The sequence below is a fragment of the Chelonia mydas genome, chromosome 7 (assembly GCF_015237465.2).
Source record: "Chelonia mydas isolate rCheMyd1 chromosome 7, rCheMyd1.pri.v2, whole genome shotgun sequence".
NCBI lineage: Eukaryota > Metazoa > Chordata > Testudines > Cheloniidae > Chelonia > Chelonia mydas.
This window is the reverse complement of record NC_057853.1, coordinates 93,763,875-93,970,742: the sequence shown is the minus strand read 5'-3', so window position 1 is coordinate 93,970,742 and position 206,868 is coordinate 93,763,875. Positions and strand designations below refer to the sequence as shown.

The 206,868-nt window shown below is 41.0% G+C and overlaps 1 protein-coding gene across 6 annotated transcripts; it reads right to left on the bottom strand.

The window, feature by feature from the left end:
- Window positions 1-16,200: 16,200 nt before the first annotated feature.
- On the bottom strand, window positions 16,201-123,108 carry LOC102947282 (heparan sulfate glucosamine 3-O-sulfotransferase 1). 6 transcript variants are annotated; one of them, XM_043551109.1, is made up of 2 exons: window positions 57,975-58,139; window positions 16,201-24,460 (listed from the first exon to the last, which is right to left on the bottom strand). In XM_043551109.1, exon 2 carries the CDS (start codon window positions 24,342-24,344, stop codon window positions 23,415-23,417), a length of 930 nt encoding a protein of 309 aa, XP_043407044.1. In that variant the 5' UTR covers window positions 24,345-24,460; window positions 57,975-58,139; the 3' UTR covers window positions 16,201-23,414. The 6 variants fall into 6 exon arrangements, with proteins under 6 accessions (XP_043407044.1, XP_037761457.1, XP_043407042.1 ...); XM_037905529.2 differs by lacking the exon at window positions 57,975-58,139 and adding an exon at window positions 122,278-123,108 and having other exon boundaries at window positions 21,661-24,460; XM_043551107.1 differs by lacking the exon at window positions 57,975-58,139 and adding an exon at window positions 122,895-123,089 and having other exon boundaries at window positions 21,661-24,460.
- Window positions 123,109-206,868: the final 83,760 nt, after the last annotated feature.

Below are 206,868 nucleotides of genomic sequence, written 5' to 3'. Positions count from 1 at the left end.
TCTTTGTACAGATATAACTGTACTCACACTTGGGGGATTATAACTGTGCCAGGATAGTTAAAGCAGTCCAATTTATGTCTGTAGACAAGTCCTAAAAAGTGGATGTCAGTGGAGGGCATGAAAATCTCAGCTGAACGAAAGCTGTGTTCATCACTGGCAGTTTTACAAACAGAAGGCTGTTTGTATATGTGTGTCTGATGCTTTTATCAAATCCATCCATGATCCAACGTCGTGCAGGAGAAAGGCAAGACAAAAGCAATTCTGCACAAAATGTACAACTCAGATCTGTGGAATGAAAATGAATCAGGACTAATTCCTTTAGAGGAAAGGGAGCTCTTTAATATTTACTCATTGATACAGCATGGCTCAAGCTCTAGTAAAGGAGTCGAATGTTTTATTTGATCATTGTCTCCTTTATTTTGTGAAGGAAATATGATTTCAAGAATTCTGTCTCTTGTGTCAAACTTCACAGGGACTAGATTGATGAAACTTGAAGGAACCTTCAATGTGGCAGTGACTAAGGCTGTGTATTTTATATGGATGGTGCAAAAATGCTGTCATTTCTCATAATTCTTTGGCTGAATTCCAGCTATATCTAGTTCAAATATTTCTGACCTGCAAAAACCCCTGGAAACACCTGTTCCTGCTGGAGTGGCTATCGCCTACCACCCTTCCCTACTTCCTGCTGGACCTATTCCTTGTTACTACCTCCTCAGGCTCCTTCCCATTAGATTGGCTTTCCTGGGCTCATCACATCCGATGAAGTGAGCTGTAGCTCACTAAAGCTTATGCTCAAATAAATTGGTTAGTCTCTAAGGTGCCACAAGTACTCCTTTTCTTTTTGCGAATACAGACTAACATGGCTGTTACTCTGAAACCTCGGCTCTTGGTTTTCCCTCCCTGATCTGTCCCACTGGGCCATCCTCCTGTGGCTACTTTTCTTTGACCCTGGCTCCCCCTCCTGGCAGGCCCACATCATTACCATGCAATTCACAATATTTTCCCACAGCATGTCCATGAAACTGGAAAGTATTTGCTGTGAAAAATACTTTGCCTCAGTGTCTATAGGTTCCTGCACCTGCAATATATTTACAACAGGCTGCAAGTCTGGGTTGTGTTGTCATCTGAAACTTTCACAGATTCCACCTTGCATGAAACCTATAAAAAAGAAGAGTATGTACAGAGCATATAAATTAACACATTGGGTTTAAATTCAAGGATTTTGCACTTACTTGGTCATTCTCACAAGTATGCTGAGAGACGTATTGTGAAGCACTGTCATTTGTATTTCCATCTTTATGAACAATTTCCCCAAGTGAATATGATCCCAGTGGTTTCTAACAGCTGCACAAGAAAGATAGAGCTGAGACTGAAAGAGTCCAGAGAAGGGTACAGAAAATGGTTAGTGGTGTGGCAGAATATCCATAGGAACACAGAATGATTGAAAAGACTGGGATAATTTAGTGTGAAAGGTGAATCAGAAGGATTTGATTGAGGTGAGAAGATTATAAAGGGCTTAGTAAGAACTACTTAGTATCTTCCTTTTAACCCTATCTTAAAATAGAAAACGAAGAGTACAAGATGAAATTAAAGCACATGACATTTTAACAAATATAGGGATTCCCCTCCATCCCCCAGAGTATAATCATTCTGTGGCATTTACTGCTGCAGAGGTCATTGAGACAAATAAGTCTGTGGTTGGCTTTAAAAATCTCTGCTCCACCCCTTCCTGCCCCCCGAATAGCACTGAATAAATTAGTTAGGTGGAATTATAGCATTTTCATCATCTACTGAATAATTCTATATTGGCTGCTAGCTGGGAAGAAAACACTGGCCTAGATAGAACTACAATTTGTCTGATCCAGTGCGGAAACTTTTATGATCTTATGTTTTGTTCTAAAAGAGGCTAATCTCATCTGCTGGAATCAAGGTATCTGCTGGAATTGAAGCTGGTTGTTGAGGTTCATGTCCTGAAGAAGCACCCGTTAACTGTCCCCTTGTTTCTCTGAGGTGGGCATCTTTGAGTAGGCCAAATATAGTTTAAAAAACAAGGACCACCAATATGAGCAAGGCAAGGTATAAAGTATAAGAAAGAAGTTAAATCAAGGCCAAGATTTTTTAGAAACTGGATTCTCTTTCTGCACCCGCAAATATTTATTGCTTGAATGCCTAAAATGGTGCTGAATATGATTGCCCATGTTTGCAGCTCAAAATGTGCTCAGAACAACTTCAACAGCAGCCATTGTCCAATATGTTTTTTTGTTTTTGTAATCAGGTCTTAAGGAGAGGTAGTTAAAAGATTATCTACAACCTCTTCTGATCTGGATTCTTGGTCAAAAGAGGATAGAGTAGGGCGTCCTCACCCATTATGTGTCTTTCTTACAGGCCTGTGGACAACAGAGACACAGGAAACACCTAATGACCATGGACAAGAACCAGTTTTCAGTGAAAAAGGTGACAAATGTCCTTTCAGAGTAGATTTTGGGTGCTTTGCAGTGGGTCTATTTCTTATTAGAGGAGAAAGCAGTGAAATAGACTCTCGGGGTATTTTCTCATAATCTATTTTTATTCAGAAGATGCACACAATTCGTGTTTACTCTGACCAGAAATGAAAACAACAGCAAAATTACATACAAAGAATTCCACTTGCAGAAACTCCAGCTAACATTTCATTGGCTTTGTCTTTGTTGAGAGAGAGAGTTGTGTGTCCTTAATTTAAATTAGCTACTTTGAGGTAACATCCTAGTGAAGACAATGCAGTTTGTAGTTTTCATGAGTTAGCCGGCTGAGTCAAAGCCAATGATCCCCCATAAGCTTGATGTCAACCTACTAATTTGTGTGAAAACTACAAATTGCCTTGTCTTCACTAGGATTTTACCCTGAGTAGTTAACTCATTAGCTAATTTGAGTTAAGAACACAACTTTTTTTTTTAATACAGTGTAGACAAGGCCACTGTAACAAGAAAAGCTGCTTCTAATCTGATCTTTGATTTCTGTCCTACAATCAGCCCGTTGGCTGTTCCACTACACTCTTGCCTGAGGACATCCCTGTTTCAGAGTCACATGGCTTTTATTATTCTCAATAGGAAGCACAGGCTTGGTCAGATGCACCTTGTTTTCTGTTGCAGAGCAGATGCATAAAGGAACCTCCCAAACGGATTCTGCTATAACCAGTGTCCAGTCAAGGGGGCTATTTCGTTGTGGTGTAGACATTCGGGCTCTGGAAACCTCCCACCTCCCAGGGTAATTTACTACTTATGCTGCCAGAGTGGCATAAAGAAGCTTTAGTGAAAATGAGAATCTGGGCCTTAATGTGGACAGGCTGCGAGCTGCCAATGGCATTTTAAGGACCAAGTTGGTCAGACCTATTCTGAGCAGGATTAGATGACACAGTGCTTAAAACACTGGCAGATGCTTATCTGTATAATGTTAGGTTTTGTATGTATCTGAGCACCTCACAATCTTTAATATATTTACCCTCACCACACCCCTGTGAAATGGATCTGGGGTCACAATGGCTCACAAGCTAAATATGAGTCAACAGTGTAACACTGTTGCAAAGAAAGCAAATGTTCTGGAATGTATTAGCAAGCAAGCCACAAGAATGAATTCTTCTGCTCTACTCTGTTCTGATTAGGCCTCAACTGGAGTATTGTGTCCAGTTCTGGGTGCCACATTTCAGGAAAGATGTGGACAAATTGGAGAAAGACCAGTGAAGAGCAACAAAAATGATTAAAGTGCGAGAAAACATGACTTTTTGAGGAAAGATTGAAAAAATTGGATTTGTTTAGTCTGGAGAAGAGAAGACTATGGGGGGACATGATAACAGTTCTCTAGTACATAAAAGGTTGTTAAAAAAATGTTCTCGTTAACCTCTGAGAATAGGATAAAAAACAGAGGGCTTAAATTGCAGCAAGGGTGATTTAGGTTGGACATTAGGAAAAACTTCCCATGAGGGTTGTTAAAAGCACTGGAATAAATTGCCTAGGGAGGTTGCAGAATCTCTGTTATTGGAGATTTTTAAGAGCAGGTTAAACAAACACCTGTCAGGGATGGTCTAGATAATACTTAGTCCTGCCTTGAGTGCAGGGGACTGGACCAGAAGATCTCTTGAGGTCCTTTCCAATCCTATGATTCTTGAAATTTTTTTGAGAAATTTTGCTAGTGTAGGAGAGGCTTAAGCTTACCCCTTTTTATGAAGAGTTTCATATCACACAAAAATATACAATACATAAAAATATTTATGTAAAAATTTGACCAGATGCATTTCATTACTACCATTGCCATTACAACAAAGATTATTAAAAAGGTTTAAAGTATATTATAATTCATCAAATGAAAAAGGTAAAAAAAAACTGGGCACATTTTAACTTAGTTAATTTAAGCTTTTGGATGAGTTAAAACAGTTAAAATATACACCGACGTCCTCATTAATACAAATTTGAAATAAAATAAGAATTCCTTAGGTTCTACAAAAGGAGAATGAAGGCAGAAAAATGACAAATTGATATATGAAAAGCAATATGTAAGATGTGACTGATAAATTATCTTCTGATATTTTAATGAGTTTCAGTTAAAGAAGTTGGCAATGTGATGATTTATTGAGATTTTTAATAAAGTAAATTGAAAACTGAAAGGTGATCTGAATGAAAGAATCCTTACGAAGAGTTTGAACATTTAGAGGAACACTACTACATATAGTGAAACACTGACACACACAAATATGCATTTGAAATATATATAGATATATATTTGAAAAGCCTACAGAGGTACAATAGCATCCCTCTGTTCAGCTGAACTTTGATCACAATTCTTAAGACTTCCCCCATTCAGGGGAGACAAAAGAAGTGCTCCTGATACACACTTATATATATATATATTCCAGATATAATTTCAGAGTTCCTTCTTCCAACCCCATGGGTTAAATATTTGACTCAGTAAATGCACACACAAACATTTGCACAAGCATTTTTAAGTACCAGCACTTACAGGCAAAGGTAATAGAATTTACATTCTTTTGGGAATAATGATTGAGAGTGTTTATCAAGAAAGTGCACATGTACTGAATTTAGAATAAGCCTTCCAAGAGATTAGTAATTTGGTGCTTAATGCCAAATTGGTGCAACATTGCAAGCTATTTACATACGGGCATAACCACTCCTTTGTACAAAATTATGTGGAAATGTTTCCTGGTGAATGAATAGCAAAATACAATGATCTCCCAGCGTCATTAAAATTTCTTATTAACAAAGGAGCTACCTGTTGTCAACAAAATAATTTATGCCAAACATCACAAATAATAGCCTTAAACAACATTTGATTTGCCCATTCCACACTTCTGGCCCGAGCCAAACACAGCTGAAGTCAGTGGGAGCCTTCCTATTGCCTTCTGAAGGCTTTGGATCAGGTCTTATACACTTAAATGCCTTCAGAACGCTTGGATGAATATAATTTGGTGACTTGTTGCTGTTTAGTTTATCGTTTTGTTGCATCACCTCCTGGATACTTCAGTCTCAGACAGTCCCCCATCTTAATGAACAGAAAAGAGTAGGTTTGTGATACATACTCCCAACGTTCTCTGTGGTGAAGACTAGCGGTGTTGTCAGCTCTTGTGTTTTAAGTGCAGGTCTCAAGATAATCGCTCTTAAAGTCCAAGTTGCTGGAATTGGTGAATACATGAGAATCTCAGCTTATGTTTTTTTTGTTTTTAATGAAAATATATAGACCTCATTGTTAGAGAAAAGTGTGAAAATATAATCCGAGTGTACCATAAAGGCTTAAAAACCAGAAAGCAAATAAAAAGACCCAAATGTATTTGTTTTTTAAAATCTCATTATTTTTTAAACCAGTCTTGATGTTTTGGGGAAATTTGTTTACTGTCAGGAGTAGTAGAAGAGCGCTGTGTAAGCTCAAAAGCGTTTCTCTCTCACCAACAGAAGTTGGGTCAATAAAAGATATTACCTCACCCACAGTGTCTCCCTAATACCCTGGGACCAACATGGCTACACCAATACTGCAAACACCTTCATATGAATGCAGATAGATTAATATTCACATGGACTGCATTAGCAGAAAGGTTGTGTGTGTATGCATTGATTTAGAGTTAGGTGGTATTTAACATGAAAGGAGGCAAAATAGAATTGTGATCAGTGGGCTAAATCTTGAGGAGGTCCTTTATTCGGTTTTTAGGGGAACGCCTACAGTTTAGGGGAAGAGTTTCAGTCCCTTAGGAACCACATGGAGTGTCCTTTCTCTGCACTTGAGTGGTAGAAAATGAGGAAGAACTGGGAGGAGATGGCAGTTGCCTCTACAAAACCATGTCCCCACATGCCCTGAACTCAGTGGAGGACCCTCTACATGTATAAGAAAGTAAAGGAGTTGAGTTCAGCAGTGACAAGGTCAGTGAAACTCCCCCCATGACCAGCATTAAATCTTCAGACAGTAACAGGGTGTCAGTTATTTTTCTATTCTTCTCCGGGGCGGGGGAGGAGGGAGAGAGAGAGAAGAGTCATGCTGTCAGTTTGCCAGGGTCTGAAAGGGGAATGGGCAGGAGTCGTGGAGTTGTGCTCAGAGGCACAAGGTCTCTGCACAGATGGCTCTGTGCCTCTGCCATATTCAATACTGTGTATCCTTGGAACTGTGTATCATTTTCTTATTCTGCAGTGAGAAGAGACATTCTTGGCCTGTCCTTTCCCAGCTTCATAATCCAGGAGGAAACATCTGTATAGACCCTCAGCATCCCACCCCCCCTTCCGCCCACCACACTCCCAGGGCTTTTCCCATTTTTTTCTCATGGGGATGAGGGCAATCTCGCCTGTGTTAGGACCTTAGGTTTTGGCCCACAGTAAACTGTTGGGAATTAGACATGAATCAGGTTTGCGTATTGGCACTAGAATTTTATTTTATGCTCTGTATTTCAGCACCGGGTATTTCATTCTCTAACCCTCCTATGACAAAGTGACATATTTTCAGCCAAAGCATTTACTGGATGCAAGTCATTCTAGGAAGATACTAAGGGAAAGTAATCTCTACCTTTCCATCACAAGGATGCTAAAAGAGCAGTGGATGTTTATAATAATGTACTAACTACTGTGTTAATTCCATTCTTGCCCTAGTTTGATTTTGTTCTATACAATGTAAACAGTACTGGTGTAGGCCCATGCATTTGGGGCAAGACAATCTAAACCTACAGGAAGCTTTACATTTTTGGTATAGCTGGATGCAAATGCAGTATTGGGGGCAATAGAGGCAGATTTGGTATGGTCTCACTGGTACAGCAGTGGTTTCAGGCATACCTGAAAGAACATTCCTAGCCAATGACAGGAGAATTCTAGGCTCCTGTGTGGTGTGTCCCCCCAGATTGGTTTTGGCACTAATGCGTGTAGCTATAGTCTGTCTTTTCAAGAGGCTTCTCAGAAGGATGGCCTGAACTACCACATATAGGAGATACACAGCTGTGTGTTTTTGTTGTAAGGGGACGTGCAGTGTCTGATTAATTTAATTTACTGACCAGAGATTGGCTAAAATTGAACCCCTGTATAACTGAGATTATGCGGATTGGTTCAGGCAGGAGATGTGAAGAAAGTGTTATTGCCCTAGGCCTTCTGAATTGTAATGAGGAGCTGCATCTCTGGACCAGCACAGTGTGATCATTGACCTAGAGCTGAGTTGAGGACATCTGGAGCCAACTATGGTAAGGGCAGTTACTTTATGATGTTAAGAATGCCTCCCAGACTGTGGTATTCCCTGGTGGTAATCATGATTTATATCTTTGTGAATTGGTGGTAGGATTACTGTAATGTGCTATAGACTGAGAAACCTTAGTAAGAGATCCTCTGCCTGCAGCTAGTTCAGAATACAGCAGTCTGATTGTTGCAGGGGGAGATTAACAGAGGTTAGGCTGACTGCTCACTGTTTTGCTATGTTGCTCAGCTGCCTGTTAGCCCAAGTATCAGGGTTAATTTTAATATTTAAAGCTCCAAATAGATTCTATCCCAAGTGTCTTTCTGAGCTTCTGATGACCTGTATTCCATCCCAGCCTCAAAGGTTGGAGGGAAAGACAATTTATTGACCTGAGGGTTTTTAGTGATGGACTAAACAGAGGTTGTACTTTGCCTGTGGAGCTCTAGGTCTGTGGGAATGCCTTCCTTCCAGAGCTGAGAACAATCCTACATTCGGTATTTTTAAGAGGTCTATGCACCACCATTCAGAAATGTGAGAGCCCCTGTACAGTAATTGTTTTGTTTAACTGTTTCTAGATAGGCTCTGATTGAAATGTGCACCTGTGTGTTGCACACTAATTGTGTGAACCCTGTTGGCGCTCACTAAAAATTCTCTAGTGTGTATTGACTTAGACCTGTTTCACAGACAGTTAGTGCATGACCCACTGGGACAAACTAGAATTTACACCCTCTTCGGTATGCACTTATGCAGCACGTAGACAAGCCCTTAGCTCAGGCAGAACACCCATTACATTCAGTAGGAGTTTTGTGGGCTCCAGAATCAGTCATATGCTCAAATAAATTTGTTAGTCTCTAAGGTGCCACAAGTACTCCTCTTCTTTTTGCGAATACAGACTAACACGGCTGCTACTCTGAAACCAGTCATTTAGTTTGTACTGTCTCTTTCGATCTACGCATCAACAGGATTCATACTGTAAAGGTTACAATATTTATTCAGGAATTCTGTATTTTTAACATCAAAAGCATGGGATAGAATTTAATACGCACAGATTATTTGGCTATAAACTTCTCATCCGTAAAGTTCTGCAAACAAGCAAATAAAGGAAATAAGGAACACTACACTTAAAATGAATTGTGTTAAATTTGGCAGACACTCTGTTGCTGAGTTCATTGCAGTAGCATTTGCAAAAATGATACTAGATTTTCAGTCCTATGATCTTTATATTAAAAGTAAATTATCACCCTTAAGCAACAAAGGAATTGCCACTGAGCATAATTTTGAAACAACAGCTACAATAAGTTACTTTGATAGCTCAGATAACATGTTATCTAAAGTAAAACTAAATAGCTATTTAAAAGAATTCCTCAGTGTGACTGCTAGTGTTGCAAATACTATATTTCTATTTTTATAAACTGGTGTCTTATCTTTGAAGGCATGTTGGAGAGTGTTAGAATATATTCTATCATTTAGATCCGCTTTAGGCAATTATATATGTAAACATAATGACATTCTTACTCTTTTTTAAATGGATTGATCTCAAGTCTGTGATGAATGAATCTGCTATGTGTTTTCCTGAAATCTTGTTTGAATTGAATTAATCCAATATTAATTTATTTTACATGTGCCAGAAGCATCATCCTATTATTAATAAGTTGAAACAGACAGCAGGAAAAGGAGTCCCTCCTTAGCATTGCCAGAGTGCATCTCTGTGTGTATCCAGCAATCTGTGTGATATGTTGACAGAATGAGGCCAGGGATGCAAATAAAGGAAACTTTTCCCCCACTCCTAGCAGTAAATATATTTATTTATATATGAAGTTAGAAAACATATAAAATCTCCACACTGTATTTTCCACTGCATGCATCCGATGAAGTGGGCTGGAGCTCATGAAAGCTTATGCTCAAATAAATTTGTTAGTCTCTAAGGTGCCACATGTACTCCTTTTCTTTTTGCGAATACAGACTAACACGGCTGCTACTCTGAAACCAGTTTATTGCTTGTCATTCATTAATTTACCGAATGGTAGTTCTACTGATAAATTAAATTGAGAGCGAAATGGCTTACATATTATTATTAACATTGCAATCATATGTTTAATTCATACATTAAGAGATACTGTATTTGTATTTTAGAAAGTACAGTCATTCTTACTGGCTTATCAGCCACCAAAGACTGAAAGAACATTTTTTTGCACACACTGATCTATCAGTGATTGTAACATAGCTCTTCATTCTCAACATTCCATAAAATATCTGCCAGAGCTATAATAAATATTTGGGGAACATCCACTGAAGATAGAGAAGCTATGCCAATGTCAACAGCTGAAGTTCTGTCTCTATGTAATTTGCTAAATATATATATTTTCAATTGAAGATTAATTGGCTTTTCTACTGTTTTAAAAATAGCAACCCAATCACTTTGTTTGATATGACTGTTAGGAAAGGGTATGTTGGTATTGTTTTCAGGTTCGCATGGGGGGGGGGGTGGTCTCCTGAGACACTAATGCAACACAGCTATAAAGCTGTTTAGTTGTGAAAGCCACAGAAAAGGGAAATGTTTCTGTTTTTACTTCTCTCAGCCCAGGGAGGTGGAATTTAAGGTCAAAATTATTTATTCTATGAATTAGTAAAGTCAGGATTCATTCAAAATTTAAAAACACAGAGAAAAATCTACAAAAAGAAAGGGAAATCAAAGACAGTTTGTGAGTGATGGTGAAGATGGGCTTATGTAAAATAAACACCTTGGGCTTCAGTGTTAAACCTGGGTAATATATTCCTCCTCCCTATGATCATAATATACAGGTAATCAAGAGAGGGGTTCATAAAAACTAGAACATGTGGGACTGAGACAATACCCAGTTCTTATTTGTTTAAAAAAAAGACAAATGCACTGAGGGCCTTATCAAGGTAAGATGTGCCTCTACAGTTGCTGGCCTATTGAAACGAGAAGCTGCAGAAAGCTGATGAGACATTCGGGGCTAGATCCTCAAAGGGGATTTAGGCAGTGCAATTCTGAGCCTGACTTCAGGTGCCCTGCTGCCTAGTGGAATCCACGATCCTGAGTTAGATGCCCAGGAATGGGATTCCCAAACACTAGCAGGCTGAGCAGACAGCCACCTAAACTAGTCAGTAGGAAAGGTTTACAGGTGTTAGCTACAGAACTCTCCCCCTATAATGCCTGGGGAGCCTGGGCGCCTAGTGCAGGGCCGCAGGGTGCCTAGGGGCAAGGCACTGCAATGTCTAAGTGCCTTTGTGAATCTAGTCCTAAGCTATTTAAGCTTGGATTTGCCAGTTTATGATCTGAAAAGGTAGGTAATTGTTATATAGGCCATTGATGGATGGAGGAAAGTATCATGAGTTAAGAGCCTGTAGCAAAGAATTAGTAGGGTGTAAAGCAGTTACAGTTCACCAAAACATCGGTCCCACAACACTCACAGCCCAAGGGGAATCACATATTACATCCTTCTTATGTGTGCAATAATTACTCCAATAGAAGGAAAATGTCCTAGCAGAGAATAAAGTAAAAACTTGCTGCCTCATCCAGCATAATATGTAGGTGCAGTTCCAGACATGAAATGACCGGGGGGTGAGGCAGGGGTGGGGGGGGACACAGAGAGATTGGCCAACTCCATGAACCCTGCAACAAAGGGCTCTCTGCTCATTTGGAACAGGGATGTCAATCCAGGTCTCCCACAGCACAGCTGAGCGCCCTAACCAGCAGACTATTTGGGGTGGCCAATAGTCGTTAGGCTAGAGAGAAACAATGTGTGATGCTATAGCCCTGCCATTAGGGCTCTATAGAATCAGACCCCTGCTTGTAAACTTGGAGTTTGGGAATTGCCACCAGGGCTAGGACTCTAGACAGCTCATCAGCTGTGAGTCCTACTGGCAGAAACATAGGCACCTAGGGCTAGCTCCGCAAAGGCACTTAGGATATAGATTCATAGATATTTAGGTCAGAAGGGACCATTATGATCATCTAGTCTGACCTCCTGCACAACGCAGGCCACAGAATTTCACCCACCACTCCTACAAAAAACCCCCTCACACCTATATCTGTGCTATTGAAGTCCTCAAATCGTAGTTTAAAGACTTCAAGGAGCAGAGAATCCTCCAGCAAGTGACCAGTGCCCCATGCTACAGAGGAAGGCGAAAAACCTCCAGGGCCTCTTCCAATCTGCCCTGGAGGAAAATTCCTTCCCGACCCCAAATATCAGCTAAACCCTGAGCATATGGGCAAGATTCATCAGCCAGATACTACAGAAAATTCTTTGGCTACACTGTGATTAAACACCTGAGCCTGGCCTGTGTCAGCTGGCTCGGGCTATTTAATTGCAGCATCTAGCTTTGGGCTTGGGCTGGAGCCCAGGCTGTGGGACCGCTTCCCCCTTTCAGTTTTACAGCCCTGTGTCAGCGGATGCAGGCCAGCCATGGGTGTTTAATTGCTGTACCCTTACATGACTAAGTCCAACATTTAAGTGTTGGTCATAAAACCACCACTCAGCTGCTGCCTAAGTTTCTGCCACTGAATATGCACAAAGCCACTGAAGTCTTAAAACTGCTCCGCTACTCGTATCGAAGCTGCTTGGAGACTTGGGTTCAAGTCCCTACTCCACTCAGTCAGTGTGATGATTTAAGTTGATGAAGCACTGCATCCCAGATGAGTGCCCTCCTAACCACGGGATAATAAATGCTCTCATTCTTATTTTTTTTGGTGAGAAAGGGTTGCTCTGGCTTAGGCACCGAACTCAGGGTTCACAGCTGAAAATCAGTATAGGAGATAGGTGCCTCCCACCCATGTGTCAGTCAGGCATCCAAGGGGAGTTAAGCACCCTTAGGAGCTGGGCCCTAAGCACCTGTCATTCTTCTGCTTCGCCTGCAGGCTAGCTTAGGCAGTGCCCTACTTCACTTGCTGACTTCTGTGAAGCCCTTTCTTTGAGACACCTAACCCTCCCTCGTCATTGTATGAGGCGCCTGAGAGTCCAGCTTGGGGGCTGTGACTTCCACAGTCCAGAAAGAGACCCAAGTCACCTTTGTGAATTTAGCCCTAAGATGGCTTTTCAAAACTTTATCTCTAATCCTTTTGTGCCACACTTCACATGCCCTGGAAGCAGAGGGTGGGATTTTCGAAGTCACAGAGGTGCTTTTGAAACCCTCCATCTGTAGAGAACAGATTGATTCAACTTATATGTATTTCAGAGCTTGATTGACAACAATCAGGTTGGGGTTGGTCCTGCTTTGAGCAGGGGGTTGGACTAGATGATCTCCTGAGGTCTATGATCATACATTGCTATGGTTTTCCTAATATGCCTGATACCCCTTCCCCCACTCCCCTCAATGCACCACCTAAGAGTGGAAGGTATCAGCTGGCAGAGAGCTTAGTATTTGCCTCACATTGTTTAATTCAGTCAGTGGCTAACATGAGCTATTGGTTGTCTACTTCCTCCTAGCTCAGGCATTTATTCCTCAGGTGATCATTGGCATTACACTGATAGCATGCTTTGGGCTCTTCTGCTTTTACAGGATATTTGGGATGAGGGTTAGAGGAATGGTTCTGGGGAGGTGAATACCCAGCCTCCCACCCTCTTGCTAGGGATAAAATGGGATCTCCCCTTCCCACCAGCTTTAAACACCTCTTCCAGTGGTTTGTTTTCAATAGATGCCTGGGTCTGTTCGAAGGCATCAGCAAGAGACGCCATCTCCATCCACAGACTTTACATATTTGTCCCATAGACGCCGCTTTACATCAGCCTTACATATGCCTAGGAAATGCTCTTGAGCCACAAGCTCAAACATTCGCTCAAAGCTTGTAACACCTTTGCCCCTCACTCACGTTCCCATCAAATCTTTCAATTTGTCACATATTCCCCATTACTCATACCAGTATCCCTCTTAAGATTCCTAAATTTAACTCTCTGTGTTTCAGGGGCAATCTGAAACCGTTGTACTTTTGAATTTACAATAGTCTAAAGCATCATAGAATATCAGGGTTGGAAGGGATCTCAGGAGGTCATCTAGTCTAACCCCCTGCTCAAAGCAGGACCAAGCCCCAAATCCCTAAATGGCCCCCTCAAGGATTGAACTTACAACCCTGAGTTTAGCAAGCCAATGCTCAAACCACTGAGCTATCCCTCCCTCCTCTCTCTTCAAAGGGCATTTCATTGAATACACTTAGAGCTTTACCAGTTTATTTTATAATCAGGGTAGGAACTCTCTTGGCATCAGGGTTCTCATACACTGCACACAGCCTTTCAAAGGTAGTCAGATGATCAGCAATATCATCTGTCTCCTTGTATGCAGGACATAAATGGTCCCAAGTGTGGATTTTTGGCATGATGAGAATTGCTGAGGTTGGTGGGTTCTAGTTCTGCTTCTCTAGCAGGTCCAGTTTGTGTTTTCGCTCTCTTTCTCCCCACTTCTCCTTTATCTCCAGTTTTTTCAGTTGCAATAGTCTCTGGTGTTCCCTCTCCTTTTCTGCAACTTGCAGCCTCAAAAGCTCCAACTTTGCAATCGCCACTGCTTCCAGTCATTTTCCTGCTTTTCTGTTCCTACTGCCCTTTCCCGAAATAAGCAAACAGAAAATATCAAACCAGAAGCCTCCTCCTGACTGTGCTTAGACACCACACTTAAGGCCTCACTTAAAATCTTTACACCAGCGTATGAAGTGCAAATCTTGCTCAGCACAACAAGCTGTGTGTTTCACGCTGCTCTCTGCGCCATTGTGATGGGATTCCCCTGGGGTGCAGCCTGAGACTGAGGGACCGCTGTGCCCCCTTAACTCTCTTCAGCCTGGGCTGTCTCTCACAACGCCTTGCTAGTGACCAGCAGCAAGCCCCTCCAGGCGCTGGGATCACTCAGCACAACTGCATGTGGAGTCCCACACCCAGCTAGATTGCATGAATGCTCCCAGAGCCACTCATTACTCACACAGGGAAAGACACCAGAGCCAAATCTCCCCAGTTCCCAGCACTGTACCTCAGGAATATACCATCTTGCATGACTCAAGATGGGCAGTGCAAATTTATTAATTGGCTCACCACTTCAACAATGGAACATGGACATACACCAGCCTTTGTCAAACCTGAGCAGATTGGCCCCACACTTCATACAAACTTGCTGGTAAAGATAAACAAATTTATTGACTATAAAAGGTAGATCTTAAGTGATTGGTAACTTACTGACTTTTTGCCTAAGAAATAAAATATAAGCGCACAGTCTCAATCCTAATAGATTGGGCAGCAACAAGATTAAGCAGTTTTTCTCACCCCACTCGATATTGCAGTCCTTAAAAAACAGCTTTGTACCTTAAACTTGGAGTCTTGTCTGTTGGAGTCTTGTCTTCATCTCAGTGTCTTGGTTGCTTGTAGCGTAGGTGGTGGCAGGAGAAGGGCCAAGCATGGGGCCCCTGTGGTCTCTTTCACACCCTCAGTCCCATGTGCTTGAAGAATGCAAGTCCAGGCATGTCTGGGGGCATTGCTGAGTCCCTAAGCAAGGCTGAACAATTCCCCTGGTGTGGCCTCATACAGGTGAGTCATTGAATTGTAGCTCCCTTGCGGGACAATGGCTGGTGATTTCTGTTCACCAGCACCCACCCGGGTGTTGGTTACCTCCTTTGTCATTGTTGCTGTAGAGTCAGTAGCTGGGTGCCGCCCAAGCCCACAGCATATTTTAGTGACAACCATACAACACAATTCTCATAACTTCATATGCGTTGATGATACACATATTTAGATAGAACAATGGCTTTCAGCAGATCATAACCTTTCCCCTGATACCTTACAAGGCATGCTTTATATGTAAGACCACGATTATACAAAAATGAGGACTATGGGGGTTCCAGGACGGCTCCCCCAAGCTATAGAATGTCACACTAGGAGAGATTCATCAGGAGGGAATGAAAGGTGTTCACTCATGAGGAAATCACTGGCGCATGGCTCTGGAATGACTGAGTTATGTGAATGTAACAGTAAATTACATTCCAAACATTCCAATAGCTGCCCATGCTACAGTACACCCTCACTAGGATATTCATTTTAGGGCAGAGCTTTGGATACAATCTTCTTTTGTATTGGAGCAGGGTATTTTCCAAACGGTGCGAGATGATTTCTTTTGCACAGCTATAGCATACCTTTTTTGAATCTTCAATATTTTTTCACTCGTCTTACGAGCCAATCAAGGCAAAAATTCACCCCCCAGGCACTCTGTAATATTCTCTCTCTGTGTGTGACTAGTCTTGTGTTGTATTAGTGCACCTTGTCCTTGTGTGTGTGTATTATTGGGAGTGGACTACATTCACCCTGATTGAACTGGCCCTGTCAACACTGGTTCTCGACTTGTGAGGTAACTCCCTTCTCCTCATGTGTCAGTACAATAATGCCTGCATCTGTAATTTTCACTCCATGCATCCGATGAAGTGGATTCTAGCCCACAAAAGCTTACGCCCAAATCAATCTGTTCATCTTTAAGGTGCCACCAGACTCCTTGTTGTTTTTGTGGATTCAGACTAACACGGCTACCCCCGATATATATAGATATATATGAAAGAGGGCATTTTAGTGTTTACAGGACATGGTTTTTCAGAAGGGATAAAAAGAAACACTTCAGTATGAAGATGTTTTACTTCTCAGCTCACGCAACTCAGATTTTTTGCCTGACACAGACTTAGAGCATGTTGCTCCAGGCTAGTGGTAGCACACTGCAACAGAGTCTAAGGTCACTGCTTCCCTCGCACCCTTCCTATTTCATTTCAAGCCGGTGATCTATGCTTTATGAAAAGTTTACAGCAATATATTCCTGTGCAGGACAAAAATACTTGATTACGTAGCTGTATTTCTGAGTAGAGAAAGAAAAATGAGGCAAATTCTATTCTAAAACTACTTTCAATCCATGACTAAAGAGACAGCTTTGGGAACCAACTTCATTGCCATCGCAATTCCTGCCGTTTAATCCCAGCATGTTTCATGTCCTTCTGCTCCATTGTAGCAACATTTGAACTACCTCTAAGAAAAACTGTTCATTCTCTTCTGCCACAAACACGTCTGCATTTCTGCTAAAGAGCGTGCGGTAAGACTTTTTTTTTCCTTCAGAAAGCTGGTGGGCATTATTTGTACTAAGAATAAAAGGCCATACAGGATAAAAGTGCAAGTCAAACACAAACACAAAAATGTACTAAATGATATTTGCTACACAGCTGTTATTTTACTAGATATTATAAATTTGACGTGACATGAGCTTAAAGGAATACAGTATGTTCATAATACAATGTGCTGTTTTTATCTGTATGGTATATTAGTGACAGTAATCACAGAAGATGTGAGTAAGGCACTAGCATGAAATTCATAGTCCTGAATCCAACTCTTTTCTTTCTTTCCATTAATTTTTCAGGAATTGTGATGAGTTGGGTCCCAGGACATTAAACTCGAAGAAATTAACAACGCCCAGCGCAACCACTATAGGCTAGTGCAGACACATTTTTAGCCACTACTTAAGATTACATTGGCATTTGGTTTATGAAATAGTAACTGAAATTTAATGTCACTTGCAATAAAAGCCCAGCTAACCTGCGGGCAAAGCATCTGGCCAGAAACGAACATTGGTCATTAACTATTGGTAGTGATTGATTTACTAGGCTAGTTATTACTGATTTTAATTCCAATGTGTCTGCATTTTTTTCCCCTCCTGTTGCAATGCAAACTCTTTGACTCAGGGATCAACTTTACAACTGCAGGAAAAAATCTAAACTTCATCTTCATAATTTAAAGGTCTAGTTCCCTGCACACTAGTCATATTTTTAAAAATTCTCAGTGTTTGGCTTCCAATTTCTCTTTTGTTATATTTTTAAAGTGTAATTGAATAAAGGCTGGACTCTCTGTGCCTGCATCTAGATTTTTAGGAAAACATTTCTAACTAAAAGGGTAGTTAACCTCCAAGGGCGGTTGTGGACTCACCATCACTGGAAGATTTTAAAAAAAAACATGTTGGTCAAATATCTGTCAGGGATGGTGGAGGTTTACTTGATCTTGCCACACTCTTGGGTGTGGTGTTCTGACCCATCTAGTGGCACCAAGACCACTGCGAGAGAGAGAGAAAAATGAGTCTGCTCTACAGCCTCAGATAACAGGCAGCTGTCTTTTAGCTCATGCTGTAGAGGCTCATGCTCTAAGCACCAGAAGTCCCCAGTTTGAGCCCGCTCGCCGACGACTGGGGTCTGTTGGCGTTACACAGGGGCCTGGACTTGATGCCTTTGCGAGGTCACGTCCAGCCTTATGTTTCATCCATGACCGTAACACATTTTGTAAAATAGTTGAATTATTGTTTTGAAGGCTAGACTACAGGCAGTCCCTGCCCCCACCCAAATCAGTTAATCTTTTAGTCTATGCCTCCCACAGCAGAAACATGTAAGCCATATGTGGTTTTTCTGAGTTTGTTAACTGGAATAGACAGGCAAAGCAGATACAGTATTTTGAACAAGATACAATGGAGCATCATGCTGCTACTCAAACTTTTATGCATCAAGTGGAAAAGATCCTGTGGAGTGGTGATGATGGTCGGGGGAAGGGGGCAATGATGAGTCAAGGCTGCTGTGGGAACCTTCTTAATTTTTGCATTTTTTCTTTGTTTGTGCATGCCCCTGAAATATGTGAATGTTCCTCCCTCCTTCACTTGCAAGGATGGTTCAGCCTAATTGTAACCATTTCCCAGGACCCTGTTTTGGGAGCTGCATGGGTTTGGGATCCACATTAGGGTGGGAAGCGGAAAGATGGGTAGTATTTTGTGGGGATGGGAGGGTGACATGATATGCATCCTCTAGAATTTGGGTGTCTGAAGATTCACATGGAAATCCTAGAGATGTTCCACAGAGAGCCTTTCTGTGCTGGGAATCTTAAGGGATATGATGGGGGAAGCCCACTCGTGTGGCTCCATCAAAGCCATGCTATCAGTGAGTGGGTTGTACCACAGGAGGACACTATCCAGCCCATAATAATAATGAAAATTAATTGGAAAATTATTACTGTGTGTGAGAGACCAAGTGCGCCTTAGCTGAATATTATTGGGACCTTTCAGTGTTAGGCTGTAAAGTAAAATCTTTCATTTGGGGTGAATGGGGGTACAGATGGGGACAAGGCAAAAAGAATTCACACTGTTGTGGCTGCTGCTGTTTGGTTGACCGTTCTCTGCAAGGCTGCGTTTAAAAAAGGCAACAGCACAGCTGTTTATATTTTGACAGCTGCATCTTGCCAACTGAAAAAGGAGGGAAACTATATTTAAAGTGAAAGCTTAAAATGTACAGGATGTTGCAGAATGCTATTGAGCTTCTGAAATCCTCAGTCTTTGCAATACAGTATTTTTGTGTCTGATGTTAGTGGACGGGCTTAAAACAATCTCCACACAATCTTCCAAACCAATCTCCCTTGTGAAAAGGGTCTCTGAAGCAGTTCCTCTGGCTGGCAGGCTGTGTCAGAAGAATGAGCATTTGGATGACCCAAAAGTTGGGGGGTGGGGAGTGAGGGGGTGGAGAAAACATGAGTGATATTTGTCCCTCCTGACCTTCAAAAATTCCTTGGATAATAGTTTCTCCACCTTGATGGTGCATATACTCCTCAATGAGTATTATTTAATTAGCAGGTTTCAAAATTCAGCCATTTTTGAATTGTGTATATTAAAAAAATTATATTACCTTACCAGGGGAAATTATTATGTTTAGTTTCATGTAGCTAAAAGACGGCTGCATGAATTTTCTATTTATACATATGGGGGAAAAGTCACCTTTCAACTGAGCCCATGTATGGAAAATTTCAGCCCTGCAGGAGAATGTTTCAGAGACTGAAATGGGGTCTGTAATTGAAATTATGGTTGCAATCTTCGCTTCAGTATTCACTGGGCAGAAAAGGCTGTAATGCAAAGGTTAAACTGGATCTTTTAAAATGGATTCCCAAATCCAAACTTCAGAGGGGTTTAGGTAAATGAAAAAAGTTGATCAACAAAGTTCAACTATGCATAATATATTTCTCCTGCTATTAGTAAATTGTAAGGAGTTCATTGAATTAATTCCCTTAGCTGTTTTTCCCAGAACTGCTGAACAGAAATGGATGAAGACTTTGCTCACAAATCAGGTAGATTTATGCATCACTAATCCATATAGATCAGCACTCCTTGAAATGTAAATTTCAGAAACAGACACTAACATTTTCACAGATGCACACAGGTTTCTGCCAACTGATGTTCCTACATACTAGTCACGTACAGATTATCTGTAAACCTCAGAGAAAAAAAAATGAACCTCCCTCCCCCCAAACCTGTATTGATGCCTGCAGGCAAATGTATAGAAAGATATTTGCTTTCTTTCAGAAACCTAAAGGAATTTGATGCAGACTTGTGAAATCGTCTGTTATTGGCAACTACTATAAATAAGCCTTTGTCTTCAACTTACATCTTTCACCAAGGAAAACCATTACACTTGCTTGATACAATTAAATAGAACTAACCTCAATCAAAACCTTGCCAAAACAAAGTGTGAAAAATGGTACAACTAAAGTGTTAGAGTGCATAAGTAATGGAAAATAATACTGGGGAAAAATGAATGCTATAAGTTAATGGTATGTCCTCTTCTGGAATATGGTTTTCACTTCTGGTTTGACTTCAGTGGGACACGCTAAGCAGACCCTTATTCCAGTGAGGCCTTTCATTAGAAAAAGATACAACTCTGACTTGGGTAAAAAAAAAGTTGGACCATAATTATTTATTCCTCTGTAAGTACATTTCAGATGTACTTACCCACTTTTACAAATCAGAGATTTACTAAATAATGATTGATACTCTAGAAAACTAAAATAATTGAAAAAGTTCATTGAATGATGAATGAGTGATTGGCTCTTAATACAGAAATTATATAAACACACACACATAAAAATAGCAAAAGTAGGTAATTTAAATATTAGTCTGAAAATACAAGCTGCTCTGCACAATTTTTAACCTTCTGCTTTTATATTGGAGAGGTTTTGACAAAGGATATATTTCCCTTTAACTTTGTCTGGGGAGGATTCTATTTAACCTCAAGAAGAGTTGTTGTGGATGTAAAGAAAACACTAACCAACTGTAGAAAGATTGAATAACTTCAGTTCCCATGTACTTCAGTTGGATTTCAAAGTACACACGATCTCAGTGCAGAAAGCACTAGATTCCTTGATGTTAGGGCCAGAAGTGACTATAAGATCATCTACTCTGACCTGCTGTATAACAGACCATAGAATTTCATCATAACTAAAAAGAAAAGGAGTACTTGTGGCACCTTAGAGACTAACAAATGTATTTGAGCATAAGCTTTCGTGAGCTACAGCTCACTTCATCGATGAAGTGAGCTGTAGCTCACGAAAGCTTATGCTCAAATAACCGATGAAGTGAGCTGTAGCTCACGAAAGCTTATGCTCAAATACATTTGTTAGTCTCTAAGGTGCCACAAGTACTCCTTTTCTTTTTGCGAATACAGACTAACATGGCTGCTACTCTGAGACCTATCATAACTAAACTATGTCTTCCAGAAAGGCATCCGCTGTTATTGAGTCAATGTGTCTCACAGAGTGGAGGTTTGTGATTGCTAGGGAACAGGCTGCAGTGTGGTACAAACTAACAGTACTAGGAACAACTAAGGGATAACATTTCAAAGTAATACTGGATGAGTAGCAAAACTCCCATTCACACCAAAGTGACCTGTGTGTAGGGGTGAAAGTAACTTGATGGATGGATTTACTGGTATGCAGGGCGGCCAGGATCCTGGGCAAAGTGTGTGTGGGGGGGCGTGGCTCTGGGCCCCCAGAAGGGGTGGGGCCTTGGGCGGAAGTGGGGGAACTGGCAGCAATAGCAGCAGCCAGGAACCCCTTTAAATTGCTGCCAGAGCCTCAGGATAGCGGTGGCTGGGAGCCCCAGGGCTCCAGTGGCGATTTAAAGGGCCAGGGGCTCCAGCTGCTGCCTGGAGCCCCGGGCCCTTTTAAATTTCTGGGCCCTGGGGAAGGTGCCCCTTTTGCGCCCTTCTCCCCTCCTCCCCCCCGCGCCCCATCAGCAACCCTGCTGGTACAGTTGGCTGTGTACCGGCTTTCTTACCGGTATGCCATACCGTACCGTACTGGCTTACTTTCACCTCTGCCTGTGTGGCTGAATCACCACCTACCACTGTGAAACTGGAGTTCCTGAATAGCAACATTCCAGCTGATCATGAAGACTATATTTTCTTCTTCTCTCCTGCCTGTCTGGAGTCAAGCCTGTTGATGAATATAGAAAGTATTTTTAAAATCCCACGCTAGGATCTTATTTGTACACTGGTGGGTGATTCTTAAGAGAGACTTTTCATACTATGATCATTAAGACCAAATGCAACTGCTAGTACATTTCTCAGACTAACTGTAACTGGCAAAAATAACTCCTGCCAGAATGATTAAAGTAAGTTTTCTTTTTCAGTATTGATACACATGAGAAGGGTTAGAACCTAAAAAAGACCAGCATGATGCTGTCAAAATTATAATGAACAAACAATTCCTAATGCATGAATATGGATTGACATGATTTTATAGAAAATCTGAGTAAATCATACTTTATATCTTGAATATAACTTGTGACTGATATACAATATTATATACATGTTACATGAAATTACTTTCAACTCTGAGTACATCTCATGATCTGCAAATAGAAATTACAAAAAAAAGTTATTCCATGCTTTGGAGAGCAGGCAATTAATATTTTTTCAGTAAACAATGTGTCAAATTAGATACATAAACTAAATCTAAGAGAGCAGTAGAACAATTAGTCACAGAAATACAAACAATAAGTCAGTATTGATGAAAAATTGTTTTCCATTCAAGAGGAAAGTGACAGTTTATGTAATTGAATAAACATTTGTACAATTGCTGACATCTAATGACTGTTTACAGATTTACTTTTTATTAAGCATATCAATATTGCTATGTAAACCAAGAGTGTTTTGGATCCTTGTCTATTTGCATCCTGAACCCCAAAATTTTAAGTTTCTCCAAATAGTTAATTTTCTCCACCAGTTTGAAGATTTTGCGCGCAATTAATAAGTGTTAATACTAACATTCTATATAGAAGGAGCTTCAACACAGAGCAAGTTGGTAGGTATTCAAAACCATAGTTGGACTGGAGCCCCTTTATTATATGTTAGTTATTTAAGTAGGAAGTACTTTACAATAATAGCTAATTTCACAGATTTTAAATTGTTTAAAGGAAGCACTTTTGGAGTCCCCTGTATTAACATATGTCATTATTCTACTGTATGAACGTTCTAGAAATCAATGCCATTATCATGGTGCATGATATGAAAAATACTACCAACAAAAATTACAGAACAGTTTGAATGATACCATTTCAACTATCTACATTTTGTATACTGCTTAAAGCACTCTCATTTTTCCAAAGAGACTCAACTCTGATCTCAGTCATACAGGTGTAAATCTGAAGTTACTCCACTGAAATTAATGGATTTGCAGCAGTGAAACTGAGATAAAATTCTGGCCCACAGTAGTTATACACAAATATATCAAACTTATTTCTCCCATGTTTAAAGGGTGCTGCTAATGGACAACTATCCCCAATGAAGGCTATGTTTTCAATATAACCACTTCTGACGTTTTCAATCTGAGCAACCCAGAGAGTTTACAAAGGTAACTTTGAAAATAGTTTATTTCAGGACATTTTAAGAAACATTTATTCCAAATGTATTAATGCCAGTCAAACGAATGATTAACCATTCTGTAAAATTTTGCATTGTGCTCTCTGAAGTAAGAGTAAAGTTGCTCTAAAACAGTGTTGTTGACAACAGGGTGGGGGCGCCCTTTGGATTCATGTAAACATCTCTCTCTTCCATCACTTCTAATGCAATAGAACCCCTTGGTTTGGTTAAAATAAAAATTTGAAGACATAATTCTGGAAGGAAGATTAAGAAATGTTTCCACTTTTTGTAACTCAGGAAGAGGGTCCTTGATTAAAGTATTGCCATCCACTATGTGAATCTGATCTAAGTTGAAATGCTTAAGCCACTTTTCCATATGGATATCATAGAGACTTCTCTGAATAGCTTTATATTTGGTATTAAGCGCTCCATTTTTAATAACAATTTCTTCAAAGGGCTGAACACGCTTGTGGCTTTCTAGTCTGTTGTAATATACTTGGGTATAATCAGATATTACTCTCTCAGTGGGGTCTCTTAGAATGAGGAGCAATTTAATAGAGCTATTCATGTCATGAATTCTTTCTGGAGCCTGTGGTGAGGTAAAATAGCCTGGTGTTTTCTCAATAGTAATTTGATTTTCATAAGAAAATGGCATCAGACTCCTATACCAGTCTATTCCTTTAACATAATTCTCATCCCAGTCAAAGAAGTGGACTTCTGTAGTTGCTACCACAATATTAGGATGAATATCCAACATTTCCAATAAGGCCCTGGTCCCTCCTTTTCGAACTCCTATAATGATCGTCTGAGGTATTCGTCGGTTTGTGCCAGGAGGTCTCACCTGTGCAGAATAGTGTTCACTTTTATTATTGAAAAATCCTACTTGCGACTTCAGTGTCTCCAGCAGTGCCCCATTCTCAACAGGAGCACCCTGAGTGTGAGTCAGCAAAAGATAAGCAGACACCAGGAAGAAGGCCATGTGGAGAATAATTAGTTCAAAATGCCGTTAAGCTTGGCTGGTGAAATAATAGGCGATTCCCCTCTTGAGGAGCTGGTTGACAGAACTGGGGGCGAGCGAACAACTTTCTGAAGCATCTGCAAAATAAAATAAGACTAATCATTATCTCTGTGTATATGCATGAATGCATCATAGATGAAGTCTGACTTCTCCTCTGTAATTAGTACCATGCAAAAAAGTTATCTAAAGCAGTTTACTTCCTCTCCCCCCACACCCCTGCCACTCTGTTTCAGGAGAGTAAAATGGTGAATTGACATTTTCTTGCTCAGTGCTGTAATTAATGGTGGATACTACATCAGTGAGAACATTTGCCAACTCAAAACACTGGACTAGACTATGAAGAAAGAAGAGGAGGCTCTACCTGGTTCTATTTTCCTTGCTATCATTTCCTTCCTTTTACTTCTTGCTATTTAGGACATGCCATTAATAGGGCTGTCAAGCAATTAAATAAATTAATCGTGATTAATCCCACAATTAAAAAAATGAAGCATGTCCTCTGGAATGGTGGCCGAAGCATGAAGGGGCATACAAATGTATAGCATATCTGGCACGTAAATACCTTGCATTGCTGGCTACAAAACTGCCAAGCAAACATCTGTTCTCACTTTCAGGTGACATTGTAAATAAGAAGCAGGCAGCATTATCTCCCGTAAATGTAAACAAACTTGTTTCTCTTAGTGATTGGCTGAACAAGAAGTTGGACTGAGTGGACTTGTAGGCTCTAAAGTTTTACATTATATTTTTTACATAACTGCACTCAAAAACAAAACAATCTATATTTGTAAGTTGTGCTTTCATGATAAAGAGCTTGCACTACAGTACTTATATGAGGTGAATTGAAAAATACTATTTCTTTTATCATTTTTACAGTGCAAATATTTGTAATAAAAATAATATAAAGTGAGTACTATACACTTTGTATTCTGTGTTGTAAATGAAATCAATATATTTGAAAATGTAAAAAAAACCCCAAAATATTTAATAATTTTCAATTGGTATTCTATTGTTTAACAGTGCAATTAAAACTGCGATTAATAGCCATTAACTTTTTTTGGGTAACTGCAATTAATCGACAGCCCTAGCCATTAATAATGATTCCATGACATTTTGGAGTATCAATTCATCTCCCCAAATTCACTGCTAGAATCTAACTAGCAAGTGTCATTTAGTTGATGCTTTAATTCTGTCTCCAATGGGCTATGGGTTGAGAGCCTTGACTTGTAGCACAGAAAGGATGTGTCTAGCAAGAGCAGAGTGAAACTAGGCAAAATCCTTGGGATCCAATCAGTAAGGAGACAGACAGACACAACAATGCATCAGAGCAAGAGAAATGGAGTCTGCATCAACTGAATGTGGAGTGAGAGGATAAACTAGTCTGGGTGGATTAGTTGCGGAAGCTCAAAGACCTGTGGTGTGTGCATGCACTCATGTGTAGCTGGGGTAGTTGCTGCAAGGTCAGAGCTTTAGAATTAGAGCAGAGAACATTAGTCTCTCCAAGGAGAGGCTAAAGGTTGTCTCCAAGAGATACCTAGAATACAATTCAGGGGATTCTAAAAGTTTTTGTCTGGGAGGTGGGAGAGGGGAGCAGGGGGCAAGTTTGGATGGTCTGGGCTCTATTTACTATTAATTCATCCTCAAACAGAAGAAAACCAGATATTAAAAGAGAGCAGGGGTTCTCAATCTGACAGTTGCAACTATCCCACCCTCCCAGATTGCTAAATGGGATGCAGGTCCCAGCTAGATGGAACAGGACTCCTGGGGATTGGAAAGGGATATATACAGAATATAGATAAAATTCATATGGTTTTACTAATATTTAAAATGGACTTTGTGTGAGGCCCCTCTATATACTATTTGGAAACTTAGCTATAACAGAGCTGGCATCACAGAACCACTGATAAAAAATAATTTAGAGAAATACAACATCTGCACCAGGATAACTATGCTTGAGCACACTGGACTGGATGTTCCAATCCCTTAAGGCCTTACTCAGGCAAAATTTCCTTGGGAAGGACTTCAGGATTTTGCCCTATTTCTGGGCAGCTAGAAGATTTTAATTGGTAAGCATGTGTATTATATACACCATATTTTTCTTAACATGATTTATTTTTAATCCTAATAAAATGGAGTGTGAAAACTAGTTCATTTGACAAGCTCTGGCTATAAATGGTGAAGTTATCTTATACAATGAAGCAATAGTCACTTAAAACAAGAACTACCTATTTAGATTCTATTTTAACCCTCTATCTCATTCTTCGATTTTTAAAATGGTCTCAGTTATTGCAACTATCGCTCCTTTTTCAGATTCTAGTTTCAGTGATTGTTGTGCTTTTTCTGAACATTAATCACATTAGTTCATTAATAACCTCTCTTACATAGTACCTCAAAGAAAGCAGACACTTTCTATTAGTCATGGCTCTGAAGAGGATTCACAGCTTCCCTCTATTAGATTCCTTTTGGTAATTGTTTAGTATGAGTTATTGGCAGCTTACAGGCTTAAGTTATCACAGTAATATTGTCAAAATTTTATGGTAGATTCTAATACTGTATAAGTAAAGCAGTAGATTTACTAAATGACAATTCTAAATCTAATAATTAAAGGGCCAAATCCAACTGCCTTGGAAGTCAATGGAAAGACTCCCATTGACTCTAATGGGAATTTGATCAGGCTCTAAATTATAGGCAGCATTCATCAGCAAGATTTTTGGACTGACGGAGTATATCTAAAACTTTAATTTTACTTATAAACAGTGCCACCTGTTGTGGAACTAACTTCACTCAAGACTATCCACATTAAAGACTATCCACCAGAGCTCCCGGCGGAAGACCCCAGGGGCAGCAGCCTATTCAAAAGGAGCAATAGATACACAAATATATGCACATATGGACATATTTAAATACTAGAAAAATCCAATCTTTAAATCCAGTCTGAAATTTTAAGCCAAATCAAACGCAAGAAAAAAGTCCAAAGCAGAATGCCTCTCTAATCACAGGTTTCAGAGTAACAGCCGTGTTAGTCTGTATTCGCAAAAAGAAAAGGAGTACTTGTGGCACCTTAGAGACTAACCAATTTATCTGAGCATGAGCTTTCGTGAGCTACAGCTCACTTCATCGGATGCATACTGTGGAAACTGCCCACAGTATGCATCCGATGAGGTGAGCTGTAGCTCACGAAAGCTCATGCTCAAATAAATTGGTTAGTCTCTAAGGTGCCACAAGTACTCCTTTTCTTTTTTCTCTAATCACAGATAGACTAAATATTGTTATAGTTTTACCAGTTGAGAGAAAACTTCTGTTTAAAGGGTTCATACACATCACCATTTTATTATGAGTTTTTCATTCAAGATTTATTTTAAATTCTCAAAAACAACACAAGGGACACCAAATGCAAGTTTTTATATTAGGACACTATGGCAGAATGTATATATTCACACCAGGAGTAATTTGCAGCCACATATTCAAAAATGGCTACTATTTTTTGGGTGTCCATCTTGAGAAACCTTGGACCTAATATTCAGATGTGCTGAGCACCTAAAACTGCAATGGAAGTGGCAGGTGCACAGGTCTTTTGAAAAGCCAGCTGAAAGCACCCTATGTAGAGCTCCCAAAATTGAGGTACCTAAAAACAATGGCGCTCTGTGAAAATTTTGGCCATAGGATTTGAATGCAAGTCAGATGCTACAGTCTAAGAATTTCCAACACAGTTCTACCTCTGTGGCTATTGATATTTCTAAATGGTTTGCACAGTGTTATGAATCAGATTTAAGGACAATTATAAAAAAAGTATTTTAAAAAATCCCCTTTTTATGAAAACCACCGCAAACACAGAAGCACCATGAAGTCAATAAACCTTAAATACCATTTTTTGTTTAAAGATGTAGTGGGAACAAAAACACATTAAAAGAATTACAGTAATTATAAATGAAAATGTGATTAGAATGCAAATCCACCCTGTAATAGCTAGGCCTAATCTTGCCTTTAGAATTAGGTATAAAAGATGAAATACTGCTTTCTTCTGACTTCCTGCCTACAGGCACTGCAGGCAAGGAGTGTAGCAGAAATCCCATACCCCACTGCACAGGAGGAGGTTGGTCTACAGAGAGACTCCACAAACACCCAGTGTACTGTGGAATTTAGTTACGCCGTGAGTCCATCAGAAACCAGGTGGGCTTTGTTAGCAAGCCAGGGGAGGAGTCATGGCCTGTGCATCCATGAACTGGGCAGTCATTCACCAAAATATCAGGCTGTTTTCACTACTTCCACCACATTCTGAGTTAGAAGACTTACAGCCTGGATGTGCCTGATATGATAAGGCTGAAGGCATTCATCAGAAAACACATCAGAACTCTTTATCCAAGTAAGGAAGGGATCTGAGACTTATAAGGACACTTACTGATTAGGATAGTGGATATTTCTATATATATTTTTTGCCAGTGAGAATATTGCTTCTCATGAAAAATTAAGCTCATATTTAAATTATCCTATGCTCTTGCTTACATCTGACCTTTTTATTTGAGACCCCCAAATGAGGTTTTCTTATGCTTTTCATTTAGCTCCAGTGGAAAAGATTTCTACTCATATGTCAGCAAAGAAAGGCAATTTAAGAGGTTTATCAGTGGTAGTCTCTTAGTTTGCATAATCAGTCGATTACCTATTTGAATAATTAATGTATAAAATTATTGTTTTCTATATTCTTTACACAAACATTGTTAGGATATTTAATCTGTTATTGAAATGCACTTAATATTTTTTCTTTTTTGGGTAAACCTTATGAAGAATGAAATAGGCTGGAAAAGTGAAAATTTACTTATCTAGAAAAATTATACTGATATACAGCAACATAGAAACAACAAACTGTTGTTTTTTTTAAAAAAAAATTGTTCAAATCCCCACCAACTTTGGTGAATTAAAACACGAACACTATGGTTCATGCTGTAACATCCAGAATCCCGATTCTGCAAATAGACATGCACAAGTGAACTTCTCCGCACACATATTCAGATGCAGAACTAGGGTCCATAGGACGGGGTTTTCAATTAATTACAACGAGAGTTGTCCTTCTATCTCTCAAAGGCTCCACTGAAAAATCCCAGCCTTGATTTAAAACAGAGTCTGCCTATTATATATTATTTCTTCATATTATGGTGTTCCCAGAAGCTTTGGCCAAGATTGGGAAACCACTGTGCTAGGCATGGAACCAACACATAATGAACACTTACGTAGCTCTTTAAATTTTGTAGATATAAGAACAAAACACTGTAGATGAACTATTACACAGGCTGTTTATTTATTGTGCCCAAGCCCTGAGAGATTTGTTTTGTTTGGTCTTGTAGTTATTTTGATTCAAAATGTGGAAACAGACCTAAAAATGAGGTTAAACTGTCAAGGAGACACATTAAGGACAGTTAGGTGCAGTCTGTTTTTCATTTGTCCTATTATTTACAACCTCTATGATCATTAGAGTTAACATATACAGTGAAGTTCAAGCCTCTTAGGAGGCTACAGCAGCCATAAGTATAGTAAGCTGGTACTTTAGATGTTTCTCATGCTTTAGGTCACAGATTCCCAGACTCAGGCCCAAATGTCAAAATGTCAGCTCAAAGAATCCCTCATCTGTTATTTTGGGAAGGTTACATTTTCAATTTCAGCAGGTCAGGTTGCAATTGTACCTCTGAAGGTGTGAGACAAATGATAAGACAGCAATAGGTAAGAGCTGACTAGGTTCCAATCACATGAACAAGAGTGCACAGAGAATGCCATGCAGTCATGGAGAGAATCATCACGGTATGCTGCATGAAGTTTATGTTGAAAAAGGAAAAACAAACAAACAAACCAAACTTTGAAATGGAAATAAGTGGATTTTTTTTTTAAAAGGCCAAAATATCCAAATATTTTGCATTTTCATTCACTGAGTTGACTTTAAAAGAAAACATGGAGAAAAGCACGCAGATAGGTTCACAAAGTGCTAATTAACACTATGTAAAGGCAAATCATTACAAAAGAGAAAACAGTTGACTATCTGGATTTGCCATTCCAGAAAAATTCAGAGTAAATTGAAATCTGGGCTATTTTAGTCACATGCTGAGAGTTCTAAAACAAATTTTGGGAAACATTCAAACATATCTACATTTTCTTTTTACTAATGATGATCGCTCATTTATTACATAAATGCTACCAGAAAATAAAGTCCCAAGTGACATCTGCAAATAGATAATACTCAGGGCAGTGCTTATTTTTATATGAAATATTTAATGTTTAAATGGAACAGAGTTCAGAGTTATTACATCTGTTTTGATACACAGGTTTTTCCAGCAAACTCAGGTGAGAACACCTAAAGCTTAATTCTGCTGTACTGCATCCACAATCTGTATTTTCATTTGTGACATTTGTGTATTTTCATTTGTGGAGAAAACTGTAAGCTGTTTAAAAAACATCAGAAACAGGGAAAAGGTTTTGCAAAAAAAATGGCTAGCTAATGATCTCAGCTACATGGGAGTAAGTCTGGAATAACTATGACTTCAATGGCGTTACTTTGGATTTAAACCAGTGTAACAGAGCTCAGAGTCTGGCCCGAAGTCTTCTACTACAATCAGGCAACAATCTGTGTTGTACATCTGTCATAGCATTTCTAGTCACAATAGTCATATAGGACCCTGTACTTCAATCATTAAGCTGAGCACAAACAGGTTCCATTCTTTGCAATGTAGTATTATGCACAGGGCCCTTTGAATTCTGTGATTTCACAGCTGCTGTACTTAGGGCATCTATTTCTTGTGACAGTTTTGCAATTAACTGCCATTTTTTCTACCTGCATGTCCATCTGCCACCTTTGGTTTAAATGTTGTTAGGTGGGACAAGCATCCTTCATAGCTAGGTTTCAGAGTAGCAGCCGTGTTAGTCTGTATTCGCAAAAAGAAAAGGAGTACTTGTGGCACCTTAGAGACTAACCAATTTATTTGAGCATGAGCTTTCGTGAGCTACAGCTCACTTCATCGGATGCGATGAAGTGAGCTGTAGCTCACGAAAGCTCATGCTCAAATAAATTGGTTAGTCTCTAAGGTGCCATAAGTACTCCTTTTCTTCATAGCTAGGTGATTTAGCATGAGAAATGCTCCCCAGAGAGCTAGGCTTCTGACTGGGATGCTGAGATCAGGGCCCTGCATGCCACAATCAACCATCCCCAAGGGCTTTAGGTTACGTTTATGCTTCCCCTTATCGTGGGGCTGGCCAAGGTGTAACCTGGAGCCTCGGGACTGATCTAAATTGCTCATAGTTGCAACAGTTACTTCCAGCAGCTTCGAACCCAGGGCCGTCTCTACCCATTTGCAAAATATGCAGCTGCGTAGGGCACCAGGAAATTTGGGGCACCTGCGTGCTGCTCCAGCCCCTGCTCTACCTATTCCCAATGGCTCCAGCCCCTGCTCTGCCCCAGCCCCGCCTCTTCCCGACCCTGCTCCGCCCCAGCCCTGCCCCCACTCCCGCCCTTCCCCTGAGGACTGCAGCAGGGGTTGAGCTGCCTTGCACTCACTGGCGGTGGTAAGTGTAGCGACCTGGCCAGCCGGCCCCAATCCCCGCGGAGGCCTGGGGCTGCGTAGGGCACCAAAATGGCTAGGGAAAGCCCTGTTCGAAGCACTAGAATGCAGCAGTATTCTGGCCACATCCCCTGTCTCTTAGCCATTATTGCTACGTTGGGAGTATGGCTAAGTCACCTGGAGCTTCCCCTTAGAAAGTGCTTAGATTGCATTTTCTTTCTGGGTGCTTTATTTGAGCAAGCAGGCAGAGCTGGGGATGAGAATCTGCTTCATAACCCTTAAAGATGCTGTGAATTGTCATCTCTAATCTAATCCACCCTAAGTAAAGCAATTGGATGTGTCTTTCTGCAGAACAAAACACATTCCAACATCCTATAACCTTTGTGTAGCTTGTTGAAGGAGTAAGGTTGTGAAGGGTTTGACCAGGGCTGGGGAAGAGAACACGTGTGTCTGGAACTAGTAAAGTTGAGACTGTTCTGGCAAGATTTTCTGCCCAAGTTAATGCAGCAGCAGCCACAACAGTATCTGAAACCACCTTAATTTATGTTCTAGAACATGCAGTGCAGGACCATGGCAATAACCATAGCTGCTGACTCTCTCCTTAATGATTTCTTCACTATAAGAAGTCTAAATCTATTTTTAATTGCCTGGGGAAAGTATCATGTGCCCTAAAAGAGTTTTGCACTATTGCCAAGACATCACAGGCAGTCACTCACAATAGATTACCAGTGTATGTGCTCAGCTATGTGGCATCAGGTATTTTCTCTGAAAGATTCCAAATACATTTACATATGTGAAGAACTCTACTTTGTTTGGACTCCGCATTGGGTAGTCCTGTGGCAGGAAGGGTAGGGTGCAAGGAATGTCCTTCTTAACTCATACACACGGCCTAGCACAATCATGATTCCTCTCAGCACAAGGACTGCCAAGTCTATCATGGTTGCAAAGCTGGACTCCTCAAAAGATTAGAGAGGGTCTACGACCCAACCAGTCTTCCACAAAGTCAGGAGGATTGGTACAACACAAGGCAAAAGAAACAGCATAAATTAACCCTTTCCAAGACTTCAGAGTGGTGCAGGAGCTGTACTCTCCTAACTTTGGAATCCCTATTCCTGCCTGTAGTGAAATCCTTTAGAAACCACTGCTGGGGTAACGTCCACATCATCCCCTACCATGGGTCATGTCTTAATTTAGAGCACAATTAAGCCCTTCTGCTATGTATCTGGGAACTCTGAACATTTAAAAATAGTATTTGCCAGAGCTATTTGGCTCACCTTCAAAGAATGTTATAAGTGTTAGAATATGAATAAAGTATGAAAAGATGCTCAATGTATCCAGTCTATTTTTTTCTTAACAGCCTCACAACCAAATACCTTCATCAGGCCATCATTATATCCCACATGGACTATTGCCTCCTCTGTGGCCTCCCAAAAACACACATTGCCCCCTTTAGCCACTTTAAAAAATCCACCAGCTAAAGCCATCTTCTTTACCTGCCGATTTGATCATGCTATTACCCTCTTCAAATCCCTCCTTTGGCTTTCACATCTGCTATAGCATCAGATTTAAGCTTCTCTGCACCACATTCAGCGTTCTTTATAACTCTTCCCCTTCCTACTTATACTCACTTGCTGAGCTTCATGTTGCCCTAGCTCCCTCTGCTCCACGCAGTGTTGCCATCCTCCATCCCCTACGTGTCAGCTTCTTGAATCATCGTCTCCATGCCTTCTTCCACATGGTCTCTTATGCATGGCATGACTCCAATTACAAGGCCCCTACCCTGTCCATGTTTAAGTCCCCCTTAAAGACCTACTTTTGCCATCCTGCCTAGAGTGAATCAAATGGTTTCAGTTGTTAGTTACATCGCTTACCACTGCTACTGGAAGGCATTCATATACTACAGTGATGAGGGCAGTATAAAACACTCATACAGAATAGCAGTTGACTTGTGTTTTAAAAGAAAATCCATATTGATTTCCTTTCCTCAACCTCTGTCTACATGTCTGTACATCCTTAGACTCTGAGCTCCGTAGAACAGGGACCGTCCTTTCTTGAATACATTGGAGTGTTACCATAAACAAAAATTAACTAATAAATGATGATGCAATTTATACTGAAAAAAAAATCCCCAATCTTGAAACAGTTAACAGATTGGTTCCTAAAAATTATGTCAGGTAACATGGTTCAACCAGCATCTTGTGTGGCTGGGGAACATGTTTTAGAAACTTTTCTGGAAACGGCCCTTGAGACCAGCTAAGTTAGAGCCCTAAACAACTTTTTGAAAGTTTTTCTCATTTGACCTAGTTTTGCTGCTTAGTTCCAGTCTGTTTCTAAGAACCTAGAAAAGTGTTTCAGATTGGAGATAGTTTTGTAATGTAGACAGATCATAAGAATGGTCATACTGGGTCAGACTAAAGGTCTATCTAGTCTAGTATCCTGTCTTCTGATAGGTTTCAGAGTAGGAGCCGTGTTAGTCTGTATTTGCAAAAAGAAAAGGAGTACTTGTGGCACCTTAGAGACTAACCAATTTATTTGAGCATAAGCTTTCGTGAGCTACAGAGTGTACAGAGTGTACAGAGTGTAGCTCACGAAAGCTTATGCTCAAATAAATTGGTTAGTCTCTAAGGTGCCACAAGTACTCTTTTTCTTTCTGTCTTCTGATAGTGGTCAATGCCAGGTGCCCCAGAGGGAATGAACAGAACAGGTAATCATCAAGTGATCGTTAGAATCTGAATCCTGGTTAGGTTCACCCCAGCTCTGGCCACAGGCACAGAGAAGCCCAAATTGTCCCCACTCAATGTTTTATTTATTTATTTATTTATTTAATCTAGTTACTTCTTTATCCCATGAGTAAGTGACAGATCTGGTTTCATTCACTCATAGGTTCAGTCACGTGTATTGTGATTCAAGGGAGTCCAGAAATTGAAAGACAAATAAATGATCAGTAGTATAGAAAGCTTGTACCCCTTTTAGCAGGTCCACACTAAAGGATTCTCAGGGTCTGGTTTGCCTATTGTTTGAGATCAAGAGTTGTTACAATTACATACTCAAACAAAACTGGGTCTGCACTTTCTAACAGTATTAATAATGTTTTTGAGTACAAACAAATACTTCAGTTTAGCTAGTTTACAATTCATTTATTATTTTACATGATGGAAATTTCTTAGATTTATTGCCAGAATAAAACATTACCTTGAAAATATTACCAGGGATAATCTAATTCAGAATATGCTGTAAAACTGATGTCTAAATAGATCAAAATTGCCTTTGGGAGCAATTCCATCAGAACAACATTCCAGGTTCAGTCTAAGAAATTTGATTGATTTTGATGAAGCTCTATGATGTTAGATCCTGTGGTTAGGCTATAATTGCTACATAAATGTAAAAAGGATTTAACAGGATTTAAAGGATTTAAATTGGAATACATTATTTCAATAATTTTTGTATTTTGCTGTCTTTATGCAATTAAATGCACATTTTTAGAAGACAATATGAGCTGTTTTGTATAATGAAAACAATAGATTTTAAATTGCAGCATCATGCACTTCCTGAATCTCAGCACATTCCTATTAGCTTTATGGTACATAATTAAAAAATTAACCCCATGATACAGAGTCTATATTATAGCGTCATTATATGTTATGTTTTCTATTATTTGGTAATGTTGGCGTTGCTTAGTAACATCAGTAGACTTGGTATACATTCGACAGAAGTGAGAGTTAGAAGGAAATTAAAGCTGCAGAGAAAACCTGGGTATTTTTTTAATTTTTGAAAATCTTAGTGATGACATTTACTAAAGGGTCTAATAAATTGGTTGAAAATCATTTTAATTTAGTTGAGTGTGGAGCAGTTAAGGGTTTATTTGAACTCTTATAAAATCTATTTCTGAGGGAGTTCATAATTTATCTTGCTTCAGTCTTAAATAAAGCACTATAGGGTCAATTTAACCATAGTAATAACATTATAATTAATAACACTATTTGCCACTTCTGAAGGGCTTTCTGCATGAGGATTTCAAAGCACTTGACATGCATGAATTAACTCACTGCACCCCAGTGAAGTGCAGTAGGTATAGAATTCCCATTTTACACAAGGAAATTGAAGCACATGCTTAAATGCTTTGATGAATCAGGGTTTATGTGACCTGTCCCAGGCTGTATAGCAAGTCTGTAGCAGAACCAGAACAGAACCCAGGACTTCTGATTTCTACTTTCATGCTGTTACATGACAATTGCTCCCCCTCTCATGGCAACAGAAGATTTATGTTGAACTTGAGAGAAAAGACTCAGTATCTCAGGGTAACAGCCAATTCTTCTACAACATTTGGCTAAGTATTTTAGTTGGAGATGCAAAAAAAAATATAATATTTGGCTTCAAGCTTTCACAGTCTGTAACACAGCTCTGCAAAAATAGTCCCTTCACTGGGGAATCTGGCAAAAAAAGCAGCAGCAAAACCAAACATTTTCGTGGGGGCTGGACTGGGACCAGAGGAAGCAAACTATACTTTGTTCTTCCCTTAACAATTTTCTTGTAAATCAAAAGCCGTTTTTGGAAGTGAACAAATGTTATTTCACTGTGAAATTCCGTTACACTGAGGATACCAGCTCATTCCAACACAGGCCACCAAGCAGCCTTAAGATGATAGCTTTCAGACATTACTAAGGGCTTGTCTACACACACACAAATTGTTTCACTTTAGCTATACTGGTATAGTTCAAGTGGTACAACCTTTCTAGTATGGATGCATTTATATGGGTATCAAAGTTCCTTATACCGGTATTGCTTATACCTAGGTATGGAAGGCGAGTAAGATATACCACCATAACTGCTTTCACACTACAGGTTGTAGTCGTATAACTATTTCAGTAAAGAAATCACTCCCCTAACTGAAACAGTAATGTCAATATAAAAACTGCATAGACAAGGCCTTACCTGGGCTGGATTTGAACTGGTGAACTCCTTTTGCCAAGCACCTAGAGGCTCCAATGAAGATTAAAACCCCACTGTGCCAGGAACCCCACAACCAAAAACCAGTCCCTGCCCTAAGGAACTTGCAATCTAAGTATGTCACATGAGACAGCTGTTGGACACAACAAACAGATCTGTGGGCTAGGGTTGCCACACGTCCGGTTTTTGACCAGAATGCCCGGTCGAAAAGGGATCCTGGAGGCTCCAATAAGCGCTGCTGACCGGGCTGTTTAAAGTCCAGTCGGTGGCACAGTGGGGCTAAGGCAGACTCCCTGCCTGCCCTGGCTCCATGCAATTCCCGGAAGCGGCGACATGTTCCTGTGGCCCCTAGGGAACAGCGACCATTGGGAGCTGTGGGGGCGGTGCCTGCAGGCGGGGCAGCGTGCGGAACCACCTGGCTCCTCCACCGAGGAGCTGCAGAGACATGCTGGCTGCTTCTGGGAGATGCCTGAGGTAAGTGCCGCTTGGAGCTGCACCCCGAAACCTCTCTCGTGCCCCAATCCCCTGCCCCAGCCCTGAGCCCCCTCTCGGAGCTCGCCTCCCACACTCCAGCCTCCTGTCCTGAGCCCCCTCCTGAACCCCAAGCCCCTTATCCCCAGCCCCACCTCATAGTCTGCACCCCCAGCCAGAGTCCTCACCCCCTCCTGAACCCCAACCCCCTGCCAGGTGAAAATGAGTGAGTGAGGGTGGGGGAGAGCAAGCGATGGAGGGAGGGGAGATGGAGTGAGTAGGGACAGAACCTTGGAGAAGGGGCAGGGCAGGGATAGGACCTTGGGGCATGGGTGGGGCAGAGATAGGGCTGGGGCATTTGGTTTTCTGCAGTCAGAAAGTTGGCAACCCTATTGCGGGCACAAGGGGACAGTGAGACAATTATGATTAGTGTAACAGGCAGTGGTCACAGCACATCAGATGTCTAGCCATTGCCAGGTGTTTCATAAACATCCTGGTAGAAGTGAGCTTTGGAGAGATCTGAAGCAAGATAATGTATTAGCTTTGCAGATTTTTATAGGGGCTCCTCTAATGCCTAAGGGTTGGTTTTGGAGAAAGTGCAAAGGTGTCTGCAGGAAAAGTGGCCAGTAATGTCTGATATCACTGGCAAGGTAGAGAACCTAGTTCTTAGGGGGAAATTAACCAAAACATGTCCTTGTCTTTAAATTAAAAACCACAACACAAGACACAACACAGCTGTTTGATAAAACTGAAGTGGACAAACATAGATTACACAAGTTATCATAGATGCTGGTATGCTAGGTGGTGAAAGTGGAGCTAGTCACATTAGATAATACATGCAAATCTGTTTTCACTTAATATTTTTTATCCATTTCAACAAAACAGGCAACCCAATAATCCAATGCATAAAACCCATTGCTTAGTATAACTAAATATGAATTTATTCAAATCCAATAAAGGGAAGAATAAATCTTTTAATTCTTAGCAATGAGACATAAAAGTAATGGGACCATCAAAAGTCATCATTGCAATGCCTTTATCTCCCTCTGTAGAATAATTTGAGAAACTTCTTAAATACTCAGCATATGTGCAATTGTTACAGCAAAGAGTGCCTATCTTTGGTTGATTCCTTCCATTCTTAAATTCAGCTACCCTTATGTGCATAGCTCAGATATGTCCAGTCATAGAAGAGGAATAAAAAAGGGTAAGTAGCAGGACAGAGCAATAAATGCCACAGAGTAATTTGAGCAGTGACAGGAAGTGGACTGGTAAAATAAAAGAATAGCATGGAAGCTCTAAAGAGAGCCTTAAATCAGAGTTACAGTAGGGAACATGAAGGAGCTAGACAGGTGAAACTGAAGTCAGTGCTGCAACATTTTAAGCAGAGAATAATTTCTTTGGAAGAACACCACATGGAAATGAGAAAATGGTCAATATTAATAACTTTTTAAACCCAACTATTCCATGAAGCTAAAAATTGGGACAGAGTACTCACACCAGCACATCTTTCTGAGCATGAAAGAACTGGTAACTATGGCCAAGATCCTCAAAGGTATTTAGGCACCTAGCTTCCACTGAAATCAATGAGAGTTAGGTGCCTTAATACTTCTATGGATCTAGGCCTATAACCTCATGTGTTTTCTCAATCCTCCACCACCATCTTAATCACAATGCTACTTCCATTCAATTCAGTGGGAAAACCCATTGATCTGAAATAGTGCAGACTCAAGTCCTTAACTCCCATCAACACGGACCCTGGAGAATCAGACCCAAAAGGGAAAAAGCACTTGTATGCTACAAGTACGATACTTTCTATCATAGATTTCATTGTTTTTTTCCCAACTATGCCATGGTTGAGATTTATCATAATTCTGAGGTTATTCTTGTTTCCATGTGCATTTGAAAACTAGTCAGATAGAAGTGGATGGGAAAAAGCCTTGTATGCAAGAATTTTGGAACTCCTATTCCCTCAGTATTGATGTCAGTTGTGAAACGTATGAAAGCACTGACCAGGAAAAAAGGACACATACTACTTGCCAAAGGGAGTAATGCTTTAACTTTTGACCTGAAGCTGCTTTCCTGAACATCCACAAAACTCCCACTCAGTTTGGGTTACGCAAGGAATACAGGACAAGGGGAGTACTAAGAACTGCAGATCCCTGTGATATTCAGAGTAACAGACAGAGATAGCAGTTTACACCTTTGCCAATGGATGTTGTTAATCTTAACTACAACTGCACATCATCTATTTCATTTTACTAAAATTAAAACGTGTGTACTTAAATTAAGGGGTGATGGGGGGGAAGCATTAATAAAACATTTTCTTAAATTATGCATTTCCTATAAATATGGTATAAAAGAATCCACTGAAATGCTTATCAGGAGCCATAAGCCATCTTAAGACATCTCCTGAGAATGAAAAAAAGTCAAAAGGTACATATTTAAACTCAAATTACTAGACACAGTATATATTTAACCCAGAGCAGGGTGAAGAAGTAAACCATTTACAAGTTCTAACATTAGCAGTGAATTTATTTGGTTGGATCTTTTGTTAATGAGACCGCATTTCCATAACATCCCACAATCACCAACTTCCAGAAATAAAAAAGAAAATAGCTATTTCATGGCTACAGATAGGAGCCGCAAAGTAATTGCAATTGGCTGCAGGCTTCCCTCTTACCAGGTACACAGACTATAATGAACTAAAAAAAAAAAAAAAAAAAGCTATGGAAGGTTAGCATAAACTATAAATACATTAAATACCTGGCAGGTGATGTTAGCAGATTGGAGTTTTTAAAAGTTTACTTCCCTGAGACTAGAATTACCTTCTTCTAATTATTTTTTCTGATAATTTAAGATGCAAAATTGCCTGATGATATTATAACTGCCAATTATTTATATTCATTCACACTGCAACAGATTTCTGGGCTAAGTATCTTTTATAACCTAATCATTTTTATATCACTATGATATTTTGAAGATGAAAAATAAAATCTTCCGTGTATGTATTGTTGTAGTCTAGTCTTGGTAAATTCCCTTAATGTGCTTAATTCCACATAACCATGCAAGTGCAAAACATGTCTTCATTGCCTCTAAGTGGGGATAAAAAAAAAATCTCTTAATATGCTATAGCCTGTGGTCAGACTAATACAAACTGACAAGGTCAGTTTGAAATGTTGGTCTAAACCAGCATGGGCATATTTCAAATAGAATTATAGTCTTGTTTAAGTTTACACCTGTAACTGTCAATTATACTTCAGGACAAATGCTTTAATTAAGCAATAAAACACGACAGGCAATGCTTTAAGCAAAATAGTAGTACACATCAAGTGCAAGATGTGACGATGTTCAGTTACCCACTGGCTGTGGTTTTAGGCCCAGTCCTGCAGTTCTCACTCAGGCAACCTCCCACTGAGTAAAGATTGCAGGATCAGGTCATTCTACCAGTGGCATGATTAATTATATTCATCCACCATCATTCTGAATGAATACAAAGGGCACTTTGACACTCCCCAATTTTTGGGGAGAAAAAAAGATATGTTGTGTAGGAATCACGTGACATACTCTGAAAATCAAAGTATAAATAATTATTAGAATCACAAAAGGATGTCAGTCACTGATGGCTTACAAGAAGAGGCCAGCTGGGCTCCACAGGACTACAGGACACCAAGAACCCAATGGACCTCCTCCCCAAATCTATGAAACTGAAGACCTCCAAGGTTTCCCACAGAGTCCTTTGAAAAGGCCTCAGCTCCCAGGGAAAGAAGAGTGGAGCACAAACTTTCAGTGCTCCAAACTGCTGGGAATCCTGTGACATTATTGGGCAAAGGTTCAGAGATGTTTCTGGAAGGGAGGTCCTGGACTTTCCAGGAATGGGGAGGAGTTGGCTGTAGGCAGGGCTGGGTAGAAAGGAATAAACACTTCTACTGGTGCAATTCAAAAAAGAATTGGGCAGAAACTTGTAAGAAAATAATTGTTTGCTAATGTTTCTACCCCTTGACTTTGTATGCCATGTGCTTTCAGAAATAAAAAGCTAATTTAGAGAGTTATAGCTGAAATCACAGTCTCAGGACAATTGTTTTCCTTTCCTTTCCATCCAATATTGATCCCAACTTACCCAGTCCTGCTGGCCTAATTCCAGTACTGCAACCAGAACCTAGTGTGGAGAGTAGGAAGGGTCAAATCAAATGATTTAACACGTTAACTGAATATGAATCAGCCATATTAACTGAACCAAGTACTTCAGAATAAGTTTGGCTCATATTGTGTGAGTAGTATCCAAGAGCAGCAGATAGAAACAGCTGATAGCACTCCTAGTTCTGCCTGGCTCAGCCCAGCCAGCAGTTCCCATCTGAGCTGACATTGGCTGGACCATCTCTCTTCCCTGGCCTCCTTCCCCTGGAAGCTCCCTTCCCTAAGGACTGTGGGAGCAAAGATTACCCAGTGCTCCAGGAGGGGTATGAAGGTCCCCAGGAAAAGAAGTCGGTCAGGCCAGGCTGGACTCTTTCTTCCCTTCACACAAACTATCTCATCCTCTCGACAGGTTCCAAGCATCCCAGTGCCAACACAATACCTCTCTCTCTCACACACACAGACTCATCTTTAGTTATCGTCTTAGGGGATTGCTGGATGCCTTGATGCTCTTCACCTCCACTCTGTTTGGGAGCTATCTGCCCCCTTTTTAACTCCTAATACTGTGGTATTTCACCCACCCTGCATCTTTGGGTTAGCAAGGTAGGCTGCTTTTCCCAATCCACTAGGTAAGTATTTTTAGACACTTGTAGCAAGACCTATATAATCACTACTGGATCCAGCTGCTATTTCTGGCCCTTTATACCCCATCTCATCAGTCCATAGAGTGCATCAGTGCAATCTGGGACATCTCTCAGGTATAAAGTTGAGAGTCAGTAGCAACAAATTAGTAGGTCCTGCTGATGAAAATGGGGAACAATTGGATGCTCTGAATTAGAGCTTTTTCCCTTTTATGTTGACATCTGTGCTCTCTTTGGAACCCAACAAGATGAGTCATCATCATATCCTTGGTGTAGCCCATCCTCAATACATGGCAACTGATGGATGGCTCATTTCTTGCCTTGTACAAGTCACGTGAGTATAGCCTTGAGTCTGAGCTCCATGTTTCTTAGTACAAATTATTTCACAGGCTTTAAGGCACTAAAAATCCTAAATCCTGCAACACCTTTAAAGTATATTGGCTACTTCAAGTATTCTTGAAGTATGTACACACAGGTTCATACGTTATTTTAGGCAGCATAGGTAGTGACACAAATAATGCAGGCTGCTTGACACTTCCTATTATAAGACCATGTTTTCAGTTGCTTATAACTTTGCCAAACTTGAACTGTTCATGCTGAAGTTTTCCATGCTCGGTGTCTGCTTCAGGCTGAGTTTTTGGGTAAGTTTAAGCAAAAATAGTTTAGTAGTTTTTCAGAAGAAGACTAAAGAAATATATCGGTTTTGCCCATGTTGATGAATTGGTGGTGGTATTATTATTTAGAAGCTCTAGAACCTCTCTGGTTTGGCACAGGGACCTGAAATTTGGCAAGGGGGTTGCGCTGGGGTCAGGGATTGCCATCCCTGTGAAATACTCTCCCCATATGGCCAAGTTATGAGAGCCTTTGAACTCTCACAGATCATGCATGCTCAGTAGGGAGTCGCTAGGTTTTGGCAGAGAAATTCTGTCTGCACAGGGTATGCCCCTACAAAGCTCCTACATGTGACTGCACTGCTCATGTACCATCCCCACACAGTGACTTGCATGTTCCATCTTGGGACTGGGCAGGATTTTCCCCTGTAATTACTCTGGGCTGCTGTGGCTCCAGGCACCAGAACTGAGGGCAGGGAGACTCTCTCTCTCTCGTGTTCTCAATGCTCTCTCTGCTGATGCCCGGGCAGCGAGGAGAAAATGACTGCAGCCTGATTTAGAATGCAAGGCAGTGAGGGGGACAGGGAGAGAGCCAGAGGAGATACGAGCAAAAGGAAAACAGTGGGTGACAGTAGTGGTGGCAGCAGAGGGGGAGAAAGACGTGGCAGGGAGGTTTAATAGGAGCAGAGGAAGGAATGAGGCAGGAGCAATGATGTTGGGGGCAGAGAGAGGCCTGGAGGGGGCAAGGGGTTAGACTGGACACTTGACACACTCCCCTCCAGATCCTGGAATTAAACCTAGGAGTCTTATTCATGAGTGTCAACATTCCTCTGTGAGAAAACAGCTAACAAAGTGTATGTCGGATACTCCTCTGCTCCACATACTCAGCCTGCTACTACTAGTATCCACATACTCAGACTACTCCACTCTCTCAAGTGGCAGAGGTCTGTGCCTTGGATCTAGAGGTCCAAACCCTGCTGATGACCCAAGCTGGTGGTCAGTATATGATTCAACATGGTGGAATTTCTATTTTTTCAGTTTTTGTAGAAAAGTAAGAAATTTGTAGAAAAGTAAAGAAATGGTAAGAGAATTTTAAGGTTGCAAGGTCAATGACTCAAAAGTTAGGAAATGCCAAAATTAAGGTTGCCTGTGCAACCTTAACCCATACCCCGTATGAGAGTATTTATGAGATAGTCTTTAATTACATGATCACATTTTTTTTTAATGTTTTTTTCCACGGGGCCCCTACCACAAAACAGGAGAAAGCACCATTGTTCCATGGACATATTATCTTGAGGCTAGAGGATGTAGCTCTATGGTTCTGAACAGGGAAAACAGATTTTTTTTTTTCTTAACTTGAAATGTATTTGCTTTTGTTGCTTTATGAAACCAGATTATTACAGTAAGGTTACCAATCTAGCATCTACACTGAAATGGTGGAGGGGGAGCATTAACCATCACTCAATAGAACTAATAAGAGCCCAATTAATTCATTTGGTGTTAGGCGTGCCTGCTTAAATTCCTGTTCTACCATGCTCTGTGACAGAGGTTGCAGCCAGCTCCATGCTTATCTCCTCATCATGCACTTTAACTACAGGGACTTTGGCACACATGTTTGGGGAAGCAGGGTTTCCCCTTTGGGTACATCTACACAGCAATTAAACCCCTGCAGCTGCTTGGGTTCGTGGTCTTGGGCTCACGGGCCTTGGACTGTGGGGTGTAAAATTGCGGTGTAGATTTTTGGGCTCTGGTACTCCGTGAGAGAGGAGCCCAGGCTCCAGTCTGAGCCTGCAGGTCAACACATCAATCTTTAACCTCACAGCTCAAGCCCCATGACCCCGAGTCAGCTGATACGTGTGCCTCAGGTCTTTAATTCCAGTGTAGATGTACAGTTTGATTTGCAGCATGTATTGAAGGATGGGACCAGCGTGATAGCCTAGGACTTGGGGGAGACAGATTGCCTGCTCCACCACATACTTCCTGTGTGGTTTTGGGCAAATCACTTAGTCTCTCAGTGCCTCCATTTCCCATCTGTAAAACAGGGATAATAGCACTGGGTGTTGTGAGGTGCTCAGTTGCTATAATGTCTGAGGCCCGTGTAAGTAAGTATCTAAGGTAATAAAAGTTAACCAACTACCATGCAAGCCAGATGTAGCTTGTAGTCTTAAATTAGATATTATAAAATGATCAGAATAGTAAATGACCTCTGGAATTACTTGAAAAAATAGTTTTATTTCAAAAGGATATCATCAACTTGATCTGGAGAATTACACTCTAAACAGGTACTATTTCCGTCTCTGAATCCCCGCTAAATATTGTGGTGTTACAATCACATTTTCCTATTTATTTATTTTTTTAAACCCACACAACAGAGGAAAATGACTGATCTTTTCCTCAGGAGAAACAGTGGGCCCAAGTATATATCAAGCATTGTCAAATGCATAAAGGAAACACATTTAAAAATACATTTCTCTCTTATCTTACAGTTTTAGTAATTGCAGAAACAACATGAAGTAAAAAAAAAAAAAAAAGGATGGAAGGAAGGAAATTTAGACAGAAATCAGAGTTTTAAATTTGAGGAAAGGACGTCAGGATCTAAACCCACCAAAGTATGTTGCTGCATTTAGAATTTTAAATTTTGTTTAACACAATTGGCATCTGAGCTGCTTTACGTGCCAAAGTTCAGCCAAGTTTGAATTAAAATATCGGCATTCCAAACCTCTCCAAAGCCCAGTTGTATTAATGGAGACATTGACAGACGAGTAGCTGTAGCAACACTGCTGGATGCCACATAATTAGAGCTTGTAAAGTCTGGGCTTTGACAAACCTTTCTGCTGATTCTTACTTCTCAACTTCTAGGGGGTGGGGAGGGAGAGAGTATGGTATTAAACTGTGAATTAGGTAAGAGAGCACGAATACCCTTAGCTTCACACTACATCTAAGGCTTGGTATTTAGGAGAAATTTCTCTATTTCATCATTAGGGTGCAGTTAGTTGTTTTGCTGGTTATTGAATTTGATGGGGGTTGAGCACGTGTATGTAATCATAGAATCATAGAATATCAGGGTTGGAAGGGACCTCAGGAGGTCATCTAGTCAACCCCCCCTGCTCAAAGCAGGACCAATCCCCAATTTTTGCCATAGATCCCTAAATGGCCCCCTCAAGGATTGAGCTCACAACCCTGGTTTAGCAGGCCAATGCTCAAACCACTGAGCTATCCCTCCCCTTTTACATTTAAATAAGAGCTTAAAGATAGACTTGTATGCTCTGCAAGCTAAAAACAGAATTAGATCAGAATTAACTGTTTTTCCTGTGGATTACATTTGACTTTAAAAAAAAAAATGTTATAGTGTTAAACAGAGGATTAAGAGTAAACCAAAGCACATTTGATGAGAAACCTCCAAATTATCCAATGATGGTTTTAGTTTCCCACTTGAGGTACATGCATATATAGAGAGGAATGGTTCCCTTCACCCCAATGTGAATCAAAAGTGGCAAAGAATACACCTATACCTATAAATGGCAAAGAATTCATGCTTGATATCCAGGTGATCTAAAACATAGCTCCATCCCTGGGTCCTTTTGAATGATAAATTGACTGCACCTTGCGTAGGGCAGAAAAATGTGATGGGAAATGTTTTATACATTTCTGTGAAGGAAAAAAATAGAATTTAGGAAAACTCTTTCTGGGCTCAGATCCTGGAAATATTTAAGTACATGCTTAACTTTAAGCATATAAGCATATAAACATAAGCATATAAGCTTAAACCTTTAAGCATATAAATAGTCCACTGAAGTCAATGGTATGCACACATGCTTAAATAAAGTATGTACAAAAATGTTTGCAGACTCAACACATAGTGAGCAAGCTTTCCTTTAAAAATAAATCCAAGATTTTAAACTGGGATTTTCAAGAGAGTCTGAGGGACGTAGGAACCCGAGTCGAATTTACTTTCAGTGGCAATTGGGTGTATAACTCACTTAGGTTCCTTTAAAAATCCCACCCTAAAGTCCTCTGGACTATACCCAGAAGAGCCAAGGTATTCTCTTGTAAGACAAAATAATGAACTGAGTCCTAGGAAGAAAGCAGGTAACTGTCAGAGCTTAATTTTTCTTCGGTGGTTTTTTGTTTGTTTTTTTGTTGGTTGGTTTTTTGATAACTTGAGAGCCAGGGATGGTGACCTTGCTAATTGATACTCTGCATATGCTTGGAGGTCACTAAAATCTGGAAGTAGCCTCTGAAAGGTGCTATTGTCTATCACTAACTTCCTGGCAATACTGGGGGTTTATAAACAAAATGATGTATTGGGTGTTACTAGTACATTTTGCCTTGTGCCAAACATATTTATGTTCGTAAACTGAAGGTTTCTCAATAGCTGAACACTAAGTGTGTAATATGTATTCTATAATTTATGAGCACTAAGGCCCAGATCCTGAAAGGTATGTGAAGTGGGTTGGGTTAGACCTCATCTAAACTGTTGACCTCCACCCTTCTTAAACCAAACAGTGAGAACAAGCTAAACAGACCCACTTCAGCAAAGAGGGTATGTGACCCTATACAAGAATTTGGACTTTGTGCTCCATATTGTCTGTATGCATACACACATATAATCAGAGACAGAAACAGAGACACAGCCAGGCAGGCAGCCTAGAAACATAGTAACATGGGCCTGTGACAAAGGAAAGAGAAAAAGCTTTTGGGAGTGTAGAGTGTTGGCTGGAAAGACAGGCTTGTACTGGTGAACAAAGCAACAGTCTCCTACTATTTGATTCCTACAGTGTTCAGAGGTACAGAACCTTGTACATTCCTGATAAATAAACAAGACTGCATACAAAAAAAATTACCCAATTCCATCGTCAATTTCAACACCAACTGGAACAACGCACCTTTGACTAATTGCTTGGGGTAAAAAGGGGTAATAAGTATTTAGGCACCTGAAGTCCATTGAAATCAATGGATGTTAGGGGCATAAATATCTTTGGGGATCTGGGCCTAAGCTTCTTTAGGTGAAAATTACCTGCACCTGGTCAAGTCAGGTCAGGATTGAAAACCTGCTATCGCTATGACCTTAAGTGGTACAACCTGTATTGGTCAATGCCGAGTGCTGGGTGGCAGTTAATTAACCCAGAAACCTCAGGAAGTGCCAATGGCTTCGGGCTGATGAGCGCGCGAGGAGGATAGTGGAATTCTTGATGGAGGAAATGCCATCAAAAGGCGGACGAGCAAATTCACTCAGTGTTTTTGCCAGTGACATCCACACAGGACAGATTGGGTCCTTCAGCTGTGGCTGATAACCAATCTAGGAGTGGAGCGCCGAAAGGCAGGCAGATGGAAGATCTCCTTTGCTCTGGCAACTCCTGCAGCATAGCTGGTTCCAAATGTATCAACTCCCATCCTTCCTTTGCTTCAGACCAGTAAAGTCAAGAGGGGGATGCTGACACATGGACAGAGCAGCACCTCCATATCAACTGCCCAGGCTATTGCAGCCACATCGCATGGAGAGGAGGCTCCATTCTTGCTGGCAACATGGAGACAACATGGAATGTGGCAGTTACGGGTTATAAGCTGTCACTTGATTGGAGTAGAGGAGGGCACCACAGGTCACCTTCGACAGTGGGAGGAATCACTGCGTTCCATTGGTCAGACACCACCCACCACAAAGCCGGGCAGCCCCTAGACAGTTTGGTGCTGGACCGCCACAATCTGCTCACCTCATGGGGATACGTGTGGCTACACCAACAGTTGAATGGCAGACGGAAAACTTGCACCTGGCAAAAATAAGAAACCAAGAACTTTCTGGCTTGACAGCTGGAATATCAGGACCATGTGTCTGTGACTGACAGACTATGATGAACTACAATAAACAAGCAGCATACAGAAGTCAGCTTTGATAGACCGTGAACTGTACAAACTCAATGTTGATATTGCAGCACTTCAGGAAACAAGACTTGCAGACGCTGGTTCTGTCCAAGAGGCCAATTACACCTTCTTTTGGCAAGGTAAAAGCAGATAAGAAAATCATCTGCATAGTGTTGGTTTTGCTGTTAGAAATAAGTGGGTAAAGCTCCTAGAAACACCCATTGGGAAGTCAGAGAGTATCATCTCACTTAAACTTCAAATGACCATCGGCTCTGTGAACATCATTAGTGCCTATGCACCAACACTCAAATCTAGCCCCGAGGAGAAGGATACATTTTATGACTTTGAATCAAGTTGTCAAAAGAATACCATCAGCTGAGCAACTTTTCCTCCCTGGTGACTTTAATGCAAGAGTCAGTGCAGACAACAACTCATGGCCAGGTTGCCTAGGACATTTTGGCATTGGCAAGATGAATGAGAATGGCCAATGACTTCTTGAATTCTGAGCCCAAAATCAAATGTGCATTGCCAATGCACATTTTACAGGAAAAAATCACCACAAAGTGTCATGGCGACATCCGTGATCAGGCCACTGGCACCAATTACACTTTGTTATCGACAGGAGGAAAGACCTACCCTTAGTGCAGAACACTCGCATGTTCCACAGTGCTGATTGTGACACTGACCACTCCTTGATTATTAGCAAAATGAAGATTACAACCAAGAAACTACATAGAGCAAAACCTAGGAGCAAGCCCAAAAATCAATGCTATTAACACCAAAAACCAGAGGAAATGCCGGGAGTTTATGAAGGTTTTTGAACTTAGCATGCATGGGAAGTCATTACTAGAGAAGGCAGAGGAATTCTGGGCAGATTTAAGAACAACAATCCCTGAAACAGCTTTAGCTGCATTTTGAGGAAAGAGACCATCAAAAAAAGGACTGGTTTGAAGAAAATGAAGGGGAACTATTATGTCTCATCAACATTAAGAACACAGCCTATCTGGAACACAACAAGAAGCCAACAGAGAACACCTCAAAGAGACTTCGACATGCAAAAACCGAGATACAGCAAGCAAGCAGACGCTGTGCAAATCATTACTGGATCAAGCTCTGTGAAGACATACAGATAGCCTCAGACACAGGAAACCTCAAAATCATGTATGATGGCCTGAAGAAAACTCTAGGTCCCACTGTCAACAAGGTTGCCCCTCTCAAATCGCACAGTGGTGAAACCATTAGAGATAAAACCAAGCAATTGTCAAGTTGTGTTGAACACTATTTAGAGCTATATGCACAAGAAACATCACTGGACCAAATACCAACTCTACAGGTCATGCCAGAGCTAGATGTGGAGCTCACTGTAAAAAAGCTAAGCAAGGCCATTGATTTGCTATCAAGTGGCCAGGCTCCTGGAAAAGATGGTATCACAGCGGAAATCCTCAAGGGTGGGAAAGACAGCCTATTACCATATCTTCATCAGCTACTACTTACGTGCTGGAAAGGGGGTAAGGTACCACAAGAGATGTGCGATGCAAACATCATTATTTTGTATAAAAATAAAGGCGAAAGGACGATTGCAACAACTACAGGGGTATCTTGCTAATAAGCGTAGCAGGAAAAGCTTTTGCAAAAGTCGTCTTAATGCGCCTACAACAGCTGACGAATCGTGTCTACCCTGAATCACAGTGCAAATTCAGGGCTGAAAGATCAACTATAGACATGATATGTTCTCTGCATCAACTCCAAGAAAAGTGCAGAGAGCAAAACCGACCATTGTACATTGCCTTTATGGATCTAACCAAAGCATTTGACAGAGTCAGCAGATCAGGTCCATTTGCAATACTAGAAAAGATAGGATGTCCACTACCCCTGTTAAGTCTTATACATTCATTCCACAACAACATGAGAGCAACTGTCCAATTTGATGGGTCCACTTCAGACAGCTTTGAGATGCAAAGCGGAGTGAAGCAAGGATGTGTTCTTGCCCCTACACTATATGGAATCTTCTTTTCAGTACTCTTGAATTGTGTGTTTAAGGACATGAAAGATGGAGTGTATCTCCACACAAGATCAGATGGGAAACTCTTCAACCTGTCCCGACTTAAGCCAAAGACCAAAAAGTCAAAAAGGTGCTAATCAGGGAACTTCTATTTGCTGATGATGCTACCCTTATAGCCCACAATGAAGATCTATTGCAAGAACTCAAGGACTGCCTTTCAAGTACCTGTCAGGCATTTGCTCTCCCCATTAGCATCAAGAAAACAGTTGTATTTTGGGTTCCACAAGGTCCTTCAATTACCTTAAATGCAAATCAACTAGAAGTAGTCCTATAGTTCAGCTATTTAGGTTCTTTAGTGACCACCAACCTCTCACTGGATGAAGAACTATATGTTCGCATTGGAAAGGCTGCCACCACCTTTAGAAGACTAACTAAAAGAGCATGGAACAACTCAAAGCTTACCATTAAGACCAAAATGCTAGTGTACCAAGCTTGCCTCTTCAGCACTCTCATGTGTGGTGGGGAAACTACTAATGCTCATCAGGACAAAAGGTTGAACAGTTTCCATTTATGTTGTTTACACTGCATACTCAACACCAAATGGAAAGATAAAGTCACCAACACAGAGGTTCTTCAAAGGGCAAATTTACCAACTGTTACAGCCCTAGTCAAGGAAAGAGGACTGCGCTGGCTGGGCCATATGAGTACGTTGGAAGATAGATAGATACCCAAGGACATGCTATGTGGGGTGTTATCAAAGGGAACAAGAACAACAGGATATCCCAATAGGATATCCCATAAAGACACATGCAATTGAGATATGAAGGAATTTGGAGTTGATCCTGACCAATGGGAAATCTTGGCAAGTGATCGTAACAAGTGGTGTGATTGTCTCCATCAGGGTATCAAAGTCCATGACAAGAGCTCGCTCCTACAGCTTGAGGAGAAAAGAGCCCGTAGAAAGCAAGCAGCTCCCAACCAAGGTACATCCTTTGCAATAACTGCCAAAGATCATGCAAATCTTGGATTAGCCTATTCAGTCACATGAGACATTGCAGACTATCTACATCATAGGCTGCAATTCCCACCATCTCTCACAGACGAAAGGATACCAGCATTATGCCTGCAAAGCCCAACAGTATGTTTAATTTCCTTTAGCACATCTTCACTTTCCTCTGTAAATCATTTCTGCCTTAACAGATAAAAATCATTTCTGTTTTCAGCTCAAATCCATCCCCAAATATAGTCTGCCCCTCCAAATGTATTTAGTGCTGCTTCCCTCCAAATCAACTAATGCTGCCACTCAAATCAGTTGCTCTCCCTCTACTTTTTAGAAAGGTTCCTCTTCCTTCAGCCTTTTTTTTTCCATTGCTCTTTTGGGTAAGTTTGAGGCCTTTGGCCAGCTCCTCCTCTTCACCTTAGCACTTTGCTTTTAAGACCCTGTACCCCTGATCTTAAAGGAACAGCTTTTCAGAGGCAATCCTATTCCTCTTTCCCATTCTGTGAGAAATGTAGCAGACTCCAGTACTCTGCTCCCCTTCTCACTTCATCAAAAAAGAACTAGTGGACACTTGAATCGCTCTCTGCCCTGTTTCCCCACTTCTCTCCTGTTCAAGAAGTAACAGTACTAGGGCTGCTCCACTCTTGTCTTCTCCACAGGAGCAGGTTGAGTGTCAGAACTTCAGTTCCACAGGAAATTCTCAAACACACTTTCATACCACTCTGGAACAAAATATAGAATTCTCAAAGTTTCCTATGGAAGAAGAAAGCCAATTTTTTTTGTTTTGAATCAAAATGTTTCAATTCAAATTTTGAAAAGAAATAGAGCCTGGGAGCCCAAGATCCAAGACTCCCAGATCAGTCATGGCTCATAGGGATATTAGGCTCCCAGGTCCTCATCAGCCCTAGTGAACAGATTAGCAGAACCCATTGCATTGAGGGGAACCGGGTGCCTAGAAGCCCTGGGAGCCATGGCTGAGCCAGGAGCATAAGCTTGGGAGATCAGGCTCCCAGATCCATGGCAAGGCCCCAAGCAGGGTTTTCAGAGCTTCCACGCCCAATGTTGTGGAGCCAGGAGCTGATCCCTATCTACAGCTGGGGCTCCCAGAGCTTCCAGTTCTGGGAAGCCCAGGAGTCCCCAACCTTGGGGCTGTCTGTCCTGGAGCTGCAGAACCTGGGAAGCCTGGTGTTCCCAGTAGCTTGCCAGGAAAGTGGGAACCTGCCTATGGTTTGTCAGAAGTTTGTGTCAAATAGACTTCTGAAAAACATTTCTAATTAGACGAATTGGCATTTTCCAAGAAGCCCCACTTGGTTGGAAGCTTCCTGGCCATCTCTATTCTCCAGAAGAGCCTGAGCTTGCCTCCCAGCATTCTTACCTGGGTAAAATTTAGTATCTATGTGAGCAAGTGGACAAATGGGGCCAAATTCTCAACTAGTGTAAATCATCACATCAATGGAGTTATGTCATTTATACTAGCTGAGGACCTGGCCCATGATCTTTTCAATCACAGACTATGATTTACGAGCCTCTTTGTGTGGGCTATGAGAAGGGATCCCAGTATTGCCAAGCCCAAGCATTCAAAAATGATGAGATAAAAAAAAAGTCTTCTGGTTTTTGAGGTTTAGGGGGTGCATTTTGGGCTGAGATTTTAAACTTTCCTCTGCAACCATGAGGAATAGGAACATTTTTAAAAAAAATTAAATCTGGGATTCTCCCCTAAGCACATGAATGCAGAAGCTAGGGCTTTCAGAAAAACCTCAAATATGGTGAGACCCAATAAAAATCACAAGAGCTGGCAATAGTAGCCGAGGATGTCAAGAAAGAAAGCGACGAGGCGTAGCCGATGGGGAGATCTGGGCACAGCAAGATAACCTTCTGCATTGAAATAGCTGCAGTAATTATACTTACTGAATATGATATAGGGGAATGTGCCTTTCACAAACAATTTCATATTATACTTCTTGTTTCAAATGTGAAATTACATGCTACTTTGGCTATACATGGCACAATGAACTTTAGCTCATTAGTTTTCTTTAAACAATGCAAAGTATTCTGGGAGACCAGGTGCTCAGATATTATAGACTTGATTAACGGGGAGGGGGGAGGGGGAGGAAATGAGTGGTTTGGACTGGTCATGGGTGAACACGGTTTGATAAATACCACTCTAATTAATCTGCAAAAAAAGTGGCTGTCATATTTGTTGTTCTGTTACCAGCAGTTTACACAGTACATAAATCTCTACTTGAACCCACAGAAAACTTAAGAGTTTTCATGCACACGTTCAACAACTACAAAATGGTACCATAATAAAACATTAGACGGACATCATATTGATGGGACATCCAGAAAATGCCCAAATAACAAACCTCAGACATGATGTAATATTAGAAATGTATTCATGCTTCTTAGGTAACACAGAATTTTATAGCATATTTTTTTTCATAGTGAAATAACAGAGTTGCAAAACTGTCAAAGCAAAAACAAAACGAACAAAAAAATCAAAGCACTAAAATGTTTTATTTCTGTTTCAAGCTAACAAAAGACTGTTGCTCTCCATGACTGGTATTATATGTAACAATCTCTGGGGCTGAGGGAGAAGAGAGAGGAAAGCACACTTGAAAGTGCTGTTCTATTTTGGTCCTATCCTTCTAATCCAGTATCTCCCCTACTTTCCCCCCTGAGTTTTCAAATACAATGGAATATAAACTATTAGAAAAAGCTGAAGTGTAGGTTTGTGATCAATCATTCTTTCTATTTTTCATTCGGTATTTAATAAGGAATGGAACTCCAATTTTTCTTATTGTATGGATCTCAAGCCAAGCATTTCCTCCCCCGTTTGGTCCCTTTTTTAGGTTGATCTAGAACAAGAAAATTAAAAGATCTATTTTGAAGATCAGCCCCTGCTTCTCTTTTTAGCCATTTTTTCTCTTCACTATTGAAGCCTTGTCATGTGAAATGGAAAAAAGGTCCTGGTTTTAAATGTACAACCTTCCTGCACCTCTCACTCCTTATCCCTCCCACCACATAATCACAATAACATGCCCCATGTTAATGCCATGCTTGTAGTGTGCCATCTCATTCTGCATGTTACCTTTGAGCAGATCATTTTCCTCATGTTCTCAAAGCAATCTGAATTTTCCTGCAGGGTTGGCTCGGCAGAGCTATTTTCAGCACGTTTGTGGTGTCACTCTTCATCACCTGCCTAATAGTTACTTTCAGACTTAAAAAGAGCAAAGGCCTACAGGTGAATGGCAGTTAATTTCAAAGCTTGGTGAGACAGAGATAAAAGCATAAGGCCAACATTTTCAGAGTTGGGCACTTAAATCAATAAGGAGAAATTCACGCTGAGTAGTGCCTTATTCCAGAAGTAGTTCCATTAAAGAAAATGGAGTTATGTAAGAACGGCAGAAGCTAGTCCATATTTAAAAGCTCCTGTATAAAAGTGGCCTGGCTTTTATAGATGCTGAGCACCTGCAGCTCTGATGGCCTAAATATGGAGGTAGCTGCCTGACTTTAGGCATCCTCATTTGAAAATAGTGACCCAATCTTTACACTGACCATTTCAAACAAGTGTATTCAATTTGACTCTTTGGGAAATTCCTTTGAAAAATGTCAGAGTTCCACTAGGTTTAGGTAACTCTTTGTTAAACAGTTATGGTTGCTGGGATTAGCAGCAATACCTGGTCACTGGGAAAAGCTCACCCATACCAGCATGCAGTGTTGGTAAGTAAAGATTTCTGTGGGAAGCGTTATCAGTGGAAACATTAACCTATAGCAAATGGCAGAGGTCAAAGAACTACTATATAATTCCTGTTCAGGTAATTCTTGAGAAAACAGAATTTTCAAGTATTGAAAAAAATCAAGTGGTTTATAGTTGTTAGACTAAAAAATATCCCAACCCTGAGAAAGCTACCTATCAGTGTAAGAGAAATCAGACTGTCAACTGGTGGGGAGTATTTCTATCAATGTTGAACCTGAAATAATGTGTTTATTTCTGGTTTTGGACCTCTTAAATATGGATTCAAGGACTGAGTACATACCATTATTGGACTTTGCAATGTACCACCAGGAGGGGGCAGTGGTCTGCTACAAGTGCAGTTCCCTGCTATTAAAGCTATTAAAGGGAGCTCCCTTCTTTCTGTCTCTGGTGGCTATCCAGACCAGGTTGAAGTTGTATCAGTTTCAAAAGGGTTAGATAACCCCGGTTTCCTCCCAGTTCATATCCCTCCTTTATTAAAACAGGTTCGAATATCTCGGCTGTCATGTGAGCTACTTGCTGAGGGTGAGCTGCTGCATTTGTCTGCACAATTATTGCATCTAAATTCCCTATTGCTGGTAGCTAACTCATTATTGTGAAGCGCTTTCCCATACAGGCAGTATGACGAACTTTTAAATAATTTCCAACACAAACATTTTCCTTTGGATGGGTTCTAAAAGCACCATCCAAAATGCAGGGCCCAAATTCCATGAGGGGCTCAGGGAGCTAAGAGTGCTGAGCATTTTGCAGGAGACACTGAGCACATCTCTGCACCCCAGGTGCAATCCTGTGAACGGGTGATCAGTCAAATCCTCTGTAGATTTGATCATTTTTTGCTTTGCATAATATTATCTTCTTGATCAGCATCGACTCCCATTAATGACTAAGGAGGAATGTCCATGCACTGAAAAGAATATTCCCTATAAGCAGCAACTGCACCGCATCTTTTAATCTAAGACAGCCACCCAATATTTCAGAAAATTCTGCTGGGTTCTGCTCTTTCAGAGATAATAAAGCAAAATTTAGCTTTTCATTTTTTGCTTTGCTCTATATCTGAATATTCTTTGTTTGAGTTGAGCTGAAATTCAATTTATAAAACAAAGATATATATTTTTAAAAACTTATTTTATTAATTGGTGCTGCAGATTCCCCCTCTCAATGGGAGGAAGTATGGTCCTGTTAGTAAGTCACTGGATTGGGAATTGAGAGACATGGGCTTGTTTCTTAACTCTACCACAAATTTCCTGTATGACCTTGGAAAAGTCACTTAATCATCTTTGTGCCTCAGTTACCCACCTGTAAAATGGGAATAATAGTATCTCCCTACCTGTCAGGAATGATGAAAGGATAAATTCATTGTTTGTGAAGTGCTCAGATACTGTGGCCATGAGTAGACAGAAACAGGTTATAAACCAATGACTGCTCCCATATGACTATTTATTAAAGGTCATTACAAATGGAGTTTTACCTTACAAAGCATCATTACTTCAGAAGCTTTATAGCAATATATTTTTAGATGCCTGCTCAGCAGTCACTGTTTCAGTTTGTGAATTGGATCTAGCTCTGAAACTGCTCTCCAGTTACATTTTAAGAAGTACTTACTACTTCACCACAGCCAGGGTGTGGGTGGGACATTGTAAAATGCTAACATTTCCTCTTCTCCAACAGAGTCTCAGCTGACCCAAAGATTCTTTCGCCACTCTAGCAAAGTGGCAGATCTCATAAGATATCTTGGCGCATTTCTAACGAGTACTGGAGAGGAGCTGAATGTCATGGTACAAATTGGTATCAAATGGTAACAATGGAAGGCACAAGAGAGAGGGGTCCTGGAAGTTAAATTTAGAGGGTCAGGAAAAGGATTTAAGGCAAGGGCCTCGTATTCTCTGAAAGGCTCCTAATTCTACACTCAGGTCTAGCTGGCTCAGAGAGCCCCCAGGAGAAACTTGGGGGCTCTCAATGCATGAATGCAAAAGGCAGTATAAAGAAGAAGGGTTGAAGTTCATTCAGCATTGGGAAAGGAGAATCTATACAGAAGGGATGAGCTCCACCTTAACTAAAGTGGGAGCAGACTGCCAGAAGAAAAAATTAACAAGTGTTAGATCAACTATTTAATATAGGAGCTAGGGGGAAAGCTGACAAGTGGAGAAGAGCAGTCAGGTCAAAGACATCTGCCAGTTAGCCAAAAGCAATATTATATCTGTTAATAAAAGGCAGGACAATCAAAGCTGAACTGGAGGAGTGGACAGGTTAAGATCACAGAGAGATTTGCTAGAAAAATAATGGGGTCAGTTAAGGAGTTAAATAAAAAGCAAGCAAATAAATAAATAAGACTAGAAAAGTCTATGTAGCAAAGTGACAAATATAAAAGCAAAAAAGGAGAAGGGTAAGTGTTCTTGATTGATGTATGTTTTGGGAATACATGAATCCTTGTAACAAACCACAGTCTTATTACCTCTGGTAAATTCACTTAGCTCCTACCTTACCCCTGCCAGGGACACTGGTCTTTCTGCCACCTCCCAGGAGGAGTTCATTGATGGTTTTGTTTTAAATTCAGAGAGATGACATTCCATATACAAATTTGCTTAAAAAAAAAAAAAAATCAAACTGAAGTCATTTAGCAATGGATGTGCTTCTGCATACCTTTGGATGGCCAAAAGCCTTACTGCATGCAGGGTGTTCTTATAGTTGGATGCAGCAAAGTTATAGCTGTGTGGATCCCAGGATATTAGAGAGACAAGGTGGGTGAGGTAATATCTTCTACTGGACCAACTTCTGTTGTTGAGAGACACAAGATATGCCCTGAGGAGAAAGTCCAGGATATGAACCTTAGCACTCTTAAAACCACCTTCACCAAACAAGGACACTCCACCAGTTAAGTGGATCACATCATGGAACAGGCCACCCAAATACCCAGAGAGAACCTGCTTTAATACAGAAATAAAATCACTTCCAACTGCACACCCCTAGTTGTCACCTACCACCCCACACTGGAACCATATGGGGTATCGTCAAACAACTACAACCCATGCTCAATAGGTACCCCATCCTGAACTAAGTCTTTCCTGAACCCCCACTTCTGGCTGTCAAACAACCCTCCAATCTCACCAAGCTCATTCTCAGAAGCAAGCTCCCCACAGACGAAGTACACACCAACTCAAAGCGACACCAGACCCTGCCAAAACAGATGCAAAACTACAGACATATCTCCACTGCTACAATGATCCAACATCCTCCACAAACACACCTTTCAAGATCCATGGATTTTACACATGCCTATCACAACAAGTGGTGTACCACATCCAGTGCAGTAACTGCCCCAGTAACAATGGTGTGGGTGAAACCAGACACACAATCACTACTCTCTTCTAATGAACTCACACAGGAAGATGATAAAAGACAGAAACACCGCATCACCTGTGGGTGAACACTTTTCACAAAGTGATCATTCTATACCTGAACTATCAGTCCCCATCCTTAAAGGAAACCTGCACAACACTTTCCAAAGATGAGCCTGGGAGCTTAAATTTACAACTCTGCTAGACACTAAAAATCAGGGACTGAACAGACACATTGAATTTCTGGCTTATTATAAACAAACAGTCTGTAATCCACTAACCCCCCTTTTTGTCCTATGAGTGCATAGGTATTAACACACCACTGTACCTTGAATGGTCCCTTACAATATTTGCCAACTACTGATTGTGCTAAACAATCTCTTTCATCTTGCATTTAGCTGTGATGCTTAGAATACCTTCCCAGACCGCAAGAATCACTCCTTGTGGCTCAAAAGCTTCCCCCTCTCTCTCTCTCAACAAAATAAGTTGGTCCAATAAAAGATGTTACCTCACCCACCTTGTCTTTATAGTTGGAGACCAACTCACCAGTGCAGTTCTCACACTTACCAACACTTCTCCATCAGTGCACTGAGGCTGTATGCAAAAAAAATTGAGGACTAATTTTTTTGCAGCTGGTGACATATTTTGAAATACTGCTGTGCTCTGTAAGAGCCTTATTTATATTTTGAGACAACAAGGAAAATATTCACTTGTTTGGAAAGATAAATGTGAAATCTATTTAGGTAAAAAAGTGTCTGAAATCCTAGTATCATTGATTATATCGTGTCTGCTCTTCTTACTTTCAATGAGTTTTTAGTCCTTCACTGTTTAGTCATTTATACACAGAGTGCTTTATAAACACCGCAGAATACTATTTCAACATTTCAGTCCAGTCCAGTGAGAAAAGCGTTTACTCATTATAGTGATGTCATGTTTAGTTTTGCAGCTACAAATAATAACCTTTTCTGAATTATTGATTATATATGTTCAGTTCTTTTACCTAAGAAATGTATCCCAGGGGACAATAAATCTAGATTTGAAATTTAATTGGAAACTATACAAATATGGAAGAGTTATTTCTGTTTATAACATACACTTTCATTGCTTTTTTTTTTTTTTTTTTTGAGTATGTAAGCTATCAATTTCTGATGCTAGCACTTTTCTCTTGAAAAAATGGTAATAGCTTGTCCTCTTGAGAGAGGACAGTATTTTATCTAGAAACCGTAAATCCTATACTTTACATTTTCTAATGCTGTATTTTCATCTTAGACACATAGCCTAGCATTATGTTTTTTCAGCTAAAATATTTTCATGCTCATGTGCTACTTATTTCTTTGGGTTTCTATCAATATAAATTTAAATGTTTCAGCCAGCAACTTTAAATGTTAAAGCAACTTTAATGTTAAGAACAGGTTAAATTTCCTTGAGAATTTTTCTGTCAAGGGGGAAAGTCTGACATCAATATTCTTGGAAAATACTTGTCATACCTACAAACTCCTTAGTTGCTAGGGGGACTATACGGAATTTCACATAGCTGATGCATTTGTTGAGATTACAGAGGTCGAGGATAGGTCTCATCCCTCCCTTGGCCTTGGGAACTAGGAAATACTGGGAGTAGAATTCCTGTCCCCGATCCTGCAGGGTGACCTCCTCTACAGCCGCCAAAGCCAGCAGAGACTGAACCTGCTCAAGGAGCAGGGGCTCCTATGAGGGGGGGCCCCTGAAGAGGGGCAGGGTGGGGAAGAAGGATGGAGATGAACTGAATGGCATAACCTGACTTGAAAATGCTCAGGACCAAGTTGTCTGTGCTAATCAAAGTCTCAAACATTATAAAAACAAGCCAGCCTGTCCCCAAACAGAGGGGACAAAAAGGAGGTTACCACTGGGTCATTGTCCTGGACACACAAGTCAATACTGGCACTTGCTGGATGCTGGTGTCTATGTGTGTGTGGGTGGGGGGAAGATGATCTGGCTGGGTAACCCCAGAACTGGAGGATCTCCTCCTTTTGGATCTATGGCCCTTCCAGGAGTAGTCCTGCTACCTTAAAGGAAGGGAGGACTGTCTACAAAAATGCTGAGAGCGGTATTGCTGTGTTGCTACTGAGTGTTACAGTGGCATCTCTTCGTGGCCAGAGTATATACTCCCAAAGAATGTAAAGTAGCTCAGGAGTCTTTAAAAGAGTGCAGTATTTCATCTTCTGAAAACAAAACCTGGCCATCAAAACAGTAAATCCTCAATGGTTTGCCGCATATCAGGAAAAATACCCAAATTATGCAGTCATGAGGCCCTCCTCATGGTCATAGGAGGCACCATAATTCTGGTCATGGCATCCCCACATGTCCACAGCTGAAGTCTTGGCCACCATATAACCTTCCACAGTGAATACCATAAACTCTTCCCTAAAGGGTTCTGGCAATTTGTCTGCCAACTTAGACCTGGTCATTCAATTGACAAATTCATTTGTAGAAAAAGCAATGCCTGCTAGTTCGTGACGCACATTTATAGAGAAGAGAGGTATAAAACTTCCTCCCCATTAAGTCCATTCTTTTGTACTCTTTGTCCTTAAAGATGGACTTACACCTGCCCTGCGAAGCCCTGTCATTTGCTGCAGTCACCACCAGGGAGTTAGGGGCAAGGTGGGAGTACAAACCCTCAAAAACCCTGCATTAAGGACAAAATACCACTTCTGCAAATGCTTTGTCATGTGGGGAAACAAAGCTAGAGTATTCTAGAGAGCCTCTGTAGGCTCCAAGACAGTATCACTTATCAGGAGGGCTACTCTTCCCAGCAGTGATGACTGAAGAATATACAGCAATTTATGTGTATTCTCCGGCAAGAATTCAGTCTGGATACTCAAGGTAGCGACCATATGCCTCAGGAGATCCTGATATACCTTAAAGTCCTCTGGTGCGAAGGGACAGGAAGATTCTGGCATTAGAGAGTCATCTGGGGAGGATGAGGAAGCAATTTGTTGCACTGACTACGGGTCCTGTTCTTGTACCACTGGGTATGGTTGGAATAGCCTGGAGGTCCAGGGGGAATGGGCTCAGTAATTGCTTGCAGTTAAGATGGTTTTGGAGTGGGAGCCACCATTGGGACTGGTAGTCTCACTCTGAGCAAATCGAAGAGCAGGACCTCAGGGACTGAGGAGCATCCCAAGGATTCTAAGGTGGATGCTGGACATATGGATAAGGCACTGGTGGCCAGTAGGCACTGGGCCAAGAGCCCCCGTTCTGACTGCAGGACTGATCTCAGTACCGATGGTGATGTGAGGGCAATCTCTGATGCCTATCTGAGGATGAGGGTGACCCTGATCTGGAACTTGAGGTGTCCCAGAGGTTCTCTGTGACAGTGGGGGAGCAAAACCAATGGGGCAAACAAATGGTCAGATTTGTCTGAAACACAATATGGGGGCAGCATCAGTACTGAAGAGGAATGGGGGATTAATACCTGCAGCACCAAATGCGAGACACTCCCACCCAGTACCTGGAAAGGCACCAGTACCTAGGCCAGGTGTGGGCAAACTTTTTGGCCCAAGGGCCACATCTGGGTATGGAAATTGTATGGCAGGCCATGAATGCTCATAAAATTGGGTGTTGGGGAGCAGGAGGGGGTTGCAGTGCGGGCTCTGGCTCGGGGTGCAGGCTCTGGGGTGCAGGAGGGTGCTCCAGGCTGGGACTGAGGGGTTCGGAGGGCGGGACAGGAATCAGGGTTGGGGCAGGGGGTTGGGGCACTGGACAGGTCAGGGGTGCAGGCTCTGGGTGGCGCTTACCTCAAACAGCTCCTGGAAACAGCTCCCATGCAGAGGCACAACCAGGTAGCTCTTTGAGCTGCCCCGTCCGCAGGCGCCGCCCCTGCAGCTCCCATTTGCCATGGTTGCCGGCCAATGGGAGCTGTGGGAGCAGTGAGGGGAGCCCCCTGACTGCCCCTTCACGTAAGAGCTGGAAGGGGGACATGCTGCTGCTTCCAGGAACCATGGCACGCAGGGAGCGGGGCAAGCCCCCGACCCTGCTCCTCGGCTGGAGCGCCGGAACAGGGCAAGCCTCAGACCCCACACCCCAACAGGAGCTTGAGGGCCAGATTAAAACATCTGAAGTGCCAGATGCGGCCCCCGGGCTGTAGTTTGCCCATCCCTGACCTAGGCTAAAGGCAGTACCAAGCTTGGTGAAGGTATCTGCCACCAAGGTGACAATGTGGAAGGATGCACCAACATCAAGGGGGCCTTTGATGCCAGTGTAGGCCTTACCTCCATGGCCTGAAGCCTGGGTGGCATGAGCTGTGGTGCTGGTGAACCCGGTAGCTCTGCAACATGGCCAGGAAATCTCAAGGGCACAATGAAGGATGTAGCAGCAGAAGTCATGGCACCAGCAAACTCTTGAACAAGTGGAGAGTCCAGGACTCCGAGGCAAAGCAGGTCTGATACCGTCTAGTACGTTGCCAGGATGGCGACAGTTGGTGCTGATGTCATTGATATTGGACTCAATGGATGCCCCATGGCCAGAACTGGAGTCAATAGTAAGGGCTCTCTTTGCTCTCGGCAGAGTACTAGGGAGCAGTTAGACGGTCCTGCTCCATCCTGTGTGACAGAGGGAATACAGTGCCAGTCAGCACCCCTCTTAGAGGACAAGAAGTCTCCCCAAGCCCTGAAATGATCCTGATTCATTTTATGGGACCCCTTTCTCACCATTCCAGATGAAGAAGAATGACCCCTCTGCCTCTTGGGACAAATGCCATATCCACCAATGAGACGAGTGCCTCAGTGCTGAATGGGGTCTCATGGTCTGCTCCAGCCGGTGCTGCTTCAGTTGTAAGTCTCTCACCACCAGAGTCGTCTTTGTGAACAATTTGCAGATGGAACACCTCTCTTTAATGTGTCCTTCACCGAGGTACAACAGCACCTTGTGTGGGAGTTGCTGTTGCGGATAGCCCCCCCCACCCCCACACAATGGACAATGCTTGTACCCTGGTGAGGACATCATGCCAGGCATCCACTTACCCTGCCTAATATTTTACTAATCCTAAATTTAACTTCAAGTACGACTATATACACAAGAATCATTTCTCAGAAACAAAGACCAAAAGCACAAGGTGAAAAGACACCACACAGAACTCCAACTCTTTCTCTCTAGTGAGAAAGAACTCGGAGGGCTTGGGTGGTGCCACCCTTATGGCCAATGGAAGAGCCAGGGCTGTAGGGCATGAGTGCCACCCCTTCAGGTACAGCTAGGCAAAGGTCTCAGGCACCAGTGCACTGGGCTCACACTCACCTGCATAGAATACATTGCTGCATCTGCTAGCTATGCATTTCCAGATGAAGCTAAGTTACTAATCACCATGATGAATAGCATCAGATTTTATATTTGAATAAATCCCCCTGCGTGATGCCAATCTTTAGATTTCACAAAGTAGGGAAGGACAGAGAATAATGTCGTTAGACTCACAAGAATTAAGTTACTTGAGTTCCTGAGCATATGTAGTTGATGCTGATAAATGCAGATTATGAAGTTGTGTTGCAAATAGCTAACTGTACATTCAGTGGAACTGGGATTGAAGAGATCTGCGTTAAATTCCTCCTACTGTGTGCACTTTTGCAAATTGCTTAAGTGCCTAGCTCTGCTCCCACTAAAGACAAGGTTCTACCACTGGCTTCACAGAGACAGAATTAGGCCAATGCTGAGCACTTTTGAAATTCCCACTTCTAATCTCTCTGACTCAGCTCCCTGTCTGCAGGATAATAATACTTCCTAACTCCAAAAGGGTGTTGTGGGGATAAAACCATAAATATTTGGAAAGTGTCCAGATGTTACAGGTGTATTGTGTGTGAGTGGGGCCAGGGGGAGACAGGGTGAGGGGAAGAAAGATGGGCAGTATTGACATGCATTGCTACAGCAGAACTATATGGAAAATGATAAATCACCAAGACCAACTGAGTACAGATACACAAGTTCTGAAGGAGTTCACAAACAAAATGGATTCGTCTCTAAGGTGCCACAAGTACTCCTTTTCTTTTTGCGGATACAGACTAACACGGCTGCTACTCTGAAAAATAAGCTGCATGTCACAAATATGCACTGTACTGGAAGGTGGAAAACATACCTATCTTTATGAAAAGCATTAAGAGTGATCCTTAGAATCAGGTAAATTGGTTGAACTAACAGAATTATATATCACTTAGCCAGACATGCCATAAGGTCAAGTCTACCTATTGATATGCCCACCACCACCGCTGTATAATCTGACAGACACATTGTGTACTGTACCTCTCTAATCTATTATAATTCATTGAGCATGTCAGCAAAACAGAGAGAATAAAACCAGCTGCCATAACTTATTTGGGCCTTTCAAATAGCATCTGACAAAGTCTTTTACAAGAGAAGAAACTAACCAGTTTCGGGGTAAGAAGAAACATTCCATCATGGATTAGAAAACTGGCTAAAATATTGAAAACAGAGAGTAGGAATGGATAGTAAATCTTCAGCATATGCACTACTAGGTTCTAAATTAATTGTAACTGATCAGGAAAAGACAAAGGCTGATATTCGCAAAAGATCCTAATTGTACGTCTACATTGCAAAAAAAGACCCGCAGCAGCAGGTCTCAGAGCCTTGGTCATTTGACTTGGGCTTGCACTACAGCACTGAAAATAGCTTTGTTGGCTCAGGCTGGAGCCCAGGCTCAAGACCCACTCCCTTCGCTGGGTTTCAGAGCCCAGGCTCCGAAACCTGGAGACAGGAGTGGGTCCCAAGTTCAGGTCCAGCCTGAGCCTTAATGTCTATACTGCTATTTTTAAACCCCTTAGTGTGAGCTTATGAGCCCAAGTCAGCTGACCTGGGCTCTGAAACTTGCTGTCATGGGTCTTCTTTTGAAATGGAGACATACCCCTTATGGAGTTTCTGTACCTACTTCCTACTGAATGTGAATTTAGGAGATGGCACCTAATTCCCTTTCACTCCTTAGAGTCCTAACGATAAAAGTTTCTTTGTGGAAAGTTCAATGAAAAATTCAGCTCAATGCACATTGGTGGTCAAAAGGCAAACAAATCATTAGTATGTAAAAACAATGGGACAGAAAATAGCAGAGCTATTATGTAAGTTTGTAAGTTAACGGTCCAGACTGACTGAGAATACTGTGCTCAGTTCTGGCTAATTTATCTCAAGAAGATATAGTAGAAATAGAAGAGGTTCAGAAGTAGATGACAAAGATTACAGCCATAGAGACATTTTCATGCCAGGAGAGATTCAAAAGACTGGTACTGCTTAGTTTAGAAAAGAGACACAAAATAATCTATGTTAGTGAGAGAAAATTGGTACACCTATTAGCCTCTCACAAGTCCTGAACAAGTGGAATGGAAAGGTAACAAAATTAAAAACTAATAAAATGAAATGCTCCTTTAGTGATGCTCAATTAATTTGTGGAACTTAGTGTCACAGAATATCATTGAGGATTTATCCAAAAGCAAAAAAAAAACCCCAAAACCAAAACACAAAAACACACCAAAGCTGGAAAAACAAACAAACAAAAATCCCAGTAACAGATAAGGCAGTAAAGGATTTTGAAATACAAGAAAGTAAAAATTTCCTTAAATAAGCAAGTATAAAAATGAAGTAGATTTATAAGAGGTTAAAGTGAAATTGAATTGAATGTGTAAGGCCATATTTCTCTGATCACAATATTTGGGAATGGCATATACGAACATTAATTTTCCGTCAGTGGCTCAATACCCTCTCATTAAAAATCTCTGAATTCAGTGCTATTTTATTTAAATAAAGATATCAGCAACTAATGTATGAATTTCTTAATAAGTTAAGATTTATTTGTTCCTTATGGTCTTCTCAGGGGTCTCTGTTTCTGAACGGCTTAGCAGAGCTTTCATATCACCACTCAAAGCAAAGCTTTTCGTATTTCATTAACCAATCATAAATATTGAGAAGACCCGAAACTTTACCGTTAAAACATATAATTCATGATTTATGGTGAAAGCACAAGCAAGCTCTACTGACTTTTAGAAGGCCTCAAAAGGACACTAAAAGAGCCTGCCATGACAACTGTGGTTCACAGACTAAAAATGTAGTGAGGAGACAGAAGGTATAAAGTAGCAGCAAATTAATGGAGAAAGTTAAAGTATTGCATGCCCTTTAAAAAAACCAAGACCTTAATATCAAGGCCAGTGGGAAATAAGATAAGTAAATCATGCATCCCGGAATATGGGTCCTTTCTGCATTTGATTAAAAAATATGATGCTATATGAAAAGCAAACAAAGTCTTCATTTAAAGAAAACAAAACCCATGGGTAATTAGAACTGGTCAGAAAAATGGAGTTTTGCTTCCATGGAAAATTCTGACTTTTCATCAAAATATTGAAAACTGAGGTTCAATTTTTTGAGCAAAATGCTTTCCATGAAGAATTCTGATATTCATTAAAAAAATTAAATTAGACACTTTTCATTTAGTTGAAAACCCAATTTTTTTTGGTCATTATGCAGTTGATGAAAATGTTTTGACCAGCCCTATTTGTAGTTATTCCTGCTGTCCAAGTAGACTTCTCCATAGTAGCCATAGCAGCATTGTCCCAGTAAGTCAAACAGCTATACGTACAATACAACTCTTCTTTGTAGTCTTATACAAACTGCATTCCAAAATATTTCATAAAATTTAACAACAAATGACAGCAGCTGGTATTTGACAAACTACAGAAAACAATCGTATGAAAAGATACAGGGAATAAATTAAAACATGATCAGTCATAAAAATAGATTGTAGCAGTAATGGCTTCCATTCACCTAAATGGAAGTATTAATTTCAAGGCATTTCAAAAGGGACTTTTTAGATACTCTCACATCAGTTGAAACATACAAGTTCCTTAGCAGTAGTTTTCAACAGAACATTCATTAACTTGAGATGCTAACTGCACTTCAGGAGGAAGTTTCTCAGACATACTAGATATACTGTTGAGCATTAAAGAGATAAACGATTATTTACATCTATCATCGCTTTCAGGTTTTCCAGAATGAAATCTATTTCAGCAACCTTTTCCCTCTGCCATACATTTCTGGCACATTCCATAGATGAAAGCTGGAAAGGAATATCAATGTTTGCTATCCCTCATTTTGCAAGGCCAATAACTTTTCTGCAGCATTAATTAAACCCATGGTATAACTAAACAACAGCTGACCCAGCAGAACAAGTGACTGGGCTCATGTAAAGTAAAGGAGAAGAGCCTGGCTCTAGAAGAGAGATTCACCTCCTTTATACTGACCCAGCCTGTCTGGGAGGAAAACAAACATAGGGAGGTGGTTAGTTAATTCAACAGGTTTGTAGGAAAAACAGTTGTATTTCCCTATATGGGTTGGTTGCAGCCCTCTTGTTTATCAAAGCAGTGGAGCTTTTGGCTGAAATTTACAAGCTGTTTAAGGAAGATCATCATCATTGGAGGTATTCAAGACTTGCCGAAACAGCCATCTATTAGGGATATTTCAGAACTAATGAAATCAGTCCCTCTGAAATACAGAGAAATGGACTGGCGTAATTCCCTAGGGGTCTCTTCCATCTTAAAGGATTTCATGGTGAAAGATGAGCAAAGTGGTTCCATTTAACTGCTGCTATGCCTGATAGGTGCCACAGACTCTAAAGGTAGGCTCTTGTTGAGATTTAAGTAGTATTTGCGCAAAAAGGGCCTGATGCAAAGCCCATTGAACTCAACGAGCCTCTTTCCATTGAGTTCCATGTGCTCTGGAGCAGGGCCTAAAAGTTTCTGACATAAGATTAATAAACCCCACCACTACAGTACAGCGACAAGTACTCTGACTAGAACCTTCAACCAGGCAGAGCCCCATGAGACCCGATTACAAGTGTTGGGTTTGGAGGGATCATGTCAGACATGATTTTTCTCAACACTATCGGGCTCAGGTCAGGTTCGGATTGGCTGTGGTCTAGTCAAGTTCAGGTTGGGGTTAAGAATTAGACCTCAGCAGACCTCTACACATACCCCCTACAGATCCTGGAATTGAACCCAGGAGGAGTCCTCAGTCTCTATGTTTCTTTGGGGCACCACTGCCTTCACCTCCCACAGCCCTTCAAAAGCATGGAGGGTAGAGCTTCTGAATTGAATTTTTTTTTAACATGAGCTACCTTTTTCCTAACCTCATTCTTGGAAACAGCTGAACCACTTTTAGCAGAAACTTTCCAAACAGTTCAGCTGGAGACACGCATGCAGCATGCAAAATTTCAGCTCCAAAAAAATGCAGATTTGACACTTTTGACAGACACCTCATTGGGAGTCAGGCAGCCCGGGGAGTCAGGCAGCCCGGGGAGTCAGGCAGCCCGGGGAGTCCTGGGGCCAGGAGCAAGCCCAGCAATTCTGTTTTTGTTCACCTGAAAGAGAATTTTTTAGAATGTTTCCTCTGGTGAAAAATTTTGAATTTTTGACTTTTGTCCCATTTTGCAATGAAAATGTTACCAAAAAATATCAATTTTTCATGGGAGGGAAATTCTGTTTTCAGCCCAGCTCTAACACAGACATTGAAGTGTCATCATTGAGTTAACACTCCAATGAGATTAACAGGGTACAGAAGAGCTCACACCTCTGCCACTGTTTGAAGCTGTCCACAGACTCTGGAAACATCACGGTATCAGTTTACTCTCGGTTCACATGTGAAAGGTATTGTTCTCAACCATGAGGGCTAGGAATATCAAAATATTCTTGGTGGGCCAAATAAATGTACCAAGTGAGCCAGATCCAGTTCACGCTCCACATGGTTGACTCCCCTGACTCACAGGCTTCACTAGCCAGCCCCTATGAGAAGTAGTGATGTAGTTATGCAGTCTCTTGATGCCCAAGGCTGCAACAACTATCCCAGAGCAGGGAGAGGGTTTTATCCCCTCCTGTGCCCCCGAGACACCAATGAACTTTGCTTCACACTGCTTGTGTTTTTGAACAATGCAGTCAATACAACAGGAGTGAAATCCTAGCCCCACTGAAATTAATGGAAGCTTTGCCATTGACTTCATTGAGGCCAGGATTTCACCTCAGGATTCGGCCCACTATAGAGGATTTGAATGTTAGTATTTAACAAAGGGAATTTTGCTTCTATCCTCTACTCATCCAGGGTATAGAGCTTTCCTTATATTCAGCCCCTGGTTTGATGTTTCAGTCTTACTCAGAACTTTTGTATAATGTTCCCAGTAATGTAAGATACTTTATGAATTTATGTTCTGATCATTTTGTTTCTGTATGAATTCTATAATGTTTCTTGTACAGGGTTTTCAGATAATGAACCTTGCTTTTCATAAAGCTGAAACTGACTGTATATTAGCATAAGGATATTGAAACCAATCTCTGGATTCTGAATCACAAATCATAAAGACCTGAAGATAAATACTACAGAAAACAACTGTAAGTGTAATTTTTTTTAGCCTCCCAGGGGTATACTATACTTTTTGCTACACCAGCTGTATAGTTGGAAGCAGATTTGCTCTAATTCAGTAACTGGGTTTTCCTGGTTGCAGGGGAGGGGGAAAGGATTAAATATCATGTCTTCAAACATCTTCTGGGAAATTGTATAATAAATCCCCACAGGGATTTCTGTAATCCTCCTTCCCAAACTCAGACACTTTCTTCAGTTTTGCATCTCTTTAAACCTGCTCAACATTTCTGCCAAATATAAATGGGACACGTGGAAGGTTCAACTTTTATTCACACTATAATTAACATTAAGGAAAACAAATCTTTGTAGATTGCTTCTTCACTTATCCTATGCAAGAAATCCTCACCTGCATTGAAAAAAACCCCCTAATTAAAGTTCACTTGCTGTTAATTAAACAGGATTACACAGTTCCCTAAATTAAACTATTGTATTATTTCAAGTAATGCAATTCACATTTTGCATCTAATTAGCAGTAAATTACTGAACATGGTTCATTGGTAAATTTGACTAAAATTTTCCGACTTTAAAAGATTGAGATGCACCAAACAAATACAACTAGAGAAACAAGCTATTAAATATAGTAGTCTATCATAAAAATAAAGCTTGCCTAAAAATGAAGACCATCTCTAATAATAAATAATAATAATAAAAGATTCAATGTACTTTAATAGGTAGAAACAATACAAGTATTAAATAGCTTTCCTCCTAAAATGTCGGAGTGTAGTCTTTGTTTGATAGTATTAAAATGTCAGTAGTTTGCATCTTTATAAAGAACATCATACTGCTTATGGGATTGTTCATGCTGTTTAAAACTAGACTATAATATTCTCTTGCAGGGTGCTGACGCTAAGAATGTAGAAGAGGGTGCTGAACTGAGTATGTTATTCAGCATGAATATTTACCCCCCAATATTATGAGGTGGTAATTAAATAAAATAAAATAAAATAAAAAAAAGACTACAATGAATAACAAAAATCTCAAACACATGTCCCTGAATACTGCTGTTTCGAGATAGTAATCTAAAACAATTTTAAAAAAGCACACTCCTCTCACTTTTTAGATCCATATTTCTGTTTCTACCTAACTCTGAATCACAGTTAGGCAGACATTCAGGAGGACAGCTCTTAAGCATACGCTTAAGTTCTATTGAGGTCAGAAGCAAGTACTTAAGTCCTGAAGTACTTTCCTGAATTGGGACATTATTTTGTTACAGTAAAATTAATCCGTTAACAAGCTGTCATATGAAAAAATTTTACAAAAATATTTCTACATCAGAGTGTATTTCCTGACATCTCTTCTTTGGATTGTAAATCTTCTGAAATCAAGGATTAGAATATTTTGGCTTAGAAAAAGTTATGTCTGACATTTGGGGCTGGATCCTGCAAGTTCTAAGCACTCCGGACTCATGCTTAACTTTACATGTGCTGGTAGTCCAATGAATTTAGTGGAATTACTCATATGCTTAAAGTAAAGCACATGTTTAAATGCTTGCTTGATGGGCTAGAGTGCTCGGTACCATGAAGGATCAAGATCATAGTGTTCTTTAAGAGCATTTAGAAATACCTTTGAATTAGATTTCAAGAGGACAGGATGGAAATTTAGGCCAATTTTTTCCAGAAGTGTCGAATAATTTTGGCTGCCTCCTTTTATAAGGAGGGGGAAAGGATTAAATATCACGTCTTCAAACATCTTCTGGGAAATTGTATAATAAATCCCCACAGGACCAAACTGGAGACACCTACTGCCTATTTCTTCAAATCAGGCCCACACTCTGGTACAGCTCTGCAGCCTCATCACTCACAGAATTTTGTCTCCAACATAATTAGGATTTAAGCAGGTACAGAACAAGACTATCTTAATAAACACAGTTTGGAAATATAAGATGCGTTGCTTTTTGTCTGTTATTAGTACGTAGATTTTATTCTTTACAAACCATATAAAAATCAGCATAATTTTACATTTATCAGCTGAAGTTTATTTACAGGCACAGTTCATTCTGTTTAATCACTATTGGATTCTAGTGCTTCTACCATAAGAAACAAGATTTTTTGTGTCTCTGAGAAAGTTTTAACAGGCCAGTTAAAATGTTAATAGTGGTAGCCAGCAAAGAACCTTGCTGTTATGGGAAAGTGATTGTTCCAAGGCTTCAGTGCTAATGCCCGAAAAAGAGGTGAAAAATTGCCAGATGATCAGAAAACCTTTTGAAAAATGTTTAAATGACACTTTACATTTTTAGGGTTCTTTCCAATAAATTATTTTTAATTTAATTAAGTATTGACTATACAGCGCTGATACAATTTTCTTGTAAAAAACAGCTAGAGCATTAACAATAGATTTTAGCACACTCACCAGTCCTGTACCCACACCTCCAGTAAAGCTGCTGTCCAGTAAATAAGGCTGAATAACTCTGGGACGCTAAGCACATTTTTTCCTGCTGTTTTAAGCACACTAGCTAACGTTTGTAGAGTTTGCATGGCTTTCTTATCGATACCTGCTGGTCACAGTTGGTGGAGAAGCAGTTTCTCTCATGAGGTGCTTGTTAATTAAGCATGGCAGTAGCCATTCAAGGTGAATTTCAACTCTATCCACAAAAGAGAAAAAAATATCAGATGTACCCTCTGAAGGCTCCAATCTGTAAATAGACTGTTTGGATTCTATAGTCACTGCAACTTAAAAGAGTCTGTAACAGCTTAACGCACACATTGGATGACTTTTTTTGCTGAACTGTAACATAGTACAAGGAAGGAGTTTTTTCTCCTGGAACTTTAGTGTTAACACAGTCAATTCTTTAAAGAAAGAAAGCTTCAAAATCTTTGAAATTATCAAACACAACTTTTAGCCAAAGGCCTGCTCTGTCTTTCCTTGCTTGTCTTCACTTTCAAGACCCTTGAAAGCCTATCCCTGCCCTATCATCTCACGTTCACTATTGAAATGTTGACTCTTGCCGCCCATGATACCAGCCTCCACTGCTCATTTAGTAAGTTTTCAAATAAGCACTTCATGCTTCTCTCGTGCTGCCCCTCATGCTTGGGAGGAGCTCCCCATAAATATCCACCAAGCAACCTCATTATCCTGCTTCAAAACGCTCCTTAAAACTCTCCTTTGCTGTGATGCCTACAAAAAAATTTGACAGCAGATAAGCTGTGGATATGCTAAGACCCCTGCCTATCATCAAAGCCGCAACTAGGCATTTTAGCGCCTGCAGCGAGCAAGCATAATTGCACCCCATATTGTTTTTTCCCCATAATTTTTCTGCCCTGTTCAGAAGCGACACATAACTGTTGATAGTGGGTTGGGGCACATGTACGGGGGTATGTGACCACCCCACAGAGGTTTTCCAACTGTGGGATGTACCCCTGAGTAATGTTTGGGGAGGCTCGGTCCAGCCAGCCCCACGCAGTGGGGCTCAGGAAGGGAGTGCCACCTCCACCCCCTGACTTACCTCAGCAGGCCACCCACCCTGTCTGGGTTAGGGACGCAACCAAAAAAAACCGGAAGAGGGGGCATAATGTGACCCCCCCCCCCATACCCATCCCCCCGTCATCTCTGGCCCCCTTTTTCCACCCCGGCGGCTTTGTGTCCTGGGTGGCTGCCCCGCTCGCCCCAGCCTGGTTAGAGCCCTGCCTATCATGCTGACCAATATCGTCTCATTGTTTCCTTATACTCCTTTGTTTGTCTATATGAATGTGTTGTCTCTTGGCTTATACTTAGGTTGTAAACTCTCTGGGGCAGAAACTGTCTTTTTGTTATTTATTTATACAGCACCTAGCACAAAGGGGTCTTGGTCCCTGACTGAGGCTCCCAGGTGAGAGCTAATACAAACAATCAACTACTGTAGGTTTTATACAGTCATTGCTATTCACATAAAGAAACAGAAACAAAAGCCATTCCCAATGAATCCCAATTGAAACATAATATCCAAGGTTGTATGAGCCAGGAGTCTGCAGTATTTGACAGCTGAGCAAGGATCATTTGTTTCATTTGTGAAGGTAAACTGAAGATTAAACTATTCGCAGAATCCTTTTCAGGAAAGGCTGGTTAAGCTGTAGCAATACTTCAGACAACTGTAAGGCGGCTACTTATTTAATGCCAATCCCATTCCTCACAGGGAGGGATTCCCCAGAAACAGCTTGGCATCATCGGGGGTGGGGGGAGACACGGGACTTGGAGGTTGACAGAAAAAGAGGCCTTTAAAAAACACGCTTGTCCACTATGTTCATAAATCAGGCCCAATAGTAATCGTGAGATCAAAATAAACAAATAATTATTTTTACACACACACACACACACTCAGCATTTTAGGTTCTTTTTGTATGCCTTCCAGTTTTTAATGCTTGGGTTCAAAATTTTAAACTTTTCTCTGCAACAAGTACTTGAAACTTTATTTATTTTTCCTAAATGAAAGCTGAAATTTTTTATATAATCATAAGATTCCAGGAACTGAGGCTTTAAGAAAAACAACAAATATAGTGAGATAAAAAACACCACCACAAGAGTGGGTTTCACTGCAACTGATATGAGTCATGTTGCTTAATGCACTGCTGAACGGTGCTCAGATACTGTGGCGATGAGAATGATATAAAAACTTGAATAAAATAAGGATTGACTCCAGCAACACTGGAGATATAGAGTGGGGACAGTGGAAGCAGCAGGTTCCTGACCGTCTCTCCCTACGCACTCTGGGTCTAAGCTGTATCAATGCAAATACGGTAATAATGAGAGCAGCAGCCATTTGCTATAAGTGAATAAGGGGTATACACCAAAACCAAGAAAGTGTTATCAAATAGCAAGTCAGTGAATAGCAAACAGAACTTGACTTACTGCAATAGATTGTTTTAAGAAAACAACTGCTTTACAACACCACACTGGCTTAATTAGTCTTGATTTTAGTTTGGATACTAGAGATGGCAAGATAATTTTTTAGCTTTTCTGTTCAGATGTCATCAGCTGGTATTAAAATTTACAATTCCTAGAATGTTTTATGGTACAATTCTGGTGGGAAAATATTTATTGTAAGCCTGCTTTTGAAATAAAGAAATTCTTTAAAATATTTTATCTTAAAGCTTGAATAGAATTTCTCTATTAGTAACAAATTAAAGATCCACTGGACAGACTATATAGCAAGAAGATAATTAGGAAAAAATACGAACGATTTAATTTTAAATTTAGCTCTTTCCTTACCCTTTGGGCTTATTATTTTATAAAAAAAACAGTATATGAGGTTAAGCTGCAAAAAAATGTCTGGAGAGGCCATGGGATATATTTAAATGAAGAATTATATCCAGATCGCATGATTAAAAAGGCAGTCAAGACCTGGCATGACAAGTCTTGCAAAATGAGTTATAGTGCATTAAAAAGTTTCATCTGGTAAAACTAACCAAAGAGAGCCACAAAAGCGCATCTGCTTTGGTTCTACTAGATTTAATATATCCATTGTGAACTATTGCTTTGAAATTCTTAAACACAGATATATAATTCATGCCATTGTTATTTTTTAAAATGTACCTGGCTGAGCCTCTGTGAATATTTACGATTAATAAAACATTAATTGACCTGGAACATTGATGGCATGCAGCCAGTGATTGGCATATAGAAAGAAACTGCAGTCTTCACCTGCCACAATGGCCTAGTACAAGGAAAGTGCACAGACTTGAAACATTTTCAGACAGTTGCCTCACTAATTCCCGAGGCAATACCCCCAAACATTTGTAACACAAGGCAAAATCTGAACGTGGAAACTAAAACTCTTTTCTTTCAGGAATAAAACAATCAAAATGCTGTATAAATGGTCAGTCATAGAAATGGGTACTGAAATCACTGGAAGCCTCTGCCCCATGGCCACAGAGGTCTGCACCATCAGGGAAAAGAAAACACTAGGCTCCTTTTAAAGGAGTACACCCCCCACACACTTCTTTTTGGGCATTCAGCCTCCCTCATGGTCTTGATGAGGCAAAGAGCAAGACTCTGAGCTGATAGGTAGGCCACAAAGCTGTAGCAAAGTCTATCGCTCCCCCTGCACTTAGTGGGAGAGTTTGTAATACCTTCCCCAAAGCGTGGGGGCCATTCTGCACAGGAAGAAAAGCTCCCCCCTTGCATTTATAATGGGACCAGGTTTGGGGGTCCCATTATAAAGTGGGTATCATGCTCGTTGCCTGTTGGGGCTAGGAAGGAATTTTTCCTCACTGCCAGACTGGCCAGGGTGAGGTGGGTTTTTAAACTTTCCTCTCAGCAGGCCAGGGACATGGTGGGTAAGTTAAGCTGTAAAATTTATTTTTGTTGCAACTTAGCAGGTACCCTCAGGGCAGGTAATCGATCAACAGGAGGTCTGGTTCCCTGATAAACCATAATTGGAAGGGAATCAGGAGACTGCATCTCTGAAGTGGAGAATGGAACTGGAAGTAATGTGAAAAATCTCAGTTTCAATATGAAACCAATTGAAGCTAGGTGGTTTTAGCAAAACTTTACTTTGTTTTTTCTTCGAAAATAATCTCAAACAAACAACAATTGTTCAATGGATATTGGGCTTTAAATACTCACCATTGTGTATGCACAGTATCTTTTTTCCAACCAAAACCTTCATGACTTTTAATATGTAGATTTGGAGGGATTTTTTTAAAATGAGTATGTGATAAATCATGAAGATGGTAAAGTTCAAACATCATTTGCATTCAACGAGTTCCACATTCTAGTATGTTTCCTGCTTAATTATCAAGCTGGAAATTTAGGGCATGTGGGACATCATGTCACATACTGTAGTTAGCTAATTAGTTTCTTTAGTAAAGTATGATTAATCAAGAACAAGTGTCACAAAAATTATAAATATGCCATTCTGTCTCTGAAAAGTATTTAGTTAATTTTATATGCTGCATTTGTTACATCCCGTGATTGCTTACAGCAATTATGCATATTTGGTTGATTATGACTGTTGTCTTCCATGGAATGTGTATTAAAACAAATGAACATAAATTAAACAAAAACTATTGTATGCTGTTACTATTTGTATTTATACTGCATGAACATAGTTAATACCAGAAACATAGTATGTATTTAACTAACAAAATTATAAAGATCTAGGGAAAACTGCTAGCATACTACAGTTTTAGCTAAAATAATTCGTATTTGGCATTTTAAAAGAAAAATTAATTAATTAATTAATTCATTCATTCATTCTGGACTTTTGGTCAATAGTTCCTGCTAACAAGATGGCCTGGACCAAGGAAAAGTTTGCCCTAGAGTTCATTTGTTGATAGGAGTCAGTTCACACACACTATCATCAGGGAAAGGGAGTAATAAACATTGTTTATTTACTCAGGAGGGGGGAAAGAAGAGACATCAGTGGAAGATCTGAATTTTCTGGAAGTTCAAGTCCCAGAGGTAGGTGTGGAATGGAGGGTTCTGGGAGCCCCCTGAAAAAGTCTGAAATTTAAATTCATGTTGGAAGCATTTCTAATAGAACTATGCTAAATATTTGACTTACAATCATTGAAGGCCTAAAAATAAGGCTGTAGAACATTTGTTTTAGTCCACAAAATTATCTAGAGCTTTTTGTGAAACTGCTTGCAGTGTCTGATTATCTATCTGAACTGCTGGACTTTTGACTGTGTTGGATTTGGTGAATTTTGCGCTAAAGCACACATCTTCGGGAATAGCACATGGTATTCCTTCAGTATCCCGGTCTGCCAAAAAAACTGCCCCATAGGAACAAGAAGGTCCACGCAGCAGAAGCCATTTTAATTTGATTTCTCAGAAATAATAGGACGGATATAGGGAGGAATACATTATAACTGATCCCAGTTTGAAGGAGGATCTACCAAAATGTAACAAGTAGTGGCCTAGAACATAAAAACCTTCTTTAATTCTCCCAGTTAAGCAGGAACTGTCATTATTAAATTTTGACTTGCATAATAAAATCACGGGGGAAGCTAGTTTTCATTAACACCAGACTTTCCTGTCTGAATCAAAGCTGAGACCTATTCCCACTTCCAGCAAACCCACATGAGTAAAGCAAACTCCTCCACCACCAGCCTTGCCTATGGGTTTGCAATCCGATTAGGGTATTGGAAAACCTGGTTGAAACCTTAGAGCCTGTGAATTCAGTTCTGACCAAAAACAAACCACTGAAACTCACAACCAACATAGAGATAACACAAACAGGTTTGCACAGCTTTAATTTTAATTATGTTACCCCTACTTTTCACCACAGTAATTTTTAAATCCCCCCCAACCTACTTTTCCCTAGACCAGCCATTTCACAATACCTTAATTGGCTTTTCTGGAAGCACTATTTTCATGCCCACCACTGACAAATATTTCTTACAATATAGATTGTCTGTCTCCGCTTCTCCTCTTCTCTGCTCTTATCCCTTTATTTTCAGCTATTTGTTATCCTCTTCCCTGTCACAAAATCACACCCCATTTTCCTGGTTTTTCTTTCGTCACCCCATTCTCTTTGTTCTTCTCTAATCAAACATCATATTGTCCTATCCCAAGATTTGTTCTGAAGTGGCTGCACTAGGAATGGTGTCATCTGCACAGGAAGAGAAAGTTTTGGATCTGGAGGTCCCCTTTACTTCTGGACTTCTGTGGCAGAAGAAGTTCCCTTCTATTCAAGTAGTGCCCTCTATAGTTGAGCTGCACTGAGCGTCCTCAAATGTGATGTGGGTAGATATTTTTAGAGAGGAAAGGAGAGAGTAGGGCTCATCCAGAGACAGATTAAGGTTTTGTGAGGCCCTGGGCCAGAGCAAGTGTGGGGCCCCTCCCCATCCCTTCTACTTGGATTCCTGCTCGTTCTGCCCCTTCCGCCTGCAGCCCTGCCCATGGCCTCAACCTGTTCAGCCCCTTCCCCCCGCAGCCCCGCCCCTGTTCCACCCACATTCCCACCCCATTCCATCCCCCCCACTGTGGCCCGCAACCTGTTTGCTCCTTTCTGCCCACACTGCCCCACTGTGGCCCCAGACCAGAGAAGCTTTGTCCTGTCACCATGGCTGCAGTGAAAAGTGAGAGCTCCTCCAACCTGAAGCCCAGCAGGGAGCTAGAGGTCCTCCAGTCCTGGGGCCGCAGCAGGGGTCTAGGCCCTGGGGCTTACCCCCCTGGTGTTTATACCAGGGAACAGGGTCAGGGCACAGGGACACCCATTTTTCTGGGGCCCCTGTGCACAGGTCCTCTCAGCCCATTGGCTAAGTCCATTCTTCCACTACCTGCAAGCAGAAGTGTCTGGAGCGGCAGAGTTCGGGTCAAGGCAAGGTGACCCTGAAGCCTGGGTACAGCTCCACTTCACTGTCTAATTTAACCCTCCCCTATTTAAAGACCCATGTCCCAGTGGTACTACTGCATGTTTGCAATCCTGGGGAGTCACTCATATCTTGACATGGCTGAGATAATTCCCTCATTAAAGTATTTGGGATGATAGGCTTAATGGGAACTTCCCTGAATGGTATGTCAAGCTACACATTCTATCTTTGGGCATTTCAGAGAGTTGTTCTGAAAAGACCAATCTACACTATACCATGGACAAAAAATTAATATAAGGTGGCAAGTTTTATAGCAATTTTGCATAAACACTAGTTTTTCACATGTGTAATAAATTCTTCATTCTGTGTTAGTGTAGTAAGAACATACAGATGGTGAGTTCTTTGCAAAAGGGTCTGTCACTTTTAATATTTGTACAGTGCCTAGCACATTGTGGGCTCTATAGAAAACAAGCAAAGTATATATAACAGGAAGACCACAGGAAAGCCATCTGTGAACTGCAGTTTTCATAGTTTTTATGTACCTTTGTTTTTAAAACTGACACATAAAAGGCAAATTTCATCTGAGAGCACAAAATAGCACCTATTGGTGAGGACCTGAGTGGTATCCAGTTCTTGGCATAGAAGTGATTTTCACTTAAAATGAGAAATTTATAACATAAAACTAAATTTAAAAGCACAGCTGTTTGCAGGAATAGCAAGAGAAACACTGAAATCAAAAGCATGTACTCTTTTCTTTCTGCACTTTTACTTCCTTTGAAAGAGGAGATGCAGGCGCCTTTACAATTTTCAGATTGTCTAATTCCCATGTGATCCAGGTCCAACTACCAAGAACTTTCCTTACTAAGGCACCAGCTGTGCAACGTGGGCTATTTTAGAGCAGTTAAGTGGACACAGCTATTGAAGAATATATTTAGTTGGACAAGATCTTTATCGAAAAGTATTTTTACTGTGCACAGTTCATCTTCAATACTTATAGCCAAGCTTAACGTTTATTTGCCACTTTCCCACCCACAGTGAAGTCACTCTACACCGTTGGTATTTATTTGCCTATAAAATATTCCTAGAAGCATTCAAAAAGTGAAAAATTTGTCTACTGCTGTGTAAGAAGAGAGAAGCACATGTAGTTGTGTGCCTGTAAATAAAGATGTTTTCTTTAAACATCAGATTCATTACCTGCAGTAAATGCAAAAACAGTCTCCGTCAAGTTCTCAATCACTATGGTCTTTGGAGAGGCTATTTAGTCATGGAATTACATTTCTACTCCAATCTATGTTTTCAGAAAATTGCAACCTTCTATCAGCATAAGGTACAATCTATTTGTAATGAAGCGAAACACCTCTCTCTTTCTAACCCTGTCAACATGCACTGGACCAGATTCTCTAGTGTGATCAAGGGGTGCAAAGGGGTTGGATTTTGGCCATTTAGGGCCAGTGGAGAATTCGCTTTGCAGAGGGAGAAGTATTCTGTAGGTGTAATCCCAGTAGAGGTGTCTCCTTCACCAGCTACCACCTCCCACATGATGTAAGGGGTGGGTCAGGTTGGGGTAGAACAGAACGGACACAGAATCCTCCCCTGCTCAAGCTCTCTTCCCTGTGGAGCAAAGAAGCAGGAGAGAAATGAGACCACTATTGGAGTAGTGCCTACTATGTGGAGTAATTCACAGAAAGTGAACACACAAGAGGCAAGGAACACAAAAGAAGCACATCATTTAAAAATTTCAGCAAATCACAGTTCTGGGGCCGGGGGGGGGAGGGGTTTGCAGTATTTGCCAGTCTTCATTTTGTATATTTAGATTCAACAATGTCAGACCTCCCCACACCCTACTCTAATTCACCCAGGTGTTACAGGGGTCTTAAAGCAGAAGGTGGGATTTATCATGCCTCCAATCCACCCTCTTCTTTAAATACATAATAAAAAATATTGCAATGTTCATGGAGAAATTTTGCACTATTAAGACTTACTCATGCGGTAAGCTGAATGCAGATGGATTCCTGTGCCATCCAACTGTCCCCCTCCCTCATTGTCTCTTCACCTCTGCTTCACTCTACAGCTGGCTTTGTTACTTTGTTCTCCCCTACCCTGTTCCCTTCTGTTTTCTTTCCATTTAGCTGATCCCTTCCTAAATAAACCCACCCCCCAAAAACTGTGCAACTAATATGATGTTTGCTGCCACCACATTGTTCACTCTGCTTTGCATTCTATCCCTTCCCCCACTGTGTCAGTCTTTTCAAATAGACTGTAAGCTCTTCAGGTCAGGGAGTGTCAACTACTCTGTACAGTGCCTAGCACAATAAGGCCCCATTCTTGATTGGGCCGGAGGCACTACTGTAATAAATATGAATAATAATAAAAACCACGCAGGGCCCCCACTAAAGACAAACTATATTTATAAAGGATAGCTGGTGCATTATTTGCAAACTGAGAATTTAGCAAAATTGTGCAGAAGTCCAGTACCATGAAGGCCCAAATCCGGCACCCACACAGTAGGGCTCCATGTAGACACAGGAATCTTCCACCCGCATCTATTCCAGGACTGAGGTCTAATATTGCAAAAATTATCCATGAACATTGTGAATATTTTCAGGTTGGAGTGAAAGGCAAGTTGGGGAGGAAAGCATGGAAAAATACTCGCTGTTGAGAGACATTGGCAAAATACTATAGATAGATTGGAGTTCAGACTTCCATTTGGAAATTCAGTGCTTTTGCAGGTTTGGCTTAGGTCCTTTGTATTATTTGAACTGATTTTTTGTGCTGTCTATTAAGTTCTGTTTCACAAGCATAGCTTCATAATGGATGGTACATTTAGTATTCTGCAATGAAACTAACAGTATTTTCATAAGGTTATATGAATACTGATTTCCTTTCAGCCTTTGATACTTCTGCTTGGGAAGAATTATAAAGCAGCAAGAAATTCAGAAAACAATTGTTAATATTCGTTAGTTTCATCAGAGATCAAAGTTATGAGAAGAGGTTAAAACATCAGAGGTTTCTCAGAGCAGCTTTTAACAAGACACTTGTTGTATACATTATTCATATCATTGTACTGAATTAAAAAGTCTTTAAATAAAAAATTGCTAACCTTATAGATTACTGTATTAGGGATAACCCATCTATCATTGATACAGTATACAGATACGTATATTTTGTAAGGTTTCAAAAATACAAGAGAATCATATGCAATTTTCGTCCCAGGCGATGAGAGACACCAGGTGAGCGAGACCAACTACTGTTAGTCTCTTTCAAGCTTATCTCTTTCACCAACAGATGTTGGTCCAATAAAAGATATTACCTCACCCCACCTTGTCTGTCTACCAGAGTTACAGTTGTGAGTTAGTGTATCCTTACAGTTGTGCCTGGTTTTCTGTGTGGGATTCTAAATAAGTCTCTCAAGAACACTTTCACACCCTAGCAATAACCGTATACATAATTACAGGCTAGACGAGACAAAAAGATAACTTGAGAGTACATGGAAACCAAGAAACAAGCATCAGAGCCAACTCTAGGTTTTTTGCCGCCCCAAGCAAAAAAAAAAAAAAAAAGGGTGGCCGGAATGCCGCCCCTGAAATTGTGCCGCACCAAACACGTGCTTGCTTTGCTGGTGCCCAGAGCCGGTCCGGATGAGCATATACAATCAGGTAAGTTTTTTATAATTTAATGTCAAAAAGTTATATTTTCCTACCTTATCCTACATTGAACCATCACAAAATAAGTTACTGTATACCAGAAGTGATACATTCACCTAGCTTTATCTAGTATACTATAATTTAATTTGAAAGCTTTTAAGTATGGATGTATATATAAATAAAATTGCTATGTACTATCTAGAGTCTAGTATTAGGTTTATTGACCTAAATCTTATGCTTTACCATCCTTAATATTAGTGAATCATTTTAGAAGCAAACTTTGTAACCAAAATTACTCATTTGCTTGGGTTTATGAATTCTACTGCCTTTGTATGTCATCATTCAAATCATATAATTAATATAAGCAGCACAGGGTAAACAGGTCAGCACAAAAGGCCTGTAATTGAGTGATAAATAAATCTTTATAAATAAGTGATAAAAATATGAAAATACCTGATGAGATTTTAATATATACTAGGTGAAAATTAGAGAAAAATCGGTGATACTCTGATGTTTTTAATGCAAGGCAACAAATCACCAGGTTTGCTTGAAAGTTTATCTGAAGTCTTCTCGCAGCAAGATTTCTCTTACATAGATACTTAAATTCTGGAGTTATCACCAAAAAAAACCCTCTTAACACGTACTATATTTTAGCTTTTCAAAAGGTCACCCCAGGAAACTTGCATTTTTTCCTGTTCTTTACTTGGATGAATAGCAGGTAAGGATTATTGGCTGTCACAGTTACTGCCAGAGCTCTTCATTTCAAACGAGGCTCTATCAATGTCTACGTTAGTCACTAGCAAGGAGCACAGGACTCGTTATCACAGTAATGGATCTCAATATGTCATGTCAGTTTTCAACACCATCTGCTCATGTAACTCACATTCTTGTAGTACTGCACAGATTGATTTTCTTTAGTCTAAAGAGGGGAGAAATGCAGTTGGGAGAAGACATGGATTTTTAATTAATCATCTTGTCTCTGCACAGATGCAGAGAGGAAAGGAAGGTAGGGCGCTTAGAAGGGCCCAGAGGTATCTGAATGAGGTAGTTACAGCTTTGTTCAGTAGCTGTCTCTGAAGCAGTGCAGAGGATTTCCTTTAAGGGCAAGCAGTCTAGCAGGTTCCACACACCCACCATCAGAGAACTGAGCCAACTGGAGCTCATTAGGATAAAGGTTACAAATAGGAAGAGCTGAAGACAGTCCTGTGGACTCAGGGGCTGAACAAATACAGGACTAAGACATGTCTGCTATTAGGACTACGTCCCACAGCCTGTGCCTCTGGATCCACACTGCAGGCTCCCTATCTCACTGGAACCTGAGGTTACAGCCAGCTATTGGCTCTGGGACTAAACCTGTGGCTTGCTGTGAGGCTATTCAGACTGCTTTTGTTGAAGAGATTCTGTAGAATTTGAAGAGTAACTGTGGGGCTGCCATTTTCTCTGGCTTTGTGGAGTCCAGGTGACACATGTCACCTCATGCCACACTGCAGTGTTCGAGGCCTGGTCTACACCTAAAACGTAGGTTGATCTAACCATGCCACTCAAAAAGTGTGAAAAATGTACTTCCCTCAGAGACATAGTTAAGGCAACGTAGGCCCTGGTGTAGACACCACTAGACAGGTAGACTGACATCAACCTAGCTACCCCCTCTTGAGGGACTGGATGTACTACAGCGGTGGAAGAACCCCTTCTGTCACAAAAGCAAGTGCCAACACTATCGCAGCACAGCTGAAGCGCTGCGGTTGTGCCACTGTAGCGTTTATAGCAGAGACCTATCCGGAGAAGACTCAAGGGGAGTGTCTAAGCATGGGTATATACCATGGTATACCTTGCACTGAAAATGTATACAACAGCAACAAAGTGGAGAAATCTGTGAAGGGAAAACACTGTTTGCAGTGTTATTATAGTCATGTGGGTCTCAACAACAGCTCCTCCCCCCCCACCTCCCGGCTGTTTTTTCCTCTCCCACTCTCTTCCTTTCCTCCCTATGACTGTTAACAGACCACTTCACTTGAATGGTCCCATGAAACATGTCAGCTACTTATGCTAAACAATCTGTTTCACCTCGTATTTAGCTGTGACACTCAGGGCTTGCCTTCACTACCGTACTACATCGGCGTAGCTGCGTTGATGCAGCTGTGCCGATGTAGCGCGTCTGGTGAAGACGCGCTATGTCAACTGGAGAGCGCTCTCCCATCAGCGTAATTACTCCACCTCAATGAGAGGCAGAAGCTATGTTGGCGGGAGAGCATCTGCTGCTGACAGCGCAGTTTAGACAGTGCTTTAAGTCAATGTAACTTACATTGCTCAGGGGGGTGGTTTTTTCACATCCCTGAGCAACATAAGTTACATCAACTTAAGCGGTAGCGTAGACAAGTCCTTCATTTCCCAGTCCTGAAGAAAAGCTCTGTGTAATCTCGAAAGCTTGTTTCTCTCCCCAACAGAAGTTGGTCCAATAAAAGATATTACCTCACCCACATTGTCTCCCTGGGGAAAACACTAGTAGTTGTGAGCATTTTTCACAACTATTATGCCATAAGTATTCAAAATCCTGGTTGCAGATGTTTATCTATATTAAATGTTAATCCTTCAGAAATTGTGTGGCATGCTCTCTTGGTGCTTTAACCCTTCATACTTTTTTTTTTTTTTTACACTTAAGTCCTGTAAAAACTGAGCTCTGGCCTGTGCTTCAGCAGAGAAGTAGGCAGAGATGCAGGGGGGAAAAAGGGAAGTATATTAGAGTTATACATAATATAGCACCCTCCAACTTATTAAACTCAAGCACATCTGCAGAGACACAACAGATACAGTATACAGCTGTAAGTATCCTTATGCCTATGTCTCTACATACTCCTTCCTGATGTTAATTTTAACAAATAGATTGCATTCTCTGTTTTGTTTTTTGTTAGCAACTTGCTAATACAGTACTGGTAAGATGCTTCCTGAAGCAAAACTCAGAATACCAAAATGTTAATCGGAAAAAAACGGAGGAGCAGATTAAAAAAAACAAATCTATAGAGAATGTGTCAGTTGGCTTTCTGTAGAATAGGAGGCATTCTAGTGAGCATAGCCAATGTTAACGGAGCACATTATGTCCAAATGTTTAGCTTGAAGATGTAAAATTTTAAATTAAAATAGCTTAGACTAAAAAGTCTAAGCTATTTTTGTAAAAAACAAAATTTAAGAGATAAAGGGACCCTATAATTAAAAAAGAAAAAAGTGAAATAATTTTATTTTTAAAGTGGGGAAAGGGAACAGAAGAAGAAGAAACATTCCCAGTAACATGTGCTATCCAAACATGACACCATTTTGATACTGTACAAGAACCAGAAAAAAAAAAAAGTTCACTCATCTGTTTTAGTTGTCTAAAACTGGGGCAAATGCATAACAAACTAATAGTAGAAAAAGATTAAATTTGATTGTTACAACAGTAATTTGGTTAATTAGAAGGGAAAGATATATTTCTCTGGAAGGCAATCACCTAGAGTAAAATTTTCTAAAATGTGTATGGGATTTAGGAGCCTAAGTCCCATTGACTGTCAGTGGAAAACAGACTCTAAGTGACAGATGTGCTTGTGAAAAATGGGACTCAGGGTGCTAAGTCATTGAGACACTGGAAAATTTTACTCTTAGCCCTTTAAGATATTGGGTGAGGGCTAAAAGTTCACTCATAGCCAATTATGAACCAGATGCATGTAAGAAAATGACAGATCAGGGACACTGTCAGATGCAACAGACCAGATCTAGTCATGATGTACCTGTATAACAACATTGAGGTAAACGGTGTTGCCTCAGTCAACACATCTGACTACAAGGGAAATAAGGATTTGAAATGTCAAGTCCCAAAGCAAATGTTCAGCAAGTGCCATCATATTGTGTCTTATTAAGATAGGACTGTCACATTGGATTCATGCCTCTCGGGTAAGAAAAGAATAATGGAAACTTACCTTCTCCTAAACAACTGCTGCTAAAAATGAAAAAAGTCGTCTATTTTTATACCTCAGGAAGTGATCCTATTTTTCCACTGATGGGAGATGCCACTTTCTAGTACCACAGATGCACAGGTCTAACCCCGTGTTTCACATGTGGAATGTAACCTAGTCCATTACTGTATATACACTTCAGGCTGCACTCACAGCTCAGATCAATGTATTTCTGGAGATACAAGGGAACACAGACTCTAACTTGTCATCTATGACAAGACAATGCAAAGCAGGGTTACAATTTTGCTGATTTTTTTAGTCCTCCCAGAGATGAGGTGTTTGTACTCTACAGATTTTTCTTTAGCTAGGGATTACTTGTTTTTAGTAGAGGCAGTTCACATAGCCTTACTTGGGTCCACCAGGGTAAGAGAAAAGCCAGTTTAGCAGTTATATTATACTTGTTGGAGGCCAATAGTAACATTTTAGTTAAATGACTCTGGGGTCCCTTTGTTGTCGCTGTTGGTCCCAGGATATTAGAGAGACAAGGTGGGTGAGGTAATATCTTTTATTGGACCAACTTCTGTTGGGGAGAGAGACAAGCTTTCGAGCTTACACAGAGCTCTTCTTCAGGTCTGGGAAATATACTCAGTGTCACAGCTTAAAAACAAGGTGGAACAGATTGTTTAGCATAAGTAGTTAACACATATTTTGAGGGACCATTCAAGGAAAGGTGGCCCATTATCCACCCAGTCATAGGGGAGAAAGGAAGGAGAAGGGTGGGGTATTATTAGTTATAGATTGTTGTAATAAGCCATAAATCCAGTGTCACGATTCAGTCCATGATTTTTAGTGTCTAGCAAAGTTACGAATGCTCCCAGGCTTGTCTTTTGAAAGTGTTGTGCAGGTTTCCTTTAAAGATGAGGACCAAGGTTAGATGTAGATTAGATTAGGTTAGATGTAGAGTGACTGCTTATCCATCTTGTCTCTTTCGAGTCCCACTGACTTTCAAGACAATGTCCTTTAGGCACTTTTTGAAAAAAAATTATTTAATCTGTGGTCCTTTCAGCGTAACTGGCTCCATTTTGTACAGGATTGTGAAGTATATGCTACTGATGTGGTGGAAATTGTGATTTGTCCCTGATCTAGATGATGAAATCTGCAAACAGATATTATTGTTTTCTTTAGTGCCTACAAACACGCTTAGTGCTGAACATGTGCAAAAACACAATCCCTGCCTCAAAGAAGTTACAACCTACAAAAAACAACCACCACTATGGTGATGGAGAGTTTACAAATCTGTCTAACAACAACTAAATGATTTAGCAAAACATTAATAGCCCTAAAGGAGTCATACTGGGCATTACATTATTTTGGATAGGGAGGGAGATCTAACTAGCATTCCAAATTGTCTGGTCCTTTTCACCCTAAAGGAAAACAAAAGCCAGAGCAGAGATATAATTCTTAATGGTGGCAGTAGATTAACCATCTGCCACCTTGCTTGCCAAGTAATCAAGGATTATAAGCTTAACTTCTGAAAGGGAATTTTTTATTGCCTGGCTTTGACTATGCCCACAAAACAAAGTCCCTATAAACCCTACTGCATGATATACTGGAGGCATATTTTGCAAATTTAAAGCAGGAGTCTGACATTTTGTTCTCAAAACCCTGTATTTTGTAAGGAATCCCCAATAGCATACGTGCTATCATCAGAAAATCCTTCAATGCAGAGTTTTCCCCCTGCATCTGGGTAGTGATGCCTAGTTTTGCTCAAGACTATGCAGAAATCTATCAATAATTGTAGAACTGAGCTGAACAATGACTTGACAGGAACTGGGGTAAGATCAGAAGGCTTCACACTGAATGACTCTTGATTACATTTGCTAACACCTGCCCAAGGGGAGAAGTGATGCTCAGGCATTGAGGGCATGCTCAGTGGCTTGAGAAGACATCTCTCGCTACAACCGTTTTGCACAGGAATCTCAGAAATTTTTTTAGGTTTTCTTTTTAGGATTGTTGTTTTTTAAAGAAATTAAAAAATCTCTCTCCTATGGGGATCCCTGCAGATAGTCTGTGGAAGACTCTGATCTGAGGGAGGCTTCTTTACAATCAGATTGTCAGCCAGTCTGATTCCCTCGCTCCCTATACCTACAGCAAATAAAAGAGTAGAGTGCTAACATCTTTGTGTCCCGAGATATTAAGAAGTTGTGAACTTTCCTGACTGAAAAGAGATCGTTTGTTTATGCTTAATGGCGCCTCTCATATAACTATCCCATGACTCATTTTTGGTAACAGAATGAGGCTCCAAGCCTGTCTGCAAGAAAGTGTGCCTTGAAAGGCTGTGATGGCTAAATAGGTAATATGGAAGCCTGAAACTGAAAACTGCTTCTCTCTGACAGGGCTCTGTGGAGGTGACTTTCTCCTGCCTCAGGAAGATGCAGTGGATGCTTCGTGGATCTAGTAACTATGAGTTTTTGTTCTTTTTTCCTATGCTTGAGAGTAGACTGCTTCCTATATCCTTGCTTTAGATTTAGAGCTGTTGCTCCACTTCACCTTCTCAATGGAATTTTGGCCAAGGAAGTCATAACTGACCAAACTGAGGATGTCCAAAGTACTTGGGATGTCCCCAAGTTCCCTGAAGAACCTAGTCTGTGCTGGTAATCCACAAATGAGTCAGGACTGCCACCTTGTTCTTACCCTGCTGCGTAAGAGATTTTTTCCTTCAGCTGGGATTCAGTAAGGGTATCCCATCCGACAAATCAAAACAATCCAGGAGCCTTGCAAACAGCCCAAACTACCAACTTCCATTTTGACCTCAGAGGAGGAAGGGGCACCTCAAATCATCCACACAGCAATTGGCATCAGCTGGAAAAAAATGCCAATTCCTAATTAAAATTGTGGGATGTCATCATTCATGCTAAACAGCAATACTAGTGTTTCCTATATTATATGTATGCAAAGGATTTCGACAGGGCTCTCATCTTACATTTCAGTAACTATATTCTACCAATGACTAGAGTAAGGAGGGGGCCTACATGACAGGAATTACTAAGGTCATGTCCCAGTTCTGACATGGATTCTTATTATCTTCACAGCATATACCTGGGAGTGGGGGAGGACTTTGGGATCCTGTACTAACCTACTAAAATAAAGCACTAAGAGCATGGCTTTACTCTTAGAGTGAAGTAAGAGAAAAGATCTTGATTTTGTTGTTCATATTCATTGTTACTATCTTGAACACAGAACACACATTCTGGAAGGTTGCAATGTAGCACCATTTTATTTCTTAAAATCCAGAACACAACAAAACCCTGAAATAGCAAGAGACAAAGCAGGCTGCTCCCTAAAACAGAGGCACAACTCACCCCTACCTTACTGTAAGCTTGCTATCTGCAAACTTACTGCTGGTAGGCCCAGAATTGCACACTTCCCTACAGGGCTCCCTAATCTGCAAGCAGGACCACAAAAAGACATTGAAATTTAAAGTGACAACCTACACCTTTAAAAGATTTAAAAGATTATTCAGTATACCATAATTCCCTTTGTGGCTTTGAATTAGTCCTGAACACTCTGCCTCCATTTTCTAATATTGAGAATGGGATTAGCACTTATTTGACTCTATTATAGGGGGTATGACGATTAAATTAGCCAATATTTCTAAAGCTAACTGAAGATTAAAAGTTTTTGTTCACAAGATCATTATTATTTAGATTGCAGTAATGCTCCACAGTGCACCAGATCTACCCAAACTCAGTCATGGTTCCAGTCTACATTCTAAAACAGCAAAGGCAGACAAGGACTGGGACAAAATAAATACAGCCTACAAGCAAATGATGAGAGCCACATAGGGCATGTCTACACTGAAATTAAACATCTGCTGCTGGCTCATGTCAGCTGACTCAGTCTCATGGGGCTCAGGCTTAGGAGCTGTTTAATTGTGGAGTACATGTTCAGCCTTGGGCTGGAGCCCGAGCTCTAGGACCCTTTCCCCTTCGCAGGGTCTCAGAGCCCGGGCTCCAGCCTAAGCCCAAATGTCTACACCACAATTAAACAGCCCCTTAGCCCGAGTCCAAGTCAGCTGACATGGGCCAGCCAGGAGTTTTTAATTGCAGTGTAGACATAGGCATAACTTGCCAGATAGATGGACAGAGATCAGGGTGACAACAAAAACACATCTTCGTTATAGGTTTGTTTGTTTATGTTGTTGGTGGGATAACTTCTCCAATCCATTCTCCGCTATTCATCCCCCTCATATTTCCCCACAGCAACCCCCAACTTCAAGTCCATTTATCCTATGCCTTCCTTCCCAACACTTGACCCCTTGCCTCCACATAAATGAGAGATCAGCAATGAATAAAGGAGAAGTAGTAGTCAGTCAGCAAAAGCATCAAAGTAGTCTCATCTAAGAGTATACGAAAGAGGACAAGAAACATACAAGAATCCTGCCCATCTTGAAATGCTGACTGAAAGAACTGACTTAGAAGTCAGGAATTACCCAAAACATTGGGGAATTTGGGATTCGGTGTATTGGAATACCATACAATACAAGAGTGGTTTCACTCAGAGTGAAGGAAGAAAAAAGATCTTGATTTTGTTATTCCCATGCATTATGACTAGTACCTTAAATATATAAAATATGACCAAAAAAATTAAAGCCTACAAATATTGTAGAAATCGTTTGCTTCCTTTTACTACTGCTGTGTTGGCAATTAATCTATAATTCTACTTATCTTGTATTCCAGACTACAGATTTGTTTTGTAGGAGGACTGAATTTTCTGGGCTGCCAGGTTCACACTGACTTCAAAATTTTTCAAAAACTGGCTGTTTATAGGCATTCTATTGAGTAGATTGACTTTTCTGTAATATCATTCTAATAAGGTTTTATCCATATGTGGTTAGAAACTGCAACTAGGTTATAACTGAAAGGATACTTTATAATGAGAACTGAATAAGGGATGATTAAAACTTTAAACAACTTTAAATTTGTTATCTTCCCCGGTTGCTTTTAAAAATTATGAACCTTATCTAAAATCATAGCCAAAAATGGTTCTACAGAAGCCATGTTTCACATTTTTAAATAATTTGAATTAAAAAGGAATAATGCATTATGAGTCACACATCCAGTGAAATCTAGAAGTAAATAGATTTACTCGCACAAGTAAGAGGAAATGCAGAATCAAGGCCTTTTATTCTTGTTATTCTGGATACATGCAGATAGTGAGTAAATGGCCTTCAGTATGAATGAATAGCTGAAACAACATAACACTTCCAACATTGATTTAGGTACCATTCAGTCAGGTACATTCACCTGTATCACATTTCTTTGACATCTGGGAAAGCCATAATATATATCAGTGCTAGATGACATTCATTGTTTAGCTTATAAGCAAAATCTTGGCCCCTTTGAAATCAGTGGCAAAACCCCCAAAGATTTCAATGATGCGAGGGCTAAGGGACTCACCCCTCTGAAAAGATAACATGTTTCCTTTGTTTCTTTAGAATAGATATTTATTAAAGGGGTAACCTCCTACTGACTGACTGATTCCATAATTTTAGACACTGGCATTTTATATTTACAGACAAAAATTCAAGTCTAGGGCCAAGTCTACACTAGCACTTACGTTGGCAAAAACTTTTGTCACTCAAGGACGTGAAAAAAACCACACCCCGGAGTGATATAAGTTTTGCTGGCTACATCACTGGAAACATCTTCCCGCAAACACAGCTAGCATCACTTGTTGAGCTGGTTTTATTATATCGACGGGAACACTCTCTCCCTTCAGCATAACACAGCTACACAAGCGCTCTGACAGTGGCACAGCTGTATTGGTACAACTGTGCTGCTGTAAGCTTGTAAGTATAGACATGGCCTATATCAGCTAGAAATCATTCCTACTTGAGTTCATATTTCACGTATTGTAAATATCCCATTTTTTCCGTTGAGACTTGCAAAGAGTTTTCTTGTACTATACACAAGATTCGGTTTGACTCAAAGTCACAATATAAACATTTTCAGCACTGTACTATCATTGGGTTGGATTTTATGTCATTTTGCAGCATGTCATCTTTTATTAAGTCAAACTGCAGAAAGACATCACAGCTTTGCAGCAAAATCTATGAGGTACAAAAAGCTGACACATTGGTTGTTACTAAGTAAAGGTTGCTCTGAAATAGAAGATGGAAGCCAAACAGATTGCATATTGAGGCATCTGTATTCTGCACTGCAAAGCACAAGTGCTTGGTGGAATGTCACACACAGCCCCACTGTTTATGATGAGCATATAAATTAAACAAAAAAACAAGCAGAAAACACCATTTCCAAGACAAGACTTTTTATAAGAGTCTTGTACTTGTTCTTCGTTGTGTAAACTGCTGATTTTCCTAAAACGGATGTGTGGGTTAGGGTTGCCAGGCATCTGGTTTTCAACTGGAAAATCCAGTCAAAAAAGGGACCTGGCTGTGTCCGGTCAGTATGCTGACTGGACACTAAAAGTCCGGTTACCAGAGTAACTGCAATCAGCCTACCCTCCGAGAGGATAGGAAAAGCAGCAGCTGCTGCCTGGAGGAGCTGCTCAGCTGTTGACAGAGAGAACTGGCTCCCAGACCTGTGGCTTCAGCCTCCAGGGACCATCCGCCCCACTGTGCCCTGATTGCCCTTCCCAGCCCCTTACTCCAGGGACCAACCCCACACTGGCCCCTCGCTCTGTGGACCGACACCCCCTCTCTGCCCCGCAGTGCCCTGATTTCCCCCGGCCCCTCACTCCGAAGTCCCATACCTCCCTCTGCCCCAACTGCCCCTGGCCCCTCATTCTGGGGACTGAGCCAGAGCCCAGAGCCCAACCGCTGTACCCTGATTGGGCAGGCAGGCTCCGCATCAGCTCCTCCCAGCCCAGCTCTCCGGGGGGAAGCAGGGGTCTCCAGTTTTCAGCAATTAGAGTGTTGGCAACCCTATTGTGATTCGATAGGTCAATTGATTTTATGCTTTCAACATATTACAGCACCTCCATATGGGGAAGATGACAGCACTTTCACTAGTCAAAACTGTTTTCCAGTTATTGTGAAAACAAGTGAAACTGCGTCAGTGGAAAAGGACTTTCCCCACTAAGCTAAATTTGTGACTGCTTCTTTGTATACAAGAGAGACAAGGTGGGTGAGGTAGTATCTTTTATTGGACCCAGAGGCAGATTACAGTTTTGCTGGGCCAGAGCAAGTGGCCAATTTTGTGGGGCCCTGGGCTCTCCCCACCCTTTCCACCTGCCATTCCCCCAACCCCCGGTGATCTTGCCGGGGAGCAGGGTCGGAACGCAGGGGCAAGCTCCACCCGTCTGGCACTCCTGCCAGGGAGCGAGGTCAGGGCGTGGGGGCTTGCCCTGCTCCACCTGCCCGGTGTTCCTGCTGGAGAGTGGAGGTTGGGGCGCAGGGGGCTTGCCCTGCTCCCCGGCAGAAGCACCAGGCTGGCAGAGCAGAGCAAGCCCCCACACCTCGACCCCGTTCCTTGGCAGGAGTGCTAGACGGAGTGGGGCAAGCCCCTATGCCCTGACCTCGCTCCCCGGCCAGAGTGCTGGACAGGTGGAGCGGGACAAGCCCCAGCGCCCTGATCCCACTCCTTAGCAAGAGCGCCAGGGGTGGAGCGGAACAGAGCAGGTAGGGACCATTTTTCTGGGGTCCCTCAATTGGCCGTGGCCACTGGGCACCAGCCCTATTAACCTCATTGGCTAATCTGCCACTGATTAGACAGAATTCTATTGGTGAGAGAGACACAAGCTTTTGAGCTTACATAGAGCTCTTTTTCAGGGCTTTATATTGTATACAATATATTCTCTGTGATTCTAGAACTCTCTCACTACAGTAAGTCACTTAGAACAGAGATCTTTTTTGTGGTAGTGTAATGGCCATTAAGAAACTGCTTTATCTATTCTCACGTATCCTTCTCCAAGAAAAATGTAAGTATTATTGATATTTGAGACTTGTTTTACATTAGAGGCAAACTGTAGCTGATCATTAGCACTTTATACATGAACTCAGAGTAAGGAATCTACTATTACTGGAGCAAGGAATCTACTATTCAAATATCACGGTTTGGAAAATTTATCTTCATAAAGTGAAGCTAAATCAACTGTGGTCTAGTCTCCTCTACTTGTGAGAGGAAGCTGCCTGTATACATCCCCCACATATTGTGTGAATAACTCTTGAATTAGGTAAGCCAATTTTCTCCTAAAACCCCCCACAATTTTATTATTTTCTTTTAGACTTTTCTTCAAAAATTATGGTGGATACAATATGAAGGAGCTTATTAGCTACTAGCAAACTTAATTGAATGGACAGTAATTCAAATACTGGCTCCATTTGGTCCTTTCCTGATGCTGAATTATACTATATACACTATGGTGCCCTTATGCATATGATCACACTGTGCTATCAAAAAGTAAACTCCATGGTTGAAAGCAACTTCCAAATAAAATGAGAGGCTATTTCATGCTGCAACTACATACTATTTTCATGTAGATGTAAATGAAAGCCAGCAAGAAGAATATTCTAAAGGACCAATAGTTAAGCAAAGTAATAGTTTGTGAAAGAGAACAATCTCTTAGTTTGGACCAGCCATTGCAAAGCTTCTATAAAACAGTTCATATTCCACCCAAAACAACATTTGCTGCTGTACGATTTCATTAGAGAGTCCAGGACGAGCTAACAAAATATTGGCCCAAATTCAGTCCGTAGAGTAAAAATGTGGAAATCTAATACATTCAATAGAGTTATTATAGCCACTTACATCAGTCCTGGATTTGGTACACACTTTCTGTCCTAGATTTTTGGGAACTAGCAAAGTAGTTCTTCAAACAAAATGGGTGCACCCAGAGACACTAAAGCAAAGAGGGTTAAATGCAGAGTTTTACGGTCTTTACAGTGTCAGAACCGCAAAAAAAAAAAAATGCAAGGGTGAAATGTGCCTTTTTTGTAAGAGAGTTAGAGTACTTAAATGTCTATGGTCTTAATCAGGCTTCCTGCTATTAGTGACAGAGGAGTTCCTGGTGTTGATGCTTGCTCATCAATAAGCCAGGATAGAAATATTTCTTCTGAACATTCTATTCCTCAGAAATTAATTAAACCTGAATAAGCCCTTTTGGAGTTATGTTGTGAAAAGTTTTGTTTACTAGAATTGTTCATCAAGAAACTAAAGCTATGAGATGCACTAGGAACAAGTTTTAACATATGTAAACCCAGGATCTTGAAATTAACATATATTCCTAAAATAATTGTTTGGGTGTAGGGAAAAGGAAATTAATACAACTGGAGAAGAAAAAGACAAGATGAGGTGCTTTTTCAGGCTAATTTTAAAGCTAATTTTACCCACCCACATGTACAGAAAGCAGAATGAAAGTGGCCTGGATCACAACACAGGTTTGGTTGCTACACATTATTATTATGCATACCACCTACAGAACAGATTTGAAAATCTCTCACTTGTTACCAATATCAACTAATATCCATTCCCTCTATGCCCTCATCATAGCTATCTGGCATGTGTCCTGTGCATGAATCAAAGTGGCATCCAGTATGGAAAAAGTCATTTCTTAACAGTTCAACATGTGTTGGGTTTCCTTGGCTGGTTATAATCCTGCTGAGCCAGTGTGTGGCAACAAATCAGATGCAAGGGAGTCCTGCTCCCATTCAAGTGCATGGCTAGACTCCCATTGATTTCAATGGGAGCAGGTCCTTCAAAGACTACTAACATTGCTGTGACAAGTTTTAACATAACTTTCCTCCCAATAAGCTAAAGTTGTCCTTGGGCCCTAAGGACGCCTCCTAAAATGTTCTTTGTAGGTTCTCAAGAGGCAATTGCTTAGATCCTCACCTCTTTGAAGTGTTCCAGCTCTGAACTTGTTTCTCCAGTTATCATCTTGCTGATTGTAGCATGAAAAAGCTGGTACTTGTTATTTTCTCCAGCCCATCTACAATTTTGGATCTTCCCCACCCACATGAACTTGCTCACATACTGGGTCTGCAAATCCCCCAATATAAAAGTTTGGATTCATTCAAGAGCTGCTCTATCTTTAACTCAATCTAGTGGGAGAGAGAAATCTATTTATCAGAAAGATGCACCATAGCTATGAAATATCATCCCTTGTTTAAGAAACTTTTTAGTATCATTGAGATGTGAACCAGATTGCATACTGGTTTAATGCAGGCCATACACAGCAAAATTACACAGAATGGGGAAAGTCTGAAGGAAGAAAATACTAGGAAAATAGTGGATCAAGATTCTGTTACAATTAGATTTTCATTAATTAGAGTGAATATCACTGTGCCTGTCTATATTAGCACTTGAAAAAAAAATTTAAAAAAAAGATTTTTACTCAGTACTTCACCCCATTAAAACTTTAAACAATTTACAGCCTTGATGACTACAGTAAGGAGAATAAATGAAAATACCACCCGTCTATCCATCTAGCTACTTATTTTGCCCTCCATCACCACAATATATGAGCATCCAATACTACTGTAGTGGTTGGTGACATAAATGACTGTCAGTTTTGGCCTTTTACTGCTGAAGCGCATACAGTGAAAAGTTGATGCCATTCATTTTGTGAAACTGTTGTTTTCCTCTTCTGTATTAGCTTTTGAAGAAGTGCAGTTTCCCCTTTGCTGGGATTTAGTTGCTTCATTTGAAAAACGAAGAACAGGAGCTTCAAGGCCACAGAGATATGTTGTTTCCCCTAACCAGCATTAGAGAGTGCTAAATACAGAAATTATTCAAGATACCAACAAGCACAGAGGAGAGACAAAGGGGACAAACAATAACATCAGTAAGCTCTGATGAGAGAATCTACCATAAAACTCTAAAAACCAATTCTAGTGGTTAAAAAAAAAAAATTAGTGCATAAATGAAGCAGGATCAACTTTATTGCTTTAGGTTTTGTTCTTATTAGTAGTAGTAATAATACTGAGGTAGAATTGCTTATGCGTGCCCTGTGCAGTTGGCAATTTCCTTTCTCCTTTTACTCGGTTTAACTAAATACAGAAACACATAGTAGTTTAGGTAGGCAGAACGTAGTTACCCAAACCAAAACTTAGCCAGGGCACTGGGGTTAACACCTGAGCTATGGAACCCCAACAGCACATTGACCTCAAACATCCTGCTAAGGCATTCGTTCAGTAATGAGTCAGGCAGAGATAATCCATCACCACCACACTCCTGCATGCTGCCTTCCTGTCCAGCATGTCCAATCCAAGTATTGTCCATGCCTGACCCTGCTTTGCTTCTGCAATTGTTGAACTAGTCCTAACTATGGCTATTTGCAGATGTATGACTTCAGACTCTGATTTCAACAATCAAGTATTATATATAGGCATGGAAGAATTAGATGAGTAAACGTCAGTAAACATAGGTTTCACTGTGTACACACACACACACACACACACACACACAGAGCAACAAAAAATATTGCCATTGATAATAATCTAAATATACAGATAGGAAAAGAAAGATGCTGCTTGAGAACTTCTTAGAGTTTGATTTGATATATAAATTTGGTATACTTTGATATGTAATGTTGACAATTTGTGTTTTAACAGATATAAAACTACCTTTTTGAATCTCAGCATCTACTGTCATTAAATAATTATTGTGTGACCCCCTATAATTTCCCACAACTGTGAAAATTTGATAAAAATTGAATAAAAAAATGTTTAAAACCCATAATTTTGTACAACTGTGAAAATTTAAAAATCAATAGAAATAAAAATATTACTTAAGATAAATATTGATATTATCTATTGAAATTTTACAAAGTATCAAATTCTGCCCAGTTTAATTATATTGATGATAAAACATTGCATCTTTCTGTAACAGGATGGCAAGGCTCTTCTGTTGACCCATGCTGTGATGGAATCCTGCATAAAACTGCCAGCTAATTCCTAATTACTCAATATGGAAGATGTAGCTCATTAGCTCACCATATGGAAGAGCTGGGAGCAGCCCTTTAGGCAGAAGGTTCTTTCCAAAGAACCTGCCAAGTCTGGGGCGTGTGTTTTCATTTGAGTTACCAGTAAAGCCAGGCCCCAGAGAAAGTGAGTTTCTCTCAATACCGAGGCCCTGATTCTCAGTTGTTCCATTTCTGTGCACAGAAATATGGGAAGAGCAAAGGAGGCCATGGGCACCTTAGAACAGAAAGAGTGCAGTGTGCTCTGGCCACTTCTCCTAGCCTGGGGGCTATCCAGGGAACAGATGCAGGGCCCTTATGCCTGCTCTGTGCCAGCCACAGAGGATATGTCTCCACTTCATTGATTGCAAGCCTCCCAGCCCAGTAAGCAGACTTCCGCTAGAGAAGCTTGAGCTAGCTCGCAAAAAAAATTAGCAGTGCTGACGTTGCAGCTCCAGCACACACCCAGGCTACCCACCTGAGCTCAGACCTTGGGGGTCGGGTGGGCTTGAGAATGCAAGCTACCACCCAATCCGCAACTTCCAAACTGCTATTCTTAGCATGCTAGGTCAAGCCCCACTAGCGAGTCTGAGCATCACTCCCCCACCTGCCATGCAGACATACCCAAAGGCCCTCTTCGTTGGGCAAAGCAGCTGGATTGCTACAGAAAAATCAAGCGCAGTGTGCTTATTACTTTGGACAGAGCAGGGTCGGAACATACATAACTAGACATTCTGGGTTAACTCTTGTCACTCATCTTAGCTAGACACTATTAAAACACCAAAACTTAACCCAGGAAGATGGAGGATGATTTGTTCTACATCTTTTGCTGTGAAATAGCAGAGAAGGTTTCACCTACCAGAGAGACCAGTACACTTTTTGTATTATATGTATTATTTGATTTACTCTCCATCTCACCTCTTGAAAAGGAATTCCACACAATGGGCCAAATTCACCTTTGGGTTAAGGGGTTACAGTCCCACTAAGTTATCTCCTCTTGCATCAGCAGTGAATTGAATTGACTGACTTAACATCTAAATGAACTAACTACTCAAACACACAATAGTACACAGTTTCTAGCACTGTAGGGGGCTAGGTAAGGTCTGAGAGCATGTCTGCATAGGGACACTCAGGAAAGTTAAGTTGAGGTGCATTAGTTAAAGTGCATTAAATCCATGTGCAGATGCTCTAATTCAGAAGTAAAGTGGCCACTTTGTAAATTAAGCTGAAGTGAACTACAGCCACTTTATTTCTGAATGTGTGAGAGTCCACACAGGGTGTTTCATTAGCTGTGAATTCACACTTTCAGTAAATTTGGTGAAACTTTCCTTAGCATCCCCATGTAGACATGCCCTGGCTATCACCGTAATAGCCACTTATCACTTCCAACATATTCTTCTAGGCATTTCTCTGCCCCCATCACCATTGAGCTGTAGTAAAATAATGCTTAATACATTAGGGATTTTTCTACTGAGCCTTCACATCCTTCTTCTGTTTAGTATGCTCCAGTGTTTTCCATTTAGATATTTTTAATCTTTGACCGAAGAGTCATTCTATTCCATATCTGCATCTGACAGCTCTTAGCCTGTATATTTAACTGGCCTAAAATCTTTTGTTCAAAATGTGACTACATGTTCCTCCTAATTTCTTTGAATTCTACAATACAAACTTCATTGAAAAGTTATTAAAAGAATGATAGATTGTTCCCAGCCTGAAAAGATTTTGGAGATGCTGATTTTCTGCCACTAAGCTTTTTTAATTTGATGTGCCATCCTTTTATTTTTCCACAGGTTTACATTTTCCACCTAAACCTTTATAGGAAGCCCATCAAATTTTGTTTAATACAGTTTTGGCATCAGTTCCATGAACTGTATAAATTTAATCACATGAATAATTCTACTTATTTACATGGGCCTATTTACATGCTTAAAATTATGCACATGCTTAAGTATCTCATGGAATCAGGTGTTTTATTAATTAGCAATGATTGCACCTCAATTATAAATGTAAAGAGGGGTCTAAGCAATCAATTAGCATTGCCTTACTTCAATGAAAGGCAGAACTGGGGTACAGCATTCCAGTAAAATAATTTCTCCTATTTACATTTAGCTGATCGAGGCTACGAAAACATGTTAGAAAAAGCAAAAAGTCCAATATCAATTTAAAAACAAAGATTCAAAATGTATAGTTATATAGGGCTACATTTTCAAAAAATATTAATAATTTTGGGCTCCCAACTTGAGATACCTTAAAAGAGACCTGAGTTGCAGAGGGCCAGTGCTGAATACTTCAGCAGTCCAGGCCCCTTTAAGGTGGCAGTTGGCACCCAAAAACTGAAGCATCCAAAAAATCAGTAGTCACTTCTGAAAATGTAGGCCAAGATGTTTAAATCTTGTTCTATTCTAGTGGCAATACTGTCAGGCAATCCAAATAATTAGTCTGACCTTTCTTTGACAGGACTCACTTCTCACACTGCTTTTCCAAACGTCCAATTCTACTTTTGTCAAGTCTTTCCCGAAAGTCAATGTTAAATTAATTGGTCTGTAAAAGAAGTAGACCTAGGCCCAGATCCACAAAAAGACACTTAACTCCCACTTCAGGCACAACGGAGATCCTCCAGATTCCTGCTTGGTTGCCCCCTAAATCTGGAGGAGCCTTAAGTCCCTCGGCACCTAAATTTTGGCCAGTGAAGTCCCTTATGTGCCTATGTTTCTGCTGCTGCCACTGGGCACACAATGTCTCAGTCTAGGCACCTAAGCATCTCTCTGTCACCTAAGCCCCAACAGGATCTTCAAACCAAGTGAAGATAGGTGTTCCAGCTCCTATCTCTCCTGCAGGGCCCAATCTGGTAAGCGTTCTCAAAGCATGCCTAACTCCACATAAAATGGCTGGGGGAGAGGATGGGGAAGAGAGACAGTAGTCTTCCTTATTTGAACATGGATCTCCCACTTCTCAGGTGGGTGCCCTAACCACTGGCTCTGGGATAGTCCAATGTAGATCTCCCTCAATCTCTCCTGCTGAAGCTCTTCCACTGTGGATAAATAATTACATACGCATTGGGCCAGGCAGAGATAGTGAGAATAACCCTGTAGCCCAGTAGTCAGGGCAGTCACCTGGGGGTAGAACACCCTTCTTCTCAGGCTGAAGAGGGAACTGAACCAGTGTCTCCCACAGCCTGGCTGAGTGCCCTAACAAGAGGGATGAAGGTTAGAAGGACTTCTCCTTCCTCCACCATTTTGCATGGAGTTAAGTGTGGAACCACTTGAGTTCTTGCAAGAAATGGCTTAGGTGCCTGGCTCCTGAAGATGTTTCCCTGCTGTGGATCCCAACTGGAGACAGATGCCTCCCTCCAGCCTAGGTTTAGTCACCTAACTCACAGAGGGAGGGGGCAGGGGTGGCTTAGGATACACTCCTTTCCTCAGCATCTGCTATTGGCTAGCTTTTGTGACCACTCTTCCTACACTCTAGTTTTTGTGGATCCCTTTCATAAGCACATCTCTCCCACCACCCCATGTGTTATATAGGGAGCCTAGACCCCTTAGGGTTTGTGGATTCTACCAGGTGGTTAGGTGCCCAAAAGTTAGGTATCGCAACACTGAGCGTTGCAACGCCTGAATACCTTTTGCCCATCTGCCTCCCCACCATATCCAGCAAGTCCACTGAAAATGGACAAGAAACTACCTTCTTTGTTTGCTTTTCACTGTGTGTGCGCATCTTCTGGAATGGTCTGCAATACCAGTAGTTTTGTACTTTGGAGTCTCCTGACAGAAGAGTGGAAAAGCCTATGGTGGTGTTTTCAACAAATTACTGCAGGAACATATTGATTTTATAGTTTAAAATTGTCCTTATTCGGTTGAAAAACCCAGGTGGAATTAAACTGTGAAATGAGAGCTGGAAGCAATCCAACAACCAGATTTTTAAAAGGTATTTAGGAGCCTATTTATAAGATTATTATAAAGCCAGAAGGGACTATTGTCATAATCTAGACTGACCTCCCGTATAACGCAAGCTGGGCAACTGGAAGATAGTGAAGGATGACAACAGGGAATCAAAAGAAGAAATGGACAGTAAAGCGTCGAGAGAAATAGAAAAGCAAGGGAAACAAAGCACAAATAGGAGTCAAGTGACTAAAGAAATAAGGACCAAAAAAAAAAAAAGCTGTGACAATGTGTAAAGTACACCAAAATGGTGAGCTGGAAAAAAGTGCAACTATAAATAACAGAAAAACAGCAAACAAGCAGGAAAGAAAAACAGGTCTTAGAAATATGTCAAAACAATACAACTGTACAATATTATGATTAACTTATTACACTGAACATTCTCCCTCAATATATTTACACTATGCACCATCTACTAAAATGTAACTACATATTTAAATGCATGGGAATTAAACAAAAGTATTATATTTAAACTACTAAATCATCCCTCCTCTCCTGTAAAGAGCAGAACTGGAAGTTCTGAAATCATTATTCTATTCCTGGTTCTGCCATAAATTCCAGTTTGAAGTTGGTCAACTCACTTAAAGGTGATTGTAAAGGTTTAAAAAAAAAAATTGGGCCTCTCTCCCCCTTTTTTGCTTCTTTTTTTCTGATTTATAAAGACAGCCTGAGCTTTCCCCAATCCCTATTCTCTTACTTTAGAAAAAGGAGAGTCAAGTCTGGTCTTCCTTGGTTTTTCTTGTGGGATCATAGTGAGGTCTGAAAACATGTTTATTAAGAGCTCTAACAACTTAGTTGAAGATATGCACGTGTTGAATCTTTAACAGACTTCCTTTTATTCAACATCAATCACTGAAGAGCTAGACAGGTGTTTAGCTCCCTCTCCTCACCACACACCATAACAATTTTAAACAGTTGAAAACTGCCTCTTTTTCTTCAATTAATTAACTTTCAGCTCTCTTGCTAACATGATGTCACTATCGCACTTGTTCTCCAATCATCAAGTCCAGCTGACTGGCCTCAACAAGACCTGAATTTCTAATGTAACAAAAACAAAAAAAAACCCCAAGCCCTAGCAGAAATTAAAAATAAATTTAATAACAAAACAAACCCCCAGCCATCTTTATCCATCACAAAGCAGCAAAAAGGACAAGCACAGGTTTTTCCTATGCAGGTCACCTTCAATCTCAGCACTGTCCTTTTCCCCATCTATAAATTAGAGAGGATATTTGTTTTTCTCTCAGAGTGATGTGAGGCTTAACTAATCAACATTTGCAAAGCACTTTGTGTTTCTATAGTACTTTCCATGTAGAAGTCACAAAATATTAGTTTATTATTTAGTCTCTTCTTTTCTGAAACTGGATTTCATATTTAAAACTTTCAATAGCAGGATCCAAACCTTTTGAGAGAGAGTCTACACAGAGACAATATCCATATGATATTATTACCCTCCACACTCCTTCCAACCCATCGCAGGGTGCCTTCTTATATGTATTTCTTTAGGCGCTGAAAATCTGAAGCTCCCATTCCATTAGCTCTACCTCATTATGCATATGCATTATAATTCAGCCTTAATACACTGTACGTGGTCACATACAATACTTGACCCTAAAGGACCCCTGCTTACTTCACTGTTTGGATAGTGAATAAAGCAAGGGTTGTTTAGTAGAGAGGCCCACAACCACGCGTTGAACAATAAAGATAAAAGTACTGAACAGCTGCCACATTCATTGCGAATAGGGCACTATACTTGGGTTCGGTTACCTGTCTTGTCTCCCATCTGCTGTGAGACCTTGCACAGCTTGCTTCCCGTCTGTAAAATGGGAGTTCCTAAAGCATTTTTTAAAAATCTACATATGAAGCATGCTATATAAGAGCCAACTATTTATTGTAATTATTATATATGCACAACAACGGAGGTAGGAGTCCTGTGGGAAAATATAGTATGTAGCAGTGAAGTTAAAGACTGCATCATCATATCAAGATACCAGGGGTTGTGTGGACAAACTTAAATCTGGCATTTCCTGCCTATTTTTTATTCTCTTTGAAATCTAACTGTTCTTTTTATATAGGTTTCTGTATGGAACTGATTTGTGTGTGGAATACTTTATAAAGAGAGGAAAATCATCTCTGAAAGAAATAACCGTTCTTAGAACTTAAATAGTGTTTGATATACTTATCCTCCCAACATCCCTGTGATGGAAGCAAGACTGATAATCCCCATTTTACAGATGAGGACAAGCCCTTTTGTCGCTCTATAAAACTACAAAACAAGCTGATAGCAGAGCAGGCACTAGGAACTCATGAGCTCAGATTCCCAGTCTCTGATTTTTCATGCACACAATAGGGAAAAAAAACCATCAGTAGGTACAAATGAGTGGATTAGAAGAATGTATTTTTGGTACTGGAATGTCAATAGATTATCTGAACACTAGGATGTAATATAGAATATGATCTTACATTTTAGAAACACAACAACAAGTATACTGGAAGGGGGAGACACAATACTGTATTTTTCCTTGTTTGGGGAGGGGGTAAAAATGCTTTTACTGCATTTCCTTCTAGTGCAAGCCAGCACTAATCCAAATATCTCCCAGTGGGCAAAACAAAGCCACGTTAGGTATTTGTGTATCCCCATTGGCTTTCACTTGATTAAAGGAAACTGCTTCATTATAGAAGCAAAGTAGAACAATTCCTTGGAGTATTAAAGCACAATTTTCTATGTGTATTACCATGCAAGGATGAAAAAAAGATGCAATACTCTTTTCTAAATACCTGGGCATCAGGATTGGATTTTATTGATATTTTGATGAGATTTAGAATGCCTGGCTATTCATCTAGCAGAGATTCAGATTACAAGCAAAATTCTATAAAAACAGAACTATAGTCTTCCTCCCCATCCTTTTTCCTCAAGTGAAAAAAAAATTTAGTTTGAAAATTTCTATTTTGTATCACTGACCTATTGTTTGAACTATCATTATTTTACAGAGTCTACAAAGCAGGAGCTCATGAGAAGATGTCTCTATTAACTTTCTCGAGCTATATTCAACTTCTATAATTTGATTAAAAGGTGGAGAGGAAAGGGAGTTGGAAACACAGTGAAAACTCAGACCTCTGGCCTGTTATCCTGACTCAATTTCTTGTTTTCTGCTGGATACACACCTGGGTCTAACTTTAAGATCCAGAAACTTAGAGCTACCATGAGGATGCAGTAGAGTATGAAAATAATAAGCCTTTTCTTTTTCTTCATTCTCCAGTGCACTTGTCAGTTTCTGAACTTAGAAAACCCTAGAAGTACACAGGAGGCTATACATTGCAGAGAGACTTCATTAATTGTAGTATCCCAGGGAACAACAACAACAAAAAAGTTACAGCTAGAAAATATCAGTGATGCACAGGTTATCAAAACTAGTGCCAAAACAGAAGCCTCAGCATTTAATAATGTGGTGCAAACCCAAAGCAGTAAAAATGGAATTCTGTAAATATAAATGAATATATAAGAAAATCAAGTAACAAGATTTAAAATTATTTTTCTTCTATTCCACCTTTGTGCAGTCTGGAAAAAGGACGAAAAGTCAGGTCAATCCTGCAGAGGTTTAAGCACTCTGGCTTGATCCAGGAAAGAACTTAAATACATGCTTAGATTTAAGGATGACAGTAGTCTCACTGGTTTCACAGTAGCAGCCGTGTTAGTCTGTATTCGCAAAAACAAAAGGAGGACTTGTGGCACCTTAGAGACTAACCAATTTATATGAGCATAAGCTTTCATGAGCATCCGATGAAGTGAGCTGTAGCTCACAAAAGCTCATGCTCAAATAAATTGGTTAGTCTCTAAGGTGCCACAAGTACTCCTTTTCTTTTAGTAGTCTCACTGAAGACTATGGAGTCTTTCCGATGGCTCCACTGGGCACTGGATAGAAAGAGATGGCAGCCTGTGACAGGGTTCGACTCACCACTGCAGGCGCCTCCTGCTGGTCACCCCAGGAATTAGCTCTCAACCGCTGCAGAGCGCCCTCAACGCATGGTGTCGGGCCCATCATTTGCTCTGCTGCCCTGGGACCTGCGTTGCTCCCTGCTTGGACAGTCCTCGTCTGCTTCAGGACACTTCCCGCTGGCAGTTCCCACCGCTTCAGTCTCACCCCCTTCCGAGGGGCTGGGAGGGGAAGGGGGAGGTGTTGTTAAGAGCAATCCTTCTGTCTGCACCTGCCTCAGTGGCCAACCGCAACCCTATAGTCTAGCCCCTTACCTCAGGGGCCAGTTGCAGTCTGTGTCAGCCCCTCTCCTCAATGGCCAGGTGCAGTGCAGAGGGGGAAAGGTGGGGGGACGACCCAGGCCTGCCCGCTACTCTGGGCGCCGACCCAGGGACCCTCCTTTAGTGGCAGCCTCTCTCGGTCCTTCTTCCTTCCCCTCTTGCCTGCTCAGTTTCCCTGGGCCACTTCCCCTTTGGCCCTATGCACCTTCCTAACCCTTTGCATCAGGGCCGCAGCCTGGCAGGTAATGGGCTGGAGCCCCTATCTGCTCCCCCAAGCCTGCCCAGCACTGCTCTGTCCAAGGTGCTGCTCCTTTCATCAGGAGCAAGTCCATCTCCCTTGCTGGCCAGGGAGTGACTGCCTTCTCCCTAGCTGGGCAGCCTTTATATAGGACCTAGCCCGGTCCTGATTGGCTGCCCCTTCCCCTGCCCTGATTGGCTCTCCCCAGGCCTTCACTGATTGGCTCCTGGTCTGCGCAGCCTCTCTGGCCTGGTTCAGCCCTTTTTCTCAGAGGGTGGGGCTCTGCCCCACCACACAGCCACATCAGAATTAAAGGCCATTTTAAGTGTGACATTGGCTCCCCCATACCATGCCCAAATCAAAAGGCAAATTTTTATATTTTTTCAATGTAAACCTGTAGACCTTTTCCTTGCAGAGTTGGACTTCAATATGTCAACTGAACAAAAGAGGGGCTTGTCAATAGAAAAATAAATTGATGTTAAATTGGACAAGCTGTTTGTAAATTAAGAAACATTTAAAAAAAATTTGGCATTCAGCATAGACAACAAACTCTAACCTTTGTTCACCAACTCTTAGCTTGTGAACACAGTGTGGGAGACAATGAAATTTAAGTTTATTGGACTCATCTAATACTTGGGTAGGAGAGGAGGAGAATAAGGAAAGGAATACCAAATCACACTGCTAGCCCCATCATCCCCTGTCATGCAGACCTCCTCAATTGCTCACTTCCTAAGGAAGGCTGCAGAAGCTGTGCCTTTGGAAAGGTTGAGGATGAGGATGAAAACAGATCAGGGCCATTTGCATAGAGAGAAGGAGGTTGCCATCAAAGTGGGAGAGATCATGGATAAGGGGAGTATGAGAGGCAGAGCCTACCAACCAAATCCATCATCATTGGGTGGCAGGAATGGGGACATCAAGCCTAACTTTAAAGGTCCCAGGTCTAAAAATTGTTGGCCTTAAACTGTCCATCTGTAAAACAAATATAATATCTACATGCTTTGCAGGGATGTTAAGATTATTGATGTTTGCAAAGTTCTTTGAACACAGAAAGCACTATATATAAATGCTAAGTTATTATGACAGGGAACATAACTAGTCCAATTTCTCTCAGCCTCAGAGAGTAAATATTTCTTCAGCTCTGCTCAGAGAATTCTGATTGCCTTAAACTTTAGGCACTCAACTTTGAAAAACTGACTGTATTTTTCAGTTTTGCTATTAAATAAGATCTACACAGCTTCCTAGCTTCCATTTTTTTTATACTTTATAAAGTGCTTTGGGATATCACGACTGGGCAGTAGTAATAGCTGCCATTTCAGTTACACACTCTGCAAAGTTCAATTACAAACCAAAGCTGTATAAAAAATATTTTTGGGTCTACAGCTTTCCATGGTTGGTCTCATGCCAGAAGGAAATGGTGTTAGTTTGTGTTTTATTTAAAGTTGGAGGAAAGATTTTTTATTTTTTTTTTCAAAAAAAGGAGCTAAACACTGAGATGAAAAAAGACTTTTTTGATACCCAAATAGTATAAAGAGGATATACAAATAAATCCTGCCCACCCTCCAAAGTTAACTAGTGGTTAACCTCCACGAATAAAACCTTTTGGCTAAATTTGGTGATGGGGAATTAAAAGAAATTAAATAATCAAAAAATCATAACTGAGCACACTTTGTAGTTATCCACTAAAATTTTTGCAGAGTGCAATGGCTCTCCACCCCTTTGTGATACCAGTGAAGAAGGAACTGGATGCTCTCCCTTCTTAGCTTAATCAGTTGCCCAGCCAAGACAGAGGCTCCTGATCGCAAGCTGCTGGGACAATTCACAACAGAGAAATTGCAAACGTCTCATTAAAACATATGGTCATTCCCTCTTATTGGCAGTCTCTGCACACTACTAGCCTTGAGGGTTTATTTTATGCCACCTTTGTTGTCCACGCTACTCAGATCCCAATTATAACTACATTTAAACACGATGTTGTTAGTTTAAGAAAGCAAGAAGAGAAACAGACTAAAAACCAAAGTCATTTACTCTTACCAGTGTTTACCAAAGTCATTTACTCTCAAACTATGAGAAGATGCATCCAGGTTTGGAGGGGAAAAAAAATAAAAAGTCCAAAGATTGGAAATTGTATTGCTATATGATTCGCAGTGTTTCAGCTCATAGCTGTTTCTTGTAGCTAACAGCCTCTCAGTCATTCTCCCAAAATTCTGTGTGTCTCTGCCTTCTAGAGAGGGCCTGACTGACATACAGAGAAAGCCCTTTATTTTTTTCGATAAGGCACCTCATATATGGGCACCCTAAAGGATGTGAATTGTGAGTTGATGGGCCTTAGGCAGCATTACAATATATTCATACAGAGATTACACAGACTGAGAAATACTATACCAAATTATAAACCTCAAGTACATAGATCTTCAGACCTCCATAAACCCATGTCTTCACATCAGGGGCAAGAAAAAAAAATCGTGGATGTGAGAAAATTGTGGATCCCATCAATTTATGATTTCTCAGCATTTTGCAAGATTCTGCAAAATGTTAAGTTTTCATTTTAGTGATACGTTTCCCCCTGCCCGTCCATTGTAAAGGTACAGCTCTCCATTTGGAAATAGCTGCACTGCTGGCCTGATAACCCAACCTTGCAGACATCTGTCTCCAACCAAGCAATAGTCAAGATATCGAAACAGATTTCCTGGCACACAGCAAACTGGCCCTTCAACCAGGTTACCCAGTGCATGGAGTATCATCGCAGCATACAGGCCACCCTCCCATGGTGTAGTGCCAACATAGGTACTCAGATGCTATTCCTGTTCTCTGCTCCTGGCATAGCAGATAAAAGGGGCATGGCCAAAAGAATAGGGGTGTGCATGCCACAGCAGTCATTGGCATTTTCAGTCTCTTGTGGCCATTTGGAGCCAAAGTAAATGACAAGAACCTTTAGGCTGTTCTAACATGGTAAAAGAGATAGGCACCTACATATCAACTGTACCAAGGAGTCATTAATGAGTTAAAGTTAATGTGAGCTTTATGTCATCTTTGCACCCACACACCCTGACCTATGCATTGTGCAGTTCATCTATGCCCCAAGATCTGACTCATTAGCTCTTCCCTTCCCACAAGCCATTCACTTCAAAGATCTTTACATTTCATACCCTCCACTCTAAACATTAAGCCTGGATAGGGTTTCTCCCCTGAAAATGGAAACTACATGCATAAAAACAATACAGATGTAGTATCTAGATCATACATTTTACTTCACACAAGTAACATTAACTTTCCCACATCACACGTACTGTATGGGCCAGACTGGGATCAGATTATACTCAGGAACATGATGTGGCCATGTGTGTGCAGGCACTCCTGCCTCCCCATGTCCCACTATTGTGTTGCCTGTACAAGGAGGGAGAAGTTTTTTCCATAGGGCAGGACAGCTCCACACGACTCTCCCCACAGAGAAGTGTGTTGAGCAAACAGTCTAGTTCCATATGTTTACATTTAACCATCTAAACAAGGGAAATGTTGTATGTGTAAGACAGGGGTGGGCAAACTTTTTGGCCCAAGGACTACATCTGGGTATGGAAATTGTATGGTGGGCCATGAATTCTCAAGAAATTTGGGGTTGGGGTGTGGGGTTGGGGGTGAGGGTGAGGGTTCTTGCTGGGGGTGCAAGCTCTGGGGTGGGGCCATAAATGGGGAGTTCAGGGTGCGGGAGGGAGCTCTGAGCTGGAGCAGAGGGTTGGGGTGCAGGGTAGGGGGAGGGCACAGGGTGGGGGTAGGGATAAGAGGTTGGGAGTGCAGGAGGATGCTCTGGGCTGGGACGGAGGGGTTCGGAAGCGGGAAGGGGATGAGGGCTGGGACAGGGGGTAGGAGGGTGGGAGGGGGTCAGGAGTACAGGCTGCGGGTGGTGCTTATCTCAAGCAGCTCCCAGAAGCAGCAACATGTCCCCCTCTGGCTCTAATGTGGAGGTGTGGCCAGGTGCCTCTGTGCCCTGCCCAGTCCGCAGGCGCCGCCCCTGCAGCTCTCACTGGCCATGGTTCCTGGCCAATGGGAGCTGCGGGGGAGGCACTTGGGGCGGGGGAAGCGTGCAGAACCCCCTGGCTGCCCCAACGTGTAGGAGCCGGAGAGGGGCATGCCGCTGCTTCCAGGAGTCATGCAGAGCCATGGCATGCATGGAGAGGGGCAAGCCCTGGATCCTGCTCCCCAGCGGGAGCTCAAGGGCCAGATTAAAACATCTGAAGGGCTGGATGCAGCCCCTAGGTCGTAGTTTGCCCACCCCTGGTGTCAGAGTAAGCTAGTGCTGCTTAGGATAAGAATCTGTACATTTTGTCCTGACTTTTCAATGTGTCGTTCACACAGGGTTTTTGTATTGTTCTCTTGATGTTTACATTCTAATGTTAAGCTACTAACAAAACTGTAAGAGTGCAATTCCATGGAGATCAGGTTACAATGTCAAGATGAAACAAATCAATACCAGGACAAGTCTTTACAAACCTCATTATGATGTCAACATGAACTAAAATAAAGGTCAATACATTAATAACTAGACAATGTACTAACCAAACTCAAAACTACATTAAAAATACTAAGTTTGAAAAAAAGATGTTAAATGCATGGACATTTTTATTTGAGTTCCATTTATCCAAGCCTTTATATGACTTATGTTTTCTATTAGTGTTCCCAAATAGAAGGCCTAAATCCTTCTATTTTGTGCAGAAGTTAGGCCTTTATTTTTAAAGAAAATAAGTTCTTGACTGTAGAGGTAACCTTCTAAATGTGCACCGAAGGGATAGGATTTTCTTGAGCCCACAGACTAACAGTTCCATACTGTTCATGTAACCCCTTTACATTGAAAGTAACTGGAGACTTTCATTCAGAACTTTTTGGGCAGCAGTGAAATGCACAACATTTATGTCAATTTCACTTTGCTAGGGAAAGCTGCAAGCAGCACTGGAGTTTCTCACACAGGTGAGGAAAACTGACAAAACAGCAACCGAGTGTGCGTGTATGCAGGGCCAGTTCTAAGGGTGGGCAACCAGGTTGGTCACCTTCGGTGCACACTTACAGGGAGTGCTGGACCACTGTGCTGCTTAGCTTTTTGGGGAGCGGAGGGCAGCTGGTTTTGATCAGTTGATTCGCCAGCCCCCTCTCCTCAATTGTGTAGATATTTTTTTTTGCTCGGCCACTCATGGGTGGGGATGCCAAAAATATTTTCCACCATGGCCAACAAAACAGCTAGGGCTGCCCCTGTGTGTGTGTGTCACAGAGACCACTTTTACTCTAGCAGCAACCAAGGGCCTGGGGAAGGAAGAGTAGCAGAAATCTTTCCTCTTTTCCCCTTAACAGTCAGGATACTGAGACAGGGGAGTGAGAGAAGGACAGGTGCCTGGGCTACTAATTTATCCAACATCTACTGGCTAGAGTTTGATACAAAAGATGGCATCCAACACTAATGCCATTCAGGAACCACTAAAACCATAGGCACCGACACTGTGCATGCTCTGGGTCTGGAGCACCCATGGGGGAAAAAAAAAAAAACAGTGGGTGCTCAGCAGCACCTCGATCAGCTCCTCCCCCTCTCCCCAGCATCCTCTTCCCTCCCCAGCGCCTCCCGTGATCAGCCATCCCACGATGTGCAGGAGGCGCTGGGGAGGAGAGGGGAGGAGTGAGTGAGGGGTCGGAGAGGGGGCGGGAAGAGGCAGGGTGAGGGCAAGGCAGGACAAGGCAGGGCCAGGGTGGGGCATTGGGGGAAGGGATAGAGTGGAGGCAGGACCTCAGGTAGAGCAGGGGTCGAGCATCCCATGGCACATTAGAAAGTCGGCGCCTCTGACCAAAATTACTGACTCCCGTTCTGTCCCTCACAAAAAGGGAACAAAAATAACTCTGACTGTCCATGATGATCACAACCATTCTGCATTAATATAAATGACCACCACAATTTCAGTTTTTACAAATAATAAGCTTATCATGTGAACTTCAAATACTAGCAGTGCCATACCAAATAAGTCAAGCGGTCAATCTACTCCAGTATCCTGTCTCTGACAGTGGACAGCACGCTTACATAAGCGGGGGAATAGTCCTGCTATTGTGGGGAACTTTCCTGGCTTCTGCACTACCCCGGTGAAGTGGGCTAGCGAAAGGATCTGAGCCCTCGCTCCCACTTCCTTTACCCAGTGGCCTCCCTGCCTTTGAGGGCTCCCCTTCCACTCTCCTGTCTGGCAGAGTCCTCGTAACCCCAACAAGGCTGGGTCCAGGATTCCTGGGGGGCTCGACCCCCAGCCCTGCTGTGGTCACCTAGGACAGGGGCTAGGGTCTCCCCACTCCGAGGTACTCTCTCTCTGCACTGGGCACTTCTCTGACCCACTGACCCACATATACGTTAAAGCAAATGCAAGTTATTTAATCAACAATTAATTTTAAAAAGAATAAGGAAAAATGGGAACGGTTAAAGGAAACACATCACTCCGGGGAACGGTTAAAGGAAACACATCACTCCGCTCTGTGGCAGGGAACATCACAAACAGTGTCTCTGGAATGTCAGGGCAGTTCACAGTCTGTTCCTTGTAAGTCCCAGGCCTCCTTCTCAGGCTCTGGCTGTGCTGCAGGGATGCTGTGGGCTGGACACTCGCTCTGGTGGTGGCCACATGCCCTCAGGCTCTAGGTGGCAGGACCCTTCTTCCCAGCATTGCCCCCACCCTTTCAGGGTTACCAATCCCCCCCACGAGTCTGGCCTGCAGAGCCTCCTGGCTGAGGCGTCTCCCTGTGCTGGGCCCGCTGCCCAGGGTCCCCCTCGGTCTCCTCAGCTGCTCCCTGCACGCAGCTCCAGACTGCTCCAGCCCCAGCTGCACCACTCTGTCTCAGCGCTGCTGCTGCTGCTCTGCCTCCAGCTCCCTGGGCTGCTTCTTTGGCCCCTCTGGCTCTGGTTGCTGCAACTCTGCTCCCAGGACAGGTCTGCTCTGCAGGCTGCTTCTGTGACTCTGCTCCCAGCACTGACCTGCTTCCTGGGCTGCTTTTCTGGCCCCTCTGGCTCTGGTTGCTGCAGCTCTCCTCCCAGGGCAAGTCTGCTCTCCCTGGGCTGTGCCTCTGGCTTTGGGGCTACAGCTCTGCTCCCAGGACAGGGTCTGCTCTCTCTGGGCTGCTTTTCTGGTCCCTCTGGATCTGGCACAGCTCTGCTCCACAGCTCAGCTTGGGCCCCTGCTTTCTCCTTAGCTCAGCCCCACTCTGTCTGACCCAGGCAAATCCAGCTCACACAGAGGACGGGACTTTCCTGGCCTCCTGACTCCCTGATTAGCCTGCTCGCCCTGTCATTGGCCTCTCCCCATTGCTCCTGGGGACTATCAGTCTCAGGGTCCTTGTTTCCCATAGACCCTTCCCCTTTTAGTACTGGGAGCTAGCTAACCAAAACACCCCCACTGAATGTTAGTAAGGGTTCAACAGTCCCCTTACACTTATTCAGATTCTTAATTTTTACATTTTTATTAAGTTAGAAAATGGTGATTGATGCATTTCTCACTAGCAATTTGTGTCAAGCTCTTTTTGGATGAAAACTTGAATTCAACTAAAAGTGCACAAAACCAGCATTTTTAAAAATTAGTTAAATAAAACTACAGTAAATATGCTGGATACATAAGAAAAAAGGTTTACCAAAAAATGCTTTGCATTTAAATCTAACTGATTGATTAAACAAAGGAAGAATTATCTGTAGATTAGCGAACTGAATTGATTGTTTTCGGCCACCATTGTCCTTCAAAACTATAACAGGGTTCAAAAAGAACTAGATAAGTTCATGGAGGATAGGTCCATCAATGGTTATTAGGCAACATGTTCAGGGATGCACCACCATGCTCTGAACGTCCCTAGCCTCTATTTGTAAGAAACTGGGAGTGGACAACAGGGGATGGATCACTTGTTGATTGCCTGTTCTGTACATTCCCTTTGAAGCACTTGGCATTGGTCACAGGATTCTGGGCTAGACGGATCATTGGTCTAACCTAGTATGACCGTTCTTATGTTCAAAATTTTAGAACTTGTAGATCTCAGCCTCTCACATGTAGTTTTCATTCATAGATAGGAAGAGGAAAACAAGCTTTCCTGCATTTTCAACTCTCACTTGGCTTCTTAACTATGAATGAACTAGTCATTGAACTGAACTAGTTGAATAAACGGAAGAAAATGGTCTCTCTGCACCTTGCAGAAAATGCTACTGCTGTTGACAATTGATAAGTTTAGGCCTTAACATAGGCTGCCATAATTTCAAGTTTAATTTTAAAAAAGAAACCTATATTTAATATAAATGTAAGTAATTTTTTTAATTTGTAAATTTTTTATCCTCCCTAATATTTGTTTCTGTAACTATGGATACTCCTTTTACTATTGAAAACATCAAGTCCTACCCTCAGTGGGTACATCTACACTCTGATTAAAAAAAACAAACCCGTGGCACTGAGCCTCAGAGTCCAGGTCAGCTAACTTGGCTCACAGGGTTCTGGCTGTGGGGCTATAAAATTGCAGCATAGACATTCGGGCTTTGGCTGGAGCCCGGACTCTAAGACCCCACAAGGGGGGAGGGTCTCAGAGACTGTGCTCCAATCCAAGGCCAAATGTCTATGCTGAAATTTCATAGCTCCGCAGCCCAAGCCCCACAAGCCCAAGTCAACTGACCCAGGCCAGCCATAGGTCTTTTATTACAGTGTAGACATCCCACAAGATGCCACTGGGTAATACATTTCATAAGCTACTTGTGCATTGTGTGAAAAAGCATTTGCTTTTATAGTTGTGAATTTGCCCTTTCAGTTTCATTGATTCATTCCGTTGTTTTTGTGTACGAAGAATAATTTTGTGTTATCTGTAAACTTTGCCATCTCTCTGCTGACCATCTTTCACAAAACATTAATAAATATATGGGATAAGACCAACCCTGGTACAGAATCTTGTAAGCACCCCACTGTTTACCTTTAGCATGATGAAAACTGACTTCTTATTCCTATTCTTTGTTTTCTGTCTGTTACCAGTTTCTGATCCATGATAGCATTTTACCTCTGCCTCACGACTACTTTGTTGCTTCAGTAGCTTCTCACGAGTGACTTTGTCAAAGGCGTTTTTAAAAAGTCCAAACAAATATCAACTGGTTCTTTTTTAGCCACTATTTTATTGATCTGTTCAAGGAATTCTAACAGATTACTAAGGGACAATTTTCTTTTGCAGAAGCCATGCTTGTTAATTGCTATAATATCATGATTTTCTAGGTATCATTCTATTTTTAATTATTGTTTTAGCCAATTTACCAGGTACAAATATAAGGCTTACTGGGCTGTAATTTCCCAGAGCTCCCAATGTAGTATCCTGTATAGTAGCAGATTTTCATGACAGACTGTTTTTTGCTAGAAGCTCAACTACTTCATTTTCAGGGCCTGTCCCTGTCAGTTTAAAAAAAACAGAGAGTTGTCTCATGGTTTTTGTCAGCCTTAGGAGAATTGTCACCTGAAGTAGCCACTGGCCAGCTGAGCTGGTAAAACAGATAACAGGATGTGTCAGTACATAAGCACCTCCAGGACCACCCCAACTCTGACACAAGTCATGCTGCCCTCCTGCCCCCAGGAAGCCTCACAACAAGCAACCTCTTCACAATAATCCTCTCCCACACAAAGGTACGGTCTACACGAGGAAGGCTTTGCTGGTATCACTATCTATACTGGACAGGGTTTGCTGGAATAACCCTACTAGCAAACCCTCCTAGTGGAGACATAGCTTATACTGACAAAGTTCTTTCACTGGAAAAGCTTATACCAGTTCCCAAATGAAATAAGCTACACCAGCTAACAGACTTTGCCAGTACAACTCCATTTATACTAGAGCTTATGCTGGCATAGGTCTGTCAGGTAGGGATGGGTGGTGTTGTTTTTTGCACACTCTTAACCAACATGCCAGCAAAACATTTAAGTGTAGACCTGGCCGAATGGACATAAGTTGTACTGGCACAAACTGGTAAAACTGCACTTATACTAGGACTTTTGCAGACACAGCTATGTCAGTAAAAAACAAACATATTGTATCCTTAACCAACACAGCTATGCTGGTAAAAGTTTCTAATGTAAACAAGGCCAGAGTCAGATCCATGTAAAGTGCAAGACTCTGGACACTCTGCAGATGGTAAGCCTATGAGCAGTGCAGCCGCACTAACACATGCAGGCAACCACTGATGAAAAAACTGTGGGCTGGTGTTAGAATATAAGAACAGTCATACTGGGTCAGCCCAAAGGTCCATCTAGCTCAGGATCCTGTCTTCCAACAGTGGCCAATGCCAGGTGTTCCTGCTTCTCCTCACAGCCTCTGGGCCAAAGGTGAGCACAGAGGGTGTAGTATGATGGTGGCAAAAGAAAGAAGGGAGTAAGAGGGACTGATCAGAGCAGGTCAAAATCTTTCATTCCAAATTTTTTTAAATGAAAAATGGCTTTTTCATCAACTCGGAAATTTGCTTTCAATTAATTTTTGGGCCCAAAATTAACAAGCTATTTGGGGTTTTCAATTAAAATCTGAAAACTTATGAAGAAAAATCTTGATAAAAAGCAAAATTTTCATCAATTTTTTCATAGGGACAAAATGTATTTCCCAGTCAGCTCTAACATGACTAGTGAATGTGATAGAGGGAGTGAATGTGTAGAGGGAGAAGAAGGAGACATGAGAGTGAACGAGGGTATTCCACCTGCATCTTTGGATGCCTAACTTTAGGCATACAAGTTTGAAATATCTGAATTATGTAACTTGACAAAGGCCATAGATAGAGTCAGTGCCTGGCCTGGGATTAGTCCCTTGCTCTCAGTCCTTTGATTAGACCACATCGGCTTTCATACTACCAAGTTGCCCTTCCCTGTTGTCTCAGGTCATGCAGGGTGCTCAGCAGAGACACTGACTCAGGCCCAGGCAGCTAGCTACTAGGGAGCTTGTGGTGGCTCTAGTTCTTCAGCAATAGTTTACATGACACTGATTACAACCATAAACTTGGTATGCAGTCTTCATCACCACTCTAACTCCTCTTCCCCACACAAAAATACACCAACCCACAACCCCAAAGACCTGGAGTTATGCTTTTTTCTGGACACCAAATCCTAAACCTGGATGACTGTTAATAACCCATGAAGTTTAGGAAAAGATCAGCTCCAAGCTTTAACCCCTAGCGATTGGTTTACATCCTTGGTTCACATCCTTGGTTCACATTTTCAAGGCTATCTTTGCATGGAAGAAGACTAAAAACTTACTCTTTTCTTCAAATTAAGAGATTCAAGCAGAGCCTAGGAATTTTACCAAACAGACTGATGGCCTGGAATGGTATTGCCTCTCGTACAGGCTCATAAGAAAATTACCATTCCACACTCATCAGCTACTGAACTACTACAAGTTTGTAATTTCCTATGTCTTTGTGTGAGCCGTCCGATTCTCAGTGTGGTTTTATTTCCTTAGATTACTGTCACCCACTGCTAGCCTGTAACTGACCATCCCTATGAGTCCACTCTCAAAGACTATGGAACTCTTTCCAGTTTTGCTGAAGTGAACAGCTTGTTTTGAACCCTGAAACCACCACCATTTTTTGAAGCACAAGTTGAAGAGACATGTTCAAGAAAAGTGACAATGTATAAAACAAGAATAGCGACTGGATACTGAATTGCTCATGCATACAGGCCTATGCTGTCAGCATTGCACTCTCTAGCCTTATGCTGCCATCTCAATATTTCATAGCAACCACTCTTAAAATGTATGGCTGCAGCTAATGCCCAGGTAATATTCCTCTGGTATCTCCAGACATTCTGTTAAACAGTTTTATGATGCTAAGAGAATACCATGCGATTAAAAAACAAGCTATAGACAGTAAGGAGGGCATGCTCACATTACCACAGATATGGACCAGTTGTCAAATAGTGAACTATGGGTCATTTATAGCACACTGAGTAAATGCTGTGGTCAGACACCTCTGCTCGGCCATGCTCCTTTTAAACCAGGTGTCACCAAGTGGCATGGAACACTACACTTCTAAGAAAATGCTCAACCTGTTGCAGCAGCTGAAAAACCAAATAGGACTGTCACTTACTCAAGTCACTGAGCCCTGGATTCATTGCATCAACCAACAGTGTCAACAGAGTCTGAGGAGTAAAGCATGATGACTGTACGTGCACGTTCTTTCCTTGCTGCTGGCTGACCAATGACTTCCCATTCTGATTAAAATGAAAGCAAATGATTTCCAACATAATTTGATCCAGGCTTCAGTGGCCAAACATATATTATACTTCAGCCTTAGACGGATACTAAGCTCAGACTGCGATGGTGGCTCTGGTATCATCTTTCTTTTTCAGAGCTTCCATGCCACGTGCAGCGACGTATTCAGGCAGAACACCAGCCAGAGTGACAGCAAGGGGACTTACTAAAAGTAGCAATAGAACATCATGTCCCTGCCACCTCAGACTACGACTTTCTCTTATCAATCTATACAGGTTCAGGGCTCGCCATTCAAATTCAATCGGCTTCTAGATCAGTGAAAAATGATTATTGCTAAATATTTTTTCTTTTAAAAAGTCAACACATAAGGAAAGACATTTTGATCAATCCAAAAATAAAAAAAGTTAACTATGGTGCTAACCTCCCCATTCCCACCACCCCTACCCCCCAACAAAATATCCAAAAGGTTATTCTAGGAGTTGCTCACCACTCAGTGTATACTTTGAACACACTGGCTGTTCAAAGTATACACTGGATGGTCCAATGTTACTGACAGTTCTGAACATGCCATTGATAGTGATAGCAGAATCATATTTGACAAACACTATGCTTTTAAAGAAAAACAACTGCCCTCCAGTTGCCATTGCAGATATTCAAGCCAACTAAGAAGCCAATAAAGAAGACCCCATTGTTTACAGTGGTTTGACCTGTAGTTTCCTTATTTCATGCACATCTATACTTGATTCCCCACCTTTTTGATTAGCTTATTGACAAACTTAAAAAAAAACCCACAGCTGTATATTTGATGAACTATCTGCTGTGCTTTGTCAATCCTTGAATGACTGGGTTTCACAGAAAAACCACAACTCACAAATATAATTTCCTCCTCAATATTTTCTTTTTATATTTTGTCCTTTTTATACATCTTGGTTGTTTGTTTTTGACTCCTTCATGCTTTAGTTGTAGTGCTGAACACTGATGAGACAATTAGTGCAACTATTTTTGTTTTTAAGACTAGATGGGTCCAGTAGTAAGATCACTTGTGATCATATTTGTTACTTCTGACATACCTGGGCTTATCAAATATTTTAATAGGAGCCTCCCTTTCACTAATTGACAACAATCTCTCTTCATTAAACCTGCAAGTTATGAAAGTTCAAACCAGATACACCACTGCTGTTATAACAACAGCATCCCTCATTTTCTTCAGTCATTGTGCCTCAAATAAAGGAAGATTGTTATGTTTTGCAAGTTGACTTGAATTACTATTTGTCTTTTTAGTACGGACATCAGTATTTTTGCACAATTGGAAGAACAAAACTTTTGCAGTTTTTGCAACTTTTACTGTTTTCTGCCATAAGATTTACATATAGGAATGACCATTATTAAAAATATTATAGATTGTTAATATTAACCAAATATAAATATTATTTGCATATGTACAGACACAAACCATCTGTTTAAATCTGCAAGTATGACTAATAAAATATAGGCAACTTAACTGATGTCACAACAAAAAAATCTAAATTTTTATCTTAAAGATACTATAACATGAAACAAACGATTTTCTAGAACTATACCAGTCTATAATCAAATTGCCTAATTAGTGAACCAATATTAGCCATATTGATAAGAAATTCCTATAAATAGCAGTCACGTGCAATCGCTTTTTAAAAAAGAAAAAATATATATTGGCTAATCTCATTTATTCTCATGAACCAAAAACTATTTAAAAGTGTTTCACTTGGAGAAGTAGTCAAAAATTTACAGAGAATGAAGTACTACAATTTAAAAAGGGTGATTCAGAGGATCAAGGCAGTCTATATACATTTGGCATAGATTTTCTTTTTTTAAAGAGAAAGAGAAAGTGAATCATTATTCTGGTAGCTGCAGCTTTTCCAGTCGTTTTCAGCCATGATATAAATTGGAAAATGTGATTTTGCATGCCTACACTCCAGAATTTTGACAGTAAAATTTAACATAGCCCAATGATTCTCATTTTATCATAGACAGGTGTCAAAATAAAAGGATGCGTTTAAGTCTAAAACATAATCCTTATATTAGTCACCCACTTTTGAGACTGAGAAATATCAGTTTAACAATTTACCCAATATTATGTACTCTAAAAGGATTACCTGTATTTGTATCAGAACAAGACAAGAGTGCTCTCTTCAGAATTACAATAAATAACTGCAGTTTAGCTTTAAATGAAATGAGGTACTTTGGATCTGACCTGACTTTAAATGGTCCCTGTCTTTTCCCTAGTCAAAAATTTAAATTCAGCACTTGGATTCATAATTCCACAGATCTCAAACACATAATCTAAGGCAACCGCTTTACATGATTTATAGTTGTTCTCTAGATTCAAATGACAAATCTCTATGGAGCAGGTGCGATGGGGTGTGGTTCCCCCCGAGATAATTTCCTAGTACTGTATGTAAATTAGCAAGTCTTCATTACTCTGGTGTAACCAGGACATTATGAATGTACTGGCTATGTTTAATATTTCATATCTTTTCAAGTGACCTGGAAGTCCGGAGGTTTAAGTCACAATGTTTTTGACAGCATCAGTAGCTGTAAAAGTAGGACTGAATCATGCACAGTTATGCAGGAGGTGCCGATTCTTAACTATTGAAAGGATTAAGGACATTAGGCTACTTGCCTGTCTGTTTACTACTCTTCCTGGGCTATCAAGGGACCGCTAACAATAAAAGCAGCTGTTACTCATACACAACCTTACACTGCCCTCCCCCCAAACCCAGCCCTGTTTCCTGGCTGCTGCTGGAAACAGGGAGTAAGCCGGTCCCTGGCTTCTACGGCGAGTCCTTACTCTCGTTACCTCCTCCGGAGCCATAGAGAGCGACGCTTCCTCGGCGTCCGGGTTTGCCAGGCTGGCAGCAGAGCAGGCTCGGCGCCGGAGCAGGTGGTGGAGGGAGCAGGGGGCAGGCGCCCGCGCTCTTCACCCCACAGTGCTGCGGCTGGAGCCGGTGGCCCCGTCCGCTCCAGATAAATGCAGGACCGGCAGCAGCCCCATCATGATTAATTTATCAGCGCGGGTGACCGGAGCGGGAGACGCGGCGCGAGCGGAGCAGGGGCTGGGCAGGCGGCTCGCACGGTCACTCCGAAGTTGCTGAAGGGACGCATGGGTTCCCGGCCAGCCAGGCACCGAGCGGGGGGCGGCGCTCAGCGCGGAGCAGGCTCCCCGCCGGCTCCGAGAGAGGGGAGGAGCCTGGGCAGGTGACTAGACGCCCACTGTCGGAGCGAGCCGGCTCCTCCCTCCCCTGCCTCGGGAGGTACCGCTCCCGCTCCCGCTCCGGGCTGGCTGCTGGCGCTGCCCGGCCCGCTCGCGGGGAGCCGGCTGCGGGGACTGCCGAGGCGCTGGGAGTGAGGGGGCGGTGGGGGAGCGCTCAGCCCCCGGGCAGGGAGGCGGTAGCGCTGGGGCATCCCGCGCAGTACCTGAGCCCCTGCTCCTGCAAAGCCGGGCTAGACCGCGGGGCCGTAGTTCGGGCTCGCCCGTGGAGAGGGACTCCGGTGGGCAGGGCGCTGCAGAGGGGCCGCCTGAGCCGGTTCCAGCAGCTTGCTCGTTTGAATGGTGAGGTTTGGAGCTGTTGGACCAAACCCGCAGGAAAGCCTGGAGCCAATCGTGTCTCGCGGCCAAAGCCTCTGGGAAAACCCCCACTGACTTCAATGGCACCACCCATGGTTAGTCCTCTGCCACTCAGGGTGCCTTGCTTGCTGCCGAATAAAGAGACAGGCCCCTTGTCCCAAGAAACTTACAAACGAGGGTCCTAATCCTGCAACGACAGTAATGGGGCTTCAGGTGGGTACAGGGCTCTCCCCAGGATGTGCGGAATCAGACCCTAAAGACAAGTTGCCCCTTGGTTACATCAAGTGGCTGGGGAGCAACAGGGTTACACTGGTAACTGACGAGAATATAGCCCACATCATGCCAAATGAGGACAAAGTCTGAAGAAAGAGAACAAAAGACGAGGAAAAGGGAAAACTGCTCTTAGAGGAATTTAATTATATGGCACAGTGTTGTTTTGTGTTTTCTTTTTCTGCTGTAGATTTTTAGGTGCTGGCTACATTCAAAGGAATAAGCACTAGCTCTTCCACAGCTGAGATTGGATGTGCTTAAAGCAGCTGGTGGTGTTTCATACTTGACTGAATGAATTTAGTCTACAAGTTCGGCACCGTACTACTTCAGAGGACAATTGCCTTTTCTTTGTTTTATATTAATTTTTGCAGAAGAAAGATTTTCAAATTCTCCCTTTCTGAAATGTTACCATTTTCCTCACGTTTGGGATTGCTGTAATTCTAACCCCTAATCTTCCAATAAACTCAGGCAAAAGCAGTTATGAACTTTTAAGCACGCACAATTATTCCATTATTTGTCACAAAAAATTTCCACCAACTCTTCTTTGAAGGCCAGGGGTATGGGCAGAGCACTACTGGTGGGTCAGGTTTAGAACTGGTCAGAAAGTTACATGGAAAACATTCAGTTTGATCAAGATGATTCAAATGGATGGCTACTTCTGTTTCTGCCTTCAGAAACTGCCAGCCTGGCTCCCTAACATTTTAAGAAAAGGAGTACTCTAAGGCACCTTAGAGACTAACCAATTTATTTGAGCATAAGCTTTTGTGAGCTACAGCTCACTTCATCGGATGCATACTGTGGAAAATACAGAAGATGTTCTTATACATACAGACCATGAAAAAATGGGTGTTTACCACTACAAAAGGTTTTCTCTCCCCCCACCCCACTCTCCTGCTGCTAGGGAGCTTATTCCTTCACCTGCTTCCTTCCCTGGTCCTTCTCCCATGAACAGAGAGCAACAATACCCGAAGTCCAAAGGTGCAAACAATTCAATGTTTATTGGGGTGAACTTCCAGCAAGCACGATTCCAGTTTCCTTCCTCAGTGTCCCCCTTCCCAGCTCTGACACCACAGCGCCTTACACCTGTGTCCTTGTTCCCATTCCTACCCTTAGCCAAACATGATTCCAATTTCCTTACCCACATTCCCTGTTCCCATTTTCCCCACACACTCCCTGATTGACTGCAGGCTATATAGTAAAACTTGAGTTCTGCTTTGCTATACCTTAACCAATCATTTTCCTGAAATTTAACTAACCAATCCTAACATATTGTAACATGATTATGTAACCAGTTATATCCCACCACCTTAATTAGTTTACACCCAGCAAAATTAATTATACAGCAGACAGGAACAATCACAGAACCAGACAGAGATTATACAGACAAACAATGGCAAAGTGGGAACTATAATGACAAGACAATACAGAAGTGAAGATTTCACGTCCCAGCTATTGATAAGTGAGTTCTTTCCAGACAGGATGCTATCAAACTAAGTTTCCTTTTACATTTTCTAGGTACTTCCCTTTCTCTGGAGGCGATAGGCACTATCAGGACAGGACTGTATTCCTAACAGCCCAATAGCACCTTATTTCAATGTGACTAGTTTGGAATGTGAGGATGTGACTGTTCGCTTCCCAGCTTATGGCTGCCTCTGCTGCTTATTACCAGCAGGAGCGCTATTAAATTAAATAAATTTGTTAGTCTCTAAGGTGCCACAAGTACTCCTTTTCTTTTTGCGAATACAGACTAACAGGGCTGCTACTCTGAAACCTAACATTTTAAGGAAACATGAAAATAATTTGTTTGAAATTGTAGGTTCTCTTTTTCACATATATTTCATTTTTCATGTAACTTTCTGACCAGTTCTAAACCTGACCCACCAGTAGTGCTCTGCCCATGCCCCTGGCCTTCAAAGAAGAGTTGGTGGAAATTTTTTTTGAGAGAAATTTCACATCTAAAAATGCAATTTCATCAAAATTGAAATATTTCATGGGAATGTCTCAATTTCAACACATTCTTTTTGATTCATTTGTTGCATTCTTTTTTATTCATTTCCTTTTACTCTTGTTATATCAAAATGTTAATTGTTATATTTATATAAACGTTATGTAGTGTGTGTGTGTATATATATATATATAATAATTTTTTAATAAGTTTAAAGTGTTTTGACACTATTGGGACCATTGACCCAAGGTTTCATCACTTACCTAAGAAACTTTCTTCACAGTAGTATAATAAAAGTGAGATTATTCAGACAAATATGGATTTAAATTTGCATAAAACTCACAGGAACTTCATCATATTAAACCTCAGGGCTTGACATCTGCAGCATCTGGTATTCATACAGTGCTAACCTTTGAAAGACTCCAGAGAAGTGCATCTTCTCGAATATTTATTTGGTAAGTGGGTATTGTAGTCCATGACCTCTTAATTATCATGAAATGACTTTTCTCACTGAAGTCATAAGACAGTTAGAAATTCTTATTAATATTAAAGTGACAGACAAGTTAGTTGGAGTATGTCAGTGTTATTCTAAGAATACTGGAATTTATTTTCATAAAATGTGGTGAATCATATCACTCTTAAGTGGCTAATGAGGATTTTCCTATTGAGAATAGATAATTTCTAAAACTGCCAGACATATTACTTATTCTATTTCCTATTTTAAATCTACTCATTCTTGCAGCCACTGCACTGTACTGAGTTGGTCCTTCTGAGAGACTGAATTGAAGAAAAAGAAGGGAGAAGAGATAACGGGAAGGGTGAACAATTGGAGTGGGTATGGACTAATGAAAGATTTAATAATTTAAAAAAAAAAAGGAAACATTACTCCAGATCCTTGGGTCTCACTGAGATGTGCAGAACCAGAGCAGAGGGTGAATAAAGAAAGATTAAAGCCACCATTGCACTCCCTGCTCATGCAGGCAGCCACAGGCCAGTCCTAGCCCCTGGCATAAGTTAGAGTAGCCGTAAGGCTGTTAGAAATTACACCAACTCTTAACAGCTTCCTGAGGATATTACAGTAGCCAATAATTGTTGGTGTGCAATGTGCTACAGCCCATGCGCCTTCTAGCCAGCCCCAGCGCTGGTACTGGACATGGAAGATGATAGCCTAGAGGATTTCCCTGTGCCACTCTGCAGCACAAAAGGGACTTATTGGGGACTGGATAGCTGGCTCAGAGTCTTTAACTGAACTGTGGTTTGTAACAATATTTATGGTGTCAGTGATAATATTCAGTTATATGGATATACACAGTCTCACTTCCTGCATTCCAAACATCTCAATTTATCTTGCAAAAGTGAACCTTAGAATAATTTTACATATTCAGGTATCTGATTATCCTAGTACAATAAATGAATATTCTCAGTGTGTAAACGGCAAGACATACACCTGTTAAATCGTTGCAGTGTGTGCCAGGGCAACAACGCTCTCTCTCTCTCCCCCCTCCCAATCACTCATACCCTCATTTTTCTCCCTTTTCTCTTCTTCTCCACTTTTAGCAGACAGCTCTAAATGCAGTCAATTAGTTAACTTCTATAATGACAAAGTCTGCTTCTACCAGGAAATGTAATAGTTCAGCAATACGTTTACTGGGGGATCACAAGGTAGGCAATGTTGGCTAATTAACAGTGCCAGAGTTTACTGCAGCACAACTGGTGGGTTTACTGTTAATCAGTCATACTTTTTTGCAACTGGAAAAACGTGAAATCGCCAAAATGTAATATAAAGCACACTCATGAATTAAAACATTTGCCTAGCTAAAAAGGAGACCCTTCTAAACTTTCTACCTCTTACAATTTACATATCATTTACACAACATGATGGCTGCTTTAATAATACATTAATATATTAACATATTTATATAACTAAACAGATAAATAACTGTGGAGCAGAGATTGTCTTTTATTATGTCTGTCGAATACTTTGCACAAATAGGGTCCCAACCCTGTTGGGGACTCTAAGCACTAGCATAATACAAATAATAATTACATATATACACACACATCTTTATAGAGTAATTTTGTTCAGCATTGAAAAGCAGCCATCACTGAGATGGATGGGGGCAGTTGTTCAACAGCTCACAGAAACACGACACAATAATTTAGAATAGCGAATTAAAGAAGACTTATATGCAATGGTTGAATATGATTCAGGAAGAAGGGTAGCTACTGAATCTGCAGCACCATTTCAAGCAGTATCTTGGGTTTTCCTTGGAGATCTCCTAGCCAATTACTAACCAATGCCAACCTGCTTAGTTCGTGAGATCTGACAAGATCACAGCCTGAGGTTGTATGGCTGCTGGGATTTAACTTTTATCTAGAAAACTTAATTAGGAGTGGGGGCTGGGGGGAGGGTTTCTGCTCCTGATTACTAAAAAAACCACATACACAAAACAAAGAATAAAAGTGAACCAAAACAGCCAGCAAAGTTAAATGCTACAGAAACATCAGTGCTGGCATTAGCACTTCAAAAGAAAAAAGCTATTTTAAAATTTAACTGCTTGGCAGATGCAGCAGACAGAGCAAGAATGAAAGGGAGGTAAGGAGAATTAAAGCAAGAGAGAGTAGGAAGAGGAGAAAGGTACCTGGGAGAAGGGACAGGAAAATAGACGAACCTTACATTATTCAAAATTTAAAAAGCCAATCTAAGTGCACTGAGGGAGAAATCCTGACTCCATTGAAGTCAATGGCAAAACTCCTGTTGACTTTAGTGATGTAAGATTTTTCATACTTTATGGATAACAATGTGTCAACACAACCCCTCAACATATTTATTTCTTTTTTTAGCTCACAGTTGCCTATCATTTATAAAACCAGAATTGTAGGAAGATTCTTAAGATGAGGAAGAAATTGACTCTTACTTCTGTTTTCAGTACTCAGGAAAAACGAGCCAGAGTTGAGCAAATTTTTTCGGACAAATAGATTATTCACGGAAAAATACAGTTTCAGGTCAACTGAAACAATTTGCCAAATTTAGACAAAAATAAGTTTGGGACTAGATTCACAACAGGACTTAGCAGCCATTCACAAAACAAACAGTGATGGTGCCACTACCCCGTATAACATTTAGCCTGAAGGTTATGTTACTCACCTGGGATATGGGAGACCCAAACTCAAATCCCTATCCCGAAGATTATTTTATTATTGATACAAAGTGAAATAGCTTCAACAGAAGAAACTGAGAGCAACCCCCTCCAGACCACTCTATAGCCTGGTGGTTAGAGCACTCATTAAGGAGGGGAGCAAACTGTGGGTTTAATTCTCTGTTCCAGAGTGGAGATTCAGATCTAGGTATCCCATATCCCAGCTGAGTGCCCTAACCACTGGGTAAAGTTTATCGAGGGCACCCACACCTCCTCTGTTTTGTAAGTCTACCCTATCATTTTCTTTGCTTTTATTTAAAGGGGGAGGGGGAAGGGTTAAAAATGCCCAGAAACAAAATGAAACATTAGCTTTGGGTCAGATAAAATGCTTCATTTATCCCAGAATGGAATGTATCAACTTTTTTGATTATCAAAAATGCTGAAAAGTTTTGGGCTTTGGTTTTGACTGAACTGAAGGGTTATTTTGGTTATTTCGTACAAGGACCTAATCTAAGTTGCTGTTCACAACTATGGCACTATACAAACATTAAATAACCATTAATAATATATTAAACTCATACATTTTCAAGAAATCACAGAGTTCTAGCCCCCTGATTCATGCATTGACATTATCGGACGTCCCAGGACGATAATTTGCAACACATAGGGAGTTAAGACAGAATGCTCAGTGAGTGAGTTTGTCATGCAAGATAGATGGCAGACTGTTTGCCAATCTATACTGTTGCATAACTGATTATTCCTCAAGGTGAAAAATATATTGGGTCTGATTGGCGTGATAACACTAACCAATTAACATTATGTTTGACTAAACTTACTGAGCTCATTAAGTCCTAGTCCACGGTAAACTTTTTCTTAAACGATCTACTGTTGATACCAGTTGTACAGTTCCACTGGTAGTAGTAATGATAGAAACCCTTGTGCAGATAAGCTAGGAGTGTTTTCACCACCATGGCATCTACTGGCAGACCTTCTTCTGAGCAGGATTAGATGATATGGTTAAAAGGCATTACCGTTGTTGCTACTCGGGTTTGCACAGGTGGAAGTACAATGGTGGGAAGTTTCAGGCACATCTTAAGAGCCAGACTGTGCCTTGATGGCGCTGGCCCCTGTTGGGGGTGTTACAGAACCTTGTTCCCCAGAGGAGTTGTGACAGGAATTCTGTTCCAGGAAAACACAATCTCCTCTGGATTTTCAAAGATCACCATGGAAGATGAACACACTATAATCTGTTAGGTCCCTATTCCAGAGCAACTGTGCTCAACAGATTCCATCTCCTCCCTGCCCCCATTGGGATGGCTCGAGACCCAGGGCGTGCTGAAATAGGAGCAGTCCCTAAACCGAGTGGAGCACAGAGTCTGCAACTGTGCCTGGCTCTTGTGCAAGGGCTGTAAAGGGAGTAAGGCTTTTTGCAACTTTACCACACAAGGGCCAATCACAAACTAGACCTAAATGTAAATATATCCCTTGGCATTGGGCAAACAATTTTCTCTCCATTCTTTTATGAACAGAGAAATAGGGACCAGGGCAGTTTTGTAGACAAGAAGTACTTAAAAAAAATATTTCCTCCAGTTTTTGAAAGTTGCAGTTAATCTCAGCTTTATTCATCTAGGTGCTGAGAAAATCTGAGACAGGGATTTTATTTATCCAGACATTGGGGAATGATCATTATCCTCTTTATCGAGTAAAGTATTCATTATGGTTTAACAGATGACAGCGATAGATACAGAAGAGAGAAATGCAGAGAACAGGCAAAACCCCACTATTTTCCAAGGAGAATGTGAAGTCATATCAATCAGCATAATGAAACAGAGGTTAACTGATAAATGATTACATTTACAATGAAAGAATCACATTACATACCTTTAACTTATTCACTAAAGCTTTTATGTTCCTCCACCTATTTATCTCTGCATGTATGTAAAGTTTCAGGCCATAAAAGCATTTCACTTTCCCCCTTTATCTGCATGGTTGGGTTAACAGTTATTTAATTAAATTTTAAAAAATGGTTTTGATCCATAGGCTTAAAATTTGAACTTTTCTGACGAAAGAAAGGGCTTGGAAGCAGGATCAGACTCAAAAAGAAAAATGTTTCAAATTAAATGCCTGGGGTTAAAAAGAAAGAAATATGTCTAAAATACAAATGAATTAATTTAATATATAAAGCCAGTTTGGCTTCTATTCCTGCTTGTGTAGACAGAGTCATTTTAATTAATGAATGGGAGGAAATGTGAAGGGTTCTAAATACAATATTATGAAACAAATAACACCTCTTAATGGGTTGTTTAAATGTTATTGAACTCTGGGTTAAACTATCTGATGGACTTACCCATAGTTTTCTACTTGCACCTGGGAGACTGGGCCTGTCAAAGTTCTCTTTATAAACTGCAGTTTTCAGAGTTGGTAATTAGTCTGCATGTTCCCAGATCCTCGAAGTCCCAGACCACTGGGGAAATTATATTCATTTGTTTAAATAACTATTGAGCACCTATCATGCAAAGGGCACCTAGCACCCAGTCCTGCATCTATACAAATCATTCACGGTGTGTCATTGACTCCAGTGGGAGCAAACAAAGCCACTAGGTGCAGAACGTAAACGTTTAATATTTGTATCATGATACTGATTAGAGACCTGAATCAAAGTTGGGATCTCGTTATGTTAGGCACTGTACAAACACACAGTAAAAACACAGTATTTTCCCAGAAGAGCTTATAGTCTAACTGGACAAGACTGACTAAGGAAACATTATTAACCCCATGTTACAAATGGGGAGCTGAGGACCCAAAGAAATTAGAGATGGAAAAGGGTAGTCTTTGGGTTATTCAGTTCATCCTCCTGTCTGTGCTGGATTGCATTTGGCAGTATATAAATATTAAATAATTCAGTATTTTTTTTTTTGGCAAACACATTAGTTGGGTCATTTTAACAAATTAGAATACTATGGAACATGGTTAGATACCCAGAATCTATTTCTCACTGGACTCTAACTCACGGGTTAATCCCAGAAAATGATGCTTATGCTGTGAAAAAATGTTTATGGTCCTTTCAAAGAATGAGTTGACACACTCGTCACAGGAGAAATACTAAAACAAGAAAATGATAATGGTATCTATACTCTTCTAATCATAACACTCTACTGTTATGGGTACCACTGTGAGATAATAAACTAGACTTCTACTGCACAATCTCATTTTTGTTTTAGGATGCATAACTCGTGTCACAGTCAATTCTCTCACAGCAGTGGCTGCAACTATGAAGACTACAGTTTAATTAGACCCCCGACTCCTCCCCCCCCGGCAAAATAACTCCAATAATAATTATTGTATTCCTGTTGTTTCAGACTTCACATCGTGTTCCAAAAAGTGAAAACATAAGAAAAAAAATCAACCTTCTGACACAGACATTTTATAGGCTAAGGCTACAGTGTGGATTAATACTTAGACAATGGAGCCTTTTGCATCAGGATTTTTGGTAGATAGCCTTACTTCTACTAAGTCTATGGTTAATGGATAATTGCCAACATTTTTAAAAACGTGCCTCAGTTTTGACAACTGTGTACAACTTTGGCCTGATCTTCAGAGTTGCTAAGCAATAAGAGTTCCAGCTGAATCCAATGGGAAGTTTGGATACTCAACCCTTCTGAAAAGTGAGCCTCAAGTTCTCTCAAACTGGACACCCAAAAACTGAGGCATCCCAAATCCCAAATTATAAACATTTTGTTCTATAGAACTATTTAAAAAAATCTTTTTATGACCAATTTTTCACATAATATTCCCAGTCCAAACCATTGGTCTTTTGATACACTGTGGAACAAAAGCATCACATATTGGGAAAAACTGAAAAATCACTTTTAGTTACTCCTTAGTCCAGTTTTGTTCCTTGTGAATAGCATGCAAAGAGATAATAGTGCAATTTATCTTCAGATCAGGTTGGCTTCCTTGAAGAAACGCCCACAGTCATTCGGATTTAATCTCTATAGAAAGTATCATAAACATTTCAAAATTCATTTGGAGTTACTTTGTCAATGAAGACTCAAAATGGAGGCACGGGAACATTAATCCACTTCAAGATACACCTTATTAAAATTGCTATAACATCAGCTTCCACTAAACCCATGGTTTTTCTAGAAGAACTTGAGGGCAAACAAATTAGATCTATGGGCTTTCTATGTGGTATTGATTTTGTGCAGAACTGCCACTGAAGTCAATGGAAATTTTGCCTGTGAATCAGCATAAGCCCGGTGTTCAAACAACATTAAGAATCAGACAAATCCACAAAAGTAAGGCAATTTGAAGTAAAGGCTTAATTCATATTGCTATGCCTAGATATTTTAGGGGTTTGAGAACATTGACTTGTCCTGTGTACCACTGGGAGCACAATCTTGTAGTTCTTCCACATGCAAAAGTCTCATGGATCAGAGTGGGAGTTTAGTAAACACACTATAAGATTTGGCACAGACATTCTCAATGTATCACAAAGCCAAACAGTGCAATTTAAAAGAGGAGGGAAAATTTAACTCAGACTTTAATAACAGTTGGCGTGTTTGTCAGGAGCCCAAGGTCTTATTTTTCTGTGTGCTGTTTGACAGTCATCAAGGCACCTTCTGCAGAAGTAGAGATATTTACCCCAATGTCTTGGCCAAATTCCAGTTTGGGTAATTAAAATGTTCATAACTAATTTACTCCTGTAGTTTCAAATGGATAAAATATTATTCTCTTTCTATCCTAAATGGCTATGAATGTTATTTTGTGCTGTATAGCAGTGGCTATGTTTCACCCCAGAGATGGATACATTTCAGCAGTGGAAAAAGTGATCCTTGTATATCCCATGGTTTGTGAATTTCAGACTAGTAAGGGCCAGATTCTCATACCCTTTCTTCTGTTGAATGTACCTGACTCTGAGAAGTCCTGTTCTCTGCAATGAGACTACTCAAGAATCAAGGCACCACTCAGTGTAAGTATATAAGAATCTAGCCCTAAATTTGTAAAATACTTTGCAAATTCTTCTAGACATAAGGTGCTATGCAAATATACTATACCTATTCAACTTGTTCACATTCACTACCTTCATAATCTAAACAAATATTAAAAATAGATTTTTAAAAATAAAATATTCTGTTAAGATAGCATGAGGTAAAGCTATATGTTCTTTTTTGACACTATATGCCATTATCATGCAAAACACTTGCACTTTCCATTGACTTTTACACAATGCCTAGAAATATGACATTTTCAGCAAAACATTGGTTATTAGACTATTAATATAATGCATTGAATACAATAAGCAATTATGCTAATTGCATGGATAATCACAGAAAACAAGAAGTGCAGAAAATGCCTTGGTTATTTGATTTAAGACTTCAAAAACTGCATAATTAGCAAGGGCTCTTGTTTATTTACAGAATCTGAAAGGAGCCTTTTATGCCTGACACACTCAATGCATATTTTAAACATTTTATACCAGTGTTCAAATTGTGTTTAGCAGGTAGGGGAAAACGAAGCATTTCTAAATAACTATAGCCCAGATCCTTCCCTGGAGACACCTATGCCACATGGGCCCTTTATGAACTGACTTTCTCTGGTCTGCTTAGGAGCAGGGTATCCCTGGATACTGCAAAAAATGATCCATGGAGTTGTGGCCCATATGTTGGGGAGAAAGCTAAGATGTGGGGCTATCACTTCAAGGGACATAGCATCCCACCCTTTGTCACCACAGGAATACAGTCAGGAATTGCCTCAACAACTAATTCATCTTCAAGCTGTTTTTGACAGAGAAATCTTAATAGGAGCCCGTTGGGCAAAAATTTAAAAGTGAGAACTTTTCTAAGGGAAATGTTTAGTCTCAAACTCTTTCCACAGGGAAAACTTTGCATGTCAGCAAGTTTAAACAAGGTGAATTGACTCCTGCAATCACCAGACTTCAGCACTTCAGAAAAAAAATAAAAAGCATGAGTAATACCCATAGAGCAAGTTAGACAAACACCTGACAGGGATGGCCTAAGGGGGATGTACTTCTTGAGGTATCTTTCAGCCATACATTTCTGTGGTTCTCCCCTCACTTTATGCTAATTCCTATTTCCCGAGAGCAAACTTTATGTCTGTAGGCCTTGGTCCACAATTCCCTCCCAGCTGATTCAGTCCATGTGACTCTTCAGTATCAGTTCTGGGACTCAGACACATTTGGTCCATGGAGTGCATCTAACAGAGGAAACAGTTATTTACTTGTACTGTACCTATTGTTCTTCAAGATGTAGGTGCAGGTGTGCATTCCATTCAGGTGTGCACAGACCCAGCACATCAAAGATGGAGAACTTTGCAGAGCAGTACTCATCAGGATGGTGCATGCACTTTCTGCCTCCTCATGGCCCACTCCCAAGACTATTTAGGAACAGCACCATCCTGAGCCCCCTCAGTTCCTTTACCCTGTAATTCATGTCTGGCGACTCCAACGCAGAGTGGACAGTTGGTGGTTTGTGGAATACATGTCTGCATCCATGTCTCAAACAACAACAGTTACAGTATGGGTTAGTAACCATTTCTTCTTCTTTGAGAGGTTACTAACTTCTTTAAAGGTTAATAACCATTTCATCTTCTTTGAGTGGTTGCAGATGACTATCCACTCACTTAACTCACAAGCAGTAATGGAAAGAGGTGGGGTTCAGAGTCTATTTAAATAGTGACTGCAGAACTGCTCTTCCAAAACTTGCATCTGGACCTAGAAGCAGTCATGATAGCATAATGCTTGATAGGGGAATGCATATGTCCAATAGGGGAACATCCCTGAGAAACACAACTGAAGCATCGAAGGCCCTTATCAAATGAGCCAGTAGCCTTTGTGGAAGTGTGGCCTTTGCTACACCATATGCTGTCATAGCGCAGAAAGTAATCCATCTGGAAGCTGTCTATGCTGAAATCATTTGACCCCTCATCTGATCCACATAGGAGTGATAAATGAAATGGTTTAGTTCTGTCCAGATAGAATACCAGGGATCATCTTACATCCAGTGTATGTAGGTTTGTTCATCTGAAGCAGAGTGTGAAAGACAGACATAGGTGGCAAACTGTCTGAAACTGTTCATGTGGGAGAAAGGCCCTTGAACTTGTAGAGTCTAGCAGTGCCCCCAATGAACTTGATTTTTTGTGTTGGAATTAATGTGGACTTTCTTTTGTTTAAAATCAGCCCCAGATGATAGAAGAGACATAGAGTGAACTGGATGTGGTAGAGGAACCATCTATCAAAAGGGGGGTCCTCTATATTCTATCAGACATCAGAAGCAAACCCAGAGTTCTGTAACCAAGAAGCCCTTGTAATTGTACAGCTAAGGCCATAATCCTAGCAGCAGCATCTGCCACACTGACTGCTGATTGCAGTGATATCGGCCATTAGTTGACCTTCTTCCAAGAATGGCTTAAAATCTTCCTTGGCATCTTTGGTCAACTTATCCATACATTTGGACATCAAGATCCAGTTTACAAAATCTTATTTAAATAAAACTACTCGCAGATTATCCATATGCATCTGCAATAACAATGTTGAATAAATCTTTCTCCCCACTAAATCTAATCTCTTGGCCTCCAGAGGCAGTCTAAAAGACTTCTGAGATTGGTACCTGGAATAGGATGGCGAAGTAGAAGACAACTCTAAGCCCGAGTATGAGGAACTCCCCAAATAGTTCGCAGGCAACTGATGTGCCAAACTTGTTAGGGACATCAAGTGCCCTGATCTGTCAGAGGTTCAGTGAGAAAGCCACCTTGATACCAACGATGGTACAGTAGTCAGTACTGAGAATACCAGTTGGGAAATAGAAGCGACACTAAAATTCGGTACCAGAAAGGCCATTACTACCTGAGCAGAAGTTGGTACCATATATGAAGAATAAGTCAGTACCAAAAGTGTGGAGGCTCAAGTTAGCATTATCACTGAGGCAAAGATGGTTTCAATACCAAAGAAGGATATCTTGGTGCCAATGACAGGACCAGATTCACCTCTTTGGTAAGCTTCTTAATCAGTACCATGGAAGATGCTGGCAACAGTTCATAGTCCAGAGCAACCAACCTTCACTGTCTCTGGGCTGCCAGGAACATAACCATAGCTGAGGACTCCTGTTTCAGAGGAGAGTCTGTGACAGAAAGGCAGAGTAAATCAGCTGCTGCCTGATAAGCCTATGGACCTGATATCATTGGTGCTGGAACAGACGTTGGAACTGCACTCAATGGATGGTGCTAGAGTCAAGGGCATAGTGCCCGTCTGTTCTCATCTCAGTACTGGGGAGCAGATAGATGATTATACTCTATCTTGGGCTTCCAAGGAATCTCGGTGATGCCAGCACTCCTCAGAAGAGGAGAAAGAATCTCTCTGAGCCCTGGAATGGCTCCAATCAATCTTGTGAGTTCTCTTCCTCTGAGGAACAGAGAAAGAACAATGGTCTCTTCTTCTCTGTGGAGAAGAATCCGAGTCTGGCAGTCAGTGCTGGTTTCAAAGTAGTCTGAGGGGCCAGGTAATCTGAGGTCCTGGAGACAAAGCGGGCCCCCTAGCTTGTTCCATGAGGTGTTCCTTCAGGTGTAAGTCTCTGGCAACTTGTGGTCTCTTTTCGAACGACCTGCACATAGAACACTTTTCTTTCATGTGCCCCTCTCCCAGACACAACCAACACCAAGTGTGGGGTTCACTATTCAGGATAGCCATCCCACACGAAGGACAGTGTTTAAAACCTGGTGAGGGCAGACTACCAGGCTAATTACTAAAGAACACTAATTAAGTGCTAAAACTAACTAACTAAAGGGTACTACTAACTAAACTAGTTATTTAAAAAGGCACACAGAGAAATTTCAGTATGGCACAGTAACCATGAGGGAAAACATACACAGGAAGCTCTGACTCAAGCCATCGATGGTGAGAAGGAGGGGTCAGGGTAGCATTGAGGGTGGCGCCACGATGAGGTGTAGGAAGCATGCACTGCCCTGGTGGGTACTACTATGCAAAGTTCTCAGGCTTCAGTTCTCTGGGATTGCACATACCTGAAAGGAATACACAGGTGACTACTCAAGGAAGAAGCAATCTCTGGTGCTCGAACACTTGACCTAGACTATTGCATGTAGGAAGGAATGCAGCTCTGAAGCTTTATGCTTGCTGTTGGAAGAGGTGGCCTGTGTCAAAAGTAGGTTTAACTCCTGTGAATCTATACTTCTTAGCAGCTGCAGTTCATGCTGTGCTTGAAAGTTCAAGAAGGGCCCACACCAAACAGACAGGGAATGGCCAAAAACTTCAGTTCCAGATGAGAACATTGCCGTATTTTGGGAAACCAGTGTTTTAGTCCAACCGTATATCTCACAAGAACACTTCATAAAGCTTTCAAACCATCCTGATTCTACCTTGGAATGCTTTGTGTTTCCTGTTAAAAGAAAATATACAGATGTAATAAAGTTTGCAATTAATATAATGGCTGAAATCCTGGCCCCATTGAAGTTCATGGGAAAACTTCCATTGATTTCAGTGGGCCCAGGATTTCACTTAATGTGTAATCCACCTACATACCACTGTTATTTCATTCCTTATGCTAAAGTTTGTGAATCATTTCGATTAAGTAAACATTTAAATGACCAACATGTTTTAGAGGAAGGATGGTCTTGTAGTTAAGGCACTGGATGAGGATTAAAGAGATCTAGGTTCATTTCCTTGCCTGGCCACAGACTTTCAATGTGAGTTTGGGGAAGTCACTTCATCTCTCTGTGCCTCAGTTCCCCATCTGTAAATGGGAATAATAATCCTTCCTTTCTTCTGTCTTGTCAGTTTAGGTTGCAAGCTCTCCTGGTATAGACTGTCTCTTACTATGTGTTTGTATAAAACCAAGCATAACTGAGCCCCACTGTTGGTTGGTGCCTCTGTACATTGTTGTAATAACCTACTGCAGGCTTTGACATGTTCTTGCTGCAGAATAAGAGATAATCAGACATTTTGAAGATATTCACGTATCCTGCTCTTTGTACATTTGCCTTCTGTAAAGTATTTCACTTCCAGAACAATGTTCCCTTTCATTTTTCTAAGGAAAGTAAACAATCAATTCTTAGAGAATCAGAAATATTCATTTTTAAAAACATCTTCCCTTGGGACAGGTGTCAATGTAGTCTGTATTCCAGGAGATTTTTCTACCTATTAAACCTGTATGTTTACATAAAAACCAGAAATATTTTTAATGCCTTTTTTTTCCTTTGGAGCATTCTTCCTTTGGGCTTTTTTCTCAGATTTATACATTCAAAGGATAATATTTATAAAATCACTGCTACTGCTGTCTGTAACATGGTCACAAGTAACCCATACCTGAGAACCGTTCAACGACATCAGTAAGCTTTTACTTCAAAGATTAGTTCCAGTCCTAGTTCTTGGGAGTTAAGGCTCTACACTATACAGAGTAACAAACAAATATCAGTATAATCTGAGTACCTAAAGAACAGTCAGCTTTGACGTCTTCACTTAGCCAAAACAGAGAGACATTTTTCAGTATTGCTAGGTTGACTGTATTATGGGGAAAACTCTACTAATGCTGTAGTCAAGGTTCTGTCAGTATTTATATTATAATTTTTTCCCCCTCCTATGGTTCTTCGCTTGGTGAAAATTGCTCTGGGATGAGACTTGTTATATCCAGTACACTACAAGTTCCCAGCTCAGGGAAAATGTTTTTCTTGTAATTTTTTGAAGATCAATTCTGCAGCTGGTTAGTGACTGAAGGACAAAAGACAGGCATTTTTACCATTTCCATTGATTTATTTTTGAAAACCTGTATTCAGTTTTAAATTAAAATGTGCAGAAACATGCATTGGGCCTTTTTGGCATTTTAACAACATAATTTAACATCTCTACATTTTATACAATTAAACAGATGCACTTTTGTATTTTTTCATAACATTAGTGATTACATGTTTGAGTTAGAGTCACAATAGCTCCATACTATGGATTATTGACGTGATACACTTTAACATCTCTTTTATAGTTACTGTAGGGTATGTTTAAGAGCCTGGTATGAATTGTTTCATACAATGAAGTTATGTTGTTTGAGCTGAAAATTGTGGATTAGACTCATTTAGGTAAGAGAAGTCTAAATTTGTGAGGAGGGGGTGGTAACTCGACACTTTAAAGCATTTTGGGAGAAGAGGAGGAGGGACTCCTCTTATCAATTGATTCCTGAAAGTAGCTCAAAGAATGAATATAATTCACATTTGCAGCTTCAGTCTGAGTCTTTACCAGCCCCACAGGGCCACTGGGGTTTAGCTGACTGCAGGACTCAAACTCCATCACATAGTACGACTGTACACCTTAACCTGGGTTTTATTTCATTTCCCCGGAAAGGTTCTTCCACCACAAACCATGCCTGGTTCTACAGGAAATGCTACAAGTTAGAGATCACAAGAAGTCCAAGCAGAGAAAGGGGGCCTAAGCCCTTCCTTTTAATGGTCTACTTCCTTAACAAGACCTAGCTGTCAGCCCCTACCTCCAGGGCAGTTCTGTTTCTTTCAAGGAAGTTTATTAACCTCTTCTCCACCTGCCTCAGGTACACACACACACCATTAAAGGCACACAGTGAAATCTGTCATATTCAGGGCCGGTGGCCAGGAATCTTGGCCTTGTAGTTTTGGGGCTGCTGGCAGCAAAGAAGCTAGGAAATAGGGGCACTACTCGAAGAAGAAACCCTATGTGTACTCCACTGTAGGTGTGTCTGCATTCCTACACTGCTGATCAGAAAACTTTGGTAGCAGTGTCCATTAGGCCTGCACATGCACTGTCTCTCCTCATGCTGCACCACAAAGCTAGCCAGCATGTGCGGGCTAACCATCCTCAGGTCCTTCTCAACCACCCCTGGCTAGAAACAAAGCCTTTAGCTGTCCATTAGTGGATCATTAACTCTCCTTTTCATTTGTTAATCTTTAGTTTTTAGAAACCTTTTAGCTTCCTTCTGACTTTTAATTGGCCGTGCTTTTTAAAAAAAGAGAGAAATGAAAAGAGAAAACAAAGAAAGAAAAGACACTGTTCTTGTGTTGACCCCTGGTTAGGGGAGTGGGACCCCCCTGGACAAGGGTATGCCTAACTCTCTGGGCTTCAAGAGAATGTTGTACTGACAGTGAGGCGATCCCAGTCACAGACAAGCACTCCCAGTGCATTTGCTGCCTCAGCGAGGGCCACGTCCAATGAAAGTGTTCCCTCTGCCAACAGCTCCGACTGAGATCCTGCAAGGAGGACAGAGAGCTCGGCCAGAAAATCATCTTTATGGAGGCGGCTCTCCGACCCCAGCCCTCCAGCAGGTGAAAGTCTTCCCTTCAACCTTTGACTTTGAAGGATAATGGGTCGAAAAAAAAGGTCTGGGGTCTCCTCTCACAGGTCAAAAAGGAGAGCAAGAAGTCCCCTCAGAGAGCTTAGGGATGGCCAAAAGGGATCACCATCTCACTCGGTATCCTTGGCACCATTTGCAACAAGACTGTCTGGCACTCACACCTCACAACAACCATTGGTATCCAGTACTGTTGATAGGCCCACTGATCCTTTGGGAGCAGGCACTGAATCTTCAGTACAGAAAGATAAGTGCAAATGCCCTAAGTCACTCCCGGTACACAAGCTGACGTTGGTATCACCAGCAACATCAGCCCATCCGGCACTGGAGAGATTAGTCTGGGCGAGGTCTTCACCTACCCCAGCACCACCACTGAACTGGGATGCTCGGTACTGGCAGAATGTGACCTGGCCATGCTGGAAACACCTGACTCTCCGCCCCTTGGAGATCACGGCACTGAGCCATGGCTGACCAAGGGGTATTTCTCCACAATCATGCCCTGCCCTTCAGTGTCAGGTGAGGGATCAGACTATGAGCTAGAAGGTGTTTCCAGTGCTCCAGTGCTGCGAATGTACCACCAGATGGTACCACTACTATCTTGGTATGGTCACCCAGGGGCACGTCCACCAGGCCCTATGCCTCTTCAGTGGCCATACTGGGATCCCTAGGTGGCACACCGACAGCCTGCATTGAGGGCACAGAGCATCGCCCGAGAGCCGCCTAGGCATGCTCTCTCAGCCACAGCATTGCGAGCCACAGAACCCCAAGAAATGGAGGAGCAGGAGGTGGACACAGAGGGGAGGTCACACCCAAGGCTATATCCTCTTCCTCGCTGGAAAAAGTGGTCATGCCATCACCACCTTCCATGGTGGACAACTTCTGCTTATTCCAAGAGCTGGAGAAGAGAATGGCAGACACCCTCTGCATACCACTGGAGGAGTTTAAAAATATGCACCACCAGCTCACCGATATCCTCCATGCTTCATCTACCTCCTAAATTGCCCTCCCAATCAATTAGACCCAGCTAAGATGGTGTGAAAAACCCAGGCTTCGGTGGCCCCCAACATGCAAGCAGGCAGGCAAAAAATATTTCTCCGCAAAGGAATCAGAGTTCCTATTTACCCTCCCACCACCCAATTTCATCATGGTGGACGCTGTGAACTCTCATGGCTGACAACACCCTATGACAGAGATTGGAAGTGCCTTGATCTCTTTGATAGGAAGGTGTACAACCTTACAGTTTCAAATCACAATTACTAGTCACTCATGGAGAAGTAGGACTACACAAACTACAACAAACAATACTTTATTGATAAACTGCCGGAGAGTTCCCAGGATTCCTTCAAGGCCATCATCCAGGAAGGGGGTGAAGCTCTTTGCCAAGAAGACCGATGCCTCTCTTTACTCTTTGAAGGATTCCAGGGCCACTCTCAGGTCACTGGGAATCTACACACTAGGACAAAAGAGACGCTTTAGCCCTCAATACCAACAGAGACCTTATTCATCCCAATTCCTGTCACAAAGACACTAAGCCCCAGAGGAAATAGAGAAAGTTCTCACAACAAAAGTCTTCAGTTTCCAGTCCTCGATCCAACCACCATCCCTTAAGCATCACTATTGATAAGCAGGTCAAGACACCGCAAAACCACTCCCTGCTAGTACCTGTGACCATGCCTCCATTTAGCCACTATTTGGCAGTGTTACAGTGTTTGGGAGCGCATAACATTGGACAGATGGGTCCTAGAGATCGTCAGATCTAGATTTCCATCCACTTCACCTCCCTACCCCCTCCACAACACCCTTCCCCGTCTCTTTTCAGAGACCGTTCTTACAAGATTCTACAACGGAAGGAGATAGATCAACTCCTGCAGTTAGGAACCATAGAACCAGTACCTCAACATCTACAAGGCAAGGGGTTTTACTTTGATTATTTCTCAATATCCAAAAGGAAGGGAGGTTAGAGACCCATCCTGGACCTCAGAGCTCTCAACTAGTTCGTCAAAGCTCAGAAATTCAAGATCTAAACCTAGTGCTGAAAGGACTGACTAGGCTCCACTTTGACCACCTGTTCACTAGCACACCTATCAATGAAAATAGTTTTTTTGATGGCAATTATCTCACCTAGAAGAATAGGGGAAATGCTGGCACATCCCCCATACACAATGTTCTTCCCAGACAAGGTTACACTCAAGCTGCATCCAACATTCATCCCTAAAGTGACCTCCTCATGTCACATGACTTAGTCTATTTACCTTCCCGCCTTCTACCCCAAACATCACCAAGACAACAGGGAGGCCATACTGCATACCATAGACATTAGGTGAGCCCTTGCATTCTACCTCAATAGAACAAAGGCTTTCAGAAGTTCCCTAGACTATTTGTCTTTATGGCAGAAAGGTCTAAGGACTCAGTGATACCGCCCAAAGACTCTCCAAGTGTGTCTCAAATTGCATCAGATACTGCTACCAAATTTGTAACTTGACCCCTCCGGACTCGATCCGTACTCATTCCACAAGATCTATCTCATATGTCACCTTCTTTAAGGATGTCCCCATCTCAGAGATGTGCAGAGTGGCAATATGGGTGTCAGTCCACACCTTTGCAGAACATTATGCGATCACTGGAACCTCTGCCTCTGATGCCATCTTTGGCTCCCGCGTACTATCATCTGTGACTAACCAAACTCCAAAGCCCCAGCCCTCCAAGAGCGGTACTGCTTGGGAGTCACATACAATGGAGCACCTATAGGGACACTCGAAGAAGAAAAAGAAGTTACTCACCTTGTGCAGTAATGATGGTTCTTCGAGATGTGTCCCAGTAGCACAGAATGCCAACTCACTGGCGTGGCGCCTCCTGCTGGTCGTCCGGGAATTAGCTTGATTCCAACCTCGGAGCGCCTCCTGTTGGCCGGTGTTTCCCTACCAGTACCTGCTTCCTGTAAATCTCCACCACTTGTAGCACTTCACGCCCTGCGTCCCTCCCAGACCCTGGTGCCCCTTATCTTGGGGTGCTGCCCAGAGCAGTGCCCCCACACTCTGGGTATCCCCTCCCAGAGGAACCCCAACCCCCTATACCCACCTTGCCTCAGTGGCTACTGCCATTCGTCATCTAGCCCCTTCTCTCAGGGGCAAACTGCAGTCTGTAATGGCCACTCATCATGGGCAAGGGGGTTGGACCTGCTGCCTTTCTAGCCCCAGGTGCCTCCTTGCAGCCCTAGTACCTCCCTTGACCTTTAGGGGAGCTCCTCAACTCCTCAGCTCTGCCTGTCCTTCCCCAGCCCTGCTCTGCCTCAGGTACCCTGCTTGCTCTCTCAGGCAGCCTGGTCCTCTCTGCTCCCCAGCTGGAGCAAGAGTCTCTCTCCCACTCTCTCAGCCTGCCCTTTTATCAGGGCCAGCTGTGCCCTAATTGGTCAGCCACACCTGTGTCTGACTACCCAAGCAGCCTCCCTTGGCTGCTTTTAACCCCTTTCTGACTGGAGCAGGGTGACCGCCCTGCTCCAATCCCCCTATGGGTGCTCCGCTACCTGCCCTCCTCCCTATTACTTTGGAGTTCTTGCTATGACTGTGTGGTAGAGAAGGAATTGAGGATGGTTAGTCCACCTGCTGGCTAGCCTCATGGCACAGCATGAGGAGAGACAGCGCATGTGTGGGCCCAACGGACACTGCTACCGACGTTCTCCGATCAGCAGCACAGGGATGCAGACACACCTACAGTGGAGCACCCATAGAGACACACATCTCAAAGAACCATCACTACTGCACAAGGTGAGTAACTTCTTATGAAGAAGCCCAAGTCTATCCCCAAAACGTTTACGTTGTCTCAAGTCAAAGATCCATGCTTGTAGCCCCTCAGGGATCGGTCACAAAGCCCTGGACCTCTGCAGGCTTTGATGTATACCTTGAGGCATTGACCTAGCAACAAAGCATACAGTGAAACAGAACTTCCTAACAGCAATTATTTTTGACTTTTTAGTTATAACACATCATAGTGGCTACCCAGGGTGAGCTGAGGATTGTGTGGCCTCTCTCTTGTTAGAATCAAAACCTTAACATTTTAAAGTATTTAATAAGCATTATAGTATAGCTTGCTAGCATGGAGGCTGCTCATTATGAGCTAATTGTTCAAAGAGCTGCTGAAACTGCTTAAATGTTAAATACATGCTACTGTAAGCAAGTATTTGGAAGCCTTTTAAAACAGATGTTTGAAAAATGAGAGGCTATCTGCTAATGGTAGCAGTACACAAAAGACAAGCAGCAGCAAATTTGAATTGAAATATGCTCACAATAAATTGATGCCATGCCACAATTTATTTTTTGGTTTGCATTTAAATACATTAATTTATTTTACCTATTCATTTTTACTTTATATTCTTGTGGGTTTTGTTGGCTTTTATGCTACATAATAGCATAAACAAAGAGCCAGGTATGTGTATTTCTTTGGGTTTTTTGCTTATGGTTGTCACATTTGTTTGTTTATTTCTCTGACTCCCAGTAGCACTTCACAGACATGCAGGAGGAATGGTCTGTTCCCCTAAGAAGCTTACAGAGCCTTCACACAGACCCACACTCATAGAACCTTACTCCCATAAAGACTCCTATTGAAGGATTGGACCATAATCAGACAAACAGACACTTTTTTCTCCTGTAAATTTGTATGAGTTCCAACACTACTTCTAAGGCATCTGACACACAATGGGTTACAGTCCAAACTAACCCTATTCCTGGAGCTCATCTTTACCCTTACTTTATATCACAAATCACTGAGGTAGGACTCTAGTTTCAGTTAATTTTTCATTCACTTCCTGAATTGGAATGAATGAGACCCCTTTAGTCTGGCTAGCAAAGCCTGCAGAATAACTCTGCACATGATAGACACCTTCCTGACAGACATACAAAGAAAAGTAGCTAAATGTGACTGTTAATTTTTTAAAATTATACTATTTACCTTACACATTTGAACCCTTGCCTTTTATTTATTGTAACGCATTACCTCCTTCTCACTTCCTGTCACATTTGCCCATCGTAGCCATGGCATCTTAGCCTTCCTCCATATCGTTCTCTTGACCTCCTGCTGATAGTCATCCCCACTCCTTCTCTTTTTTCTCTTCGCAGTGTGCCCATTCACCTGATTTGTCAGAAGCTCAAAGTTAGCTAAACAATGAGTTCCTGGAAAGTTGTCATTGTAATGTATTCTGATGCTGGTGCAATAGAAAGGGAGGGGAAAACCATTTCCCATGCCAGGATGTCGATTCCCATTGCACTGTCCATACATTTATAAGTTAGTTTTATTTTGTAATATTTAAATTGCAATAGACCCCTATCAGGATGTAATGTCCCTTTACTTAAGTTTCTTGGGCACCTCCAGAAGAGGAGGACTGAACAGTTAGGGCTTAATCCTGCATCCAACATGCAGATTGATTTCAGTGGGTGCAGGAGTGAGCCCTTAATGCTTTGCATCATTTATAATAACGCTAGGCTGTTGCAGTTAATGAAAAGAAAACATTCCCCAATAATTATCTAACATTGCCAGCCTGATCTGCCACAAGAGGGCAGAGACTTGTGTCACTCAGCTACATGTACTGTGATATGCATGCCACTGATTTTTAAATGGACAATTTATAGAGGAATAAAGAGAGGGTTGAAAAATGAACATCCATTGTCATATCTATTTTTAAAACTGCTTCAGGCTAAAAGGCCAAATGCAGAAATGTGAGCTCCTGAGCCTCCTCTGCAGTGAATAAGATGACGCTATACTTCTATATAAAGGCTGTAATTAGTACATAATTAAGCCAGGGAGGATGTTAGAATAGAAATGTATTGTATATAGAGTAAGGCTTCCTTAGTTTGAAAAAGGTGTCAAGCCAAGATAGTTTAGCTACAATACAGACAGTGTCAATTGTTTCTTCTTTAATTTCTCTATTTTTAAAAGAGTGGATTTTAGGGGTAAAAGGTGTTTGGAAATCAAAGGACATTATTCTAATTTTATGGCAAGTCACATTTTTGGTGTGAACGACTTGACAGTCTCTCTTTAATTATGTTGTTTGCTAGTTTAAGTTGGTGACAGAGCTACGTGAAATCCTTTGGGTTTACTGCACAGATTTTTTCATAGTGAGAACTGATGTTTGCAGCCATTAGCAAATTTTGCCCAGTATAAAACTTTGCAGCAGCAAGCTCCCAACCCACACTCTGCTCAGCATAATGACCAGGATTGACCTTTGTACCCCCACATCAGCAAAACCCAAACCAGTCTTCGTGAAGGAAAACTTCCCTAGAGTAGTGTAAGCCCAGCCCATGCTCTGACCTTTCCCAAAACAGTAGTGTGGCCACAGTGGCCTGGGCAACGGTTCGGGCTAGCCACCCGAGTATGTACTTGTACCAAGGATCGCAGACCGGATTGTACTCGGGTAGCTACTCAGTGTACTTGGGCAAGCCGTTGCCAGTGCTGCTGCAGCCACACTGCTGTTTTTAGTGCGCTCCCTCAGTTGGAGCTACTGTGTTTAGATCTACCTGAGCTTGGCAATACACCTCTGAGCTGCAGTGTAGATATAGCCTAATAGGGTGACTCAGGGTGTCCTTCTGCTAACTGGTGTACTCTGAACAGAACTGAGTCATATCACCCAGTCCAATCTCTCCCTCCCCCCTCAAACATGTTTAATATTATTCATAATTATACTGAACATGTATTGAAGGCTTCATGTTATTCAAACCACTGTACAAACATCCTCATACTACCACTGTAGGCAGATTCATATTATTACATAGGTTTTTATGTGGTACCACTAACTGTGTTAACTGGGAAGTTATATGGGGAAAGTAAAAACAAGAGAGGTAAAGGGCCAGATTTTAAACAATATTTTGGTGCCTAAAGATGCAGAGAAGTGCCTAGTAGGATATTCCAAATCAATGGTAGTTAGGCACATATGAGCTTTGGAATATCCCAATAGGCACTTCTCTGCATCTTTAGGCACCTTTACAAATCTGGTCCAAAGTGACTTGCCCAAGGGCAAACAGCAAATCAGTGGCAGAGATGGGATTAGAAGCCATGAACTTTTGACTCTCAGACCTCACTCCAGTAGATTGTGCTGGCTGGTGGCTGATGGGAGGTAGATCAACTCAGCTCAGAATGGTAGCATTTAACACTCACATTGCACTGGTGTGACTACCTGTATGAGGAGGAAGGCAACGGAAAAGGGTCAGAGTTTTTCCACTGGGAATTTTTTGCCTGAATACACTGATTATCACTATATCAAAGTTTATTATAAATGTGAAACTGATGAAATCATTACTTGTTTTGTCTGTCTTTTCGTCAATGGTGCATGAAGAAAGCATGAGCAAAGACTTTTCCAGTTTAACTGCCTGTATTTGTGCACCGTTTATTCTTGATATAATTAAACTCAAGTTGAAAAGAGAATAGATTTTTCCTAGCGAATGTCAGATAGTTTAATTATTGAAATGAAACCTTTAAAATTTACACACAGCAAATTAGTCAACATATATAGTTTCAACAAAGCAGGAAGGCTTTCCCCTTCCCCCATCCCCTGCAGTGGATACTGCAGCTATAAAATAAGAAATGTTCTTGAGACAGCATAGCTCAGACACAGTTTACTCATAAGCATCAACTTAGCGAATAAGTATGCTCTAGAGCAGTGCTACTCAAAGTGGTGGTCCGCGGACCGCTGCCGGTCCGCGAGCCATCGGCCGCCGGTTTGTGCGCACATTGGGAAAAAAAAATGCCAGTCCCCCATATCAGATAGCTTGAGAAGCACTGCTCTTGAGGCAAGTGAAACAGGAAAAGTTAATGCTGTTTGCAAAGTTCGGCAAAGTACAGATTTCTACCTGGGGAGATCAGTGCTACATATTTTCTCCAATGCCTTTTTAAAGATACTGAAAGGGAAAGTTGCTAAGGGTGGGAGGAAACACGACACGTAGCCCTGTTCATTTACAAGCTTACAAACCCCATGACAATAATTGCACTAAGCAAGGACAGAATACATTAAATGGTTATAAAATGTCATAAGTAATATTATTGAGTTAATGCAGAATTCATTAAAAAATGACAGTTTATTCAAGGAAAAAACAGCCTTTTCTTTATATTTCTGAATTTATAATGGAAACTAAGAAAAAAAATTCTTCCTTTGCTGTAGGTATGCAGAATTCATATCCCAGAAGCTGGTATTACAAGTTTCCCCATGTATGGGGATACATCTCTGGAAAAAAAAAGTTTAATATAGCTAAGTCATGCTGATACAATCAATGGAAGCAATTCTAATATGGTCACATTATGCCACTGAAATATCAGATTGAATGAATGCCAAATTAAACACATTGACATTAACACATTATGGTTGTGTGACTGCAACTTCACCAACTTCAACTGGCAACAGTAAACTGGGTGTAAACGACACAAATTTGCATCTCTCATTTACTTTAGTGCACATATGACTAACGATGTTATATCAAAAATCAGTTCTTTGGAAAAAATGCTTGAAAAGATTGAATCCAACTTTCAGAGCAATGACATTTTCACAATTGCAAGCACCTAGGATTTCTTATCAACATAGCTAAAAACAGATACTGAATGGTGCATTTTAAAAGCAATGCACAGGAGTAACATAAATCTTATTGTTTGTTAACTGGATTTCTGAACATATTCTCCCTTCCCCCACAGCTATGAAATGTTACTGACTTGGTTTCATAACTTTCTTGAAGACACAGTCTTTGAGACCTGAACAGTGTAAAATCGTTGCAATAAAACCTTAAAACAACAAGAAACTCACTTATTTTCTGGTTTTATAACCACCTTTAAAATCAGGCCAGCCAGGCTTACTAGAGCTTATGAACATTTCCTGTGAACCTGGGTTGATTTAGGAGTTAGCACAGAAATCACATAAAGTTTGCTCTTCCCAGACGCAAGCTGAAAACATTCCAAGGTTCATTTAAGAGGGAATGAGGGGAAGATAGCTGCTCTCCTCCTGATCCTCTATCTGGCTTGAGGTAATGCTGGTTCTTCAGAGCTCTTCCTCCTCTCTGGTGGAAAATGAAAACCCGAGGGGAATCTGAACTGGGAGCTCTGACTTTAGCTAAACTGTGTGGGCATAAGGTCTGCCAATACGACTCTTACTGTAGGATTAGGGCCTTGTTATTCCTTAAGTTGGCACCTTATTATAGAAGGATCTCTTCTACTTATCTGATCTGAAAGGAAAATGAAAGTTTGTTAGCAGAAGCTTTAAAATTTTCCATGTATGTACAGACACAATGTAACCAGTTAAAAATGTATCAGTTTATTGTCAGGTGACTGGGTACCTCCACACCACAGTGTGTACTACACAACAATTAAAAGCTGTGGCAGGGGGAGACAGCAGGGAAAAGCTTCAGTGATGGGGAGCTGCTCCCCACTGCCGAAGCCCATGGAAAGTCTCCAGAAGCAGGGAGGCAATAGGACACTGTACTGCTAAAAACTGCAGTGTAGATGGGGAAGGTGCTGCTTGGGCATGTAGAGAGCCATGTAGGGTACATATCTAAAAGGTTAAGGTGCATCTTACTCGCCTAAGCAATGCCTCACCATCTACTCTGCTGTTTGCACACATAATAGGGGATGTACAGAGTATACGCTCTACATGCCACCATAAGGAGTGTGCAGTGTAGACGTACCCTAGGAAACACCCATTACCATAGGTGTATCTGTAAGTAGAGCTGCAGCTTAGATGGAGAGAAGCAGGTGAACAGCTCTACCTTACTCAGAGCTATCCAGACCTGGCAGAGACTTGTTTTCAGCCTACACCTACATCCGAGAGAGACCAAAGAAGTGGAAACCATGTGACACATTTAGCAAAACTCATATAGATCTCTTCCTGTGGGAGCTCCTGGAGGCATTGTGCTAGCATGGAACCAAGATTTCTCAACTTCTAGCCTCTGTTCTCATTACTCCCTCCCAAAAATAAATATGTAATTTAATTTCTAAATCACTTAATTCTGCAACCCATCACCATGAAGTATGAAGATATTGCTCACCTTCCCCCAGGATAGATGATTCCTGGTGCCATATATAAACAGTACACTTTTTAAAATACACTGTGTCATGACCTTTCCCCCCAGTGTTATATGTAATGTCAGATTAAATTTAAAGACTAATCTATGGTAATCAAGATTAAAAAAAAAATTGTTGATTGACCACATATCTTACAGAGGCTCCCGCAAATTACATTCTTTGCCCAAACCTAATTTTCAAAAAAATCTCAATTTTAAATTAAAGCATTGAAAGTTTTTTTCTAAATTGTGAGGCATTTTATTTCAGTGGTGGCATCATTATGTGTCTATCATTTTTAAATCATGGTTTATTTATTTTATCCCATCATATAGCTGTGGAGCCTGTTAGTTTGTGAAGTTAATCACTTTGTGATCCAGCATTGACAAATGTGTCTATTCTAGTATAGCAACTCACTAAAAGCACTGCCTTGCATTAAGACAGAAGTGGTGGAAGAAGTCGTCTGCGTTGCTGAAGATGGCAGCTGTGTGGCAAATTGCAACTCTGGTGTGTGAAGTTCGGGGAAAAAAAAATCTATCCTCCTCTCCTCATTTTTATCTCCTTCTCATCTGCTTTCAGTCAGATACGATTATATTTCTTCAATCTTTTCCACTGAGAATTTAATCTTCTATTCACCAAAATACAGAACCTTCTAAAAGTGTCCACAAAGGGGTATTCTGGTATATATTTGCTAAATATAGTCACATCATTTTTAGGCCATGTCTACAATATGGATACTACAGCTGCAGCTATGCCACTGTAGTGTAGACTTCCCACACTGGTAATCCCCCTCCCCAAATACCAGTAGCTAGGTCAATAGAAGAATTGTTCCCTCAACTGAGCCACATCTACACTGCGTGTGGAGGGGAGTGTGTGGTTAGATCAGCTTAATTACAGTGCACAAGAGTGTGAATTTTTTACACCCCTGAGTGATGTACCTAGGTCAATCTACATTTTAAGTGTAGACCAGGCCTGAGTCTCTCAATAAAATATCTTTATTTTCAAAGGGGCCAAATAGGAAGAAGAAAAGCCATCTGAAAATGAGAAAATTATTAGTCTAACTTCTTTCTTAGCAGGAGGAAAAAATCATTTTTTTCTTGGGGGATGAAGCCCCACTGTGCATTAAATCCTTTTCTGCCATTCCCAGCCCCACCCACAGATATCTATTCTGAGGGAGACATAATCAGCATCATGGACCCAAGATACATTCATGGCTCACACTTCTTGTTGAGATGCACCATTTATGTCTCAGGGTACTCAAAGGATGGAATTAGTAAAAATGAATCTTTTAGAGCTTTCACAGGTGGTCTCAGAGCTCTAGACAAGATAAGAATGCATTACAGCTCAGACATTTACTGGTATCTCCAATAGATGCAGGGGGAAAATCTATTTTCTAAGTCTGTGCAGACTAATTATGAACACAGCTAATTTGGGCAAACACCCCCCCCACACACACACACTTGTCCGTTATCTCATTCAGAGTCCTTGTTACTACCTGCCCTCTCCACTGTTTGTTTGTTACATCCATCTACTAAATCCAGGACTGACTTTCCTCTACATGTGTGTACAGCACATAACACAAAGAGGGCCCAATCACTGATCTCAATCTCTCTCTGTGGCTCAATGAACATTTAATTATTTTTAAAAAGTGGAATAGCTCCAACAGGCGGGATAGAGAGAGAGACAGACCTGAACTCTGCAGCCCAGTGGTTAGGGCACTTGGGATGTGGGAGACCCAAGTTCAAGTTCCTAATTGGAGGCCTAGGTGTCTCACATCCCAGGTGAGTGCTCTAACCACCAGGCTATTGGTGCAGCTCTATCCCTCGGCTTTTGACCAGAAATTCTATCCTGGACCAGAGAAACCTTCCCAAAAAAAGTTTAGTCAAATCTGGCACATTCCCGTGAAAAGCTTTGGTCTCGACAAAAAATTGTTTTGTCAAAAATTTAATGACCAGGGTCTAATCTTAACCACTCTCCAAACAAAGGAGACCCTCTGAATGTGGGAGATCAAGGATGAAAGCCGCGCTCCATTGAAATCAATGGCAAAACTCCCATAGACTTCATTGGACCCAGGATTTCGCTCCAAGTAAGTAATAATGAAAACAAGGAGTATCTTACACTTTGGTTGGGGTTTTATTTGTTTTTCTTTTGATAAGCGGACTAATTTTTTCTTGCATTTATATTTTTTAAATATCATTTTGTATCCAGAAGGTCAATTATCATCCTCACACCCTTTGAATAAGACAGTGGTGAAGAGGAAAAAAGGCCTGGAGTAAATCATTTTAATGAAGTCTCCATTCTTGAATGGTTTTCTCCAGGAACCCGACACACACAGAAGACCTCAGATAGGCTTTTTGCAGCCAGGCCTGGCTTCTACTCATTAGTTCTGCCAAGTTTAGCAGAAGCCAAATCCATAGCCCTCCACAACAATACAGAAGGCATGTGTCTGCTGAATAAAGCATGACAGTTTTATTAATCTTATTTGCCATTTAATTTGTCTTTATATTAAGTACTCTACTGCTCTCGGTCTTTTGGATTTTTTTGGACCACTTACAAAAACTCAAATTGGAATCCTCCTTCCTCAAAGATTTCATATAATTGAAGCCATGGATAGCAAAGGGGGGAATCTGAAAATCCCCACTTGATTGCAAATTTAGGAAAGTGTTTTTCACAAGCCCCAAAGCAATTATTTCAGAGTGAATTAAAAAGAAAATATATAGAAAAAAAAACAACAGTGCCAAAGCTCTGATTTTAATTGGAATAAAGGGAATTTCATAAGATGAAGTGTTCCACTAAAGCAGTGGGCAAAAAAGTGGGCAAAAGCTGGATAGTCAGAGTTGGGAAATGATGTAACTTTATATACTAGAGATGAGTCTTAAACTGGCCTAAATTCACACACCCTAAATAACATTTTCAAAAATAACTAAGTGATTTAGTCTCCCAAGTCCCATTTTCAAAAGTGATGTGACTCATAGGTCCCACTGAGTTTCAGTCTAACTCAGGACACGTCTACACAAAAAAAACCCACCAAAGAATCCCTCCCGCCCCCCCCCAGTAGTGGGTCTCAGAGATGGGGTCAACTCACTAGCGCTCACAGGGCTTGCGCAATGGAGCTAATAATAGCAGTGTAGACATTCCTGCTCGGACTGGAGCCCAGGCTCTGAGATCCTTCCCCCTCACCGGGTTTCAGAGGCCAGTCTCCTGCCCGTGTGGAAACATTGACACTATTTTTAGCCCCATAGCAAAAGCCCCATGAACCTGAGTCAGTTGACCCCAGCTCTGAGACTCACTGCCAAGGGGTATTTTTGCAGTGTAGACATACCATTAAGCTTCTACATGCTATATCACTTGAAAATGGAACTTGGACTCCTAAGTGTAGGTGCTTTTGAAAATTTTACCTATTGGCTATACTAGCAGTGACTTCCCTTCTGCTAATGGGTCCACAGGCAGTCAACATAAACCAAATAATGGGCTGGGGAAGGAGCATGACTGGAGTTCTCCTGCCCTGTGGATGTGTCCTTCTGTGTACGGTGACACAGGGAGCTGAGTTACTTGCGCATCTTTGCATCAATAGAGGTGAGTCTGGCCCATTGAAAACAAGGGCCAAGTAGGTGAAGAGGCTGTTCGTGGATTACTTTGTTTATAAGCTGTCCCTTCATCCACTCTCTGATAGTTACTCTATTGATCTCAATGCTCTCAGATTGCAAAACTGATCTCAAATATGTAACACGAACAGCCACTGTTGAAATAAAAGACATACATTGTTTCCTGGCTCTCTCTTTCTCAAGTCTGCTTCTTGTCATGCCCTCATGCTGCTTCCTACCACTTCCAGGCACACGTGATTATCCAGTCATTGCACTCCACAAGGACACTGGAAGAGCATTCATGCCCAAGCAGCTGGCATAGCAGGAGATGCTTCATATTTTGAGGGTCTCTGCCGCAGTCACAAGTATTGGGACTAGTGATGTAGCCCATTTGATCACCATGTCTCTAAATCGGCCAACTCCAGTGAAGAGTCTTTGTCAGGTAAAACCTACAAATACTGCTTCAGAATTTATCACTGCCATTTAACTACAATTTTTGTAAGGCAGAAATCAGCTTGTTAGGGAATTTATGGCCCAATCAGAAACTTGTGAATTCAAAAATCTCCCAGATAATGACTTCAGTCAAGTGCCTTGTGAAATGGTAAAATGAAAGCTATTTTAACCTTTTTGTAAGTTTTAGACATTGTTTATGATACAACACTAAAACACACTGCTGAACTTATCTAATTTTGACAAGATCTCTTCAGGCCTGTTGGGTCTGTGCACTTTCAAATTCTGACCTGGTACCACTTTCATTGCTTCTGGTTATGCAGTTAGTCCCACTGAGGGGACCATATTTTTACTCTTCTATGTTGCATGAATCTTAACATTAAATTTCAGGACTTTTTTAATTTTATTTTTAACTCCTTCACAGCTAAGTGTAGTTATCTTCTGCACTGCATGAATATTATGATTTAGTGCACTAAGCAATCTCAAGCCACACACATTTTATGTTTCCTGTGGGATGTACTATGCAAAATATATATTGATTTTTATCAGCCCGTTCTATACATTTCACTAAAGGCAGGGTTTGGTGCGTTTGAGTGGATACACTCCTGAAATGCTACACAGAAGAAACAAAATCTAAATGTGAAATATAATTAGGCTAGTATAAGCTACCGGGACTCATGCTGTTCTGTGTAGCAGTATAGAAACTTATATTGCTTGAATCATCATTGAGAGACCTTTCTAAAATTACCAGAAATGGTCTTATATATCAAAGTTATGTGCATACATTGACTGGAAAATATATCTAACGTGTTAATTTAAGCTAAGTTCAGCCAATAAGAGTTCTGAGAGTAGAATTTGTATTTTATAACTGGAACTAATGTAATTTCACAGAGATATAATAAAAAAATTGATAAAAATAAGTTGATGCACATTATACTGAACATTTTAGAAAACTAGACAACATGAAAATTTCAGGTAACTAGTCAGCTTCCAAATGTAAGATTTTTTATATCATACTCCTATTTATTATTTTTAAATTAATTCATTTTAAATTATAGGGATGTAGAGATGTAAGACACTTTCATTACAATGTAATCTGCCCCTCCCCCCACAAAAAACAATCTTTGTTTAGTCCGGTAACATACATATATTTATGTATGTTACTGCTCTTGTTCACGATATGGTTTGATCCATTTACTTCAAACTTTAAAAATCATCCACTCTTCCTTGAGATTAATCAAAAATATTTATGCCTGAATCATTTTACTTTCTGAAGTTCTCAGGGAGATAGAAACTTTAACTCATAATGAAACTCTGGTTGGAACTTTAATTTGCAAGAGGCTTTTGGTTTGTCTCCAGGAGACACAATTTGGAAAATGCCAATCTGTTACAGATCGGAGCCTTTGATTTTACCTTAAGTGCCCATATGCTTCTTTCTGCAATACTGTGATCTATTTTTTTAAAGAACCGATCATAATTCCATATGCTAACAAAGAAGAGTGTTCTATTGACAACAAAGAGCAGTCAGGAGATTCTATGAAACATTAACTGAAGGAAATGATCTAATGCCACAAAAAGACAATGGGGGAAAGTCATATTAGATTTCTTCCATCACAGAACTAATTTTAAAAAACAGTCATTAGACTTCCATACAGTATAGTTCAGAGGTTCTTGTTGCAGCAGTGCGCGTACTCATCACCCTCATTATAAGTCTCCTTGTAATGATATGCCCTTTGCTTAAAGCTACTGTACTTCTCCCAGTTACAAAAATCCACATTTGCACTCACAGCTAGTTGTGACAGCATTTCTCAGCTTTGTAGAAGATATTCCAAGGAGAATGAAATATTGGTGGCAGTGCTGTCACTTCAGTGGAGGCTGGCAGAAACTCTGATCTTGCAAACACATGCACATGAGTAACGTTACTCAAGAAGAAAAGGAGGACTTGTGGCACCTTAGAGACTAACCAATTTATTTGAGCATGAGCTTTCGTGAGCTATAGCTCACTTTATCGGATGCATTCAGTGGATTCAGTTGTAGCTCACGAAATCTTATGCTCAAATAAATTGGTTAGTCTCTAAGGTGCCATAAGTCCTCCTTTTCTTTTTGCGAATACAGACTAACACGGCTGCTACTCTGAAACCTGTCATTTACTCAAGAGAGTCCCCCATTGACTCAGGGCACGTCTACACTTAAAATGCTGCATCGGCACAGCTGTGCTGCTGTAGCGCTTTAATGAAGACATTCTGTGCCAATGGGAGAGAGCTCTCCTGTCGGTATAGTTAATCCACCTCCCTGGGAGGCGATAGCTGTGTTGGCAGGAGAAGCTCTCCTGCTGACAACACTGTTTACAAGGTTAGTATAATGACATGACTCAGGTGGGTGGATTTTTCACACCCCTGAGTGATGTTTATACCAGTGTAGGTCTGTAATGTAGACCAGTCCCCAGAGGGCCTGATTCTATGTTGCCCTGCATGGTTTGAAGTCATTTACACCAGTGCAAAGTGGATATAAGACACACTCAAATCAGAAAGGCAGCCTTCTAACACCCACATCACACTGGTGTAAACTACTTCACACCATGCAGGCAGAGGCAAAGGCTCAGGCCCAGTGGAAGTACATGTACATGAAGTTACTCACCCTTGTAATCATTTGTAAGACAGGGGCCTTAAATTTTTCACCCAACTTTCACCCAACCCAACTTTGGAGTGTTGTACAATAGAATAAAAACAAACACAATTTAACACACAAACAACAACAAATGCCAGCTACCCTCTGAAATCAGGGCACACATGAAAACAATGGGGGGCCAGGGAAGAATTTTTGAAAGAGAGAAAGGTGATCAGAATGGAAGGTAGCTAATGCATTACCGCATTCTCTTTAAGCTTCCTGGGGCCCTCTCAACTAGTTTGACTTCTGCCTGAGCTACAATTTCCTGATGAACTAATTCAAACCTCACAATGACTTTTAATCTAACTAGTTCAACACCTCTTCCTTTGAAGCTCAGTTCTTCTATAGCAAGCAAGAATTAACTATCCTAAGTACTTTGACAGTGTTGTGAACACAGTGCAGTCTCACCACTGAATGATCTGTACAGCCAGCTGGGGTATCTTGAAAGATCTGGGGCCAGGTTCCAGGTCTGGCGGAGCTGCACTCAGTGCAAGACCCAGGATGGATCAGCTTTCCATTTTGCTGACCAGGGTCCAAACCACTCCTGAGTGCAAGGTTGCTCTAAATTATGCCAGCCAGCGCAGTTCCCTAGGACCACTTCACCAAGTGGAGATTGCCAGAATGCAGTGCTGCACGCCTGCCCCTGGCTCCCCTAGGAATGCCACCTTTACCTGTTAGAGTGACTCTCCATTTCCTTTGTGCTACCAGAACAGTTCAAAGAGACGGAACCAGTCCTGGTTCCTTTACTGTGGAAAGATTTGTTCTGGAAAGGGTTTTCCACTTTTCCTGAAGGGTCTTCAGGCACTGGCTATGCACCATTCAGGAGGCCCCTTATAAACCAGATGGGTGCAGGCCTGGTTGGCCAGTGGAGACCCTTCTGAAACATCCAGACCACAGAGTCATGCCCAGCATGAGTGTGATGGCTGACCAGAGGCTCACTTCAAACCCTCCTCTTCCTGTTTCTCCTCCCTCCACTTACAAAGAGCACTCAAAGGGAGGGGGAGGAGGCAGAGCTCTGCTCCCTCACTCAGTTGACTCTTTTTCCTGCTTTTCCAGGCTAAAGCCTAATCCCAGCAAACAGGGGGGCCATTGTTGTATATGTAATTGATTTGCTAACAGAAATGTTCCAAGGAAATGAGTACAAAATGCAAAAGTGGTTTCACATCCAACAAATTATTCAGGAATAATTTTAGGCCAGCTCTACATACAATATTCTACTATATGGCTGTTAACATTCATTTATATACCACAGTCATTGGTCTTTTCATTTTGAAAGATTAACAGCATATATGAGAAGAGATTTAAAATTCAAAGTTGTGCTCAATATCATTATAGTGCATGTAAATGAAAAGATAACAACAATAGCATGTTATGGTAATATATATATCTATATTATAATTTTAGAGAAAATAAAGTCTAAATTACAGAGGTGCAATCATTTTTTCTTCAGCTACGACATTAACTTGCAATATGAACCACTATTTCATATTGCAAGTTAAAATCAAAATACATTTATTTGCATTTTTATTAGGAGTGAAGATTTTACCAATTGCTATAAAATAAGACAAGCTCTTGTATATTTCAATTGAGACTTTCAGTGGGAGTCAGGCACCTACTGCCATTTGTGCCTTTGAAAATCTCCCCCTTAATCCTTAACACTTAAGCAGACTGTCTAGTTGTAGTGTATGAAAGGATAACAGACAGAGAAAGGTACCTACATCGTGCCCTAGGCTGTTTGTGTTTGAGAGTCAGAGCATTCCTGAAAAAAGAAATCAAATCAAGACAGCAGAATCAGACTTTATTACAATTTGACTGTAGTGTAATTTCTGGACACAAGCTTATATTTCACAGTTAGCTTCATAAAATTTAGCCAAGTCTCAGGAAAGAAACTGGTCTGTTAGGGGTTTCAGCAGCTGACAAAAGTGTTTGAGGTTTTGAATCCCATTCTCTGTAGTTTTCATAACATATGGTAAGATTTTTAAGGTGAATAAAGAGAAATCCTCATATTCCTATTAAAAGTCAAACTATTACGAGCCAAGTTACATCTTTGAAAGAAGGGTTTCCCCCAAAGACCTGTTAGGACCCAACCCAGACCATGGTCAGAATACAATGTGAAATACACCTCTGACACAGCCAATCACACTAAGAAGCACACAGACTTCACCCTGCCTACTGGGGGAGGCCAGAAGAAGGAAGAGCAAGAATAGGAGGACAAAAATAGTTCTCACTAATATTACCTACCTCTGAGTATGGGGAGAGAAACAAACAAAAAATCAACTCTAAATACCTTCAAATCAGCGGCACTGCTATGGGTACCCGCATGGCCCCACAGTATGCCAACATTTTTATGGCTGACTTAGAACAACGCTTCCTCAGCTCTCGTCCCCTAACGCCCCTACTCTACTTGTGCTATATTGATGACATCTTCATCATCTGGACCCATGGAAAAGAAGCCCTTGAGGAATTCCACCATGATTTCAACAATTTCCATCCCACCATCAACCTCAGCCTTGTCCAGTCCACACAAGAGATCCACTTCCTGGACACTACAGTGCTAATAAACGATGGTCACATAAACACCACCCTATACCGGAAACCTACTGACTGCTATTCCTACCTACGTGCCTCCAGCTTTCACCCTGATCACACCACACAATCCATTGTCTACAGCCAAGCTCTGCGATACAACCGCATTTGCTCCAACCCCTCAGAGACAAACACCTACAAGATCTCTATCAAGCATTCTTACAACTACAATACCCACCTGCGGAAGTGAAGGAACAGATTGATAGAGCCAGAAGAGTTCCCAGAAGTCACCTACTACAGGACAGGCCTAACAAAGAAAATAACAGAACGCCACTAGCCGTCACCTTCAGCCCCCAACTAAAACCCCTCCAACGCATTATTAAGGATCTACAACCTATCCTGAAGGATGACCCAACACTCTCACAAATCTTAGGAGACAGGCCAGTCCTTGCCTACAGACAGCCCCCCAACCTGAAGCGAATACTCACCAGCAACCACATACCACACAACAGAACCACTAACCCAGGAACCTATCCTTGCAACAAAGCCCGTTGCCAACTGTGCCCACATATCTATTCAGGGGACACCATCCCAGGGCCTAATAACATCAGCCACACTATCAGAGGCGCGTTCACCTGCACATCTACCAATGTGATATATGCCATCATGTGCCAGCAATGCCCCTCTGCCATGTACATTGGTCAAACTGGACAGTCTCTACGTAAAAGAATAAATGGACACAAATCAGATGTCAAGAATTATAACATTCATGAACCAGTCGGAGAACACTTCAATCTCTCTGGTCACGTGATTACAGACATGAAAGTTGAGATATTACAACAAAAAAACTTCAAATCCAGACTCCAGCGAGAAACTGTTGAATTGGAATTCATTTGCAAATTGGATACACTTAACTTAGGCTTGAATAGAGACTGGGAGTGGCTAAGTCATTATGGAAGGTAACCTATTTCCCCTTGTTTTTTCCTCAGACATTCTTGTTAAACCCTGGATTTGTGCTGGAAATGGCCCACCTTGATTATCATACACATTGTAAGGAGAGTGATCACTTTAGATAAGCTATTACCAACAGGAGAGTGGGTTTGTGGGGGGAGAGAAAACCTTTTGTAGTGGTAAACACCCATTTTTTCATGGTTTGTATGTATAAGAACATCTTCTGTATTTTCCACAGTATGCATCCGATGAAGTGAGCTGTAGCTCACGAAAGCTTATGCTCAAATAAATTGGTTAGTCTCTAAGGTGCCACAAGTACTCCTTTTCTTTTTGTGAATACAGACTAACATGGCTGTTACTCTGAAACTCTAAATAGATCACTCACATGGAGTATTTAATTCTGCAAGGTGCTCTGAAAGGTCCCTACCATGGTGCTGCATGTAGTATATAAACCTAGTTAGCTGGACAGACAAAGCCAAAACACGACAAATCAGAATGTGTATGTGTAAACTTCACAGTCTGTTAGACAGAATTATGTAACATTCTACTTTTACATAAAGTTACACTCCCTTTTACTGATTAGAGAAAAGCATTTTATTCAAATGACGTTATCTAGGGATATGAAATATCTAATAAACTTCCTGAGCTAGGAATTGGGAACTTTAGAAGACAATTGGCCAGATCCTCATCTGGTGTTAATGGACAAGCTCCATTGACTTCATTGGCCCAGTGACTTAAACAGCTTTGAAACCGGAAGGATCTAGAACACTGATACTTTCTAATAGACCTAACAAAGCTCCCATAAAGCCTATTGTTCTGCATATGTGCAGATCCAGATTCAGCTATTGATACAACAAAAACAGGGTAATATTTTTTCATTAACCTTTTGGCCAGGTCTACAGACCTATAATCAGTATAACAACATTGCTCTGGAGTGTGAAAAATCCACACCCCTGCGCGATGTAGTTATACCGGCCTAACACCCTCTCTAACCTCCCCCTCTGCTCCCCGTGTAGACAGCGCTATGACAGTGGAAGAGCTTCTCCTGTCAACTTAACTACCACCTCTTGGGGAGGTGGACTAATTACACCTGTGGGAGAAGCTTTCCCATCGGTGTAGTAGCATCTTCACTAAAGTGCTACGCTGGTGCAGCTGCGCTGCTGTAGCGCTGTACGTGAAGACAAGCCCTTTGTTTTTCCACCATCCGGATTTCTTCAAACTAGTTTAGAGTCATGGATTTCTAGAAATCACAGAACTCTTCAACTTTGATGTATGGGAATGTTGGGGTTCATAGGAAACCTCTCTTATATATACAACCTAGAAATACGTACATGTGACGCTGTCAGTGCAGACCCGAAATGCCCAATTAAAAATACATTTTAAACTCCATCAGGGCACATTACTGGTACATCTGATTAACCAGATATCATACAGTGAATAATTATTTGGTTTCTCTTGTTCACAATCACAACAAAATAAAACAAAGCAGGAAAGGAAACTGTCACTGCCCCTACCACCTGAGACAGTCTAAAACAATACATTAAAACAAACAACAACAACAAACTCATGCAAAGAGACACTCTCTAATGACACGATCCAATGCCTACTGAAGTCAGTGTGAGTTGCATCAGGCCCTAATGCCTCATTAAAAATCAACACACAGACTGTGATCTCACCACAGACCATAATTATTAACAAAAACAAACGCCTAAATGAGACACAAAAATGCTCCAAAAACATAGCCACAGACTGGGGAGGAGGGAAAAGAATAAAGAAGGGAAAATAAAATAAACCTGCCTACCACAGCCACCAACTCCCTGCAGTGAATGGCTGCAATAATTAGCGACCTTAGTCACCATCCTTCAGTCACTGATCCAGACAGGAGCCTATTTTGTGGGATTGGCTCCTTCATAGCCTGCAGCTACAGCAGCCCAGGGAACCACACAGATGGTGCATCCAAATGGTGGAATATATTAAGATTATTCTTAGACGGAGTTTAACACCACAATATTAATTGTAATAAAAGAAATCTTATTTCATATTTCAATGCACTGTATAAGGTGTAGATTGTACCGTGATTGTACCATGCCAGAACCACTTAGCAACAGTTCACACTCCCATTGCATCAAGTAGAAGTATTTTAGGAAACACACTATAATACACATTTAGGCATCTGTCATGGCAACATAAATAAAGGATGGGTTAGCACTACTGGAGCTGAGATTGGCAACTGAGATCAGCAGTGGCTGAGGAACAGAAAAGAAAAGGTCAACCTGGTTAGTGCTTGAGTTTGAAGGGGCAGGGGTCTGTTATGCAGGAATACACAGTACCTGCTGCCTGTGCTGATTCAGCTCTTCCAGTACCAAACTCCCTCTACAGCACTGCATAACTGGGTTAATTTCAATCCTTCTTCCTTTATGGGCAGCCAGTGATGATGCTGTCCCCTGCTGTGCTCAGTTGAGAACACGAGAAGTAGTGCCTCTGGGAGAGCTGACTCAGCATTGTGAGGGATAATAATTTGTGACAGTCTTCAGTGAGATTAAAAGCATTTTAAATAATGTTACACTAACTTAAACACCTCTTCTTCCTCTCCCTCTTTCAATACTTTTATAGGATTTAGTAAGTTGGCACTTACCTGCTCAGTCATTCGTAGAGCTGGGTGAAATTTTTTTTAGTCAATAGTAAATTCGCCAAAAAATGCATTTTTTTCAGGGCTCCAAAATTATTTGCAAATTTGGGTCAAACCGTTTTGGCCAAAAGCTCCCCCAAAACACTAATTCCGCCTCCCCCGCTCCCCAAATGTCAAAATACTTTGTGCTGGCATTTTCAAAATGAACTATTTTGACGTTTCATGTAAAAAAAATATATCAATGTGAAACAACATTTGAAATGTTTTGTTCAACCTGAACAATTTTTTTTTGTGTTTTCAAATCTGAGCAAGAACCTCCTCCCCTTCACTCTTCCTCCCCCCCCCCCCCCCCCCACCACCAAAGTTCTGGCTCCAAGTGTCTTTTTTAAAATTATTTTTTCAGTTCAGCCACTGAATCAAACCAATCAATTATTTGCTCAGATCTATTAATTAGACATGCTATAAATCATTAAAATAAAGGAAATCTTTCTTTGGCCCTTGAAATGGGGAGCAGCACCATTCCCCCTCCCTGTTAAATGGTTTCTAAAACCCTTTTTGGATCCAGACCTGAAGGATTACAGAAAGGCAGGCATTACCTAAGCCACCCAACCATCACGAGATGGGCAGGTGACAATATACATTCCAGGCGTGATAAGATGGTGACATTATAAAACTCGGTTTGGGGAAGCTCAGAGGAGAAAAGAACCTCTGTGAGTGATAGAAATAAAGAACTTCTGTAGATAGAAAGAACCTCTGTAATAGTGAATGTGGGTCAGAGAGTGATATGTATGCTTCATCCTAAGGGACTGTCTTTACACCCTGTTGTAGGCAGGCTGTAGTAAACCAAATACCATCCTAAGGGGTTACCCCGGCTGGCAAATGTTATTAATCCCAAGTGCCTACAGCCTGCTTTTGAATAAGTGTCAAGGAGCTTATCTTTTTGTCTGTATAAATCTAAACAAATTTATAAATATATCATACAAGTTTTGTGTCTTTGTGCTCTCCTGAGATTCTCTCCCACTCGCTCCTGCGAAATATGTGCTCTTGTAACCCTTACCTCAGAAGGATTCAACTTGTGTGTATTTGTTTGCCTCCTGCAGTAATATGTTAATACAGTTCCCTTGTGGTTTAAAGAGAAGACAGTACTAAAAACAAATTATTTATACAGTGCCACAGGAAAGGCCATTGCCCTGCAAGAGCTTATAATCTAAGGGCTCATAGCCTAGCCACGTCACAGCAGAGTTCATTGTAGGCCAGCTCTAACACTGTACCTAAGGAATTCCTATCTGCTCCTTTACTGAAGCTTTCTGGTGCTCTGTACAACTGAGGATCTGGTCCTAAGGATGACATGCACCTCGATGTACAACTAAAGTCCTCAGAATACGCCTTGTGCTGGCCCTGCATATAGGTGAATTTCACTCTAGGGGCCTGCTCCTGCTGAAGGAAATGGGAAAACCGCTATTGACTTTCCTAGGAATGGGCCCATGGTGCAGTAAAAAGGTTATGCTGACTGCTTGGGGTTGCTTTGTGCATATCTCTTTTCTTATGGTAAGATTCATTCCAAAATAGGCATGTGGCATTTCCTGGGCTTCCGATGCTCATGGAAAACATGATTATGGGATATTTTCAGAGCAGAAAATGCACATTTTTAGACAATCTAATTTGTAATATTTGCAGTGAGCCATACAGACATTCCTAGTCGTTTATAGTCTGAAAGGGCTCCATCTAGCACGCTGCTGAAAGGTATGTGGAGAGGCATAGTGCTATTGCTCAGCAGTGCATGCTTCTTGGGCTCAACGGCCATGAAAGAGTCCTCCATATTGTAGAAACATATCCAGCATATGCCAGCATGAGTAAACCTCTAAAATGAGCACTCAGGATTAGTGGGGAGTGGTGGATGGGCTGGGGGAGGCTGAGATAGGGTCTGTTCATGACAGAAATACTGCCAAAGGTTCCCATAAAACAATACCTTTCAGAGCCAGCCCCTCAGTGCCTCCTATAATATGTTGAGCACCACATTCTTGCTGCTCCAGCCGTACAGAGCGCCTACTCCCCTTGACTAACTTCAACTGATTGAATTGTAACAAAGCACCATGTTCAGCAGCTTTGCTGGTGGCTCAGTGTTAGCGATAGGGAAATAACACGAAGGTAGTGCCCCTTTCCTGTTTTCACTGAAATTTCAAAACAATTTTGACCACCTCTGCTCTTTCATGACCCTCATTGATGCCACAGCAAGATCCAAAACCGCACAAATAATTTGGTGCAATAGGACTTTTGTGCAGCCAACCAATTCATAATAGACCACCACAAAACAAAGCAGTAAATATTGATGCCAAACAAGCAACCAGAAGTATCCATTTTCTTATTGTAGCAAACTACAATGGTGAGACCAGCTTATATACAAGAATAGAAAGCTTAAAAGGTCACATCAGTGGAAATTAATGTCTGTGATCAGCATAGATAATGAAATTTTGTTTCTGGTTAGTTTTAATATAGGTCAAGTAAATGAGCTGGAAAAGATAATTAAATAGTGTGGCAGTTTATTTAAAGAAATAATACTAAACATTTTAAAATATAGGCAGCCTGTGGTTTTGAAGTCGGATATTTCATAATGGTTGCCTTTCTTTGGGGACATAAGCCCAAGAGTGTCACCTTAGCGTTGTGCAGTAAGGCCTAGAGCAATAAATGAAAAGAGAAATCATCCAGCAGGAAAAGACTGCAGCTAATAAATATTTGATCAGATACACAAATTTGCAACATTTGATTATGCCTTAAGAAATTTGCCATCATTTATTAACTCCTGCCATGTAAACGTACAGCACTATGTTTCTTAAGAAACAGCAAGCCAATATAAAGCTATTACTTTTTTCAATCAAATATTTTGCCAAATGTATACACAGCTGAAATGCTGTTGGACTTAACTTGTGTGGGTGAAACAGAAAAAATGCAAGGACGCCTCTGCAACACAGCAGCTGCAGAATCTCTATGCTGTTCTGAAGAGCTAAGCAGTTTACACATAGAATTATAGATGTTTCTCACAAAACAAACCCCACTTTATTTCAAGCAAAATAATATTTCGGGACCTAAAATAGAAAATGTCAGCACCTTGGACTAAATCACAATGCATTTGCCGCTGAAGACTGACATTTGATTTCTCCAGATATACAGCCACTACTTCAAAAATGAACAAAAATATCGCATTTTACCAAAATGTCCTGAAAGTTACTGAAGTCAATGGGAGTTGTAGAACCAACATCTCTCAGGATCAGGCCCTATGCTAACAGATATGTTTTCTATAGTTCCCTTCCTAATGCTGTTAAGAACTAGGATATTCCTGGTTTCTAATCAGTCTCCATTGTAGGCCAGATTCTAATGCTCTTGCTCACTACTCCACTGAAATCAAAGAGCTGCTCAGAGAATAAAGCACGACTCAGTTTATGAGCATTAGAATCTGATTTCTAGAGATGTAACAATTCATTGTTTGTGATACCCGAATTCACTACCATGCTAATGAAAGAGAATGAAATCCCTTAAGGGATCAGAAGCTTGTATTACCTTTGTGAGAAAAGACTATTCAGCAAAAGAAGCTAAGAGTTAAAGGAAATTATGCTTCTGTATATTATATGCATTTCTTTCCCCCAACAAAACTTGCATAAGCGTAGCTTTGGCTTTTCAAAAGAATGCTGAATTTCCTTTCTTTGTCTATGAGCAGGCAGGTTTTGGCAGAGGTGACTTTTCTCCAAAGGAAAGGAACAGCTTGCCTTCCTCAATTAAGGAGTCTCATTGACAAGTTTTGAAGCAACTGGCATTTAGTCCTCTATAGTTGGACTGACAGAGGAGTGAAGAGAGAATTTAGAGTAAGAACCATTGTGAAAAGATCATCAGGACTTCAGAACCTAGAGTGCATGGACCAGGACTTCCCTGGGGAGAACATGGAGAGAAAATCCTTTCCTAAGAGTCTAACAAATCTTCAAGGTGCAGAAGGAACTTCACTGCATCTGGCTGAGGAAAGATCACCCTACTGCAAAAGTGATCTTGCAATGGCACAGAGCTGACTTCAGGATTCCTTGCTTATAGTGTAATGGAGGAGGGTAGGCATGGATGGGATGCCCTTATGCCACACTGATCCTGGACTGCATTTTCGGCCCCTTTGACCATAAAAGGCTAGTGCAAGACAAAAGAGCACTAAGACAGGACAATTGGAACAGTCATACACAGAACAGAACCGGGAGGAGTGAAAGTGTACTGGAGAGCCCTAAGCTGCTTTCTGAGACCTACCACTAACTTGCCCTTTGTATACCTGCCTTACACAATGTTTTACTTTTATTCACTTTGGAATTTTAGGTACTAGGTTAATTATCTAAAAAAAGCGTTAAAATAGGATATCAACTATCCGTGAATATTACTCTACATTTAAACAGGTAACCAAACTGGTGTCCAAACTTTTTTGGCAACAATAAACAAGCCACATCAAAATGAACAGGAATGGATCAAATAATACGTCTTCCAAATAATGCATATTTGTACCCATGGTCAGACACTCATCCACAGACTCCAGGGGAGGGCTTAAGAAATATCCATTCACATCCATCCAGCTCTCTCCATCCTGGATCCCTTTAGGTAAGTGGATTATAGATCTCTCCCAGATTGCCTGCCTCCCTCCACTTCTGAAAGCCATCTTTGGGGGGAGCAGGGCCTTTTGATACTATCTTCTTTCCTCCAAGGTTCTGCTGGAACTGACAGGCACACTATCCCATCCTGGGATCTTTGAGATTGGTCAGCTAGCCTGGTCCTTAATCTTATATCTTTAGGAACATTGGTAAGGTATGGGACAGACTTTCCCTAAATCCTCTGGAATACTGTGGAATGGGGAACAGCAGAGGAAGCTTCTGGAAAGGTCGAAAGGAAAGGCACCACTGCTCTCTATCCCTTGCTATGGACTGGAGCCCAAGACATCCCAAATTACCACATACAGCAACTGGGGAAACCATGGGTCAGGGATCCTGAAGTTTATCATGGACCCTCCTATATATCTTCTATTATGTTCCCCAGTCATGCACAGAGTGAGATACATTGCCCTTGTCACACCAGTTTTATTTGCCCCTTACATGTCTTTAAACAGAAAAGATATTTGTTTTTACATTTCCAAAATACTGGTATATACCTAAATAATAGCATACGGAACAAGTGCACCTTGGGGTGAGTATGAAACACACTTACAAAACTCTTCTCACCCCCACCCTCCTCAAAAGGACAATTATTTCACCTGGACCTCTGGTGCGCACCTACGTAACGCAAAGTGCCAAACTCTCAGTTTCTGCAAAACTAGAATTGCTGTACCTGGCTGAGTTTCTTTTTATAACTGTAAAAATATTTAAAAAACAAAAAAGAACTTCCCACAGGTCTTGGCCTAACTAATGTTCAGATGTGCTTTTTAATTACAGCCTATGTGCTAACACTAGATAACATTGCTGTCAAGGTTCCTTCCCCACTCTGAACTCTAGGATACAGATGTGGGGACCTGCATGAAAGACCCCCCTAAGCTTATTCTTACGAGCTTAGACTAAAACTTCCCCAAGGTACAAACTTTTACCTTTTGTCCTTCAACCTTTATGCTGCCACCACCAAGCGTCTCACAAAAATAACAGGGGAAGTGCCCACTTGGAAATGTCTCTCCTCCCCCAAAATATCCCCCCAAGCACTACACCCCCTTTCCTGGGGAAGGCTTGATAAAAATCCTCACCAATTTGCATAGGTGAACACAGACCCAAACCCTTGGATCTTAAGAACAATGAAAAAAGCATTCAGGTTCTTAAAAGAAGAATTTTAATTAAAGAAAAAGTAAAAGAATCACCCCTGTAAAATCAGGATGGTAAATACCTTACAGGGTAATTCGATTCAAAACACAGAGAATCCCTCTAGGCAAAAACTTAAGTTACAAAAAGACACAAAAACAGGAATATACATCCCATTCAGCACAACTTATTTTGTCAGCCATTTAAACAAAACAGAATCTAATGCATATCTAACTAGATTGCTTACTGACTTTTTACAGGAGTCCTGACCTGCATTCCTTCTCTGGTCCCGGCAAAAACATCACACAGACAGAGAGACCCTTTGTTCCCGCCCCCAGCTTTGAAAGTATCTGGTCTCCTCATTGGTCATTTTGGTCAGGTGCCAGCGAGGTTATCTTAGCTTCTTAACCCTTTACATGTGAAAGGGTTTTTCCTCTGGCCAGGAGGGATTTAAAGGTGGTTACCCTTCCCTTTATATTTATGACAATTGCATTTTAGGAGGAAAAGTTTACTCAGTTCTCCCCAGTGTGTCTGAGCTACTGAAACACATTTATTTTGCTCCTTTGTAATATTAAAAAACAAAACAACAACAAAACCAACCTTACCTGAATCTTTAATACCCCACATATCTCATCCTTTCCCCTCAGGCAGTGGGATAGCTTCATGGTTGTCTATTTGGTTTAGGTATAAACAGGGAAAGTATTTTAGGATTAAAACTCACCAAAAAACCATTACAGCTTCGCTTAAGTATTTATATTCCTGTTAAAACTGAATTTAAGGATCTATGCCACACATGCAGGAAAAAGAAACAGAATTAAGTTCTATTGATCCTAATGCACAAGAGTAAGGGAGAATTATTGTAGGTGAAGCATTTTTAGGGATTATGGTTTGAGCTGTAAAACCTTGTAGCTTCCAGTTCTCACAGCATTCTGCAGATTTTCCAGGGACCAAATACTGTACTAAGTTATGTATTCAAAAATAGTTTCTTGGATGTATTTGAGTTTGGGAGGGAAATTCTTGCAACTGTGCCCCATGTGAATTGGTAGGTTTGCCGGTGACAGTTTTTCAGGATTCCATCATTAACAAGACATAGTGACAGCATTACTGAATCCAATCTGGGCACTGCACACTACCCACAGGACTGAAGAGGAACAAATCAACGTTTGACAAAATCATGAAATGAAACAGCAGCAGGTCAAATTAAATTAGTTGGAAAAATAAATGACTTTTTCAGCTGACCCTGAACATTGGTTTTCTACAAATATGTTTCACTTTTCAGTAAAATAAAGTCAATTGTTGAGGTTTAAGAGTGTGGCAAAATAATTTTAATTTCTAGATTTAAAAAAAAAAAGTTGGGGTAGCACTTTTATCCCAATACAAAAACAAGGTAGGGACAATGGGCAGGATTCAAAGTTACGAACTCAATTCCCATTGAAACTTAACAGCAGTTGGGTCACTTAGAAAACCCTATTCAATGATTTCATGCATACTAAAGGGTTTTTTCTTCCACTACATACTTTCTTAAATCCCAGTGCATTTATTTTCATAGATGCACTTATATTTAGCACTTTTTAAATGGTGGCAAAATAGATATGTGGATGATGCTGAATATTTATATAAGCCCCAATCCTGCAAGCTGATCTCTGTGAGTGTAAGAGTCTACCCATTCAGTGAAGCTATGTACTGGTCAGAAGAAAAACTGAAAAGGAAGTCTCACATGAAAGAACAAAATGATGAGGCTGGCTTTGACCATAGATGTTTTCCAAACTGTAGTCCAGCCAGAGGCACCGACTTCCTGAATTACTGGGAGGTGCTCGATCCCCCACTCTGCCCCCGGTCCCACCCCCACTCTGCCTCTTCCCCCAACCTCCCTTTCTTGCCCCGCCTATTCCCACCCCTCCCCTACCTCTTCCTGTCCACACTCCTTCCATCCCTCCCCCAATGCCTCCTGCACACCGCTGAACAGCTGATCACCAGCAGGCAGGAGGTGCGGGGGGGGGAGGGAGGAGCTGATTGGCAGGACTGCCGGTGGGTGCTGAGCACCCACTATATTTTTTCTGTGGGTGCTCCAGCCCCGGAGCAACCACGGAGTCGGTGTCTATGAGTCCAGCGCACTCTCCTCAAGCCACAGGTGTGCATTGCACCAGCCACTGCCAATATGATTGTTCAGCCTGTGAGCCCATTCCTTAAGATGAACTTGTGCATCTGTTTATAAACTTACCATACATAGTTAGCAGCCTAGCTTTTTTCCTCCTTAAAGAGCATAAGACAAAAATTAAACAGGTGATGGGACAGTAAGTGGATTGAGCACTTTTTAAAGGTTAGTAAGACTCACAGGGCCTAAAAATACTTTTAAAAAGTCACTGTACATGATATGCAATTAGATGGAGGAGATTCTGTATAATTTGGCATATTTCAGAGATAATATTCCCCACAGAACTGCCTTGACTGCAGAACAGAATGGATGTGATCTTTGGAGGTTGTAAAGATACAAGCACAGTTAAAAATCACATATTCCCTAATTATTACAAAAAAGGCCTAAATATTTTCCAATATAAGAAATACTGTTGGAATAACAAACGAGTATTCAAGGCAAAATTAGGACGTAATCCACTTATCCTCTATTGGCTCAGTTTTGCAAGGTACTAAAGACACTGACCCCAGTTCAGCAAGCCATTTAAGCACAATGCTTAACTTTAAGCATATGAGTAGTCCCATTGCATTTAGTCAAACAGTTCCCATGCTCAAGAACTTTGATGGATCAGGACCGGAGTGCTCAGCACCTTGTAGGATTCAGTCTTATTTGAATAGCACATTTCATTCTGGCCAGATGAAGCCTAAAGACTGTTTAAACATGGTCCACTTGACAAATCCCTACCATGCCTTCTGTACATGAGCAAGGGTCATGGATAATGTGGCTCTAAATTACACTTATACACACACACATGCTAAGTTAACTCTTGTCTTGAGTTACCTGTCTTGCAGAGAGGAAGTTCCTCAGGGCAGGGACTGTATCTTCATTGCTGACACCGAAGAATAGCAGAATGAGGTTTTGTCAGAGTTTTATCATGCTCTTTCCCCCCAGATGTTTCTATCAAGGAAACTGTTTGGCTACCAAGGAATTTCTTGCCACTGACAGGCTATTCCTAAAGTATTCTTGGTATTTGATGAGGGTAACCCTGGGCCTGAGGTAAAAGCTTCTCGTTGAACATCCTGATCCTCTAGGGCTTGATACAAACGCCATTGAAACCAATGGGAGTCTTTCCATTGACTTCATGGGCTTTGGATCAGGTCCCCAGAGATAAAGAAGTGTAGTGAAATTCACTGCAGACATCCTATGCTGGCAAGCCTGGAGTGTCTCAGAAATGGGACATATGGGGGCAAGAAGGGGCAACTGGAGCTTGGAGAGAAATCTGAACTGGGCATGGTGGATAAGGTGTTGGACTTGTTGTGAAGACTGGGAGGCCGATAAGAGAAAATATGAATTTTAAGGACTGTTTAGCATAAAAAAAGATACATACTGTAAATGGAGAACATTAAGTTCATTCTGAAATCAGATTTCATTTTCCAGATTCTATGGTCTTATTAAATACACAGCTAAATAAGTTGACAAATATGATTTTTTAAATTAATGCAGTGTTGTTTTAAGAATGCTGGTGCCTTTTTAATACAATTTCACTAATTCTTGGCATCAAAACAGACTGAGAACTATTTGCAGTAATTTCTAATGAATAAAATTCACCGCTTTCCCCAGACTCCAAATGAATTCTGAAATTAATGTGAAGAGAAAAGGAGTGTGATGAGATGGACACATTGATCATGTGTCTACTCAAGGCAGTATTCAATAAAATACAAGTGCTAGAAAGGAAATGGTATAGCCACGGGAGCTGGGCAGTCATGAACAACGGATTAACCTCTTCTCTGCTGAAGATCTTAAAATGCCATAATGGAATGTCAGGACATGCCAGGTACGTTTGGCCAGAAAGGAGGTATATACCCGTCAGTCATAGCAAGTATGTTTGGAAGGAACATGAAGCAGTTAAAAAAGGTAGAGCTCTGGATCTGGATGTGGTAATAAGAAAAGTTGTGATACATTATACGACAGAGTCAAAGAGCGAAGGACTTTAGATTTTGTGTTTTAAACAATGTGTATATTTTTAAAAGGTCAGTGCATGTTTTTCAAATATCACTGCACATCTGTGCATCAGTGCATTATTTTAAAGCTCTGGTCTCTCTCTCTGTCTCAGTGACCTATCAGTGCTGGGTACTTCCACATTCAAAGATTTCCAAACCAGGCTGGCCTATCTGTAATTGAAATGGTTTAGAAGGAGTTGTTATGAAGTGAACAGATTTGTGTTTCACATTTTGAGAGGTAATGAAAATACTAGCAGTAAGTCTATAGGGGTCTGCTTGCCACTGAAAGTACATGAGCTTCACCAGTGGCTGTGTGACTGGTGTGTAGCTGGCTTTGGCTTTGGCTGGGTGACCATAGGCTTTGGTTTGTGGAGTACTGGGCCATGTTCCAGTGGAAAATCGGCTTGTATGAATGGGAAGGGGAAGCTAATCTTCTCTGTTAAAAGCTAGCTGGAGCAGCCAGGAAGACATTAGTGCAAGGGAAGGGTGCTAAGAAGGTAAATACATTACAAACCCAAACTCAGCATATCACGAACTAATTGAACCAATGTGACAAATAATGTAAAGAAGAACATTTTCAGTTACTTACATAGCAATGCTAGGAGCCTGGATAACAAGTAGAAGGAACTGGAAATTCTCACAGTAAGGGTAGTTAACCACTGGAACAGACTTTTAATGGAAGTGATGGTGTCTCTATCCTCAATGTCTTCATACCAAGACTGCATGTCTGGAGGATATCTTTAGCCAAACGTAAGTTATGCTTTAGTCAAATATACAAGTTATTGGGCTCAATACAGAGGCAGCTGCATGCAATTTAATAGACTGTGATGTACAGGAGATCTGACTAGATGAATCTAATGGTCCCTTCTGGCCTTAAACTTTATGAAACTCTTCTCCGTTGTTTCTGATATTCTAAGATGATCAACTTCCCAGTGAAATAACTTACCCAGCTATAGATTTATTATCGTAAAGCTGCTCTAGTTACACATTTTATACTTCTCTCCCATTTCCAGTCTTAATTACTTTAACAATGGGCACAATTTAAACAACTGGATCATTCCTTCTTGAAATGACTTTTCTCAAAAGAAATGGAGGCTCTTTCATACAAGAGGTACTTCATTGCTCACTATGAGTCCTTAACCTGTAAAGGACAAAATAATTGCCAATCAGAGGGATGATAATTCCATTGAATGGTTCTGACCACTCATGAGACTGAAGCTTGAATAATTTTTGTAATTACCACACTTCTAAGAAAAAGTTATATACCTCTGATTCAAAAATGGGTCTGCTTTTAGTATTATAGAGCACTGTATTATGGATTCAACTCCATTCTTCCCCCACAAATTATGGCTTAAAACAAAAAACTGTAAAAAGTGAAGAAAATTATACAGTTAACTATCTTATAAAACCTATTATAGCTACTGATGTTTTTAAAGTATTCTAAAGCCAATGGAATGTTAAGGAGAACCTGCTCTCTGACCTGTCTTTGTACTGGGGCCAGATCCAGCAAATCTTTGCTCATCCCTATCATCACTGTTCTGGGTTGACGGCAAGAGAGCTACTTGTATGAGTAACAGTTTGCAGGATTGGGCCCTTGGACCCCAGTGTGACTACTCATGTATTAAAGTTGAGCATGTGTGGAAGTTTTTCCATGATTAGGGCCTTGGAAACACAACACTGTATTTATTGAAACATGTAGTTCAACTTTTGTACCCCAAAAGTTATTTTTCTCTACATTTTAACATCTTTACTATTCATTATAGCAATCATGAGCTTCAGAGTTAAGAACTGCATGTAAACTAATGACAGGATACCATTGTGCAGAAATTACAAGAGCCCTTTTCCCACTGACTTTAAGAAATTTGGTGAAAATATGTTTGTCTTTTTGTTCTTGCCTCAGAATTTTTTTCCGAGGTTTTTTTTAAAATCAATTTCACATTGAACTATATGAAATGTCAAAAGTTTTGATGCAAAACTGTTTTGTCGAACCAAGAATTCCACATTTAAATTGTAAAAGTTGAGTCAAAATAGGACACATGTTTGAATGAAAATGGGCCCATTCTTAAATAAATAAAAATAAATAAATAAATAAATAGCCCTGTTACTGAGGAAAAATTGCCAGATTTTTCAAAATAGATTCAAATTTCCCAAAATTGCAAAGCTGAGAAAATGCAAAACCCTGAGTTGAGGGTTCTCCATTTCCCGTTACCTGAATCCATCAGGTTCATGTAATCTCCATCTACAGAGGTGAAGGGAATAATCTAGTCCTGTTTGTACACAAGGTCTTTCCCAGTCTTCCTCTCTGTAGCTTTCCTTTCTCACATCCTTATAAGATATTCTTAGCTACTACCTAGAAGATGTGCAGATACAACCCAGTCATCCTCAAACAGAGAATTCTGTAAATCCTATTAAGAAAATAAACATAAGGCTTGAAATTAATTAGAAGTGATTGCTTTATACATGGGGCAGGAGGAGATGGAGGAACAAATTAAGGTACTTCTAATTCTGAAAAATGGAGTTGAGAAGTAGGGCCTGAATATGGTTATGTATTAAAGAGAGATTTTCTCTACTGTTTACTAATAAAACAACACTGATAATGACATGGTTTTTATTAATTAAAATCATTCTGACACACTAAGACTCTTTCTACCCCACCCCAACCACAGAAGGCTCTCTCTCTACACCCTCTCTGTCACCCTCACTGTCTCCTGTTTCTGTAGCGCCCCCCCCCCCCCCGTTTAACCCAAACAAAATGCACAATACTGTAGCTACATACCTTCTGTAGCTCATGAAAGCTTATGCTCATATAAATTGGTTAGTCTCTAAGGTGCCACGAGTACTCCTTTTCTTTTTGCGAATACAGACTAACACGGCTGCTACTCTGAAACCTTTCAGATATATGTCTTTGCCATTTTGCTATATTCTGCTAGATAAATGAATGACAAGAGCTGTGAATGAAAGGATATTGTATTTGCACTCATCCCTGGAAGAATTCAAAAAGCCACCAGTCTGAACTGGGAATACATCTTAATTGGGTGCTTTCAGAAATTATGTAATTTCAATTGAAAAGGAAGTGAAAAGTTTCCTAAAGTGTCTCATGGCACTATTATCGTGGAATGATCACCTAATTAGGAGATACTTTTTGAAGCATTCTCCTTAGTGAGCTTCTAAAGTGGAGAGACATGCAAAACTATAAAAAAGGCTATTTCCCACATGTAAATTAGCATATTGTGCACAATAGTGAATTAAGGATGGATCCATGGATCTGCATATGAAGGGATTCCAGAGTACAATGTTTTATTGTGTAAAACACTACTATGAAGCACATTAGGATGCTGAATATTTGATATGTATTTATCCATATATCCAAGCTCCAAGAACCTCATGTGAATAATAAGAGGTAAGCGTCAGATCAGGCTTCATCTAAGGAGCAAGTAGTCATTTTTAGGTACCAGCTGTATACCATGAATAGGTACCATGTATAACAGAGAACAAGAAGTATTTGTTTCTGGTTTCAGAAAATCCAAATGAATAGCCAGTAAAGCCATTCAGGAAATGTTTTCCCCTGCCAAAAATTTAGATGGAAACCATTTTTTCCCCCCTCTTTGAAAATTTTCTTCATTTTTTTTTTTTTAGTTTTAAATTGAAAACCTGAAAAAGATGCTGAGAACCAAAACATTTTCTTTTTTTGTCAAAACCAAAACATTTTGGACATAAATAGAGACTTTTTTGTGAAAATTTCCATTTTTTTGTCAAGACAATTACCATCTACAACCACTTTGATAGAAAATTTTCAACCAGCTTTAATATTCAGAAATAGGCATTCTGCACGGGACAAACAGAAAACGAATTATGATTTCACTCCTTTTTTTAAAATTAAATCAGTCCTACTCAATAGTGCATCTATTTTAAGTTGGCCTAGATGAACACAAACTTATGGTGTCACCATTTGCTTGGCAAATTGAATTGTCCCACTCTAAACCCAGATTAAGCTTCTAAATACCGTTAACTTCTCTGTCTGGCATAACAGTAACATATAACTGCTGACTGGTCAATAACGTACCCTGTGAGGACATCAGATTTGTTGTTGTTCATCATGTAATAATCTACCATCAATTATATGGATCTGATAATGTTTAAGTACTATAGACGTGGATATAAAACTGTTACACATCTTCAGGCTGTAATTTGATGATATGTGTTTGAGTCCCTTAGTTTGAGACCCTTCCTTATGACATTGTCTGCCAGGATCAGTGGCGGATTAGCCACTGGGCCCATGGGGCCCGTGCCCAGGTGGCGCGAGGAAAACTAGGTGGCGCGAGGAAAAAGGGGCGCCCTCGTGGCCTGACCTGCTCCGCCCACCCGACACTCCTGCCAGGGAGCGGGGAAAGCCCCCCCCAACTCCGCTCCCCAGCAGGAGCGCTGGGCGGGCGGAGAGGGACAAGCCCCCATGCCCTGACCCCATTTCCCTGGCAGGAGCACTAGGGGTCCGGGGGGACTGCAGGTAGAAGGGGTGGAGAGGAGCCCCCACTTGCTCTGGCCCAGGGCCCCACAAAACCACAATCCGCCTCCAGCCAGGATGTTAAAGCTAATAAAAAACAGTTTATTCATGTGCATGGTGACTAGCAGTGGTGAAATACCAACTTCTCATACGCTAGCTTGTTTGGTAATTGCCCACAAAGTTTCAGACAACAGTATTTGCTCATTTCCCAAATCTAAAGACCCGAGGGATATCATCTGCATGAGAAGCAGGAACAGTCTTCTTCAGGTTAAATTTGCCACTTAGTGTGAAACTTGCTCTTGTCTAGCTCCAGCTGTTTTGACTTAAGGTTGCTGGGCTGTCTGTCTCAACATCACAGATACACAAAGCAAGGAAATACGAAGTTAAGTCACTCAGCATCTCCACATGTCACTTCCCCTCCTCAGCCTCAGTTACTTCCCATCCCATACTCACATCCCACATATCTCCACTATTGTCCCATACAACAAATGTACTCAGACTAGATGCACCATGTTCATGTGCATTGATGATTATAGAGGGCTACTGTGCTTTCGTAGTATTTAGTTCTGTACATGGATTTGTATCAGCATGTGTATGTGAACTGGACATTGGCATTGTGGATGTGTGGAGTCTATGCCAGAGCTGGGCAAACTACAGCCCGTGGGACAGTCCTGCCCAGCCCTTAAACTAGCCCCCAGTCCATCTCCCCATTGCCTCCACTCCCCCACAGCCTCAGCTCACCGTCCTACCAGCAGTCTGGGTGGCAGGGCTGAGAGCTCCTGCCAGGCAGTGTGTCAGTGTGGGTGCCTCTGGCTGGCGGGTGCGGCTGCCAGTCCTGCTGCTCTGAGTGGCATGGTAAAGGGGCGGGGGGAGTAGGGGTTTGGATAAGGGGCAGGAGGTCCTGGGGGGCAGTCAGGGGACAAGGAGCAGTTGGATGGGGCGGAGGTTCTGGGGGGCCATTAGGGGACAGGGAACGGGGGGGTTGGATAGGCGTGGAAGTCCCGGGGGGCCTGTCATGGGGCGGGGCAGTCAGGGGACAGGGAGTAGGGGGAGTTGGATAGGGGGTAGGTTCCTGGGGGGGGCAGTTAGGAACAGGGGGTCCCGGGAGGGTGCGGTCGGGGACAAGGAGCAGGGGGGGAGGTTGGATGGGTCGGGGGTTCTGAGGGTGGCAGTCAGGGGGTGGGAAGGGAGAGGGGGACGGGGTGGGGGGGGTCAGGCTGTTTGGAAAGGCACAGCCTTTCCTACCCAGCCCTCCATACAGTTTTGGAACCCCGATGTGGCCCTCAGGTCAAAAAGTTTGCCCACTCCTGGTCTATGCCCTTCTATATAGTCATTTCGTCCAGCAGCAAAATGCAGGCTTTGCAGCTCATATTAATGAATGAACCCCTGCAGACTTGTTTCAGCTATGATTTTGTAATCAGTGCCTCTGTCTGTCCATACCTCTATTTTGGGTCCCACATTTAGTTAACATGCTCTTACCTGGGCTTCTCACCCCAGATCCATCTACAGTCTTTCTTTTCTGTATTGCTGATATCAGCACACTTGTAGACGGATAAGGTCATATGGAAAATGGCTAGACTAAAAACCACATACTGCTCGCCAAATAATTTCTAAATAAATTAGGCCCTGAATAATTTGTGTGTGTTTGTAGATAATGAACTCTCCATGGCTGAGGATGAAAGTGTTGACATGCCTGAATTGCATGCTTAATAGTAATTTTATGGGGAATAATAACCGGCATGAGAGTAAGCAATCACTAGCACATATGAGGAACACTGTGTTAATAGCTAATAATGCCACCATTAACCCTTGTCATTACTGTACTGTGTATAATTCATATTAAGCATACAGGACCTACTAAAATGCAACCAACCTGAAGTCCAAATTGTAAGAAAGAATGCAATCTATACAGAAACATCATCTCTTTTAACTTTCAGTTATTGGGCTAAATTATGCTCTCACATTACAACGCTGCAGCCCCAGTTGACCAACGTAAAAGAGAGGAGAATTTGGCTGATAAAGTTACTTTAAGGTGACTCATTTTGTATTATATTGTAGGCTTATGTGCTACAACAAAGTATGGTGGAGAATAATGAAATGGTAACTCACTGTTAGCTGTGTGTTCCCTGACACTAATTTGGATAGCAAGTTCTGAATACAATCCATAGCAATTATGGTACTGAAAGCACTCAAACAGTAAAATGTCCGTAGTGAGGTGTGCTGCAGTTTGCACATTAGTTAAATTGTATTCACTTAGTTTCAAATCTGAGATGCCAACAACAACCAATTTACAATCCATTTGCTCCCTGATGTTTGCTTTGAGAGATGGTTCAGAAAAATGGTCTTCAAGTAGAGGTGTGCTCAGATACACAGTGGTATAGTGCAAAAAGAAAAGAGTACTTGTGGCACCTTAGAGACTAACAAATTTATTTGAGCATAAGCTTTCGTGAGCTACAGCTCACTTCATCGGATGCATTCAGTGGAAAATACAATGGGGAGATTTATATACACAGAGAACATGAAACAATGGGTGTTACCATACAGACTGTAACAAGAGTGATCAGGTAAGATGAGCTATTACCACGAGGAGAGCGAGGAGGGAAAACCTTTTGTCCTGTTAAGCAAAGTGGGCCATTTCCAGCAGTTGACAAGAATGTGTGAGGAACAGTGTGTGTGTTGGCGGGGGGGGGAGGAATAAACATGGGGAAATAGTTTTACTTTGTGTAATGACATATCCACTCCCAGTCTTTATTCAAGCCTAAATTAATTGTATCCAGTTTGCAAATTAATTCCAATTCAGCAGTCTCTCGTTGGAGTCTGTTTTTGAAGTTTTTTTGTTAAAGAATTGGCACTTTTAGGTCTGTAATCGAGTGACCAGAGAGATTGAAGTGTTCTCCGACTGGTGTTTGAATGTTATAATTCTTGACGTCTGATTTGTGTCCATTTATTCTTTTACATAGAGAAAGTGGTATAGTGGTGGTGATTTGCCACCTGCTGACTTTATACCTAGTCTATATTAGAGGACTTGCTTTGATGTAAACAAATTGATTTAAAACTGATGCAGTTACACCAGTATAAATCTCTAATGGCTTTAATTACCAAGTTAAACTAAAATTGTTTAAGCCCCATGTTGCATAGGTGCACCGCATCTTCATCAGGGGTTTGTACAACTGTACCACTGATTTAAAATCAGTTTAGTTACAGCAATGGCAGTGCACATTTTCTAACATAGTCAAGGCCTCTATTTGGAAGATCTCATCTGGAATAAGAAAAGGAGTACTTGTGGCACCTTAGAGACTAACCAATTTATTTGAGCATAAGCTTTCGTGAGCTACAGCTCACTTCATCGGATGCATACTGTGGAAAATACAGAAGATGTTTGTTTTTATACACACAAATCATGAAAAAATGGGTGTTTATCACTACAAAAGGTTTTCTCTCCCCCCACCCCACTCTCCTGCTGGTAATAGCTTATGAAAAGTGATCACGCTCCTTACAATGTGTATGATAATCAAGGTGGACCATTTCCAGCACAAATCCAGGTTTTCTCCACCCCCCCCCCCCCCCAAACCCACTCTCCTGTTGGTAATGGCTTATCTAAAGTGATCACTCTCCATACAATGTGTATGATAATCAAGGTGGGCCATTTCCAGCACAAATGTGAGAATTTCCTCCAAATCTGGCTGATACTGACAAAAAATTCACCAAACAAGTATAGTTTGCCACATACAGTTTATCGACTCTGTCTTCTGCACTTTAAACCATGGCCTGACTGTTTCAGATAAGCTGTACACTTGATCCATTAGAGAGAGAAGATTTGAAGCAAATGGCCAATTTTTTTCTTCTCTTGGTTCTTACTTTATCTTATCGCCTTCTGTTCTTTGGAGGCTGAAAGGAACCACTTGCTCTTTAGCTGCATGACTATGCGGCTGAATGATGCTTCTTAGTTGAACCCCAGCAAAGTTACATAAAATAGATACTGAACAGGTGACCAGAATGTGTAGGGTAATTGGCATCTTGAATCCTGATGACACGTATATTTCATTCCTTCCCCTCTGCCCCCACATCCTGTGACTAAATGTTATGTATCCTATACAGTCCTATTTTTCTACAGTCTGTATTTCTAATGCCATACTGTGGGGTAACATGGTGTGTTATGATGCCACTTCACTGTTGATAGAGTTTAGCAATTATGAATTCATCATTTCAGATGAATCATCACAGGTAACCCAGTGAAGAATTTCACTGCCTTAAAGTCAATTTTGTATTCCCATTGCAATTAATTGAAAACTAGGTCAACTGCCACTCCAGACAGATTATATTAAATGGGGAGGGGGAGTTATTAAGAAATAATTAAGCACCTTTTCTATTAAAATGTGATAATATTCTTTCAACTGTGTCAACTGACATATAAACTTGAAAGCAGATTTTGCCACATATTGTATCCAGTTTCAGGACTGCAAAACAATGAAAGCATCACTTTTCTTTGGAGCTTCAGTAACTGCCATGTGATAAACATGCAGGTGTACTGCATGCTAATGAGTGGACTTAAATATAGAAACTAGTAATTATTTATTCTTTTTTTTATTGCTCTAATTAGTAGTTAATTTATGCACCTGATTTTTCAGGTGCTATATGCACTCATTAAAAATGACCTCCAAGAAAAGTAGGAATGCTGAAAAAGAGGCAAAATGACAGGTCTGCTGCAGCTAAGTTTAGCCTTTTTTCTATGTTGGGAAATGCTTTTGTAAGTACTGTAATTATACAAGATGGAAATAGTAGGGCAGTTTTAGAAACTTCTCACAGTTGGCACTATTTCAGTAGTGTAAGTTACCACCAGCATAGTAGCAGACCTGTCACTGTCAGCATTTCTTTTCTAACCCCTTATTTACCACTTGGTTACAAAATTCACTCTAGGCTGAAATTTGGCGTGCACTGGATTAGTTTAGCCCTGCAAGAAACAGTTTTGCAATTAAAAAAAAATTGCATTTTTTCAGTAAGAATGTTACGAAAACAGTTTATTGCATTCTAATTTTATGAGAAAAGGAAGTAAAGAAAAAAGTCATTTTGTTGTATTAATTGAAAAATATGCAGATTAAATAAATTAGAGAATTTAGAATGATCATAAAACTGTCAAGCTATATACAACTGGCTACAGCACATGTACAATGATTTTATCTTATATCTTTTTAAATTCACATTCCTGTACTACTAACATCCCAATGGCTTCATACAGACATGGGTAAATTGTTAGGCATGGACTGTGTCACTGAGCTGCTAAATTCTGCAGGTAAATAATGCCCTCAGAGTGGAGACAGATAGAGAGAATTGCCCTGTCGATCTGCCTCATGGCAGATGATAAACACTTCTTAAACATTACAGATTTTAAAAGTATAATATATTTTTGCACTGTAGACCACATTGGCTTCAAAGAAAACAATCTAAAAGGAGTCAGTATTGTTTTCTGGTACAAGCTTGGAAAACATGGATCATGATGCTTTCAAATCTTATATATATATGAAATCATTACAAAATTCTTGTGCTTCTGGTGTGAGGAGAAAGTGCTTTGTTCTTTTCACTGGGACCCCTCAAGCAGTAAAGGAGAAGCACCAACAGGAAACTCACCTACTCTCCTTTGGCCAGGAAAAAAGTGCCCCATAAAGTGAGGAGCGAGAGAAAAAAAGAGACAATCCGGGGAATTAATTCAACACAGAGGCAACTTGTGCCTCTTCTATTCAGGGACTTCTGAGGATCATGTTGGCCCCACTGTACAGGCAAGGGAGTTCTCTGTTGCCATTGCCCCTTTGGGGTTTTGTACAGTAGGAAATAGTCAGGGTACACGATCACCGCAAACACACCTGCTCCCAGAGGTGATCCAACCCTGCTCTGTCTCCAGCTGATTCTGGAATGCCCCCCATACCAGGGGCTTCTTTGAGAAAGGTTAGATTTGGGAAAGCCAGGCATCCCGCGGCCCCATGTCGGTGCTATTGTGTTACGGCGCCCAGGGTGGAACGTCAGCAGTGGGAATTGAACTTACGACCTCTGAATCTAAACATATGAGCCTGTGCTTCCTGAGGTAAAAGACCAGTTTTTTCTTCCAGCCTGTAGCAGCCTCAACATCTGGATGTGTCCTAGAGTGCTACAATGAATAAGTGTAAGTTATACTATTCTTTGGGGGGGGGTGTCTTACACCCGTAATAATCTTGGGGTTCATTAAATAATAAACCAGTGAATGAGAAAGGAATAAAACTTTAATCTAACAAACTGGAGAGTTCTGTAGTGAGCTACTGCACACAGCTAACACATAACACTTACTTATTCAAGTGCAAGGGGTCCAAAGGCAAAGATGAATCTCACCCACTCAGACAGCTATCAAGCCTCTGGCTAAAATGCAAAGATCCATCTCACCCTCAGGATGTGGAAGGAGAAATTATTTCTGCAGTAGATTCAGGGCCAATCAGAGGGGGGGCCAGGAGGGCCATTTGGCTTGGGCCTCAAGCTCAAAGGGGGCCTCAGATTTAGACACTTGTTAATTTTTTGGCATTTGACAAGTTTTGCAACTTGTTTTTATGCGCATCCCTATTGGACCAAAATGTGACACACACTCTCAGCGTAGAGCTGCAAATTTAAGCAAATAAGAGATGTGATTTGGTAAAAGACAATTTTTTTGTTAACTGATATTGATTTTGTCATATTAAAGAGTTTAAAATGTTCATAAATATTAATAAAAATATATAGGTTCTGATGACACAAGATTAGACCGTAATGCACGTATCCTCTCAGATCAGCTGATTATATAAACAAACCACTGCTAGTGGCTGGTGCTGGTGTGTGTTGAAAGGTAGAGAATTGTTACATTTTGGTGCCTTTTACATCTAGTTGACTCAGGAATTATTTGTGTGTGAGAATTCCTCATTATTATCTTCATATGGTAGCTAAAAGAGGTGACTGGTTGGTTGGTTGAACCCTAGCTTGGTAGCTTTGCCATCATCATAGGCTTTCATAGTCCATAGGCCCAGATTCAAAAAAACTGCTTGAGTGCATCCTGAATGTCATCCTTTTTCTTTCTGAGTGCGGATTGGCTTTCTTTCGTTCCAGTCAACGTATTGGTGATCGTCCAAAAGGAAACTTTCTAGGCATAGTTGAGCTCTTCAGCAAATATGACCCACTTTTGTCAGAGCATGTTAAACATGTTCGAGAACTGCAAGAGAGTCAAAAGAGCGTGCAAGTCCATTATCTCTCCTCACGCATACAAAACAAATTTATTGAGCTATGTGGGTCATTCGTACAAACAACAATTCTTGATGAGATTCAAAATGCCAAGTATTTTTCAATCATTGTTGATGCCACTCCAGATTGTTCTCACAAGGAACAGACTACTATGGTTATTCAATATGTTAAGATTGTAGACAGCTCAAAATTTTCAATTAAAGAAAGATTTATTTTGTTTGATAATTTCAGGAGAAAAACTGGAAAAGAAATTGCTGCTCGAGTACTAGCAATTCTAGAAGGTTCTAAGTTAGATTTTCAGTCTGCATTGGTCAAGACTATGAGAATGGATCTAATATGGCTGGGAAGTACAAAGGTGTACAAACAGTTCTGCTTGAGGATAATTCAAACTGTATTTTCTCCAGCTGTGGAAACTACACACTATACCTTGTAGGTGCTGACCGTGCTAAATCATGCAAGGAGGCAATTACTTACTTTGGAACTGTTCAGCAAATGTACAATCTCTTCAGTAGCAGTCCACAAAGGTGGGAAGTTCTGAAGCAATATCTTCTTGTTTCACTGCATGGGATGTCCAAAACTAGATGGTCTGCACGGATTGATCGTGTTCAACCAGTTGTGTAGCATTTGAATTCAGTGAGAAAGGCTTTAAATGAGCTTGAATTTCTCAATCTTACTGCAGAGGTTTGAACTGAACTTCAGTCTGTTCAGAAGCACATATCCAAATTTGAATGCATTCTGATGTCATCTTTGTGGATGAAGCTACTTACAATGATCCACCAAACTAATCTGGTAATTGAAGCAAGCAATGCTACACTTGATGTTGAGAGGGATAAGACTGAAAGTCTCATCAATGACATTCAACAGATTCATGAACAACTGGATGTGATCCTGACTGATTCCAAATTAGTAGCACAGAATATTGGCATTTCATCTGAGATCTCCACCAATCGCAACTTACCTACTGAATCTGATGCCGAGCAGCATTATAGGGTCAATGTCTTCCTTGTCATCATTGACTCTATTCAATCAGGTCTTACACATTGATTTGAGTCACTGTGACTAATTTGTACCCTTTTGGGGTTTCTTTGGCAGTTCAACAGACTGAGTAATGAAGATCTACTTTCTGCAGCTGAACAATTTCAGCAACAGTACAACAAAAAAGTCTCAAAAGATCTCAGTGACGAGGTCATCTTCCTCAAACAAATATATTCCACGAACTTTAAATTGGATTGCAAGCCAAAGGAATTGCTTCAAGAAATACTCAAACTTGGACTCTCTGGGGCGTTTCCTAATATCACAGTTGCATTGTGTATTTTTGTCAGTTTGCCTGCATCAGTGGCTTCAGGTGAATGCACCTTCAATGTGTTGAAGCACGTAAAGAACTATCACCATTCAACTATGGGACAAGGGTGTTTGAATGGGCTCGCCATGCTTAATATCAATTGTGACATTGCACGAAAGCTAGATTTTTCCTCAATAATTAGTGTATTTGCACAGAAAAAGGCTAGAAAAGCATTTGTTAAATAAAAAAAAATATTCAAATTATGTCTCACTCTTTTTTTGGTGCCTTATTTTGTTTTCACGTGTCGTCATTTTTTATTTTTATTATGGCTACGGGCCTCAAAAGCTGGAAGTGGCCTAGCCCTCTCTGGACCTCTGAGGGCCGGAGTAGATTAGATATAAATTCTCATTCATGCTGCAAATAACAGGAGGTAAATATCTGAGGAAAGACGTTAGTTTTATTAAATAATTAGGGACATTCTCTTTTTTATTTTTCAATTATTCTGATGATGCTACTTTTGGGAGTAGGAGTAAAATTTTGAAAAAGGTCCCGTTTAGGAATCTCACTCCTATTGATTTCAGTGGAACATAAGGTCCTAAGTCACTTAGGTACTTTTGAAAAAATTGCTTTATATCTTATGTCCATGCTTCTTATACAGAATTTTCCACAAACTTCATAAAGGGAATCAATTGCATCTTATTTCTCCCACTGACAAACAAGCCCTTCTTAAAGAAATAGATATACTTGTTATTGTAATATCTCTCTTCCTTTCATAGCATTTAAAGGGCTAAATAGTCCACTCCCCTGTATTACCCTTGAATTTTCTGACTTTTCAGCATTTGAATTTTCAATCTCTGTCTTGATCCTGCAGAGAGAACTGTATGGGCGCAGGCCATTCCATTCTCTTTGCAGCATCGTCGCCTTAATATTTATTATGATATTTTTTTTGCATTTTTGTGTCAATAAGTGCAGCTGTGGTGCTTATTTCTCCCCACGCTATTACTCACAGGAGCAGTTTGGATTAAACTGAAAACTGAGGCTCACTCTAGAAGCAAAAAATACATGCAGCAGCAGTAGCTATGTATTAATAATACATTGTGAAGAATGCTCAAGGATTTTGTTAAACTTAATTTTGTTTTAAAAATAAAATATTAATGTATTAATTAAAAGGAAAGTCCCCTACCTCCCCCCACAGCCCTTTAACTAGGAAGGTTCTGTTAGAGGAGACCTGGGATTTATTCACGGCTCTGTCAAAGCTTTTTTATGTAATCTAGGACAAGTAATCCATTTTAAAAAATAATTCAGATTAATGTTCCTGTGTATCCCACTGTAGATAAGCCCTAACTCATGTTAAAATTTTAGAATTTTGGGTAGCTGTTTTTGTTTGCCCAACATGAGACAGCTGTATTTCAATTTGGGCACCCAAAGCCAGTAATAGCTTTTTGAGGACGTTGGTTTACTGTAGCTGTGTTTGGGTTCCCCATTTCTAAAATGAGGATAATACCTCTCGGGGTGTCATGAGGATAAAGTCATTAGTGTATGTGAAACCATCAGATGTTATGGGGGTGCTGAGCACATTGAAGGCTCTCTAAATAAAATGCAATTTAAAAACAAAAACAAAGGAATAATCCCTTAATTATTCCACTACATGAATTGAGACCAGGATATTGAGCCAATGGAGCGAACTGAATTGCTGCACATTCTTGGATGTTTTAGAATTAAGAATTAACACATGAAAAACAGTTAAATTTCTAGACAACTCCTACAAGGTTTTGTCTGACTTTAAGGCACAGGCACAAAGATCAGGTAATTTAAACTTAGATTGTGAACTCATGCTTTGTGTGTGTATAGAAAGATCTTCTACACTTTCCACAGTATGCATCCGATGAAGTGAGCTGTAGCTCACGAAAGCTTATGCTCAAATAAATTGGTTAGTCTCTAAGGTGCCACGAGTACTCCTTTTCTTTTTGTGAATACAGACTAACATGGCTGTTACTCTGAAACCTGTCATTAGATCAGGAATCATGTCTTCCTACGGTGGCTAACACAATGGGACTACAGTCCAGGCATAACTATAAGGTAGATATTAAATAGCAGCAAATATTCAAGTAGCATTATAATATCTCTAAAGTGCACAGCCTGAAGTGTCTTATACATTTTACAAAATAGAATTTGTAATAAAAATTGGCAATAGTAAAATGAGCATTGATTGACTATTAAATGAGATCTGATATCACTTCCACACTTCCAATTTTGTGAAAGGTCCAAAAATCATTTAAAAAGAGAAAGCATATGGTAATATCTAGGGCCTGTTCTAGAAACATATAGTTTCCTTTTCCATTTTAGAAGATGCTGGATGTTTCATTTTAACATACACATTGAATCCTACTGTGTGTTGTAATGGAATGCTCTGGGCCAAATTAATCCCTAATGTAATGTAGTGTGTTCATATCATACCATTATTACAACTTCTAATAGCATGAGTTCAGGGTGACTGCATTATTCATGTATGGCATAGCTAGGCATGGGTTATTCAGTTCACCTCAAACATTTAGAATATTCTGCAGTCTGGGCTTGTACTTTTTACATATGCACTTTTCAAATATGTGTTTATTGGTACTACTTTTTATTGATTGGTACTATTTTTTTTCTTATACCCCTCTATCCTAGTTACCATTTACAGGTTCCAGAGTGGCACGTATACTAGAATAAATTTTAAATTAGAAATGCCCAAAAGAAAAATGCAATGTTATAGCAGATTCCCACTGTTAAAAGTTTAATGGAACAAGTTTAATGTGTTTTCTGTATCCTGTGGCTATTCATTTAACATATTCATTACGTTGGACATCAAGTCAGGCTTTCACAAGACTTTGTTCTAATTTTTAGCAACAAAACTTTTGCTGAATTCTGTTCACAGTCAAAATTCTGTTGTGTACAACACCAGCAAATCTGTAAGAAATATTTTTAAGTGTATATTATTTGACACTGTTTAACAATAGCCTTCATGGTGTTTTACCTGGAACTGCCCTGGGGGTATAAAACTACTAAAGTGGCTCTGTGCCATCCCCTCTCCCAGCTTCTGGCATAAGGGATGTGGCCAAAGCAAACTGGCAACACAAGTACTGCATGTGAGCTATTCTGGCTTCCAGGGTTGCGGTCACCTGGTTATGAATTGGGGGAATAAAAAGATTCCATGTAATACGGTGCCTCCCTAGCACCTCCCTAGCACCCCCACATGGCCTGGGTTGGCTCTGCAGAGGACTGTTATGGTTTCCCCTTCTCTTAGGGCTCTGTAGTAAACTCCATGCAGGTTTTGTTGTGTCTACTACCACCCTGGCCTGGGGCTGGCTTAACAACAAATAGTTCAAAACAATCCTCAACAACTCAAAATAAAGTCCATCACCACAACACAAAAGCTCATACTCAGCTCTGCCATCAGCCGCCAGTTTGGAGCTCTTCTTCTTCTGACCCAATCTGTCTTTGCCAAGCAGCCACTCCCAGCCTTTCCCAGCTAAAGCTCAGCCTTCTTCAGCTCTCTCCCCCTCTGGAGCAAGCCGCCCAACTCGAGTCCCCAGACTTTTTCTAGTGGGGCTTGCACTAGCTTGGCTAAATATAGCTGAGTAGACTTTGCTTTGATGTTGTGGCTCAGGTTGGAGCTGGGGCTCTCAAGCCCACCCCCAGTTTGAGATCCCAACCTGCAACATCTACACAGCTATTTTTAATCATGCTAGCGCAAGCCCCACTACCACAAGTCTGTGGACTCGGGCTGGGAGGCTTGGTCACAGATGCAGTATAGACATACCCTCTCCGTCTCAGAGAGGTCAGCAGGCAAAATCCCTCTGCTCCTCTCCCGGTCTTCCCCCAGAGTGATCTTCAGAAGCCTCCTGCTCTCTTCAGTCTCTACCACAGCTTCCTCTAGTCTAGAAGTACCCTTACCTCTCTGGTTTTCAAGAGGTCAGAGGGTAGCCTACCTCATCTGCTTCTGAGTCCCCCTTTTTAAGATCCAGGTACCTTCCACTAAAACCAGCTGAGCACTGGACCCCCATTTCCTCTTAAAGGACCATCACCCTATGACAGTCCTCTAATTTACAATATGGACTAAACAGTCTTTAGCTTCTCGAGAATCTGGGGTCCACAAAAGTGGGGTAGAGTGACCTCCCAGAGTTACACAAACTGGATCTTTCTCTCTCTTGACTTCCCTTCCAGCAGATAAAAATAAATGCCTAGTTCAGATGATGGTACGTAGAAATTGTCCCTCATTTGCTTCATATACCAAATTTGTAATATTCAAGCACAGAACATGTAAAGTTGCTTTGAAATCACATTTTAAAAACCATTGACTAACCCCTCCTTATCCCCCAAATCTATTTTCAATCTATCCGTTTAAGGGGTGGTGAGGGAAGTGTCCTGACACTGGAAGGCCACAAATGTCCCTTGAGGGGACTGGGGAAGTGTCTTGAGTGAGCTTTGAGTTGGGTGGCACTTTATGATCTTTAGAAAGACGGAGAACAGCAGTATCGGGAGAGAACAGCATCATGCAAGAATGAGGCACCAAGCTGAGGCTTTAAATGGCCAGGAGAGCTGCAGCACCTAATACGGACAGCATATTGGCAAAGAACAAGCATTGTCTATGTTTTGCTTTGAAAAGTCCTCCTGCTTTCTGAGCATCCAAAACTAGCTGGCCAAATTCTTTTTATTCAGAAAAAAAAGGCCATGGTGATCTTGCTTTTCAAGTAGTTATCCTGTGTAAATTATTGAAAAGATGAGTCACTATTGCCACAATTTCCTGCAAACACACAAATATCTCATGCTTCCCTATGGGAAAAGAATTTTGTAGAAGCATAAAATCATAAACTTATAATTAACTTCTGTAATTCCTGAGTATCTGACACACAGGTCAAAAAAATGTCTTGAATTAAAAAAGATTTACATTTGATTTCACAGGAAATGAAAGTTTTTTATTTCATAGCATTACATTTTAACCATTATTTATTTAACGTTCCTTATTCTCACCATATTACTGAGCATTTGCAACCAGTGGAATATGGTACGCAAAGACACTGAATGGTCACACGCCTTCCTGCTTTCTCCTCTAAATATCCCTGTACGCTCTGAGCATTAACCATGAAAAAATTAGAAATGGTCTCTTGTGAAATATGTAATTCAAGGACTCAGTAATGGCCTTTTACATCTAGACCCTGATTTAAGAGCCAACACAGCTAAAAGCATAAGATAATATGCTGCTGTAACACATTAAAAAGGTCAAATTTAAATGAGCTCATGTTGAGATGTCGTTTTTTATCTTAGTGAAGACTCAATTATGAACTCTACTTCTGTAACATCATTGTATGCACTTCCCAATCAGCTCAGCTTGAAGGAGGCCTCACGCTCTCCCCACCCGCATTAGCAAGTGGAGGACCTTGTTCCCCCACCCTTAGGGTGAAGCAGCAGCTGAAATACCAGGGGCAGGAGAGATACTTATATCAAGTACTTTTGCTGTGGGCAGGGGGCCTATCTTCTAATGGTGGGGTTCACAGTCTGTCTGCCTTTCCTTTTCCTCAGTTTGATTACATGATGTGACTGCTTTAGCTAGGAAACTCAGGGGTGTAGGCAGGAAAGGGGATAATGAAGACAGACAACATCTTCAAGGGAAAGGGATCATTAATACATCAGGACAATACTAAACCAATAAAAATCAGGACATGAGGAGGAGAGAGATGGGGGAGGGAGAAAAAAGAGGCTGGGTGGGAAAAATGAGAAAATGTTTCCAAACCCCATAAACATACATTTAAAAACTTTTTGTCATTATAAATAACAAAGTCTTCCTTTTAAAAAAGGCACCTCAACATGCAAAGAGGAATCCCTAAGGACACTATTGTAAATTGTTGTCCTCCTTTTACTCCTGCCCCTCCTACTCTTCCCTACTGCCATTACCTCATTGTATAACATCCAATTTAGGTCCTTAACCTGAAATGGGATCTATTGTGCCTGTGTAAAACCCCAGTGAGGTCAATGGGTCTCCCTAAGGGTCTGTAAGAGTGGGTCTTGATGTAGGACTGGTGCAGAGACAGTAAGTCTTGGGGCAGACTGCATATTTCTTATTTGTCTGCAAAGCATCATGCATATGTATGGTGCTATGTAAATAATAATTATGAAAGAAGTCCCAGACCTGGGATTATTCCTGTTTGTACATCCTTCTTCATAGGAATCAATAGGACTTTTGCCATTGACTTCAATGGGATCAGGTTCAATCCTTTGGAAGGAATTATATTTGAAATCAATAGTATTTAAAATGTCTTCCATGGTTCAGAAATTCAAGATTTGAATTAAAAGATGAGAAGCTCAGAGTTTATGCTCCCCTACATGAAAATAACCTGAATAGAGAATATAAAGCCTTTAGATAATTATGTATTCAATAATATTAACATCCTGAAGACGCTTTTCATCTTCAAAAGTGCTTTGCAAACATTAACTAATCCTCACAACCACCCTACAATGTGGATGATTTTGTATTAATTATCCCTGTGAGGAGTTGCTATAAATTCACCAACATAACTAGGAAGTGGTATAAAATAGTTACATTTTATAAAAATTTTTAGTTACATTTCTTTAAGTAGCATTAAGAAAAAATGCAGTCTCAGGACCTGTATTCACTATGCACTAAACTTCCATCAGCGAGGGTTCCATAGTGCAAAAAGGACACATCTTGCTCTACACTACTTGGCCAATGGACTGGGAAGGGAAACCTGCTGTACAGAGCAGCTGGCCCCCAAGCCCTAACTGCTCCCTCCCAAACAATGTTTCTATACGTCAGTTGGAGTTCCCACAGAGGGGCTTCTGCATAATCAGGCATGGAAAGGAGCATGTACTGCAAAGGCAGCATGCCCCATTTCCATGACTTGCCAAATCTGATCCGTGGGTACAGACACATCTGTTTGAAGAAGTGAATGGGAACATAGAGCCCTATTATATTTATCACTAATGATATTAGTTTTCCTTTAAGTACATATTATATCGGAAATTCTATACTCTTGCTGTGTTCTTCTAATTCCCAGCCAATAGGAGTTATGCACAGAGATTGATCAAAGAAGCACCTCTTTTGCAGTATTTCAGTGCTTAGTAGCATTTCTCAATGGAGTAGCTAGCTAAGTTTCCTATGATGCTTTTCAAGTCAAGAGTATTTTCTTAACACTCACTCAGCATTCCAGAAAAAAAGCCATAAACGTTCCAGTGTATTATAAACCATGGGAAAGAATGTATGGTCAAAACCTCAAATTTTAATATATATAACTGCATTAGGGAAGCTTCAGCCTCACTTTAATACATAAACTTTGCACCCTCCTACTCAATACTGAACGCATAATATAAAAATGATGGCTAATACAGTTCTGGTGTATAGCTTAAATCAAGATTACGATAGCTGGTCTCTGGTTATGGGGAAATAAAAGTAATAAAAAGGCATGATGGTATTGGGGAGCTGAATGCAACTTTCAACATTATAGACAAATATAGTTTTCAGATGAGTTACAACCATGTATGTAAGTATAACATACTCTATCTCTAAACATTTTTATTTCCATTTTCATAAAAGGAACAAAGCAAACTCTGAACCTTTTTATAGTACATTTGTTTATTCTTACAAACTAAAAAAAGTTTAAATATGGAAAAACAGAACTTTTTCTAACTTCTCTTTAAACTTGTGAGTGAATTTAGTGCTCATGATCACATAGTGCTTTGAGCTGGGGGCACAAGGCTGGCAAAATTTGGACAATTTCTTTGATATAACGTATCTCAATCCTGACTTGCAACAGTTCTGGGCCCTTCCACAGTAGAGATTAGCTGTCCTGAATGATGCCAATTTATAAAGCAGTTTGGTGATATAGATAAATGGAGATTAGAATGCGACCACCAAAGTCATTTCTGTTTGTAAATTCAGGCAGGGTTTCAACTCATTTATCCAAAGGATAAAATCACTGCATGGTTTAGTAGAAGCATTTTTAATTATGTAGAAAGTTTCTTGTGGGAAATAGCAGATTACTATCAAAATAAAAAGGAATGTTTTTGTACTTCTTTTGGTAAGTACCAGAAGTACAAAACTTGCTAAAAACTTTTTTCCATTTGTATTATGGTTCTTTGATTCATCTCTCTGACCCAGAATTCCCCCTCCTTTTAGGCAAGTGGTTGAGTCTGCAACAGGAGCAATCATAGAGCCCTTGAAGGACCTTGGCTCGTGGCTGTGCAGCAGGGAGCCTGGAAGCCTTGAGAACCCTGTCTTGACTCAGATTTTCAGGGCTTCCAGTCTCCTTACTGTGGAGACGGCAGCATGGAAGCGCTAAAGACCCAGCTCTTGCCAGGACTGTAAGAGTCTACGTGTCTAGCTCTGCAGCAAGAAAAGAAGTACTTGTGGCACCTTAGAGACTAACCAATTTATTTGAGCATAAGCTTTCGTGAGCTACAGCTCACTTCAGCCTGGAGATCCTAGGGGCTCTCAGGACTTGCAGGCTCACCACTGTGGGGCTGGTAGTCTATAGGTCCTGGAATGGGCTTCCAGGATCAATGAAATGCTGAAATTTCTCATGAAATCCCAAGTTTTGCCAGCTCTTGATCCAGTATTGCAGTCCTTTCATTCCAAAACTACAGATCTGAACACCACAATCATTGAGGAACAAAACTTTGCCTCCAAGTTCCCTCTTCAGCAGATGTGCATATACAACAGTAGAGACATGTAGCATAACTATTTATATATGTTATGTTATATGGAGGTTGTGGAATCTCCATCACTAGAGAGTTTTAAGAGCAGGTTAGACAAAAACCTGCTAGGGATGGTCTACATAATACTTAATTCTGCCATGAGTGCAGGGGACTGGACTAGATGACCTCTCGAGGTCCCTTCCAGTCCTACAATTCTATGATATTGTAATTAAAATTGAGGGTCAGACCTAGTGGAACTATTGATAACAGTCATGTGAATCTAGCAACAGTGCTGCAGCTTCCTGAACAATAGTACAACTGATTCCCCATGGAATGGAGATATGAAATCTACACTTGAGGAGGACCCTCCATGACTGAGTTATAAAATATTCATGGGACCCCTCTTCACCACCTTTCAACTAAGATGTTGCTTCTGGGGATGCTCCTACAGAAGTACAATATTCAAAAATCAAGCATCTGTTAATCAAATGCATGTTACTGTAGCAGTTACATGAGAAACATGATTTATTCCCAAGGAAGGGTATTAATTCTGAGTACAGGGCTTCAGGACTTTCTGGAAGACAAAAATGCAAGAGAGAGAGAGGGAGAAGTGGAGCTGTGTGTATCAGGAGAAAAATCGGAACTGAAAAATTGCAATAGTGAACCTCAGAGAAATATAATGAATCAATCTGGGATTAAGCTACTAGACAGGGCTAAAAATAAGGATAGCACTAGGGACATTGTACAGACCTCCAGGGCAAAGAAAAGATGTGAGAATAAAATTCTGCTCAAAGATGAGATGAGAGAAGGAAGGTAAAAAATAATAAGACTATAAGAGTGGGTAATTCCAATCCTCTAATTACCAAAAACCTCTGAGACAGAGAAGGAGAGATACAGATATGAAGATGTAGTGAATATCATCATCTGAATTAATTAGAAACTCAAAACTCTAGTGCCAATAGGTTTTGAGGTCAATATTGGCTTGGTATTAACTAATGACAAGAATGGCATTAGTGCTTTCAAAATAGTTGAGACAATACTGTAAAATAAACAAATTATCTGGTGCTAATGAAGCCTATGTACCTCAGTGCATTACTAAATAGGATAAAAAGTTGAAAGTAAAGCCATATATATATATGACTTTATATAGACCAACTTTAAAAATAGGCAATAGAGAGTCTGAAGTTGGTATATCACAGATCATTAAATTTAACCCAGTTACCCCTATATTAAGCCCATTAAATTTGTGTGTTACTAAAGCATAACTTGTGCTTGGTTAAAGCTTATCTTCCTGAAAGGCATGCAGACTTGATGCAAAGACATCAAGAGATGGCAAATCTACCAGTTTCCTTGGTAGTTTGTTCCAGTGATTAGTCACTGTCTTTGCTAAAAAAAAAAAATTGTACCTTTTTTTCTAATCTGAATTTCTCTGGCTTCAGCTTTCAGCCATTGGCTCTTGTTAGGCTTTCTTTGCTAGATTAAAAAGCCCTTTAGTGTCCAGTGTTTTCTCCCTGAAGGTACTTGTATATTGTAATCAAGTCAGCTCTCTTCTTTCTGATAAGTTAAACAGATTGAGCTCTTTAAGGGCTTGTCTTCACTACTGGGGTAAGTTGATCTAAGTTACGCTAAAGCTACATGCATAATGTAGCTGGAGTTGACATAGCTTAGGTCGACTTACCCCAGTATCTTCACTGCACTGCATCAATAGGAGACGCTCTCCGGTCGACTTCCCTTACTCTTCTGGGGGAGCTGGAATACCGATGTCGAGCAGCGAGTATCTGCCATCGATTTAGTGGGTCTTCACTAGACCTGCTAAATCAACACCCGCTGCATTGATTGCGGCAGCATAGATCTCCCTGGTAGTGAAGTCAAGTCTTCAGTCTCTCACTATAAGGCATTTTCTCCAGTCCTCAAATTATTTCGTGGCTTGTTTCTGCACTGTCTCCAATTTTTCAACATCTTTTAAAAATGTTGACACCAGAACTGTACATAGTATTCCAGTTTCAGCCTCACCAATGCCACACACAGAGGTAAAATCACCTTGCTATGCCTACTCACTACTTCCTGTTTATACATCCAAGGATAAATTTGGCTCTTACTGTCACAGCATAGCACTGGGAACTAATGTTGAGGTGCTTCTCTACTATAACCCCTGAATCCTTTTCAGAACTCCAGTGAAATGTTGCCTGTTTACCTAGCAAATTATTTGGCACAGAAAAACATGGTAGGCACAGGAAAGGTTTGTAACTGTAATATGAAAGACACATACAAATGCATGTCTGAATCCCTTGGTATGCCTCGAGCTGTATTCCTTTTCCAGGTAATTTCCACTAGAGGTGCAAAAATAGGAATTGCCAGGCATTCTCAGGCCTCACCACCACTCCTCCTGCCTTGCCCCATCGCCATCTCCTCGGTTTGATCACACAGACCCCAGATCACACAGACTGGTCTTTGCAGGTTCTGGAATGGGGGTCAGTTCCAAAGTCCTCTCCTAAGCAGAGCAGTTAAGGTTCATGTGTGGAGGGTCCCCCCACATGTGTGGATCCTGGGAGCATGACCTGATCTATTGAATTTACCTCAATTTAAAAAAAAAAATCTACTAACCGCCTTCCTGTGATCCTGTCACTATCTCTTCTTCTCTTGTATCAGCACTGGCAGGATCAGTGGCAATGGCTGCTCTTGTGATATAGTCCACTACTTTACAAGCTTGCTCATTTCCTACTTTCAAGACATCAGCAATGCAACCAGTCATGCACATTGTGACCAAGACACACATGGTGCTCCAGCACTTAATATAAACTATTATAGCCCATCAGTGCAGACTGCAGCTAAAATTGGTGTTGTATAAACAGAACTTGTAGAGTGGGCTGATTCTGAATACACCATTTATTTCTATTGATGACCTTTTATAATTCACTTCCAGTTCTGCTTTGCTCCATCGCTCGTAAGTTATGAGGTCATCTATAACTCTTAGAAATAAATGATGGATCCAGAGTTATCCTTTTATAAAATGTTGTGTTAAATATATTTAACTAGTATCATCTGGATTTTTCCATAGAAGTGGATATAAATATGTTCACAACATAACAATATATTTCATTCTTGTACTGCGTGTTACAGCAATACAACCAGGCAGTCCCATTCGTACCCATCCCTAACACTGCACATGATTGTGAAAAATATTTTTAGGCTCGTCTGTTTCAATTATTTTAATTCCAATACAATGTGCACCAAGTAACATCTCATTGAGCTGGAAAGAATAGGTCCCCCCAGGCATCCTCCCCAAACCACGACCCCTTTTTCACTGAGTCCTCTAACATTTTGTTTTTGTCATTTAGAACATTTTCCTCTTTCTCAAACAGTTCCATCCTCCCAACTACTGAACTAAATGGTGTCTGGAAATAGATAGAGGGACAGAGAGCACAATTTTTCATCATTTTGTTTTTGCTGGCTCAGATGATCAGGGGCTATTTGTTTACATCGATATTTTATCACATATGCCAAGCATGAATAAGTTACAAACAAAACTACAATAATCATTGTACTACAAAACTACATAATCAGCCCCCTGTCCCATTCAGGCAAAAGTCTATGTAGTACAAAGGCCCTGATCTTTCCTCTACAGCTATGGCACTGCATGGCACTGGTTAAGAAGGGAAATGCAAAGTTTGACTTTGTACCCCTCAAGAACATGTGGCAGCTGGGGTATGTCTCCTATGCAACTTAGAGCAGTCTTTGCCTGATAACAGCCAATACAAAAAGAGAACAGCAGAGTGTAGGGCCACCTGATAAGTAGGAGAGCAGTTTGGGAGAGGATACTTGAGCTCCATGACACTGCAGGATCCACCTGCATTGAAGGACTCCTCCCCTGGCCAACCCACAATTCCACCAGTGTGGCAGCACCACAGAAAAGTGGGCTGATGGGCCCTATATTTTGCCAGAAGATCAATAGAGTGTGGCTAACTTGGAGCTCTGAGGTCTGATATCTCTTTACTGATCATGATTTACCTCCATCCCCAAATAATCTATGGAATGTTAGCAAGAAACCTGCCCCTCTCCCGCATCTCAACTGTTGTGATAGCCTAGCGGAAGAGAGACAGTCTTTGAAGCGGCCAGGGTCCAAACCAGACATAGAAAATGTAATCAAGTAATGTTATCAATAGTCTTCTTGCATAAGAATGAGAGGGAAAGCAATTGCACACCAGATATGCAAAGGTAGGAAGATACCCACATTTGCAATGGCACCACTTATGTATCTGAACAGTCACGCGTATCTCCGATTAGACAGGAAGGAATGAAACTGTAGATTATGATAAAATAGAGGAAATATACAATGTAGTTGCTTACTCTCAAATTTGTGTAAGAATTTAAAATATAAAAATAGTGCTTTCTTCAGTGTTTACTTTTCAAATGGCTACCAAAATGAACTACTACCCAGTTTTGCTCCTACAATTGATTTTGCATCAACAATTCATATAAACTCATGTTTTATTGAGCTGGTGTATTTTTTTTAATTTACAAATATTAAATGTTATTTAAAGATTGCTTTTCAAGAATAGAAGTTCATAACAGCACAGAGATGCATAATAAGTGTTAATGCTTTTATTCTTCTAATTTTTTACAGTGAATCATACAGTACACTTTTAGGGAGTACTTAGACATCCCTGCTCCCTTCACTAGATAACATCTTAATTTTAGAAAATGATTATTTCACATTGGCACTTTAAACAGAGAGTCTAGATTCTCAGTACACTGACCGCTAACTCTGGCCACTGTTTGAGCTTTCCTTCCCCCAAACAATTACAGTTCAACATTGTCTGGAGCAGCTCAGCAAGATATTTATAGAAATCTAAGGATAGGCTTTTTGGAATCATTAAAATGCTCAAATAGAAAGATATAATTTTCATAATGCCTAGAGAATTCTTCCTTCTGAAAGGAATATCTGGAATGGACCACTCCCATTTTTCAGTATAAGAAGGTGTTTGCTAACGTAGGTATGGACAGAGCAGAGACTTTCAGTCCCAGGAGTGAGCTTCCAGTTTTCATCATTTACACATGGAGCCAGATCCCATTCCCCTACCTCTGTCCTTTTTGCACTAAGGGACAGAGCTGCTCTACCAGGGCAGCTGGGGATTCCCCGAAGTAGGTGGATTTCTGAGTGGCATTATGCTGGCGTACCTGGTTCTATGGGATATGTTGCCCCCCTCTATGTGTTGGGAACATTCTTGGGTGGAGCAAGCAATAATAGAATCATAGGACTGGAAAGGACCTTGAGAGGTCTTCTAGTCAAGTCCCCTGAACTCAAGACAGGACTAAGTATTATCTACACCATTCCTGACAGGTGTTTGTCTAACCTGCTCTTAAAAAGCTCCAATGATGGAGATTCCAAAATCTCCCTAGGCAATTTATTTCAGTGTTTAACCACCCTTGCAATTAGGAAGTTTTTCCTAATGTCCAACCTAAGCTGCCCTTGCTGCAATTTAAGCCCATTGCTTCTTGTCCTAACCTCAGAGGTTAGAGAGAACAATTTTTCTCCCTCTTCCTTATAACAACCTTTTATGTTCTTGAAAACTGTTATGTCCCTCTCAGTCTTCTCTTTCCAGACTACACAAACCAATTTTTTCAATCTTTCCTCCTAGGTCATGTTTCTAGACCTTTAATCATTTTTGTTGTTTCTCTCTGGACTGTCTCCAGTTTGTCTACACATTACTCCAGTTGAGGCCTAATCAGTGTGGAGTAGAGCAGAAGAATTACTTCTTGTGTCTTGCTTACAACACTCCTGCTAATACATCCCAGAATGTTGTTTGCTTTTTTCCCCCCCAACAGCATTACACTATTCACTTATGTTTAGCTCATGATCCACTGTATGTTCCAAAGCCCTTTCTGCAGTACCCTTTTCTAAGCAGTCATTTCCCATTTTGTATGAGTGCAACTGATTACTCCAGTTAGGAAGCAACACTTTGCATTTGTCCTTATTGAATTTCATCCTATTTACTTGAAATCTTTTCTCCAGTTTGTCCAGATCATTTTGAATTTTAATGCTATCCTCCAAAGCACTTGCAACCCCTCCCAGCTTGGTATCATTCACAGGCTTTATAAGTGTATTCTCTCTGTCATTATCCAAATCATTGATGAAGATATTGAACAGAACTGGACCCAAAACTGATCCCTGCAGTACCCCCACTTGATATACCCTTTCAGCTTGACTGTGAACCACTGATAACCACTCTCTGGGAATTATTTGCCAACCAGTTATACACCTACCTCATAGTAGCTCTATCTAGGGCATATTTCCCTAGTTTGTTTAGAGAAGGGAGGGGACAGAGCAACAGTGCACTGTACTTGGGTGATACATGGTCATCCAAACTGGACCTTTAGCTGTGCTAAGTTGTGCTGGGAGCTGGTTTGGGCCTTGATTAGGCTGTGAGCCAGGGGAGCAGGAAGCTCTCTCTGAGTCCTACACTGTTAATAGCCCAAGCTGGCCCATGGTATGTACAGCCTTTTAGCCAGCTCATCACACACACAAAAATGAGACTCTACATCAATCAAAAGAAAATTACCAGTTACTTTTTAAAGACTAGAAAAACATCTCTGCTATTCATAAGATTTGGGTCAGATGTCACCTAACTTTTTCCAGGTAATTAGCAATGAGACATAGTATTGAAAGAATAAGTAGGTAGAAGATATTTCAGAACTAGCATGTCTCTAAGGAAAAGCAATAATTTAATAAAGGATAACTAGCATAGTACAGAATGTGATGAATTCTGCCAGTCTAACTTCCTTGATATTTTAGGGGACATTACAAAAAGTTCTGTAATGGCAGATGACATTATTTATTTATATTTTCTGCAAGACGTTGATGAAATTCCTAATGGCAAACTTCTATTAATGACAAGAATCCTGGGTCAAACAAGGAGGTGGATTAAGAACTGGTTAAGAAATATCAAAGAGAAGAGTGGTAATGGGAGCTGGAAAGTATTATTGCTCCAAAGAGGTTAGTGTACAGGCCTTTGCTTCTTATCTGTACAAAAGTTCATGAACCCTATGAGCCCAGTCCTGCAAACCCTTACTGAGTAGTCTATTTACGTGAGCAGTCCCATTAAAATCAATAGTACTATTCGCCTGAGAAATAGTTTCCACAATCAACCTTATAAACTTGAAATTTCAGATGTCATAGTTGTGTGGAAGAAGTTAATATAAAACAAATAGCAAGCTGAAGTCAAGTGGAGCTGTAGTCAAATCAACACATAAAACTACACAGTGCTGGAACAATTTTTATAGTGGAGGTGTTGATGATGGAAACCATGTATTTGGTGTTTATTACTCCTTCAAGCCACGGGGTGTGGCAGCACCCCTTTTCCCAGCATCACTGTAGTACTATGTATTTGATCAATCTTTGCTAGGGTACCTGTCATTTGGTACCTCTATACATAAAGGAGGAATACCGACAGAGGGATTTTGCTATACACAGAACTATTTTCCAATACTAGTGGCCCATTTCCCCAGAAATTTGGTCTCCATGAAATGGTTGTTCTAGGAACGAATTGTACCATGCGTGCTGCTTAAGTACTGATGTAAAGGGATTACACGAACTTCAGGGTTGCCACTTTTCTTCCTGAAGAACAAATCTTTCTTTGAGAAATGAACTCTTCATATCAGAATGTTGTGTTGCAATATCCATACATAGCAGTGCAATGTCCTTAGTAAATGCATTGTACGGATGAGAAAAATGGTTCAGAAAAATGTGGGAACTAACCTGGACCACAGCTGAAGCATAGAATTTAAAGTAGTCCTGATAGATGGAATTCAGATCCAGATTTGGTACAAAGTTTTGATGGGGAAGACATATGAACCAGACAATCTTTCTGGAGGTTTGGATAAATATCCTCCTTACCTGAGTCAATGTGTATTCTGCTTCCAACAGCCTCTAGTGCTTGCGTACTCTAGAACTTCCCCAGAATCAAAGACTCACAATTAGAGGTAGGCAAAATATTTCTATTGGACCTTGGACCACTCAAAACTAGAGATAAGAAAAATGATCCTTTTCAGGATTGTAATGATGCATACATCTTTCAGAGAGCGAGAAAATAAGGCAGACAGACTGATTTTTACTGCTTCAAACAAATTTATGAGAATCGGGGATGGTCCCAGACTAGAACATCGTATCCAAACACCACTGAAGTTTGGTTTTGAATCTGTATCAAGCCTTTAGAATACAGACCACTGTATTGGGGCATGCTAGATCATCCAATCCAACCACTCCCAAATGTGGAGGCATTTGGATTAGAATCCAAACTGGGAGCCTAACTTCATAACCCAGACCCATCTCTACTCAGAACCTGTACAAGAGTTAAGTCTATTTACTCTGGAGTCCCCCCGCCCAAATAGAAAATTGTTGTTTTGGGAAGAAAGGAGGGACAAGCAGAGTTGTAATGGAATATTACTCTTTCCATTTCTTCCCTCATGCTCCTGAGCCCAAGTTATGCTAAAGCGGAAGTAAAACAGAGAGCAAGAAGCTAACAGCATAAGAAACATGTGCTGTTTTTTAAAGGCAGAGTACATTATATTGGTGACATTACCATGGTCACAAACCATGAGTTATGCAGAAAACTGTGGTTTTCATCACAAGCACAAAATTCCGTACAGAATCCTGATGCAAGGCCTCATTTTGGCCTTAATATGAATGTCCAAAAAAATCAAGTTAAGTAGCGCATTAGAGAGAGCAACTGGGTTAACAGCGCAACCTGGAGCAATTGCAGTCTTTCAGTTATCTGAAGTCGTTGATGAATGGGAACTATAACATCTCTGGAAATTTGCAGGAATCTAGTTATAGCTTTACTGATTATTGGTGACAACAGTTTTCGGATTCAACATAGTGGGGAAAAAAGCAGCAAATCACTGAATGCAATTGTCAGCATAAGGTCCATTATTTCACCTGGCTCAATATAGGAATCATGCAAATTGAGGGAAACCTGTGGAACTGAAGTAAATTTAGGAAGAAAGGAAAACAGTCCCAAATCTGTCCTGTTGTATACCTATGGCATATCCAACTTCCCTCTTTACTTCTAGTCCATTTTCACAGATTTGCAGATTCCAAGAACAGAAGGGACCATTGTGATCATCTAGTCTGATATCTTGTATAACAAAGGCCATAGAACTTCCCCAAAATAATTCTTAGATCATATCATTTAGAAAAACTTCCAATCTTGATTTTAAAATGGTCAGTAATGGAGAATCCACCACAACCCTTGGTAAGTTGTTCCAAAGGTTAATTACTCTCATATTTGCTTTCTTTCTTTTGTAGGTTTCATGATGATCAAGGTAGAGACTGGACAGATCAGTGTCACTCAGCTGCAATTCAAAGACAGAGCCTGAAAATTCAGCTGTATTTTCTGCAAAGCCTTCTTTTCCAGAACTAGTTCAAAGTTCCGTCACAGAGCCAATCACTCTGACAATCTAGCATCTCTGACTGGTCCTATGAGGGCAGCGCCAGCGACCACAAGTCTCAAAATGAAAACCCACACCGTCCATGAATAGACAGTAATGTGACAGTGTTTGGATGTATTGTACAGGTATCTGCATTCTAATAGTTTTCACTAACATAATATGCAGCTAAGCAATTCACTAGCAACAAAATAAATACCCGTTTTAGGATTTCTTTACCTAACCTTTATTTAAGGCTCTTCACTGCTGCCACAGGGATTTATCCTTCTAGGTGCTAAGTGCCTCTTCAGAACTCCCACTGAGCACCTTTCAACTCCCACTGAAGTCAATGGAAGATGAAGGTACTCAATACCTCACATTCTTATTCAGACAAACCTCTGATTCAGCCAAATCCTTATTGCTCCTGAGCATATGTAATTCCCACTGCAGTCCATCAGAGTTGCAGGCATGTAGCGCTCCTCAGGCTTTTCCTGCATTGATTTCATTTGGAGTATTGTCCGAGTAAGGGATAAAGATCAGATCCTGTGAGTTACTGAGCATATCCGGAGATGTACTGAGAATCTACACTGTCCTATGCTCCTTATAAGACCAGACCCCAAGTCTGAACTTCAGAACTGGGCCCATAGAAAATGCTATTAATTCTTTCCCCAAGATTCATTCATTCATAAGCGAAAAGGAGATAATAGCCACTTAGTCTATATCTACACTTGAAATGCTACAGTGCTGCTGCTGTAGTGCTTCAGTATAGACACTTACTACAGCGACAGGAGCATCACTGTAGTAATCCACCTCCCAAAAAGGCACTGTCTACACCAGGAGTTAGGCTGGCTTAACTGCGTCTCTCAAGAGTGTGGATTTTTCACACCTCTGAGAGAGACAGCTATGCTGATGTAACCTTTGAGTGTAGACCAGTCCTCAGGCCCTGATCCCCCACTGATTTCTATATGGGCAGGCTCCTGTGTTTTAGGATTTGTGTAACACTAAAGCTGATGTCAACATAAGTGGTTTTATTACGCCAACGGGTGCGCTCTCTCCCATCAGCACAGAGCATCTTCACCAGACACGTTCGTGCTACATCTGTGTAGCACTGTATGTGTGTGAGGGGGCTAGTGGAAATAGTTAAAATAATTTTGACTAAGCTTATTAACAAACCAAACACACGCTGTCAACTGTAGCAAAATATCACATCTAAAAACACTTTAGATCCAGGCACATTGTTATACAGAACGTTACCACTGCTGGCACTTTCCAAAGCAAACAAGAATTTACAATGTAATTTTAGAGGTGACATAATGAGTGAGAGTAACATACAATAAGGAGGGAGGGAAACGGGTAAAGGGTGATGAGGGTTAGATGGTGGGTCACCGTATGCATGTCTTAACAGCCATGCTATATATTTTTAATATAACTATTTTCTTTCTCCTCCAGCTCTTACCGCTTTTCCTTTTCTTCAACTACTGTGGGTTAGTGTACAAATACATCTGAAACAGAAGTTCTGCACACCACATGACCAAACAGGCAAGCCATTTGTCTTCTGTCTCATTATTTTTTGATGTCTTGTTCACCTTCCTTCAAAATTAGGATGGATGGATTTATACAAAAGCTCCAACATCAGCTGCTTCTGCCAATCTTATTGCAACCCACTTCAATTTAATTTTCCAAAGGTGTCCAAATCTATGCTCCAGACAAAGTAGAGAACCATGAGAAAACTACTGCTGCACTTAATAAGCTGCAGGAAGTCATAGCAATCTAACAAAACAACAGCCAAAATATTCTGAATGCAGTAACTGCTGAGTATGAGGCACCAGGAATATTTTCATCTTTTTCACACATCTGCCCCCTTTTAAAGAACTGTATCAGTTTCTTCAAAGAATAACCATCTTTCCTTGTGTGTAATAACTTGGCTTTTAAATTGCAATATAAAGCATAGTCTTTCTCCCTTGCCTTTTCCTACCAATTTCTTCCCTCTCCTTGCTTGTAACATAATAGCCTATCACCTCACCATGCTTTTTGATCACTTATATTGTGTGATCTTATTTTTATCTCCAGATTCTCTTCTCTTGTTTCCCACACTTGATGTGGTGTCTTGTCTCTCCCATTAGGCTTGGAAGCTTTTCAGGGCAGGCACCATGTTTTCCTAACTGACTGTATACAGCACCTAGCAAAACCGGATCTAATCCTGAGTGGGGTTCTGGGGAACTACTGCAATGCAAACAACAACAA

Excerpts from the sequence above, each read along its gene's own strand:
- LOC102947282 (XM_037905529.2), bottom strand. The coding sequence starts at position 24,344 with ATGGCCTTCTTCCTGGTGTCTGCTTATCTTTTGCTGACTCACACTCAG.